The sequence below is a fragment of the Drosophila pseudoobscura genome, chromosome 2 (assembly GCF_009870125.1).
Source record: "Drosophila pseudoobscura strain MV-25-SWS-2005 chromosome 2, UCI_Dpse_MV25, whole genome shotgun sequence".
Classification (NCBI taxonomy): Eukaryota; Metazoa; Arthropoda; class Insecta; order Diptera; family Drosophilidae; genus Drosophila; species Drosophila pseudoobscura.
In genome coordinates, this window is record NC_046679.1 from 29,728,889 (window position 1) to 30,000,000 (window position 271,112).

General features: G+C 42.8%; 40 protein-coding genes and 2 long non-coding RNA genes across 68 annotated transcripts in view; 21 read left to right on the forward strand and 21 right to left on the reverse strand.

Annotated features, from left to right (window-relative positions):
* Positions 1–22,558: 22,558 nt before the first annotated feature.
* On the reverse strand, positions 22,559–24,764 carry LOC117183294 (uncharacterized). 2 transcript variants are annotated; one of them, XR_004468437.1, is made up of 3 exons: positions 24,344–24,764; positions 23,252–23,352; positions 22,559–23,178 (listed from the first exon to the last, which is right to left on the reverse strand). It is a non-coding gene; the product is annotated as an uncharacterized lncRNA (long non-coding RNA). The 2 variants fall into 2 exon arrangements; XR_004468438.1 differs by having other exon boundaries at positions 24,439–24,761.
* A 2,409-nt stretch (positions 24,765–27,173) lies between these two features.
* On the forward strand, positions 27,174–28,868 carry bard. The gene is made up of 2 exons (XM_015182847.2): positions 27,174–27,299; positions 27,354–28,868. Exon 2 carries the CDS (start codon positions 27,438–27,440, stop codon positions 28,785–28,787), a length of 1,350 nt encoding a protein of 449 aa, XP_015038333.1. The 5' UTR covers positions 27,174–27,299; positions 27,354–27,437; the 3' UTR covers positions 28,788–28,868.
* A 19,484-nt stretch (positions 28,869–48,352) lies between these two features.
* Positions 48,353–100,886, forward strand: sr (zinc finger domain-containg protein striped). 4 transcript variants are annotated; one of them, XM_015182848.2, is made up of 5 exons: positions 48,359–49,301; positions 49,381–49,515; positions 93,345–94,040; positions 97,992–98,132; positions 98,700–100,886. In XM_015182848.2, the coding sequence occupies exons 1-5, from the start codon at positions 48,605–48,607 to the stop codon at positions 100,100–100,102; spliced, it is 3,072 nt and encodes a 1,023-aa protein (XP_015038334.2). In that variant the 5' UTR covers positions 48,359–48,604; the 3' UTR covers positions 100,103–100,886. The 4 variants fall into 4 exon arrangements, with proteins under 4 accessions (XP_033240176.1, XP_002138058.3, XP_015038334.2 ...); XM_033384285.1 differs by having other exon boundaries at positions 48,353–49,301; positions 97,992–100,886; XM_002138022.3 differs by lacking the exon at positions 49,381–49,515 and having other exon boundaries at positions 48,357–49,301; positions 97,992–100,886.
* A 10,467-nt stretch (positions 100,887–111,353) lies between these two features.
* Positions 111,354–129,392, reverse strand: LOC117183259 (uncharacterized). Its single transcript, XR_004468400.1, has 2 exons — positions 129,018–129,392; positions 111,354–111,622 (listed from the first exon to the last, which is right to left on the reverse strand). It is a non-coding gene; the product is annotated as an uncharacterized lncRNA (long non-coding RNA).
* Positions 124,974–126,484, forward strand: LOC6897961 (uncharacterized). The gene is made up of 2 exons (XM_002138024.3): positions 124,974–126,241; positions 126,293–126,484. Exons 1-2 carry the CDS (start codon positions 125,057–125,059, stop codon positions 126,413–126,415), a joined length of 1,308 nt encoding a protein of 435 aa, XP_002138060.3. The 5' UTR covers positions 124,974–125,056; the 3' UTR covers positions 126,416–126,484.
* Positions 129,393–130,156: 764 nt separating the features above from the next.
* Positions 130,157–131,380, forward strand: LOC6897962 (uncharacterized). 2 transcript variants are annotated; one of them, XM_002138025.3, is made up of 2 exons: positions 130,157–131,077; positions 131,258–131,350. In XM_002138025.3, the coding sequence occupies exons 1-2, from the start codon at positions 130,550–130,552 to the stop codon at positions 131,267–131,269; spliced, it is 540 nt and encodes a 179-aa protein (XP_002138061.3). In that variant the 5' UTR covers positions 130,157–130,549; the 3' UTR covers positions 131,270–131,350. The 2 variants fall into 2 exon arrangements, with proteins under 2 accessions (XP_002138061.3, XP_033232590.1); XM_033376699.1 differs by having other exon boundaries at positions 130,163–131,191; positions 131,258–131,380.
* Positions 131,333–132,178, forward strand: LOC4803170 (uncharacterized). Its single transcript, XM_001359917.4, has one exon. It carries the CDS (start codon positions 131,455–131,457, stop codon positions 132,088–132,090), a length of 636 nt encoding a protein of 211 aa, XP_001359954.2. The 5' UTR covers positions 131,333–131,454; the 3' UTR covers positions 132,091–132,178.
* A 3,188-nt stretch (positions 132,179–135,366) lies between these two features.
* Positions 135,367–137,921, reverse strand: LOC4803171 (protein TAPT1 homolog). Its single transcript, XM_001359918.4, has 3 exons — positions 137,623–137,921; positions 136,953–137,563; positions 135,367–136,898 (listed from the first exon to the last, which is right to left on the reverse strand). Exons 1-3 carry the CDS (start codon positions 137,819–137,821, stop codon positions 135,642–135,644), a joined length of 2,067 nt encoding a protein of 688 aa, XP_001359955.2. The 5' UTR covers positions 137,822–137,921; the 3' UTR covers positions 135,367–135,641.
* A 256-nt stretch (positions 137,922–138,177) lies between these two features.
* Cbp20 (cap binding protein 20) lies at positions 138,178–138,949 on the forward strand. Its single transcript, XM_001359919.4, has 3 exons — positions 138,178–138,337; positions 138,394–138,611; positions 138,684–138,949. The coding sequence occupies exons 1-3, from the start codon at positions 138,290–138,292 to the stop codon at positions 138,880–138,882; spliced, it is 465 nt and encodes a 154-aa protein (XP_001359956.1). The 5' UTR covers positions 138,178–138,289; the 3' UTR covers positions 138,883–138,949.
* On the reverse strand, positions 138,950–140,001 carry Prx5 (Peroxiredoxin 5). The gene is made up of 3 exons (XM_002138026.4): positions 139,836–140,001; positions 139,498–139,632; positions 138,950–139,430 (listed from the first exon to the last, which is right to left on the reverse strand). The coding sequence occupies exons 1-3, from the start codon at positions 139,938–139,940 to the stop codon at positions 139,101–139,103; spliced, it is 570 nt and encodes a 189-aa protein (XP_002138062.1). The 5' UTR covers positions 139,941–140,001; the 3' UTR covers positions 138,950–139,100.
* Positions 140,002–140,041: 40 nt separating this feature from the next.
* On the reverse strand, positions 140,042–140,687 carry LOC4803173 (ubiquitin-like protein 4A). Its single transcript, XM_001359920.4, has 2 exons — positions 140,527–140,687; positions 140,042–140,461 (listed from the first exon to the last, which is right to left on the reverse strand). Exons 1-2 carry the CDS (start codon positions 140,572–140,574, stop codon positions 140,117–140,119), a joined length of 393 nt encoding a protein of 130 aa, XP_001359957.1. The 5' UTR covers positions 140,575–140,687; the 3' UTR covers positions 140,042–140,116.
* A 37-nt stretch (positions 140,688–140,724) lies between these two features.
* wrd (Protein phosphatase regulatory B subunit well-rounded) lies at positions 140,725–151,327 on the forward strand. 10 transcript variants are annotated; one of them, XM_033377181.1, is made up of 10 exons: positions 140,725–140,743; positions 142,519–143,071; positions 143,925–143,963; positions 144,214–144,391; positions 147,861–148,057; positions 148,122–148,456; positions 148,534–148,764; positions 148,855–149,247; positions 149,316–149,574; positions 150,417–150,944. In XM_033377181.1, the coding sequence occupies exons 2-10, from the start codon at positions 142,667–142,669 to the stop codon at positions 150,561–150,563; spliced, it is 2,184 nt and encodes a 727-aa protein (XP_033233072.1). In that variant the 5' UTR covers positions 140,725–140,743; positions 142,519–142,666; the 3' UTR covers positions 150,564–150,944. The 10 variants fall into 10 exon arrangements, with proteins under 10 accessions (XP_033233072.1, XP_033233073.1, XP_033233070.1 ...); XM_033377182.1 differs by lacking the exon at positions 140,725–140,743 and adding an exon at positions 140,778–140,996 and having other exon boundaries at positions 142,620–143,071; XM_033377179.1 differs by lacking the exon at positions 140,725–140,743 and adding an exon at positions 140,780–140,996.
* A 1,125-nt stretch (positions 151,328–152,452) lies between these two features.
* On the reverse strand, positions 152,453–156,355 carry cdm (importin-13-like protein cdm). Its single transcript, XM_001359922.4, has 8 exons — positions 155,992–156,355; positions 155,368–155,864; positions 154,621–155,302; positions 153,960–154,559; positions 153,694–153,891; positions 153,484–153,621; positions 152,866–153,425; positions 152,453–152,806 (listed from the first exon to the last, which is right to left on the reverse strand). The coding sequence occupies exons 1-8, from the start codon at positions 156,160–156,162 to the stop codon at positions 152,722–152,724; spliced, it is 2,931 nt and encodes a 976-aa protein (XP_001359959.2). The 5' UTR covers positions 156,163–156,355; the 3' UTR covers positions 152,453–152,721.
* A 241-nt stretch (positions 156,356–156,596) lies between these two features.
* Positions 156,597–158,092, reverse strand: LOC6897966 (uncharacterized). The gene is made up of 3 exons (XM_002138029.4): positions 157,973–158,092; positions 157,621–157,913; positions 156,597–157,564 (listed from the first exon to the last, which is right to left on the reverse strand). Exons 1-3 carry the CDS (start codon positions 158,012–158,014, stop codon positions 156,748–156,750), a joined length of 1,152 nt encoding a protein of 383 aa, XP_002138065.3. The 5' UTR covers positions 158,015–158,092; the 3' UTR covers positions 156,597–156,747.
* A 32-nt stretch (positions 158,093–158,124) lies between these two features.
* Arp5 (Actin-related protein 5) lies at positions 158,125–160,264 on the forward strand. Its single transcript, XM_001359923.5, has 2 exons — positions 158,125–158,709; positions 158,775–160,264. Exons 1-2 carry the CDS (start codon positions 158,206–158,208, stop codon positions 160,224–160,226), a joined length of 1,956 nt encoding a protein of 651 aa, XP_001359960.3. The 5' UTR covers positions 158,125–158,205; the 3' UTR covers positions 160,227–160,264.
* On the reverse strand, positions 160,187–161,079 carry LOC4803178 (proteasome assembly chaperone 2). Its single transcript, XM_001359924.4, has one exon. It carries the CDS (start codon positions 160,994–160,996, stop codon positions 160,253–160,255), a length of 744 nt encoding a protein of 247 aa, XP_001359961.2. The 5' UTR covers positions 160,997–161,079; the 3' UTR covers positions 160,187–160,252.
* A 166-nt stretch (positions 161,080–161,245) lies between these two features.
* On the forward strand, positions 161,246–163,571 carry MED17 (mediator complex subunit 17). The gene is made up of 3 exons (XM_001359925.4): positions 161,246–161,438; positions 161,499–163,251; positions 163,315–163,571. Exons 1-3 carry the CDS (start codon positions 161,350–161,352, stop codon positions 163,396–163,398), a joined length of 1,926 nt encoding a protein of 641 aa, XP_001359962.2. The 5' UTR covers positions 161,246–161,349; the 3' UTR covers positions 163,399–163,571.
* A 627-nt stretch (positions 163,572–164,198) lies between these two features.
* On the reverse strand, positions 164,199–166,001 carry LOC4803180 (uncharacterized). The gene is made up of 2 exons (XM_001359926.4): positions 164,463–166,001; positions 164,199–164,396 (listed from the first exon to the last, which is right to left on the reverse strand). Exons 1-2 carry the CDS (start codon positions 164,733–164,735, stop codon positions 164,262–164,264), a joined length of 408 nt encoding a protein of 135 aa, XP_001359963.1. The 5' UTR covers positions 164,736–166,001; the 3' UTR covers positions 164,199–164,261.
* Positions 166,002–167,826: 1,825 nt separating this feature from the next.
* Ssdp (Sequence-specific single-stranded DNA-binding protein) lies at positions 167,827–170,114 on the reverse strand. Its single transcript, XM_001359927.4, has one exon. It carries the CDS (start codon positions 169,540–169,542, stop codon positions 168,199–168,201), a length of 1,344 nt encoding a protein of 447 aa, XP_001359964.3. The 5' UTR covers positions 169,543–170,114; the 3' UTR covers positions 167,827–168,198.
* Positions 170,115–170,313: 199 nt separating this feature from the next.
* LOC4803182 (hexosaminidase D) lies at positions 170,314–192,611 on the forward strand. Of its 2 annotated transcripts, none has more exons than XM_015182852.2 (3): positions 170,314–170,513; positions 190,194–190,949; positions 191,000–192,611. In XM_015182852.2, exons 1-3 carry the CDS (start codon positions 170,463–170,465, stop codon positions 192,362–192,364), a joined length of 2,172 nt encoding a protein of 723 aa, XP_015038338.2. In that variant the 5' UTR covers positions 170,314–170,462; the 3' UTR covers positions 192,365–192,611. The 2 variants fall into 2 exon arrangements, with proteins under 2 accessions (XP_015038338.2, XP_001359965.3); XM_001359928.4 differs by lacking the exon at positions 170,314–170,513 and adding an exon at positions 175,118–175,269.
* Positions 192,612–193,009: 398 nt separating this feature from the next.
* On the forward strand, positions 193,010–195,458 carry LOC4803183 (uncharacterized). 2 transcript variants are annotated; one of them, XM_001359929.4, is made up of 6 exons: positions 193,010–193,099; positions 193,205–193,431; positions 193,502–193,680; positions 193,738–193,871; positions 193,933–194,578; positions 194,638–195,458. In XM_001359929.4, exons 2-6 carry the CDS (start codon positions 193,276–193,278, stop codon positions 194,867–194,869), a joined length of 1,347 nt encoding a protein of 448 aa, XP_001359966.3. In that variant the 5' UTR covers positions 193,010–193,099; positions 193,205–193,275; the 3' UTR covers positions 194,870–195,458. The 2 variants fall into 2 exon arrangements, with proteins under 2 accessions (XP_001359966.3, XP_033233075.1); XM_033377184.1 differs by lacking the exon at positions 193,010–193,099 and having other exon boundaries at positions 193,106–193,431.
* LOC4803184 (coiled-coil domain-containing protein 174) lies at positions 195,228–197,173 on the reverse strand. Its single transcript, XM_001359930.4, has one exon. The coding sequence runs from the start codon at positions 197,143–197,145 to the stop codon at positions 195,472–195,474; it is 1,674 nt and encodes a 557-aa protein (XP_001359967.2). The 5' UTR covers positions 197,146–197,173; the 3' UTR covers positions 195,228–195,471.
* A 70-nt stretch (positions 197,174–197,243) lies between these two features.
* LOC4803185 (SRR1-like protein) lies at positions 197,244–198,314 on the forward strand. Its single transcript, XM_001359931.4, has 2 exons — positions 197,244–197,452; positions 197,529–198,314. Exons 1-2 carry the CDS (start codon positions 197,310–197,312, stop codon positions 198,196–198,198), a joined length of 813 nt encoding a protein of 270 aa, XP_001359968.3. The 5' UTR covers positions 197,244–197,309; the 3' UTR covers positions 198,199–198,314.
* On the reverse strand, positions 198,223–200,326 carry Ice2 (Interacts with the C terminus of ELL 2). The gene has a single exon (XM_001359932.4). It carries the CDS (start codon positions 200,295–200,297, stop codon positions 198,288–198,290), a length of 2,010 nt encoding a protein of 669 aa, XP_001359969.3. The 5' UTR covers positions 200,298–200,326; the 3' UTR covers positions 198,223–198,287.
* Positions 200,327–200,491: 165 nt separating this feature from the next.
* LOC4803187 (ribosomal protein S6 kinase delta-1) lies at positions 200,492–203,159 on the forward strand. The gene is made up of 3 exons (XM_001359933.4): positions 200,492–200,631; positions 200,695–202,443; positions 202,501–203,159. Exons 1-3 carry the CDS (start codon positions 200,536–200,538, stop codon positions 202,708–202,710), a joined length of 2,055 nt encoding a protein of 684 aa, XP_001359970.2. The 5' UTR covers positions 200,492–200,535; the 3' UTR covers positions 202,711–203,159.
* Positions 202,931–206,268, reverse strand: repo (reversed polarity). Its single transcript, XM_001359934.4, has 2 exons — positions 205,032–206,268; positions 202,931–204,625 (listed from the first exon to the last, which is right to left on the reverse strand). Exons 1-2 carry the CDS (start codon positions 205,946–205,948, stop codon positions 203,689–203,691), a joined length of 1,854 nt encoding a protein of 617 aa, XP_001359971.3. The 5' UTR covers positions 205,949–206,268; the 3' UTR covers positions 202,931–203,688.
* A 5,922-nt stretch (positions 206,269–212,190) lies between these two features.
* Positions 212,191–214,089, reverse strand: Mdh2 (malate dehydrogenase 2). The gene is made up of 4 exons (XM_001359935.5): positions 213,932–214,089; positions 213,539–213,746; positions 213,045–213,241; positions 212,191–212,965 (listed from the first exon to the last, which is right to left on the reverse strand). Exons 1-4 carry the CDS (start codon positions 213,995–213,997, stop codon positions 212,426–212,428), a joined length of 1,011 nt encoding a protein of 336 aa, XP_001359972.1. The 5' UTR covers positions 213,998–214,089; the 3' UTR covers positions 212,191–212,425.
* Positions 214,090–214,195: 106 nt separating this feature from the next.
* Rlip (Ral interacting protein) lies at positions 214,196–216,763 on the reverse strand. Its single transcript, XM_002138030.3, has 4 exons — positions 216,622–216,763; positions 216,419–216,551; positions 215,522–216,361; positions 214,196–215,297 (listed from the first exon to the last, which is right to left on the reverse strand). Exons 1-4 carry the CDS (start codon positions 216,716–216,718, stop codon positions 214,436–214,438), a joined length of 1,932 nt encoding a protein of 643 aa, XP_002138066.2. The 5' UTR covers positions 216,719–216,763; the 3' UTR covers positions 214,196–214,435.
* A 140-nt stretch (positions 216,764–216,903) lies between these two features.
* LOC4803190 (uncharacterized) lies at positions 216,904–218,029 on the forward strand. 2 transcript variants are annotated; one of them, XM_001359936.5, is made up of 3 exons: positions 216,904–217,044; positions 217,103–217,169; positions 217,229–218,029. In XM_001359936.5, the coding sequence occupies exons 2-3, from the start codon at positions 217,167–217,169 to the stop codon at positions 217,946–217,948; spliced, it is 723 nt and encodes a 240-aa protein (XP_001359973.2). In that variant the 5' UTR covers positions 216,904–217,044; positions 217,103–217,166; the 3' UTR covers positions 217,949–218,029. The 2 variants fall into 2 exon arrangements, with proteins under 2 accessions (XP_001359973.2, XP_015038339.1); XM_015182853.2 differs by lacking the exon at positions 217,103–217,169 and having other exon boundaries at positions 216,916–217,044.
* Positions 217,966–219,231, reverse strand: Non3 (Ribosome production factor 2-like protein Non3). Its single transcript, XM_001359937.4, has 3 exons — positions 219,101–219,231; positions 218,826–219,041; positions 217,966–218,757 (listed from the first exon to the last, which is right to left on the reverse strand). Exons 1-3 carry the CDS (start codon positions 219,118–219,120, stop codon positions 218,049–218,051), a joined length of 945 nt encoding a protein of 314 aa, XP_001359974.2. The 5' UTR covers positions 219,121–219,231; the 3' UTR covers positions 217,966–218,048.
* A 39-nt stretch (positions 219,232–219,270) lies between these two features.
* On the forward strand, positions 219,271–221,320 carry mTerf5 (mitochondrial transcription termination factor 5). Its single transcript, XM_001359938.4, has 4 exons — positions 219,271–219,545; positions 219,605–220,583; positions 220,644–220,868; positions 220,941–221,320. Exons 1-4 carry the CDS (start codon positions 219,365–219,367, stop codon positions 221,230–221,232), a joined length of 1,677 nt encoding a protein of 558 aa, XP_001359975.2. The 5' UTR covers positions 219,271–219,364; the 3' UTR covers positions 221,233–221,320.
* On the reverse strand, positions 221,282–222,604 carry Trm7-34 (tRNA methyltransferase 7-34). Its single transcript, XM_001359939.5, has 3 exons — positions 222,292–222,604; positions 221,581–222,236; positions 221,282–221,518 (listed from the first exon to the last, which is right to left on the reverse strand). Exons 1-3 carry the CDS (start codon positions 222,461–222,463, stop codon positions 221,345–221,347), a joined length of 1,002 nt encoding a protein of 333 aa, XP_001359976.3. The 5' UTR covers positions 222,464–222,604; the 3' UTR covers positions 221,282–221,344.
* A 94-nt stretch (positions 222,605–222,698) lies between these two features.
* On the forward strand, positions 222,699–226,719 carry Usp8 (Ubiquitin specific protease 8). Of its 2 annotated transcripts, XM_001359940.5 has the most exons (8): positions 222,699–223,023; positions 223,097–223,594; positions 223,660–223,822; positions 223,883–224,347; positions 224,420–224,869; positions 225,319–225,549; positions 225,608–226,062; positions 226,121–226,719. In XM_001359940.5, exons 1-8 carry the CDS (start codon positions 222,926–222,928, stop codon positions 226,464–226,466), a joined length of 2,706 nt encoding a protein of 901 aa, XP_001359977.2. In that variant the 5' UTR covers positions 222,699–222,925; the 3' UTR covers positions 226,467–226,719. The 2 variants fall into 2 exon arrangements, with proteins under 2 accessions (XP_001359977.2, XP_003736924.2); XM_003736876.3 differs by lacking the exons at positions 222,699–223,023; positions 223,097–223,594; positions 223,660–223,822; positions 223,883–224,347; positions 224,420–224,869 and adding an exon at positions 225,083–225,241.
* A 691-nt stretch (positions 226,720–227,410) lies between these two features.
* On the forward strand, positions 227,411–228,234 carry RpL24-like (ribosomal protein L24-like). Its single transcript, XM_001359941.5, has 2 exons — positions 227,411–227,577; positions 227,661–228,234. The coding sequence occupies exons 1-2, from the start codon at positions 227,497–227,499 to the stop codon at positions 228,156–228,158; spliced, it is 579 nt and encodes a 192-aa protein (XP_001359978.1). The 5' UTR covers positions 227,411–227,496; the 3' UTR covers positions 228,159–228,234.
* Positions 228,226–229,025, reverse strand: Dtd (D-aminoacyl-tRNA deacylase). The gene is made up of 4 exons (XM_001359942.4): positions 228,898–229,025; positions 228,743–228,833; positions 228,453–228,685; positions 228,226–228,390 (listed from the first exon to the last, which is right to left on the reverse strand). Exons 1-4 carry the CDS (start codon positions 228,938–228,940, stop codon positions 228,281–228,283), a joined length of 477 nt encoding a protein of 158 aa, XP_001359979.1. The 5' UTR covers positions 228,941–229,025; the 3' UTR covers positions 228,226–228,280.
* Positions 229,026–229,048: 23 nt separating this feature from the next.
* ninaG (neither inactivation nor afterpotential protein G) lies at positions 229,049–231,261 on the forward strand. The gene is made up of 5 exons (XM_001359943.4): positions 229,049–229,189; positions 229,246–229,380; positions 229,440–230,710; positions 230,770–230,981; positions 231,039–231,261. The coding sequence occupies exons 1-5, from the start codon at positions 229,171–229,173 to the stop codon at positions 231,193–231,195; spliced, it is 1,794 nt and encodes a 597-aa protein (XP_001359980.4). The 5' UTR covers positions 229,049–229,170; the 3' UTR covers positions 231,196–231,261.
* A 135-nt stretch (positions 231,262–231,396) lies between these two features.
* bumpel (brother of rumpel) lies at positions 231,397–234,466 on the forward strand. The gene is made up of 8 exons (XM_002138031.3): positions 231,397–232,484; positions 232,558–232,623; positions 232,691–232,965; positions 233,022–233,271; positions 233,333–233,713; positions 233,772–233,962; positions 234,027–234,210; positions 234,272–234,466. The coding sequence occupies exons 1-8, from the start codon at positions 232,125–232,127 to the stop codon at positions 234,332–234,334; spliced, it is 1,770 nt and encodes a 589-aa protein (XP_002138067.1). The 5' UTR covers positions 231,397–232,124; the 3' UTR covers positions 234,335–234,466.
* Positions 234,421–237,965, reverse strand: Ipo9 (Importin 9). The gene is made up of 4 exons (XM_001359944.4): positions 237,698–237,965; positions 236,965–237,609; positions 235,937–236,907; positions 234,421–235,875 (listed from the first exon to the last, which is right to left on the reverse strand). Exons 1-4 carry the CDS (start codon positions 237,834–237,836, stop codon positions 234,562–234,564), a joined length of 3,069 nt encoding a protein of 1,022 aa, XP_001359981.2. The 5' UTR covers positions 237,837–237,965; the 3' UTR covers positions 234,421–234,561.
* Positions 237,966–238,084: 119 nt separating this feature from the next.
* Positions 238,085–240,693, forward strand: Irbp (Inverted repeat-binding protein). The gene is made up of 3 exons (XM_033383799.1): positions 238,085–238,881; positions 239,122–240,379; positions 240,476–240,693. Exons 1-2 carry the CDS (start codon positions 238,209–238,211, stop codon positions 240,348–240,350), a joined length of 1,902 nt encoding a protein of 633 aa, XP_033239690.1. The 5' UTR covers positions 238,085–238,208; the 3' UTR covers positions 240,351–240,379; positions 240,476–240,693.
* Positions 240,631–241,711, forward strand: mgr (prefoldin subunit mgr). Its single transcript, XM_001359946.5, has 3 exons — positions 240,631–240,806; positions 240,906–241,300; positions 241,371–241,711. Exons 1-3 carry the CDS (start codon positions 240,720–240,722, stop codon positions 241,474–241,476), a joined length of 588 nt encoding a protein of 195 aa, XP_001359983.1. The 5' UTR covers positions 240,631–240,719; the 3' UTR covers positions 241,477–241,711.
* Positions 241,712–242,271: 560 nt separating this feature from the next.
* Positions 242,272–243,328, reverse strand: mRpL40 (mitochondrial ribosomal protein L40). 2 transcript variants are annotated; one of them, XM_033383856.1, is made up of 4 exons: positions 243,187–243,328; positions 243,036–243,121; positions 242,728–242,970; positions 242,272–242,670 (listed from the first exon to the last, which is right to left on the reverse strand). In XM_033383856.1, the coding sequence occupies exons 2-4, from the start codon at positions 243,059–243,061 to the stop codon at positions 242,358–242,360; spliced, it is 582 nt and encodes a 193-aa protein (XP_033239747.1). In that variant the 5' UTR covers positions 243,062–243,121; positions 243,187–243,328; the 3' UTR covers positions 242,272–242,357. The 2 variants fall into 2 exon arrangements, with proteins under 2 accessions (XP_033239747.1, XP_001359984.3); XM_001359947.4 differs by having other exon boundaries at positions 243,036–243,321.
* Positions 243,329–260,320: 16,992 nt separating this feature from the next.
* Positions 260,321–271,112, reverse strand: part of pros (homeobox protein prospero) — a 54,314-nt gene continuing 43,522 nt past the window's right edge. For 3 of the 8 annotated variants that reach the window (XM_033376799.1, XM_033376798.1, XM_033376800.1), the window contains exons 4-7: positions 267,215–271,112; positions 266,254–266,442; positions 261,958–262,102; positions 261,542–261,721 (exon numbers count right to left, since the gene is read on the reverse strand). The exon at positions 267,215–271,112 is cut by the window's right edge and continues 2,335 nt beyond it. In XM_033376799.1, the coding sequence (XP_033232690.1) occupies positions 261,542–261,721; positions 261,958–262,102; positions 266,254–266,442; positions 267,215–271,112 (4,412 nt within the window). Of the gene's footprint in view, positions 261,722–261,957; positions 262,103–266,253; positions 266,443–267,214 lie in introns of all 8 variants that reach the window. The other 5 variants (XM_033376804.1, XM_033376802.1, XM_033376797.1 and 2 more) reach the window with 5 other exon arrangements.

Sequence of the window (271,112 nt, forward strand, 5' to 3'; positions counted from 1 at the left end):
AATAATTAAATAAAATAGAAATCATTTTGATTTAAATACAAATGTTTTAAAAGGTACATTTAGTATGCTTAATATTTAATTTAAACATAAAACTCGAATAAAGGAATATATTCAATTTATAAGAAATATATATAATCTAAAAATTAATTAAATTTTTATTTAAATTATAAATTATACTATTTTACGTATTTATCTTTTGTTTTATATAAATATTTATCTTTATTTTTTAACATATTTATTTTGAAAAATTTGTAAATAATATTTTTTGTTACATATTTATCTTTGCTTTTTTATATATTTATTTAAATCTTTTTAATATATTTATTTTAATTTTGTAAATATATTTTTAGCTTTATTTTTTGTATTATATTTACCTGTTATTTTTGTAATATTTACCTTTTTTTGTGCATTTATTTAATTTTTTGAATATATTTCTTTTAATTGTTTAAATATATTTATCTTTATTTTTTTTAAATATATTTATTATATTATTATTTATATTTATCTTTATTTTTAAAAACAATTTATCTTTATTTTTTTAAATATATTTGTCTTTGTTATTCTTTAAATATTTACCTATATTTAGTATACATTTTTCTTAATTTTTTTTTATATTTATCTCAATTTTTTCCACACTTTCTTATTTTGAATGAAATTTATTGGAAGAAGAAAATCGCAAGGAGAAAATTGCTACCAATTCGCTCGATCATGCTGTATATTTCAAGCCCTTCTACTTAAAGAATGAATAATGGTTTCATTTAATCTTCATAGTCATTGCCAATCTATAGAACCCTTAAGCAAACCCTACATCACATTCCCAACACCATCTCTTAGCCATTTTCTAACCATCGTATACTCATATTTTATTCATTCATATACCAGAAATTTCTCCACATTGGGAGGTCTTTCAGTGGACGACCCCCCAATACGACTAAAGCGACCGACTGGTGCCTAAAGTATTGTCATAACCTCGGGAGATGCCTGCTACTTAAATCAAATGAGTTAATGCCACCAAAATGTCTGCTAACAGACAATGGTGTAAACAATAGGCCAGACCAGACCAGGCCAGACCAGCTCTTCGGCTCTTCTGATTTATATGCATATGTATCTATATCTATAAGATACACTCTGGAGAACTTAAGCCTTAATCCTACACCCGAGCGGTATGCACCAGCGACTTTGTTGTGCTAATCAGCGTTCAAGTTTATGTGACATTTTAAAGTATGCCACACACATGGCCGGGACGGGCCACATCCATGCCACACTATGGTGCGGCGCTGTCGAGGTGTCGCTTCCAACGATCGTTACAACTTTAGCGACGATCAGTCGTCGGACTTTCCTCCTTGTCGCATTGATAATTCAATTTCTTCTAACATTTCCTCCTCTCTTGTTGTCGCTGGTTTATCTTGACTTAATTTTCTTGCCATGGGGTTGGAGGGGGGGACCACCAGCGATCGATCGATCGTTGTTTGGGGTCCACCGATCATAACAATCGTCACTGGTTTCGGGTTCTCTGCTGCGGGTTGCGTGTGGCCCTTTGTCCCAATTTATGATTCAATTTTATTGTTAATTGAAATCCAACTAGTTTAGTGTGTCGCCTATACGATCGGCCATCGATCGGCGGTAGATCGGTCTTTTTGGGGTGCGGTTAGAGTCTCTCTTTCCCCTTTGTTTTGAGCCCTTTTGGCCCTTGTTGCTGTAGCTGTAAAACTGTCATCTGAATTGAATTGTTGTCTCGATTATACACCATTTGATCCTGATTTATGATCATCCAAGCCATTACCCATTTCGTTGGGGGGTGGGCGTTGAAACAGTAGTCTGGCAATAAATCTGATAATGGGCTTATGATTTCTGTTCTCCCACAGGAAGCCACAATTCCCTCGATGCTGTACAACTCGGTGATCAACGCCTTAATGTTAAATAAAGCAGACGCCATTCCCATAAGTAGTGCCATTATAAGGGTCTGTAGCTCTGGGTAGGAGGAGTGCATCTCCTTGTGTCTCTAGCTCTGCTCTGGGAGGAGGAGGAGTTGGTGTTCTATTCGTTTTTCCGCAACAGTTTCCTGATTAACACTTTTGAGCATCATTTTACCGCCGGCGACAGAGCGCACATAACAAACAGCAAAAATATTCAAACTGTATGAATGAATGGGGCTACTGCCTGCATCTTCTCGTGGCATGAAATGGTGTTGTATGGTGGGACTAAGACTAGGAGTTACCCTGTAGATCTAGAATGGGAATTTTGGTAGGAAAAATGAGGGAAAAAGCGATGGCGAGTTCCAATTGCATTTTTGGTAGAAAAACTGTTGGTTCGAAATTTGTAGTAGAACCTTTGCTCATCCAAAATTTGATGATTCTGTAAACAATCAGAGATCTATCCTTCAAATACTCGATGCCACAAGCACTTTCTTGATTTTTAGGAGTGAAAAAGGTGTAGAAACGTTTAAAAAAATCCCTAAAAATCACAGAAATATATAGAAATATATATTCACACATGGCCCACCCTCTCTCCCCGTTCCAGGCCCTCAAACGCACCCCTGTTCTAGTCCCAGATGCCGCCTGTTACATATAACCCCAAAAACCCAGCACTCTCAAAAATACCAATCAACACAAAGACAGATACTAGTCCGGGTCTCATTTCGGTTGCAGTTGCAGTTCCCGTTCTCAATTGCATTCCCCCTGCCCCGCGCCATGGCGCGTGCGCAGTGCCGTCGGCCTCGGGGCCGCGCATTGCAGCACAGAGACAAATTCTAATGCTGGATAACAGAGCAGAACAGAGCAGAGCAGAGTGGAAATTATTGCAGCTCCATCTCCATCGCCGACCGTGTGCTGATTGTCTGTAAGTAGCTGAGGGCAAAACTGAGAGAGACTTTTTCCAAACGAAAACCAAAACCCAAGACTGACCATTAAACAAAATGAATCGTAGTGCCCGGCTGTCGCTGTGGAGTTGGACATTGCTCTGCAAAAACTAGTTGCAGTTTTGTGCTTTTATTTCTTTGGGGTTCGGGATTTTCCATTCCGCATTCTTTGGCTAATTTAATGGCGTGAAAATACAAGCTCTACTGCTGCTGCATTGGGGGTTAGTCGCTGATTAGGCTTGATTATGTGCGCGATCATATTTCAGGCGACAGCGATCCCATTGACGAACGGCGCCCCAGCTGGCGCTCGCTCAATGAAAGTGAATTTTGAACGATGGGGAGACCTTCGCTGGGGGAGCAAAAAGTAGAAAATCTACTCAAATTTTGGGAAATATACGACTTTGGAGGATTTTTAGGCTGATTTTTGAAGACTTTAAGGCCTTAGAGGGATCAGATATGTCTTTAAAATATTAAAAAAATAAAAATTCTTTTCAAGTCTCTTCTTGAAGACCTTTGAGAGTCCAGAAATTGATCAACGATCTGCTATTTTATTTAAAATATTTAAAAAAATTTAAGTGTATTTCCTTTGAAGCCACTCCTTAATCAGAAATTGATGAAAAATATTAATATATCTTGAAATAAAAAAAAAATATCAAACAATTCCTTTGAAGCCTCTTCTTGAAGACCTAAAGGCCTTGGAAAGATTAGAAATTGATCAACAATCTTCTATTTCGCTAAAAATATTTAAAAACTTAAAGTATATACCTTTGAAGCCACTTCTTGATTATAAAATGGCAAAAGTTCCACAGAATGAAGCGCAAATCTTACGTCTTTCTTGGAGAAACTTCTAGACAGTTGTCCATCTAAAGCCATTCAAAGGCCATTCCCTTAGTAAGTTATCACCTAAAATATACTTTAATTAATTGGAATATTATTTTTTATACATTTTAAAGCGATTTTGTTATGCCAAAATTGTATTGTATTTGATTTGTAGTTGATCTTTAAACGAAACAAGAAAAAAGCCAAACGATCGTTGATCTAATTATATGAAAATCTAAACAAAAATGACTATAAATATTATTTCCCAAACGTTTCTGTATTTTTATCATTTATTTGATTTTTTTTATGAACGAAATATATCTTTTATCAGAAAACAATGTAAATGTCACTTTCAAAAAACTATAAAACCTTTAAGAAACTGTAGTTTAAATTTAATAAAAAAATTTTAATTTACAAAATTTTAAAAATTAAATTAAATTTAATTTTACAAATTTTAGTTTAAATGTAATTTAAAAATTTAAATTCTACAAATTTAAAAATTTGTATTTAAATGTAATGAACCAAATTGATCTTTTATCAGAAAATAATGTAAATGTCACTTAAATCTTTCAAAAAACTAGAAAACCTATAAAAACTATTAAGAACTAGTACCAAAATGTATCTTAGAATCTTGATAAAAATTAAAGAAGTTTTAACATTTATTTTTTGGTATTATTTCAGCTTCAAGTTTTCCTAAATTTCTATATATTTCTGCTGATCAGAAGATGATCTTTCATCACAAAAATAAAATGGATCCAACTTTCAATAAAATCTAGCAAGAACCAACCAATTCTCTGTCAAAAAATATATAAATTTGATCCTCAAACGTCCCCTTAGATCAGTCTTCAAACCAAAAACCCAACCAGACCTCCAGACCAGAAACTGCATTTCGAATAAGATCAGCCTCCGATCGCTGCTCTTCACCACAGTGGCTTTCGAATTCACCTCCGTGGCTCTCTCTCTCACTCTCTTTCCCCTACTTTTACTGCATTTTTCGATCTTCGAAAACTCTCTCTGGCTGTTGTATTTCCCCATTTCGGCTTCGAATAGATCAAGCCCTCGACTCGGGTCCCATGGGTAAAAGGTGACTTTTGACTGGCAGACTGAATGGATGGATGGCTGATGGATGTTTCGTTGAATGGCGGACAGAAACAGCACTGTACAAGCACCACTGTGTGGCACCACCAGTAGCCATAAAAGTCAACCGAAAGAAAAATCCACAAGCGACCGCTTTTGTCTATGCCATAAAAAAAAACTCACTCATAGGAAACAATTTATTTACGAGCCACGGCTCTCGCAGCAGGCGGAACAAACAACTATTGATTTTTTTTTTGGCCTGAAAGCCAGACAACAATTAAACAGAGAGACGCTCTGGGGCTCTGGGGCTCTGAGGCTGGGCTCCCTGACGTGGCTCTGAGACGCTGAGACTCTGAAAGACTGAAGCTGTAAAGCACTGTTAATGGCTCACTTTGGACCATGAGGCGGAGGCACAGGTTTTGGGGGCAGTGGCAGCATGCAAATGATGTCATTTGCGCGGACTTTGGAGGCTCTCCACTGCCCCACGCCTCACCCTCTCTCTCTCTCTCTGCTGTGGTTGACAGCTTTAGAGATTGAACAGCATTTGGCAGCTCTGTGAGACATTTATGGTCAAGTCTGAGGAGCGGAGAGGAGAGGCCCGACTCGATGGGTTATAAAGTTGTAAAATTGCCTCCATCAATCGTTTATGATGGTCTCTGGCTGTGGCTGTGAACCGTTGCGTCAGGTTAAGCTGTCCAGCTTAACCTTTTGGTCTGGTTTCCTGTACTGCTCTGGTCTGCGCGTGCCAAAAGCCAACAAACGAGCTTTTTACGAGGAAGAAGATCCTGCCGAAGATCCCCAAAACACCAACAGACCCAGCATGCATCCAGGCACCATAGAGTACGCGAAAGACCATGTTGATCTCGGGGTTCACAGATTTATAACAAAGATATCGTCGGAGGACCGGCCGACATGCTGCGTCGTCGTTCCACACAGCTTTACCTCATGCTATGAGCTATTAGAGTTCAGGCCAAGTGCAGGACCAGGTCTGTTCTGTTCTGTTCCGTTCCGTTCTGTGGGCCATGGCAATCCATTAGCAACTGCCTTGTTTTGCTTTCCATCTTTCTTTCCGTTTGGGTCTGGGCGCACGCGGCATCTAACAAATCGTTCTGTAATTTGATAGCTTAGATGTTTATGACTATGGCTTTGGCAGTTTTTAATGGGGCGTCGGTCGACAGAGAGAGAGAGAGACTATCTGGTGGACTATGTTGCCAAAAGAAAAGTTGATATCAAAATCGGGTGGACGGGTGGACGGAGCAGAGGAGTTACAACTCTTTTAGGTGCTCATGGAAAAACTGGACTGCCGGCTGGACTGGTGCGTTGATCGCCTGCCAAATCGCACAAAATATGCTAAAAGGTTTTGCTAGATCAATTTAAAGATTTTTTGTTTAGATAAGCGTTTCGTTTATTGGCCAACACAGTCCACACGGCCCGCAAACATGTTACTTAATCTCAAATGGCGCACTCGGCCGCCGATATCGCTTTTGAGGGGGAGCCTTTGGGTTTGGCTGGCAACATATGTTTGTGGCTCATATCTGATGCAAGCCAAAGGCAATGACAAAGCAAAGCTTGGGCCAGATGCCACGAAGATGCGGCTTGGATACTCTCAGGTGCAGTAGACTTCCGGAGGCATCTATCTGTCTGTCTGTCTGGGATGAAATTGACATAAAAGGCCAAACCCATTTCAGATTTCATAACCAGAGTTGACCAGAGGATCTACCGCTCTCTCTCTCTCTCTGGCGACTCTTGATTAATGAGCGGTTTGTGTTTTAGCCACAACAGTTGTTGCCATGTTACGACAGGGGCACGTCAGTTTAGGCCAGAGAATGGTAGAGAGAGGGAGACACACAGTACATCTCTCCGTCCTGGAGGCTAATGCTGATCTGTCTGATCCGCTGATCTGCTGATCCGCCTGATGCGATGTCAGGTCAGACCCATGGGGACCCCATCAAGAAGAGCCTGTCTGTCGCCTCCGAAAATGCCTGGGACTGGACGCCGCACCGCGCCGCGCCGCTCCGGCCTGCACGAATATGAAATGTTTACATTTCCCCGTCGCCATATGCCATGTCACACACAACTGGGGATATTCGTCGAGCCATTAAGACCAGGGGATACCCTTTAAGTGGGTTTGGGGGTTTAGGGAAATCAAGAGCAAATTTTGGAAGGGAAAGGAATCCCTATCTTTGAGAATTCGGTTTGATTGAGAATCCTTAAAATATTTATATCTTTATTCGTTTTAAAACCGTATAAGGTCTTAGATTCTTGTGAAACTTAATAGATACGTAGATCTTGATATTATATACACCTTTAGCAAATATAAAAGATCTATCTTATAAATTGTGGGCCTTATAAACATTTTATTCCACAGGGAAACCAAAAAATATTATACAAAATGATTCCTAATGAAGATAAAAATGGTTTACCATAGAAGACACAATTATTCCCATAATTTCTAAGAATTTCGCTATATTTCGGGGAAAATATAGGGAAATATTGTATATGTACTGCCATTTCCTCTGTAAGAACTATGCGATTACTATAAAACTCTACACATAGGTAAATCATGGTATTATAGTTACACCTAGCAAAAACGAGCCCCATCGCTCTATATCTTTGGACTCTACAAAACTTTTCTTTGCATACCAAAATGATACAGTGCGAAAAAAATTATCCAAAACTACCTCTACATGTTATATATGTGACTCTGCCATTTACTTTCATAGAAACAGTAGAACATTCATAGATCATATGATAGTCTTGAAGATGGGATCACCTTCAAAAACCATATACCCTCTGCTCTCACTCGCTCTCTCTCTCCGAAAAGAAATCGCAGGAATACAAAAATCTCAACTTAATTAAATGAAAAAATCTTCTTTTTTTTCTTTTTAAAGCGATCTTGTTGAGGCCTTCTCCATGTCGCTCCTCAGTCCTCGTCGTCGTCGTCGTCGCTCCTGTCGCCTTGCGTGTCAAGTGAACATCATGCGTAGCGCAGAGTTTTATCCCCCTTCTACGAGATCCATGCCGTTGCCTCCCCTTCTCTCCCCCTCTCTCTCTCTCTCTCTGTGGGGCAACAACTGCTTACATGTTACACCAATTTTTAGTCTGGAAATCCTTGTCTGGTCTTAATATGATTTAGTAGCCGCATGCATGGCTTGACAAGTGTCCATTTGAATACTCATTGGCTCAACAAGCAGCCAGTACCAGCCACAGTCTGGGGACCTGGCTCCTGAGATCTAACCCAGGATCCCCTTTCCGTGCCCCGTTCTGCAGGTGCCCCCCCCCCACCAACTAACCATTGATTTGTGTGTAATTTAATGAAATTTACATAATATTTTGTTTTTAATGAGGCCTAAGGTGATGTTTAAATGCTTTGACTTGGCTTAGTCGGTAGTCGCGACGGTAGTCTGGACTAAAGTCCGGTTGTGGCTTAAGTTACCGTCTTGCTAGGCGCCGACGGGACGACGGGGACCACGACTACCAGTTTTTTTAGTTGCACAAACATTTTTTGTGGACTTTGTGCCCGCGACCTGCCGCAAAAAGCCTCCTTTAATTGTCTGACAAATTGGCCGCAACTTAATTAAAGGGCGATAACAACGGTATTTGGCTCTGATTTCTGGTCCCTGGTCCCTGGTCCTGGCTCTCCATCTCCATTCTGGGCTAATTAAGTCACTTTGTGCAACGCTATCAGGAAGCTGCCTGGCACACACATATTTCATGATGACTGGGTGATGACTTGAGGCCGAGGGTCTGTTGTCTGTGCTGGGCTCTGGGCTACCACTTGGAGTGTCGTGTGTCGGGGCCAATCAAAAACCGAAACAGAAACAGACAAACACCTTTGCAAAATGCACTCGGCGCACTGATAACTGGCCAACGCCTCTCTCTGACGTGGTCTCTGATTTGTTTTCGGATCCCTTCTGACAGCGAGAGAGAAGAGTCCCTCTTGCCCGTTAATAAGCGTAGATTATTTATGTTTATTAACCCTTAACATGTTTACATTTTGTAAAACGAGACTCTTAATGTGAACTTTATCGGCGGCTAAGGCAATGGCCTGGTGCAGCACGGGGTCTTTGAAGCTGTCCAATGCTGTACAAGAACAAGATTTACTTGAAATATGGGATCTTAAAGTATACGTTCAGAGTACCTTGAAGAGCTACAGAGGTATAACCACTATAGATCTATAATAGAATAGCATTAAAGCCTTTAAATACCCTGCGGTTAAGGCATGGAATGTGTCACAAAACTATTTCTAGTCTATTAAATATTATAATTGTATAATTAAAAGGTTTAACGATTATTTATCGATAAAGGCATCAAGTTATCGATTATTTGTATATATTTTAAAGCGATATTTTTAACAAGTGGAGTAGATTTAGATATTTTAAGCCATCTTTTTGATGGTTGATTCAAATTCATAATTTTAATTGTATTTATTATCGATAATAATCATATATCGGTGTAGTTGTGTTTTTAAATAATCGAAATATAAAAAAATTAAATATCGTATTATTCGAATTAAATTCGTTATTTTATAAAATTATCGAACAAATAATATCAAAAATCGATTTATTATCGAAGACAAACATCGAAATAGTTGGTGTAGCCATAAAATAAAAATATTAGTTGATAGATAAATGGCAAATTTATCTCAGAATTCATCGCGTGTTATCGAACATATAACATTAAACCTGATTTATTATCGAAGGAAAATATCTAAATAGTTTTTATGGCAAATTGATCTCAAAATTCATCGTTTGTGCGAGTTGATGATTAACTCTATATATTATTTCAATATGGTATATATTTATCATTTTTCAATTAGTTTATTGAGCTTCCTAGATATTTTTAATACTTAACACCTGATTTTTAACATCAGAAATATGATTAAATAAGTAAATATTATCATTTATGATAATAATATCACACCATAAGCAGCCATTACTCCTACAAATTATGGGAAAAAATACACCATAATATTCTGTTAATACAAAAAAATAAAATCTGCTAAAAATGCTCCATAAATCCATCTAAAATTTCACAAAAATTGATCTAATATCCAGTTTCCTTCCATCTTTTCATCTACAGCGCATTCAAGGACCCACTATACCCCAGACAGGAAAGGGTCCCTCGATAAGGTCCAATCGCTTTAGCTGCCTTTGCGCTGTCCACCGCTTGAACCGCTCCTCCAAAACCAACAAAAAACAAAAAAAAAAAAAATAATAAATAAATATAAAGAACCATTGATTTGACGGGCGGCGCTCCTCTGGCAGTTTTTAATGATGCTTTTTGGTGGGACAGGGGCTGGCGCCCGCTCTCCCTCTCTCAATCTCTCTCTTTCTCTTCGGGTTAATGCATTTTTCTTCTCCTTACATGATCATACGCGTTTATCTTTCGCAGAGACCCGGTTTTGGGGTTTTGTTTTTTTTTGTTGCTGCTTTGGCACTCATTTAATAAGTTCTGTTCGGGCTAAGAGATTACATGAACCTGCAGTGTTCTCAATCGCAATCATATTTTTTTGCAGCCCAAGAAGGTCCTCTTTTATTTGTATCTCTTGGAGGTATGCCTTGGAGGAGCCCTTGTCTGTCGCCCTGTTTTTTTCCTGCTTTTTCTTTGAGTTGGGTCTTCATTCGTTGTGTGTCGCCCGAGTATCGTGTGACATATCGAGTGTGAAGTGTCAATTTGAATTTATTGATAACGCACTGAGGTCGTGTATCGTCCAGTCTCCGGTCTCCGGTCTTCGGTCTCCAGTGCTCTCCTCAATTACAGGCGCATAAATTCTGTGGCCAAGTGCTTGGCCATTGCGCTGGGAATTTATGAAACGTTGATTTGCAATTGCAATCAGCAGCAGCCGCAGCCAGCGCTCTCTCTGGCTCTCCACAGGGGGCAGAATATGCCCATAAAAGTGTCGCTCGTCGCTCATCAACATATCTCTCTCTTTTCTTAACGCAAATTGTTATTTATCACGAGGTACTCTATGCACACTTATTTTTTTTTTTGGATGGAATGATGGTGGCCTCTAATCAATTTTCATATGTCTAAATCAATGATTAAGAATGTCTGCTGGCCACAAAAAAAAAACAACGACATGTCTGGCTCTGGTTCGGGCTCGGGGTCTGGCTATGTCGCTGGTGATATTGACAACAATTCGATGCGGACAGGAAACATCTTGTAAAACTAGCAAAAGGTACATGTTGTGAACATGAAAGGGCTCCACTCCACAGATCTACAGCTCCAGACAGGAACAGGGGTCCCGCCTCGTCTCTCTCTCTCTCTCTCTCTTTCTTATCGTTGGCGTCCGCAACAATGAGAGCAACAACATTATAATGGACAAGGGACCAAAACCGTACCAAAATCCAAAACTAAAACCAAAAAAAAGAAAGAAAAAAAAAGAATCCATACCAACGCCACACGCGCGACGATCGATCCACAGAGCACTCGGTCGTCCTCCTCCGGCCGCCACACTCCCCAAACGGACCCTGACTTTGGACACGCTGTGCACCGGCCCCGATAAATAAAAGCGGCGCTGGCCCAGGGCCCAGGGCTAAAGGCCCCACGATCCAGGCGACAATGAAACGTCTATTTTACCCCCGCACCGCACAGAATGGTCTCCTCCAGAGACAGACAGACAGACAGACGATCGAGAGACGAGGCGACGCGACGCGACGCGGGGCTAATGTACACACGAATGTGTTGCAATTGTCACGCCAAGTGAAGTTACAAATTTATGAATGCCAAAAAGGCTCTGCCCCAATCCTTCTCTCTCTCTCTCTCTCTGTGCGCGTTTCTTTGCTTGGGGTATATCTGTGTGGCACACGGCACGCGGCAAGACACAAAAACCCATAAATATGTTAAGAGTCAAAGTCAAAAAGTATGCCTGCTTTTGCTCTGCTCTGCTGTGCTCTGCTGTGCGGTCGTCGTTCGGATCTCTCTGGCCAAAAAGGATGTAAAAAAAAGAACGTGGCCAACTTTCTCATTAAGGTTAAAAAAAGAGTTCAATTCGTTGCGTCGAGAGGGAAGGTCATGGTCCTCCAGAGAGTTCGTGGCAAATCAGTTTTAAAGTTGAGCTAAAAAAGGAACCATGGCACAAAAGGGAAGAATTTATTTTGTACAGGCCCAGTAGGACGGAAGTGGTGCTTTAAATGGAACTTGGGATGTGAATGGAAGGTAATAGAAATAGTATTCAGGGGGTATTTTATTTCTTTTTATATCTTTGGATGGTTACAAGCAACGACTGTACCATCTAGTGGCCCTTTCCATATCCAGTTGATGATCCCAGGCCGAAACGCAGTCGCCTCAAAGCCCAACCGACCGAGGGGCGCTGTTGCATGACGCGATATTGTGTGTAATCGAAGAGATTTCCATGGATTTACCCTAGAGGATTATTTAAATGATGGATGGATAATGGAAAACGCTTCTTAAGGAAATCTAAGTATGATTTAAACACTATTCGTGAATGTTTAATTAATAAAAAAGTAATAATTAAGAGAAAACAATAATAATTAAAATAGTAACAATAATAAATAAAAATAATAATTTTAACAAAAAAATAATAATAATAACAAAAAAGTAATATTACAAATAAATAAAAATAATAAAAAAATTAAAAATAATAAACAAAATTATTAATAATAAATATTTAAAAAATGATAATAATAATGCAACTAAATTAATAATAAATAAAAATAAAAATGATACAAAAAAAAATAATAATAACAAATTAAATAATAATGCAAATTATGATAATAATAATACTATAAATAACAAATAAATAATGTAGACGACTATTTATTGGATTAATATATTATGTATCTTTAATGGTTAAATTTCAAAACACAAACTCTGTCAAGAAATCCAAAAAGAATGCTGTAGAGAATTTCCAAAAGAACAAAATTAATTAAGAAATTATTCTGTATAGTATAATTTGATGAATTATAGAGATAAAGATCTCAAAAAGGTATATAAAGCTAACTAAAGGTTTATTTAAGTATCTTTAGGTAACGAATCCATACAATCTTCGATATATGTATATTGCCCAGCCTTTGCGATGACCGATACATAAAGACAGAGAAAGAATATACCCTGTAGAAATAGCGCCCCTGGGATTACTATAAACAATTTAAAATAGTTCTGCACCTATACATCTATCGATATTCCCTCCAAATATATATGTTTCCTGGTTTCCTTCATTCCTTAGAAAATCTTAATAGAAGGCTACGTGCCTTTACAGATTGATAGATGTAAAGATCGAGGAATTTATGGATTTATGCACTTAATTATTTCAAGAAAATTCTTTTATAAATTCAATGGATAGTTCCATATAGCCTTTCAGCCTATTCATCAATCCATTAGTTCTTCTATGAAAAGATCAATGTCCCTTATCCCACCTCTTTTCCTCAGAATTTATACCTCTATAAAACCATTAACATTTCTAATCTCCTCCTATACCTCTGGAAAACTGTCTCTCCCTCTACCGCACCCGTACCCTTACAACATTCTAAGACAAACTAAAAACATAATTCAAATGTTGCAAAATTTACCACAACTGTCTGGCAATTTCTTCATCTACGGCCAGAGCCCTCCTTCTGGCCAGGAGAGACACAGCCATTTAATAGGCAATTTAAATGAGATAATGCCCAAGTCTGAAGACGAGAGTCTAGAGAGTCAATGGCCAATTGTAATTAAATTGCAATAAGCAATATGCACGGGAACGAACCTCCGCCAGAGATTAAGGTATCCGATGCTCCAGAGACTCCCATCTGCACACACACACACAGAGAGACAGAGAGACAGAGATGGTCTGTGTCTGCGGCTGGAGCTGCTCCTCATCAATGTGCAGCCCGTCTTTTGGGCCGCAGCATTTCCAAATGATTTATTGAATTTAAATCACTTGTATTGGCAACAGTCCCGCTGTGAATTTGTGACATTTTCGTAAACGAAAAATGTCAGTTACGATTTTTTATTGACTTACAGCAGAGCCAAAGCCCAAAGACAGAAAATGCTGGCGATATGGAGTGAGAGATGAGGCTCTCCATCGGCCCTAGGATCTCCAGTCAGGCCGGCGTTACGGTACATGGCCAAAAAAAAACGCCATAAACCTGGTTCAAACTACTGTAAAATATAGTTCAGACTCTCATTTGAGGGTTATAAATACCATTTGGTGACTGGCCGGGGCTGGCTGAACCATTAATAAAGTTATTAACTCCGAGGCCATGTGTGCCTTGTTAAAAATACATAAAAAATGTTTCGACTGGACTGATCCGAGTTCAATAAATGCATATAAATGCCCAAATGGATGGTTAGTTTTCAGTACAACATCATGACATTTTTTGGGTTTTTTTTGTGGGGTTCCATTAATTAGAAAGCCAACTCCAATCCGAGACGATTCCTAATTAGAAATCGACACAAAATGACTTCATTAGAAAACTATAACACGGCTGTTAACATCTTCCAGGCAGCAGGCAGCATCACCATCTCATGCGGGTATTCCATGAGGCTTAATGATCGACACAACCTTTGGAAAACCTTTTGCTGCTCTGAGATTTAATTATTTTATGGGCGGTTACCAATTTTTTTTGGGTATGTCATAAAGTTTATGCGCCCCCTTTTGCCTCATTATCAAACATTCCTTCGGAGACCGTCGCACATAAATCTCTTGTGAGGAAAATCAAACATATTTATATGACAAGCAAATCACTTAGAGAGAGAGAGAGAGAGACTAGCCCCGAGGCTGCAACACCTTCTACGAGCATATAGTCAGGTCCGCAGAGTCTGGCAATTGAATTCAATTGGGTTCGGCGCCGTACGGCACGATTCAATTTTTATGATCAATCTCACTTGGCGGCATTCGACATTCGACATTCGGCGGTTCGGCGTGCCTGAAAATTGGCAAATTAGCCTGGAAAATTGGCCCCCAGGCCGCAGCTTTAAAGGTTTTTCCCTCAACAATTTATTTTAGTTTAAGTTTTTCCTCTCTCTCTCTCTGTCTCTGTTTTGGAAAATGCAAAGTGGTTATAAAATTAAAAGAAAAATCGTTTCGATTAATATATATTTCCAATCAGTATCTTTTTTATCTCAATCGAAAGAGTCGGCATCTCTGGCGTCGGCTGGCGACAAAGTGAAAAATTTTAGGCATACGAATGCCCCTAATTAATTGGAAAGAGAGAGGGAGAGAGGGGCACCTCCTCGCAGTGGTAGCCTTCGTATTAGAGGGAATTTTTTTTGGGGTGCCCTAATGACTTGCTTTGACACATTGGGGGCCTTTGTCTTAAGAGAAGACTACTCCCCGTCTATGGCAGTCATAAATTCCACGGCAATTATGTCAGTTTATTTGGAGCGAAGCGTATGTTAATTTATGTATGCGTCTGCGTTCGTGTAGATACTCCTCCTTAAAAGAGAGGCGGAATATCATCGCCAGCTCACAATTAGATGTTGATTTTCGGTATGTAAACAGCAGGTGTTAACAAAGCCAAACAACCGTCCAAGTTGGCTCCATAAATGTTTTGTTAATAATGCAACTCCCCAAAACGGTTCAACTTCTTCTTTTTTGCCTTTTTACATATGTTAAATCGAGGCACAGCAGCATGTCCCCTTCAAAGCCGACAACGGCGACGACCTACTAAAGTTCAAAGAAAGTAGCTGCGGGGATGGGTAATCAAAAGAGTTATGTTTGAGTGGAAAGGTTCCTTAAGGGGAGATCTAACAGGAAAAATTAAAGAAACAGGTAAAACGAAAGAGAGAGAAGAATGATGGAAAAAATATTTGATAAATTCTAGAAAACACACCAGAAAATACTAAAGAAAATATAGGAAATTGTACAACAAATAACAGGGATATAACCAAAAATATTATAAAAATACTAGATAAAAAATACCATTAATATTTTTTAAAAATACTAGGAACAAATTGGACAAATCTAGGAAACATACCAAAAAAAGGAAGGGAAATACTGGAAAGTACTGCAAAAAATTCAGAAATATACTAGAAAATAGCATACAATACTAAATAAAATACCATACATATTTTGAAAAATATCCAAAGAAAATTTGAAAATTGCTAGGAATTATACAAGAAAATACTAATGCAAATATCGGAGAGTAATACAAAAAATACCAGAAATATAATTTAAAATAGTTGAAAAATACCAAAAATACTAATAGTGTTTTTGAAAATACCAGCAAAATATTTGAAAAATTCTGCAAAACATACCAGAAAATATTCAAGAAAATATTCGAAAATACTACCACAAGTACTAGAAATATAATTAAGACAAATATTTGGTAAATTCTAGGACAGATACCAGAAAATACTAAAGAAAATATCTGAAAATTCTTTTTAAAAATACCAGAATATAACTAAAAATACCAGAAATATACTGGAAAATATCAGAAAAAAATAGGGAAAAATTACCATAAATAATCTGGAAAATTCCAGAATATTACTAAGAAATACCAGAAAATACTGGTTAAAATACAAAAAAGACTGGAAAATGCCAGAAAAATACTATAAAACTAATGACAAAAAATTCCACAAAAATGTCTTTAAAAAATACTAGCCACACATTACACTAAAACTAGAATAACAGTACCCAAATACCATAAAAAAAAAACTGCCCTAGTACTCCTAATTTATTGACTATTGGAAAATCATATTCAAATCTCGAGTACATAAAAATCTATAAAAAATTCTTCAGAATATTGTTCTTAAAGTAATTCCAAAGATATCAATCATAAATCATCTGCAATCATTACTTGAGAGTGTCATCAATGGATGGTTCTTTCACCAAAAACTAAAAAAATTCGAAGAATAATATGAATATTCAATGAAAAATAAGTTATAAAAATATTCCCAAAAATCGAACCATTTTCCTTAGAGTAATAATCTCTAAGCCATCCACACATGATCTCCCATCTTAACACCACCCCAAAGCATAATCTCTCTCCCCTTATCTGACCCTCCAGGCATGCTAATGATATCATTTCAATCATTTAGACAATTTACAAGGCCCTAAACATGTGCAAAATGCTCGAGGGGGAATACTCGTGCCCGCCCTTTATAAGGAGTACGATCATTGTCTCCCTTTTGCGGAATGTTCTGGGTGTTGCCACCCAGGCACTTGTCAACGATGGCGCCAAGTGGCAGATGATGAGGATCGTTACGGAATGGATATGGTATGGCAGTCTGGGGTGTTGTGCAGAGGGCCCTCCCATGGGGCATGTGCCACAAATGGTTGGATTTATTTGCAATCTAATTAAGTTGTTCCAAATGATATGTGACTTGTGTACAACATGTCATACGTTTTGCCACGATTGAAAGTCTTTTCCCCTCTAAAGAAGGGATTTTCCTGGCAGGCAAGGCTTCTGGTTGAAAAATTACTTCAATTTCTTGGCTTAAAATGATAAATTTCATTTGACCTTGAGATTCATTTTTATTTCCAGAATCTTCCTAAATTTCCCTGCATATTTAATTGAGTTATTTTCCCTGCTTTGATTTCACTTTTTTCTTTTGTGTCTACTGTGGACAGGTTTTTCCTGGACCTTGTCCGTGGTCGTCCTTCACACTTGGCCATCATAAATTATCCTCGTAATGAGACTCAACAGGCGCCGCCGCTGACTGGAACTTCTGTGGCTGTGGCCACATTCGAATTGCATTTAAAATACATTTAAAAAAGCATTGCCCCATTTATCATTTTGGTTTATTTATTGCTGGCCGATCCGTTGCGGATACTCCCAGGCTTGGGGCTTCTGATTCTCCTGCTGCTGTTCCTCCTTTTGCTGTTTGTTTGTCCCGCTCGATGAATAATTGCTACCATCTACGCGGAATGTTATCAGCGGCATAATTAAATAACGCCAGGAGGTGCTCTGCTCTCGAACGAGAGAGAGAGAGACTTTGTAGATCACTGGAATTAAAGTAACACCTTTCTTGGAGGGGTGTTGCAGGTAGCAGACCCTGAGGATCGCTAGAGCAGGGTCCCGAGGATCACCTTTAATTACCTGTGATGCTTAGGAGGATCCAAAAACCCCTGTAGATCGCTGATCTCTAGACCTAACACCTTTTTGGCTGATCAGCAAAGCCCTCCCTCTAGACACCCCATAGATCCGCCTCCATGTTCTTCTAATTGCCATGATCTGGCATTATATTTTTACCCAAATTCAGATGCAAGTCAAAACAGAAATCAATTAAACGGAACGCAAACAATCGATCAAATGGTTATGCGAGAGCCACAGTGCCCCATCGAGAGATATTGATCGGTTTGCGGTTCGCATACACCTGATGGCATAAAACAAGTCGAAGAGAGATACCACAGGTAGAGAGGGGTGAAGCAGAAGATACAGATACAACTACAGGTAGAAGTCGAGGAGTGTTTGGGGGAGCGGAGGAACCGCAGAAGATCGGAGCAACTTCCAATTAAACGTCACGCTAAATGAAGCGTAAAATTGCCCGTTGCTGCTGGTCTTGAATGCGGTTTTTTTACACACACACACCCCAGAAAGAGGCAAAAGATACACCCAAGAAAGAGAGGAATGTCTGCAAATGTGACAGTGTAATAAAAAATCAATTTCACAATAAATATCTCTCTCCTGGGGAGAGGAAAAAAAAAACCAGAAATATCTTATCACAGCCACGGCATCGCCAGAGCGTGAAGAGGTACTTAGGATATGAGGATAGAAGACGATCGGCATCGGGATCTGGTATGGGATCTGAAAAAGTGTGGTAGCCCCTCGACTGTCAGCGATTGATGTAGCAGCCCTTTATCATTATCACATCTGGAACGAACGGGCAGGTACGACTGCGAGTGACAGTCGTCTCGTGTGCCGGCAGCAGGACAAATGCCTAAGCAGCCCGTCAGGGCAGACCAGACCCGACCCGACCCTCGCGTCGTAGTGTCTGGCCCAGGAAAAAAAAATATGAGTAAAAGAGATCTACAATGTGGCATGTTGTACGTTGTCGGTTATCTTAAAAACCTTGTTGTCGTCTTAATTATTGCGTTAATGAGTTTTCGGTTTACTGCTGCTTTTCTTGAACCCGTTTGGCAAACAGCATTTCGTTTCGTGCTATTATCAATCAATCGGCGATCGGTCGATCGATCGCTCGATCGCTCGTTCCTCTCGACAGGGAGGACTCTCACTCTGTGTTGCAAGATCATATGCAACGATAAGAGCACACACACACGAGTCACAAGTCCAATCTACAATATGTTTTGTGCTATCGCCTTTGCATTGATATTTTTTGTCTGCTTTTATTAAGAACCGATCGATAAGAGATCTTACATGGCATGCCGCTTGTCGATCTTAAGGACCGACAGGATACGGCATGTGCTGAGGGGCACACGGGGTATCCACATTTAATTAGCATGTTCAATTATTTATACAATGTTTCTACAATGAAATCAATAAACAAATTATCAGGGGAGTGTTCCATTTCATTGCCTCGTTTTTTCTTTTTTGATTAATTGTGGGAGCCAAGATTTCCCACTGTGAAAAAGGGTTCCCCCCCCACCCCAACCGAACTCGAGCAGAACCCAAAGACCAACAAAAAAAAGGTCTCTACACCGTTTCGGAGGAGTGAAAAATTAATGATTTGTTGATTTATGAATTGAGGAATCGGGAGGTCAAGTCAAGTGTAGAATGATAAACGAGGGCGGCCAGACATATAGGGGAAAAGATACTCCTCTAGCGAGGGGGCAGAGGGAGTGCGAGTGAATGCCTGTGCGGTCTCACTTGAGAAATTGCTTGGTTGAGTAATTGAGAACAATCATTGATCGGGGGAGCTAGGGAATGCCCATGATTTGTGGTAGAAACTAAAGGATGGACACCAATAAAAGTTAGTGAATGGAACTGTGATGGGAATATTCTCAAAAATTGGTTTCTGGATTTTAATTTATTTAAAAATATTCAGGGAATTTTTTAGACAAATATCTTTGGGAAAAATAAATGGCACATCGGTTGAAAGGGTATTTTTTGAGAATTATTGTACTAAGACTACTCCGAGAATATTACGAATTATTGAACTATTGAGAATTATTTAACTGAGAATACTCCAAAAAGAATTACATAATTATTAAACTCTTCAGAATCGAATTATTGATAATTATTGACCTGCGAATACCCCAAAAATATTACAGAATTATTGAACTATTGAGAACTGAATTATTGAGAATTATTGAACTAAGAATAATCCAAGATGTAATATTCTTGGACTATTGAGATCTGAATTATTGAGCATTATTGAACGAAGAATACTCAAAAAATATTACAGAAATTGTATATTTTGCTTAGCACGAATCAAAAGTACTTTTAAAGCATTGAACAGACCTTAAAACATGCCTTAAGGATCCCTTAATAAAATTTTTTTATAGTTTCTCGAATTTTTTAAATATTTTCCTATTTATAAAGATTGTCAGAACAATATTCCCCACAAAAAAAAAGAAATCTATCAAAAATTCCGTAAAAAATACTTCAAAAACTAATCTCCAATATAAAGGCAAAATTTGACGCCCTTTAGTATTTCTTTTTTAAGAAAGTAGCTTCAAAAAAACCCCCCCTTAAAAGCAGGTGTCTCTAGCGTTCACTTAAACATCCATTAATCCACCATCTATAGGCCACATCTGATTAGCACCTTCAGAAGCAAAACAATCAAAAACAAACCACTATTGAAATAAGATCAAACACAGATCCAACCCAGAGATTATTAAGACATTCAGAAGCAAAACAATTTGCAGTAAAATGACACTAAAATAAATACCAACGAGGGGGAACGTTGTGAGTTGCTGCGGACACCGCAACTCTACGGTTATACCCGATACTAAGTCAGTATGGCTCTCCTCCGGCAGACGCCGCTAATATTAAGCGACACGACAAAGAGTGCGTGCGAGAGAGACAGAAAATCAGTCTGAGCATGACGTCGGGCGCTGCGTTGCCACTGCAAATTGATTTGTTCCTTTTGGCTATAAAAATGATCTGATCTGATCCAGATTCAGCAATCTAATAGATATGGTCATTATCTATGATTCTGCGTTTTTAGTTTTCTCAAATCTGCAATATTGTGGATGCAACAGATTTTCGTCCTTTGTGGGGGCGGATGGGGGTGGGGCGAAATTCTGAGATATACGTTTTATAGTGACATCTTAAAGGAGTGTGTGTACCAAATTTGGTTACTCTAGCCTTAATAGTCTCTGAGATTTGTGGTTGCCTCAGATTTTCGTCCTTTGCGGGGGCGGAAGGGGGTGTGGCGAAATTTGGACAGGAAACGGTCAAGGTCCGATATCACAGGAGTGTGGATACCAAATTTGGTTGCTCTGGCTTTTATAGGTTCTGAGATCCTTGAACTCATATTTTACAATTGGCAAAACCGACCATGAAACCTGTGTGTTAGAGTGAGACAGAGCGAGAAAGAGTGAAATTGTTTTCGTGATTCTGGCTGTAATAATTATACGATCTGGTTCAGATTTTGCACTCTAGAAGATATAGTCATCTTCTACGATTCTGCGTTTTTAGTTTTCTCGTATCGTCGAAATTGTGGATGCCACAGATTTTCGCCCTTTGTGGGGGCGGAAGTGGGCGGGGCAAAGTTTTGAAATATTTTTGGAGCAGTGACATATCACAGAAGTCTGGATCCAAAACATCGTTGCTCTAGCTCTTATAGTCTTTGAGCATTAGGCGCTGAAGGGGACGGACAGACGGACAGACGGACAGACGGACGGACGGACAGACGGACAGACAGACATGGCTCAATCGACTCGGCTATTGATGCTGATCAAGAATATATATACTTTATAGGGTCGGAAACGATTCCTTCTGGACGTTACACACATCCACTTTTACCACAAATCTAATATACCCCAATACTCATTTTGAGTATCGGGTATAAAAATTCCCAGAGAGCAAAAGAGAAAAACACAATAGATCCCCACACAATGCCCTCCATCTAGTGTCCATTTGGAGATGCATCTTTCCACCATTTATGACCCGAGGAACATTTTCTGTGACTAAATGCAGCAGGTTCATTTCATTCTTATGCAAATCTCTGGAACAAAAGATGAAGCGACAAGGAGATCATCATCACGCTCTAGATATTTGGGGACTTGTAGCGATTGTTAGGCGGGTATTGTTTTGCCAATTTACGAGCGATATTTAAGAAGGAAACGAAAGGCATTAAAAGGAAAAACCATCTGGTAAGAGTCTTAGTTTTGGGCTGTGCCTGTCCCTCCGTGATCTACAATTTGTTTTCACTTTTAGGCAGACCTCGAGAACATAATTGCAACAACTTAAGAAATCACAACAAACAAGCAACAAAATAAACGAAAATTCAGCGAACAAATGCAAGAGGCGAAGAGAGGGATACACTTGAAAATTTATAACTGAATTATAAGGACTATTTTCTGGGATAAATATATGATATAGGGATCGATTTTAGATCCTAATTTGATAAAAAATCGTTGAAAACTATGAAATATAAAGCTAGATAGAAATATTGTTGTTTATACAAAAGTTTTTTCGTAGAAAAAAGAATTTTGTTGAATTTCTTCTCGCGTCATGCAGCAGAGGCCTTCGGTCAGCTGTTTTATAGGTCAACATCTAAGCAAAGTTTTATATAAATTAAAAAACATATTACTCCCAAATCCTCTATACTTTCTGGCCCTCTTTCTCCACTCTAGCCCCAGGACCCGCCACAATGTAGAGTGTACAATAAAAACCTCAGGTCCGAGGGCATTCAAATTGATTACAACACACGAGGATTGGAGGACTGAACGAGTGTAGACTGGCAGGACTGGTGTCTGGTGCATGACTGGCGAGAAAGAGTTTTGTTCGGTTTGTTTGCGGGGCCTGAAGATGCTTGTTTTTATTGTTTAGCTCGTTATCAAGTCAAAATAATCAGCAGAAGCAGCAGCAAGCAGCAGCACCCGACACTAACAATTGTCATTGTTAAAGGCAAGGGCGAGGCATACAGGAGCTCCTGTCCCAAGTTCAAGTCTCAGTGGCGGAAATGTGCCACATCATGGCGGTGCCCCGAGAGGAAGACCCATAAAAGTAAAGCTCCTCTCGTCATCATCCAGAGAACAGAAACAGAATCAGCAGACGCCCCGAACAATGCAACATGATTCGCGAATTATAAACACCACGCGCTGAAGAGGAAAGTGCCTCACGAATGATGGATACCCTGGGCAGGCACTTCATTTAGAGAAAATGTGGTGTGGAAAAATAGAGAGTGGTTTTATTGGGGTTTCGTAGGATTAATGGTGTTTTGGGATACCTTTTAGGGCAGTTTTTTTGATCCATAAACATTTAACATATATTATATTTTTCATTTTGGGTATGATTTCCCTTGAATTTCTTTTGATTTTGCCATATTTTTTTTAACAATTTCTAGGTCTTTCTGCCTTTTGTTTGATTTAACTGAAGGAATATAGAGATTCCCATCATCTTTTAAGTCTGGAAAACGAATTAAAAGTTTAAGACTTCTAGAAAATATGGTCTGTGTGTGGTTTAAATAAATTATACTTACCTTTCTCCTAAGAAATGGTTATGAAAAAATACCAGTTTATTCCTATATTTAATTTTAACGTCTTTTGCTCCCGATCTTCTTTGTTTTTTGTTCCATGACTCCTAAAACGTTGCTTTAAAATATTCAAAGCCATTTTCTTTCTACAAAATATACACCTAAATATACACAAAGTCATTCCCACAAATGATCTTCCCATATTTCCATATTTATTGTCCCTTCAAAAGTCTTTATCTCCCAACCCTTCCCTAAAAACCATCATACTCTTACTCCATCCATACTAAAGGGTAGCAATCATCATGTTCGTATATTTCTGGAGCAATATAATCGCTGGCTGTCTGGAAATTAAGCAGCAGAAGCTGCAACTCTGAAGCAGATGAAGTCAAAAAGTCTGATGGGGGCCCTGTCGGCAGTAATTGTGGCAAGTGGTGCCGCTGCTGCCTCTTATGGTTGCTACTTCTGCAACTGCTACTGCAGCAGCTCTGCTCATTTTGCAACGGCAAACAGCTCTACTGATTCCCGAGTTGCTGCTACTACAAACACCTCTTCTCCTGCCGCCACCTCTGCCACCAAACACCTCTTCTCCTGCTTCTGCTGCCACCAAGCACCTCCTGCTGCTGATGCAAACCCCTCTTGTCCTTCTCCTGCTGCCAGTGCAAGACCCTCTTCGCCTTCTCCTGATCTCCAAACTGATCTTCTGCTGCAGCCTCCTTCGCCTGCTGCTACTGCCTCTACAGCCTCGTCTCCTTCTACAACCTCCTCTACAGCCTCATCTCTTCTCCAGCGAAAGCTTCTAGAGCCTCCCCTTCTGCTGCTACCGCCTCTAGAGCCTCCTCTTCTTCTACAGCCTCTTCTGCTACTGCTACTACCTCTACAGCCTCCTCTCCTCCCGCTGCTACTGCTTTTGACTCTAGCAACTCGGCAACTGCCACTGCAACATCACCTAACAAACAACAACAGCTCTTCTTCTACTTCTACTTCTACACAGAAGCCAAAACGTGTCGTCCTTTTGAGGCACTTGAAGAGCGGCTGCCCCTTAAGACGATTTCGGCCTGAAGACGGCTCGGGCCTAAAGCAACAGCCAGTAGCCCCTACCTCTAGATTCCTCCTCAATCCCCATGTTGTTGTCATCATCTTTGTACGTGTTGCAGCAGCGTGGCGGCAGCTACGTTTTTAATTAAACAATGTACCAAAAGACGAGCCACAAAGCTCGGTGTGAAGTGCAGTCAACACCACTCCCTCTTTTCTCCGCCAAAAAAAACCGCCAAAAGCAAGTTCAAGTTGGTCTGCTCTGCTCTGGTTCTTTATTCGTGAGTTATGAGTTGCGCAATCACGACTTCTTGTCCGCCGACGACGTTCGCTGATTAAGTTTTAGAACAAATGAATTTTGAAAACGTGCAGGGCCGGCCACCACCCCCGCTGCCTGCGAGGTGTGAAGTAATTTGGCCCAAAAAAAAGGGCTTTACCTGGCAGCAGCACCAGCTGGTTGATCCTTTTAGAGGGTTTTTTTCGAGGCAGCTGTCTCTTACCTGCAAAGAGATGGAAATACACAAAATATTTAAAGCTTGCCCCGAAAGAGTCAGATCTCTGGCTAAAGATAATGATATTTGTAATTCATTTAAATGAACAACAAATCAGAGATGGCGATGGAGTTGGAGTCCAAGTCTTGCCACTTCAATGGGTAGATTGTTGTGATGTGATTATGTCAAAATTATTAAAACAGTCGAGACGTCTCTCGATTGCTTCTTGTTGCCTCATAACCGTATGTCATGTCTGCCTGCCCCATTGATCGACACTGATCTCAGATAAAAATACAACAAATACAGACAGACAGAGAGACCCCAAAAGACAAGTGCATTTGCATCCAAAAAGACAGGTCGGTTCGCTCGTTCCGTGAGAATAAAACTTGTTGAAAAATATGAACAAATGGAAAATATTTTCACCCAAAAAAACCAAAAAAACATAAATGTGCATTATATAGACATTAGGTATGTCTTTTTTTTGGGTGGGGGGGGAGGTTTGGCATTGTTTGGTCTACGAGTTTTATGCTTTGACAGGCCATAATACAGACAGGGCTGACAACAATGCCATTAGTCCCGCACAAAGGGCCCTACGAAGGGGGAAAATTATCAATGCTCCCCCCCCCCCTCGCCTTACCGACCCCTCACAAAAATAAGAAAACTCTAAGCCCCAGTGTGAACCTCTGCTTCCGCGGCTTTCATTCTGATTCTACTACTAATCGCTTGCTAAGCTGCCAGATACTTTGATTACACTCTGCTACACAGTATATACACCTTTCTTTAGTGGCTTTTGGTGGCAGGAAACTTATTTGAGGGGAAACCTAATTTTTGTGCCCTTTTGGGGTTTTTTTACTGCGTTTTTTTATGAAAGAAAAACATTTCTTGAGTGTAGGGTATCAATTGTTCTTATGTCGCGACACGTGTGCGTCGATTTTTGGCAAATTTTTACCCTTAATTTCTAGAAAATAAATAATGTCGAGTCACGCTTGCGTCGATTTTTAGTCAATTTTTACCCAACATTTCTATAAAATAACAAATCCCCTAATGTCGAGATTTTAAACTGATTTTTAGTACATTTTACTGGTGATTTCTAGAAAATAAGGAATCCTTTAATGTGGAGACATGTTTGTTGTCGATTTTCAACACATTTTTAGATAATTTTTAATCATAATTTCTAGAAAAGTGAGGAATCCCCTTAACTGATTTTCAGTCAATTTGTACCCATAATTTCTAAAAAAATAAGTAATCGATTATCCCAATGTCAAGACAAGCAGGCGTCGATTTTCAACAAATGTTTAAACAATTTTTAATTAAAATTCTAGAAAATGAGGAATGGGTTATTCGAATGTCCAGACACGTGTGCGCCGATTTTTAGCTGATTTTCAGTCAATTTTAAACCGTGACTTAGAAAATATGGAATCCCCCAATGTGGAGTTGTGTGTCGATTTTTAACTGATTTTTGTTCAATTTTTTACTCGTAATTTCTAGAAAAATGAGCAGTCGGTTATGCTAATGTCAAACACACACGTTAAACATTTTTTAGACATTTTTAATACATTTTTTAGAATATTTCTAGCCATTCGGGAGGTGAATATTATTTGAACTGATGTGCCCCTATAGCGTCTTGGAGAACAGACTGATTCGTTGAAGCTAGCAGAATCTAAAGGTACCTCAGAACAGCAGAATCTGGCAGCAGGACCTTGGGGTACAAAGGAACCCAAAGGCACCCCAGGGACCTGGAAAACCCACATCGTTCCACCCCATAACTCTTTAGTAAATCCACTCAAACGTGAACCCTTACAAAAATTAAACATTTAGCTACCAGATGAGTGTTTTAAGCCAAGTCTTTGGTGGTTTTTAAACTAATATCAACGTCTCTGTCCATTTGGTAGCCAAAATAAAAATTTCTCCCTGGTATTTTTTGTGTTTCTTCCTCTCCTTAAAACTTTATTGAATGGATTGTGGTATATTTGGGGTATAAATTGGATGAAAACGAGACTCTGACTGAAGTGCCTCCGACTCCAAGCCTTTGACATGTGGTCCAGTGTTATTAGATCACTATTCCACTCCAAGAAACCATTCTTTCAGTTCTGTTTATGTTCTTTTCTTTTATTTGTGTTTATTTGTTTGGCTATATTTCCCAGAAGCCTGGCCGCAAAACAAACCATATGCTGACCACGTTTTTGTTGGCAACTTGCAAACGGCATCCGGCCTCCTCGTCCAGCCCTCGGGGTACACGCCTCTGCTCGTGTAATATGCAAACTAGAGACGAGCTCCAGCAGCAGCAGCAGCCACGGCAGCAGCGATAGCTGTACAGATAAGAGAGGGAGCCCAGAGCCACAGACAGAGACAGAGACAGAGACAGGGACAGGGACAGAGTCGCTTACAAATTGCAAATTATCAGGGTAGGCCAGCTGTCAAATAAGGATTATCCACAATTTATGCTCGGCCTGAAATCTCAATTTCTACCTGCTGCTATCTATCGTCTATCACCCCCTTACTGCCTGGAGCGAGGTACGCAAAGATTTTAGGTAATTATTATTATATTCCCTGTTTTGCATAAAACCCTACAACGGAAACGACAGACGACACATTCTAGCTGCAGTCTTTGACCGGGCAACACCACCACCACCAAAAAAAAACAAATTATTCAAATTTACTTGTGAAAGATGGAGCTCGTACTCGCCGATCCAGCCATGAAGAGCATCATCGAGGGAGCCAAGGAGTGCTTTCTGCCGCCACCGGAGAAACGTGAACCCAATTATTTGGACAATCTGCATATAATATTCTTCGAACAGATCTTCGAGACGATCGACAATCTCAGCGATCAGGTGCGCATGGCCCGGGCGTATCCGCAGTTCTTATCAAATATCCTCAAGATCTGGCAGAAGCGTTTGGACATGATTGTGGGACCGAATACGGCCTTTTTGGGCCTGCTGGATATCGAGGACTATGTGTTCTTTATGGATCACATGGCCGATCGTTTCAGAGAGCTGCACGTCCATGAGGATGGTGTGGGTTCGTTTGCGGAGTTCTTTGAGTATATACGACATCTGAACGATATAAATGTCACACGTTTGCCCGGCGTGGAGACCTGTGTGCTGGCCGGCAATCCCAATACCGTGATCGACGATGACATCCGAGATCTCACACTAATGCTGCCCAATCTGCGGCGTCTGACCAGCTGCATGAACATCTCGGGTGGGTATATCTGGTGTTTCCAGAAGCTCGAGGAGCTCGTCTTCCACTCGATGTACCACTCGCTGCCGCTGGACAGTCGCTGGATACAGGAGATCTGCCTGAGCATGACCCAGCTGCGGGTCCTGGACATCACCGATCACTTCGACAGCGGCGTACGGCTCACGGGCATCAAGCTGCCAAATCTGGAGGTGCTCAAGATCAATCTGAGCAGCGTCGAGTGCATGATACCGGACGTACTGCAGTTGCCGAAACTGAAAAAGCTGGCCGTGCGCTTCGATGACTCGCGCCAGCTGCACGCCGATCAGGAGACCATTTTCCAGCAGATTGTTGTGGCCAAAAGCGAGTCCATCAGCCGCATCGCCCTCAACAATGAGGTGGTGCAACTGCCGCCGCGCTGGCATCAGAGTTTGCTGCTGGAACTGCCGCAGCTGCGGAAATTGGTGTGCGAGAACTGGTACCACGACGATTTCTTCCTGGACTGCCAGCACATACCGTGCCCCCAGATGGAGGTCCTTAGCTTCAGTGGCTGGGAGATAGTGCGCGAATATCAGCTGCTGGAAATGGTGGCCGAGTGCACAAGTCTGCAGCATCTGGCCCTGAACGGCTACCACAGCAATGCGGGCCGACTGAGCAAACTGGTGCAGATACGCAGGGAGGAGAAGAACGCCCAGCCCCTGCAGGTCTTCAGCGATATCATGTGGACCACTCTGATGCCCGAGGAGTACCAGCAATGGTCCGCCGACAAGTACGTTCAGGCCACCTGCGATGGCAGCGAATACGACTACCAGGAGGATGGTTTCGAGTTCGATTTCGTTTAGCAAAGCCCCCCCCACTTCAGATTGTAAATATTTTTGTTTCATTTCTATTATTGTAAATACACATCACACGCATCTCGAAAATTGCCATCGGTTTCCTTCAACGTTTTCAAAGCAATTTTCCAAGCGCTTTAGGGTCTCACAAATGGAAAAATCAACAGAGTTTATGGGCCTCTCTGCACACATATGACCTCCACGGGCCACAGACCACTCTTTTGGCCAGTCCACTCTTTTGGCCAAGTTAATTTTGCGAGGCATAAATTATTTGATTTGATTGAGTCGGAAAAAGAGTTCGCAAAATGCCCAAAGCGTTTTTCCTCGCCGTCGCCGTCCACGATCCACACACGCTCCCTCCCCCCCCAACCCCCCTCCTTTCAAGTGGTCAGGTTTTTGGCTTTTGGTACTCTGTACTTTCAGGGTTTCTGCATTGTTTGGGTTCTTTCGGTACTTGGAAGTTATGGCCACTAATACCCTATGGCCTTCGGTATAAGCCATAAAATATGGCCTTAAATTTCCGTGAAAGTGTGGGAACAATCAGTAGGCCTCTAAAATTTTGAAAGATCAGCTGTAAATACACAAAAACGAAGATTACAACCGTTTGACGGTTAAAAGGTGTTCTTTAAGTATTCAGAAATATTATGGATATATTTTTTGTAATTTTTTCAATTAAAATATATTTTTTTGGCTGTTAAAATTAAATTAATTCTACAATTTTCAGAGGAATTTATTTACCAGAAATTTATTAAATAATCTTTGAAGCATTACTGAAAAAATAAATATTAAATAAGGAATAAAAATTGCTTTCTTTGTGTGAAATAATGCAATAATAGTAGGGTTTATAATTAAAAAACTATTTAGGAACTCTGAAATGTGGGAAAAAATATGGAAAAATATAGAAAAGGAAGGAATTCAGGAAATAAATATAAAATAATTAAGAAAAATGGTTCTATGACTGAAAAGATTCAAGAAAAACACGTTTTATCATTATTAAATTATTTTAAAAATTTTAAATGATTGAAAAAATCTGAAAAGGGGATAGAAAGGCTATAGATATAGAGATATAGATATAGACCAATATATAGACCATAGATTCTCGATAATTTATCAAATATTTATTAAAGATATTTCCGTGCAATGACTGTGGAAAAATAGGGAAAGGGGATGGAAAGTCAATAGATATTATTGGCCTATATACATATATGCCATAGATTCTCCGTAGTTTGCCAAATATTAATATGTGTTAATCGACGTGCAAAGAGTATAGCTCCAGCGTACTAAAAGGCAGATATTTAAGCGCCCGAGGAGCGTTGCTGCATGACACGTGACCCAAACAACTTTTTTCCTAAAGAAAAGTATATTTAAGCCATAAATATAAGCCAAAACATGATCATAAATATGGTTACACCCAAAGATCCTCCTCGTTTTTCGATTGGTTTCCCTGCGTAAAGGAAATGAAGCAATTTTTAGCCACAAAATGATTTACATAATATTTTCTACCACCCCAAAAAAATACATATATATATATATTTGGCTTTCGTTTTCCCAGCATTACGTGAGCCATGAGAGTCGAAGACGGAGGCTGTCTCCTGGCCTAAATTATTGGTCGCACTGACAAGTCAACACAAAGTCCAGCTATGGGGCCATTGGGGGGCCATGGGGGGACTAATTTGTGGGGCACCAATCGAGAGATTAAAATGCAAACGAAGGCGACTCGGCGACGACAGTTTGAAGTGGACAAAAATTTAGAAATAATGGACTATTAATTTATGGCCAGCAGAGAGCCGTTGCAGTTGCCATTTCCACAGAGGCAGACCTTTTCCTTTTTCTTTTTTTTTTTTGGCTATCTATGCGATGAATGTTAGCTGCATATTTATGGGCTTTTCATTAATTGACTAATTGCAGGGGTACAAAACACACACACTGACCACCAAAGGGCACCACTTAAGACCCCAAACTAATGCCAACCAATTAAAGGCGACGGCGGCGGCGGCGGCGGTCCTATCTACTCTCGAAACATTTTGCCTAATTTCTCTATTAATTTTATTTAACATGACACGGGGGGCAAACAATTCGTCATGCCCTCTCCTCCGTTCAGTGTAAAAAGTGTATCAAATTTCTATGTGGAAATTGGAACAGAAGTTGGAGGCTTAGGCGATTCGATATATGGATTTTGCATGTGGCTTCGAATCGAAACGAATCAAATTAAACGTATTGGAATTGAAACGGATTTTACCATAATTAAATTAAACATAAAAGGTCCGCTCTCTTAAGTGGTGCTCTGTGCCCGATAATGTTTGGGGATCCGATCCATGGCTTTGACCATAAATACGGCGATAAGACCCACAAGCGGCGTGGCGTTTGATCAGAGAGAGATTTTTGAGAGAGAGAGAGAGAGAAATGCAGTGGCTGTTTGGGGTCTACAGGTGGGTATATCTTTAGGGGGAGAGATCTTGGGTTGAGAGCCACATGATAGCTCCTATAAATTTCTAAATAAGCGAAAGGCTGAAATTTAATAATTAAATTACTCCTTGGTTACTAAAGAAGATTTATTATAATATTTGTATATTGTTTAAATTGATTTAATTAATTAATTTTTATAGAAAATATTTCAATATTTTAGTGATTTTTAAATTAAATTAAATTTAGTGAATTAATTTAATTCTTTTTAAATTTTATTTATTTATTTATTTCATTTTCTAAGCAAATATTTGAGTTATTTTTCTACGAACATTTATGTTAGTATATACATATATATTTTTTTAAATTTATTAAATTCATTTTATTTTTTCAATTTTCTTAAAATATATTTTAATATTTTATACATTTTTTTTAAGAACCTTTATTATATTATTATTAGATATTAATATTTAAACATTTCAGAGATTTTTTTAGAACATTCGTGTTATTATTTTTAAATTTCTGAATTCATTTTTAATTTATTTATTTTATTGATTTGTTTTCTAAGCAAATATTAAATTATTTTGGAGATTTGTTTTAAGAACATTTATTATATTATTTTTTAATTTAATTTTTATTTTTTATCTATTATTTTTCATTAGTTTTATTCCTTTACTTTTCTTAGAACAAATTTAAATATTTTAGAGATTTAAAAAAATGTGTTAATTCATTTTTCGTAGAAAATATTAAAATATTTTAGAGATTCTTACTTAAAAAAACAAAAATTGTATAATGTATTAATTATATTTATTTCACTTTTTTAGAAAATATTGAAATATTTTAGAGATTTTTTTTACTTTTTTTATATTTTTAAAATGTGTATAATTATTGTTTTTTCTGATATTTTTTTTGCTTGAAATCTCTATAAATCAGCCTTTAGTTCTGTCTTTACCCCAGCTTAGAGGTTCCCTTCTCGAGCTGTTGATCACTGCCCATCGATCTCTATGCCACTTCCACGAAACCCTCAACGCACCAGCCAACAGACAGCCGGCTTTCCAGGTGGTCTTTGCAACTTGATTTGCAACAGAAAAAAACAAAACAGCCTGAGACACCGAGTAGGGGTAAAAACAAACACAAAACATTAACACAAGTGTCAACAAATCTTAACGAGGCAACAAAATGTTTGGATCCCCCCTGTAGGACCCCCCTCTAACTAGCTTAAACGTTGACAAATCGTTTGGTAACTCAATACTCTTTGCGTTTGTAATGCAAAAAGACACACGGGAAAAAACAGAAAATAAAGAGAAAAGTAAAACCCTATTTTGGGGTCTACGCACAATACAGATACTCGTATACAAAAGACCAAAAAAAAAAAAAAAAAAAAACTACATGCGACACAAGATAAATGCTTACAATTTTATTGCCAAACCGAAGTTGACGTGTTGTCCGCTCGTTTGTTGGCTGTCAATGGGTTTTGGCCAGGCAAAAGTATGCTAAAAATTGCATCCATCCCCACAAATGGAGTGGCGTTTGAAATTTGACATCTCATTGATTAATGCCAGGCGTCTCAGAGCCAGACGCTCATTGCGGCATTTGGCGGCGGTTCGATTAATTTGTCACTTGGCGAAAAACTTAATTACCGAAAAGATTGTCAATGGCTGGGCGCTCGCTCAGTTGGAGGCCCACTTTGATGGGCGGTTGCTCTTTGGGTCTTGTCTTTCGAAAATCGCGTGACGTTTTCATAAATTCCGAAAAAAAATATGATTTAGACGATCGTAACACGATAGGATTTTCACCGATGGTTCTCAAGGGGGGGGGTAGGGGATCATCGACGGCATCGATGAAGCCCAGTTCGTATTCAATCCGATTCTAGCCGAAGAAAAATTGAACCCTAGCACTTCTCTTCGATCTTCCCATCGGGAAAATATAACCATTCTCTTGGACACGGAAGAAGACGGTATTTTATGGTACTTTGGTACTTTGAAAGAGAATCGAGTTCTATCATCAAGTAATGGTATGTTTCTGGTACCATATGGTATTTCAACCAGAAAATACTAATCATTGAGATCCCATCTTGAGATCAGGTTGAGAAAATACTACTCCCCTCACCAACAAATCGTATATATCTGGAATTTTCTGATATTTGTTGGTATTTTTGAGAGAAAATACCAAGAAGTGATTGGTACTTTGATAAAAGCACGTTTTAATAAATGGTATTTTCTGGTATTCTATAGCATTTTATGTTTTTTTTTTGTTGGAAAATGCTCTATAATAAAAAATAAAACAATTACCTTTACCAAGAAACTGTATTTTTCTGGTATTTTTGTAGGTATATTTGGGAGAAAATAACAAGAGGAGATTATTACTGTTATCAAAGAAATTGGTAATCAATGGTATAAATACCAGAAAAAGCATTTTCGATACTCTCTGGTATTCCCTGGTATTTAAAAAAAATTGCTCGATAATTAAAAAAAAAATACAATTCCCTTTACTAAGAAACAATATTATTCTAGTATTTTTGTTGGTATTTTCTGGTATTTTTCCGTTGAAATACTAGGTATAAGTACTTTAATAAACGGTATTTTTCTAGTAATTTTAAGCCATTTTTTTAAAGCGTAAAGCGCTTGCTGCAGTGCTGGAAAACTTATCGTCTGCAGTCCCTCAAAAATAAAGTAACTCAATCCGCCTCTCCCCATGGAAATGAGAAAAACCTACCTCTCCACCCAGCGAATGGATGAACGGTTGAACGGAACGACAAACGATTGCCTGCTTTATGATGTGCTATCAATGGCCTATCAATGGCGGTGAGTTTTTGTTCTATCGGCTCATTTGTAGAGCCATCAAAATGCTAATTGAAATCGCTTTAACCAGCCCGTTGGCCGCCTGCCTTTCATCTATAGCCGTCGCTGCACCAGAAAATCAAACAACCTGCTGATCATTTTACCAACATCATCCGAAGTAATTTAGTAGCCGCATCGTATCGGTGGCAGGCGGCAGGCGGCAGCGGCTACTCTTCAAAGCCTATCTTAAGCCAACTGTAAACTGTCAAATTTAATAACTGCATCCCAACAATGCTCCTGCTTCGAAATTGAATCGAATTTCTCTCAGTCTACGCATCTTTACGATCCGATGCACTCACAGGCGGCAGGCGGCAGCATCTTGCAGATTTGCATATAAATTGTTCCACTGGCTACTGCCAGCTTTTATTTTTTTTACTCTTTTCACTCAATTAATTAAAATAGTTCCACTCTCTCGACTCTGGGGGGGTTATTAAAAACAGATTTCCAAGCCTTATCGAGAGCGGCCAGCGCTAATGAAGACATCATCGAAGGCGCTGCCAGACAAAAGACTAAGGTGACGAACCCGAAAAACCGTAGTGGCACTTAAAGTACTACGAGAAAAAATGCCATAAATATTTTGTATAATTGGTAAAAGCTAAGAGATTGATTTGGGTTGGCTAGAAGATGGATTGAGTTTATTTATTGCAAAAGAAACTATCTCCAAAAACATAGAAACATTCCTTATACGACGATCTATGATTTTAATAGAAATAAAACTTCTTTGAAGGCGAACAAGATGGGATTATGAGCAAAAGAAACCATAAGAAATCTGCTACCACAGATGTTCAAGGATCTGATTTCGGACTCATCCTTTCGTCGCTTAGAGGTATACATTTAAGAACCCATATACCACAGATCCATAGAATTTTAAGACACTGTAAAAGGTTCTTCCTCAAATCTTCCCCCTTAGACCTAGATCCCTGGAGTTCTGCTGCAAAAAACCACTAAATTCAGAGCAATTCAACATTTCCAGAATGATAACAGGGGTCTTTATACGATCTTCAAAGCCTAAAGCATGGCCTCTACCACTCGTTAGCCCTCACAAACTCTTGAGACTCGTTCTAGTTATAATAACCATAATTTCTATATCCCTTAACAATATTTTATCTCCTTAAATCTTTAAATAATGAAATTCCCTTAACTTTCAGCTAATAGAAACATCATTTGCCGTTGAGTTCAAAAGTCTCTTGGGTCAGATCATCGACAGGTTTCCCCCATCCCTTTCAACTGGAGAGTGCAAGTACTTCCCGAGCCAATCCAAACCAATCCAATCCAAAGGAGTTCTTTGTCTGTGGCAGACACACCAAAGAGTGCCAGATTTTTCAATAGCTGGAGGGCACGTGCATGCAATTTTCATTCATACATTATTCATTCATAATGCGCTTGTGCGCCCAACAACAACCATCCATTCACATGTGAACGACTGACTGCCAGAGTGGCTCGATGGGCTCTCTATTTACCATTTAACTTTTGAGGAGCCCCGTCTCCGGTCTGTGTCTCTGTGCAAAAAAGAATACAGAAAATAATTGCCAATTTCAAGCCAATTGCCTATTTACCCTGGTTATGGTTAATAGAGAAATCCGTAAGGGGGGCAATCATCTATGGCAGAGACACCACAGCCAGACATCCAGAGAGAGACAACTCAAGGTAGACATTTGCATAGAGCCCACAATTGAGTTAATAGTGAAATTTTCGTAATTGCCATCTCATATGGCAATTACTTTTACACTAAAAGCGGGAAAAAAAGGAACAAGAAAGGAAGTATAGATTTTGATGCCCTTGAAGGTATATTGTTGGATTAAGATTAAGATTATCGTAGGGAGTCCCAGACATTGACATCCCATAGTCCTTGGGACATTGATCTGCACTCGACACTGAAGGCAAATTTTGTTACGCGCAGATTCCAGGAGGAAACGCAACCCAAACCGAGAGGTGCTGCTGTATCACGGTCAAACCGTATAACAGAATCGATCATGTACATTAAAAAAGTGGGGAATCAATGAGGAAAAACTGAATAAAGTCCTAAAAAGGAAGAAACTTTACTGGAATATTCTTAGAGACAGAAGTTTTTCTTACAAAAGCATTAAGATTATCCCAAAGAATCATAGGACATTGATCTGTCATGACAGCTCTTTGAAATGGTCCAAAATTCGACACTGTTGGCAAAACCAAGGGGCGCTGCTGCAAGACGTTTAAGCCGTATAACCAAACCGATCAAAAACTTTCAAAGAAAGGGGAATCAATGAGGAAAAAAAAAGAATAAAGTCATACAAGGGGAGATTCTATACTGGAATATTCTCAGAAACAGCAGTTTTTCCTCCAAAAACATCGTATAATCACTACTATGGCTTGGTAATAGGACAGATCATTGAGATTCCGTGGTTTCTGCTTATAATTTCCACCACATCCGTACAATAGAGAGACTCACCTTGGCTCTATGGCAGATCTCTACAGTCATATCCTCTCCCCAAAGCCGGCGTACCCTCGCATAATGCCAACTTGTTGACAAGCCACCTTTTTGAGGTGGTAACTCAATTTATTTATTTAAATTTCAGATATGCTGGCTGTTTTTTTTGCGCACACAGGAAGTGACTGAGCAGCAAGTTGACGCCAGGCCAGAGACAGAGATCGGTTTGGGTGTTTGGTTGGGGCGGCTCTGGGGATTATCCCAGGGAAGGCCATGATTTATGTGACATAGTTTCCCCCCACCCCTCCCCAGTCGAGGGCGTTGCACTAATTGAAATTGCAAATGTGCTGCGCTCCGCTCCGCTCTGGAAAATTGATACAAGTATTATGCAGTATGTTTTTTTGAGGGCTCATAAATTCATAAACACAGGCACGGCCATGGTGTCACTTTAATTAATTGAGGAATTATAAGTTTTTGATCGGTAGAGATCCCTTCGGTTATGATTATTATGAGAGATGCTCAAAGATCTACCAGATACAAGCCGCAGAAGAGTAAAGTTGAGGTAATCGTAGACCCTTCGATCTGTGTGGCATTTGAGAAAATGCCTAATAAAAAGGTAAAATATTTCCAAAAATTTGCATAAATTGAATGAAGCGCGTTATCGTAAATCAAGCAGCCAGAAAATAAAAAAGCGAAAACCGAAAAACCGAAATAAAAGTGTCAACGAAATGTATCTAGTATCTGGGGTTATTAGAAAACCGAAGCAGACAGTCTTGACCGCCAATTGAAATGTTTTTTTTTTCTGATATTTATGACTAGAAAAAGGAAATTTTCGTTGAGCGTAGCTATTAAATGTTTTTAGACCCACCAGCATGATTTTTGAAGAAAAAGATACAACAAAAAAATGTGTAGAGAAAGAGAGAAAAAGAGAGAGAAAATATTGTCATTTGGTGGGGAAATCTGTGGCCCCAGCAAATACTAATTTTAAACACTAACTAAACACATTGTTAACATCACCTGACCAGAGGCTGAAAAGGCTTAAAAGTCAAAGGAGTTGTCGTGGCAACACAGACTTTAACAACGGCCTTTTCTTCGCAGTCAATGCTAATGAATGGAACGCGTTTTGTAAATTGTCTGCCAAACGAACGAAAGGAACGAAAGGAACGAATGAATGCCTAAGTGACTAAATGAGTGACTGACAGCCAAATGGCAGAGGAGTTGCCTTTTAATGAGCAGCAACAGAAGCCAGTAGCAGGCCCAGGGACACCACAGAGCCGTCGACGATGTTTGTCTGGCCAAAAGGTATTCTCTCTTGGCCACTGGTTGTTCGGGCATGGGGGAGGGGACACTCTCCAGTGTAGGACTTAAGCGTCTCTCATTAATTCATTTAAATGGCGTTAAAAACGGAAGCCAGCGTCAGTTGGTGCTGAAGGATTTAACATGGTCAATCAACGAGATTGGAGGATGGTTTGCGGGTGGGGGGGAAACACTAGGAATCGAGGGGTTTTTTGTACACTTCAGTCAAGGGTTTTGCTCGATTGCTGCTCAAATGATGTTGTAAGTTTTCAATTAAATGATTGGTTGGGGTTTTGGGGTCTGCCTGGGGCTGGGGCTGGGGTTGGCGGTAGTGTGGAAATAAAAATGGTTTTGATTAGACTTAAGTTAAAGAAGTGCAGTTTCTATGGACAATTGACTTGCATTATGCAAAAAAAGTTGATAAATGATTTGGATTGTTATCGATTATGATCGATGATGTCGATAATATTTTATATTTATCTACATTTATTATCTGTATCCATCGATATACTATATTTATAGACAGCTATCAATATATATCAATATTTATCGATACTTATTGTTAGTTATTTAATCATATCGACATTTTTATTATATATCGACATTTATCGTCGAAATGAATAGACTTTTGTCGGCATGTGAGAGAGTAATCGATAATTATACACAGGTATCGATATATATCAGCTATCAAAGTTCGTCGATAATTATCGAAATGTATGGACGTTTGTCTAAGTTATCGATAGTTAATGTGAGTTATTCAGCCAGGCTCCGTTTTTCACATTCACAAAAGTTTTCCGATTGATTGATGCATTAACATAAACTTGATACCTATATCAGGGTAATTTAACTTGTGCTTTCTTTATAAATAATTTTATTTTAACCCAACCTAAAATTTGACTCGGAAAAAATTGGCCACAGCAACATCAAATTTCGTTTTGGTGTAAGCAGCTGACGCAATTAATAAATTTTTGCGTATAACAGCACAAATGTGCATGTAACAGCTCAGACTGTGCTTGTAACATGCGCTCAACAGAAAATCTGGGTGAGCACAGCTGTTTCCCGCCCAATTTAATTCGGACTTCAAAATGTAACATATCGATAAAAAAAATATGTGAAAAATGGAACACCTTAAAACGAAAACGAAACGTTTTGGCTGAAAACGCAATCCGCAAAAGTAAATGAAAAACGGAGCCTGCCTGATTAAATTATATCGATAACTATCGAAGTGTATCTACGTTTATCAAATGTTATCAATAGTTTTAAAAATGTATCGACGTTTATGTTGTTGAGCGACATTTATCGTCGAAATTAATCGACTCTTGTCGACATATGAGAGAGTTATCGACAACTATAGACAGCTATAGATATATATCTTATTTAGTCCTCACAGTGCGTTGATAATTATCAAAATGCATCAACGTTTGTCCTATTTATCGATAATTATATAAAATAATCGACTCTTGTCGACATATTAGAGAGTTATCTATAATTTTAGACAGCTATCGCTATATAAATTATTTAGTTATTGTATACTTGTTTCGTATTTTGCCGTTAGTTAACGAAATTAATCGACGCTTGTTGTAATGGGAGAGTGCTATCGAGAATTATAGACAGATATAGATGAATACATGTATTAGTTAGTTATCAAATTGCTCTGGTAATTATGGACACTCATGGACGCTTGTCGTATTTCACCGATAGTTAAGGACAAGATAATCGATGCTTGTTGGAATTGGAGAGGATTATCGAGAATTATAGACAATTATTGATAATTAGCGACATGTATGGATACTACAAATCATTGTCATACGTTTTATGACAATTTCTTTACAGAATTTTGAGAACCAGACCCACGAATGGTTTCGATTCCTACAAATCGATTACGTTCTGGATATTTAAGTACCCCATAAAATTCATCCATCCAGTAAATGATATAAGACTTATATGCTGTATGTCTTTTAAACAACAATTTCTATAAAATTCCCAAGTACTTTCCTCCAGATTTAGCTAGATTTATAACCCAAGCAACACTCTACTCTCATTTCGTAGCGAAACTACATAAAGACCCTTAAAAGATCTCCCTAGAATCTACTCCCAACATCGCAACAACCTCCATCACTTTTTTGCATTCATTTGGGTCACAATTCTGTACTTTTTCCTTAAAATTTCTCATTTCATTTGTGAATTCTCTGGCACACAATAGAAGTATGTATGTATGATCTCTATAAGGTAATGCTCTGTCCCCCTACTTTAGTTATTGGTGTTTCTGAATGAGCAATTACAGTTAATAAGAGTCCAATGTGTCAGAGTATCGAATGGTGTGGGTGTGTGGGCGCGATCCGCACGGCTCTAAGTATAATTAATTTGTTTCGGGTGGGGATAGCTTTTCGTTTCGCTCAGTGTACGTCCAGGCCAGGCACTTGGAACTAATTGACAAGTTTCCATATTTAAACATTTTCTGTGAATGAAGCTGACTATGGGCTGAAGGGAGGGAGGGGGTAAGTCGAATATGATTAGAAACCAATGGAGGGGAGGGAGGGTGTATCCACACGGCAAATCACGGCTTAGTGGGCGGTTTTCCAGCTTTTGCTCTGTCTCTTTCTGTGCTCCAATCCGTTGTATGCCTGTCTCTGTCCTTCTTTGTTCCATACATTTCATTCACAATCTAATGCCTGAGAGCATGATCCACACCCACACACCAAAAGCCATGCGAGTGCGATGTCATCTAAAGTGGAGCAAAAAAATAAAGAGAGGCCTGTACAGAGGTACGCTGTACGCCTGTCTCTTTCACTGTCTTTGGGTCTACGTTTAGCTCTATCTTTGCTCTCTTTTTGCAGCTTGTTTTGTCTTTCCTTTAGCTCTATTTTGGCGCTTTTCTCTAGCTTCTTGTCCTTTCCTTTAGCTCTATCTTTTCCCTCTTTTTTCTTTAGGTTTACCTTTACCTCTATCTTTCTTACTCTTTCTTTAGCTTCTTTAGGTCTACCTTTACTTCTATATTTTCCCTCCTTCCTGGGCTTCAGAAGTCTTTTCCTTAGCTCTATCTTTTCCCTCTTTCCTTGGCTTCTTTAATCCTCCCTTCATCTCTCTTTTCCTCTCTTCCTTTACCTTCCTTAATCCTTCTTCTTCTTCCTTCATAATTTCTTTTTGGAAGTACAGCTGCAGCATTTTGCCATTCAATTCGCAGTCCAACAGCGAGAGAGAGAGCGCACGACAGAGGCAGAGGCATTGCCATAGGCACCTTCGAAAAATTTATCAATGAAGCCACCCACGTGACGCACTCGCTCTGGCTTCGGCTCTCGCTCTCCCTCTCTCTACGTGTGTGTGTGTGTGGTTCTCTCTCGCCAGCCTGCGTGGGTCTCCCCAGTGTGCGCGCGCTTGTGTGGGTGTAAAAGCTTCTTGTATGATTCCTATAGGTGCCAAAGCTTTTTGTAGCACTTGACAGCTTTCGTTCGGGTGTTATTTTTAGCTGCTGCAGCTTTCTTTTTTGTGTTTGGCTGCAAAGCTTTCAGGACTTGGCTAATTCCAAGGAAAACCCTCCGAAAAGTGCACCGAAATGACGCAAGTGCATCAAGGGCTAGAATCCTGCCCCCCCCCCCCCCCCGGGTGTGAGCTTTGGGGCGGGCTGTGATCAGACGTCTGTGTGTGTGTGGGCTGTGACTGGTGGTTCCACCTAGAAGAAAAGCCCACACAAACACAGATATTCTACCTAGGAAAAGCGAAAACGAATAAAAAATACCTTTTAGCGGGACTGTACCACAAAAAAAGCCCTACTCTTATGGAAAATAAGCTTTAAGCAGGAAATATCATTGGTTTTGGGATCTGTCTAGCCCTCCCCGAACCCCTATATACCCTTTTTGTTCCAGGGTATTCTGCAACTAAAAAGTAATCCAAAGGTGTTGGTAGATAGAAGCTCACACACACACACACAGACATTGCGGGGGTTGTGTGGTTCAGTGCCACGCATGCGTGCGACAGGGATAGACAGTCTGTGGCTGCCCCAGCTGCATGTACAGTTGTGCCCACACACAAGCCAACACCAAGGCAGAGACACATCTCGACTGGGCGACAGATCTCTAAGTAAGGCGATGATCGGCCCACGATTTCAAGGCACACACACAGACAGCATAGGCAGTACAGCAAAGCCTCTCAGCAGCAGCAGCAGCAACAGCAGAGAGAGAGCAAAGGCATAGCCAGAGCCAAAGCCAGAGTTTTTTTTATACCGCCGACAGTCGGACCAGTCGAATCGCAAAAAAACGCAACCGGAAGGAAATTATCGTCTAATAAGTTATCAAGAAGCAGCTCCTCCCCAGAACCCCTCACCAGATTTACGCGCCCTGTGCATGAGATCGTTAAGGGAATAAAAAAAAACCCAAAAGGGAGCCCAGAGAGGAGAGCAGCGATACCACCTATATCTTGGCCTGGCCATCAAAATTGCGTGTTTCAAATCAAAATTGCATAATCTTGGAAATCCTGGAACGAGTTCGCGTTCTCCGAGAGATACCCCTGCTCTGTCGCCGCTGCTGCTGCTGTTGTTGTCGCCGCGTAATCGCAGTAGCCGCCAAGATTTCGAGTCGCGCTTCCTTTGAGCCTAGCCACGTTCTAGCCCTGGCTTATCGCCTGTTGGCCATCTAAAGTTGCCAGCTTGCCAGTCAGTCGGTCGCGCGTGCGTCGCCGTTTTGCCTTTTGGTCCCGCCTCGTAATTAATTACAAACGCAGTCGCGCGTTCCGCGCTTTCCTTCGGCAACTCCTGAGGAAAATCCACCACCAGCAAAAACCACTCTGCGCTTCTGGGCCAAATCTTGATTCTGTGGCTCGTTGGAGGCTTGCGTGCGCCGACACTGGAATCGACGACATCTGATTGCCTTTTTATGGCTGGTAAGTAGCTTTGCCTGGGCTCTGCGCCTCTATTGCCCGGGCTTATACTTCGACATCTTCCAAACAAGTATATTAATGGTTAAGCTGGGGGATTGGGGGATTTGGGGGCTCCTCTGCCATTCGTTTGGCGGCTCTGCAGTTATTGCATCTAATGGGTTTTAATTCCAGTCAATATTGGGCATTGTTTGGCAAAGGAAGTTGTAGGCCCTACGGCAGTGTTGCAAAGGCTTTGAAAATATTTTCTATTCATAAAATATAATTAAGGAATTATGAATATGGTTGTACATTAAATCATACATAAATTGCACAATTAAACAATTGGAATATAGAAATATATGGTTTAAATGGTGTGGCTGTACTTTTCCAGTGTTGATCAATGGTTTTTGCGTATGAAATGATGCTAAAGGCTGAATTGGTCAGAGATTTTCGGGGGTTCAAGGCTTCAAGGGGTTATCTTTGTCCAACACTTTCCACCAATTTCCACAAATAAACTAGTGTTGGTAAGCGCTTATTACATAAGAAAACATGCAAAAAACCTCCTTTGAAAATCCCCATCATACCTCAGAAGTTGCAAATGGAAAGCACGTTAAGAAAAGAATAAATTTCAGTGTTGTTTAATTTTTAGTGTAGGAAAATGTAAAAATTATGCATAAACCTGCATTGGTAAACGCTAAGCGCTGGAAAATTATATTCGTAAGGCCTTTAAAATGATATCCAAACCAGTGTTGGTAAACAGTTAGGGTTGGAAAATGAAACAAAACGAGTTTGATGAATTTTAAAAACTGAAACAGTATTTTGGCTTGTAATAAGAGTTAGAAACTGCCTTTAAAGCGATAACTAAACCAGTGTTGGTAAATATTTAGAACTAGAGAATGATTTTGTATGTCTTTTCAAAGTAAAGAACAACTTCTGAGGTCTCTCCTTACAAATAAAGCATCTGACAACAATAAACGCACAATAGTCCCCATTTTCTTGGCGAATATGAAACCAGAAATGTCATTTGCAACAGGAACCATTCGTTTGCCCACACACAGACCGGACTCTTGCTGGCAACCTGGCATGACATATGTATTCATTCAGCAAATCAATTAGCGCGTGGCCACACTCAAAGGTTACAAGCCGCACAAATAGCTCCTGCGGCTGTTGCTCTTTTGCTGGTGGCGGTGCAAAGGTCAACCGGCAAAATTGCTACAAAAAGTCACAAACTTTCTGGGCTAATTAAACGCTGCCACAGGACGAAGGCTCCTGAAATAGGAGTCGCAGGTGACATTTGAAAGAATCCCAGAGGAGAAGGTGGCAGTCCAGACCAGAACAGATGCAAAAAACAAATATCAAAGTTCAAATGGACAATAAATTCTCTCTCTCTAAATCTCTCTGTAAAGCTTTAGCATTTCCATGAATGAAATTTGAGGAAATTCACATTTTCCCGCCAGTGACGTCACGGTTCAGCTTTCATTTCATTGATAAGCTTGCTGCTCCATTCATTCATAAAGTTTTTCCGAAAGAATTGGCTGCCGAAATGTAACGGTCCCGCCGCTGGCAGAGGCAGCGGCAGAGGCAGCAACAGATGCTGCGGCGGCAGCAGCCACCATTGACAACCCACAACCCACACACGTGCCGTGCCCCGCAGAGAGACGAAGTGGAAGTGGAAGCCGGGAAAAGGGCAAAGTATCAAACATCCTGTATCTATGCTTCCGACAGAGGGTCCTGTCAAGTGGAAGTGTTTCGAGTGGCCACCCAAGGTACAGTGGGGCAAGAGTTGAAGGAAAATGGGCACAAAAATTATTAAAAATTTGGAAAGACTTTTAAATATATTGCTGATTAATTATTGGAATTTTTATTCATTAAAGAAGAACATGTGCAAAACCATTTTAGGGGAAAAAAATCATTAATCATAATTAATTTAAATAATAATAAAAAATAAAATATATGTATAATAATATGTATAAATAATTATAAAATAATACAAAATAATAATAATAAATAAAATAATTGTATTATGTAAATAGTTAGAGATCTGTAGTAAAAAAAATGACTTAAAAGAAGTGGGATTATTGGAATTTTGTATTCATTTAAAAACACATGAAAAACCATTTTAAGCCAAAAAGAGCCTTACAAAATAATAATAATATTATATATCTAAATAAAAAATATATAAATAATAATAATAATAAATAAAATAGTTTTATTATGTAAAAAGTTAGAGATTTTTGGTAAAAAGAATGACTTAAAAGAGGTTTAAAAGTCCTAAAGTGGTTCCAGGCTTATGTTAAAAAATCAATGCGATCAATAAAACCCTCTTCGAGACTTTTAAGGGTTTTTTTATTGAATTTTCTTAGATATTCCATCAATATATAAATAACTAAAAGCTTAAATAATTCAGATATTAAGTCAGAAGGACTTTCCCAAAAGTACATATTCCCAGACATAAAAAAAAACCCCCATTAAATTCCCCCTAGAAATCTCCTATGCACCACTGTGGCATATTTGCTTCCTAGCGCTGTGGCTGCCGCTGCTCCCGGGCCGCCCTGTTCGCCTCCTTGTCTCCTGCTGCTAGCAACGCTTCAGTCAATGGCAGCCCTGACAATGTGGGGGCGTTTAATCGCATCTATTAGCATCGTAGTCGAGAGCGTTTTCTTACACGCCCCCGCACTCGTTCCTCTAGAAAATTGGAAGTTGAAAACAACACAAAAAGTTGTGCTTCGTTTAAAGGCACCCGAAAACCGAAAAACAAGCAACAAGTTTATGGAGGGGAGTGGGGTTTTTTGATAAACTTAATGGCCTAAAGAGCCCCGAAAATGTCCTTACTTGTTCTTTGATTTGCTGACCACCTGCCAGTCCATGTCCTCATCTCTGTCGAGGTCTCACGTCTCACTTTATTTCGGTTTCCTTTCATTATTACGAGTATTATTATTATTGATGTTAATGTTTTGGTATTGATATTTAGTGGCTCCAAAAAGAGGGTATATTGGTTTTTAAAGGGGGTTTGTTCTAGAGGGATTCCTCTCAAGGAATATTCTGAAATATCCGGTATATTAGAGAATTTAGAGGCAGTGGCCTTAAGAATTCCCCTAAATCTTACAACTTTCTTGCCTAAAAAAGTATAGAATTTTTTTGAATTATCACACTCTCTCTCCCAGTGTGACTTAGCATGTACCTGTTGAACAAATGCGAACCCCACGACGCTAGAACTCCATTTAATTAATTTGTTGTGCCTAATTTTAATAATAATATTAATATCTGTCCAAGAAAAAGTAAACAAAAGTACACTCTATTTCTAAATAATTCTTTTCATGATATCTTAAGCCCCTCTTAAGTGCCCCTAATCTTTAAGCGTATTAAAACCCTCGCATCCTTCGCCTCAAGAACTACCTTCGCCCTTTCTCCGGTAGCATTTAGCTGGCTGCTCTTTTTGATTGATGCTCAACCTCTAACCTTTAAATGTCATACCATTCCGGGAAAACAGAGCGCGAGAGAGAGCATAACTAGGGAGAGAGAGTGAGTGTGTGCAACACTCTAATTGCCATTTGTTGATGCTTCTGTGGGCGGTTTTTAGGCGATGCTTTGCATATTCCCCTGTTCGTTGTTTAGTTAACTTTTCAGAAAAGTCAGCAGGCAAGTGCCTTTCGGGATTTCAGGGAAATTTCGCGGCCCAAAATGTCAGTCATTGTATTAAATATCAAGTGGGGGATTGCAACATATAAACTTCATTAGGAAACATTTCCAGGCGTACATTGAGGCGTATGATTAATCATAAATTACGCATACGACCCATTGACGCCTATCGGTGGTCGTTGCTTGCTTTCTTTCGTTCTGAGAGTGAAAGCTAATGCCTTATCTGATAGATAAGGATATTCCCAACTATTACGTAGTTTTCCATCTCACACTCTCTCTCCCTCTCTCTCTCTCTCTCTCCCTCTCTCTCTCTCTCTCTCAACCACAATTGTTGTGCTCTGCCAACGGAATCGGAAATGCTGGTTTTCCACCCACACAGCCACAGAGAGAAAGACAGAGAGTGAGAGCGAGAGCAATCCCATGCAAAGAATCAACAGTTATACGCAGGCAGCGGCAGTGGCAGCGGCGGTGGCAGCGACAGACACCGACAGAGAGTTCGTCAAAAGCTAAATACAATTTCCACAGGCATTTTCCGACACATTTCCGACGTCTCCGATGCTGCTGCTGCCATCGACGCCGACGCACAAGTACAGCAGCGGCGCAGCCGATTTGCCGCTGTTTTCATCATGTTTTCTTCTGCTTTTTGTTGTTGTTGTTGTTTTGTGTTTTTACCGATGCCCGAGTTTTCCCATTTTCATTTTCGATTTTCACCGCTCGCGCCAGTAGCGCATTGACGGCTCAACGGCTTGTCTCGCAATATTTTGGCCAACACAAAAATCACACAAAACAATCAACAAAAAAAAATTTTCGCGCGCGTACAAAAAATTAAAACAACATTTTTTAAAATTTAAAAAATTATTCCAAACCAAAAAAACCCCAAAAATAAAAGAAAAATGTGACAAAACAGAAAGAAAAAGTGCTAGATAATTATCAGCACAAAAGAAAAGTGAAAAAAATCGAAAATTAATTGCCGCCGGCAAAACGAAAGTGAAAGAAAACTAGGAATAATTTTTGAGAAATTTTCTATAGATTTATGGCATATTTTTTGTGCTAAATGTTTTTGCAATTAAATGAAAATATTTAAATATGTAATACAAAAATATTTAAATACTTTTTAAATACCCCCATACATATATGTAAGCGTGTATTTTTGATGTAGATTTTATTCGAAAGAAAACTCTCAGTGTCTTGATGTGTCTTTTTATCTGCTGTAGTGAATGTTTTACTGTAGTGTCAATTTTACTGTAGCGTAATTTTACTGTAGTGTGGTTTTATTGTTGTCATCAATATAAAAGGCATTTTATAAATGTTTTTCGTGTTCGAATATTAAGAAATAAATTAAGGCGGAAGCAAAGGTGAAAAAAAACTGAGTTTCCGTAAAAGAAAAATTAAGTAAAAAATTTAAAAAATTTTGAAACCAAAGAAAAGGTAAAAATGGGAGAATATGCGCAAAAAAAAATATAATATAATTCCTAAGATTTATTGGTTTAATTAAAAATAATAAGTAAATCGAACATTTTAAAATTCAATTAATATTTCTAATAAATTTCTTTCTATCTTATTCTGGGGAAAATCTGATAAAAAAATGTAGGAAATATTTAAACAAAAAAAAAATAAAATGGGAGCAAAAAATATAGTACCATTCCTTTTTTTTAATACAAATAAAAAATAAATGGAAAATTTTGAAATTCAAATAATAATTCTAAAAAATTCTTTCAATCCTGTTTTGGGGGAAATCAAAATAAAAAATTTAAGAAATAGGTAAACCAAAAAATGGGTAAAAATGGGGGAATGTGCGGAAATATAGTATTATTCCTAAGGTTTTTTTATAAATAAATAAAACATACAAATGTGAATTTTAAAAATTAAATGAATATTTCTAATAAATTTCTTTCTTTCTTTTTTTTTAAGATGTTAATCAATCGACAAATCAATCAAAAAGAAAAATCATTTCAAGCCATAAAGACTGATTTGATTCAAAATTAAAAATCAATCAAAAAAACTTTAAGGAAATCGAAAAATACAAATTTTAAAGTGACCAAAAGTGCAAAAATTAAAACGTAAAATTAAAAGGAAAAATTCCAAGAAAAAAACCAACAAAATTATTGAAGAAAAAACCCAATCAAAAAGTGAAAAAGTGCAACAAAAGATTAAAACTCAAGTGATTAAAACATAAACGTACCTGCCAAAAGTAAACAAAATTGAAAAACAACAAAGAGATCTTAAAGAGCCGACAAAATGTTGAAATACCCAACGAATTCTTAGAAAAGTGAATCAAACCAATCAAATGGAGTTTCTGTCCAAGAACTTGTGTTTTTCTTTATTATTTTTGAACAATTTTGTTTTGTTTTCGTTCCGGTTAACGTTCAGCGTTCTGTTCAAACACAAAAATGTTGCTGACAATGCGGCGACAGAATGAATTGATAGGCAGTCAGCAGCATCCAGGTACAGCATCGGTGGGCGAACATCCGCCTGTAGCGACATCGTCATCGGCCACCACACATGGCGGCACACCCTCGCCACCAGTCACAGGAGCAGCAGCAGGAACGTCCTTCGGATTGAATGGTCAAGGTCTCAGCTTAGTGCCGCCCTCCAGCTCCCAGCAGGATTCTCTCAATACGCCCACAACCCCTTTGCTGGGCCTGAGCCGTAATCCTCTACAGTTTGCCGCCCCACCGGCACCACCGCCCATTGCCGTGCAGCAGGGCGCTGCAGTTGCAGCTGCACCCACGGCCTGCAGTCCGGCCTTTGGCTACTACCATCAACCCCCGGGCCCGAGTGGAGGTGGAGCCACGGCCACCATCGGCCCGGCATATCTGCAACAGCATCATCCCCCGGGGCTGGCAAAGGGCGACTCGGGACCCACTGAGCCCCAGCACTCGGTAGAATTGGACGAGTACGTGGACATATTGCAGGTGCAACAACTGCTCTTGGACTCGTCGGCGGCCGCCGCAGCGGCAGCAGCAAATCAAAATCCCCCGAATCCCACGCCAACAGAACAGCAGCAGCAGCAACAAATTGTGGCAAAGCCACGACCACGCATCAATCTACAAAAGGCCACGGAATACGCGGCCCACATAGCCCAAGGTAAGTGCCTTGAGCTTCTCCCTTTGTCATCTTGGTATCTCCCACTCTCGCACTTGTGATCCTCGTTTCATTCTCTTAGCCGAATCCTCATCGCCTGGCACGCGTCGTGTCCTGCTTGATTATCCCAATCCATATTTGTACGGCAATCCATATCATCATCATACGCCGCCAAGCGAGGACCTAGTGGCCCTTTGGTTTGGCAGCAATGGCACAGGTGAGTCCACCATTCATCCTTCACCCTGGCCCACCTTTAGGACTGATTTCTCTTGCATTTCCCTGGCATTTATTCATAATTTACTTGCGATTTTCCCAGGGTATCTGTGACACTAGTTTGGGGCGTCTGTCTGGGGGGCTTCCACTCGCCTCTGCCCCACTCTCATTACATAATTCACAGACTCCGCGCACTCCATGTTGCAGTTACTCAAAAACTATCTCGTCGGCTATAAATTGCCAAAATTAATCTGTGAATGAGCTGACAGCCAAAAGGAAAAAACCTCTGCCTCCACACAGCACACAGGCCTTACCATAAAGCTACCCTCTCGATCTAATGGCTCAATAAATAAAATGGAAATAAAACAAGACAGCCCCAAAAAAGGGTATCTCTGCTAGCGAAACAGTAGATACCCTAAGATATAAAATACAGAATATTCCCTGCCATGTATCCGATAGCAAAAACCCTAAAATCTAAAGATCCTTCTTTCAAAAACAAACCTCTCCCTCCAGCTTATAGTACCCCAATTTTTGGAAGTGTATAATAACATATTTCGCGCACTTTAATGCCGTTCGCTTGGCAATTTTTCGATGGCGCCTTCAAATGCACTGCTGCCTGGCGCCCGACGACTGTTTCAAATACAGACGACAGACAAGTCCGTTCCGTCCAGGCAGTCTGTGTCAGTCGCTCTTTTGAAATGTTGCCAAAAGCCTGAAATTGAAATTTTTCTGCTGCAAATGATGCAGTGCATCGTCCGGCACTTGCCACTGCTGCGCCCTTTCTCTGCTGCTGCAACAGGTGTGTGCCCGCACGTCTCATCGATTACTCGCCTCAGATTCCGACGTGAGTTCGGGTTCGGTACGGTTTTTGGTTTCGGTTTCGCTCTTCTTTCTTGCGGTTGTTGCCAAAAACTGAAAATTAAGTTCGAGACGCCGCCAAGACCACCCAAAGTGTGTCAATGTTGGCATCGGCGTTCGAACACGTCGGTAAAGGGATATGGGAGGAGGTGCAGCGAGTGCGGGTGGGGCGTATAAATGCGTATAAATTAAATTATATAGCTTGTGGTTTCGATCGAGGCCTAACGGTGCTATTTCCGCCTCAAAATTCAATTAAAATGTTGCCTCTCAAGTGTGTAAATGTCATTTCTGGTTGAGATTTTATGATATATAGAAGATTTTTGTATTTAAATTATCTATTCTTCGGTTAAAGCCATTTTTTTTCTATGGCTAAAATTAAAAAAGGTCCATCATTGATGTTTTTTTAAGATACTATACAAATTCCAGAAAAATACTACAATAATGCCTAAAAAAAATCCAATACAAATTCCAGAAAAATACTATAAAACAATACTATACAAATTCCAGAAAAATATAAAAATACTAAACATATTCCATAAAAATTCCATAAAAACTTCCAAAAAATATTAAAGTAAATATTATAAAGTTTGAAAAAACATACAAGCTAAAGAAAAAATACTACATATATAAATATGAGAATAATAATACTACCACAAAATTAATAGGATAGCATACAAATTATGGAATAAATAAATAGAAAAATATTAGATAAATATGAGAAAAATAATACAATAAATATGAGAAAAATAATAGGTAAAACCTGAAAAACAATAGGATGCCATACAAATTATAAAATAAATACCAGAAAAAATACTGGAAAATATACGAAAAAAAATACAAGAGAGGAATACCATAAACACAAGATAAACACCATTAAAAGAATAGGATACCATAAAAATTATAGACTAAATACTAGACAAATATGAGAAAAATATCGATAAATAATATAAAAATAATAGTACAAATACCTGAAATATTATGGAATACCATACTAATTATATACTAAATACTAGACAAATCTGAGAAAAATACTGGAAAAATATGAGAATAATAATACAATAAATACCAGAAAAATAATAGGATAAATACCTGAAAATAAATACATATTATAAAATTGGTAAACTACATTTTTCGGGCCTAAAAAGATCTACAAAAATATATTCCCTAAACATCTTTCATATATTTATTGAGAAAAGTGGCCTTAGAAAAGTAAGGAAAAGCTTATTTACCAAAGTTCTTGTCACTTAAAACTTCTTTATATGTATTTTCCAAATATATTTGTTTTTTAAATCATGCCTTACTCAACTTTAATCAAACATAAGCCCTATAAACCCCTAAATCAGCTTTAATCAATTCCAAATCAAAATCATAGGCTCCGCTTTCATTCTTTAGAACGTTCTCCTTGAAATACAATCGTTTCTTATTCTGATTTCCATAGTAAAATTAAAGAATAAAAATCCATTGCAGAGCTCGCATTTCCCACATGGCGATACACGACACACAAATTGTCTTAATTAATTAATATCATAAATACGCGACGGCGCTTAATTGCTGAATGGAGATGCAGAGAGCAAAAAAAAAAAGCAAATCTCTCATGGCAACTAATTAGCCAGGAAATGACCCCGACTGACCGACAGAGGGACACGGGGCGGGGCAGATGCAGGGAGTCGAAGCATTCGCATTCGCATTCGCATTCGCATTGCCACACAGCTGAGTGACCCTAATCGACAGGAAGCTGACTCAATCTCTCAGAGAACTGCAGCAACGGCAGCAGCACTCCTATGAGGAGGCCAGGGCCAAATGCAGCTGCCGCGCTTCTGGTGGCAGTAGGTACTGCTTGCCGCTGCCACTTCTGGTTGCACTTCACTTGCAATCAATATTCATAAATCTCTTGGCAAGGGTTCACCAATTAATAACGTGACCCGTTTATTTTATTTCACTTTATTTTTTTTTTTGCCCGTTGCCCGTTTGCCGTTTTTCCTCCTGCTCCTTCTTTGTCATCAAATCAACCTGGGTGATCGTTCCACGTTTTCCAATGAAAAATCACAAAAACGGAGACGGGGCGCGACACACACAAAGCCTTTCAGCATTTGTCAACGAGAGGCGACGCCTGACACCGCCGACAACAGCAAAACACGATCCAGGGATCCGGGGTTCCGGGGTTCCGAGGCGAACGGGTACGGAATGAAAGCCAAACAGTCAAGAAAAACTGCTAGAAAATTAAGGCAACGCGATCCAGGCTCTCGGAGTGCGAACACTCAGTGGGGAGCACAGTGGCAATGGTATACGGAAGGGAAGCCCAACATTAGCTTGCAGAAAATATACTAGAAAAATACCAGAAAAATACTATAAAAATACCAGCAAAATACTAGAGAAAAATCCACAAAAATACTGAAAAGACACCAGAAAAATACCAGATTCTTATTGGGAAAAACTAAAACAAATACTAAAAATACGCGACAATTTTGAGAATAAATACCAGAAAAATACAAGCAAAATATCAGAAAATGAATATAATAAATACCTAACAAATCCTACAACAAATACCAAAAAACGTCATTTGAAAAATATCAGACAAAAAAAATACGAAAAATACAAAAAAAAAATATTTAAAAGTCACAAGAAAAATTATAGAAATATAACGGGAAACAAGATTAAATACTTAATATAACCGAAAAGTTTAAAAATAAATGCCAGTAATAATACTAGTAATATACCATTCAAAAATAAGACAAATAATAGATTAAATACCTAAAAATACTACGAAAAATATCCGGGAAAGGAAATAAAAAATAATAGAAAAATATCATACCGAAAAATGCCCTAAAAATACTAGACAAATACCACACAAGATAATAAAACAATCACATATAAAAATTACAGAGATTTCCAGAAAAAATACCATACATATAGAAGAAAAACTAGTATTAAAATACCGAAAAATACCAGAAAATACGAGAAAAATCGGAATTTTTTTTTCATAACGCATTAGATAAATAAAATGAATATAGGTATACAATTATGAAAAATTCTTTAAAAACGTTCTAGAAATACAAAAAAATACCATAAAAAATAAAAAAATACTAGCAAAACCTCATGAAAATAATAGCAGGAGTATGACTAAAGAGCGTAGAATAATACCACAAGGATCGTTGTACCAATTGGAAGGCAGAAAGTCATAACTCAACAATTTCCCCGCTTTCTGGAACCACTGTGCTGGCACAACCTTTTGTTACCTTGTGCAACGGAAATCGTTGACATGGACCACACCACACTACACCACAGCAGAGCACACAGCACAGAGCAGAGTACAGAGCAATACAGAGGCCCATAGTCGAATCGAATCGAATCGAACGGAAAGCCAAGCCAAGCCAACAGCAAACAGCAAACACACACAATCTCCAGAAGCCTGGCACTCAGCGAGGCTTGCCTAATGTTTAATTAAGGTGATTGCTGTGCGGTCACCTGGCCCGTCGTCGTTTCAGTCGTTGCCGTCGTTGTCGATGTTTGCTGCGGCGGCTGCTGCTGCTGCTGAGCGACAACAACACCTCACGATCACCAAATTGGTTTGTAAGGATAAGCCCCAAAACGAAGGGAAAAACGGAAAAACGTATAGTTAAAAGACCTATGTCAAAGGACATATCCACCCAGAAGAAGTTGGACAGTCGGACAAAGGGGCAGGGCAGGGCAGAGCTGGGCAGGGCTGGGCAGTAGCCTTAATGAAGATTAATTGCAATCAGTGAGCCACTTGAGCTGCGATTAATTGCAGGAACCATTCAGACATGGAAATGGGAACTGAACTTCCTCCTAGATCTCCCAAGCAGCTGCTGCTGTTGCTGATGATGATGATGATGCCTGTGCTTGGGGGAATGGTTCACAAGTTCACGACGACGACGACGGCAACTTAATTGCCATTTACATGTGGCCTAAACTTGGACAGTCCGCCAGAGAGACAGAGAGAGAGAGAGAGAGAGAGATAAAGACTGCTCCCGGGGCAGGCTTTGTTGGTGGCACAATGCAGCTGATGAATTGCAATGTCTTCAATTTCTAAAACCCTGATCCACCATTTAACGGGTATTATTAGCATAATTCGCTCTCTTGGCTTGTGGCTTGTGTGGGTCGATAAAGTGTGCCACAAATGGTTACGTATAGGTCAACCTGATTATTATTGTCACCTGCATGGTCTTTGGCGCCAAGTCTGCGCCTCGGGCCCGGCCTAATCAAATCGTATCGAAATCGTAAATGAGCGAAGGGGCAGCCAGCATGTGGGCTGTTTGTCTGTGGTTTTGCATTTGTGGTTAAGTTATAATTTGTGTATCGACAACTTTCAAAATAAAGTTGGCAACGACGAGATCATGACGCTATAAATAGAGGCAGAGCTCAGAGGAAGGCCTGTCCGAGCGGAGTACTTTTGATTGCGGTTAGAAGTGGTAGTTGAGGAAGTCATTCGATAACCAATTGATGGTATTTTATTATATTTTATGTATAAATAATAAAGTATATATGTTTAGGGGTCTATCTAGACCATTTAGGGTTCTATATATCTTTTTTGAAGGTAAAGAATGGTAGGATTTTTAGGAAGACTTCGAGGAAGACTTCTTTTGCCCAAAAAGTTTCAATCATAGAAGTTTGAAGAGTCAAATAGGCAGTTTTATACTCTGGTAATACTATCTGCCATCCATCCATCTATCCATCTATCTATCTATCCATCCATCTATCCATACATCTATCCATCCATCTATCTATCCACCTATCTATCTATCGATCTATCTATCTAACCATCGATCCATCCCTCAATCTATGAACACATTTTGCTTGGCAAACCTTTTTTTCCCTTACTATTTGAAGGCCATCTTTCGTTATACAGAATCTGCTTCAATTTAAGGACTTATTTGAGACATTATCCATTATTTAAATACAATTTTCATAGCACTCTTTCTTCTTCATTTCCTCCCAAACAATAATAATCAACTAGTGCCACAAATCATAGGTTCTTTTTGCATCTTCTGCCCATTTTTGTCAAAGAACCCCTACGATTATCCCTCTAAAAACATACCTAGTTCCTTTGCTTGCCATATTCCTCATGAATGAACCAATGATTTGGCTATTTTCTGCATTTGTGTCGCTTTTAGAGGTTCTACCACTCGCCCACACATCCGGGGGGTCAACCTGTTGGCGCCGTCCGTCCGCAGTCTTTTTTTTTGGTGGTGGAACTTGGTGGCAGAGCCCACGCAAAAACAAAACGAAAACCACAATCATTTAAATAAAGCAAAAACCAAAAAAAAACTGTATGCTCTAGGAGTTCAAATGAAATTCGTTGAATTTTCGTTGAAAAACCGCAGAAACGCGTTATTCATTTGCATAAAAAATTGCTACGCCAAAGCAATCGAACATGAGGCAGACAGATAGACAGTGCACAAGGGGGCGAAGGGAGGGGACAGACCAAGAGCAAGACCGCGACCAAGCCCCAGAGTTGATTTCATTCATGAGTCGCAGTCGCAGTCGGAGTCGCTCCACTCCGATCCATTCATAAGCCGCTGGAGTCGCTAGAGCCGCAAAACATTTCTAGTTTAAGGTAAGCCACTGGACACCTACGATCTGCTGCTGCTGCTGCCGCTGCTGCTGCTTGCAACTGCAACTGCACATTATTTATAACATTTTGCCGTTTTGGGGTCACATGTTGGCGTGTGTTGCAAATTAAATTTGCAAATTATAGGCTGTCGCTGGGGGTTTCCGGTTAACAACGTCTAACAAACGGTACGGCTCCACTCTCCCATCTCATCCTCCAAAAAAAAAAAGGAAAGGGGGGGGGTAGGCTTCAAATGTGTGTTGCAGCACCAAATAAAAATCTTCAAAATCTTGAGGCACTTCATGAGACACCGCATACTGTTTGGGGCGCCCCAAATATGGCACACAAAATGGTCTCAACGCGAGTCCGTCGTGGTCCGTGTCTTGTACATTTGAACTGTCATGCCACAAGGAGACCCGAGACCCGAGACCCACAGACCCCCAGACCCCCGAACTGGTTGGCTGTAGCAAGTTCCAGGCCATCTGACATTTTGAAGCGAAATGTCAGTCAACTCCTCAACACAACAGCCGCGGTGCCTCTCTAGTGGTGCCTGCCTGCCACTGCTGCCGCTGCTGTATGATGATTTGGGTGGTTAGCGGCCATTACCATCCACCATTACCACTCGTGGGTTGCCCCTAAAGATGGCTTAGATACAACAGTTTGTTTGAAGGAAAGTTTCGGTTGGTTTTGGGGGAAAACGACTAGGGAATGCCCTTGAATTGAATCTATGCTGATAGTCCCCCTAGGTGGCTAAGAATTTCCAATGGAACTAGTTCAGTGAACCAAATTTTAGCTAGTTCTAGTTCTAGGTATGCTGGGATATCACTTTCTGCATTTATTTCGGAATTTTCTAGAGGAACTAGTTCGGTGAACTGGAATTTGAACTAATTCTATTCTAATTTTGGGGATATTTCTGCAAATTTTAGTAGAATTATGCCTTTAGGGATTCTTGAAGCGCAAAACGTATTTTTAATATTACAAGTCGGAACTAGTTCCATTTGGGTTTCTTGGTTTCCAGCCACGTGAGCTTTGTTTTTTTCAGTACCACTTAATTTTAAAGCAGAAGAATTGATAGAACCAAAATGGGAGCTAGTTTATTTTGAGTATCTTTCTTATCGAGCCATGTGTTTCTCGTTTTTTTCAGTACAAAGCAACTTTAAATCTGAAAACAGACAAATCTAACATCGGAACTAGTTCATTTTGGGTATCTTCATATAGAGTCACGTGTTTTTCGTTCTTTCGATTAAAAAAATTCGATTTTTGTCTATAAAATATAACTAATTCATAGAAAATATATGTGCAACTGTTGTTTCCTTGAAGACCAATCAAAATCTGACCCATCCATCATTCCCATTTTGGTGTACCTCTGATGCCCTAACTCTTGTACACTCGCATCCAAGGGTACTTCAGTCATAAACAGGGGCAGCCACAGCACGGCATCGCCATCGCCATCACCATCATCATCATCGTCATCACCACACCATGAGAGATCATTCAGAGATCATACAGATCACAAGATTTCCAACTAAATATGGTAGCCGAAAAAATAATTTACATCAAGTTTTTGTTATGTTGCTTTATTGTTCTGTTTGCCCGTTTTGCCTGTTGTCTTGTGTCGCTATATCTTTTATGATTGTTGTTGTTTGCGTGATTTTCAAGTTTTATGTTATTGCTCTTCTAAATGTATCTATGGGATACCCACTAGTTGTGGGCGAGATGGAGCGCGCGCGCCTTGATGCCCACTCACTCTCAATGGTTTTGCCTTTTTTAGAGCCGCTGTTTCTGTTTTCTGTTGTTTTTCGTGAATGAAAGATTTGTCCAAGAGATTCGATTCCAAGATTCCATTCGATTGGATTGGTGGTAGCCAGCAATTTCAAGTGCTCTCTCTCTCCCTCTCTCTGTGCATTTCTGAGAGGCATGCCACTTGACACATTTCAATGGGAAAAAAAAAACAAAAAATAGGAGGAGCATACAAAAAAGCAGACAAATCAAAAATAGCCTTTCAAAAAACCGAAACCTCACAAATTACGCGCATATTTTCTAATGAGCTCAAGCATGCCCCCACAGCACAGATTGCCACGGTTCGGAAAACACCCAAAAACAAAATACAAGGAAAAGTCTTTTTCCTCTGGTGGTGGCCAAAAAGATTTATGCGTTCAACAGCAACCCCTTAGCACCTCCGTTTTGAAAGAGGAAGCGGGGAGCGGGGAGCGGAGCCCCAGCCAACAATTGGTGCCAACTGATGCCTTGGAAAGGCGACACATATCGTTAGCACAAAGCCCCGTAAGAGAGAGGCAGAAAAAAGTGTCTGTCAAATGTTGAAAGATGCGACAATTTGTGGCCCAAACGAAAATCAGACAGGACGGCTAATTAGTGAGAGGGTGGGATCACTATTCTAGAGTACACTGAGACAAATGCAAGAAGTAGAGTGTATAATGAGTCCTAGAAGAGTAGAAGTCCTACCATGGAGACCTTTCAATGTATATATCTGGCATATGGGGATCGTAGAGGGAGTTTAGAGATTATTTGGAATTAAATATTTTATATATTATTTTTTTATATCAATTATCTTTTTATTTTCCTATTACAAAAAACATATTTTGCAGAAATAAAGCAATTTTTCTATAACAAAAATTCCCTTAGGAAAGGATTTCTGAAATTCGTATCCTTTCCCTTAGGTTAACTTTTAAGGCAGCTTTTCTTTGATTGCTTATAATAAACATTTCTTAAAATTCATTTTCTATATTTTTCCATAGTTTCATATTTTTCTATATTATTTTATCTTTGTATATATTATTTTTATTTTTGTATATTTTAAAAGTATCTCGTTATATTTTTGTATATTTTTTTTCCTTTATTTTTGTATTGTATTTTTTTATATTTATGTATAATTTTTTCTTATATTTTTGTTTGATTTTTTTAAATATTTTTTAATATTTTTTAAACATTTATTTTTAAATATTAAAGAAATTTTTTTTTTTAATATTTTTCTACAAATTTTTGGTTATACTTTTTTGTTATTTTTTTTTTAGTTATACTTTTATTATTTTATATTTTTATATTTTTTAATATTTTATAAATATTTTTTATAGTTTCTAATAGGTTTTATTTTTTTCCGTTTTTCCTTTTGACTTTCTAGTATTCTTTCAGTGCAATTGCTTTCTCGTTAATGGCTTTAATGATTTTCCATAGTTTTCGCCGATATTTGATAGATCTAGTGCCAGCACAATCAGCACACATTTGTTGTCGCCTTTCGTCGAGAGGGGGAGATTTTTGGTTCCGACTCCGATTCCCATCCCATCCACCTATGCGTATGACGAGGAGAGCCTCCTCCTAGAGACTATCTCTCTATCTTTCTAGCCAAACAAAAGCTACTTACTTTGTGCGCAACAAGAGCCCCCGCAAAAAAAAGAGAAGCCTAAATGTAAAATGAAAATAAAAGAAGTTAAAGCCACGAAAAGCAGCAAGTTTTTCCAGCACTGCGACACGCGCATTGAGGCTTTTGGGGACTTTGGAGCTCTTAGGTCTGTCTCTTGCTGTCTCTCTCTCTGTGTGTGAGTGTGTGTCTCTGTCTCTATGGAAGCTGTTGGCTACTTCCTCGAACCTCTCGCTCGCACACACACACAACGAGCGACACAGCGACATTGCATTTGAACAGTGGAACAAATTTGCAGCTGATTTATGTAAATCGCCAACAACAACGACGACGAGTTTTTATTTTAACCTTTTTCTTTTTCGTCCACCCTTTTAGAGAGGGTATGATGGGCCTAGAGAGGTGTTTGGCGGGTATAGAGAGAGGACCCTCCAGGAGTCTTTCCAATCCACGTAAGAATCGTGCGAAAAACAACTCTTATGCTACGATATTCCCATCCTCCCAATCCGCCATCCTATCCCAAAGAAACCTGTTCAAAATCGTATGAAAATGTATCTCAAAGGGTATCCAAATCGTTGGCTTTTCGTCTCGTATTTTGTTGTGGTTCCCAATCAGCGTATTGAATGCACCCGCTACCGCTGGTCGCCCCTCCTATCCCTCTGCCAGCCACTCCCTAATCCTCTCTGGCTGCACTACTTGTTGTTGGGGCTTTCTTCTTCAGTTTTTTGTTTTTTTTTTTGGGTCCGTTATTTGGTGGTGGCGTGTGTATCTGAAAGATACAAAACTGCAATTCATTGAGCGAAAATTTTGTTGGTTCGTTATGAATGGAGCAACCCACGCGCTGGCTTCGACTTCGACTTCACTTCGATACTAAAAAAAAAAAAAAAAAAAAAAAAGAGGCTCTCTGCTGGGAGCTGCTGCGACTGCAGCCAGACGGATATTGTGCAGTCCGTGGTGTTTGTCGTAGTTCTTTTACTGCTTCTCATTCATTAGCTACTTTTTTGGTGCCAGGCTGGGGATTCTGGGATAGAAAATAAGACAAAAAATTGCTTTAGCTTTGATTAAATCTGGAAATGAAGATAAGTCCCAAGGAAAGACTAGATTTTGGAAGAGATTTTCGTTGGTAAACGATTATCATTCTGTGTTTTGGGATGACATGTTGTTTGGTTTCAAATGAAAGTACTTTTTTCTTTGCATTTTCTATATTTTATTTTCCATCTTTTGTTCCATAAAGAGTCCACCCACAGAGGCCATAAGACACCTCCCATTTCTGCTCATTCTTCACTGCCATTTCTACTCCTTTGTCCCCATATTCCTCTCCTTACTTCAGTCCCTTTTACAGTCTGTGTTCGAAACATTCTGTAGGCCTATTTCTTTTCTCCAACAACTGCATCCCCCAACTGTTCTCTCTAAGCAAACAACCCTCCCTCCATTTTCCTCAAATATGAACCATTTTTCAAGTGCCAAAATCTATCCACACCCTCTACTCTCTGGCCTCTGGCCACCCTGCACCGGACACGACACGACAATCGAAAAGCGATTGAAAATAAAAATCGATCAATGCCCCAGAGCTGTCAGGCATCGTGACAGGCGGCAAAAAACCAAAGCCCCAAAAGCTCAAAACTCAACTCAAAAGTCGAGCCAAGAGTCAAGCGGGATCGGAGCATGTTATGCTTATTTTGTTGTTGCTGTTGCTGTTGCCGTTGCCGTTTTAACAATATTTTTGCACTGTGCTGTTGGCCAATATTCAAATGCAATTTATGTCATCGCCAGCTTGCATATGACGTCAGCCAGTTTTGACCATGGGATGTGGTTAGCAGTTTGGTTGCACCTTCACGAGAGAGGGTATAATGATTGCAGCCAGGGTTTTGTGGTGCCGAAAATGCAGCAGGGTTCGAGTTGGGCACTGCTGGATGACGCGTGACACGATCAACAGTCTGTTGTTTCTTGAAAAAGGAATAAGGAAAGATTGTATCTTGTAGGCACCATCTAAAAGATATATCTTTGAGAGCATCTATAGATTTTAACATCTAAAAGATGTATCTTGAAGAAGAATACCTAAAAGATACATATTTCAGAGTAGCAATCTAAAAAATATATCTTTAAGAGTATCTATAACTTGTACCATCTTAAATATGCATCTTTAAGAGTATCTATAGCTTATACCATCTTAAATATGTGTCTTTAAGAGTATCTATACCCCTTACCAGCTAAAATATGAATCTTTAATAGTATCTATAGCTTTTTCGCTCTAAAATATGATCTTTAGATGTATCTTAAGCATTTACCGTCTAAAAGATATATCTTTAGGAGTATCTAGAGCTTTTAGCGTCTAAAAGATATATTTTTAAAAGTATGTAGAGCTCTACCCATCTTATAGATATATTTTTAATAGTATCTACAGCTCTTACCATCTTATAGATATATCTTTAATAGTATCTATAGCTTTTACCATCTTAAATATGTATCTTTAAGAGTATCTATAGCTCTTACCAGCTAAAATATGTACGTAAAAATATATATCTTTAATAGTATCTATAGCTTTTTCCATCTAAAAAATATATATCTTAGCTTTATCTCTAGCTTTAAGAGTATCTCTAGCTTCTGCCTGGCGACTAGTATCTTGTATCTGGTATTACTGTGCCGTGGCAGCTGTGCGGCAAGTCATAAAACTATAATGGCCGAGGCAGCAGCAGCAGCAGCAGCCGCACCAGCAGTGGAAAAGCGGAGGAGTAGTGGGAAATAGGCCCATTCCATGGATAAGACTTTTTGCGACTTCCCCAGCAAAGTGCAAATTAATTACGAAAAAGCCCAAGACACTAAGAGATTTTAGTGCCCGCAAGTGGTCAAGATATCTTTAGTGGTCAAAAGAGATACTTTTAGATTTGAGGCCTAACGATTTTTATGGGAATTTTCTCACATGCATTCTAGTGAATGCGCTGCTCTTTATGGCTGCCCAAGATCTCCAGATTTGTAGAGACAATAGGCAGCCGTTGACAAACGCCTGAAATATGATAGTTCCGATCGAAGAAAAACGGTTCTCCCTGCTCTCAGCTCTCGCCTACCCACTGTGCTTTTCAGCTTTTCAGTTTTTTCATTCAAAATTCAAGATTTCTCAATACGTGAATGCAGCCAAATGAATGCCGAGGCATTTGATAGTTAATTTGTTTCCAAAAAAGAAGTAAAGTTTTCCGGTCTTTCGGTTAGAGAGACATGCTAATGCGGTTCCGGTGTGCAGCAGCCGCTGTCGTAGCCGATGTCTTCGATTTCTTAGGGTCGATCAGCCATGGCCATCAATTTGCATTTGCTGCCCACATTTTATGACTCGCGTGCCCTTTTTGGCACCTGGGGTCTTAAGGTTTTTGTGTGTTCGTTTTCGTTTCATTCATGATTTCATCATTGAGCGGTTTCGTGGGCGCCCTTTACTACATTCATTCATAAAAAAAAACCCCCCGTGCCTAGCCTCAACCGATCTTTGAATCTCTGTTTCGTTTCGGGGGGGGAATGGGGGCGGGGAAAGGTAACATAATACTCACGGCTCTCTCGCGCATCGATTGCTTTTATTTGGTTAAGCTTGAGAGATGTATCTATGCATCTATCTATCTATCTATCCATATCATGTCGCTTCTGGTTGCACTGTCCTCCTCCTCCACCTCCTCCTCCTCTTCTCATGTTGTGCCTCGCTTAATTTTAGCAACATTTAACCCAGTTTTTTGTTGTTGTTGTTTTTGTTGATGTGTATCTTCTGCTGCTGCTGCTGCTTCTTTGTCTTCTTTTTGTTTGCTAATGAAGTGTCAACAACAAATTGAATGTCTAACATTTGTTGCATGTCGCCAGTCGAAAACAGCAACAACAACGACAACCACTAGCCACTCGTGGAACATATGTCTGTGTCTTTGTTTAATGCTTTAAATAAATAAAATTGTGAATGCAAATGCAGAAAAACTGCCGCAAAAAATAGCTGAATAAGAAATTTGATTGCAAAGAAAAGATAACGATGGCGGGCATACCCTTAAATGGAAAATACAAAATCTTCCAAATAGAAAATTTCTATAAAAATTAGTTTTACTTGTACCGTTATGTAGGTTGTTGTTGTTGTCATTTTCGATTAAGACAGATCTAGTGGAAGCTTCTGTTTAGCGCAGGCTGATCGTGGGCCTGAAAGAGATGGAGAATGTATCTGCAGTGAAGCAGATCAATGAGAAGATACCTGGGGATACCTTTTATTTAAGTGCAGTGGTCCGCGATTTTTTTATGTTTATTTTTGAATTTAATTTATCTGAATTATATATGAAGAATTATATGAAAATATAATATTTGAAAAATAGTTTTGAATAATTATTAAAAAAAAAAAAAAATAAAAAACCAAAAAAAATAATAAAAATATATAAAATACAAATAAAAAAAAATAATTCTAAGTATTCATTTTATTTTTTTAATATATTTATTATTCATTTTATTTTTTCTTATATATATTATTTTCTTTTTAATTTTGTATATATTTTTTTTATTCTTTTTTTTAATTTTATTTTTTTTACAAAAATGTATCTTTCTGCATACTTTGTTAATAAAATAGAGTATTAATAATATAATTTATGCCAGCACGTAGCCGCCACGTAGACGCAGGCGGCACTGGCTTTGGCTTTGGCACAGGCCCCAAACAAACTAAAAAAAACAACAAAAAAAGAAACATGCCCTCGCCCAAGGCACAATCACCAATTCATTCATTTTGGCGGCTTCGTATCTGTATCTGCGACTGTTGCTGCTGCTGTTGCAATCATCGAACATCGCTTGCCAAGTGTGTCGACGCCGCAGCAGGCAGCGGAGAAGCAGCAGCACCAGCACCAGCAGCAGCTACTGCAACTGCAGATACAACAGCAACAAAGATACAGATACAACAAAAAATAAAGTTAACATCGACAGACAACAACATCGGAGAGACGAAACGAGACGGGACGGGACGACAGGAACGATCAATTTGCATACAACGGCGGCCGTTTTGTGAATGAAAATATATAGATTTTGTTGTTGTTTTTGTTTCTGTTTTGAGCCAACAACAAATTAAAGCAACAAATGCAATAAATTGTTAAATTTTATTATTCTGCGACGGGGATACAGGGTGCTGGCTGCCGCGACCTACGCACAGACACTGGACACACCAGCAGTGGCAACCCACACAAGTGGCAGGCAGCAGGCAGGCAGGCAGCGACAACTATCTGTAAGATACAGTCTGAGTGCGACGACTGTGTGTTGCGGCTAATTTGATTTCAGCATTCGGCCAAAACGCTGCTTTCCGCTAGTCAAAAGCTGCCGATAGTCGTTTGTCGATTGTTTCTGGTTCTCTGCGGTTTTTCGGCACGCCAACACAAAAAGATACAGATAGATAGCGAAGGAGATGGAGATACAGATAGAAAGATGGATCTACAACTGTTTGGTTTGTGTTCATTGATGATTTTTGTACCCTGTGACAAGAGAGTAGAAGGGTATGTTAGAACAGGAGGACGTGATCCTTCGGTGTAAGGTTTATATGAAAGGATAGATCTTAGAGGAGGCAACAGGTTTCTAAAAGTTTTAAGATGCTGGTTTGTATGTAAAGAGCAAATTAAAAATAAAAAAATGAATTTAAAAAAAATATATTAAATGTAAAACAATAAAAAATATATATAAAATAACACAACAAAGCAAATTAAATATACTTATAAAAAAAAAATTATATAGTAGATAAATAAAAATAACTAAAAATAGAAATATAATATAAATGAAAAAAAAAAAACATAATATAGTAAAAATATTATAAAAAAAAAAATACTATAGAAAACATATATATAAATTTTAAATCAAAAAAATATATATATAAAAGGAATAAATAAAAAATAATAATTATAAATATTAATAAAAAAAAAATAATAAAACAGAAAACAAAATGAAAAAAAAAATAATGCAAAGTTATAAATTAAATACAAACATAAAAATTACAAAAAAATTATAATGAAAAAAAATTAGCTAAAAATAAAAAATAAATAATGCGAAGTTATAAATAAAATAAACATACATAAAGAAATATATATAAGATAAAGCAATTTAATACAAAAAAAAAAACAGTAAAAAAAGGTAATACAAAAATAATTACATCAATTAATAAAAATAAAATGGGTTGGGAAGACTATACCGAAGACTATAAAAACAGTCGGGTTACTGGAACTTCAATTCTCTTTTCTCCTGTGATTCGCCTATGGCCGTGGCAGCATTGCCTATTCCTCGGCTTCCTCTTCGTTCGTCAAAGCCTTGGTCAAAGCGCTGAGTCTGTCTGATTCGGTCCCTCCCTCGCTATTTCTATCAATTTCTCTCAATCAATAGATTAATAAATGAGGCAATCTATCTATTAGTTAAAACAGATAAAGATCTCAAGATATATGTTAAAGCTCTTAGAATGCTATCTGTCTATCTTCTCTCCATCACTGAACATAGAGAAAAATCTTCATTAGATATAGTTCTCATACAAATACTCCCCAAAACACCAGAGTATCTCAATGTCTATTATCTCCTGTAGCACTTGATTTTCTATTATTTTCTTCTTTTTGCCTCTCTGTTGATTCATTCATTTAATTTGTCTATTTTCTGTTGCTGTTGCTGTGGCTGTGGCTCTGCTCCACCATTTACTTTTCATATTAATTGCTGACTGATGCTGGCAACAACGTAAATGTGATAATAAATTATTACAGCAAAAGACATTTACTGGGTGGGCGAGAGAGCAGTACAACAACTCGGACAGAGACAGACAGACAGATAGACAGACGAACACTCTCGAATACAGCCGCTTCGAAGGGAGTCGATCCATCGATCTATGGCGATCTGTGGGCTGTTCGATGCTGTTTGCTGCTGCTGCTGTCAGATCTGGCTTTGCTTTGGCTTTTGTGTTTGTTTTCAATGCGTTTTTAATTATATTCATCGTGAGTAAAGGCAAAATATAGTTATGTACATTAAGTCTAAGTATTTCCTGTCTCTGTCATAAGTGAAAGAACAGCAATAAAAGCAATCGAGGGAACCAATTAAAAAAGAAATGAATCCAGTTATTGGCGAAGGTTGACCACCCGATGAATTCTATAACCATAAATCACAAACAGAACACTTTCTAGGGAATAACTTGTCTCAAAAACATTCGTTAAATGAGTAATCAAGTTTTTCCTATAAAGAAAACGATCGAAATCTTAAATTGGTCCAGAGATCAGTTAATCAGAAAAACAAGAGGTTTTTTCTTGTAGATAAGCAAAGAATACCCCAATAAAATATTTTAATGTTTATCAAGATTATTTCTGATATAAAAACCATTGAAATTTCCCTCTTATATGAAAATTTATGATAATTATTATCTTTAGCATTGTAAATTATTGATTTTTATGGCGAGCAGTATTTGAGATTGTAAACTGGAATATTTTATGCTTTAAGATCCGTTCAATTGAAGATTAATTGGTTAAGATATAAGATAAATATTTTAAAGCATTTGGGAAACATTCAAAGAAGTGTATTATACCTTTTTACTCATATAGGAATAATCTAAGAGATATTCAGATGATAATTCTTCTAGAATCAGAATACTTTCAAAGGACATCCTTATCTGTCAAGGGGCATATCTTTCTCATACAAATTTTTAAGATTCTGCACAACAATGATCATGAAATTACTCAAGAGAATGAAGAAAACAAGATCCCAGGCATAGCTCCTCTCTCCATCTCTATATTTCTGCTACTATCCCTCAATCTTTCAATCAAATTATGGTTTAAATTCGTACATTTAACCCAGAGAACTATTTCCATCTATGTGGAATACATCAGGGATAGTTTCAAGACTAGAAGATCTCAGTAATTATTGATCTATAGTATCCTTAGTACATGATCAGCCTCCATATGACACGGCAATCCTAAAACACAAGACTTTGGGTATACTTTTCTGTCCATTTGGCGGTATTTCTTATAGAAATAACCCTTTTTCCTGCTCAATCGATACCCAAACCATCTAGTTACCCTTTTCCAACTCAATCGTATAGAAACCCCTCCCCAATAACCCTCCTCCAACCATATACGAGTATAAACTATATTCTAAAGCGGCCCATAAACTACATAAATACCAAAAATCCGCGTGCACTTAACGCATCAACTGAAACCCGAAAGAACCCACGAATGAGAGAAGAAAATGATGACAAGCGCGATGAGAATTTATATGGGAAGCCATAAAGAAAGGCGACGGCATAAATAACACAAGGCGTTGCCCACTGAAGCGATCCATAGCGATCCGCAGCGATGCACCAAAAACATGAAGAAGATCTCTCCCAGGCCCAGGCCCAGGCCCAGACGCAGGCCCAGGCCCATTCCCATCGTGAGAGGCTGCCACACGCGCAACTAATTAAATTAAAGGCGATCACCAGAGCAGGTCCGACGACGACGACGAATATGTTGGGTGGGTGTCATGTGGCGTTGCGGGTCCCCCAAAAACACTACTTTGTGTGTGAAATTTATGTGCAATAATTTAAAACGATGATCGGTACAATACGGTACGGTTCCCACACCCCCGGAGCCTAGACAGCAAAAATTGATCTTGCACCCACTTTTCATGTGGAGAGTCCGAAATTGGCAAAACGCCTTCGGTTCTGCCACCACCATCGTGGGTGAGAGATCAGTTTCGTTACGTTACGTTTTTATGGAGCAAGTTCAGTTGAGTGACCCCTCCCGCCCCTCGTCACCCGCTCCCGCGTGGCACACATGTGTAGGACAATGTGGCACGCGACTGGCGACCACAACACACCACATCACGTGGGACCCCGTCTCCCGTTCGGTTCTCTCTGGCTTCGGGTTTCGGTTGCGGGTCCTCCTCCACAAATTCTGCGTGCTCTTGGCATCGACAAGTGTACGTACGATACGTTTTTGGGGGATGTGGATGTCGACGTCGACGTAATGTCTGGTCGTCTCGCGATTGTGTTTTTGCGGGGGTTGCTCTGCGCTGTGTTTGTGCTTTTCCCACACAACCAAGCGACAGAACGAGAGAGGCTGGTCAGACGAGAGACCGGCCCGCCGGCCAGCCGGCACATCCACCCACCTGCAACAGCAGCAGCAGCAGCAGGCGGATGAAAGATCTGCCAAATGTCGGTCATTCCACAAGCATTCCAATTCTGAGGCCGAGTTCAAGGGCGTTCTTCGCACAGAAAAACCTTTCGTTTTGTGGCACACGCCAAAAGGAACATCCACACAGAACAGCAGTGGATGCCACATGGAGGCGTCTGTGGCACGCTTCAATCTTTCTCTCACTCTCTGGGGAACGCCTCGTTGCCATTTTGGCCCACGTATTCTTTGGGGCTGCAAAGTGTGGCTGCGGCTTTGGCTGTGGCTGAAACTTGCACTTTTAATACCTGGCAGCCATAGAGGGTATATGCGTATCTATTTGGGGAATGTTGTGTTTTGTGGTTAGAATTCTAATTCTAATTCTTCTAATTCTAATTCGAGATATGGCTTCCCGAAAAGCTTCATTGCAGGTGCAAATAAGTTTCAGCTATGATTTTTTTTACACAAAAACAATCCTCAGAATTTTTTAAAGCCTTTCTTTGGCTGTTCTGCATTAGTTTTTGTATAAAATAAATAATATAAAAATTAAATAAGCTTCAAAAATTCAAAAAATATTTATAGATCAATTTAAAATAGAAACCAGTTAAAAATAGTCATTAAAAAATTAATTAAATTATTTCTAAAAAAAAAATACAGTAAAAATAATATGAAAATAATTAATAAACATACATAAATTATTAAAAACAAAATTTTATAATTACACTTTTTTAAACCTAAATTATTAAACTCAATTTAAAAAAAAATTAATACAAGGAAAAATTTAAAAATAATAAATAAAAGAAAAAATTCAAAAAATAATAAACAGATAATAAATACAACAACAAAAATTAATCTTTGAAACAAAAAATGTAATAAAAATGTGAATGTAGAAGTATTACGTTTAGGGGATCACATCCGAGCAATAATAATAAGAATTAATTTATAAAAAAAAGTAATAATGAAGAAAATATGTTCCCATTTCCCTCCAAAATCTATACAAGACACGCAGACGATCTGTTCTAAGAGCTGTATCTACCTCCGGCACACGGGTATCTCCATTGTCGGGATAGCATTCTCTCGTTGTTCTGCATCTAGCGATGCGTAGATGTCATTGTCGTGTCTGGTCGGTCGTGTGCCGCCGCAAATAAATCAACAACATGTTGCCTGGCTGCTGCGGCTGCGGCTGCCTGCCTGCCCCTATCTCTCGGAGGCATCCGGTTCGCCCATGGCTCAAAAATATTTTCTTATATGCACAAGATTTTCGCTTTTTATTTATTTTGATTTTTTATCTGGCATTATGCAAACGGCGACTCAATCAAGGCATTTTATTAACGCATTTTCGAGGTTTTAATTTGCAATATGGCGAGACGGAGAGACGGCGGGACGCAAGGACATCGGACGGGCCGTATTGTTGGGGTTTTGTTTTTTTTTTTCTCTCTCTTTCGGGTTTCGGGCCCATGTGTCGAGTGTGTGTGAGCGCCACAAAACATGGCAGTCAACAAATTTACGACATAATAATTTACATTTATCTGCCTGCAACGAGGCAGTCAACAGTGCAACAACAACAAAAACATAAACTGGATACCCAATGTGTGAATGCGTGTGTGTGAGAGTTTTCATAACAAGAAAAGGATAAGCCAAGCCATCTTTCCACAAGTCGAAGTGAGAATGTCCTTCAAAGGAACGAAAATAAAAAATATACATAAAATAAAATACAAAAAAAATTTAAGACAAAGCAAAAAAAAAAATTTAAACAAAAAATAATAATAACTTTAAGAATGAAAAAATATTTGTTTAAAGACATAATTTGAGGGAACTTAAACAAATTAATTATTAATTATATATATAATCAATTCTTTAAGCCTAGGAAAACTATTTGAAGGACCCAAAAGATCTAGCATCTTTAGAAATTTATAATTAAAGTCAGTTCTTACTATAGAAAACATTTTTTAAAGCAATCCAAGATGTTTTTCCCATAGATTTCAAGGAAAAAAAGATTTAAATCTAAGAATTTATGGTCTTGAGGTAGATTTCCTACTAAAAAGTTTAGATTCTGAGAAGATTTTATAGCTTTTAAACGTAGAAAATTATTAGAAAAGATAGTTTTATATCTAGAAATCTCTAAGGTGCGTTGCAAGCGGTTTAGATCCAATATTTTTTAAGCATTAAAGGCTTAGTGGTATTCCATTTCCGAGGTATTTTCATAATATTCAATCTCCAAAGAAGAATTCAATCTCCAAAGAGTTCCAAACCAGATTTCTTTTTTGGAAAAATTAAAATTATTCCAGGGCATAACGCTTTCATTTTACAAGCAGTTTTCTTCTCCCTCCTTCCTTCTGGATTTCCACCATGCATATTCCAAAATAAAAGGTGTTTTCTGTTTATTTCAATCAAACCCCTTTCCTGGGTTACGTATCTTTTTGGTGAGTGTATCAAAAGCCAGCGCCATGTTGTTTAATAAGTTACCTTCTTGCGATATGTCGACGTCAGAGCCACAGCCACAGATCCAGATCCAGACAGACGACGACGACGACGCAGAGCCGTCCGTCGCCTCTTTATCAGTTTATTACTTGGCAAACTTTTCATTTTAATATCATTTCGCATTTGCGCAATGCACTTTTGTTGCTGTTGTTGCTTTTGAGCGACTTTTAATTTTGAACGCCTTCTTATGGCAAGGCCTTCCCCCCCTCACCCCCTACCCACCCCAGGAGCTCCACAGATCCACGAAACGTTGGTTGGCTGGCGCGACGGCTACGTGCAAAAAAATATGATAAATGTTTACCGGTTTTTTGGATTTTTTTCATATTTTTTTGTCGTCCCTCTGTCAACCGGTAAGAAAATGAAACAAAGTAATGGATAGGGAATGTTTGAGTACCCGTAAGAAGACTTCATAATGGTAGATCTCTCAAGAAAGGACTGGAAATGGTAGAAAGATTTGTGTTTTTTGTGAATTTTTTAAGATTTTACTTAAAGAAGTTCTCGAACGAAATAAAATTAAGGAAAACCCAAGGAGGAAGGAGTATTATTTCTCAATATTTGAGGTCTGTGTTTCGAGTTCTGGTTGGGTCTCTGAATGAAGCAGAGAGTATAAGAAATCACACCAGTATTAATATTATCCTTGCCGATTGCCGATTGAAACAAAGTGACGGAAATCATTGGATAGCTCTTATTATTCCCGACTCTTCTAGCATCTCTGACTGTATCTCTGACTGAAAGAAAGTCATGGAATTCGTAAGAACAGGAGTACAATTCCTGACTTTGTTCGGGAATTCATGAAAATCATGCCTTAAGTACCCTCAAAGTCCCTAAAAACCCCATATTTTGAATGAAATTATGATCCCAATTCCCTCTCCCTTCAGTAAAAACTATCAAAATGGGTAAAAGAGTGGGAAAATATAATCTTTCAAAGCTCAAAAGTCAGTAAAAGAAAGCTTTTCATTCATATAATTCCTTCCCTAATGCGAGGCTATAGATAAACTTTGAACTTGTCAACTGGTAGAGAAATAATATACCTAGCTTCCAGAGTTCAAAGTCAAGGAGAGAAAAGCTCTCAAGCAAACTATCTCTCCCCACAATTCTCTCTCTCTCTCTATCTCTATTTATATGTATTTCCCACTCTGGGTATGACCGAAAATCGATAGAGCTAAATATTACCGGTATTATGCTCCTGCCGCGCTTTCTCTGGGGGTGCTCTCTCCTTGCTCTCCTTTGGCGTAAACTATTTTATGAATGAAAAACGGCACACGATTTATAGCATACTTTGCAGGGCGCCTGCGTGTATCTGTGTGAGTGCGTGTGTGCCTGCATAAGCGGAAGTTTTCCTATGACGAAAGCAAAGGTTCCCCCATGCCCCCAAGCCCGCACCCACCCAAACGCATGTCCTTGACTGCTGGAAAGTTTATCGCTTTTCCCTACAACAACAGGTGGACATTTTAAAGCTGTCTCGTGCTTTTTGGGGGCTTGGGTGCTTTTCCACCCCGCCCCGTCCTCCCCGCTCCCACCTGCCTTTTCCGTTGACGTAGTTTGAGCGGCGACAATGTTGCGCGACAAGTAATAAATTTTCATTTAGATTGCTGTACAGTTGACACTAGACCGCTAAAAATAGTTTTCTGCACACCTGAGGGAGTGCAAAAGGGATTTTCATGGGGTAAAAAGGCAGGAAAATGGGTGTTTTCCCCAGCAGGGGAATCAAAGGTAAAAATAAGGAAGTGGCTAAAAAGAAAATAGTTGCTTAGCGTATTTTTTGCGGTAGAGAAATTCCGGAATAAAATATTTATTGAAATGTTTTCCTTATCGAAAATATATGAAAAGTTTATTTTTTTAGGAGAAATATCTACTGTTATTAGAATTTGGTTATTCTAAATAGTTCCTTAAATAATTTATAATAATAATAATCAATAAAAACTAAAAATAAAAAAACAAATTTAAATAACATAAAAAACAATAAATAAATAATTTAATAACAATAAATGAACTAGAAACAAAAATAATAAGATATAAAAAAATATAATAGATCATAACAAAACTATAATAAAATATAAAAAATACATAATAACATATTAAAAAATTTGTATAAAATATTAAACAATAACATAAACATAAAGTAATAAAAAAAATTTATAATAATAATAAATAAAATAATTCATAATCATAAATAAAATAATTTACAATAATAAATATATAAAATAAATAATAATAAATATGTATATAAAATACAAAAAAGAAATAATATAAAATACAAAAAATAAATAAATAAATATTTATCTTAACATACAAATATTTTCAATCTGGCAAACACTCCGCGCCATTTTCCAACTATTTTAAAACCAACCCAAATTGTTCTAAGATAACATACGTTCAAGAAAACATTTCCTACTCATTTTAAACCATTTCGTAGACCTTTAAAAATCGTTAAATTTCTTTAATTGCGTGCCAAGAAATTACTATTAATTTTTGTTCAATATAGAAAACGTTTTTCCACCCTTTGAGCCCCATTTTAACCCATTCCCCATTGACTAAGTTCCCCAAGCAACTCAAAACTGCTTCCCAGACCCGTTCTTCAGTGGTGAAATGTTTTTATAAAAATAGTCGGGGCTCAGAACGTTTGAGAGGCACCTGACGTGGCTCTCTAGCACCCCGTTTCGTACGAGTATATCTCTGGCGATGATTAAGTCAGCGGCCATCGGCCAGCAGCCATTAGCCGATGCGAAGCTTTGTATTAACTTGTTTTTGTGTGCGGCTCTCGACGCAAATGCTACCATAAATGGTGTGTGCGCCCCGTCAAGAGGCAGAGAGCGAAGCGCAAAACCGCAATTAAGCACAAATCACAAAAGTTTGCCCAAAATTGGTCACAAGACCAAAAGGCCAAAAGGGAATCCAACCGAAAACCAAAGAAATGATCGCATGATGAGGCCGAAAAAAGCAAGAGATCGAGGGGGTTTTGTAGAACGAAGTTGGAGATACTCTTGAAGACAAAAGCAAATACTTTTGGGCTACCAAAAGTCTGCCTTTTCTTTCCCTCTTCATTGGAAATATTTCGATTTCTTCAGGGCAATCCTCTTCTGAAACACCTCTTACCCTCAAACCTCTTCTGAAACTCCCCATACCTTCCTTAAAAAGGGCATGGCAAAAGCTTAAACAAAATTTGTGATGCCTACTTTTGACCAAATTTGGCTTGTGGCATTTATCGCTTTTTTGTATCTTTGTATCTTTCATTTTCTTACTTGACCCGTTTTTCAAGACTCGGTTTTTAAAAATAAAATATAAAAATTAAAAATTATTAAGTATCCGACATTTCATGAAAGAGTCTGGAATGGTCTCTTGAATGGACAGGGAAATGAAATGAGAAGTGCCTGCTTCTTCAGACACATTCAGATTTTATATATCGCCTGTCTGTCTGTCTGTCTGTGCCTGCTGCCTGTGCCTCTGCTCTCTGCGGCTAGGTGTTGCATGCAACACATTCACTGTTAATTAAGAACAACAACATCCACAATGATTCATTCTGCTTTTCGCTGTTTTTAAGACTTTTCCACTTCGTGTTTGGAATTAATTTGCCGTGAGATTATCAGACATTAGAACAGGCATTAAAAGAGTCCCATGTCCCAAAAAAAATCATCAGGGAAATGCAGCATCAGGTAGGTGACTAATGGTTGGAGTCTCGAGGCGAGGTGTACTCTCTGGAGGCACAAGCCATGAGGCATATCTGTAGAAAAACAATAGAGGAACGTTGTGTGGAGGGAAAGAAGTTGCTTTAAATGCCCTAAAAATGTCCACCGATACTTATATATTGTTCTAAAGGATATGAATTCCAACAAAATGGCTCAAAATCTCAGAAAAATAATAATTAATTTCAGTTCCTTTTCAAATTATAGCCAGAATAAAAGAAAACTTAACTGAAACTCACAGCTCGAAATCGTTTTTCTCTCTATAACTGCTTAGCCACACTGGGAAAGAGTTGCATAGGAATAACTCTCTCTTCCAGTGTGTCTTACCAGAGTTTTGTCTATTTTTTTATATTTATTTAAATAGATTTCATACGAAAAGTAGTTGATAAATGGAACTTTTTTTATATTATTCTATGAACCAACTCAATTTTTTTATTTTTTAATAATTTTTTTTTTACATATTATTTATTTATTAACAAAATTTTTATTACTATACTATTATACTAAACAATATTAAAAAAATTAGAAAAAAACCAAAAAATGGTCCTTAAAAAATAATTTAAGGACTATGTTTATGAAGTTATATAGAATGACAATTTGTATCCACTTGCTCAATTGATGTACATATATATTAAACAAATATTCTCCAAGTTTCATTCGTTTGCCTTAAAAAAATAATTTTATTTTATTTTCAACAAAATTTTCATACCTTAGATCTGGGCATCTCTCTTGGGTATTGCTTGATCCGTATAAATTTTCCGCCCGTCGCATAGCTTTAATTATAAGAAAAATATATAAAAAATAAAGCGTTAATAATTATAAGAAAATAAATAAATTAATACAAATAAATTGAGATAAATAATAAAATAAATAACAAATAAAATAAATAAATAACATATAAATAATAACTAAATAATAAATACAAAATAAATAAATAATAAATATATAAATAATAAATAAATAATATATAAATAATAACTAACTAATAATAACTAAATAATAACTAAATAATAAATAAATAAATAATAAATAAATAAAAATAATAAATGGGAAAATAAGTAATACGTTTTGGATGATAGAGAAACAGCTGAATCAATAGCTTCACTAGTTTTACCCACACCTAAAACCTAGACCAGGCATAATTGACCCATGCACTCCCCATTTTCTATAACATTCCAAATACCCTATTTTTTGGTCGTTTGGGCATGCAAAAATGTCACTTTGGCAAAAGAGAAATTTCATGTTTCAAATGCAAAAAGGAAAAGCAGACGAAAAACCTGGAAGCAGTAGAAAAGAATCAACAGAAAAAAAAAAGAAAACTATTTGAAGTTATTTTTGTGGCCCCGGCCTGACACTCGTCTGTGTCATTGTTGAAAGTGTAGTAGTTGTTGCAAGCTGTTGTTGCATCGTGTGCCTGTTAAAGTGTTTGCATGCCACACGACGACAACAACAAGAAGAACTGTAAGAACGCGAATGAACAATATGTAGGCGTATTTTGATTATGATAAACTGGCGAATTATGTTGTCACTTTGCATTTTTCTTATAGAATGAAATTATATTTTATAAAGCGGCTACAGTTCTGCCGGTGCCTCTCCAGAGAGTTCTCGTGGCTGGCTTTAAAGACGAGGAAAATATTTACATGTCATGGCATTTGAAGGGATTTATGTGGCCCCAAATGGCAGACCTGCCTCCTGACGGATGAAAAATGACAAAACCAAAAACCAAAAACACACGGGACTCAGAGATTCAAAAACTATAGATATTTTGTTCTACCAATTTGTTTGGCTTAAAAAACAATATAGAGAAAAACGTTTTCATGTAGTTGTATCTGTGTCTAAATTTAGTTGCCAGAAAAAATCTATTTTGAATATTTCACGTAACGAATATTAGCTGTTTTGGTTGATTATTGGCACAACAACAACGATAAAAGCAAACAGAAATACTTTCCGCTAATTATTCCGTCGACGACGTCAAGTTCATGAGAATCGAGGAAAAACTATGACGTCGTTAAACAAAAAACCCACACGGAAAAATCCAAAGGCGAGAGAGCGAAAGATTTAAAGAAATAAACAAAATCTATCTATAGGTCGATGTTCTAGTAGTTTTATTCTTTTCTTATTTTTTTCTAAATATAGGATTGCAATTTTTGGTGGAGGATTAGGCATTGGAATCGGAAAAGTTCTATAAATATTATCTAAAGAAAAGAGAGAGGAGAGTGGGGAGAGAGCAGAGAAATGGGGCCACACTAAATCAATAAAAACTTTTGAAAAACTTTTTCGGACAAGACTGCAAACATTAAAAATTACAAGATCTACAACCCAGGCATGGAATGTCATGTCCGTCCTCTCCCAAGAGCCAGAGAGTGTGTCCATATATCTATGGGAATATATATATATATAAATTAATGGCAATCTGGCAGCGTAAACACGACACGAATTTGTATCTTTTCGTCCCATTGTCACCCAGAGATACATAGTTTCGTGTCATTAGCCCGAAAAAGATACGACGACGACTTCGACTTCTCTCGAAAAACTGAAAAATTAATGATGCAACTTTGTGTGGCACGGAAGTGTGTCAGGGAAAGAATCTGCTCATTAGCAGCAGCAGCCACGGCCCTTCAGCCTATTGGAAGGCATATTGGAAATTGGTTCGCTTTTGGCCCGATAGGCGGGTTGCCAGGCCCCCCTCGTTTGCCGCAGTTTTAATCAAAAACCGGGACACATATATCCCTCGCTCTTTCGATATCTTTCCCTGCTGGTCTATATTTAGCCATGTGACATCTACTACTCGTATATATCCGAGGAATATCCGTGTAGATTATGCTTGATTGACGCACAAGAGCGGCAGCCAAACTGTGACGCTGCCTTTTGGGGGTTATCTGTGTTATCTATCCAAAAGAGCCCATATTATCGGTTATTGGCGAAGTCCATCGATCTGTGACGTCCATGACAAATGATAAAGATAAAACAATTGCAATTCATGCGGTGGAAAAAAGGTTTGAGGGGAAAAAGTGTCGAAGGATGCCTGCTTTTAAGGAGACCTTTTAGGTAGAGAAATCTATAGATATTTGTGGTAGAAGGGGAGATAGAAAACTGAGTGAAGCTTAAGGCTGCTGTTCCTTAAAAGAGCTGCCTCTGTTGCTCAAAGTTTAGGTGTATCTCAGAGGCATATATCTAAAACTCTTTAAATATATTTCCAAGACTATTTCTACTTCGAATCACTACTTTTTCTTATGGTTTTCCATTGATTTATGAAGCAGTAACCATGTCTTCCCTTAACTTCATCTCTAGCTAGAAATTACAATCAAATATGTGTCTCCAAATTGTATCTTAAGGCATTCCAATCGCTATGGGTCGGAAAACCGAAGAAAAAATATATTTTCTCATCAAAAAAAAACTTACAGAGCTATCTTTCGTGACTATTTCCTCCATAAGACCTCCATTTGTATCTATAAATTGTATCTGTAGCCTAGAATCTCTCCTAAACCATCATATTGTGCCAAAATCCCAGTAAACCCATGACTATATCCTACATAACCCCCTCTGGAATGTATCTAGTATTACATATGTATCTTTTATTTAAATCTGTAGCCATTCCAAGGCATAAAAAACCATCTTAAACCATCATATTGCTCACTATATCCTCCATAACCCCCTCTGGAATGTATGTAGTATTAAATATATATCTCTAAACTATATCTATAGCCCATCCAAAGTATAAAAAAGCCCTTTAAATAAGCGAATCCCCTCTCAAACCTTCAACGACTATATCCTCCCCAAACACCTAAGTATATACCCCAAAAAAACATCGAAAAATCCCGAAATAATAAAGAAAAATCAATCATAAAATAAAATTTAAGTATAAAAATTAAAGAAGAATTTTTGGGGGTGTCGGGGGAGGGGAAGAGCAGATGCAACGCATAAAAAGATTGCGCATTTGTCACATTTCTAAAATTAAGAAAATGCTCCAATAATACCCTCCACCCTGCCAGCTTCTCTCGACAACAAATCGTAATATAAACTATCAACGGCATTTAGTGGGATTAACTTTTTGTGGCCGACAGAGAGAGACATAAATATCCAAATGAGAAATGGGGAAAATGAAAAGCGTTCGCCTTTGCTGGCCCATGCCTCACACGGCTCATAAATAAAACCATTAAAATGGAATTCAATGAATGCACAAGAACAAAATGCAATATCCATCAAAAAAAGAGAGGAAAACCCAAAGAAAAAAGATGCAACACGGCACCTTCAATTCCTGCAATTTTTTTGTAGTTTTGCCAATCATTGTTTTGGCTATTTTTGGGCGAGAGATCTTGAACGTCATCACTGGGGCAGGGCCGTGGCGAGGTAGCGCCCAAAATATACCTTAAAAACCCTATAAATAGACACAAAACACAACACAATCGTTGGCTACGTGAGCATCTAAAGCGGGAAAAGCTGATTAAGCGCCGCAGAATTTTATGAACTTGGACGTGAAAAAACAGTGTATACACCACGAGTACAAACATGTAATTTTTTTTTTCGCTATTTTCACGCGGCGCTTTTCACGTCATTCACGCGCGAACAGGAGAGATAGAGAGCGAGGGAGAGAGAGTGGGAGAGTGAGATGTGTACCATAGATCTATTAAAATTTGGCTTTTAATTGTTTACTGACGTCCTCTTCGAAAGAGGGAAAGCAGGGAGGTTTGGAGACTGTGGGGTTACCGTTTAAAGAGAGATTTTTTTAATGGAAATTGTTTTACTAGAATGTGCAATAGAAACCGCAATACTGCAAAAAAAAAAACCATCTGGCACCTTTAAAATAAAACAAAATAAATAAAATAAATTCAAATTAAATAAAATTAAAATTAAAAAAAGAAACAAATTTAAAAAAAATTAAATTAACAAAAAAAATTAAACAAAATTAAAATTAACAAAATTAAAATTTTAAAAATTAAATTTAATAAAAAGCCCTTTAAAAATTAACAAAACAAGATGAATTTTTGATAATCCATAGGTCACAACATCATCTTTAATTTTGCAAAATATGAGCTCCACAAGCTTCAGAAGCCAAAGAAAATTTGGCTGTACCTGTAAATCACATCAATATGTATCTATCAGATTAACAGAGTAATTTATAACTAAATTGCGCTTCTTTTGTATGCCATAATCCTTAAAATGCATGCAGCACTTTTAAGGCTAAAAAGTTGTCAGCCTTTAAAAAACCAATCTACCTTTTAGTAACCACAAATATAAAACAGGGTACACACCCGCAGATACAGATAGATATGTAAATATATATAGAATAGACCCCCTGCGCTGACTTTGGCCAATTTAGGTCTTGTTTCCCTCAGCGGCACACGAGTTGCCGCTCTGCTCTCTGCATTTTCCTGCTCTCTGATTTTTCCGACAGCTGATTAGAGATTTTCCCCACACACACACACACACACACCAGTGGCTGTCAATCTCAGTGCGAAAATTGTTTCTACGTCTTTAGCGGGAAAATGATGAACAGATTTTTTATTTGTTTTGGTTTTTGGCTAAATTTGTTTCGATTGGCAAGCGATTTTTAATTTTAGTTTTTCGGAGTGAGGCACGCGTTTTATATTTAGAAACAGGAGATCAGCGTATGACTGCGAATGAGTGCCCGTAATTATCCGAGAAAACAACATTCAAAACATACGAGAAAACATTCGTGACCCACTTTCACCACTGAGCAGCTTATACCTATTTGGGAACATATCCGATCGGACTTCGAGTCGATTTGAGTTATTATTTATGAATATTCATACATACAATTTGCAATTAGACAAAAGCCCAGTCAGTCGCTGGCTTCGGCCTGTGGGCAGGCAGCTGCTAAACAATTGCCAGACTTTTGCGGCTTTCCAAAAAACAATGTTGAGATAGTTACGACGGATGGACAAGGGAAAATATAGAGATACATAGATGGTTAAGAGGAGAGCTAAGGTGCAGAGTCCAGAGAAAGTTTAAACCATATTTTATTTGATGGAAAATATGCGGATATTGAGTCTAAAATGTCATTTCAATAAATATTTCAACTTATTTTAGGCGAAAATATTTTAAAAACAATTTTTAGTAATATTTTAAAGTTTGATTATAGGCAAATTATTTTCTTTTGCCATGGAATATATTCCTAAATTTAAATTTAAGCCATTCAAGAATTTTAAGGAATTGCTAAATTTAATTTTTTTTGCCATGGAAAATATTTTTAAATTTAAATTTAAGCCATTCAAGAATTTCAATGAATTGGTAAATTATTTTCTTTTGCCATGGCAAATATTTTTTAAATAAACTTAAATAAATCCAGAATCTCAAGGAAATTCTTGAAAATAATAGAAAAAATATATGGCAAAATAGGATAAATAATTATTTATATATTACATTAATTATTTTATTTATTATTATTTTATAATAATTATAATTAATTAAATCCCTACTCTTTGATTTGTGTCCTCTCGCTCCTAAATCTTTCACCTTTTTAAGAGCACTCTGCGGTTGTTCCAGCAGAAAGCTTTAAAGATGGACAGGATCTATAAGTTTTCATGAATTTGATCACTTTCAGGTGTCTACTACAATGAATTCTGTTAAGAAAAGCTACTGCCTTTCCTAAATAGGGATTTATTGGTTATTCGAGGACATAAAACATTCAGTTTGTTAATAAATTCTTGAACCAGATGCTATCTCTTGATTAAAACACACTTTTCGGCCTTGCCATAACGTGCTAAAACTTTGAATAAATTGCATAGGAATAGCCCACATTTATTAGACTCTAAAAGATTCCATAGAACCGCGAAATATCTACATCTGCGGCTCGACTTGACTTCCATTTGCAGACCCATAAATCCCGCCTCTCTAATCAACATAAAACTGTGGCAATATATTTAATTAGACTAATTAAATCACTAATTACTTAAATTTTATGCACAGCAAATTCGTAAAAACAAAACACAAAAAAAAATTTAATAAAATTCACACCTCATTTTCGGGCCTGAAAAATGGCGCCTGGAATTACGAATTGAGTCTCCATACCAGCAACAGCCCACTGCCCCCACTGTCCCCACTATCCCCACTATCCCCACTGTATCTGTATCTCTGCATCTGCTCTAATTCCAACCAATGGAATATTTTTTGTGTTTAAATTTCTAATTTGTGTCTCTCTCTCTCTGTCTCTTCTGATGCTGCTGTTGACTGCAACAATTTACGGCAAGATGCCAAGATCATAAAGCATATTATGATGCTCATAAATTAAATGAAATAAAACCTATAGAAATATTCCAAAATTTATTTATGAAAATACTCGTATACGAAATGGAAGTCAAATAAAATTCAAAAAAAAAACTTTTTGACAATTTACAAGATGTGAAATTTAAGCATTATCAAAACGGTCACAGCACATATAAAATCCCCTCCCCTCCCCCCAAAATACATATATACATATACTGTTTTTTTCTATATAAATTTATTCACACCTCAACTCCCGGGGGGACGCCCACTTGGGGCCATTGGTTTATGGCTCTCACCTCGTCTCCATAGACGAACAAAATGAAGTTTTTTTATTCATTTCTTGCGTAATGCGCAGCAGCAGCAGCCAGCAGTCAAGTGTTTTTCAATCGTCAATCCACTAGAAAACAACAAAAAAGGGAGCCCAAAGCCCCCCGATTGGTGGCTGGCTGGCTGGCAATTGAAAACAAAACAATTTCTGTATTTCTGTGTTTCCGAAGGCAATCCCAAAGTCTTGCCAATGGAAAAATAGATAGAAAAACAACAACAAAAATACAGAAAAAATAAACTGATTTTGAGAGTCGAACTTGGAGATACTTTTTTCTATGGTAGGGGTATGAAATGGAAATACTTTTACGATAAAAATATTACAAGAAAAATATAAAGCGTGAAATTCCAAATTTTTGACATTTATTAGGAACATTTTTGGTAGCATACACAAAAAATAAGAAAATTAAAAAATATATGTACATAATAAAATAAAAATAAAATATTAAAAAATCATTAAGTAAAAAAAATAATTAATAATTATATAATAATATAATAATAAAAATATATAATATTGAAATAAAATCCCAAAAAACCATAAAAAAAATGAAATATAAACGACAAAGAGTAAAAAAAAAAACCGTGTAAACAAAAAATAAAATGAAGACAAGACAAATTTATAAAAATATATATATAAATTTATAAAAAAAAAAATTAAAATGTATATAAAAAAACGTAAAAATGTATAAAATATATACAAATATATACAAAATTATAATAAAAATATATAGAAAAATAAAATAAAAAAGTCGTATATGAATAATAAACATTATAATATAAAATTTAAAAAAAATAAAATATAGATACAAAATATACAAAATTAGAATAAAAAATATATAGTAAAATAAAATAAAAAAGTCATATATGAATAATAAACATTATAATATAAAACTAAAATTTAAAATTAAAGAAAAATTATATAAATACAAAATATTTAAAAATAAAAAGTCAAATATAAGAAAATCCAAAACGTCAATTAAAAGAAAAAATAAAATTTTGCAAGCGAGTTAGTGAATCAATTTTTCCATAAAAGGAAGCTTGGTGGCCCGTTTGGTACATAAACTGGTTGCCAATCAGTCAATCCATCAATCATATATCATACTTTCCAGAGTCACAAATCCTACCGGGTCTGTGTTGCCTTTTCAAACGAAAATACCCTCTTCTGCACAGTGTATCTTATGTATAAAAATACTTAAAAAGTATATAAGAGAGCTAAGAGCAAGAGAGAGTGGGAGAGCTATAGCTAGAGCAGGAAAGAGATAGAGAGAGACAACAAGTTGCAATGCTGCCACAGTCAATACGCTTTTAATTACAACCTACGCTACGCGAGCTTCCATGCCCCCCTGCCCTGCCCTGCTCTGCCCCGCCCTCCCCGTGGCTGTAACTCAAAAGTTGCCCTAACAAAACACAAAAACTTTTCACCATTTATGGCAACAGACACGGACCTTGGCTAAAAGACAGAGACACAAACCCCAGAGAGGGAGACGGAGAGAGGGAGAGAAAGAGAGACAGACAAAGTGGAACTCTGGTTTGGCATTGATGCGCCCCTCTCGAATGTTTGTCTTGTTGTATGTATCTGTGTATCTGTGGCTAGGCGCGTGCCATGTGTCATCTGACTTGCGACTTGCGACTATCTAACGCCTCTGCCTCATCAAGAGGCAACAGTCGTCTGCGGTCTGGTCTCCCCATTGACCCACGCATTGGCTCTGGCAACGTTCTCAATGAGATAACAACACACGGCCTGAGCAAACCCACACAAGATACAGCAAACACACACAGATACACTTGGCATATAGACAGATATAGAGATATCAATACATTAATGGATATTCATATAGATCTAAGGCCCCAAGAAAAAAGAACAAAACAAAGGGGAAATGCAGGTTTAGTTGGGTTTTTGGTGGGTTTTCCAAAGAAAATGTATCTTTTGAGTGTATCTGAGGGTTTTCTAAGGCAAATACTATACCAAAACGATCTTTAAGGGTTCAAAAATAGTTTTTGGGTTGAAGAAACTAATCCAAATCTATCTTTTAGAAGCAAACACACAACTTACAGAGAAAAAAGTCAATTTTTGTACATTTTTCATCTTTAAATGGATCAATGTAGACCATATGTATCCCTAACATGTATCTAAAACCTCCAAAACACCTCCAAAAAGGTACAGAATGATGCTCTAGACCTGATCTCGTACATTTGAGTGCCATATTTTAGAGATAGATGTCAATTAGGGGACAAAAATACCTCCAAAAAGGTGTATAATGATTCTGTAATGCATATCTTATAAATTTGCAAACATTTGAGTGCCATATCTTAGAGATATATGTCAATTAGGAGACACAAATACCGCTAAAAATGTGTACAAGGATGGTCCAGAGATTATCTCATAAGTTTACAGACATTTGAGTACCACATCTTAAAGATATATGTCGATTAGAGGCATATTTTTCCAACTGTTCTTAAAAAATACAAATAAAAGGCTACAATTTCAAAGATATATTGTTTGGTATTCCCCAAGATTCCACTCCTTAAAGGTACTTCCTTCATCTATCAATTCTGTACCTCATTTATGCCGTTCTTAAACCCCTCACCATCATCGTACCTTCGTTTTTTCCGTCAATTACTTTGCAACAGCCACAAATGTAAGCAAATTTAAGGCCCTGCCTGTCTTGGGTGTGCTGCCTGTGCTACCAAATTGAGGAAGAGGTGCAGTCAGAGACAGCTTCCAGTCATCACCTGCGGATCTTAAGTCCACCCTCGATCCAACCTCCATTCATGTCCATCTTTGGCTGAGAGACAGCCAGCCAGTCGGCCAATAATTGGCCCACTGCTAGTAAAAATGTATTTATAAAATTGTTTTCAACTATTTTCGTGGGTGTTTCGTCAGGGGCTGGGCCTCCTCTCACACGTCACACAAGAACAACAGAATCGTTGATGAAAATCGTTACGCGAATATATCTATTTATAGGCTAATGAGTTTTCCTTCACGTCTACAGGTGGCAGACGGCAGACCATTCTCTCGATCGCACCTCAAACCCTTGGACACTGTATAATTATCGAGTATTTTTGTGAGGGCTAAAAATATATATACCCACAGCTAGTCGTTTTCCTTTTTTGTTTGCCTAAAACTTGCACGAAAATGAGGCAAAGTTCTATTTTTTGGCTATGGCTGTGTATCTGTATCTGTATCTTGCCGTATCTGACGTTTCCCAGGTGTTTATTTTTAGGTCATGGCGTGTGCTGTTCCCACCTCAAGAAAAAACCGTGTCTGGGTTATGTATCTGTATTTCGATCATCTGACCGATGAACCACGCGTGCCGCATGCCTCCTTCTTTTTCCTCTTTTTCGCACACAATCTTTCTGTTGTTTATATTTCGTATCTGTATGTGCAACCTTGTCCTTAACCTCCAGAAAAACTACTGTCTGTCTGTCTGTCTGTCTGCTGTTTCCATTTACAATGTGCGCCCCGAATAATAAACATACGAGTACGTCTATGAAATTCCAAAAATTCCTCAAAATGCTGTCAAAATGCAGTTTTTCGACGGAAAATTGGCATTTAGACAAATGCAAAATGCGGTTTCTGGCCAACAAGGAAGCTATATTTTTGGCATAATTCTAGAGCATATTTTTCAGTTTTCAGATTATGAGCGTGAAAAATGATGATCCGAAAAAGTAGATCATAAAAAAAAGGAAGGCCAAAGCTTAAAAGTCTTTTACGAGTGCTCGCAGGGGAAAATATTAAAGGAATAAACGAAAAATGCATTACAAATTTTTAAAATTAAAATTATAATTATGGTTTTGCGGAAGTGCTTTTTTCGGCAAAGGAATATCTGTTTAAAAATTAAGAATAGAGGTTTAAAAAGCTATATATTTTTTCGGATGATTAAAATGTATAGATCAAAATATTAAAGGTATATAGAAAAAAGGCATTAAAAATTTGTGAAATTAAAATTATTATTTTTGGTCAAAAAAAAAATAACAGTGGAAAAATGAATAATAAATGTTTAAAAGGAATACATTTTTTTCTATGATTAAAATACATATTTAATGGGTCTAGATAATATAGAAATTGTTCAAAATAAAAGTGTTTGGTTCTATTTAAAACCATTTAAACACAAACCATCAGAATATCTTCGTTGCTGAATATCATTCCTGTAAGGGGGTCTCAGAGGTGGAAAGTTCAATCAATTTGGGACTTAATGAACCACAACAACTCACTAATATTCAAGACCTTTTATGTGCAGTCAACCTGCGCTTCATTTTGGCTTTGTTTTTGTTCAATTTTTGTAATAAATTCCCACGCAACTCATTCGGCGGAACATTGACTGAATCACACCAAACCAAAGCCCTTAAAATCCCAGATTTTCTGGTATCTCAAGCGGAAAACGAAACTTAAGCTTGTATATTTTTTAACCGAATTTTTAAAGAAAAAGTTCTAGGAAAAATATCTCTAAAGCATTACCAATTCAAACTTAAAGGTGTATATTGTTCAACCAAACTTGTAGAGAAGCAAATGCTAAACAATTCCACTTCTTTTAGCCAACTATAAGTATCTGCTAGATACATAACACCCAAAAATCAACTAAAACTAAATTAAAACATGGAAAATGCTTAAAAACAGCAAATGTATAACCAACATATGACGACGTTTCGTGGCCTTAAGCCTTTAAATTCAGCGCCAAAATCAACAGAAAACATCCAACGAAAGGCAAGGCCCTCAATTAGCACAAAATCCACCAACTAAAAGCCACTTCACACATCAAGGAACTCTTCAGCAGCTCTGGGTCAACATTTGGTCCTACCCTAACCCCGGAATTGCGACCTCTAGACCTCCAGACCTCTAGACAGCCTGCTGCCTGCCAGAAAACCGTGTCCATAAATGGTCAAGTGAATCACTATTGTTTAAATAACCCTGTGCCGCTGTCTGAGAGCCGAATGCAAAAACACAATTCTTCGATGATTTTCTTCTTTTTTTTTGGGGTCTTTACGTCGATGCAGAAATTGTGCTGCCGTGTGTCTAATGGGCCGCAGTGATGACGTATTTTGGGAAATCATAACATTTGCCAGCCGCCAAAAAATACAGATACTCCTGTGTGTGTGTGTGTGTTTGTGTGTGTGCGGTGGTGGGGAGGGGGTACCTGTTGTTTTATTTTTACCTCAAAAGCCAAGCGTAAGAGAGAGACAGCTAGGCAGCGCGCTGCTGGTTTTTCGAACTCGAAAATTCACCACGCACAAAAGTCCACCACAGAAAGAGAGCGGGAGAGTGCGAGAGAGCGACCGAGCGGGCCTGGCAAACTGTTGATTGGCTGTTCTGCGCCTGCGCAATGAAAAATGGCTGCAACAAAAGGGAGGCAACCAGACCTACGATTGGATCCGGCACCGAAAACCGGCCGGCTGGCTCTATATGTATTTACAATGACGTCGGTCGAGCCGACGGTCTGCTCTGGCTCTCTCCCGTTTCGAGTTCGATTTTTGTTTTGTGGGGCGCGTGCCGCCAGTAGGGGCAGGCAGGCATACCACGTACCACGTACGTTGTTTGTTGAGTTTTTCATTCATAAAACCCGAAAGAGGGCTCATCTCGTGCCTCAGTTGTGTTCGAACAAGCAAACGCGACGGTTGGGAATACCAAAAAAAAAGAAACAAAACAAAAAAAGCTCCATCAAGAAAAATCCAACGGAAAATCATATCTAAAAAAAAGCCCCACATATAATAAAATATCCAATAAAATAAATTTAAAAAAAATCTCTTTGTGCAGTGAAAGCAAAAAAAAAGTGTCTCTCTCGCAAAAAAAAAATATATATATATAAAAGGAGAGAGAAAATTGTCGTTATCAAAAGTAAAAGTGAAAGGATAATTTCCATGAATGAAAATATGTTTAGATGTGCAATATTTTATTGATTTCTTGGCCCGCCTCCTCGTGTGTGTCGTGTGAGAGAATTGAGAACCTTTTGGGCCTAGGCAACTAAAAGCAACAAAGAAAAGCCAAGGAAAAGCGAAAGCCTAAGAAAAGCTGTAGGAAAGCCGCTTGTCAAGAGGGCAAGAAAACAAACAAACAAAAAAACCCTTTGAATTCTTCTGCAAGTGCCATTGCGATCCAGGTGGGTTTTCCTTTGTCTAAAACAATATTTTCCATTGAATTATGAGGACAAACAAATTAAATTTATGGCAATTCAAAGGCCACATCAATTTTATTTGTGATTTGTGTGTGTTTTATGGAATAAAACTGATGGAAAGATAATGTTTTGGGCGATTGTATGAAAAATGATTTTTCGGTGGCAAGTTGTTGGTGGAAAAGTGTTGCTATGAGAAATATTTGTGTGTTTGAAGGTTTAAAAAATATAATAAAAAGTGTTAGATTTTCTAGGAATTTATCTGTGTTCAACCAAAGCTATAGATAAATTTTCGATGTGATTTTTTGTATAGAAAAAAATCTGATATTTATTTTATTTTGAAAAAAAATATAATTCAAATTTTGTGAACTTTTAGAAATTCTTGATGTGATTATAGAAAAAAATCTAACATTCTTTATTTTACTTTGTGAAAAAAGATTATTTAACTTTTGTGCCATTTTGGATATTTTAAAAATTTCTAGAGCATTTTCAATAAATTTAAGAAAATTTGTTGCCTTCCAATTTGAAAAAAAATCGCATGATATTTGTATCTAACCATTGCCACTGCTCTTTTCCTCTTGTGTATCTTTATGTTCTGCTTAGATTTTGTGTCGCTGAAAGATATATAAAAATTCATTTAACGCATAATAAAAATATCTGCACCTGAGAGACAGACAGACAGACAGCTTTATGGCCTGCAACTATGTATCTAAAGTGCAGTGCAGAATTTTTGTAATTAAATTATTGTCGTACAAGTTGACGCTCAATTAAAGACAGAGAGCAAATCTCTGCTGCTCGTTTCAGCTGCTTTTACAATTTAATGGCAAATAATGCAGTGTTCCGTGTCCCGTATTCGTATTTGTATCTTTTATATGCCTTACCGTGCCCCCCCCCCCCCCCCCCTTTCCCGGTCGAGCAACTAATGGATTTCGTACTCCTTCTTTGGTTTGGAAAATGGAAAAACAATTAGCAAAATGATTTACATGCCAGCTCTGGCCCATAACCGAACGAAAAAGGAAGAAAACCATGTTTTTACCGCAATATTTAACAAAATAATTATGAGATCAAAACGAAAAATGCCGACACATCAGAGTGTGGCGCGTGGAGTGGGGCGAGTGGCCACCAGAGTTCATTTAACACTTGCTGCCGCACCTCCGCAGGTTGCGCCAAATGGCACTTTGACATGCCCCCAACCACCCCACGCCTCTCCCCCGCTCCTCCGCTAAGTGGCCAGGCTTTAAGCTTTGGGCCGTCGGGAGTTTCCGTCTGCTGCCAAGTCAAACAGAAGACAATTTTCATTTAAGTGCCCACTAAAATGATTTTCAACAAGCGAAAGACACAACTTTATAAAAATATACATAGAATCCCTCATGGAATACTCTCCAGAGAGAGGGGGTCTAACGTTTTGTGACTAAACGTCAAAGATACTCTTGTTTTGAAACAAAAGATACACCATAAGGCATGTGTATTAAAAGGGAATACTTTGTGGTGAAAACTGTGTAGATCCTAAAGATATTCCTCTAAAACTCAACAATCTGTTGGAGTTTCAGGTGTTTTTTACATATTTTCTGCAAAAGATACATTTTATAGGAATAATTCTACAAAAATCACTTAAAAGAGAATACTTTGTGGGGAAAAAATGATAGTTCCTAAAGACATTCCCTGAAAACTCACCAAACTGTTGGAGTTTCAGCTGTTTTTTACAAATGTTCTACAAAAGATACATTTTATAGGAATAATTCTACTAAAATCTACGAAAATAGAATTCTTTCTGGTGAAAACTGTGTAGTTCCTAAAGATATTCCTTGAAAACTCAACAATCTGTTGGAGTTTCAGTTTTTTTTAAAATCTTTTCTACAAAAGATACATTTTATCGGAATAATTCTACAAAATTCAATTAAAGGAGCATATTTTGTGGTAAAAACTTTGTAGTTCCTAAAGAATCTAAAGAAATAAAGTACCTTTGCTACAAAAGATACATTTTCCTTTCATTTTCATTTCACTCTTTTTTTGCATATTTAATGTATCTTTCAAGTGTATCTCTGGCTTCGGTGCCTCGTTTCGCCTTAGATACTCTTCATCTGTTGGTTTTTTTCGTGTCTGGGCCTGCGGCTGTTTATTTTCATTAATTGTTCTCATGAGGAAAACAGCAACAAGCGACGAACCCGAACCCGTAGTCGCTGCCGCCGCCGCCGCCGCCGCCGAACCAGGGCCGTGTTGTTGGCATGAAAAGTGTGACAAAGTGTTACGCATGCAAAAGATACATTTTCATCGTATGGTTTTTGTTGTTCTCCATGTTAACTTGTTGGACTCTCAGCGCAGGAGGAGAGGGGGAGCTGCATGAGGGGTATCCCGCTGTGTGAATGATGGACTTTGTTGCCGCCTCCGTCTCCTGCTTCTCTTCTCATTCCATCATCGTTTTTTTTCGTGTCGCATGCAACTTGCATGTTTTCTATCTATGTATCTGCAAGATACTTTTACCCCCAACACACAGATACACATACAATTTGACTAATGATCTTCTCTCTCTGTTTCTCAAATTTCTTTTTCTTTATTTTATTTTGTATTTTTTAATATTAAAAAATTCCCAAGGTTGCCAAAATCCACCAAATATGGCATAACACAGCAAAATAAATAATAGTTTGTAGTTTATTTTTGGAGCCGTTAAGTAGCCAAAGGTCGCGGCATCTTGACGCGTCTTTAATCCCCAATGAGGGGGGCGGGGGGTAGGTGGTCCCAATGAAAACACAACAGCATCTTTGCAGCTTCTTGGGTGTCGGTAAGGGGAGATCTCTGGGTCACACAGAGCAGCTGTGGCCCCACAGATACGTGCCTCTACTCTTGGAGATACTCCTCTCCTCTGAAAGATACTCCTCTCCTCTGAAAGATACTCCTCTCCTCTGAAAGATGCTCCCTACCTCGGCTGAGATACCTCTCCTCTCATTTGCCAAAGCAAACAAATTGGCGCCCCATCTATCGGATTGTTAACACTCTCGGCCGTACCATAGAACCCCAGCGCGTAACTACAGATATTTCTGGCCCCAAGAGTCGCCGTCTCCGTCGCCGTGGCAACCGGTTCCGCAGAAACTTAATTAAAATAATATCAACATAACAATTTTTGTTGTTTTTTCTTCTTCCTCATCGGAGCCGTTAAATGTATCTACACATCCATCTATCTCGCTGTTCCCTCGCTCTGTCTCTGCCAATATTCATTCATGGGCAAAAGATCTTGACGTCCGTCCGTTCTACTACACAAAAATAAAGAAAAATGCTATGCAAAAATATGCAGAGTGAAAGAAAAGACACGACAGAGACGTCGGTCTCCAGACGGGGGGGGGAGGCTGGGGTTGGGGGAAACACACAAGATTTACAATATACATAAACGTAGATACGGATTCAGCTTCGGCTTCAGACACAGACAGTGGCAAGTGGCTAAAGGGGAAGGCGGCATTTAGATTTGAGAGCAAGATCCGGATTATAAAACATAAAGATCCAAAGAGAAAACGTTGCCAGATGGAAAGAAGTGGGGCTGAAAGGGAGAACAGTTCCGCATGGGGTCTTAGACGATCATCTTCGCATGATCTACAGTTTTCGAAGCTTGAAGACCCCTTGAGTGACAGTTTCCAGGCACAAATCAGTGCAAATATCGCAGCACACGTGCCGCAACCTCAAGATACCCCAAAAAATATGATTCTGAACAGGAACAAGAAAATACATACTTTATAAGGTCTTAAACGATTCCAAGCCCATTCCTCCACTTCTTTTGGTCTTGCAGGCCACTTTAGATACTCTTTAGAGCAGATGCTCTTACGCAATATCCCTCTTAGCCAATTCCTACTGTGGCATCTACACAGCTTTGGTTTATATACAGAGGTTCTCTGTTTTCTGTTCATTTCATTTAAGGGAGTGTCAATTGTTAGCCAAGTTATTAAGCGGCCCGGAGAGTTTCGACCAAGACAAAGACCAAGAAAAAACCCAGAAACCAGCAGGAGAAGGAGTTTAGAATCTCCCTCAACCAGTTTTCAGTCTCTGTTTTCGGCGTTTCGGGCTGGATGATTCATGTGGCAGGAGGCACAGATACAAATCTTTGATCGACTGTAAAAATTATTGACTCCAGCGCATAATTTTATGAATGAACTCGAGAGCCGCACAAAAGATACGGCACAGCACGCGCTGGGCTTAACACAAATGTATCTACGTATCTGCGGGTGTCTGTGTGTCTGTATATCTGTATATCTGTGTCTCTGTGTCTCTGGCTTTTGCTTTGGCTTTTTTTCGAATGTAATTTCACTCGGACGCTGTGTGTCTCGAGTGCACTCTTTGCCATGGAAATTATGCGTGAAATCAAATGTAAATAAAAAAAGGAAAAGTGCCAAAAGCTTTAGAGGCTGCCCCATACCCTGTATAGAGGTGGCAGTGCACCTCTGGCGACCTTCTTCAGTGGGTATCTGCCTTGTCGTGTGTGGCTTCTTCGTCGCTGTGGCACGGTAGTTATTTTGGCGCATAGCTGCCTGTCAACACAAGTGCACTTGTAATGCAAATCAACGCGGTCAAGCCTTTTGCCTTCGCCAAACAACACTCGAGAGCGGCGCGGTCTCCTCCGACGATGACGCCACACATCCATGGACAGAGTGAGGAGCTGGCCGACTCGTTTCACAGAGATCTTTCGGTTAGTTTATCTGTGATAAACATCCATAAGATACAACAATTATAAGCCAAGTTTATGGAGACATTTCATACGAAAAATGATCAGCCTCTCTAATTAAGTTGGAGTTTTGGCGATTGCATAAGGCAGGGCGGAGTGGGGGGGATTGCATAAGGTCATACGCAGCGAGTGACCCATAGATGACCCACTTTTACCCCCGGAGCCTCCCTGTGGGAGAGTGTGGGAAAGCCACAACTGTTCTACTTCTCAGGCCCGGGGCAAGTGCTTAATCGATTTTAATATAATTGCTGCCCGACCGTGGGTGACAGTATGTATCTTTTTCTTCCAATTGCTAGACGATCGTTTTTTTGTTTTTTTTGCTGTTATGCAATTGAACAGCTGTCATGGCAAATCAATTGATTTCTTTGCCATCTCCTTAACTAATCAATGGTTTTCCTTTCTCTTTCTTTTTAGGCGGCGTAGCCCCTGGAACTCCATCAGCGGCCATGATCATGGAAGGGCTTGAAACCCTGGTGACGCCAACCCATCACTGCTCATTCCTGCTCACCGAATCGGCCGCTGCGGCCCATTTTAATGTCTTGAGCTTCGACACGTGCCTCTACAAGACGACCACTGCCGCCCAGAGTAGCAGTCCATCGGCAGGTGGTGCGGGCACTGCCTCAGCCTCGTATCTGAGTCCGGCCCAGTTTGGACAGACCTCGGCAGCGGCCTCCACATCATCATCATCGTCATCGTCGTCGTCGTCGCTGTTGCAGCACTATACCACAGCTTCGGCGGCGGCTGTTGCAGCTGCAGCTGCCCATCATCATCATCAACAGCAGCAGCACAACAACAGCAGTCCCAACAATTCCGTTCTACGGGCTCGCAATCAAACGGCCACACCCACGCAGGGCGGCAGTCCCAGCAACGTGGCCGTGCAACCGAGTGCCACGGCCAGCAGTGGTCGCAACTCGGCCTCGCATCTGAGCCTGCTGAATACCAGCCAACACGGCGGCAGTCCTGTCACAGCCACCACGGGCGATCACACGGAGGGGCACAAGCATCTGATCGAGGCACTGCCGGGCGATCTGAACACCCCGGTGACCACATCCAGCGATATACCCTCGTTCTTCGGGCCATCCACAGTGGCGGAGCCACCTCCAATAACCGGTAAGTGTTAGCCCAAAACAGGGAGGGAAAGGAGTGCCTTTGAAGCCAAGGAAACCCCCCCAAAAGGGCTATCTTTAGGCCGATTTTTAGGGCTTCTAATGACTAGTGCCCCGAAGAGCAGTGCTGCAAAGTCTAGGCCCCACAAACAAACTTCAAAGCTTCCCTTGAAACCAGAGTTTTCTCCGTTGAAAGATTCCTTCTTTTTGGCCAAACTTTCGCCCATAAAATAGTTTAAACAGATATTACCTATAGGCTATATATATACCCTAATCTGTAAGCATAAATCTTCGTTGAAAAAACCCTCGAAAACATTTATAGACCCTCTGTTTTTTTGTTTGTTTCGCCTTGAAGTTCGTTTCTTTATCGGCCTGCTAATGGATGCTGTTGCAGCAGCAGCAGCTGCCACATGTGGCAGTGGCACAGCCAGTTGCAGTTGCAGTTCCTGCTGCTTGGAGTCTAGAGTCCACCAACTAATCCGTTGTCAGTCTTAAGACTCAACATAAATCAGCCTCAAATGGAAGTATGCAAAAAAAAAAAAACAAAAGAGAGAAGCAAAATTGTCGTATCTTTTGGCTTTAATTCTCTTTCTCTTGGCTTTTCCTTTCTTTCCCCTACCCGCAAAAACAAGTTCAAAATCTAAAGCAAACATTTCAAAATTTCAGTCAAGTACCAATTTTCGAGATTTTTTTTTTGTTTTCGATTTATTTGATTTATTTATTTTTCATTTTTTGTTGGTTTTTTTTCTCTTTTATTTTTGTGTTAATAATTTTGTTGTTGTTATTATTAAATTATGGGGCATGTTAAGAGGTCTCCGGTCTCCAAGAGTCTTATACATCGTTTCTTTCCATTTTGATTACGCGGCCGTAAATATAAATTAATAAAAATGTTGACATCCCAAATGGCTATATCTCTATATAGACTATAGAGAATTTATGTCATAAATGTCTCGGGATACCCTTTACATAGAGGGTATTGTGGTTTAGAGGTGATTTTTGTAGGGATATGAAAGGAAAAAAATTTAATTATAAAAACAAAAACAAAAAAAAAACTATGTAAAAGAAATAAAAAATTATTTAAAAAAAAATAAAGTAAAAAAAATTATTTTACTAAAATAATAAATTACATATATAACAAAAAATGCAAAAATTTAATACAAAAAAATATATAAAACAAATAAGAAATCATATAAAAATATACAATTATTTAACAAAAATAAAAAATTATAATCAATAATACAATTTTTACCAAAAAAATATGTTTATAATAAAATATAAAGTTATATAAATAACAAAAAAATTATTATAAAAAAAAAATGTTTTTAAGGATACAAAAAATGTCCGAAAAGTCGAAAATAGCAACAACAAATCTTTACAAAAACTCGAAAAAAATTCTGTGAAAACTAAGAAAAAAACAATTTAAAAAAAATACAAAAAATAAAAATAAATTAATTTTATTTACAAAAATTATGACAAAATTCCAAAATAGTTTCCTTTCACTTTGAAGACCTTTCAAAACCAAATATTTCCCTCTTTTCGTAGTACATAGACTGGAACCCGTAAGATCATAAATTCCCATATATTTGAGTGTGTAAAAACCGTTTAATCTCCCTCAAACTTAGTCTCTATTCCTTTCTCTTTTAAACATTTTATATTTTATCTTATTTTTGCACTTTTTATTGCATTTTATTTTTTCCCTCATTGCTCATTCTCATCGCTCAGATATTTCTTATAGATGGGACTGCATAATAATAGGAAAACCCAATTTTAATTAATCTCTAGAACAGCAATAAAAAGAAAAAGGCAATAGCAACAATAGCAGCGCATGTATTAAACATTTCCGTTCAGTGTCAATGTTTCGAGAGCAATTTTCTCACTCGCGCGAAACGCGACTCAAGATACGAGGGATATCGCACACACACACGACTATATGTATATATGTACATATTTATCTTTTCAGAGACATATATGTCGCTGCATTTCTAATTGAATTAAGGCAAAGCAAATAAAGTATACTAGATTTGCTGCTGCTATCAAAAACAATTGGGTTTAATTGTTCTTTCTTTCGTTCGTACAAAGATACATTCTTTTCCAGACAGATTTTCACTTTGGAGATACATTTTTTCATGACAGACTTACAGATTAACTTTGAAGATACAATTTTCTAGCTTGGTTTACTCCGAAGATACAATTTTTTAGATAGATTTAGTCTAAAAAAATTTTTATCCAGACAGATTAGCTGTGGAGATACATTTGCCTTGGGGATATATAGTTCAAGATAGATTTACTCTAAAAATACACATTTCTAGACAAATTTTGTCTAAAGATACATGTTCCTAGACAAATTTAGTCTAAAGATTCATTTTTCTGGACAAATTTAATCAAAAGATACATTCTTCTATACAAATTCACTCTAAAGATACACTTTGTAGACAAATTTAATCTAAAGATACAGTTTTCTAGACAAATTTAGTCTAAAGATACATTCTTCTATACAAATTCACTCTAAAATACACTTTTTTAGACAAATTTACTCTAAAGATACAGTTTTCTAGACAAATTTACTCTAAAGATACTTTTTTCTTGACAAATTAAATCTAAAGCTTCAGTTTTCTAGACAAATTACCTCTAAAGATTCAGTTTTCTATACAAATTTACTCCAATTATACTTTTTTCTAGATAGATTAACTCTTTGGATACATTTTTCTATACAGATTTTCTTGCATCAATTGAAAATGCATAAAATCGCATATATCTTTCGTATGTTTTTTCGAAATAAAATAAGTTTTTGGTTATAAAGACAGAAGCCAAAAAAATGTCACTCATAAATTCTGTGCCCCCACGCACAAAAAAAAAACAAACGCTGACCAAAGCCAAAACAATAAAAAAAAACACAAATAAAGAGAAACAAAAATAAAACGGAGACACAGAGACAGAAATCATAGACATGGTTGAGTTTTCAAATGAAAATCCATTAAACAATTTGCATGACAATGACAGAGCGGCTTTTAATCGCCAAAATTGGCAAGAGATTTGGGGACTTGAAACAGAAGAGGGCATTAGTTAGTCATGTGTCCAAAAAAGAGAGATGTATAGATCGCTCTCCCTCCCCTAGAGAGACAGAGAGATGTGAGGGAAAGTCTGGCTGCAGACATCTTTCTTTCTTTAGTTTTTTTTTTTGGGACAATAATAATTTGCCCTGACAGCATTAATGAGGCTTGCAATATATATTGTTGTGCTCGTAGAACAATAGGATGATTTTGTTATCGCTAAAAATTCTGTGAATTCAAGCGCACATACAATGCCCCCAGCCGGCCCCCTCTCAGTCCCCCCGCCCGGACTGCAAGCAGATTGATGTCGCTGCACATTAGGCGCACTGCGCACTGCACACTGCACACTGCAACTCAATCAATATCCAGGCTAAAGCCGCACAGTCCACAGGCGGCATTAATGACAAGAATCGTGAAGCACAGAAAAAAAGGAAAAACAAAAAAAAACTGTGCTGGGCAGCCGCGTAATTAGTCTTCTCGCCCGACACTTTTGCCTTGCCCCAAGTGCAACATTTTCTGTGGCTCTCTTTGGCTTCTTCTTGTGGCCAAGATGCTGCTGCTGCTGCACGATGAGCGATGAGCGATGATGCCGACCTCCCGTGTTGTTCGATTTCCGCGAAATCAAAGCGCAGCCCAGCTGCAAAGTACTCCCCGAGTATTCCAGTAGCTACCCAATGCCAATGCCATTCAAGCGAACTGTGATTGATATCGCACCCATGCAATCCCGCAGCAGAAACAGCAGTAGCAGGGGCGGGCAGGCCCAGGGGGCAGGGGTAATGGTAAGAGGAGTAGCCGCCAATCCATTCATTCCGAAAAAGATTTTCAAGGAAGAGAATTTCTTAAAATATATATACAAAAATCTACAAAACTAATTCGTTTCTTGCACTTCTGTATCCATTTTGCAGGCTCTATTGCTTCAGAGGATCTCTCGCTGGAACCTCAAGTGGCGCTATCGGTGGGGAGTCCTGTTTTATCATCCGTTTGTAGTCCGTTGAAGGAGGAGCGTAGTACGCCGCCAGCATTGACTATCGTTAAGGAAGAATCAAGTAATAATAGTTGTAATATGTATCCACAACACAACAACAACAACAACACATCATCCGCAACAACAACAACTACAACAAAACAGACAACAAGCGAAAGCAACAACAACAACCACACAACAACAGAGAGCGTTGATTCGCCAGTTAACACTCAACAACACCAACAACAACAACAACAGCTGCATCATAGCAACAACAACAACTCTCACCAACAACAACAACAACAGCCACAACACAGCAGCTCCCCGCCGCAGCATCAGCAACATCAATTCCAACAACAACACCAAATATTACACCAACAACAAAATCAACAACCACAACAACAATTGCCACATCATCACCACCACCACCACCATCATCATCATCATAATAGTCATCTACAGCAACAACAACAAACTCAACAACAACACCAACAATCTCAACAACAGCTGCAACAACAGCAACACCAACATCAACAGCTGCAACACCAACAACAACAGCAACTCCAACAACACCAACACTTTCAACAACAAGTACAACAACAACAACAAACTGGCAAAATCTCATATCGTGGCATTTTCACCACAACAGGAAACGCAATGAATGCCGCAGCAGCAGCCGCGGCTGCCCAACAGCAGCAGCAGCAGCATCAGGCGCAACAGCAGCAACAACAACAACAGCAACTTCCTTCCCCACAATTGAGTGTCCTACCCGGACAGATGTCGCCGCCATCAAATAGTTTGGGCAACAGTTGGGGCCTCCCCTCGCCGGACAAGTCGCTCTTCCAGCCACCGATGTTCGCACACTACGCCACCATGCAACAGCAGCAGCAACAACAGCAGCAGCAGCAACAGCAACAAGCTGCCGGTGCCACACCCTCGCCATACGATGATGGACGGGCAGCGGCAGCAGCAGCCGCCGCCCAGCATGCGGAACTCCTGGGCTTGTCCATGGATTGCGCACCGTTGCTGCTGAAGCAACCGCCGCCCACATATGCGGGTCCCTCGGTGTCCACGGCGGGGTTCGCCAGCCTGGCTGAGCTCCAGAGCAGCCACGACCAGCTGCAACAGCAGCAGCAGCAGTATGCCGTGCGCTCACAGCTCTCGAGCGTGTCTACGCCGAAATATCAATGGCTGGACTCTCCGGCGGACTATGCGCCACAGCAGCAGGTGCAGCAAGTGCAACAGGTGCAGCAACAGCAACAGAATCTTGTCCTGCCGGGGCCCACATCCTCGGCCAGCTCCAGCAATGCCGCCCTGGGTGTGCTCATCCCCAAGCAGGAGACCTATCCCGACATGCAGCCCAATTCCAATGGAACGGGCTACTCTGGGGCCTCCGGTGGATCAGCAGCTGCAGCTGCTGCCGCCGCCGCCGCCGCAGCGGCTGCTGCCGTGCAACTGGCCGAATATAGTCCCTCCACCAGCAAGGGCCATGAGATACTGTCCCAGGTCTATCAGCAGAGCACTGTGCCGCTTAAACTGGTGCCCGTCAAGCCGCGCAAGTATCCGAATCGGCCGAGCAAGACGCCCGTCCATGAGCGTCCCTATGCCTGTCCCGTGGAGAACTGCGACCGGAGGTTCTCGCGCTCGGACGAGCTCACCCGCCACATACGCATCCATACGGGCCAGAAGCCCTTCCAGTGCCGCATCTGTATGAGGAGCTTCAGCCGCAGCGATCACCTCACCACCCACATACGGACCCACACGGGCGAGAAACCATTCAGCTGCGACATTTGTGGCAGAAAATTCGCCCGCTCCGACGAGAAGAAGCGCCACGCCAAGGTCCATCTCAAGCAGCGTATCAAGAAGGAGTCCAAGTCACGGGGCGAACAGCAGTCACAACAGCAACAGCAGCAGCAGCAGCAACAGCAGCAAACACAGCTCCAACAGCAACAGCAACAACAACATCTCCACCAGCAGCAATATCAGCATCCGCATCATCATCTGTTGCATGCCGCCGATCTGGCGATTGTCACCTCAAGTGCGAGCATGTAGAGTCTAGAGAATTCAGCATCATCCATTGATCCGAAGCCACCAGCCGCCGGCTCGGGGAATCTACAGTCCCTGCAGCAGCCCCATCTCGATCTATCGCTGGCCATCAATGAGAGTGGATTCCCGTTTGAGTTGACCTCCGATTATGGCACCATATCGCCGCTATCGAGCCCCCTGAAATTCAATCATCTGTGGGCCAATCACGAGTACTACAAGGACAATCCATCCTCTGAGATCTGATCAATCAATCAATCGCTGATACTGATGCTGAATAATCTTACTAGTTTGTAGTTGTAATCCAGGGGTTGTGCTAGATGGAGAAATCAATTTTCAAGACATTAAATCTTAAAGAAAAACCATATGCTACGATAAAACATACGATAGTTAATATATATCACACATCAATGGAAAAAAAACACACACACAGATTTACTAACCATACAAAAAAAACACACACACAAAATGCTGTTGAAAGTGATCGAAAGTTATCGATATCGATCAAAATATCGAAATTACAAAAACGTGGTGATCGAAAAAATAATGATTTCGGTCGAAATGTTATCGAATATTATTTATTCGATGGATTGATGATGAAAAAGTGATCGATAAATTATCGAAAATAATCGAATTGATGAATAAACATATAAAAAATAATACAAAATATAAAATATACAAAAAAAAATGGGAAAATATTTAACTTATGTCTCTAATACTGTGATCTCATGTGTAATAATTATTAATTTTAATTTCCTTACATAACTAAAAAAAAAAAAACAAAAAACAAAAACCACACACAACACAAAATAATTTTAAAAATTATAATCCTTTCGCCTTTTGCCTTTAGCTAATGTTCATTTTTAAAAAATGCTAACACACAAAAACACACACTAATTTATTGCATTTTAAAAATAATTATAAATACAAAATATATATCGATTATAATGATTAACTTATTGTCTTAAAGGTATAGATTTAGGTTTTAACACACGAACAAATAACTAAATAAAAAATCTTAGCATATCATTTTGTTTCCTCTAAGCATTATAAATTTAAAAGAATTAAATTTACAAAATTAAAGCGAACATTGTTTGACATAATGTTGCTCATTGTACTTCCTTAAAAATGATTCGAAATCAATTAAAAAAAATTATCAGATATGATTATTTTATTTAATTTTATTATTACTATTTTTTAATTTATAAATGTTCAATATACTGTAGAAAACAATTTCTTATTAGTTGTTACAATTTTTTGGATCATAAGTTGAGTTAATTTTTATATACAATTTAGTTTTAAATTAAATTTTGACAAAATATATAACAATTTTTTAAAAAACAATTTATTTTTGGTTTTTGCCTTTTTTTTAAATATCGAAAAACTTCATAAGTGTTAGACAATAGGAATCTTTGATAAGTTTCTAGCTGAAAATGAAGCTGAGCCTGGTCAAGTGTTATGCAGCAGCGCACATCGGTAGCACACACGTATACACCCATACATATATTTAGGATGTTGAATGTTCAGATTATTGTGAAAATAAGGCCTAACGAATACCAAAAAAATGGAACTCTTGTGCTAAATATAAGATATAAGAGGGAGTGCTGAAATACGAATGTAACGAATGGTTTGAAATCTATATATTTTTTAGGCAAAACAATTTATATTGAAAAATATATATATTTGCATAGCCGCTAACTGAAAGACACAAATTAGAAGGGGATTAAGTGTAAAATTTAAGGTATGTAGGATAATAGTATTTCTATAGAAATATGTGGATTTAAGGGCAGTGCCAAGATCTTGTTCTATATATATTTGTATTGAGAGTTTGTCGTTTCTGATACCCCTCATTCCCGCATACAAAAAAAATGCCTACAAACCAAACAAATAAATGTGTGAAACTTATGTGCCATTAAGAAATTACAAAAAAACAACCCAAGAAGCTTATAAAAAATACACACACATAATGATTTTGAAATTTTAAACGTTGTGATTACATACATACATATATAAAAAAATATATTTGTTAATTTAAGGCAGCGGTGGGACGACACGGGACCGACAGTGCAAAAACAAAATAGGCATAAAGATCTTAGGGACCCAGAATGCAGACCCACCGCTGATTTAATGCATGGTTCAGTGTTAAAAAAAAAAAATAAAAAATAAAATAAAAACCGCTTAAAAGTTCCATTTAGATGTACATTTCAATGTGTGTGTTTACAACTTAAAGAAGAAAAAAAAACCCGTTGCTTATGGACAGTTTTTCTTCCATATTTATAAATAAATGTAATACTCAACACTTGGGATAAATGTATTTTATTGATGCATTCATTTAGCTAGAACAACAATTATTCGCTTAGCTAAGCAGAACGCCGAACAAAAAAAAAAAAAACACAAAAAAATATATTTCAAATGCTCAAAAAGTGTATTTTTTGGTGTGTGTTAAAAATTAGATAAAAGTGAATGTTTTTCTCATGTGTGTGCACATTAAATATACTATAAACGAAACGAATATTATATTCATTAAACATTAAGGCTCTCTCATTGTTTAAGACTGTCTTTGTGTTTAGATCGAATGTTGTTTGGGTTAGATGTAGGATCCTCTCTATATACGATATATATCAGTTATCTTTTTCTATATAATTATCTATATCCTGGAGTTAGCATAAGTTCGATATATACAATAATAATCGAATTATATACCACACACACAAACACACACACAATAATAATATATGCATAAATTTGGCAGAAAACACTTTTTGAAAGCAAATTAAATGAAAACTAAATTTAAAATTTAAACAAAAGATCTACTGTGTGTGTATTTCTGTTCTTGTTGGGGTCTGTTTGCTGGTCATATAAATTAGTTTGGCATTCGTTTGGGACCCATCGAAATGCAGACCCAATAAAAAGCGCAATAAAATTGAAAATAATAGCCACAGTGGCTCCAGAGGAGACGACGACATGGACAACGATGTGGACACGGACATGGCCATGGACATGGCCATGGACGATATATGCCAGCACTCAAAACTAATGAAATGTTCCCAAAGTCCACCACCACCGCCGCCAAGCGGAAAGTCGATTGACCAGAAAAGCCTCTCCTTTTCGCAGATCTTTTCTGTTTTCATTTAGGAGAGCTGCTGCTCTGCTGCTCCGCTCACCTGCTGCTGCTGCTGCTGCTCTGGCACTGGGCTGCCAGCAGCGACAGGCGCATGTCGGGGTCTAAAAATTCTTCTAAAAGACGAGCAGCCAGCCAATGTCTCGGGGAGGCGCGCTGCCAAAGTTATGAGCGCAATTCTATCGTAAAAATGCAAAAAGGAAAATCAACTTGAAAGAAACTATGGAATGAGGAATGCTCTACAACAGGCTCTCCAATGCTCCCACTCGCCATGGCTAGGCATATACTGCCCAAACAACATACATGTCATGTACATGCCTGACTCTTTTTTTAGAGAAATTTCGGTTCTTTCTTCGCCACCTTCCGCTGGAACTCAAGGACTCTTCTTCTTTAGGGGGCGATGCCTTACAACATACATGTCATGTACATGACTGACTCTTTTTTTTCGTGAAATTTCAGTTCTTTATTCGCCACCTTCCACTGGAACTCAAGGACTCTTCTTCTTTAGGGCAAAAAAAAATGCAAAATGCTTTCATGCTCTGCCCCCGCCCCACCGTTCTGCCTCTTGCGGTTGGCTGCCACAGTTAAGGTTCGTTCTGCCTTGACCGAAACTAGAAATTCTTGTCTTTCGCAGGCAATCATCAACAGAGGAGGCTCTAGCTCCAGCCTAGCTCTAGCTGTAGCTGGAGGTACGGCTTGTGTGATTTGTGTGCTTGCGGTACAATTTGAGCCCCAAGCATGCCACAGTAGTTCTTGTGTGTGTGTGTGTGTGCCCCAGTCTTCTTTCAGCAACGCTTATGACAGGCGCAAACAAAATTATTTTTGCATCCTTTAGGCCGCCAGGTGATGAACCGTCGACCGTCTCATGTGGCATCTGTGTAGATGTCGTCTTAAGTGCCACCGATTTGACATGTTTAGGTGTTTAGATGTGGCACGATCCCAGATATGCCACCAAATTGATTTCGTTTTGATAAGCGGCAACATTTCATTTTTAATCGCTAATATTTTGAGAGTCATTCGATTGCATTTGAGTTGTCATTTGATAGAGAGAGAGTCATTCAATTGCCCCACAGAAGAGACAGACAGACAGACAGAGAGAGAGGGAGAGAGGGCGAGCGAGAGAGAGAGGTGGCCTCTGGCTATCACCTGGCGAGAGGTGTCGCCGAACCGCGCCGTCACTCAGTTGTTGACTATCAAAAACCGGACTCTACAAAAGCCCCCGAGAGTCGACTCCACTCCATGACCGCATGGAGCCAGCATAAAGGACTGCCAGCAGCCGATCGACAGCTACGCCGGGAATGTCATGCAGACAATCTCTCTAGTGCCTTGCGAGCAATATCTTTTTCTTTTTCGTTTTTTTTCAGCTTTTTGCTTTTTTGCTTAACTGCTAATGAGTTGCCGTTAGTGTGATTTATTTCCTAAATAAATAGAATTGCCAGCAGTTAAGCCAAGTTCAAACTTTGCATGCCACATGCCACATGCCACATGCAACACACAACACGACACGAGACAGCCAGAGCCCGTGCCCTGACACACTGATCCCACCCTCAAAAATCAAATTAAATATATCGCTGTACTGACGAAAGTTTTTTGCTGGTAATTCGTTTTCCAGTTTTTTTTTACGCGTTGCACAACGAAAAAAAAATATTGATCGTTTTCGTATGTTGAGGGTATGATGAAATTTTATAATAATTAATAAATGAAATAAAAACATTATTAAATAGTAAATTAATGAAATAATAAATTAGTTTAATAATACAGTTATTAATTATTATTAATAAGTTATTAAATAAAATCAACAAATTTTAAAGAAAAAATTTAAAAAAAATCGAATTATTAAAAAATTATTATTAAATTAAGAAACGAATAAAAGAAATTCAAAAAATTCAAAAAATCAAAAAATTAATGCACAAGAAAACAATAAAAAATTAAAAAATTAATTCATAAGAAAACAATTAAAAATTAAGACTAAATAGAATAATTAAGAAATTAATTCACAAAAAAAAACAATAAAAAATTAAAAAAATCGAATGATTGAGAAATTAATTAAAACAATAAAAAAATGGTTAAATAAAAAAAATTTTATAAATTAATCTAAAAAAACATATGTACATAAAAACTAAGAAATAAATTAATACAAAAATAAATATATTTATATATTGAAAATATATATAATATTAAAAGGTTTTGGGTCAACTTGTGGGAGTGGACGAAGGGCTTGGTTCCTAGTTTTAAATAAAAAATAACAAAATTTATTACTAAAAAAATCCTTTTAAGCTTAAGATAAAATAAAACAAAAAATATATTTTATTCAATTGAATTTAAAACAAGTATAATAATTAAATCTTTTATAAAAAAATATAGGAGCATTTTTTAACTAGAGCTAGATTTGTTTTAATCAAAATGAAACACGGAAAAAAAAATAAAAAAATTTAGGTCCACAATGAAACTCCCTCCGGAAGGTAATTTACCATCATTCCATCCAAATTCTTAGCTTCAAAGGCATTCCACAACTCTGGCAGTAACTTCCTGAGGTCAGGGACCTCTGTTCGTTGGTCAGTAGCCCGTTGGGCTATTAATAAAGCCCGCCATATCGCACTGTCTATGACATTTTGACTAATTGAAAAGCCCTCGAAAATATATTATGGTCCGGCGATCAGCGAAAGTTCCGCTCAGGGGACTACTGGCTGGTGCCTGCTCTTCGCCCAGATCTGTGGCCCTAATCAAAACTAATACATCATGAGTGCTGCCGATGCATTAGTAGCAGAAGCAGTGGCATCATCAGAAGCAGCAACAGCCTGCCTGCTGCCTGCTGCCTGCATAAGGGCCCTGCTTGCGGCTCTACCTTTACCTCAAAAAAAAAGAGATACTCCTCTCCAGAGTATGCGTATCTATGGCCACATATTTCATCCTCATCGTTGTCGTCGGTTGTCGGTTCTTCCACTGGGTCTTCTTTTTGCATGAAAAGGGGCTACAGGGAGGGCGGGTGGTGGTGGATGCACAGAAGCTTTTCTTGGCCATAAAGAAACTAGATCAATTTAATTTGTTTTCGGTTCTTCTTTTTGTTCGAGACTCGTTCCAGAGCGAGCCACCGATCCACTTTGGAGACACATTTTTGCGGAAGCGTGCCACTTTGTCACGCCGGTCGCATTGTGCCGCGGGCGTTCGTTTCGCAAAGAGGCCCAAAGGCGCCGCTAGACACTCGATACTAGGATCGGGGATCGGGGATCGGAGATCGGAGATGGGTATGGAGTACTGGTCTGTAGTCCCGACTCTTTGGTATGCCTGATTAATGCTTTGGGGCTGGACTCGGCCTCGGACTCGGCCTCGGCTTCGGCTACGGCCTCTCCTCTTATCAGTGTTTGTAATTAGCGCATTTGCATTAAAAATAGCAATAATTTCCCATAAAAGAAATGCCCCAACATTGAGATATATCGTATATATTTGTGGGGCTGCTGCTGCAGCACGTTTGGGGCCGGCCTTCTCCTCTCTCCTTTGGGGTAATTATTGCACGGCGGACAGGAAGTGGCACAGAATTAAAATCGAAACATTAAATAGATAGCCGCGACATACCGCAAGTCGCGCGTCCACCCAGACATCAATTAAGTTTCGGTCTATCGGTTGTACGGCTCCTCTCGCTCTGCCACCAGCCAGAGTCCCTCCCCTTCCATCACTCTGGCACTCCGCCATACCCCGCCATCACTCTACCACTCCACACCCCAGCAATTAACAATTCTCCTGCCGCCTGCCTCCCTCCTGCCTTCCGCCTGGGGATTTTTTCCTCCTCTAGCGCCATCTACAGTTGCCTTTTGGCGTTGGTTAGAGATGGTTGCGTGAGCCGGGGCTTAACCATAGCGATAGTTAGGTCTCTTGGCGATCCTTAAGTGCTTTAATTTTGCGATATTTCTCTACTGTTCATTCCTGCATGAATTCCTTTTGAAAAAGAATCATCACGTGCCTTTTGGCGATTTATCGCAATATCGCAACTATCGGAAATATCGAATCATAGAATATATCCCTTCATGGATCCACAGTAAAGGAAGTTTTTAACACAGTACTTCTCCATAATTGTGCATTTTTTTTTTAAATATACATTTAAGTTTTTTTTTATATTTTAATTTTAATTTTTTTTATAATTTATATTTAATTTTTTTATATATACATATATTTTTTTATATTTTGTATGTATTATATTTTATTTTATTGTATTATTATTATATTATATTATGTATTACATTTATGTTTCATATTTTTATTTTATATGATTTTTACATTTATATGAGACCTTTTTTTCACGTTAAGTTTTTATTTTTTACGTATATTTTTTAACTTTTTTAATTTTTTCAAATTATTTCGGTATTACATTTTTTTTTAAGACTTTTTGTTATTTTTTTAATTTTTGTTTGTTTATTTTTATATATATTTGATATTAATTTAAATTTTACACTCTTCCATCACTAAATTGTGGCATGTGCATTTTAATTGCGAAAATTTATGATCTGAGCGCCGGCTGTCCGACCGTCGAGACTTTCCCGAATGTCGTAGGGGAGGGGGAAGGGGGAAGGAGGGAGGGTGAAATGGTTGTCACATTGAAAATCGTTTGCCATATCTTCATATTCCAATTAATCTTAAATCTGGCTGTGGCTCTGGTCTCTCTGTTGGGTGGCTCTCTGGTTGTGGCAATTATGGATCACTAATTAATGTTGTTTTAAACAAACTTGGCAACGCATTTTGCGCACATTTGAGCCAATTATCCAGCCATTGGGGCAACGGCAACGGGCCACGCCCCGGCCACGCAGGCGTGCATTTATTGATTCACAATTAATGTTCGATTATCGTGATTGCGGAGTCTGGAGTCGGGAGTCTGGACTCTCCGTGGCCGTCAATCGTTGAATGACACGCCCCAATTTTACAGATAGATAGATCCACAGCGATAGATGCCAGCAGGTGCATGCCTACCTCCAGGCCTGCTGCCTTTCTTGATCTCTCTCTATCTCTCTCTCTGTGAAAAGATCGATGATGTTTCTTTTTTTTTTGTGGTGATCACAAATTCAGTAGCCGTTTTGACTGCCTAATGATGGCCCCCCCAATTTCCAACCCATGCCGGCCTCCTGCGAGGAGTAGCCAATGAATTATTACGCTAACCATCAGCCATGTTAGCACAATTGGCCCACAAGTCTATTATTATTTATCCTCTCTTCGATCGAAACCCCCAGAGACGGGGTCTCTGCGATCGGCAGCCGCCGCGCTGCGCCGTTAACTGAACTACGCGGCCATCAATCATGAAATTATTGCCGCTACATGGGCCATGGATTTGCATTCGGCCAAAGAGAGATGCCTGCAGAGAAAGAGCTCCACAAGTGATATTTCAGGCATCTCTCATCTCTCACCTTTTGGGAATTGAGATCAAAAAAAGATCAATCTTATGAAGGAATTAAAGAAGGTAACTGGAGAACTGGAGAAGGAAGAGGTGCTCTTGCGATGAAAACAAAGCTTTAGGATAATCAGGTATTCCTTTCCAGGCAGCTTTGGATGCATTTCCTTCTGAAGAACTTCTATATTTGTATCCCCAAAAGAATAATTAAAAATAATGTTATTTAGGATCCTCTAAAAGCCAGATCTTTGATCATTTTATCGCCATCTTATGTGCACCTTCTGTTGAAGGTCTCTCCCTGAAGTCCTCGCCACATCTTCTGCTTTTTTTGATGAAAATTAATTAATGGCTGATTCAATTAAAATTGCAACATGCCGTTGAACAAAGGTACATTGAAAATGTGTTTGCTGCTGGAAGGAATCCTTGTCCCTTGTCCCTGTTTCTGCCACTTCTTTCAGTCCCTTCTTTGGCTGGCTACCATGTACAACTTGTAGCTACAACTTGCGTGCGTCGTTCCTTGATGAGCAGCGGCAGCAACAGCCACTGCCACTGCAACACTTGCAACAGCAACTGGCAACATGTGTTGGTCAGTGCTAATCTGCCTCCGTCTCTCTCTCTCTCTCTCTGTTTGTCCTTAGGCGAAGAAACGTTCGAAATCTCGAGTGTAAAAATCAATTTACTAGTAGTATTTCCCCTTCCCCTCCCCTCACCTCCCCACCCCTCCATCGCGATATGCCACACTCTCACGTCCTTGGCAATTTGTGTGGCAATGGAAATGGAAAATTGCTGTTGCAATTATTTGTAGCCATGTAAATTTGTTCTGTTGCGGCCACCAGGTGACAAGAATTCTAATAACTTGCTTAGCCTCCACTCCACTCCGATCGGCATCTGCATCTGCGTCTGGGTCTCTGGTTTTTGGGGTCCACAAGGTGGAGCATCCCCCTTTTTTCTCTTTGGAGCGGCATCACCTCCTCTTCCATCTCCTTCTCTTTTGGGAGCATCTCCTCCTCTTCCACCGCCTTCTCCTTTAGGAGCATCTCCTCCTCTTCCACCTCCTCCTCTTCTGGGAGCATCGTTGCTTTTGCTTTTGCTTTAGCTTTAGCTACTTATATTTTTATCTACCATTTAGGCAGAAATTTATTTACGGAATTTGGTTTTCAAATACCCTTTGCCGAGAGGGTTTTATGATTTTTTAACAGAGATGAAAGCATTTCCGACCGTATTTTATGTTTTGGTGCGAATGATGGTGGCTCCACTTGATGTCTCGTATTTATTGTCGATACCTTTAAATAAATCTTTGGACTATTTGCTGAAAATAGGTCAAATTTCCCTACCAAATGTCGAATTTATCCACGTATATATATAAGACAATTTTTATTTCAAATCAAAAAAAAACTGACTTCGAATTAACGAAAAATATTGTTTTTTTTATTTTTGGCTAAAATTTAGACATCTAGTATTATTTTAAAAACTTATGGGAAAAACGATATTTAAAAGAATTTATTCTTGTAATACAACATTTTAAAACAAAAAAAAAGGTATTTTTCGTATTTTTTTGGTAGTATTTTATGGAAAATGCGGTATTTTATAAACTCTATTTTGCTAATATAAATTAAAAAATATTATTCAGTATTTTTGGTATTTTTTGGTACTTTTGAGTATTTATTTAATGGGAAAATTTTATATTTCAAAAAATGTATTACATATTTTTTGCATATAGTTTTAGTAATTTTATAGTATTTTATCAGAAAAATCCTAAACTCATTTTGAGAATTTTATGGAAACATTTTAAAAAATTATTACATTTTTTTGGTATATACTTGTAGTATTTTTCTAGTATTTTTTAGTATTTTATCAGAAAAATGCTTAGTATGATTTCAACGGGAAATTTCTACAGCAAAGGATCGGTGGAAAAGCAGTATTTTCTTGAAAATACTTCCACCAACCAATTTTAAACAACCTTTGGATTTGTATTTCCTTCTGAATGGCTAACTGAGCCTTTCAAGGCAACGATAGTTTTTGAAGAGTACCAAAATCTTCGACTCTCAGTGCTACCCTTTCTTTCGTGAAGTATTTCCAGCCATTTGAAACCAATTAGTTTTGTTCGGGGACCACACACAGACGCTTTAAGGAAATTAACATTTCTTTACAAATTTCCCAACGGTATTTAATGTAAAAGCTCATAAGATAACAAAACTCATCGGCTCTTCTTCCCCCCAAAAAAAAAAAAAAAAAAAAAAAAATGTCTCTAACTCCACAAAGAAAATGAGTATTATCTAAAGAAAAATAAATAAAAATAACTTGAGGTAATTATCACAACATACCAAAACAAAACGAAGGGTTCCCCAGCCGAAGAGGAATTAGCATTTAAATTGTCCAAGAGAGACCAAGTTTTTTTTTCGAATGGGGGAAATTGAGTTTTGGTTTTTCGATTGGGCGCGATAAGAAGCCGAAAATGGTGCACTTATTGACAACTTTAACGAGTTGTCGAAAGGTTTCCCCTCCGCGGGTCGTATATATAAATGTTTTTGTGGGTCAACCAGCATAAACAGACTGACCAAACCCCAAAAACTAACCTGTATGTCGGGGGCCCGTCGTCATATCAATGTCAAAACTCAGGCAAATTGATGGACAGCCTTAAAGACAAAGAAAAAAGACCACCCACTCGGCCCTCCCTCGTCATTTCCCAGAGACTTTGATTAATTTCCAAATTAAACGCTTCATTGGCCACTGGGAAAAAAAAAAACTAAACCAAATGCAACAAGTGGATGAAAAGGTTTTATTTATGATTCCATTGTCTTGAAGAATGATTTCTTTGAATAAACAAAAATATTTAACGCTTCAATTGAGTTGTGCCTGGGCCTGTGGCTGGGCCTGTGCTTGGGCCTGAGAGGTACCAGTACTTTCCATCTACCGATCTTCAACCTAAAATTGGGCTTGAAGTCGGCTTGGGTCGTGGCCCACAGCATACTAAAAACTTTTATGCGCATTCCTTGACTTCAAGTTCAACTCCAACTCCGATTCTGAGAGACAGCTACACACAAAAAAAGAAATAAGAAAAGATCAAAACATGACAATAAAAATCAGGACTCTGAAACGGGTCGCTTGCGGAACTCTCTCGACGTCTCTCCCGGGGTTCGCTTTGGTTTTCTGTCGTGTGCCTGTTTTAACGCCAAAAGTGTGACATATAATTTTGAAAATGACAAGCGGCATCTACAACACTAAGAAAACCAACAAGAAGAACACCAGCAACAACAGCAACAGCAGCAGGAGGAGCACCAATAAGAATGGAGGCGATAGCTGGACCTTTTAATACCCTTCTTAATGCATTTTTCTTCTAGATCGTATACGAAACAAATTCAGGAAATTCAGGGAATTCTTAAAGTTTGAGATAAAATGAATAATAAAAAAACTTCTATAAAACATTTCAAGTATAAAATACTAAAAATATAATATTAAAAAATACTGTAAATAAAAAATATTAATAATTAAATATTACAAAAAATTAAAACTTAACACTAAAAAATTATAGCTGAACACTTAAAAATTAAAACTAAACACTAAAAAATTTAAATTAAACACTAAAAAATTCAAATAAAGTAAAAAGAAAATACTATAAAAAAATAAAATAAATAATATATTAAAAAATACTATCAATAAAAAACAAAAATTTAAAATAAATAAAAAATTTTAAATTAAATAAAATACAAAAATCTAATAAAAAATAAAAAAAAATTAAATAAAATAAAAAAATTGAACTAAAATAAAAAATTTAAATGCAACGAATTTAAATAAATACAACAAATTTAAATAAAATAAAGAAAAACATTAAAAATACCATGAAAAAAAATAATAAAAAATAATAATTCTAATAAAAATTACCCTTAAGCGATAAAATATAATATAAACTAAAAAGAAAATACAAAAAAATACTTTTAAAGGTAAAACAAAAAAATAATAAATACTGAAAAAAATATATACATATAAACAATTCAACTACAAATAAAATCCTACAAATTAAAACTACTAAAAATAAAATACTAAAAAAAGTAATTAATAATAAATATAATAATAAACAATAATTCTGAGATGGGTAAAAAAGGCAACCTTGAGAAATTTCCTCTAGATGGCTCTTAAAGTAGTGCTTCAATCTTCATAAAACCCATGTTCTTAATAACAACCAAAAATCCTTCACTTTCTTGATTCTAAACAACCACTGTGACCCCTTTTTCAGGGTATAACAAGAGGATCCGTCCGAACAGGCAAAAACCCATAACAACAATTCAACAGCGAGAATGTCACCAAAGCAACAGACACGCAAAAGGGTCTCCCCTCTACGCTCCTCCTCCCTTCCCTCATCGATGCTGCTTGGTTGACGGGGAGGGGGACCTACATTCTACAGTGGAACCCCCTCCACGGTCCCCCACACCCCTTTTGGAGCCCTGATCATTTACTTTACGACTGCCGTGTGCCGTTTTTGTTAGCTTGTTGTTGTTCCTTTTTCCTTTAATTTTATGCCTCGATTTCGAGTCTCATTTACAAATGAGAATAGAAGAATAGAAGAAAAGGTAAAGCAGTAGGCAGAGAATGAGATAGAAGAGAGACATAGAAAGATCCAAGAAGTAGGCGAAGAGACTCTGAAGAGAGGAGACAAGGAGTAGGACTGCTGAAAAGAGGTTCAAGGAGTAGGAAAGGGAGGAATTTATATTTCCCCCAAAACGTGCTAAAAATACTCCCCAATTTTTCCCTTTTTCCATTCCGATTTTCTCTTTGATTTTCGAATACCAATCATCATTCATAAATCTCCAATATAATCCCCAAATCGTAGATCTACATCCGCCAACTTCCTTTCTACCTTTTTTTTCTCTTGCTGATTGCTTCTCCTTCGGTTTGCCGATAAATAATGTTCTCCTTCAAAAGCGAGACCCAAGCGGAAATAGAAAAAGGGTTTGGCTGGGACAGGGACAGGGCCACACGACATGATGCTGCCGCTGCTGCTGCTGCTGCTGGATGTCGTTGCCTTCCTCTGGACCCCAAAGGCGTGACGCCAAAGGCAATAATCAGGCAACAGGCAACAGGCAACCGGCAACCCATCCCCCGGACACGTCACCAAAACTAAGGCTCGCCTGATTCCAGCCTTCCTTTTAGCCAATCTTCTTAGCCATTACGGGCCGCATCGTAAGCGTCTTGTGGGAGACACACGCAACAGTTGTGCTTCGATCTCAATAGACAGAAATCAATTTCTGATTTTGTGATAAATATTTTGTAGAAATTCCTCGACAACGATTTAACGACAATCTGGCATATAGCGGCCCCCATGTGGTATGTCTAGTGTCCACGAGATTATTTACATTTACACCTGTTTCAGGCGTCGCTCCCCCTCCTCTCTCTGGCTGCTCCACACTTCGTGCCACGCTGCTCCACACTTCATGCCACGCTGCTGCCTTTGCTGCTCCACACTTCATGCCACGCTGCTGCTTTTGCTGCCGCTGCCGCTGTCGCTGCCTGCTAATGAGGCCGCTTTGCAGCCGAGTAGTTTGACATTTTGACCAGGGCCCTCAGAGCGTACGACGACCACCAGCCGAGTGTGTGATCATCTGTTGATTTCTTTTTACAATTCGGTGTTTCCTCTGCGATGCTTATCAGCGACAAGAGAGACAGAGGGAAGATGCCGCTGGCGATGCCGCTGCCGATGGCGATGGCGATCCCTGATGCTGTTTTCTGTCCAAGAAGATCTCCTATCAGCCATCAAGTTGGCTGGTTTTTCTGTGGTACCGTTTCTCGTTTGCCTCAATTAATGAAAATGAAAATTTTCTCCAAGGCGACGATGCTTATCGCGCGAAAAGAAACAATCGATTAATGCAAATGCTGGCCGGGGCAGGGGCAGGGTCGGTGGGGCGAAAATAACTTACAATTATGTTAAAGTGTTGAAAACGATTTGATTGTTTGATTGTTTGATTGGTCTTCTGATTGGCAGACGTTTGATAAGAACCCCCCGAAACCCATGAAATATTAATTTCTTTACACTTGACAAAAAGAAAGGAACGGCACAGGAAAAGCCTAGGAAAAGCCTAGGAAAACCCCGGTGTAGAAATTAGTTTCCCTGTCTCTCCACCGGAAATGAAGCATTAATCTCCTCCAAATTTGTCAAGCCAAAAAGCTTCGACTATTCAGCCATTCATTCGCTCATTCATTCATGGGGTTTCTTTTTGAATGAAAATTGAAAAACTACATGGCCCTAGAGTGGGCTCTCGACTCGACTGCTGGGCCTTTGTCCGTTTGCTTGTTTATAAATAGAAGTAAATTAATAACATAAGTACCTAATCCAATCAATCAAACGGGGTAAATCAGAGATCCCTCTCCTCCTCCTCTCCCCCAACAAACGGCAAAAGGCAACTCAAACAACAGCCACAGAGAGGCACAACAATCGGTGGAAACAACAAAAACCACTGTGACGGACTGACTACAAGATAAAAACATCAACGGCAACAGCCACAACAATCACAACACAGGCACAGGCACAACACAGCAACTGCCACAGTCAGAGGCACAGCCTCACTGTCACAGCAGTCGTACGTCCGTCCGTCTGTCCGTTAAGTTTTTAGCTGTAACAAAAATCGGATATGCCCATCCCTAAAAAAAACGAGGGGGAACGTTGTGAGTTGCTGCGGACACCGCAACTCTACGGTTATACCCGATACTAAGTCAGTATGGCTCTCCTCCGGCAGACGCCGCTAATATTTAACGACACGACAAAGAGTGCGTGCGAGAGAGACAGAAAATCAGTCTGAGCGTGACGTCGGGCGCTGCGTAGCCACTGCAAATTGATTTGTTCCTTTTGGCTATACAAATGATCTGATCTGATCTGATCCAGATTCAGCAATCTAATAGATATGGTCATTATCTATGATTCTGCGTTTTTAGTTTTCTCAAATCTGCAATATTGTGGATGCAACAGATTTTCGTCCTTTGTGGGGGCGGAAGGGGGTGGGGCGAAATTCTGAGATATACGTTTTATAGTGACATCTTAATGGAGTGTGTGTACCAAATTTGGTTACTCTAGCCTTAATAGTCTCTGAGATTTGTGGTTGCCTCAGATTTTCGTCCTTTGCGGGGGCGGAAGGGGGTGTGGCGAAATTTGGACAGGAAACGGTCAAGGTCCGATATCGCAGGAGTGTGGATACCAAATTTGGTTGCTCTGGCTTTTATAGGTTCTGAGATCCTTGAACTCATATTTTGCAATTGGCAAAACCGACCATGAAACCTGTGTGTTAGAGTGAGACAGAGCGAGAAAGAGTGAAATTGTTTTCGTGATTCTGGCTGTAATAATTATACGATCTGGTTCAGATTTTGCACTCTAGAAGATATAGTCATCTTCTACGATTCTGCGTTTTTAGTTTTCTCGTATCGTCGAAATTGTGGATGCCACAGATTTTCGCCCTTTGTGGGGGCGGAAGTGGGCGGGGCAAAGTTTTGAAATATTTTTGGAGCAGTGACATATTACAGAAGTCTGGATCCAAAACATCGTTGCTCTAGCTCTTATAGTCTTTGAGCATTAGGCGCTGAAGGGGACGGACAGACGGACAGACGGACGGACGGACAGACGGACAGACGGACGGACGGACAGACGGACAGACAGACATGGCTCAATCGACTCGGCTATTGATGCTGATCAAGAATATATATACTTTATGGGGTCGGAAACGATTCCTTCTGGACGTTACACACATCCACTTTTACCACAAATCTAATATACCCCAATACTCATTTTGAGTATCGGGTATAAAAACGCAAACAGATACAACAAAAAAGACACACAAAAATATGAAAGGAGAACCAAACGATTTTAGAAGAGATCTGTGAATACCCTTAATGGGCGGCTTGGAGTTCTGGAATATGTACTCGGAAAATAACAGAAAATAGTACTTAAATTCGGGTTATATTTATTTTTAAAGAAAAGCAGATAAATTATAGATAAATACTAGAAAATACCAGAAAATACTAAAAATGCCAGAAAGTTCGAGAATACTAGATACTAAAATACCAATACTACAATAATACTAGGAAAATACTATACGTTATAAACGAATACTAGAAAATCACTCAAATCTGGATATATTTATTTATAAAGAATATCAGGTAAATTCTATAAAAATGCTATAAATTACTAGAAAGTTCCAGATTACTAGATACTAATTTACTAATACTAAATAATATAAAAATACTAGAATATACCATAAAAAATACTACACGTTATAAACCAAAATTAGAAAATCTCTAATATCTGGATAAATTTATTTATAAAGAATGGCAGAGAAATTCTAGAAAAATGCTAGAATAATACCAGAAAATACAAGAATATTACTAGAATAATTCTTGAATAATACTAGTATAATACTAGTATATTATTAGAATAATACTAGAAAATATTAGAAAATAACAGAAACAAATACTGTCAAAGTACCAGAATAAGAGTAGAAAATATTTTAAAAAATACTATACTACGCACTTAAAATAATGCTTGGCACACACTAGAAAATACTAGAATCCCAATGGTCCTAGTGGCTTTAAAGAAAAGTGACAGAAAGACGAAGAAAATTAATTTTGAAAATACCATAAAAATGATATACAAAAATAACAAAAATAAATACTGGGAAAAATATTAATAATATTGAAATTTGAAACATTTTATGCTGATATTAGAATAATACCATAAAAAGGGTATGGGTCTTAAGAGACAGAACCCGAGGAACTACTTGGGAGATCTTTAAGAGACATAGCCCAAGGAACTACTTAGGAGATCTTTTCAGAGACACAATCATTGGCACTACTGATTGGTTCCTTCAACCAAAGGAACATTAGAATAGAATATACCATGAAATATACTCCAAATTCGATCTTTCACTCTTCAGTTATAGAACATGTCTATGCTTTCTGTGAGAGTATAACAAATAATATTATTAATACGAGACACAAAAGTAGAAGAGTAGTCTTTTCATCTACATATATTTCCAGAGTTTCTGTTCTTTCTACAGTCTCCGTTCTCCCATCTCTGTTCTTCCCACAGTCTTCAAGTCTTTTATCTCTGTTCTTTCCACAGTCTTCTATCTCTGTTTTTTCTACAGTCTTCAGTGCTGCTTTCTGCAACGAGTATCGTACTATATGGAGGCTGATGTTTCAGTTGATGGTTGATGCTGTCGCCTGGCGACATTTGCGGAACTGGAACCAACATCGCGTTCGCTGTCCTCTACCTTCTGGAGGTCCGTTTGCTTTCGTTATGTTCTTCCAGTCTTCAGTCCAGTTTCAAGCTTGATCTCTTTGGATTCTGGATTCTGATGCTGTCGCTCTGGCTCACATTCACGCCCTCAGCCTCCCCACTAACCCCTCCCCGCCCCCTGGGTCTGTGGAGGTCTGGGGGTCTGTGGCTCTAGAGGTCTGGGGGTCTGGTGGCCAATCCTTATTTTTTTTCTTTACTTTTTTTTTGGTCTCTTGCGGGTCTCGCGCTGTGGCTCTTTTTATGAATATGAATGGCTTAGCACGCGCCTTTTAAGCCACCAGCTGAGATGACTTGTGGCTTTTCAATTTCTTGTTGTGTTGTTGCGCGTTTTGCTCTTTTACTTGTCGACTTCCCTCCTCTGTCCCCTGTCCTCTGCCCACCTCTATCTCCATCTCTACCTCTCTGCTCTATACGTAAGATGTCTCGTAGTGTCTCTTGTATTGATCAACGTTGTACCCTTTAAAGAGGGGGGGTATAATGATTTTTCGTGGCAAAATCTTTGCTCAAAAAATGGGACATCACTTTTCCATAGTCTATTTTGGACCCCTCTAGGAAGAGACAGTATTTTTTCTGAATTCCATGATTTCTTATAAATTTTAAAGGAAACATTTTTTTCTATGTTTTTTTAATTTTTTGAAAGATTTTTTTATATCATTTTTATATTGCTTTAATTTTTTTTATATTTTGTATATTTTGTATATTTTTTTATATTTTAAATTTTTCATTATATTTTTATTGTCTTTTATATTTTTTTTTATGTTCTTTCGGGAATACTTTCTAACTTTTTTTATTTATATAATTAAGGGGCCCAAAAACTCATTTATTTTGGAATAATCTGAATATGATTCACCTGTAAATTCAGGCAGAAACTTATTCCGCATAACCATCTTGTAGGGCATCCGTAGCTTCGTTCAACCAAAGCTATAAATCTTTCCGGCTTTTTTTCTACAATTTTTTGTATGAATTATTGAGTACTTGACGATCTCTAGGCCTCTCTGGGTCTCTCCTTCCCCGTCCCTCCGTCTCTGTGTCTCTGTCCCCGTCTCTGGGTCCCTCCTCCTCCCCTCTCTGGGTCTCTCCGTCTGTGGGCCGCTTTCGGCTTTAGCGTAATGACTGAGCGCAATTTCTTTTCTTTTTCTTACATATTTTTTGCTGCCATACTTGAGTTTCTTTTTGGTTTTTTTGGCTTAGAAAGATACACGTATCTAACGGATAAATAAAGTTGAAATAAATTCCTTCAAAGGGTATCCACAAATCGAGTAAATCTTTACTTGCCATACGACCGGAAATGAGTAATCAAAGATCATGCGCGATTATTAGCGAATAGATATATTTTAGGGGAGCACAGTGATGGATGATGGATGATTGATGAGGTTAGGATCTGCCGAAAGAGAGAATATGTTGCCTCCTACTGTAGAGGGAAAACCATTCCCTACATTCGCTGTCAAATATTATTGGAAATCCACTAAAATGTGAAATTATGAAGCAGGTGGAAATGGAAATTTATGGTAACTTTTATACGTTTTTCCAATGGAAAAACAGATCTCTGATCTGTGTGTATCGCTTACTCGTATCGATTTTCCACTGGCCGCAAAAACTGAACTTCAATCAAGTAATGACCAGGTTCGATCATCAGATCAGGCGGCCACAATTTCTTGTGTCCGTGTGTGTGTCTGTGTGCTGGGTGTAACATGAGTAATGCCAGCCCAGATACAGATACAGATCAGTAGCCCGGTAGACAATAAAAGCCACAGACCCAGACATGGCCCGGGCACATTGACCATTAAAAACAAGAGGGAGACCCGACCCCCATTCCGTTCTCTGCGTTCCAAGCCCTTCCCTTCTAATTGGCACGTCCCCGTAAAACACAAGAATGGAGTAAAAAGATCTCCAAGTGGGGCATAAAACTCAACATTTTATGTAATGTGTTCATTAGAGAACTGCTCCGCTCTGGGCCTCCCCTCTTTTCATTCTCTAGGCGTCTGCCTCTGGGAATAATTGATCCAATAACACAGCAGGCCGTTGATTTTTTACAATCGAACGATAAACTTTACTATCGTTGATCGATATTGATCGCAAATTAGTTATTAATCGAGGTTCGGCCTTTTGTCTTCGCTTTAGAATTTTTCTTTTGGTTTATGTCCATGCCAAAAAAAAAATTAAAAATGTAAGGAATTTTTATTACGTATGTAAACGTTTTTCTGGTATTTTGTTATTGGTGAATTCCCCCCACACCCCAAAAAAATTAACGATTGAAAGCCCTATTGGACATGGCCCATAAAAATGGGTTTTTTTGTTTCGAAACCCATCAAAAATGGTAAATGCTACACAAATGAGATACGTTTTTTGGTTTTTTTTTTGATGATGTCTATATACATATCTCTAAAACGATTTAAAGGGTGTCAAAGGGGGGTATGTCTAGGAGTTGCATTAGAAATGTTCTGCAGTTTGGTTTTTATTCACTCGAAGCTTTTTTCCCAACCGAGGGGCCCTGCTGCATGACGCGTAAGTCTTAGAACCGACAGTCGTTACCCTAATACGTTTTTAGGGCAATAATTAAATTTTTGTTGTATATTAATCCCTGAAAATATATCTTTAATATGGATCTGAGGAAAAATTGTATCATTTTAATATTCTTATATAAAAAAGGGAAGATTTCTATAAATTTTCAGGTCTACAGCTTCCGAATTTTGGCGAAATTTAGCACTTAGTCACTCTAGAGAACAGCAAACACTGATAAAGGGCTCCCTGATCTCTTTTTTCAAGTAAAGGTACTACAAATTAATGCTCTATTAATCATAATGGATCGTTTAATAGCTCAAACCTTTTTCGAGGGCATCACCAAGTCTAGCAAGAGTTTTCTTCACTAGATTTCATTCCCAAATTAGTTAAAGCCTCAGAAAGGTATCCCATTTGATTGCAGTTTTTAGGTGTAAATGGCAATTAGCCTCAAGAGTAGGAACATCAGAAGAGGGGAGAGTAGACATGCCTCAAGAGAAGGGAGATCAAGAAAGGGGGGAGAGTAGAGAGGCCTCAAGAGTAGGAAGGCCTCAAGAGAAGGAAGATCAAGAAAGGGGAGAGAGTAGGGAAGCCTCAAACGAAGGAAGATCAGGAAAGGAGTAAGAGTGGGGGAGGACTAAAAGGAAGACCCTGTCCAGTGTCTTTCAGGGCAACATTGTCACCCAGTCTTAAGGCCTGTCATCTGTACGCCTGACAGTTGGACATAAATGCCACACGCAGACGCCTGCTAGACAATCCCCTACCGACTGTGGGGGCCGCCGCCGCCAGAGTCCGGTTTACCGAGTGTCTTCCTTTTGCACATAAAATCCATGGAGCTGCTATCACTATTATTATTATTGAATGTTGCTTTCGGCATAAACTAACGCAATTGAATGCCCAGCAATAATCGGGGTATAAACATTCCTGCACAGAAATTGAGTGCATAAATCAAAACTTAACGAGGGGCATGGAATGAAGAGCAAACGAAATGTCCGTAGATACCACGTGATTGATAAGGAAAATGTGCGATCAAGTCTCAAGAAGTCATTGCCAAAAAAAAGGGTTCAATGACCAGAAAAAATGTCCTTAAAGTGGGTAGAAAATTCCACTAAAGTCAGCTTAAGATTCCCTCTGCAAAAAATAAACATTTCGGATGTAATTATCCCACATCTCAATCAGATTCTAGTTCTCTTAATTTTAACAAACCAAAAAACACAAAATTCCCCCCAAACGTCCCCCATTCCTTCATTGAAGACACACTTCCATCGCTGCACCGATGGCTCGTCGGACAGTAGCTCAAAATTGTTGAATGCAGGTGGTAGCCCTGGGGGCCGTCAAATTACCGGGCATGGACCCGACTGAGCGAATGAGCGACTGAGCGACTGAGCGACCGAGTGAGCGGTTGGGCCCCTGCTAATAAAGCCGTAAAATTAAACGCCAACAGAGCCAGCCAGGCCATCAAGAGAGGCCAGTGATAAACGCCCCAAAGATGTTTTGAATTGTTTATTTGCGTGCAAATAATTGCAGCCCCGAACGACGGCCGGCCAGAGGGATTCTCTGGGTGATTGGCTGCGCATTGTAATCAGCTTTTCCACTCCCTTGCCCCCTCAATCCCCCTCAATCGCAAACGAGGTGTTCCTCCTCTTTCCGCCAACGGATGCCACCTTGTGGGGGGCATGGAGGCGTCAATTGGCCGTACTAATGAGCCGCTAATGAGAAAGCATCGTTGCAGGTCCCTCCAAGAAGAAGCATGGCGTCACACGAGATGTTTTTTCATCGACAAATAAACCGAAGGCATTTTAGGGACAGAAAATCCAGTGAAACGGAAGTGTTCATATTTAATTTATTAATTTTAATAATCTATCGTTGAAAAAAGTACAAAATTTAAAATCTTTTTAGTATTTTTATGGGGATTTTAAATACATTTTTTTTTTGTATTAATTTAACTTAAGCTTTTATTTATTTTTTATTTATTTACCTATTGAATTTGTATTCATTTTTTATTATTTTTCTTTTTCCTTTTATATTTTCAATTTAATTTTTAATTCGTTTTTATCAATTTAATTATTATTTATTTTTCTATGCATTTTTATTAATTTAATTTATATTTATTTTTTTACTTTTCTATTTTGTATTTACATATATTTATAAAAATATCTTGTATTTTTTATAATTGTATTTATTTATTTTTTATTTGGAGACTTTTTTAATTGTTTTGGATTTTTTTTATTTTTATACTTTTTTACTTAATTATTGTTTTTTTTTAATATTATTTTAGGTTTTTTATATTATGATTTATTTGTTTCATTTATTATTAATTATTTAATATAGCTATCGTATCTTTGAAAAAGTTCTTCAATCCTCAATCACATCAAGAACTTGTGAAATCTACAAGTATTTTAAGGGGCGTTTCCTTAAAAAAAAATAATTAAAATATTTACACAAATGCCAGAAAACAGGCAGAAAACCACAGACAAAAAAAAAGACTTTCCGACATTTAAACGAGTTCAAAGCAAAAAGCAAGACACGAAAAAAAACTCAAATGTAAACGCCCCAAAATGCGGGCAGCAGGCAGCAAGACTATCCGTATCCGTATTCGTATCTGTATCTGTAGCGATGTATCTATGTTTATGCTGTTGTATCTGTGGCTAAGTTTCTGCAGTTTAGGCCCACCCGACAAGGCCATAAATGTTTTTTGTTTCTGTTGAGAGTTGTAAAATGTAAAGCGCTTGTTGAATGGTTATTTCCCAGGTTTCTGTAAATTTGGGGGCACAAAAACCCCTCGCAAACCGCTTGCCACTTCATTAGCGAAACATTTTGTCGCCTGTATTTCAAGGCATAGATCCCCTCCATCCAAATCTAATCCCATCTACGTCTGGGATGTGGAACCACCCAATGGCCAAGCAAAGTGTCCAAAGTGTCAGCAAAAACCGAGACAAAAATTTAATTAACTGGCGTCCAGGCTGTTGAAAAATATTAATAAAACATTTCAATTTTCATATTTATTTATTTTTTTTTTTAACTAGTTTTTCGTTGGTGAAACTTGTTTTTTTTTTTGGTAATCGCTTAATTGATGCCAAAGCAAAATGTTTTGGAAACAAAAGACCCGCGATATGAGCCATAAATAAAAACCAAAACAACTTGGCGGCTCATTAGCAGAGAGCCAGCGAGAGAGAGTTTTGGTGGAAAGCCAGCAACAGAGAGAGCTTCAAGAACTGCCGCAGCAGCACCTGGAAAAGTACCTGGAAGTGGATGGTGTCCCCGTCGATCAGTTCAGGTCGGGTGCGGGTTCGGGTTCGGTTTCGGGTTTGGAGGCGACCCCATGCCTGGGGTGCCATAAAACAAAATCAGTTTGAAATGAAAACATATCCATGGCTCGTTAGTTGCCTGATCGCAGCAGGGTGGTAAAAGCAATCCCGCAATCCCCCCACCACACCCCTCCCCCCTTTAGAACTACCACAATATATCGTACGAGTAGGGAAATTGTAGCAATAGACCAGATTGTCAGGCAGAATGTGAGTGTGGGGGGCACAGGACTTCGGCCTAACTGATAGGCAATTTTGGGAATACAAACAATAAGACACGAAAATTATTCACTCATATTGTTTATTACAAGTCAATAGAAAACAAAATAAACTATTGGAAAAATTTATTTTTTGTTGAAGAAATCGTTTTTATAATTTTACTGCATTTTTTTTCCTTTGTGTTATTTGTTTTTTAAAAAAATATATTTTTTTTTAATTTTCTGATCATTTGGGATATTGGGAATTGATTTATCGATTCAAAACAATACAAATTAGACGAATCGGATAAGATTTAAGGAAACCCTACGCTGAGGAAGTTCAAAAATGCATTAAATATCAGACTGCGGGTTTTTTTGTTGTCACTTTTTTGTGTATAGCACAATTTTGGTTGAAATTATTTTCTCATTTCATTGATTTCTTAGTAAAACTAAAAGTTATTTTGGTTTTCTAATCATTTTCTCAGATGAAAACCTACAAATATTGGAAAAATACTAGAAGATAAATGAAAATAACAATTCTTAGATTCTTTTATTTTGAAAATACCAATGTGAAGCATTTTATTGGAATAATACCAATTTTTAGAATTTTACTGGTAAAATACCAATTCTTAGCATTTTATTGGAAAAATACCAATTCTTAAAATTTTATTGGAAAAAAACCAATTCTTACAATTCTTCTTCTTATTTGAATATACTAATTTAAAGTATTTTATTTAAAAAATACAAATTCTTAAAATTTTATTGGAAAAAAACCAATTCTTAGTATTATATTTGAAAAATACCAATTCTTAGAATTTTATTAGAAATATACTGCTAGAAGCAGCTCTCACGAATAATATCGGTAGGACAGGAGAGGGGCCATTTTGCTTTTAAAAAATTGTAAAAGAAAGGCAATAAAGTCGGGCTTCAAAAAAATAGTCAATCTTATAGAAAATTTAAAAATTTCTGAGAAAAGAGCTTTCCTGTTTCCTGTTGAAAATCGTCAAGGAAAAGGCTCTTAAAAGCGCAGGAAACTGAAAGACCGGCACTGTAGATCGAGAGAGAGATCAGCGAACGTAACCCAGTAAGCAATATATTTTCCACTCAAATACTGTGTTAATTCACATGATAATCAGGGTCTGGGGCAGTAGTACACACAAAAAACGTCACACTTGTTGTTGGTCCAAAGGATGGCCCCGACTGGCGCCAAATCAAAGATAAAAAAAAGACTATCCAGCGAATCGACGACTGAACAACAGAAACTGGCCGAGGTTCAGACGATCATCAAAAAGCTGGACGTCAGCAAGCAGGTGATCCTCGGGAGGGTCTACAAGAACGTGCCCGATGCGTGCAATGCGATCTGGAGGCGGCAATACCATTGTCTGGATCTGCAGAAGCTCGAACTGAAGCTGCGTGGCTCTTCGCTGCAGACGTTTATACAGAAAATGTTTGAGGATTTTCGCAGTGCTCACTTTCGCAGCCAACAGCTGCAGCATGAGATGAACATCCTGGACCAGGCGGGCATCAGGGAGCTGCCGAGCGTCAAGCGTTGCCAGATAACGTGGGGCACGGCCGTGCAGCGCCGCACCACCACCTTCCCCCAGTGGCCGTTTTATGCCCTGCCGGCGCTGATGAAAAATCTCCGCTCCCTGGAGATTCATTCGCCGCTGGAGGTCTGCTTCATTGAACAGTTCAAGATGCTGGAGGAGCTGCGTTTCCACGGCGAGGTAGAGACCTGGGTCCTTAAGGACATACTGGCGAGTGACCTGCCCCTGAAAGTGCTACACTTTGTGGGCTCCCATTCGCCCGATCTCGAGGGCATCTCACAGTGCAAGCATATGGAAAACCTGATGGTGAATCAGTCTGTATTTCTGGACAACAAAGAGGAGATCTTTAGGCTGCCAAAACTGCATATTCTGGAGATTAAGAAGCTCACCGAATCCAAGGACACAATGAAGACCCTGATGGACATCATTCGCCAGCGGGAGGACTATTTGCGTATCTTTCGCTTGAATTGTAGCTTCATCAACAGCGCCCAGGAGCTCATACCCTTGGAGCTATCGCGCTGTCGTTTTATGGACGGCCTGGAGCTGATCGATTGCAATTTTGGCAATCTGGAAATGTTAGACCTGGGACTGCCTGTGACCCACAAGCATGCCGTATTCTGCCATTGTCCAAATCTGTTGAACGAACACGTCTTGGACTTTGTCCTGGCCAATGCCAAACTGAAGCAACTCGTGTTCATCCATTGCCCCTTTCTGACAGTAGAGCTACTCCAGAGTGTCTACAAGCTGCGACGCCGTGACAAGAGTTCATATCCTTTGAAGATCAAATTCAAGGGTTCCCCCGACATCTGGGAGGCTTATAAGAAAAATGTGTGTGCCCCTAGCTTCTTTGGAGATTTCTGATGTCTATTTTCTTTGTAGTATCGCAACTTTTGGTCCGACCGCGGGAATGTCCTTCAGGTGGAGCTCTTCAAAACCGACTACCGTCCATTGCAGCACGTTCAGTTCACGTTCAAGACGCCACCCATCGCCAGAACGGAATAAAGGAGCTTAGCCTGTGTGCCTTGGGGGTATCATTTATCTTAAGTCTATCAGGTGGCACCACCGAAACCAGTCTCTCTCTCTCTCTCTCTCTTCTATGGAGTTCTCTGGTTTGCTAATTGGCCGCCTGCCATGTGGCGATTTGTCATAGTCACCGACTCCACGCATGTGCCACGCCACGCCACGCCACGCACTCCCCAAAAGCCACACACGCAACACACGGCTATACACGATTTTCAACAACAAAATTTGTCATATGTGACGATGGACCCAGACGGACTGTGTCCAAAAAAAACAAAAACGGCCTGGCGTCTAGGCTGCGTTTGGGTTTGGGCGGCGGAATGCCAAACAAATTTGTGAACACGATGCAGTTTACAGCTCCAATGTTGCGTCTATCGTTTGAGGGGGGGGGAGCCCACCCATTGTTATAATTATTGGGCGCCCATGTGCAAGTGACAATTTAACTCTGGTTCTCTCTGGTTTGGCATTTGTGGGGCACGACGCAGCGACATGTGTGTTGAAAGTTGCTCGAAGACAGCTGTTTCGGGCATACAAAAAAGAGTTGTGATCGAAGAGCGGCCATAAATTAATGGGCACAAATATTCGATTTGAAAAGTTGTGAAACAACTGGAAATTCGATCTTTTGGAGACGTATAATCGATTCCTATCGAGTGGTAAAGGAGTGTTGATTAACGTGAAGAGTTTAGGGATAGAAATCAAAACAACTGGAAATTCGAGCTTTTGGAGACGTTTAATCGAAGCCTATCGGAATCTGTTCGTGAATTCGATAACTTTACCAGCGGAAAAAGAGTGTGGAATAACGTAGAGAGTTTAAGGATTGAAATTCCTGATAACAACTGAAAATTCGATCTTTGGAGACTTTTAATCGATGCCTATCGGAATCTTTTCGATGATTCGGTAGATATTGCATCTTTAGACTTCTAATTAGTTCAAAGATTAAAATTCCTTGCCCCTCAATAAGAAATCTTTAGACACAAAACTTGAAAAACATTTGCGACCTCTTTTTCTGGGCACTCGGCCCTCAATTTCCCCTTTATTGGGGCGCGCCTTTGCAGTTCCACTGAGCTCGGCCACTAATTCGTTTTCACACTTTTCATACATCGGACAGGTCGGGAATGGCTGGCGGCGCATTGGCAGCGCCTAATTTCATACGCCAGTCTTAGATCCCCTCCCCGTTGCAGCAACGTCTCCTTGTGGCAGCCGATTCCAGCCAGCTAATATTTATATTTGCCCTGCATTTCTCATTCGTTCGATTGCAAGCGATTTGATAAGCAAATGGAAATGCAGTTCGCAGTGGTTCGATGAGGAGCCAAGAAGGAGGGAAGAGGAAGTAGAGGAGAGGAGAGTTGAGTTGAGGCCAGTCAGACGATGGCGGCGAAAGGTGCAAATAAATAATTTGCAGTAGCCGCGACGGCCACCAGGCGGCGACCACTGGGCGACCCACTGTTTGGCCTACCTCTTGTACTCGTACGATAGATACATACATACATATGTACATATATGCGGACCCAGTACCACTCTCATAGCAAACGGAAAGCGACGGCCAGACAAATATTTTATTGCAAATTTGCTGATATTGGACGACAGGCGGGCCACTGGAGCAGTTTGTACTGCTGCTGCTGCTGTAGCTCTTGTCCGGCTGTTTTGCATATTAAATTTATTTTATTGAATATAGGAATAGATTTACTTTGATATGCGAGGGGGGATTGTAAAGCTATTAAGTTAGTTTTTATAAATCTATTAATTTCAAAAAAATTCATTAGCCCGCTTATTCTTGTGTTGATATTTGAGTTCTTGCACTTTACAGCACTGTTTGACAATCGATCAGTAAAAATACCACCCACACCAAAATTCGCCACAAGTTGTCACCTCTAACTAAACGGTTCTTTCTCCTCCCATCAGTATGGGTGTGTGTCTGTGTAAGTTGCATATCCACCCTCTCGCTTGCACATACAATTTTCTAGCCTGCATTGTGTTACCGTTTCCTTGTGCTCGCAGCTTCTATGTGTGTCCCACTCTCTCCGCCGCTCTCACGACCTGGGCCGCATAATTGCCATGACGCGCCATGGAAGGAGGCCCCAGCGGGCGATGAATTATTAATTGCCGTTGATTTGCATTGAGATTTCTTTTTTGGCCGGGCGGGGATCATTACTGGGGGACTACACTAGCACCAGGCAGATCGTGGCCAGCGTTTTGCGGCCCGCATAACTGCAAGCCAAGTGTAAACATAATAATCAACGGGCATTATATGCCGCCGATATATGTATGGCGATCAGCGGTGCAGTGGCCGCGGCAAAATGGCCGCCGGTCACGTTTCAGAGACCCACAATTGACACCTGAGAGCGCTGCCCGGGCCTATTATTGTTGCTGCGCCGCAATAATTGTTATTTATGCACTTGCATTTAACTGTATGTAATGGCGCATTTGCCGGCTGCCATGCCCCTCCTGGCAGGGGCGTAACGCGAGCAATTTGCAGATTACATAAGAGTTTGGGCTCTCCTAATTGTGAGCGCGAGGGGCGGGGAGGGCACATGCCGATTTTCTATTTAAATATTCTTAAGATTTGTGTTTTTTTCAGACTTACCTGTTTGGCCGTTTTTTCCTCTATTTTGGGGTTCACATTTTTGGGGTTACGTTTAGTTCTAGGCCTAATTACACGCACAACATTTTCAAGATGGCCGTCGAACGCACTCACTAAATCACTCGAAAAAAAAAATGACTGCGGCGAGGGACACATTCAGGGGCACACACGCGCTTAAGTTCAACTTGACGGCGGAGAAGTGACTACTGTGCAGGGAACGAAATGGGGGCAGGGGGGCTGGGGCCCTCTCTCATTTGTGATCCCTGGAATTTCGACTGGGGGATAAAGGCAAAAACGAAAAAGCCTTTGTGGCTCTCCTCGGCAACCACTTAAACTCGCTTAACGCTGTTCGCTTGTCAAAATTGCAGCAGCCACTGTGTCCCCCCCGCCGCCCGCACCAACGACCGACGACGACGACGCGACGCGACCGCAAGTAAGAAGCCACAAGAGATGACGCAGTCGAAAAGGCTCCTTCTCAGCTGTGGCCAAGTGAATTAACCCTTTTACTTTGCGCGCAAGCACACACACACACGCGCGCGCACACCGGGCAGAAGGCAATGGGCAATCCAGTGGCCACAAACTGCAGAAGAAGGCAGCCCAGAAGCAACAGCAACTGATTTGTATTTGCCTTTGCTGCCTGCAAGTGTGGCTTCTGTGTTTTTGGCCAAGATTAATTTACCCCAATGCGAAAATATTCGAATTTCGGAACAAATTTAAACGGATCGCCACGGATTTCTAGGAATGCACAGCACTTTAAGGGAAGAAAATATGAGCAAAAGCTTACATGGAAGATCAAAAACACACCTTTTTGACAAGCCGTAAATAAATTAGGAAGAATAAGATACCACTGGACCTGTCACTGAAAGTAGAATTGGTATTTGGTACAAAAGTACATTAGTACATTTCAACGTTCTGCAGCGCTTTTTAGATGTCAACCACCGTTTCGGGACTAAAAATTGCAAATGATACGAACAAATATGAAGAAACTACTTGTAAAGCGTACGAAATATCATAAACAAGTCTTAATAAAGATTCCCCGTCGCAGATATCGATATGATGGGGGACGATTCAATTCAGAAGATAAGCCTTGGCATACTAACATTTTGGCGCCAGCATTGTATGGACGTATATTTAAATGCTTACTCGACACTTGAGCTGAAGCACGGTGGAGAATTGCGCGTAAATTCGTTGCGGTCTCTCGCGTCATCAACATAATCGCCGTCAACAGCAGTCAACAGCATCAAACTGCCAAGAAAATGTTGCTACTGTTTCCAGCAAAACCACGACGGCAAACGGCAGCGCGGCACTTGGAGACAGACGCAACAACAGAAGCACCAAGAAGCAGCAGCAAATGTGAAGTGGGTTTTTTTTTATGATGAGCCCAGGCAGGCAGCACTTTCAAACTGAGACGAGACGGACCCACAAAACACAAAAGCGTGTCGTGTCGTGCCGTGTCGGACCCTGTCAAACATTCTGTGCGAGATCTGTCAGAGGAGTGCCCTGCAATACTGCCTATAGAAGTCGCTAGACGTACGATGTTGCGGCCAGTACTTTTCCTGTTCTATACCGTCGAGACGGTGGTCAACATAATACTGATGGGCTACCATATACGCGGCTTCATGTCGCTGGATCTGAGCTTCCTGCCACTGAAGGATCAGACCACATACTACATCTATACGGTGAACTTCTATGTCTTCACCGGGATCACAGCATTTGCCAGCATTAGTGCGAGCACTGGCCACAAGGCAGTCCTGCTGGAGGAGTTCCTACGCTCACTGGCTGGCTGCATACTGTTCTTGATTATGTCGCTGATGACACTAAAGGATGTGGAGAATGATTTCCATATGATGTACCTTGGCATGGGGGATCCCAAACTACCGGAGAAGCCTGTGCATCCGTTCTTTGCCTATCTACATGCTCAGGCAGTGTGTTCCCTGGTCGGTTGCATCATCTACCTGATGCACTGTCTCATTGTCATTGATGTTATGCTGTCGCATGAGGAGGCGGACTATGATTTGGAAGTGTATGACGCATCCGATGATTCAGACGAGGACTATATACCCGTACGTTTGTATTTTTGTTGTGCATATGTACAGGAGCGCCTCGAACGATATCGCTGGTTTCGTGAGTTCTCGAGTGGTGGACGCATGAGTCTCTAATCTCCTTCCATTGTATTTGTATGTACTTGTACTTGGGGGGAGGTCCTTTTGCCCCTTTTTATACATGATTTTGTGTTCTTGCAGCTGTGCCCATGACGCGAGCCGCCTATTGACGACAAATCTGTCAGCGACAGACCACCCAACCAGCTGTGGATGTGTCAGCAGGAGCAGCCAAGCAGACAAACATCCAAGGAGCATCAGAGCTGCCTTCCTTTGGGGATAAAAGCTTGCCGTGCGATGTCTGTCAGGCCCTGTGTCTGGCCCATACAAATCGATCCACCATGCGACCTATACTGTTCGTATTTTATACCGCCGAGACGGTGGCCAACATTTTTCTGATGGGCTTCCATATAAGTGGTTTCATGGTCCAGGATCTGAGCTTCCTTCCGGTGATGGACCAAGTGACGCACTACTTCTTCACGGTCACACTCTATGCCTTCACCGTGCTGGTATTCTTTGCCAGCATCAATATCTGCACTGGAAACCCGGCCAGCGCTATCGAGGAAATCCTGCGGTCAATGGCCGGCTGCATACTGTACGTGACTATCTCGCTGATGACGCTGAAGGATGCCGAAGAGGACTTCCACATGATGTATATTCACATGGATGATCCCATAATGCCGGAGAAGCCAGTGCATCCCTTCTTTGATTATCTGCGCGCTCAGGCGGTGTGCTCTCTGGTCTGCAGTGTCATCTTCCTGCTGCACTGCCTGATTGTTGTCGATGTCCTGCTATCGAATGAGGAGTACTCCGACGATGAAGCTGATCTGTATGATGACGAAAATGAGAATGACGACGATGAGCAGTACGACTTTATGCCCGTACACTTGTATGTGTTTGGCGAGTCGGTGCAGTTGCACCTCGAGCGCTATCACTGGTTCCGTGAATTCTCCCATGATCGCCGCATCAATATCTAATCTGAATGCCCACACCATTCATTTCTCTGTTCCTTTGTGTCTGATTAAAGCCTGCCTCCTTGCTCCTATGACGTCAGTGGAGAAGCAACAGTCTTTTTTGGGGGTGCATCGTGCAGAGAGGGCGCTCCATTGACGACAATGTGTCACAGATAAGCAGCTGGCTGGCTGGCTGGCTGGCTGGCTGGCTGAAGCTGGAGCTGCCCCCAGTGCGCATGCCCCCTCCAAAAGAAAAATCAATAAATTATGGGGTAAAGCGGCAGTCAAGAGCAGGGTGAAGCATTGGGTGCGGTGCCTGCCTGGCCTTTCGTTCATTCATAAAACTACGCGTTCACTTTCCTTTGCTTGGGTTGTACTCTTCTTCTGCTCCCTGCTCTTGACTTTCTCAAGGCTATTTTTAACGCATGCCAAGAAGCTGCCGGCTGCCGGCCGGATATTATTGAAGGTTCTCTTACTCTCTCTCTCTCCGGCTCTGGCTCTACCACAAAACTATGCTTATTGACCCAAGGCACACACTCACATTTTTGATATACAATCAAGACGTCAGGCGTCAAGTTTGCCAAAGTTTTTACAGCTCCTGGGGGAGCAGGATTTAAGAGAGCAATAATATAGGATTTTTAAACATATTTAAAGCTGTAAAATTTAAGAAATTATTAGCTAATGAATTTCAGTTCTAGATACAGTTTATATCAGTCCAAAAAGCCAATATAGAAGCTAAAATTATGTTTAAAAATGATTTAAGTTATATTTTTAAGGAAACTTGATATAAATTTCAATATATTTAAATCTATAAAATACTAACAAATTATTAGAAAATCAGTTTAGGTACTAAATACATTTTATAGCTATCCAAAAAGACAATATTGAACCAAAAAGATGTTTAGAAATTATTTAGGTTCTACTTTTAAGAAAGTTTGATATGAAATTCAAAATATTAAAAGCTGTAAAATCTAAGAAATTATTAACTAAGGAATTGCAGTTCTATAGGCTTGTACCTGAAGGTTGTACACAATTTCTTGTCCATAATGAGGTACATAATGGCTTTTAAGCAGCTCTATGATAAGCTCTTATTCATAAGTACATTATTTCCATAGTTTCGGAGCATCTGAAAGAACTTGCGAAAGGATTAAATTATTGCCTTGCTATTTGAAAACTTCCCACATCTTGTAAAAAAAATAATAAGCATACGCCCTGTCAGCCAGAGACCAAATTCCTTTAGAAATGCCACCAAATTCCCTAACAAAGCAGATGCAAAAGCTACCCTACTCCGGGCCACAGCCGCCCCCTAAGGATTATGCAAGAAATCCCACCTAATGACCACAATAATTCATTGGCAATTTGCTCAGGTTTTCAACCCACAGACCACAGGGCGCCCGACTTTAAATGCGAGGAAGCCCATAAAAAAGGGAAATGTTACATTAAACCCGTGCGCCGCGGCGCACGGATCGCCTACGCAGAAAGCGAATGTGGAAAATGTGGAAATGCAAAAGGGAAAATCAATAAGGACGCCATCGTTGTGGGAGCGGCGTGTCCTTGAAGGCCAAAGAGAAACGGAGAGCGAGAGCCAGAGCCAGAGCCATTCATGAAAAGAAAGCAGGAGTTTTCATGAATGAATGAAAAAATGCCTAGCCAGGGGATATCAGGGGAATTATTTTCGAACGTTTTGGTGAGCATGCGCCTGGCCTGCAGGCTGTGGGGGGGCCGCTTTTCGAAAGTGTTCCCCTTTTTGTCAGGGCACTGACGCAACCGCGCGATGCGCTCATCCAAGGTCAGCGTAAAATTTCATTCATAAAAACGAAACGCCTCCCAGCTAGAGCGTAGGGCCCATCGCCCTCTCCTCAGATGTATGGAGCGCCCTTGTGCGTGCACGCGCGTGTAATCTTTTGAAAGCCGGTGGGGACGGGGTGCTTGGGGGCTCGGGGGGTGCCCACCGTTCGCTCCCTTTTTTGCAGCTTGTTGATTTTTCTACGCGTGCAAACACAAACAACGCGGGAAACCATTTTCATTCATGAAAACCAAGACGAGCACCCAGGCCCCCCTCCACCATCACACAGAGAGCCATTTTTTTTGGAGCCAAATCCAGAAAACAATTTCTCGCTAAGCTGAAAGCAATTTTCGCCCTGAGGATTTCTGTGGGTTATCTTATCCATTTGTTGTTCAACGCCAGGCCAGTGGGTGGGAGTGGAGCTTAGTATAAGGCCAAAGGTTGCCAGGAATGCCAATCAAATATTAGCACAAAACTTTTCTGAGAGCCGTGAATAATAAAATTAATCGATATTGTACTCCTTTTGATGTTTTGCTAGGATATGAGAGGGTCGTTTCTATAGTTCTAGAATGATTCGGGAACACCCGATTAAAAATTTTTATCGAAAGCTTAGATATAAACGATAAATAAGTCGATGTCTTTCTTTGTATGTAGACTCCTTTTGATTATTTTGAGAGTGTTAATTATCATAAACGATTAGAAAATCGATTAAAACTCTTTATTTCCTAGATAAGCGATAGTCAAAAGCCTATATAAAAACTATACATAAATCAGTGTCTTTCTTTGATGTATTTATATTCCTTTTGATGTTTTACGTCTATGTTCCAGGGAAATTTCTATATTTTGTCAGATTTTATCATCAAATGATATAAGAATATCGTAAAAATGTATCCAAAGCTTACAGACCAGCGATAGGAAAATTGATAAACGCTTATCAATTTATTTTATTGATATCGGAAACCATTTATCAAATTCTTACGCTTAAACGATAAACAAATGGATAAAAAAAGTTATTTCCTAAATAACCGATAAGTGATATCGGAAACCTTTCATCGAAATCTTACGCTTAAACGATAAATAAATGTATAAACTCTTCAAGCTATTTCCTCGATAAGCGTTAAACGATATCAGAAACCTTTTAATCGAAAGCGTAAACTCAAACGATAAATAAATCGATACACTTTTTCAATTAATTATGTATAAATCGATACAGCATCGATATACCAAAAACAATCCTTATGCTGAAAAAATACAAATTTCCAGACCCAAAAAATGATTTCATTTTAAAGTATGCCCTGCTTCTGATCACCAGACTTATCCACTTGCTTTTTATCATCTTTTTCAGTGGCAGGGCGTTCTTTAAAGCGCTATTGAATCCTTCTGCTCATCCCCCTTGCAATCAGGCAGGGCCTTAAAAGATGACTGAAAAATTGGACCTAAATCGGATTTATCCAACAAACGGCAAGCCAGAAGCTCGAATGGACCATCCATCAGGCAACAATATCTCGCAGTAGTCAATTTGAAATCTGCCTTAGGCTGCTCCAAAAACTCACTCGCCCAGAACAAGGTATTTATATATGTACTTTCTGGGAAAACTGGTTTAGGGAACAAATCATATTTCAATCATATTCAATCATATTTTCCTTAATAAAACTATAACTAAATCCATTTCTCTTATCCTTACGTATTCTATTACAAAACGGCAACTAAATTGTTTTACAAAAAATATCAAAAACGCAATTAAACACACGATAAAATCAAAAGTTAATAATTTAGCATCGATTTATGGCTATAGCTGTGTCGTTTGATTGCTGCCAGCCATCCCCCCAGAAGCGCCCGTCTTGTCGGCCAGACTCGGGATGAGCGGCTCCGATTCGGAGCGTTTGTGTGTGCGCTTGGGCGGACGCTTGGCGGCCTGCTTGGTGGCCATTGCGCTGGTGGCATCGCCGGACGATCCAGAATCGTTCAGCTGTTGCATGTCCGGCTGGCTGCGTGCCAGATCCTGCTCCTGGTAGACTTCCTGGACGGCGGAACCGGCATTGGTGTTGGTCACTTGCTCGTTGAGGCACACATCGTCCAGATCAACATCGCTGTTGGAGAAGAGAGCTGTGGCCCCCAGCTCCAGTGAGTTGGTAACATCCAGCTCCTCCTCGCTGACGGCCTTCTTGGGTGTGGACGTGGACTGCACCGATGAATGCGAGAAATTAAGGCTCATGTCGTGCGGATGTGTGGCAGCATTTGGTGGGGTCAACGTAATGACGCTTGTCGTCGCGTTGGCTGACGCTGGCGGCTTGGTAGCAGTACTGTTGTTGTTGTTGTTATTGTGATTCGAATGAGGGTGATGGAATGGCTGTCCAGTCACAGAATTGCCGCTGGCTGCACCGCCAACAAAAGGCATATTAGTCATACTGCTTGGCGTGGAACTATTGCGTTCCGTTTGATGCTCCTTCATCAGTTTGCAGGCCTTGCCCAGGGCACAGATCGTGAGGCAGATCCTCAGGCCCAGGGCAAACAGATAGGCCAGCAGGAAGAGCAGCCATGCAGCCAGATTGTGAAACGATACGGCCGTGTAGATGGCCTTGATGAGCACCACAGACAACGGGAATGGTATGAAGCCCATGCGGCGTGCCACCAAGTCCGAGTGGTCCGAGAAGGCGTGCTTCTGCCTCGTCTGGGTCATGTCATACGCGAGACTTGTCGTATACTCGCGATATATGCCCTCGGGCAGCTCGTTGAAACGCGTGATAAAGGCATGCTTCACCCAGTCAATGAGTATCTCCGTGAAGAGCACCGCTATGCAGTCGGGCACCATCACATAGAACTGCGTGAAGCTCCAGTCGAACTCCTTCATGGTCTGAATAATCACGATAAACAGTAGAACGGATAAATGGAAACGCTCCCGGACATCGCTGCACGTCAATTGGAAGAGATTGTTCTTGTCGAACTTTTTGAAAACCGAACCCTTGAGCTCTACAAAATTATTCGATATCATAATGGTCAGCAGGCCCTTGTTGTTCGAATTGAGAGCCACATTCAGGCAGGTGGCCTATAAGAAACAAATCTATAAATGTACATAAAAGTAGAGCTGTGCAGAACCCACCTGAAACATGATTAGAACGCTGTGCAGAAGCACATAGGCGAGGGTCAATAGAACATGCGTGAAGGCACCAAAGTGTTCCCGCTTGGAGTTCTTTGGTTCAGTTGCCGTCCAGAAAAGCGAATCCATGGTATCCTGTCCAAAGGCCGACAGCAGACGATCGCCCACCTCCAGCATATTGTAGAATATATACAGTTTGATAATCGATTGCGATTTAATGATGTGATACACTCGATTCGTGTCCACGAGCAGTATGATTAGCGTCACAGCTATCCAGATGGCACCCTTCAGCAGATCACAGATCTCGGCGGGTGACAATAGACGCTGTCCGCTGCTGCGTAGCCGGCAAATCCGTGCCGCTGTCCTTGTGACCAAAGCCCAGACCGCCAACAGGAAGCGGACGGGCAGAAATGTGTGTATGTAGAAAAAGGAATCGGCACACTGCATTATCCCATAGATCATGAAGCGTTCCAGGTCGCGCGGTATCCTCATGAAACTGTAGATCTTCTGGCGTCGAGCCGAATACCGTTCCTCGTCGTGTTCCAGCATGTAGCCGCGTGTCATTTCCACTTTGAAAAAGTCCAGAAAGGTTGTCGTACCGGTCTCTGTGGGTCCTATAACATCCAGAAGGATCAGTTTATATTAGAATTGCAAGAATATGAATGGTTTTTACCACTTTGGAGTCGCTGCTGGGCCGCCGACGACGCCGTCGCCGCTGCAACGTCATCCTGGGAGAGCGGCAGCTGCTTTGGTTTCTGTTGTCTATTCTCTTCTTGGAGCTGATGGAGCTCCTCCACGCGACAGCTGGCACTGACATCGCCACGGAATCGCAGCTGTCGCTTGTTGCCTACCGAATTGATTGAATTTTGCATTAAGTACGAAGTATATCCATATATTTAATAATAACAACGAGCCAAGAACTGGGAGAATAATAGATGACAAAATACTCTAGCGCGTTTTTCAAAATACCAAAGAATACCAAGCCATTCAGTTTCTGTTTGAAAGCAATGTCAACGATACGTTGCAGCTTATTGTCTTTTTACAGAGACCAATTATAGGTATCGAGATCGAGACATATTTACAAGACACTAATTACATGCATAAATATGTCTAAAACATATCAATTTGAGAATAGGTCTTCATTTAATATTAATTTAACGAAATAGGGTATACAATATTCTATGTATAATAGAAATGGAATTCGTCAGTATATTTACGGTATATTTTGAAAATGAGACGGTATATTTTGGTATATTTCTGTGGGTCGGACGCGGTCACTCTGCTCTATAGACAGGCACAAAAAATATTACTTTTTTTAATTTTTAATTTTACTTACAAATATGGCGACCTCTGTAGAACTGAGCTCTTACCGTGATCAGCACTTTAAGGTAGGTTTTATTTGCGTTGCATGGAACCGTTTCTCACATATTTGGCCAATCCACAGGGCTCACGCTCGGAGCAGGAGCGTTCTCTGAAAGATTCTTGCACACTGTACGTGGGAAACTTGAGTTTCTACACAACTGAAGAACAAATCCACGAACTGTTTTCCCGCTGCGGCGATGTGCGGCTAATCGTAATGGGCCTAGACAAATACAAGAAGACACCGTGCGGCTTCTGTTTTGTGGAGTACTACATCCGAAGCGAAGCGGAGTCCGCCATGAGGTAGGCAGGCGTCTGTTGAAAACAACAACAAAAGAAATTGCATGGAATGAGTGTGTTTTCTCTTTATTGCAGATTTGTGAATGGAACTCGCTTGGACGATCGCTTGATTCGTGTTGACTGGGATGCCGGCTTCATTGAAGGCCGTCAATACGGACGCGGCAAAACCGGCGGCCAGGTGCGAGACGAATATCGCACAGACTACGACGCCGGACGTGGCGGTTATGGCAAGCTGCTCTCGCTAAAGATTGCACCCAACACCGACAACCGCTAGCCCTAAGATATAGAGATAAGACTAAGAGCCCCCCCTCCCTAGATATTAAAGCAAACACTTTAGGATATAACTTGTCTAATCGCATATATTATATGTTCTACATAGTTCTTTCCAAGATAGAATTGATATCGTTTCCCCTAGGCCTAGAGTCCTACTAATTGAGTGATTTTTGCAAGTATTTTTGGAAGCGTTAATAGTTGGTTTTCCTCTCTCTGTGATTACTTCTTGCCGATATTGTTGGCCAGGGAGCAGCTGAGGCCAGTGCCGTCGGGCTCCACATTCAATTCGGTGACCTTGCCGTTTTCAACGACCAGCGAATAGCGCTTGGAGCGAACACCTCCCAGTGGGGGCAGATCAATGGAAACATCTAGAGCCTTGGTGAAGCCACCGGCTGGGTCGGCCAGGAGGCGCACTTTGCCGCCAGCGCCGTGCTCCTTTCCCCAGGCAGACATCACAAACGGATCGTTGACCGACACGCAGACAATTTCGTCGACTCCCTGCTTGGATTTCAGCTCATCGGCGGAGCTCACATAGCCCGGCAAATGTGTCTGTGATTTAATGATATTGATTATTCGATGCTTGCCAATTTTCGGCAAAAGGCCAATGTGTTATTACCTTTGAGCAGCCGGGTGTAAATGCTCCGGGCACACCAAAGATGATCACCTTCTTGCCATTTACCAGGTCGCCGGTGTTGATTTTGTTGGCCGGGGAATCCTCAAACAGATCCACTGCGGGAAGAGCATCTCCAACCTAAAATAGCAGCCGCACACACACGCACATCGAGAAAAAGAAATGTTAGTGTGCGTAACCTTGAAGCGCAGCGCTGCACATTCGTGCAATTCTCGCTTCCGCATCGAATCAATATTTAAGCATAGGGTACTGCCTTATGTAATTGAACCCCGGCCCCACATCTGTGTGGGAAGAGGGATGATTTGATTGCGGCAACAACTCACTTTCACCATGGCTGGAAGATTTCTGGAAAAAGATCTCACTGGATTGACGGTGGACAGCGTGGAGTTAACAACTCTGCCAAGAATTTTGCACGACAGCACTCGCATTCTCTTTTCTGCTCTTCTTCGCTCTACCTTCGCACACTGCTGTCAATGGTCAATGCAGGCCGGAATCAGGGTTGCCAGACGGGAGTAAAAACAAGGAAATATTCTTCTCAGTCAAGTGTTTTTACTGACACATTTGAAATAAATATACATGGGGTTTGAGGAATGGGGGGTCAAGTTTATGTTTCCACTTTGCCTATTGTGCTTTCGGCAAAACGCTCCAAGTCGTCCAGGCTGTGCTCCTTTAGTTTCCTTTCGAAATCTGCCATGAATTCGTTGGTCAGGCGCTCCGACTGCTGCTCGTTGTAGAATTTGCGAAAGCCGCGAAGGATGCAGTCGCGCAGGCTGGGCTTCATCACCACCAGATTGATTTTGGTGCCTTCCTTGATGTTTGCATACGAAGAAATTGTCAGATCATTGTTCAGGGGACGTCCCATCAGGAGTAGCTTCTGATTTGCCGCAGTTATTTTTAGTGCTGTCTCAATTTGTTGCTTCACCTCCAAAATGGTGTTAGTGGGCAAGACCTGTCCAAAAATTACGAAAAGTAGGGCAAATTCATGCTGACTCGTATTTATTATTCGTCACTCACCTCGAGCGTGCAGTCCTTGCCCGTAAGAACTTTAATTATTATCTGCATTTCAAAGGGTTTAATTAATTAAAACTTATTAATTAAAAATAAACACATCGCCTCCACAGCCAATAACAACAATAATTTGACGGTGCTGCCAGCTGGTTTTACATTCAGAGTTGCCTCTGAGCAGCGGTTGTTGCCGCCCTGGTTTGATAACAAAAACTAGTTAAATTATGTAAGTCTAATCACTGCAACTAGCTCGGGACATTTTTTAATGCATATTATTATTTATGTGAAAGCTGGAAAAAGAATTGACACGGAAATTATCGAATTTTGAGACCCTCTGGCAGCCCGATCTAGAGTGTACAGCCCTGGCACCTCTATTTTCTATTGAGCAGGCTCGACAACGTTGCGTGAATAAAACAGTTTACATAAAATATTAAATATAGTTAAACAAGCCGTTGATGTTGTGTGTTCTTGAAGAAAAGGTGAACTTGACCCCGCTGCTGATAGTACGCCGTGCTGTGAAGTGCGATATTTCGCGAGAGAGCTTGTGAAATTCGCATGTGAAAATCACAATCAGAAGAAATTGCAGCGCACCAAATGAAAAAGTGAAGCGCAAATAATACATAGCCTCGAGTGAATTAACAGCAGCAAGTGTGTGTGTGCGTACGTGTGTTTGCGAGTGTGTGTGTGTGCGTGCGTTTTGTTAGAATTCGCATTTTTACGTAAAGAAACGGCTTTTATCAGCGATAAGTTTGATGTTCTCGAGCCTGAATCTCAGCAGGGGCAAATTGAACAAGTTCTTGCAGCTTCTGGCGGTAAATAGAGCCGATCCCCTGATTTCCTGCTCCTCCAAGAGCACCATACCATACCAACCCAAAAAAAACCCTTGACATTCACAATTTGAGTATATATGTATTTCCCCCTCATTTGCTTTTTGCACCCATCTATTAATTGAGTTTCGAGTCTTGATGCAACACAAACTATTAATTATGCATAGTACACATTAATTTTATTTTTACTCTGGCGGCGCTCTCTCACTTGCTATCTCTCTCTCTCTCTCGCTCTGGGTTAAAGGGGGACCACTAAAAGTATGAGTATATGAAAACTTTGCGCTTAACAATATTTTTGTGTTAAAGAATGCCATCCCAGCACACCCCGACCCCCCCACCAGCCCACAATCCCCCCGCACGCTATTCCGCACACCAACAACACTACCACCACCACCACCCAAAAAATGCTCTTCACGCTCGTTCGCATGACAACTCTGTCTGGCAACTCTGATTCGACGACGGCCATTGCTTCGCAACTTGTTGCTCGTCCGTATCGCTCTCTGTTTCTCTGCTTTCTGATTCTCATTCTGACGTTTTGCCTGTGTGTTATGGAATTTTTGTTATTTATTTCCGTTTTGCTGTAAGTTGTGCAAAAAATTAAAATGTCTGATTATTACTGTGTTGTTGGTGTTCGGAGAAGGGACAGAAGACAGAAGCTGCCCCGGAGGCGACACCTGCCCTCTTAGCCAGTGGAGAGCCAGCAGAGCCCTCTTTGGTGGAGTCCATTGGAGTGGAGTGGAGTCTCGTCTCTCCCGGGGGCCAAGTGCATGTTGTGTGTGGAAGAAGCTTGAGAACATGTTTATTACCGTTTAGAACCGGATTTGTGTTTGCTAGAAAATCATAGCATGGCATGGCATGGGCATTAATTTGCGGCCACAGTGGGGACTTCTTGTGACAACTTTGGATTCTGTTCTGTTCTGATCTGATTCGAAGCGGTTTTCCGCCATTTGTGCTGGACAGTGATCCAGTTAGCAGAGACACTGTTGCGTTTCGAATAAGAAGTTCCAAAAACCGATTGCCATGATTCTTTATTGGTAATCAACCAAAAGCGTATGTATGTATGTGTATGCGTGTGTGTCGTGAATTTTGTAGCATGATATTTTATTGTTTTTTTTTCTGTCCGTTTCTTTTGGTTAATTGCTACGTTAATTTCTCTCTTTCCAACACTTCACAGTGCAAATATAATTTTCAGATAGCAATCATTTGATTCGGCCGGCCCAGCTGTCATATTTGTTTGTTATTTTATGTTTTTCGGTTGGTTTGTTTTTTGGTAAGAGCTATAAGGAATATCGGAAGAGCTAAAGCTGACACAGCAGCGTATTATGGATAACGAGGCGTTAGAAACAACAACAACGACAGCGGCAGCAGCATCGTCAGCAGCAACCACATCAGAGGCGGCAGCAGCGACAATAGCGGCAGCAGCATCGTCAGCAGAATCATCTGCAGCGACGCCGAAAGTCACAAATAACAATAACAACAGCAGCAGCGGCGGCGTCGTCGGCGTCGGTGTCAGCGCCGATAGCAGCGGTAGCATAGTCATAGCGACATCGGCCACTAACGGTATCAAAGAGAATAACAGTAACTTTAGTACAACAGCAACAATAGCCACACCAACAGAAACAACAACAGCAGCAGCAGCACCAACACCAGCAGCAACAACAACAACAACTACAACGTCAGCCATACCCCTTGTGGTGACCAGCGGCGGTGTACCCATCAGCAGCGAGGTGAGTCGTGTCTAGCGAATGCATTGTCTACAACACCACCACCACCACCTACTCTCTGACTCTCTCTCTCTCTCTATTGCCTATCGCCTATCGTCACCTTACCTCTACGCATGCCTTGTGCCTAACAGTTATTTGACGTAAATTATAAAACATAAAATCAATGTAAATACATATATTATATATATAAATATATATATGGATGTGTTTGTGTACATATGTATGTGTTATGCCCACTCCATAAAGTACAATACTTCCTTGTGCCGCAAAGTCGAAAACCTTAACAAACTATATCTAATCTTATCGCTGAAAAATGATGTGTGTTAAGCCACCCCCTACCTCTTCCCGCCCAACGAACAAGCCAAATGACCAAGACACCAATTAGCCCTCTCAAAAGGTTGCCAATTGTGGAAATGCTTTTGGATAACAAATCAAAATCAAAATCGAATCTATCAAAAGCGCCATCAATCGCGGGGATCACAAATATTAATAATCGATTATAGAAACATGCATGGAAATCGATAGGGGGAAATTTTAGTTGCCTTAGAGTGGACCCTTGCGTGCTTTTAGATCATCAGTGGAAACCCTCCTTACTACAATCCTGAAGAGTATATTTAGCATAATATCGGATTAAGAAGAAGCACACCTCTCCCCACATTTAAATAGAAAAGGTATCCTTAGAAGCAACGAAAATACTTTGTGACTGACTTCTAAATGTTTGTAAAAAAAACACACAAGTATGATCCTTACGTAGTACCGTGTTAGCTACCAGCAGCCAACCAATTTCCGCCCCCCAAACCCGTGTGCACATTTATCTGTTTGGCATTACTAAACTCAGAATAAAACACACCCACAGGCAGCGCGACTTAGGCGTCAAGGATTCGCAAAGACCAAGGTAAATGCTCTTTAAAAAAAAGTGACGGTAATACGGTGACTTCAACGGATGATCTCTACTCTAGGCGTACTCTCGTAATTTTTGCAAGTGCTATGTTAAGAATTTAATATTTAATATCTGATGCATTTTGCTTTCTTTTGTTACCTAGTTTTTTTCTTTGTTTGTTTTATTCAGTAAGAAAACCAAATTACTACAAATATACCATACGATTTATGTAGCCACGATTTACTAATGCTGTACACTCTTTCAGGCTAACAAAGACAGGGACAGTACGCCCCCGCGTGATGCGCCACCGCCAACGCAGATCACCAAGGGACTAAACCAAACCATCGGAACGCCGCTGGTGCGCAAGGAGAAACGCCAAGGCAGCTCCCGTTACAATGTGTCCAAAAATTGTGAATTGACGCCACTCAGCTACCTAAACGAGAGTGAGTAAATAAAGGGCATAACTTAGTTTTAATTAGTGTTACTAGTGACACAGAGCTTGGAGATTTTTCTTTTGTTTTTTTAGAGTTTTACCCTTGAAAAATATCCTGGGAATGTAGCATACTTTTTTGGGCAGGTGTTGATTAAAATGTATGCAGTGCAATGGAAATATGAACTTGGCCAAATCACATTTCGCACACTGTAAATACAGTTAGTCTTACTCTCCACAAAAGAAAAAAATCCAGCAAGTCTCTGGCCACCAGACTTCGGTCACACCGAAAACTAAACTCAGCTTTGTTGTGGTTTTTTTTTTTGTTCTCTTCTAATTGTTTTTGCTCAGCTGTTGCAATTGGTTTATTATTTATTAATCACGTACGTACCACGTTAAAGGTCAAGGGAGTGCCATTGCCGTCTGATTAGGTGGGTGGCAACACTGACGCACAACCACCCGCACACAGGCACACATACACGCATGTATAGAGCTTTTGCAGACAGCTCTCAATTACATCTCATCTCTCTTTGATGTGTGCGCGCCGCGCACTCCAGCGAATGTCTCCTCGCTCTTGCTGCGCCAAGTCTCTCACTCTCTCTAGCTCTTCTTTTCTGGTTGTCTCATGCTCTGCTTGCTCTGTGTGTGTGTGTGTGTGTGTGTCTGTCTGTCTTGTGCATAGCCTTCATCAAATTGTTATTGACTTTACCTTTTTGCTAATTGCTTAGGCGGTTGTTGCCCGCCTGTTGACATACAAATCGTATAAACAAATTCGTGTGTGTTGGTTAATATTATTGTTTTCTGTGGTTGTTTTTGCTGTGCGCTGTTGTGGCAAAAGTGTTGTTCAGCGGCCACTGTTGCCATTGCCATTCCGTCGGTATCCCATTATACTCTTGCTCCGCTCTGCTCCGTTCCGTTCCGTCCCACCCACAAATTTATTGATTTTTCCGATAGCCCGGCAGCGCGCAGTCGACGAGCAGCTCTGCGTCGTGCCAGCCAGCCAGCAGTTTCCAAAAAAATAAGATAATTTACGTTTCCAGACTTTCATCCGGCGAGCAGCAAGAATTTTAGATATTAGTTGGATATATTTGTGTTTTTCTACGTTTTTTTACTCTCTCCTCTGCCTCTCCTCTCCGCCCTGCTCTGCCCACCGGAGCCCTGTAAGTGGTGTCTCAAAAAATATAATAATTTTCCTGAAAATTGTCGGCGGTGGAGGCGTTGCCGCATTTCATTTCATATTTTGTTTTTTTTTTTTTTGACATGCACTTGGCTTTCATTTCCATTTTCATATTCATTTTTGTGTGTGTGTGCGTGTTGTCTTGTGTTTGTCCCCCCGGCCCCACACTCATAATCGATCGCACATGGCATTAATCCTTATCATTATCTATATTACAGTTCCATTACAGATGCTAAACATTCATGCTTAAAGTCCTCTTCACGTTCATATTTCATAGAGTGTGTAACAATTTGTGTGTGTTTTGTCGTTCGTTGTCGGTGTCGGTGTCGGTCTCTCAGCGGCAATTCGCGGGGGTAGACAAATGCGGTTCGATTGGGTGGCCATTAAACCAAGTGGGGCACTAATGAAATGGTATTCGGTGCTATGTTGCTGACGGGTAACCTCAACGGACCCAAGCAGAAGCAGCAGCAGTCACAACAACAGCAGCAGCAGCAACAGCAGCAGGAGGAATCATCCCAATCTGTTTCTGCTTCCTCCTCCAGCAAAGAGCAACCACAACAGAAGCAACAGGATCAGCCACCAGCCGCTGGATATTATGCCTTGGGCATACGCTTACCAAAGTCGCCATCGTTCCACAGCGGCCTAGACCAGCTGGCCGACGACGAGGAGGAGGACCAACAGTCGCTGGAATCGTCTGCGCAGGGTAGCAGTAAGTTCAAATTCAGCAGCGTGGAGGAACTGAAGGCCAAGTTCGAGGGTCGAAAGATGCCCCTGTCGCCGCCAGAGGCAGCCGCAGTAGTAGTAACCACCACAACATCCTCGTCGCCATCGTCCTCGTCCACCAGCTCCAATTCGTCGGCATCGGCATTGTCCTCGCTATCGCAGGCGGCCTCTTCCTCGTTGGCCTCGGCTGCTGCCAATTCCTCGGCCTCGTGCTCATCCTCAGCGGCCACCTATGGTGGTGGAGCCAATTCAGCTGCCGCCGCTTTGATAGCCTCGTCGCCGTTTGGCTCACAGTCCTCCACATCATCGTTGTCGCTGTCCTCAAATGCAGGGATGTCGAAGAACACGGCACCAGCAACAGCAACAACAGCAGCAGCAGCAGCGGCAGGAAGCACAGGCAGTGGTGGAAATTCGCTTGTATCCACATTGGCGCAACACTTCTCGGCGGCCACATCGGCTGCAGCAGCAGCTGCGGCCACAGCAGCCGCCTCAGCAGCATCGTCCGCGTCCTCATCGTCCGCTTCATCATCTGCCACCAATAATGCAGGCGGCTCAATAGCGGCCAGCAAGGTTTGCAGCGCTCCGTTATTACACACACACACCCACCCACACATATTCTGCACACCCACACAGACACATACAGAATCTGATTCACAAAACAAAAAAAATGTTTAAAAAAAATCAATCTACTCTCATTTCATCGCTACCTCATCTACCTCCAAGTCACCCGTGAGTGCGGCCGCAGCCATTAAGAACATATTGAATGCCACCAAGAGTGTGGGAAATAGTGCTGCAGCAGCAGCAGCGGCAGCAGCATCCTCGACCCTGCCATCGGCTGCTGCCGAAGGCCAGGAGGTGCCCGTGCCGCCAGCCGAGGAGCTGCGTCCAACGGTGGCACAGAATCTGGTGGGAGGCATAAGCATCTCCCTGGGCATTGGCCAGCGCAATGGCAGTGGAACAGCACCAGCAACAGTGACAGCAACAGCGACAGCGACAGCAACAACCACATCCACATCTGCAGTTGTTATTCTGCCAACGACTACGCTGGGCATACATCAGAATGGTGATGTCACAGGTGGTGGCGGAATGGCTGGAATTATTGGTCATTCGTCGCAACATCATCATCATCAGGGCCTCACATCCCCACAAACGTTGCAACAGCTGACGGGCAGTCCAGGACGTGCACGCGATCGGAATCTGTTTCATTCGCCGCCCACTGCGTCGGTTGCCTTGGCACTGCCTGCACTGCGAGGTTGCTATCTCTCCAGCTACAGCTAATTCCAAACCAATGGCCATGCAGCACGCAGATAAAGTGATAGAAGCACCTACCACATCTACCTGGTTGACATGGCCATTCGGTTTGGTGGCCCATAGAACTTGATCCTTTATCTGTTCTTCATTGAATTTTTGATACATTTTGAGTTTCGCCTTGCCTTACTTTTTGTTGATCGATTTGCTGTTGGTTTCCTTGACGTTTTTCGTAGGATTATTATATTTTTCATTATTATTTGATGTGTAAATAGAGCTGCATATTTAACAAGAACGTAATATATTTTGATAAATTGTATTATGGATTTCGCAGAGACGGCCGCCAGTGAACGGGAAGAGCTTTTCATCCAAAAGATACGACAATGTTGCACGCTTTTCGATTTCTCCGAGCCGCTGAGCGACCTCAAATTCAAGGAGGTGAAGCGTGCGGCTCTGCACGAGATGGTCGATTTTCTCACAAACCAAAATGGCATCATTACCGAAATTATCTATCCGGAGGCGATCAATATGGTTAGTATTTAGGATACCATACCAAACTCTTTATCCTCTCCATAATAAATATATTTTTGTGTAGTTTTCTGTGAATCTATTCCGGACGCTGCCGCCATCATCAAATCCGAATGGTGCCGAATTTGATCCCGAAGAGGACGAGCCAACGCTCGAGTCGTCTTGGCCACACCTTCAATTGGTATATGAGCTGTTTTTGCGTTTCTTGGAGTCACCGGATTTCCAACCAAATATTGCCAAGCGTTATATTGATCATCAATTTGTATTACAATTATTGGATTTATTCGATTCGGAGGATCCACGTGAACGTGATTTCCTAAAGACTGTTTTACATCGCATCTATGGAAAATTCTTGGGTTTGAGAGCATTTATTAGAAAGCAGATCAACAATGTCTTTTACAGGTGAGTCGCCCCCCGTATATCCTATCCTATCCTATCCCAATCCTCTCTAAACCATTCTGTTTTTTTTTTTTATTTAGATTTATTTATGAGACGGAACATCATAATGGCATAGCCGAATTATTGGAGATATTGGGCAGCATTATCAATGGTTTTGCTCTACCGCTCAAAGAGGAGCATAAACAATTTTTACTTAAGGTATTGCTGCCATTGCACAAAGCCAAGAGCCTCTCGGTCTATCATCCACAGTTGACCTACTGTGTGGTGCAGTTCCTCGAGAAGGATCCCAGTTTGTCCGAGGCGGTCATCAAGTGAGTGTTGAGCCCAACTTCCGCACAACATGCCGTGAGCATGAGATGTACAACACATTAAAATTGATTTATTGTCCCCATCCCATGCAGAAGTTTGCTTAAGTTCTGGCCGAAGACGCACAGTCCCAAGGAGGTGATGTTCTTGAATGAGGTGGAAGAGCTGCTGGATGTGATCGAGCCGGCCGAGTTCCAGAAGGTGATGGTGCCGCTGTTTCGTCAGATAGCCAAGTGTGTCTCCTCGCCGCACTTTCAGGTGGCCGAACGGGCGTTGTATTATTGGAACAACGAGTACATTATGTCCCTAATAGCGGACAATTCGGCGGTTATACTGCCAATAATGTTCCCAGCGTTGAATCGCAACTCCAAGACGCACTGGAACAAGACCATACACGGTCTCATTTACAATGCGCTCAAGCTGTTCATGGAGATGGATCAGCGGTTGTTCGACGAGTGCAGCAAGAACTACAAGCAAGACAAGCAGATGTACGGACAGCACACTACCCTCTTAATATTGTATATCTAATCGTATGATTGTTGTTGTCTTCCGACAGGGAGCGAGAGAAGCTGTCGCACCGGGAGGAGCTTTGGCAGCAGGTGGAGAGCCTGGCCAGGACCAATCCAGAGTGGTCCAGGTCGAGCTATTTCAATAACAGCCGCCTGCAGCAGCAGCAGCAGCTAACCGATAGTCAAAATCTGTACGATCAATACAATGAGAATGATCTAACGTACGATCAGCTACCGCAGCAGTCGCGCCAGCCACCGCCGCCGCTACCACCACAGAAACAGTCGTCGCTGCAGGAGCCCCGAGAGGTGAGACAGGCACTTGCCACACTAACCACACTAAACAACTACTAATCCCGCCAATGTGTGATCTGATCCATGGCGTCTGCTGTGAGCTGTGCCCAGCGAACACCTACTCTAATTCAACTCTAATTCTAATCGAACGAATGTCTGTTAAAATTAATCACACTCATGTCATTTAAACAACAAACAAAAAAACAAAATACATATTTGTATATCTTTAACTTTTGTCTATTTATTTATTATCTCTTATTGGTTCTCTCACTGTCTTTAAACCCGAATTCATAAGCACAACAAATACTCTTCTCACTCTCCTCTCTCGCTCTGTCTATACGGCTTTAATTCTGAGCAAACATGTACGCACAGTGGTTCATCGAAATTGGGCGGGAAAAATATACATAAATATTTAGCGAAGTGTAGTTCCATATTCAAACCAACATTTGTATAAATATCATTCATTCAAATACTTCTAAACTGAAATGGAAATTGAACCACTGTGCCTACGCTCTAACACACTGGAAACACAACCATATACACGCACAATCCCACCGCCACCCACACCCACACGATCTCGAATTGGACTTTGTAACATATGAAACCGAAAAGAGGAGTTTTCATCAGTTAGTGGATGTACATTTCGTAGCTGTGTGGTTCCATCTGTAAGGGGGGCACCAAAAGCCAAAAACTTCTTCTACGCACTTCCTATATCGTTAACGTAACGTAACTCACTCGTAACGTCACACCAGTCACCATGTAACGTCACTTGTCCGTGTTGCGAAACACGTATGCTGTACCTGTTGTTGCGGGCACTTTACATATATTTTGGCCTACCCCACTTCCGTTACTCACAGATACGCGGCGAACGGAACAAGGAGAAGCCATTGCTGAGGCGAAAATCCGATCTGCCCACGGACAGCGGCACTGTGCGAGCCCTAATCGAGCACAAGCGACAAGATGAGTTCTTAACAACGCCGCCGCCAGACGGAAGCAATTACTGAGAAAACAGAAACATAAACAGAACAAACAAAAAACAAATCCCCTGGTCAAGAACACAACCAAAATCCACCACGAACAACAAATCTCAAAAAAACGCTGGCGTTGCACAAAGTTTTGAAGCAAAGCTTGAGGCTTTCGAGATGAACCCAAACAAGGTCCACGATCCACAAACACAATACACAAACACACACACACACACACACACACACACGTACAAAGGCACAAAACGAGGAAAAGAAAAGGAAATCCTTTTTTGGGGCTTAGTGCGAGGGCGCGTGGACAAGATTAAATACATAATTTCTTTATATAAATACAATATAAAATACTTATCTATAATGAAAAATGCATAGTACCAATAAAGATCAGAGAAATCCCAGAATATTTGAATGCGAATGATACAAATATGATTTCGAGCATGCCCGAAGGACAGAAATGATTACTAGCTCTATACTGTTTTATTTTGCATGAATTTGCTGTTATTGTTGTTGCTGTTTGCCTAGTGTTTAACAAACGGAACATATACAATAATATTAGAATCCAATTTGTGCTCTTACCATTTCAGTGAAAACGTGAAACAAAAAAACAAAAACTAAACAAAAGCAGTTATATAAATGTACAGTTGAATTGAATTGTCGTAACTTAAGGCGTAGCTGTGTTTGCCACCATGATTGAGCATCTACTGCATATTTCGACCTACATATAGCTACATATGTAGCCATAATACCATACCACACAAACCATATACAAATATATACATACATACATATATCTTTAACTACAATGCATACATGGCGCATATAGCTCTGCTCTCTCCACAGCTAAAGTTTATAATATACGCGATTTATATGAGTAGCCTAGCAATTAGCAGCTTACCTACCCATACATACATGTACGATACACACACACACACCTAAAACAATGAAAGCCTAAAAAGAATGATGCGTTACATACATACATCATATATGTATATGTATGTAAATGAGTGTATTTTTGTATGTAGTACATATATATATATATATATATATATATAGATGTTTAAATATACATATGTGGGGGTACGGGTGTCCATAATCGTATTCCTATTGATCCCAGGAATGCCCAGAGATTTGGTGTAGTTTCTTTTTTGGGGGGAGGTATTTACTGTGACACCGCCGGATGCTCGGAGCAGGATTGTAGAAGAGGAGGATCGGGAGAGCTGCCACCCAAAGATTGTGCCAATTTCTAAGCCTCCCAGGCACAGTGAACACCCTCTATATTATCATCCACATCGCAACATCAACATCATCTTCATCAACAACAACAACAACAGACTTGGACTATTGCTGGTCGTAGCTACTACTTCTATACTATATAGTAATCTAAATATATAACACTGGATCCGTGTCAGCCATTTGTTTGGTTTAATAGTCATTGTCTTTAAAAAGCGGATGGATATTCTCAAATGATTCTTAATGAAATGAGAAGATATTGATTGCATGTTGCAGGGAGCTGCTGGATCAAAAAAGTTTTGCTACCACTACCAAGTGCTGTACACAGGCCAAGAAAACGAAAGGCTTCAGTTTAGCTATAGACACACATACATATATATATATATATATATGTATATATATATATATTATATAAAGAGATGTATTTACATATTTTTTGGCATTATAGATACATACACGATATGGGGAAAAGTTGCAAAACAATAATAATAATGGCAAGGTCTAGAAAAAAACTGGGGATTAAAGATTCATAAAAACTTGAAAGGCAGATTTTTTTCATACACGAGGAAATGGTGAAAAATCGAAACTTTCTAAATTTTAAGAATAATAAAATATTTATGTATAAAAAAAATTAAAAAAAATATAAAACAAACAATAAATATAAATGAGTTATACACCCTATGGAAAAAATTGTAAATGAAAGCATGTAATTTTTGTAAAATTATAAATAAAAGTTTGTCTTGTCGAGAGTTTTTGGAGATGTTAAAAACTAAGGCGGTGGCGGGTGTGGGAGGTGCGGTAACAACAACTTAAGGTCGAGGAACATTTACAGAGTCGCCTAAATTACAGTCTAAATACATGGGACACAGGACAGAAACACATTTAGAATCCAGTTTCGAAAAGCAAAGGTGCGCGATTTGGTTGGCCTCTAAATAGCTTCAGGCTTCCACATTTACTGAAACTTTTCGGTGAGTCCGCGCAACTTGATGGCCATCTCCGACAGATGCTGTTGCAGCAGCCGCTTGTTCACCTTTTCCCTGTAAAACAGAAGTCGTTTATAAGCACTTTGCTGCATCAATTTTAAGGCCACACTCACTTGATAATCAAAGAAACATATCGCGACTTTTCTGCATCGTTTAATAGCGGTGTGGGGAAATGGGGGACGGACATCACGGTCTTTAGCCAGATGGCCAGCTCAGCAGGATACTTTTTGTTAAAGGCCAATATGATATCGGCAAACTTGTCCACCTGCGAGCGTGGCGTCAAATATCCCACGCACATCATTATGAAGTACACGGTCTGTTCGCCAGTTTTCAACACGACCTCGGTGATGTGTTCGTGGTTGCGCGACTGAATCGTAAAGTGTGTCATGAACTGTATGCCGCAGCGTATGGCACCGCTTTCGGGCAGCGTCATGCAACGCTGGCCGTAGTAGACGAGGCGATCGTAGGCCAGTGTCTTGTCTTCCAATGCCTGAGGTATTTTCTTCACAATCTGAGCCAGGCAGCCAAAGAAGGCCTCCATGGTGTCCGATATATTCGAGAAGTTCTGCTGTGGCGTGTTCTCAAATAGCTTGAAGCTGTGCTTGATAAACTCCCGCAGAAGTTCTTGCATATAGGGCTTACAGCCCTCTTCCCTGTAAAACATGACAATAGTCTGCGGAAGAGAAACTAAATTAAATGATTTCCAACAGAGAGATAGAGAGAGTACGCACTGTCTTGGATATCTCTAGCGTTGGTGCACAGCAGCGTGTCTGGAAGCTGGCCACAATAAAGTAGCACAGATCCTGCAGCATGGGCCGGAAGCTGCTTCTTAGGTTCATTATGGCATGCTTCATGGCGCTACAGGCGGCCTATAAGTTAAGAACGAGTATGATTTATAGCATTTAGTGCATCCAGCATATGGGTTAAACCAATCTTTTCACCTCTAAGACATCTAGCTCCTCCACCCACATCTCGGCAATGCGCCTAAAAATTGGCATTGTTCTTTGCATGACCAACAAAACGGGCTGGACAATCTGTATTTCCTTGTCCTCTTCACTCAAATCGGTATTCAATGAAGAAAACAGAGTGGAGATCATGTTGAGACGGAAAATTGTGCGAATCCGTGCCGTGGGAGTTTTCTGTAGGAATATAAGAAGCCTTTTTGTATTCATACATTTCAGGGGCAGTGGATTTTGGTTGCACTTACTCCATCAGATTGGCAAATGGCCTGCAACTCCTCAAAGCATGGACTGACTATTATGTCCAAGTACTTGGGTATACCATCGGGCGGCAAGAGGCTCATCAATTTGCCAATGCTAAACATCAGCCGCACCGAGTCCGAGTTCTTCATGCGCCCAGCGTTGAGCGACGCATGGCACGCATTGAGCAGCGGCTCGGCGTATGGCTTCAATTGCAGCTGACAGTCGCGACACAGCTCCTTCAGACCGAGCGTGGCCTGGGCCGACATGGACGAGTTGAGGCCGCGCACCAGCAGATCTATGGCCGCCGGTATATAGGTGGGATTCTCCATTAACCAATTGCAATAGGAACCAATTGTCTCCAGGGCCGTGCCCAGCAGCTTAACGTTCATTTTCTCGTATGGTATCTCGTTCAGGACACGCATCAAATTTGGAATTTGTCTCGAAGTGTCGTTGGTAAAGTGCTCGGCCACCGATTGAAACGAATAGATGCAGGCCTCCAGTTTGGTCCAGTGCGTCGGATGGCGTTGCATATCGGCTATGGCCTCGTCCAACATCGCCGACAAAATCACCAATATGTAATCGTGCAAGACATCATAGCAGTACATCTAGTAACAGGAGGGGAGGCATGAGCAATGTTTCTTTGAATTTGACTCAGTAAGCACTTACAAAGGTATCGGATATATCCTGTCTATAGCATCGAAAACATTCCAGATCATCAGAGCTCCATCTGTCCAGTGATTTCTCATCGGGCTGCTCCGATTTCCTCACCAGAATGCTGGTCAAGTGTGCGTACAGCGGCTTTATGTACTCCCAGCATCGGCGCTTGTGTTCCTCGTTTGTCATGGCGAAGACCTCGTCCTGCAGCATATACCAGAAGGCCAGGGCCATGGTGCTGCAGGATTCCTCAACCGGATAGATGCCCGGCTTGTCCGTGCAGTGTAAAATCTCCTGCACCATGCGATTCACTGTAATCGGTAGAATCGGATCCGGCGAGATGACGCCGCTCAGCAGCAGCGAGGAGTGGCGCTCCACGGCGGACACAAACAGCATGTAAATGTGGACGATGATGTCCTCGTTGTCATTATCCCGCTTCCACTCCATTTTTGTGATCTCACAGAGCGAGTCCAGATACATTCGCAGCAGAACAAATGCCGTCTTCGGATAGCTGTGGCTCTCCGGCTGGATCATGATGTTCACCATGGACTTGAGACAGTTCTCGGCCAGCTCATTCTCATCGGCGGACATGCAGCCATCGCCAGTTTGAACGGCGGGCCAGTAGCACTTGTTGACCACCTCCAAAAGGACAGCCGTAATGGTCACGCAAGCCTCCAGGGAGTAGCCAATATTCCTACGGGGCGAGAGAGTCAAGTCAACAATTACCGCATGCAATAGCGAAATGTGCATTTCACTCACTTGATCCAAGTGCCAACGCACTTGACAGCTCGTATCATGTTGCTGTAGGCCTCTGCATCCCACACGCGGTTCATCTGCTGCCTCAGATATGCCTCCATCGTCTGCAGAATGACCGGAACCCGCTTGCCGACTTCCGCTCGCAACGTGACCCGCTTCACTGAGGTGTGTATAACCTGCGCCTCCTCTGGTATGGCCGTCAGCACCTCCAGCATAATCCAGAGCTGGACGTCGGGCTTGACATTGGGTATGCGCTGGTTCTGAAAGGTATCAATCACCTCCTCAATGGCATTGGGCCACTCATCGAGCATGTGGACAATATATGCGCCCAGTGCAATGCACAGGCGATTGAGGACAATCTTTGGTCCGCCAGCAAATTGGACAATTTTCTCGAGAATCTTTTGCTTGAGCTCCTCGCGATTCTCCGGCGGCACTTCATTCCAGTGCTTCATCAGCTTGGCGTGCAGGGTGATTGCGCCAAAAAACTGCACCTCTTGGCTCTGCGCGGGAAGAGAGTAGTTTAGAGTAGAGTTGAATAGGTGCAAGCATCGTGGCATGTGTATGCATTCGCATACACGAGTATACATATTGAATTAATTGATGCGCAGGTCTATGTACATATCTTACCTTGCCCAGTTGCATTAGCTGCCATGAAAATTGCCAGGCTTGCGGGCTGCCCTCGGCCTCCGTAAGCCATTCGTGCGTAATTGCCTGCTCATGGGAGTTTGAGCGATAGAATACGACAACAGCCTCCTCCAGACGTGCAATATCAATGTTTTCCAAATTGATTCGTTCCATTTTGCCGTTTTAGAACTGTCCCGGGTATCGATTAGCTACAATTGATTGGTTTTTTGTTTTGATATTGCCTGAGGAAGGCCCAGGGCCCAGACTTTTAGCCAGGATTTTGCGACTCGGTTTTTAGTCACGAAGAAGTTTTTTTTTGTGCTGCTTCTTCTTCTTTGCTTATTGACCGAATATTAGGGTTGCCAACATAACAAATTCTTGCCGCTGATATTCTGATATGACACAAAACAAAACATACACACAATGTGCATTTATTGGGGGAAACAAAATTTAAACGGAATTAAATCTTATTTTATTAATCCAATTTGTAAAATCCAATAATCGTAGTTTAAAAGTTTTATTTATTTTAAGAAACAAGATCTGTCAAAACTTTTCAAGGCAAGTAGTCAAACTAACAAGTAGCAAGCAGTGCATTAATTACAAAAATATAAATTGTATAAATTATTGCAAATTTAATTAAAACATTGTTCATAATTTTGTCTTGTTTGTATTTATGTTAGAATTTTTTTTGTTCGTTCCTTAATTATTTTTCGGATTTAATTTTTAAAACGACGACGAGGAGGTTTTAAACAAATACATTTAAAAGAATGTAAATTGTAGGCGCCAAAAGCAGTATTTAAGCTTGAAGCCCTGCTCGGCAATAGATGTTTTGCTCCCACGATCAACGTAGAGCACAACTTCCTGGTTATCCAATATGATTGAAGCTGCTTTTTCGGCAAAATCGTCGCTCTTGGGATCTAACATAGTTCGATCCGTCACAATCCACTTATCCGTCACTATTCCAACGTTCTGCTGCTCGAAAAGTTTGAAAATAGTGCCCAATTCCTTGTCCTTTCCAATGATGGGCAGTATAAAAGAGCACTTTATCAAGCCAAAAAACTCGATAATGCTGAAGCATTTGTAACGGGGATAAATGGTGCTTGTACCATTGGCTATCCACTCACAGGTTTTCTTATCCTCAGATATAATCATTAAATTATTACCAAATACATTTACAGAGTCGCTCTCGCTGAACTGGAGGGTATCGCTGTCCTCGAATTTGTCAAAGAGCCCATGAAAATGGTCCATAAGAGAGTCGAATCCAGACGTTGAGTCGGTTTCATTGATCACCAAAACAAATTTACGCTTTTCTGGCATTACACCGGCATATATAAGTTCGTCATCTTCGCTCAGTCTTTTTTTTGCGCTACATGCAACTACTGTTTCGGCTGTATCCTTCACACCTGTGGTGTCCTCAGCAACTCCAGGTTGGGTGATATGAGACCCGTGAGGCTCGATTCTAATACACCCAGAAGAACATGTAGCTTTCTCTGTCTCTGGTACAATTGCCGTATTTACTGGATCGCATACGAGTCGCACACGATGCAAGTCCAAATTCTCCTTGGAAAGACGCGCCCTGAGTATTACATTTTAGACACATTCGTTTGTATTTAGAGGGAATGGTTTAATTACCTTTTTTCTTTCTCTATGGTCAAATTTCTAGTCTCCGGTTCTCCTTTCTTCTGATTGTAGCACTGGAATTGCAGAAAGCAGACGAATTCCTTCATTTTGTACAGCGAGACAGCCGTCCCGTTGATTTCAGCCACTTGATGATCCAGGACTGCAGACAACTTGCATTGGTCGCCAATGGTTTTTCCAAGCGAGTAAATCTGCTGCAGATCTGCTGGGATGCCTATGGACGGTTCCAGTAGCAGCTTCAGCTCATAAACTGTCGCATCATCATCTATTGGCAAAAGTAGCGGCAGCTGCGAAGAAATTATTGGCATTATACTGTGTCAACTATGCAGTATTATTTACTGCTCACCGTTGAGTTTCCCTCAGACTCCAACTTAAATTTTACGTACATTTTTTAAATAAATTAAAAGAATGCACGCGGAAAATTTTGCACTTACAGTTATATTTCAGGGTTGTCATGCCTTGCAAGCAAGATTGGCGCTGTATGGAGTCGGAAGCTAAGTGCACCTTCCAACACTTGAGTTTGTTTACCTTGATTGTCCCGCATATTGAAATTGCTAATTCCTTTATAAAAGCATCGAAATGGGTTCGCCGAAGCGCGTTTTGGTTATAGACAATGGTTCATACGAATGCCGTGTAGGCTGGAACAACACCAAGGAGCCAGCGCTACGATTCAGAAACGTCTTGACCAAACCTCGCAAAGATAGAAAGAAGGAAGCCATTCCGGACACCACAGACGGTGCCCCGACTCCAGTCGCAGCTGAGGTACCAGCCGAAATACAAGTCGGCAATGACATAACCAACATCGAAGCAGTGCGGGCTCATCTAAAGTCGCCATTCGAGAGGAACATCATAACCAACTGGAACCATCAGGAGCAGATCTTTGATTATATTTTCACCAAAATGGGCTTCGAGGGAGAGCAGAGCATAGCAAATCCGATTGTGCTGACCGAGGCGCTGGCCAATCCCAACTTCTGCCGCCAGAACATGAGCGAACTGCTATTTGAATGCTATGGCATTCCAGCCGTTTCATATGGCATCGATGCCCTCTACAGTTGGGAGCACTATCAAAATCGTCGCAAGAAGGTTGACCCACCCACAGCCACTATCAAAAATGTGTGATTTGATTGATTAAAGAGTTATATTTGCAGGTATTGGATGCCCTCATCATCTCCTTTGGCTACAGCACCACCCACGTGATCCCAGTGCTGAATGGCAAGCTCCAGCTGCAGCATGTGCGTCGCCTGAATGTCGGAGGCTATCACATTATCACATATTTGCTGTGTTTGATGCAAATGAAGTATCCCGTGCATCTGAATGCCATCTCCATTAGCCGAATGGAGAAGCTGGTCCACGAGCATTGCCACATTGCTGTAGACTACAGGGAGGAGCTGCTCAAATGGGGACAAATGGACTATTACGAGGAGCACATCATGAAGATCCAGCTGCCATACAATCCAGTCACGGCCACCAACGCTTTGCTCACAGCCGAGCAGAAGCTGGAGAAGCGTCGCGAGTTGGCGATGCGCCTGCTGGAGATTAAGAATCGTAGGGAGGGCGAAAAGCTGCTCGAGGATGAGCAACAATTGTTTGTGTATAACAAACTTCGACAGCTCTATGAGCAGGATAAGCTGCAGAAGTTCGAGCTGGCTCTGGCCCAGCAGCAGATTGGCAATCTGGATGAATTGGACTCGCTCATCAGCAAAATTAGTAATCGCATCAAGCGCATCAAGGAACGTCCCCTGAGCTCACCAAAGCCCAGCAAGCAGCAGGAAAAAATTGACAAAATGCCAAAGGCCCCCGAGGGCGTATCCCAGGCGGATTGGTTGGCCGAGCTACAGAGCAAGCGTGAGCAGCTACTGCAGCGCAAACAGACCCGCCAGCAGCAGCGACAGGAGCAGGGAAAACGGCACACGCATGCCGCGCAGGAGCGGATGCGTATCATCTCGACGCTGGCGCGCAGCGAGAAACGTCGCAAGGCCAATGGCGAGGAGGAGGACGATGGCTTTGGCATGAACGACAACGACTGGGACGTGTACAAGCGCATCAATCGCTATAACGACGACAGCGATTCGGATGCCGACAACGAGCAGTTGCTGGAGTTCGAGAAAATTCTCAGCCACTACGACGTGAACTTTGATGATGGCAATGCGGTGCAGACCCAGAGCGCAGCGGAAAACTATCAATTGCATTTCGGTGTCGAGGATATCCGTGTGCCGGAGATTCTCTTTCAGCCAAGCATGATTGGGTCCCCGGAGGCGGGCCTGGCGGAGCTGATAGCCTTTGTGCTGAAGCTCTTCACCGCCCAGGAACAGCAGCGCATGGTAGAGCACGTCTATCTAACCGGCGGTTGTGCTCAGTTCCGTGGTCTCAAAGAGCGTCTGGCCAGGGAGTTTCTGGAAATGCGTCCTTTCCAGTCAAAGTTTTCCATTTACGAATCGGATGATCATACGCTGAGCGCCTGGCTGGGTGCCTGCGTCCAGGCCAGTCAGCCCAACTTTGGTCAGACGCTGACAACGCGTAAGGATTACCAGGAACACGGCAGTGAATACTTCAGGGAGCATCGTGCTAGCAATCTCTTTTATCCTACACCGAAAGATTAACATTTATTTGTCGAAAATATACACAACTAGAATAGAAACTCTGTTACATCGTTGCCAAAGAGCAAGTTCCAGGATTTAGGGACGGTCAGCTTGAAGCTGCCATCGCCACCGCCGCGTAGCTGAAGGAAGTCCTCGCACAGTTCGTTCAGTTCTCTCACGATCAGACTGGCATCTGTGGAGTTGTCGCCCTCTATTAGGTAGCGGAACAGCAGCATGACTTGCACTTGAGCCTCATCGAAGGCCTTGAACAACTGCAAGGCATTGCCGCCTCCATAGATAGCCTCTCCGGTGTGCTCCTTCCACTTGATGAGATCGGGATTGCCAAGCTGGGCAGCGTGGGCCAGCTTAAAATTCTCACTGGCACGGTAGGCCCAGGGCGATGCCTCAATAACCCGTTTCTCAAAGCCAAAGCTGCCACTGAGAATGATCACTCGCTTGGCACCTTTGATGAGCTCCACCAATTGCTGCTGGAAGTTGCGTGTGTGTCGCGCGATCCACGGTGCCCGGAACTGTATGACCAGCAGCTTGTCCTCGACTCCCTCGTACAGCTCACACGATGAGACCTTCTCGTTGGGTTCATGCTGGTAGGCAGATGGACCGAAGACCGGTATGAGCGCTGGATGGGTGACGGATCCAATGCGCTTGAGCTGTTTGGAGGCAATCAACAGGTCGCAGGCGAGTTGAGCCGCATTTCCCACACATATGCTGGGTATAATGACAGTGTAATCAGTCACATCCAACGTCTCTTCCTTACTCTTTAGAAACAACATAATTATATTATTTATTTCGGTTGGAGTCCAAAATGAGAAGTCAAAAAATATGAAAGTAATGTTTTAGTGTTGTAAAATGTTCCAGACAGCCACAGTAAACCTGATGGCAACTCTACCGTATGCTTACTATTCTAAAATAAATGGTTTGCAAGCTTAAAAACTACCCATAATATTGTTGCAAATTGAATAATTAAATTGCATTATTTCCAGCCACTTTTTTTTAATATCAATACCATTGAAATAAACCGATTACTGATAGTCTCCTTTATCGATTGGCAACCGCAGACGCTTGGCAACTCTACCTCTTGCTTGCATTTTTTTGCCAATGTTTTCCGGCAAATTCGTCAACAAAAATGTCCAATTCTGTGAATATATCGGTGGAAACCACTTGCGAGAACCAGATACGAGAGATTGGATATGATGGCACCGAGTTGTACCAACCGTAAGTGCTCGATTTGAGTGAAACTGGCTTTTCTCAACAAGTTGTTGATGAACTTTTCAGACCGCCGACTCTATCCGAGAGCCTGGCCAAGTGTGCGGCCCGCATAGACTTCAGCAAAACATCGCTGGACGATCTGAAGAAGGAGGAGAAGACAGCCGCAGCTGCTGAGGAAGAGAACAAAGATGGTACTCAGTTCCAGGAGAGCCTTTGGCCCTGGGATGCCGTGCGGAACAAGCTCAAAGATGCGCTGACCGAAATCTGTGTGCTATCCGATGTGATTTCCATAGCCAAGGACAAGCGATATTTGGTGCTAGATCCTCTGCTGGAGGAGGGCGACGATACAAAGCCCATTGTTCAGGTTTATAGTCGGAAAAAGGCTATCTCACAAGCGGCCCAGGTTTTGCTGAGTGGCGCCGAGCGTCTTCGCAATGCCCACAGCGAACAGCGTAGCCGGAACGTGTCCGACTTTCACATAGAACTGTTGCGCCTGCGTCAAAACTGGCGCTTGAAGAAGGTATCCAATGCGATCATAGGAGATCTCAGCTACCGCACAGCGGGATCGAAATTCGGAATGAGCGGCACCTTCGAGGTAACCAAGGCGGAGGAGGCATCCGACGACGACAGTACCAGCACCTCGACTACCAGCAGCACAGCCACCAACAATGGCATGCAGATGAAGGCCAGCTCCGCTCTGAGGGTAATTGTACCGGCTGAGCTGCAAGGTGTGGCCTACATTAAAGTCATCACGCAAAAAGACCAAGAGGATCTATGCACAGCACAGGTGAATCTGATGGGACACGGTCCTAACATAACCGCTCAGGTTGGCGTTTGGCAGAAGACGCTGGAGTTTGCCCAGAACGTTCTCTTCTGCAAGGAGCTCTTCGCACAGCTGGCACGCGAGGCCATTCAGCTGCAGGCGCCTATTCCGCATGTGGTCATTGGGAATCAGATCCGAGCCACCCTGCTGCCCAATATTCAACTGATCATCTCCCTGTGCCACTCCACCACCTTTGACTCCAACCAACCGGCTCCGATTAACGATCACGATCATGTGCTGGAGCATTCCCTTCACCAGTTGCTGCGGGAAGTTCACTACAAGAATTCGCACCATCCGTTCCCCCATCCGGCAAGTGCTCCACTGGGTCCAACGAAGAAGCGTATGCTGGCCGGTCCCATGGCTGCCGATCGTGAAACGCTCCTGGACATGACCAAATCGCAGACCATACTGGAACAGATCATTGCCCAGGCCCAGCATATCTTCATGCGCAAGCGCACTCAGTACGTGCTGGATACGCTGGCGAGGGATGTAAAGGATCCCCAGATTGTTTCCCACTGGAATGCCATGAACAGTCCCACCATGTCCTGTGTGAAGATCAACATAGTTACTCACGGCTACGATGCCATTGGGCGAACTTCGCTCGTTATCCATGTCAAGGAGCGTTCACTGAAGTGCATCTGTCGTGACGGACGCGTCATGCGATTGTCCTATGAGCCGCAGGAGCTGCGTGACCTGATACTTTGCCAAATAAACTCTCATCAAATCTCCTGCTTGGTCAGCCTGGCCCGCTGCATGGCCTGGACGGTGCTCTCGAATAGCAATCATCTGGGCATTGGCAAGGTGGAGCCTCTGGGCAATGCCAGTTCCTGCCTTCTGGCCTCCCCGAATGGTGATCGCATGATAGCCGTTCAAATACGCTGCGATCCTCAAATTGATGTTAAAGTTTACATAGCGAGAAGTCCGCGACAGGACTTCTTTCCCAGTCCTTTGGTGCCGGAGAAGTTGTGGGAGAATCTGGGTGGCAATTTCAAGGAGGTAGGTCTCAGCTCTAGTCTCATATTCTTTAATATTTGCTAATATTTTCTCAATCTTTGTCAGGTGAAGTTTGATAAAATCGAGGGCAAGAGTTTCCTGAACAAAATGGAATTTCTGATGGCCTCACTCACCAGCAATACGGCCTAAGGAGGCAATAGGGCCTAACCAATATAAATATTGTTCGTAACTCGATTTAGTTCTCTGTTTAAGGAATTTTAAAAGTAAAAGAATTATAATTAAGGCTATCTATCGATCTAATATTTATATTAATTTATTGGACCTATAAAAAACAAGCAAATCTACAACGCCGCCAAAAACAAGACATGCAGCGTATAATTTCAACAATAGACGACCTATCAACCACCTTCATCGCCGAAACCCTACCATTTCGCTCCCAAAACTTGTAAATTGTTGATCTGCATGGACAGCCTATCCGCAACATCCTCTTTACGGAAGTGGGATCACAACAAATCTCAACAATCCAGGAAATAAGACAAATTTTAAGCTCTCACTTAACAAAAAGCACCATACTGTGGGCTCCCAGCCACCAAGGAATCAATGGAAGACGCAGGAGACTTGCACCATCTATGCTCTTTACCCCTTTCAATGGTAGGGACATACAAAATCGAATCAAGCTACACCTCGACGAAAAGAAACTCTCGGAATGGGCATTCTTTAGCCATAAAGCCCAACTGATTTCACATCAGACTACAGTCTGTCGTCGGCAGAAGGGCATGCGGGACGTTCATTCGTTCATCCTCACGGGAACGACGTGGACCTCCTGGATACCTGCAGTCTCTTATATAGCATAAGGTTGTACATTTTTCGAACACATCGCCCTTGCCCTTGCAAACTAAATTAAAAATATAGCGTAATATTCCCCAAGTTTCCAGTCGAAGGCCCCAGCAGCTAGTACTCCTTAAATTCAATAGATCCAGTAATGTAGATTAGACTTCATTTGTTAAATAAATATGTATATAGTTATATTCAGAGAGATGAATCCGTGGGGATCAGTGCATCAGGCTGTAGCTGACGTGATTGTTCCATAGCCTCGGCTGATACAAGTGCACCTCCGGTGTCATATTTCGCTGATGGGTGATGGTGAAGGTGTCCTCGAGGCTAACAACATTAGCGCGATTGGTGCTCTGCAAGAAGACAGAAGAATCGGTAATCTCTGAACTGCCCTGCACTAGCTTGGCTGTTTGGCTCACCCAGCGTTCTAGGTCACAGAAACTGATGTTGTAGTTCTGCCCCCGTGGCTGCAGTGTCAGCACCTCCTGATCCCCAACAGGTTGGGCGACACGCAGATAGAGTCCACGATTGGTGGAGAACAGAATGGGAACTCGCTTGGCCGGCGCCGAACCGGCTCCAGTTGTGGCACCAGCAATCTGTCGATAGGTAGGGCAATGGTTCACCGAGGCTACAGTCTCCGCCGGCGGCTGTCTGTCCCCTGCGGCGCCAACAGCAGTGCGCACCAGTCCCATGCAAGTGTGGAAACAGGACGACGCCACTTTGTTGCATTAATGCGAGTATTTGCAACTTGCAAGGCCTGATTTCTTCAGTGCAATTTGATGGACATGCATTTTCCCTTGCCTTCCCTGGCCGCTGCTTTATCGATTTTTTGCCTTGTGCAGCATTAGCCGCAACGCTCCTATCACTACTGACCACTGTCCGCTGAAAGTGTAATTAACTGCTCAATTTGTATGGGCCCCCATCGAGCGGGCCGGTTGCCCCGACAACCCAATGTATTCCTCGACTGGCCACCCGACTCTCCTCCGACACTAAACTGCACTGTCCATTCATTAGCCACGTTCGTGTGCCGGGCCAATTGGCTCTGTCTGTCTGTGGTTACCGAGACACGGGCCTGATAACATGCCGCACGCACTTTGCTGCCAAATTGTTCAATTATAACAAAAACAGACAACTTTTCCAAGAGATCGGCCCCGCCAGATTTCCAGCTGTGATTGCAATGAACAAAACCATTATCTACAAGAGTGGAAAATGCCATAAATAGTACCATTCCAAAGCCCATTATTATTTGGAGAAAACAGTTGCAGACGGACAGAGTCTGGGTTCTTTTTTCTTATATCTATTGATCTGATTGCTTTCCAATTCGAAAACAAATTAAAACCACATTAGATCTTTTTTTTTACTTTTTACAAATATTGTTTTAAAACTTTATTTCATTTTATATTATATTGTTGTTGTTGTTTTGTTTGTGTTGTGTACTTGTAAATTGTATAATTAACACTAAAATACTTATTTAAACATATTTCCATATTCAATCGGTTTGTTTTGTATTCATTTCGTTTTTTTTTTTTTGATTTTTTTTCTGGGTTACGTTTTTGCCATTTTTTTGTTTTTCTCATTTGTTGTTTTGGGTGGGGGGAGGGGGACAGGGTTGGGGGCATTTATACTTTTGTTTTACTTATAATTCCGCGCCATTATACATACATATATGTTTGCTTGCTTTTTTGTTTTGTTTTGTTTTGTTTCGTTTTATTCTTTTAATATAGATCCAGCAATTTAAACGCTTAAACCGTAAGCGTTAGTAAATAAATTTAACTTAATTACTATTTAAGTTTTTCTCGCTTGACGCATCATGGATGCGGCATGCCACATCGTTTAGATTTAAATCAATGCAGCATATACTATAAATTGTCTCTCGTACATATTTTTTTTTAAATTCCGACACATTAAACATATACAATATTTAAAATAGATTTTTTTCGCATTTTTTTTTCTTTCTTTAAATTATTTTATCAATTGATTTGCGTGTGTTTCGTGTGTGTGTGTGTGTGTGTGAAGGTGTTAGTATTTGTGTGGTGTTTGTTGTATTATAAAGAAATGTAATGTATTTTCTTTATTTATATTCCTTTTGATTTGGGGCTTATAAATTATCTTCGAATCTAATGCTATTATACGGGTGGATTTTCCCTTCTACTGCTCCTTCATCATAGCATCCATCATTATGAATGCGAAATGTGCTGTATCGGGGATATAGATGCAAGCACAGACATATACAATATATATATATATATATATATTCTATGTACTTTATAAATATTGTTTGTTTTGTACAGCATTCATTTTGTTTTTTAATTGAATGTGATATTTTTGAATTAAACGTTGCATTGGGGTTAGGTTTTTTAGGTTTCTACATTTGTGGTTGCCTTTGCTGCCTTTAAGAAATATATATAATATATATATTTGCATATGCATATTAAACAGCTAAATCTTATAGTTATTCGCGTAGCTATTCTGCAATAAATTAGTGCATACAATAGGCTACAATCTGTATCGGTTTCTGGTCTATATGTATATGTATATATATATATATATATATACGGGTGTATATATAGATTTCTATATAAGTTTCTTATGGTGTCCTAATGCACACAATGCCGTGAGGAAATCGAAACAAGTGCAAACTGTTGCCGATCTCCAAAAACTGAGGGGGAAGTCATACATATCATATTATATCATATCGCATATATATATAAATATGGTATTGCTCGCTGTTAAAAGGAACTTAAATAACAGTTTTCGTTTTAGTTGTTTGGTTAAATTATAAATACCCATACACATGAGAGAAAGAGCAAACGCAAAGAAAAAACAATACAACAAAACCTTAAGCAAACAAACGAACCAGCAGATCGACAGACAAGATACAGAATGAAGAATGAAAGCATAAAATAAATAGCGGCAGCAAAGTGCCAAGTTTACAATTTGTACAATGAGAATTAAAGATGAGAATATTATGTGGGACAAGAACGGAACGGGGCCGAACGAGCGAAGAACCGATCTGCTAGACACTGTGCCCATTGTGCAAAAATCAATCGGGGGAGAGCATTTTTAAGAACGTGTGTTACAATCTATACAAATACATGTCCAATAATGCTAGCTATGTACTCAACTATGTGTATTATGCATATCGTTATAAATATTCCATTCATTCATTCAATCATTTTATGCCATAAGCGATATTTTGTTGCGCCTTGCTTAACAAAAAATTCATTTGCGATTATGGGGTTTTCGTTTAGTAAGCAAGTAAATTGGTATAAATAGTGGGCGATAGGATAGGGATGCTTGAGAGACAGCTTTGAGCGGCTGTTTCGAGGGGTAGAGAGTAGAGTGTGAACTAAACAGAAGACTTGCTAGACTTGTTGCATATTTTAACATTACTTTAAGTATTTTTGCTTTTGTTTCTCTCTTTTTATGATTACTCCCGTCTGGGTTTCTCTGTGCCTGTTCGTTCCCTTTCTGGGTGGGGAGGGGGCTTGCTTCCATGCTCTGCTGCTCTGACAGCGTTGCCAGACGTCAATCTGCTCATCATTCGTTCTGCCCTAACCTCACTGCACTGTTTCCTGTCCTGCATTTCTGGGACATTTTCAAGTTGAATTTATGACAAATAATATTAAAAATAGAATACAACAACAAAACGAACTTATCTAAAATCAACAGCGAGTAATACAAGTGGAAATTACAGTGCAGTGGGGGTGCGGTACAGTCACCGGAACCGGAACTGGGAACAGATTTGTCCGTTTGATCCTTTTATCGTTATACAGTTTTACATTTTACAAATTGTTGTTTGCCTTTTAGTCTATTATATTTATGGGTTTCTCTATTTCTCATACATGTATTAATTTTAATTACTTTATGCTTATGTATCAAGGATTTTTACTACCGCTTTTGTTTTATGCTTGGTTTTTTGTTTTGTTTTTGTTTTTAGAAATTGTTGTTGCCACTACTGAGCAGATTGGAGGCTGCCGCCCCAAGGGCTGCCGCTGCTATGGATGCCGCCGAGGGGCTGCCCGCCGTGCCATTGGATGCAGCTGCTGCCACAACAGCTGCAACAGCGGCTGCCACCGTATTGAGATGCTGTTGTTGCTGCTGCTGCTGATGAAGTTGCTGCTGCTGCTGGTGATGATGATGTTGATGATGTTGTTATGGCATGAAGTAGTCCGGTTGATCTGAGTCTTTCTCGAACCGCTTGGCCTCCTCGTGCATGCTCTCCTTGATCTTCAGTATGGCCGCCGATTCGGTTTGATCGTTCTCGCCGGGGCCGCCAAACCCGCCGAGATTATAGTCACCCATGCCGCTGCCAGAGTCCTCACGTGGCGTTCCCGGTCCCCCGTTGGCTGGTGAGTTCTTCATGCCATCCAGACCGGTGCCGTCGGGGCCACCGCCGCCATTAAGTACAGGACCCATCGAGTTGGGGCCACCACCCATTGGACCCATGCCGCCGGGACCTCCTCCGCCGCCCCCGCCATCTGGGCCGCCGCCCATGGGGAATTCTGGCTTCATAAGTGCATACATACTGTCGCCAGGTCCGCCGACAGGACCACCTTGCGTGTTATCCTGCGGCGAGGGCATTATGGGCGTTCCTGGTCCGGGTGGACCGTTCGAGCCGGGGCCGGGTCCGTAATTTCCTGGTGATGATGATGAATACGCATTCAGAGGCGCCGACGCATTGGGCTGCCATTGCGGCGGTCTTCCGCCCGCTCCGCCCATGCCCATGGGCGGCATTCCGCCGGGTCCGGGTGCTGGGCCACGCATTCCGCCGGGCCCGCCATAGCCCATAGGTCCCATGCCACCGGGACCACGTGGCGGATTCATGCGTGGATTCATAGGACCCATGCCGCCGCCAGGTCTTGTCGGATCCATACTATTCGGCATCATTGGCTGTCCGGGCGGGCCGTTGAACTCGTTACCCATTCCCTGCATGCGCACGCCTGGTCGCGGACCACCAGGGTATCGGGGTCCGCCCATAAAGGGCGGCTGGCCGGGCATCATCTGTGACGGCGGCGGCTGTGGACTGGATGCATGCGTTGGCGGCGACGGCCGCATTGTTGAATTTGGGAAAAAATTTGGACCCATAGGTCCGCCGGGTCCCATGGGACCGCCATCGCCGCCGGGAGGCATCTGTCCCAGAGGGCTCGGCGCCGGACCGCCGGCATTGTGTGGTCCGCCGGGTCCAATGCCATTCACGCCATAGCCGGAGCTGACGAATCCGTAATCATGGAAGGCCTTGGCCTCCGAACTGTGATCGCACTGATCCCGACGCTCGGGCGCCGCACAGTACAGATCCCAGAAGACGCACCACCAGGTGTGCAGAAATCCTGGCGGCTCGCCGAGCGTTATGTTCTTCTCCCATCGGATCTCGGAGAGGAATGTTTGCGCCGCCTTTTGCGCGCCCACGTGCAGTAGATATTCGTAGACGTAGAGGGCCAGCTTCTCCCGTGCCTGGGCATCTGAGGGGACCGCGGATGTCTTTGATTTGCCGTACATTTTGTTGGTCTCTTCGGTTTTGTTGGTTTATGTTTATGTGATGTTTCTGCTTGCTGCTTGCTGGTCGCTGCTCGCTGGTAAGGTGGTTTTCTTTGCTTTTCCTTTCGTTTGCTTCTTCGTTTGCTTTCGCTCTTTCGCTGGTGGTTGGCTTCTACCAACTTCCACTTTATTTAAATTTATATATTTTTATGTACTTTTTCGAGGCTCTGCTCTTGCTGTTGCTCTTCTTCTGCAGCTTCTCTTCTTCTGCCTCTGCTTTTGGCTTCAGTGGCTGCTCTGCTGGTGCTCGCTGCGGCTGCTGTTGTTGTTGTTTTTTAATTGGCCGCGCTTTGAGCTCACGCAGCCGTTCTCTGCCGCTCTATTACTTCCACCATTTTTAATATAATTGTTGTTATTGTATTTCTTTGCAAATGAAAAATAAAACACACTTTGTGCTTTTTAACTTTTTGCGATTTTTTTACAATAAACTTTTAGCGCGCTCTCCGCTGTGTGTCGCCACTTCTTCGTTTTACCGTTTATTTTTTTTCAGGTATTTTTTTGCCTGATTGTTGCTGCTTCTTCTTGCACAACCACTAAAAACAGAAAAAAACCAAAGAGAGAGAAAGAGAGCGTGAGTGAGAGAGGGCAAAATGAGCGACATTGTATGTATGTGTGTTGCAAATTTGTATATATGTATTCATGTGCGTGTCCGTGCATGAGTGTGTGTACTTGCGTGAGTACGAGAGAGGGAGCGCGCGCATTGTCGACAAAACGGCACAAGTGCTACACTGACTGCTAACAATTATGGTTCACTTTGGCTTATCTATTGTTGAAGTTTTAGTTAATATTTTACGTTTAGTTCTAAATTGTCAAAGTAAACACTGTAAATTTAATAATATAAAACACGCGCGATTTAAATATAGTTGATAGAATCTTTTTAAATGTACGCGAACTTTTCGCACAGACTTTTGTGCGTCGCTGTTCGTCGCCAGGTGAGTGAGTGAGTGATGCTCTTGGCTGCTCCGTTTGGTCGTTTCGTAGGTAGCAAAAGGCCAGGCCAGGCCAGACCAGCAGCAGGCAACGTAATCTGTCTGTCTACTGTATGAGGCTCCCGCTGTCAAATGGCTATTCAAATCAAAATTCGTCTAGGGAGCTGCTGCTCCCCATTTTATTAACACACCACTGTGAGTGACTGAGTGAGTGAATGGGTGACAACAGCACCGCGAGAGAGAGACAGGGCGCGTGGCGATAAGGCCAATTGGCTTTACAAGGCAGGTGCATCCGTTACTAGGTCCAGGGCCACGAATATCGAATATCTAATGGAGACTTCACAGAACCTCTTAAATATAGTCATTAAATACGTATGAAGTGAGCCTCGCATGTGTGAAATAGCATGCATGCCTCCAGCCATGCACTCTAACTCACTCGAATATAGTTTATGGTGTTTATTGGGAGACTGTCAGCTGTTATCATTGGCCAGATGTTATCAGAAATCTATTATGAAACCAAATAAGGTTTACCCATACCATACCCAGAGAGCTATCCAAGAGCATACTGGGAAGGCAAGTACACCTTTTTCTTTCTAGCTCTTCATGCAAAGTGGCTACACTTTTTTGTGATGTGATGGCTGGCTGTTCTGTTCTGTTCCCCTTTTCGGGCTGTTAATCAACCTCGAGAGTGAGTTCCCAGGGCTCTAAAAATCCAACAACTGACGGCAGAGAAGAGGTTCTGTTCTGGCAGGGCCAAGCCCGAGGTTCGTTTCTGTTCTGGCTTGCACTGACTACAAAATACCGGTCCATCTCTCTCTTTTCTTCTACAACGGCTGATGCTTGCTTGCTTCACTGCTGGCGTTTCTGTCGCTGAAGCTGCCCTGCCGCTTCCTCTGTCCCTGTGTCCCCGCAAACAGTAGTAGGCCAAAAAACTACATTACTACCGATATTTCACCATTGTTGTTGTCGATTCGGTTTGCCGTTGTGTCTAGGTTGGAGACGTCATCAAATTTGGTACGCGGGTTTTCTCTCGCACGTTCTACTTTTTGCCACACACACTGCACACTGTCACAAACTCACAGATGGTTGTTTGTTATTCTTGCATACGCACCTTTCGTTACTCTTTTGTTTTAATACTTTTGTTTAAATACACTTATTTTGTTGTACCGTGTATGTTGTTGATTGCAATTTTATCACAAAATCAACAAGAAACACAAACAGACACACAATTTGAGAGGCTGCTGTGGCAGTGCTCTGCTCGTGCGGACAAGAGAGCGAGAACGACAGCGAGAGAGTGAGTCGAGTGAGAGAGAAAGAGAGAGAGAGAGGGAGGAGGAGCAAAAATACGGAATTTTATTACAATCTCATTGATTTTTCGTATTCGTATTTGTCTTTGCGGCTCCCCGGCTCTTCATTTGTTTTGCGCGCATACATATAATTATTTATTATTAAACCGCGCGCTATTTTACTTCGTTTTTATTTTTGTTGCTTTTTGCACCAATTCTCTTCGGGGTGTACTTGTATTCGTGTGTTTTTATGTGGGTATGTATATGTGAGTGTTTTTAATTTCTTTTCTAAACACACTTTTTCGCCTGCTGCTGTTGTTGTTGCTGTAATTTTTGCAAGTTTTCTCTTCACACGAGTTTCATTCGCCTTGCGCTTTGTCCGTGTATTCGACGATTGCTTTTGCTGCCCGTTCGGCTGCTGCTGATGGTGGTGCTTCTTCTTCCACTAAAAATCGGCTCTTTTCTGCCTGTACGAAATTTTCACAGCGAGTTTGTGTGTTGAAATGCATTTTAAATGGATTTCATTTCAAAAGCAAACACAACGTTCACATTTTCACTTCGATTTATTGTTTTAATTCGTTTCAATTTTCGTTTTTTTAAATTTCAAAATTTTCGTATAAATACAAGTTTTTGCTACAAGTTGTAGAGCAGTGTGCCCGCGGATTTATCGATAAAATATGCCGAAATATACCGACATATACCGTCTCGTTTTAAAAATATACCGTGAATATACTGAAGAAGTCAAGTTCTATTTTACATATTCCTCGTTTTTGATATTCCGTTGAATATTACTAGCTAAATAGAACATTCAGCCATGCCATCATAATTTTATACGATTGATGAATCAATTTTCTACAAGATTGGATAGTTTTTAATCCTTGCTTTTATTGTATTTATTGTAAAAAAGGGTTAAACGAAAAAGTTCAACAAAAACGAGGGGGAACGTTGTGAGTTGCTGCGGACACCGCAACTCTACGGTTATACCCGATACTAAGTCAGTATGGCTCTCCTCCGGCAGACGCCGCTAATATTAAACGACACGACAAAGAGTGCGCGCGAGAGAGACAGAAAATCAGTGTGAGCGTGACGTCAGGCGCTGCGTAGCCACTGCAAATTGATTTGTTCCTTTTGGCTATAAAAATGATCTGATCTGATCCAGATTCAGCAATCTGATAGATATGGTCGTTATCTATGATTCTGCGTTTTTAGTTTTCTCAAATCTGCAATATTGTGGATGCAACAGATTTTCGTTCTTTGTGTGGGCGGAAGGGGGTGGGGCGAAATTTTGAGATATACGTTTTATAGTGAGATCTAACAGAAGTGCGGATACCAAATTTGGTTACTCTAGCTTTAATAGTCTCTGAGATTTGTGAATATCCCCAGATTTGCATCCTTTGCGGGGGCGGAAGGGGGTGTGGCGAAATTTTGAAACAAACTCGTCTCGGTCCGATATATTAGGAGTGTGGATACCAAATTTGGTTGCTCTAGCTTTTATAGTCTCTGAGATCTAGGCGCTAATGTTTTACTCTAAGCAAAGCCGCCTATGCTACGTGTGTGTTAGAGAGAGACAGGGCGAGAAAAAATGAAATTGTTTTCTTGATGCTGGCTATAATAATAATACGATAAAATTCAGATTCTGCAGTCTATAAGATATGGTCAGTCTCTACGATTCTGCGTTTTTGGTTTTATCTTATCTTTAAAATTGTGGATGCCACAGATTTTCGCCCTTTGTGGGGGCGGAAGTGGGCGGGGCAATGTTTTGAAATATTTTTGTAGCAGTGACATATCACAGAAGTCTGGATCCAAAACATCGTTGCTCTGGCTCTTGTAGTCTTTGAGCATTAGGCGCTGAAGGGGACGGACAGACGGACAGACGGACGGACGGACAGACGGACAGACGGACGGACGGACAGACAGACATGGCTCAATCGACTCGGCTATTGATGCTGATCAAGAATATATATACTTTATAGGGTCGGAAACGATTCCTTCTGGACGTTACACACATTCACTTTTACCACAAATCTAATATACCCCAATACTCATTTTAAGTATCGGGTATAAAAAGAGTCGCAATGTTGCTGGTATTTGAAGACGTGATGCGTGTATAGCTCTTTGTACACCCTATTTCGCTAATTTTATATGAAGATCAAACGTAATTTATTAAGAACTTTTCTCAAATTGATATTCTTTAGACATATTCAAGTACCTTATATATATTTATGTCGATCCTGATACCTACTGCGCCTTCGAAGACAAACGTATTCACAATTCTATAACATTCATTTCCCCCAGGGTATGTGTGCATACAAGCAACATGTTTGTGTATGGAATGAGACTCATTGTTGCAAAAGCGAAACTGCGGCGAATCGGGTATTGCTATATTTCAAGCTATATAGATTTCCCCACTTAGCTTAATCATAGATAAATGCATTTTCTACAAGATTGCTTCTTTTAATTATCTTAATGTATTTTATTTTGACTAAAATACGGTTTTCAAGGAAATGTTGCTGCAACTGTTGTGTATGGAATGAGACTCATTTCTGTGAACCGGTTATTATAGATTCTACCCGATTCAAATAAATACCAACATATACGGTCTCATTTTCAAAATATACCGAGTGGTTCGCGCCAAATCTAACCTTTTTGAATGTGAGCGACAAGAATTTAAATGTTGTCAACCGGGCCATTACCGATTCAAAAAAATACGACGAATTCCTCAATTTTGATGTTCCGTCGAATAATACCAGCTATATAGAACATTTAGCCATGCCCACATAATTTTGTTGTGGGCAACTCATTGTTGTGAACCGGTTATTACAGATTCTACCCTATTCAAATAAATACCAAAAAACACGGTCTCATTTTCAAAATATACCATAATTATACTGATAAATGATTGTATATCCTCGATTTAGATTCGATTAAATATAATGTTATCCAATTAATGAACCTATTTTCTAATTTACTGGCCTATTTTAAAAAACTGCTTTTATTGGATCTTGTCTAAAAAAAATTTTAATAACCAAAAGCCGATGTGCCAATGGCCGCTGCAATGTCCCAAGGTATGTTACATGGAAAGTAAGGAGACACAAAGAAAGCAAGAAAGAGAGCGCCTGCCTTACCCCACATTTAAAAGATCTTGCAGGTATTGATGCAGCTGCATGGCTGCCAGAGGTTTGAAAAAAGTACCATTATTGCCAGATTGAAAAAACGAGCTAGTGCGCGGGAACATGGTGGGGTTTGAAACAAGTCTAGTGCGCAAGAACTTTAGCTTGCCGCGAAATGAAAGTAGTCTGTGTCTTGGGGCATAAACATTAGTGCAACTGCAACTGTTCGAGAAAGCTGTGCGTGGTGCGGCGCTTCAATTTGCTCGACTATTGAACTGCCATTTCGCAATTCTCGTGCTTTGCGACACGCGACTTCTAATACGCCATGCAGTTAATTATAGTGTGACGACACCGGCCTAAACAGTTAAGTTTCAAAATGGTTACGTTTCAAAAAAATGCACTTTAAATAAACATACATAATTCCTCTTTTTTGGTTTTGGTTTTTTTGGCCATTTATCGAGCACGTGATGACCGAGTTCTAAGCGTTGCATGCGGCATCCACTTCCCGCTCCCCTACCCCTTTTTGAAAGTTAAAAAACTTTGCTGATTTTGCATATTGGAGCCCTCCATTCAAACGGAACAGACTGGTGACGGCTGTCCCCCAGTCGATTGCCTCCTGTGGGCCATCGTTTACCAAATGAATAATGGCGCTTTACGGCGGGGGTACAGGGGGCTTAGGCCCTGTCTTGTTTGCTCTCTCAATTCCCTTTTGTCAATTTTTATTTGACACATTTTATTGAACAAATCGTAATGGTAATCCTTTTGCATTTCTAATTTTGTTAAAATTGAGGGCGACATTTTGAGCAGGGGCTCTCCAACCCATTGACAGCTCCCAAGGGCAACATTTGTTGTGCCCGTATCCTCCTGTGTATGTGTATGTGTGTGCTTGTGTGAATCCCCGTCTAAATGGGAATCGAAAACGGATTTAAGGCTGATGCTGACGCTGTTCTGGGTTTTGGCTCTCTGCCTCTGTTCCATGCTGTTGACTTTTGGCTACCAAACATTACCTTTTTTTTTTGCCATGCCAGCAGAATTGTCAGCATCCCTCTGCACGTTCCACATGTGCGTTGGGCATTCAATTAAAAACATTTCGAACATTGCATGAATGGGGTCGTTGTTGCACAAGGACTTGACTGCGATTCGACTGCGTGTGTCCCAGATGGGCCACAAATCAGAATTAATAAACATTTGTAGCACTGTAAACTATCTGACAGCACGCATAACTCTTTGAGTAATTGAATTAAGCTTCAATTAATGGCATTACATTATCCTATCATACACATTACTAATTGCTTGACAATTTAATGCATTTATTTGCGCAAGGGTTTTTCATGCAGCCTCATCCTTGCATGAGTACGTCCTTATGCCACGCCAAACGTATAGCGAAGAGAGAGCGTTATGATTTATCATTTAAATTGTTTTTCGTTTTGTTCCTTGCGGCTTAAGCGGAGCGGAAGAGCGAACAAGAGTGAAGTAGGGAGCATGTATTTTTCTCTGTCACTCACATGCACACCGGCACCTCGCACCACGCATCACGCACCCCCCGCAACCGTACCGCACCGTAAACCCACACGCATGTATCGTTGTCTGAAGCAGCATCTGGGTTTTTGGCAAGCATATATTTCACAAGAGTTCAAAAGGGGATTGCGCTTACTGCGGTGTTGCCAACCATCCGGATTTATGAAGCCATCTTCAAGCCCTTCGCTCCACTACCCACTACCGCTGCACATGGCAGGCGTTTCCGTTTCCGTTTTGCCTTTTCCGCTTTTGGTGTCCGTCTTGCAAGTCTTGGTCGTCGTTGCAGGTTGCAGCAGTGGCACTTGTAATTCAATTGCCCTGAAAAACGGCCATGCCACCGAAAAAGTTGATTCATGTTCGGTTTGGACCCGCAAAAGTAGGCTACGTTTATTTCAATTCCAGCCAGACCCACACTTAGAACAGAAGAGTATTGGTTTTTGTGTAGGGATCTTCTTTTTGGGGGAGGGGACCTGCACCATATACATTTTATATGTCCTAATTAAAACATTTTGCCACAGTTAATTAACGTCGTTTTGATTAACGCACCAAAATTACATTTAAATATTTCATTAGCCATGTGGAAACTGGGGGAACTTTTCATTAACACACACACACACACACACACACACACACACACACACATTAACAGCCACACTCACTTATTCACACATTCACACTTTGGCTACCGCAACCGCACACAAAAACAAAAAAAAAAGAGGAAAAGGACGAGCAAAAAATCAGGCAGCACAATTTTACAATGTTCATAAAACGTATGGACAAGAAACACGAAAAAGTTTGCCAAATACATACATATATACGTGAGTGTATATATAGTTTAAAAACAATGGCACATTTCCCAGTGGGCAGACCCAGTGCCAGGGTCCGTCGAGGCCCACTTTTGAGCGCTGGCAGCCATGCGTGAAACGCAATCTGCGTTTAAGCAGGGGTATTGCAGGGGTAAATAGAGTGCCGAGATGGTTAAAGGATGGAACAGAGTAGAAATGGCTAATGAGCGAAAGCTTTTGGGTGCAGATCAGGAAAGGGACACTTTGATCGGTTTGGAATGGAATGAATTCCAATCAGAGAATGGAATATATGGAAAGGATCAAAAAAAGTTCAGAAAAGAGAGATCTAAATGATGCTAGGGGAACGAATGGGTGAGTGAGTTTACATACGATCCATTCCCCTTCCGGCGGACTATATGGGAATTTGGAACAACGAAATGAAACGATAAGCCATACAAGATTTGCAATTGTGATCAGATGATCAAAAAAGGAAGAGTATATTAGCCATGTCCCCTCTTCATGTATTTATTTGTAATCCAAATCCTTTAATATTCCATTACCATGATGGCATTCCTTTTGGGAACCCCCTTTGCGCTCCTGTGTCCATTTGTTTGGCGGTCACGAATACCAGCACTGCATAGTGCTTCATTTGAAAGTTATTTAGAGTTCTGCTGATGACATCGCATTGGGGTATATGGTCTGCGGATTGAGGGGTACGGAATGCGGAGTGCGGAATAAGGGATGTATGTGCGTGTGCCTGTGCGTTTGCACAAATTATATCTGCATGAGTGCGTATTGAAGTCAGACCTTGTGCTGGGAGGAGACAGGAGATCCTGTTTGTCCTCGGTGTGTGCTGTGTGGGAGGGTGTTGGGGCCACTGAGCAGACGGTGACAAGCAAAACGAAAACATTCCCAATGTAAACAATGGGTACGTGCAGCAGGATGCGCAGGATACGTGCAACGTGCAACAATGGCATTAAGCGTGCAACAACAGAAGAAATCTCATTTGCAAGCAGTGCCACATTTCTCGCATGCAAAATGAGAGCCAGAGCCACAGCCAGAGCCAGAACCAGACGCAGGATAGGCAGGATTCCTACAGCTGCTGGTCCTTGGGACCGCAGACATAAGTTTTGCCAGGCTCATTTCATGCCTCTAACAGCCCGAACAGTCTCGTTGCATTTCGGTTTTTAAACTTTATCTGAGGGTATTAGAACTTGGCCATAATGTTTGTCAGGTAAACGAAAGGAAACTCCAGTTTCCGACTACATTTTACTGGCATTTTGTAATCTCTTTTGCTCTCACAAAGCGAGCCAGTTGTAAGTAATTAAGTTTAAGGAATATTCGCCCCACAAAAGTTCATAAAACAAACTCTACAACATTTTATGGTTTTGCTAAAAATTGTGCTGTAATTAGTAAAGCACATACAAAATGAGTTTTGCTATTTGAAGCCTTTCGAAAATAAATAGTTTGAATAATATTTGAGTTGTTGTACAAATTAAAGTAGAATTTGGAACACTTGAATATCATTCAGCCACTATTTCAATTCATTAGAATTCCCTATAGCTGTTTCTTTCCTTTGCGTTTCTGGGTCTGTTGTTTTTTCAGACTGTACCCGGACTGTTAAAGCAGAGATTTGAACACTTGAATATCATCCAGCCCATTGTTTCATATCCACTATTCCAATTCCTTATAGCTGTTTCTTTCCTTTGCGTTCCTGGGTCTGTTGCTTGCTCAGGCTGTACCTGTAAAATATCTACCAAAGCCTGTGTGGAGTGGTTTATGATTAATGATTACAATCTGATTATTTGAATAGGCTTAGCTTCAAAGGAAGCGCATATCCCCTTCGACGTGCTTCAATTGAATTCCTCAGTTTGTTTGTTGCTGTGTTTTTTTGATGTGAAAAGTTTTGCATTTCTATTTGCATTTACAGAATGCCAAAAGGGGGGACCACACAATGAAGGATACAAGCGGCAGGAAGATATATATGTACGCAGAGGGGTGGGTAGGGGGGTGATTATGCAAAATGTGGCAGTGGAGAAAAGAATGGCTATTCGCTGTTGCATTTAATGCGTATAAATTGTTATAATTTGCATGATAATGCCCCCGCCCGTGCGCTTGGTCCAAAATTAAATTAGTGAAAATATTTTAATTGCACTGCAGAATGGAATGGAATGGGGATGATGTGCGGGAGAGGAGGGGCTCATGCAAATGCGGTCTGAAGCCGAAGCTGCAAGAAAATATGGAAATTTCAATGAAAAATCTAACAAACTCGTTTTTTGTGTTGGTTCTGGCTAGAATGGCTTTCCTTCTGAAGCGACTTAGTTGTCTCTCTGCCTCTGTTCTGGCAGCTAATCTCCTGCCTGACTCTCGGTCCTGCTGGGTGTGTCTCTCGGCCCTGCTGTGTGTTCTTCTGTTCTGTTCCAGCAGCCAGCGGGCGCTTAATTAATTTTTAAGACATATTAGAAGCAACAAGAAAAACAAGCACTCGACTAGTGAAACCCTAGAACATGCCATGGACAGTGACAGCGCGACAGTGGCTCCACTAAAGTTGAGCGTATGGCGCGACAACATCAGATGTTGCATGCTGCAACGTGCAGCCCCGTCAGACAGTGATTTATGTGGCTCTGCCTCTGCGCCACTCAAAGATTAATTACTAGCTGCGGCACTTGTTCCCCGAAGAAGAGCTTAAAATGGTTTAAAATGAAGCATGGAAGCGGGGGCGAGGCATACATGGTAGCATTTTCCAAATTGGCTTAAAAGTTTGCCTCACTTTTGGCCACCTCAATCCTGGATTCAACTCTTGACTAATGCCCCAAAGCCATGACCAAATACAACCGGCTGGCGGCAGCCAGTTAAACAATTGACCAAAAGTTTTTGGCTTGACTCAAGTGTTTGACATGTTCTGGTTAGCCTTTGGCACACACTCGCAAATACACAGAAAATTGGCAGCAAAGTTAGAATTGCATTTGGGGGTCCAAGTGGAGGGAGAAGAGATTTCGTAGAAGGTGGAATTGTGCAGGTGCACTCACACGTTTCCCCTGTTTCATTTGAACTTTGTTGACTTTCGAATTGATTTGCAACTGAAGTTTAAACTATTTCCCAAGTGTAAGTGGGGTATTTCATTTAATATTGGTGTACTTCCAAAATCAAGAAGAGAATTTTGTGTCAAAGAAACTGAACTGGAGAGCTTTAACGCTTAGAAAAGGTTATAAAGGATGAGATTGTTAAGAGTGCAATCTTTGTTTTAAATTCTGGATATATTATTGGCTTCATATTTATTGTCTTGTAGCCTTTTAAATTTCCCGCCTGTTCTTTGATAGGCTAACACTGCATCTGTCAAAAAGCATCTGTCATTTGATTCCTGTCAAAATTTGAAAACGCTGCGCCATTTTGTTTGTGCCTTACAGAAATTAGAGGACAAAAAGTGAATTTCGGGTGCTCATTAAGCATTTTTTTTTGCGGAAGAAAACATCACTTATAAGTACTATGGGAACTCTGCTCTGATCTATCAATTTCAATGATAAACGAGGGGGAACGTTGTGAGTTGCTGCGGACACCGCAACTCTACAGTTATACCCGATATTAAGTCAGTATGGCTCTCCTCCTCCTCCAGACGCCGCTAATATTAAACGACACGACAAAGAGTGCGTGCGAGAGAGACAGAAAATCAGTCTGAGCGTGACGTCGGGCGCTGCGTAGCCAGTGCAAATTGGCTATAAAAATGATCTGATCTGATCCAGATACAGCAACCTGATAGATATGGTCATTATCTATGATTCTGCGTTTTTAGTTTTTTCGAATGTGCAATATTGTGGATGCCACAGATCTTCGCCTTAGTGGGGGCGGAAGTGGGCGGGGCAAAGTTTTGAAATATTCTTGTAGCAGTGACATATCACAGAAGTCTGGATCCAAAACATCGTTGCTCTAGCTCTTATAGTCTTTGAGCACTAGGCGCTTAAGGGGACGGACAGACGGACAGACGGACAGACGGACAGACAGACATGGCTCAATCGACTCGGCTATTGATGCTGATCAAGAATATATATACTTTATGGGGTCGGAAACGATTCCTTCTGGACGTTACACACATCCACTTTTACTACAAATCTAATATACCCCAATACTCATTTTGTGTGTCGGGTATAAAAAGTGGTTTTGGTACCTGCACAAACGATGCCGAAAGTTGGGGTCATTACAATGGACAAAATTATATTTTTGGAATCCAAAACAATATAAAAACCATTCTAATTGGGCCTTCTATCTAGAATCCATGAAATAAATGATATTGATGGGTGACTTGTAAAGATTTTGCCCAATCCTACAAACAACCGGTGACCATTTATTAGCTTCGTAAGGCCAAATTTCAGCTTCTCTAACACCAAATACCCCTAGAACTGTTTAAGTAAGACCCCTCTTTGGTCTTGAAGCTATCATCCGGTTTTAGATTGGGTTCTGGAAAAGCGTTTCCTGGTTTGCCGTTCATCAAACAGCATGCACTCAGTAGATAGAAGAGAGGGGATAGATACCGTGCATGGGGAGCGCTGGCTCATCTCGATCTCCCTGCAGTTACTTAATAATTCATAAACATCAATCAGAGCTCTCGACCCGACCCGTAGTCGAGGCCCCAGTTTCAATTCCAGAGTGCATTCCACCAGCCAGCCTGCCTTGTTAGGTGGGCTCCTCCATATGGTGGGCTTCTCTTCTCTTCTCTCCTCACCTCACTCCTTCCCTTCTGCTGCCTGCCTGCCTATGTGGGGCAACACTTCCTCGTATATAGCGCCACTCCATCAGTCGGCTGTCACTGTTTTGGGTCTGTCTGCATTAGTAAACATTTTGTTGTCAACGTTCGTCATTTGCTGTCATCAGGGCGACGAAGGAGTCAACAGTCACACAGCAGGCAGACGGATGCACTCCAGAGAGAGAGAGAGAGAGAGTGAGTGTGGGGTGTGGGGGTAGTGCTCCACTCGAGTGAGTATCTCCCAGGCTAGTCGGCATTTTGCTGCCTGTGAAACAAAAGATTTTAATGGCTTTTACTGGAATTAAAAGGCGTTGAAAGTTGTCGGTTTTTTGTGTGAGCCACAAATTACAGACCGGAAATATATGTAAAAGGGAATTTAAATACATAAACTGCTCTGCTCTGCATATACATATATATAAATATGCATGACATTACGCTGACATTCGAATTTAATGATGCATAATGTTTGCTGCGGTTGCTGCATTCTTATCGTTAAATAAATATCACGCATACGCACTGTTGAATCCATTCGTGTGCATTGACTTTAGGGCCAGGCCAAAGTGATTAAAACTGATGGAAAATGCATCCCCACAGAAATGGTAAGCCATTGATTGGCTTTAAGCAAATATCGAAGGAAGCCCTCAGCCTTAAATGCAGTTCCTTTCTTCTCACCCAAGGGGAAAATGAATCAAGAGAGCAGTTTCCTTTCCATCTGTTTGCTCCACTTTACCATTTTTCAATCAATTTGTCTTCCACACACTCTAGGACTCATAAATCACTCTAATGCCCATAATGCAATTGAAATCGATTCGCCGAAGCATATGTCAGTGCAAACATGCTTGTACATGTTCTGATTGAATTTCCAGCTGTAAAACCCAGAGCCAAAGGCGGAGCTTAGTCATTGCCATGCCTCCCCGGCAATCAGCCACAGAACAATCTTAGATCTACCTATATCTGCTCTGCAGCATCCTTTCTTGTATGATATAGCACTCGAGGAATCTCTGTCTAGAAATCTGTGTGACAAGCAGCAAACACGTTTCATGTCCAATCTCGCCCTCTTTTTGCCTGGCTTTCCTTTTTTGTGTGCTCTTTTATCCGTGCTGTTTGCAGTACAAAAAATCATTTCAAATTATAAACACCAAGCTGCCGAGTGTCCCTTTTCAAGCAGGACTCTCTAGCTACGTGGCCTTGTCGTGATTTTCATACCCCGATGCACTTGGGGCATGTTGCATCCTGTAATTAATATGGCCAAAAAACAAACAGACCCCGAGTTCCTGTTGACGTAGTGCAAGAAATATTTTGGTAAATAAAGCAAACGGAAAGGCTGTAATATTAAGAGGAGGCATTGCCATGAGGAAGACCTTATATCGAAGGAATGCTCTGTTGCACAGAGCAAACGAAAAGGCATTGCCAAGCAAGAGATCTTTATAGGAAAAAGAGTAAAATCTGGTAAAAGCATTGCCATGCCAAAGAAACTTCTAGGTTAGAGAGCAATCGAGAGCATTTCCATGCCAAAGAACCTCATATGAAAGAATGTAATCTAGAGCATTGCCATGCAAAAGAAAACTTCTAGAGAAGAGAGCAATCGAGGGCATTGCCATGCAAACCTTCTATGAAAACCGTAAATGGGAGCATTGCCATGCCACAGAAACTTCTAGCAAAGAGAGCTATCGAGAGCATTGCCATGCAAAAGAATCTTCTATGAAAGATCGTAAATGAGAGCATTGCCATGTTAAAAAACCTCCTATGAAAGACCGTAAATGAGAGCATTGCCATGCAAAAGAACCTCCCACGTAAGAAAGTAATCGAGAGCATTGTCATGCAAAAGAACCTGCCATGAAAGAGGGTAATCGACAGCATTGCAATACAAGCTTAAGCGACAGCTCTTGCAATGGAATCAAAGAAGAAGGCTATAGAAAATACCTAAGCCAGCTGATATCCTTGCCATACAACATACAAAAGAGCAAGTGAGATGACCATAGGTAGCATCAGTGGAGAGCCCAAAGCTTCGTTTGACTTTCCTGTCTTTGTGGTGGGCTTACCTTAAGGGGTATCACAGCAGTCGTGCCCCTCGATCGTTGCACCTTTTTGTCGTTTTCCCCATTTGTGCTGCTGGTAGCAGACGCTGTGACAGTTTCTGCTTTTTACTGTTTAGCGCCTTGCAGCGCACAAAACTACGAGTAAGTGTTGCATAGTTATAGACGTGATGTTCTCTCACTCCCCCCCTTTCACGCGTTCTGTGTCTGTGTCCGGGTCTGGGTCTGTGGCTCTCTCTCTGTCTCTCCATTTTCCATGATATGCTTTGCTTTTTTCACTCTAAACTTTTGCAGTTATAATCTACTTATGAAGTAGGTAACAACGTTTTTATTAAGCCTGGCCAGCGAGACCCAAGCAAAAAACGGAATGCAGACAATTTTGAAGCTTTGCTAAGTTTTCCCGTTCCTGCAACGAGCAAGGGAAGTTTCAGGAAAATTACTAAGAAGGGAGGAAGGAACAAGGTCCTAGTGGGGCCTGGCAGTAACTATTTCATCAAGGATGTACATATATAGACCCTCATGCCAGATGCCAGGCACGAACCATTACGGCGACAACTTTTGTTTTATATTTTCTACCCTCTGTAGATTTTTCATTTGCTTTGCCAATTATATTGTTATTCGTGGGGGAAAAACGGTGGACTGACGGGGGAAAAGGCATACATTTTATTGCCAATTTTTTTGGCAACAAAACAAAATGCATTTATGGCCTGAATTAAATTTGTTTATGGCATTCAAAGTGGGTCAATAGCGAAAACTATTTTGTATGTGCTTTGGGCCTTTTGTCTGTGTGGGCGGCAGAGGTAGAGTTCAGGTGGAGGTTAAACTCTGGGCTTTTCTTCGTTATTGAGTTTTTTATAATGCCCCCCCAGAACAGAAGTGAATATTTGCCTGGTTTCAAGCGGTTTTCATGGAGGTTACTTGACTTAAACTCTCCCAAATGGGTAAATGGAAAAATATTGCTGCCTAGTGTAATTGGACTATTTCTCTTGACTGCCTTCAACTGGAAAATCCATTTGGATCCTTTGCCAGCAATTTAAAGGCGCTAACCAGAGGCTATGGGAATGGGAATGGGTATGAACTCCGGCTATGTGCATCAGCATCATCAGCATGCATAGCAGAGCAAGCACTCCATCCGAGCTGCGCCGTGCCGCGCCGTGCCGCGCCCTGCCGCGCCGTGCCCCAGCTGTTCTTGCCCCCAGAGCGCACTGCATTGCGAGTTGGTGAAATATATTTGAGTGCCCATCGAGCTCCATCTTGAGGCTGCAGTGGGGATAAAAGATATGTATATCCCATCGTTTGTTTGGCCCTCAGCTCGTCGGCCATTAGTCGGCTGCGCACTGGCTAATGGACGTTAATAAGGCGTTAAAGTGCCTAATTGCCGATTATGGCTCTCGTTGCGATAGGTCTGAAGAGGGCTAGCCGGCCCCAAACACAATATTTTGCATGCCCATGCAATCGACCTCCACTCCCCCGCTCTGGCTCTCCGTTGGGGTAATCTATGGCCCGACTAGGGCCTGCTGCTTTACGCTTAAAGCCACGTTAAGCCAGCTCTGCTCTGCCCTTGAGCCCCCCTGTTGCGTTGGAGCAAGTTTTCCCTTGCCGGAAAATGCAATGCAGGGAATGCAATTTAAGCGGAGCCAGCACTGGAGCCAGTGAATGGGAATGCTGAAACAGCAGTGGGAGCGCCAGACGCCAGAAGCCAGGAGCATGAGCCAGGAGCAGCCACGATGAATGGCCTGCTGCCAGTGTATGCTAGACCATGGATCCATACTCTGTAAATTGTTTGCGAAATTCTTTTTAAGGTAGATGGAGCTTCTTTCTTTTTGACTAAATACGAGTCTAGCCCTGCTCCCGACAATAAAAAGAGTTGCATGTCCTGCGTATGTGGCAGTAAACCAAAAGGGAAACTATCTGCAAATAGAAACTGGTTTCAACACACAAAAGCAATATGTGAAACACTAATTGCCCAGAGGAATATTGCATTTAATTGGAGCCATTTTGCCAGCTTAATTGGCAGCAATTGGCAGTTAATTTACAATCTACTGAATCTACTAACTGAAGCAAACTATTAGAAACTAAATGCCAACAAAGATTGCACTTCTTTAACGAAGAGTGAACTGTTTTTATATGGCTAATGCATGTTGGATGTTTTTTTAAACGGAAGAATATATAATAATTATGTGTCTAAAATTTGCGCAGATCTCAAAGTCGATGCTATGATTCAACCGCTTACCGCAGGGATATACAAAATACATGTGCTTTTTGTGCGACAGTAGCCGTAGGCCTCTTTTAATACTTTAAAAGAATATTCAATTAAAGAGTTAATCATGAAAATTAGTAAAAATCAAATTCCTGCATTAATAATGAAATTCCTAAACGGCCCTCAGCAAGGCCAATATGGCCCTTAGTTATCCGGAGAGAGTTCATGGTGTTTATGGGATTCTAAAGTCCTCGCGAATCGAGGTGTTTTTCGCATAGGCCAGTAATTGCTGTGGCGTCTTCTTGGAGGTATCTTCCAGTGATGCCCAGGTGAGAGAGAGAGCCGGACAGTTGCAAATGAGATGTTCCAGGGTTTCGATTACCCCAGGTTCATCACATTTCATACAGCCGTCTATAACTTCTATGTTCTCCAAAAGATTTGGTTATTTAGCCTCTGATTTTCCTCGTAATAGATCAGGCTTTCATTTCCAACCAATAAGTAAATTCAGCAAAAATCTTCTTGTGAGTGCAATCAATAGTATAACCCAGTTTTTATTCTACATTTTAAAAAGTTACGGAGTTAAGATTATGCCATAGTCGGTTGCTTGGAAATTTTGATGGTAGATCGGAATCGGTTTAAAATAGTGCTATTCTTGGAATTTATCTCATTTCAAACTGTTTTTTTTTTGGTATAGGAAATTCTTCGAAACAGTTGCTGCTGCTGTTTCCCTGTTATTGGACTGTTTCTTCAATGAAACTTCACTGATTTATCATATATACAGCGCCTATTTATAAGAGATACCTGACTGATTCTTATAGGAGAGGATCAAAAGTGGAGGTCTGTGTAAAGGTTCCTCGACTGAACGCTGAAGAAGTCCTTCAATATCTTTTCCTTCCTGTAGATTCCTTATAAATTGAACAGCTAACATTTTGGGTGGCATTCTCTTATACCCCGTTATACGCTGGAAAAAGTGGGGGCGTGTTGAGGGGTTGGGAGAAATCATAAACAGCGCTTGAGTGCATTTCAAGTCCGTCAGAGCCCGCTTTAAGGATTTCTCTACAGATTTTTTTGTTGCTGTTTTGGCAAAATATTTCAGTTTCATTTTTATTTTTGTGGCAAGCTGCCAAATTGTGCTGCGGTCGGCGTTGCAAACACTTCACATCGAAGGGTGTGAGGAGAGGAAATCATGCCCCACACAGCAGGTTACGGATGGTGCATAGTGGGGTTTCCCCGGCAGATCTCCTGTCCATGGCCGAATGAATGGTGACTGCAAATTGGCCCGATGGTTTGTGGCGCAATTAAATTTAATTTTGAAAACAGTTGCCTGAACTGCTCTAAAGCCCGAATGCAATTAGCGCCCCTTCCTGGTCCTGTGGCAGGCAGGCAGATATGCAACGTGGACTGTGGCAGGAGCAAACAGGCAAAAGTGAAAGCATCAGCGTCAGCATCAGCGCCAGCATCAGATGTCTGAAATTCGACATCAAAGGGGAGGCGAACGGGCAGGGGCTCGGGCACGGGTGGCCACAAGTCGGGGCATTGTTATATATGTCTATGTCGGCAGCCTATTTCTGGCCCATGTCACGCCCCCTGGCCACACACACTCGTCCTGCCTCTGCCTCTGCCTCTGCGCTGCCCTGCACTGCACACTCCTTTGTCCTTTGTGTGTCTGCAGTGGGTGTCTGTGCGTTTTGTTTGCTTAGTTGGTTTCTCTATTTTCTGGCCCTCGCCAGCTCCGCTCCGCACTCTCGAGCGGAAAGAGAACTTCAGCCAACAAAGCGCTCGAAAACGAGAGCGAGCGCCCTTTCAAAATTGTTTGTGGCTTTCTGATGCACCAAACAACAACAAAAAGTGCCTGAACGAGAGGTTCGAGTAGTCGAAGGTTGAATACTCTTTCGTCTTGAGACTTTTTATTGGTTTATAGACAGAGCCGCAAACAAATAAAGTTCAAGTCCTATACCTCCTTCGTCATAACCCTATAACCGAGGGGCTCTGCCGCATGACGTGCCTTTTGCCGTGTGTAACCAACATCTCACTTTATATTCCCCTTTGCAAGGGTATAGAAAAGGCTGATTGAAAAGAGAAAAGTACTCATACGAGTGCTGTACATGCATACAATATTTGTATGTTCTCCGCTCTCCATTCTCCGCTGGCAGCGCTTTGAGTGCACTATTTTTTGGCAACAACAAATGCTGGAAAGTCAGGCGAGTGCTGTAGTGCAGGAGTGCAGGAGGAGGCTGAGAGAGAGAGAGTGGAATAATGCAAATGTGGATTAAGCCAAATGGGTCGGCAATCGGATTTCGATTGGTTATTTGCCAAATGCAAAATGGATGATGACCGAGCTGAAGGATGCTGAAACTGTAGCATTGATGAAGCTTATAAATGGCAACACCCATTGGGTTATACACAAAAGAATCCCTAATTGTATTGTTACCATCATTCGAGTGACAAAATTGTAATTCGATTGCGTTGAGAGTTGAGGCAAGGATCGGACTTTAAGGCAAGAGTAGCTGGGTATGTCCCCACAATACAACTGAAGATGTCTTGAGCTAAATTGTAGAGTTTTTTGCGGCTGCTGTGGCTTTCCTTTTGGCACTAATGAAATGAAGTTTACCAGCATCCACAGCCGGGGCTCACCTCTTGCCCTCGCCCACTCAGCAATTTGCGACAATTGCGACTCAACGGGCAGACGCGTGGTTACCTCTGATGATCCACTACAGCTCAACTCATCCACTCAGCCACAGCCGAAGCCGTCCTGGCACACTGTCCACAAGGACTCGAGAACTTTTGAGTGTGAGTTTGTCTTTGTCTGGGAGTCAGTCACGAATGTGGGGGGGGGGGGGGACCTCTGACTGGCAACGCAACGCAATTCAATTTCCGCTACACAGACAGACAGCTGCATATTTCCACTTGAACACTTGCATTTATCGCCTGTCGAACTGCAAGTTTTTGCCCCAGGCCCCAAAGCTGTTGCTCCTCCTCCTCCTGCTGCTGGATTGTGCCTGACTTTTATCTATGTGTGTATGTGCGCTGCTTTTATGACTCGGCCAGAAACTCATTTAAATAAGCAGCCAGTTGTGCCTATTTAAACCGAATGCCAACAATCTCGCACAGCATTCAATGCAGAGCACTTGCCATCATAACGCTATGCAACAGGGTTTGTTTTCCATGGTGGGGCAGAAAAGTAGATAAACGGAATTTAATTGGAGCAATAAAAGAGAATGAGGGGGGAAGGAATGGCAGAAGCTAATAGTAGATCTGGGAGTTCAACATTCCATTAAAGCTACATATGCCACACAACATTTAGAGTCGTTACGAGTATAATGGAGGAGAGTACAGTAGAGTGGTAGTCGATCCACTAGAAAATATATATGTATATATATATTGGTCCTTCCGCTTCGTAGATCGACCTATTCCTTAGATGAAACGTTTAGGGTTTTATTCCGCCACATTATATCCTATATTCCTATATCCTATATTGCGTCTACCCCGGACTCTCTAGCCTCGTTTCACTCAAGCAGACGACGACAACGATCAAAACATACTGTATAAAATAGCGAGATTATATGTCCGACTGATTGATTCTTTCAACCCGTGAGATTTGTACTCATAAGAGTAAAAAAAAACCCATATAAGTGGCTCTTTGTAGCCTTTGTAGTCTCTGCAGACAGAAGTACAGAAGTCTTTCTGCCGGGGCCCATAGTACATAGCCCTAGGAGCCCCGCTGTAAAAGGATGAGAGGCATTTACAAAGGCAACAACAGCGCGCAACAGCCCTCAACTTAACCTCAATGAGTGCTGTGCGGCGACGGTGGCGTATGTGTAACATGCGGGCGACTCGAATTGCGGGCAGATTTATATATAGCTTAGCTCCGGGGGCTACTTGTTGGATCTTCAAATATTTATGAAAGGCGAATGAAGAAAGTTTTTCCGTTGCTTGCACTCTGCAGGGCCTCGGCTCGGCTCCACTTTACTTAACCCACTATCTCTCCCTCGCCCTCTCCCTCTCTGCAGATGCACTCGAATCTGTGGATATTTATTTGGCGCCGCAAACTCTCCTTCCTGCTAGTAGTGTCTGGCCTCGTGCTGCTGGGTCTCTGGACATGGGCCATACTCATCGATACGACCACCACGCCACCACTGCCGGTTCCCTCAGCGAATGCTGAGGCAAGAGAGCGCCAACAGCAGCAGCAGAACCCGGGATACCAGCAGGTCCATATTATCCAGAAGCTAATTGCCCAGGCCAACCGTGTGCTCCGCGCCGATCGACTCAAGGACAACGCCGCCGGAGAGAAGGCGCCAACTGTCCAGCGTCTGGGCAACGTGCGATTCCTGCGTCCCACCCAGGCCAAGAAGGCCCCACTGCCGCTGTCCGAGAGCTATCTGTTCGAGCAGGAGCGCCTGAAGATACTCGAACAGCAGCAGCGTCAGCGCAACGCCGGAATGGAGGAGCTGAATGCCAATGCCGAGGATGAGCGTATGCTCAGCTCTGCCGAGCGCCAGACCCAGTACGAGCACGATCTCCAGCGGATGGGCGTTCCCGTGGTGGCTGGTATCGGACCAGACGGGCCACGTTCCCCTAACGAGCGTCTCGTCCACTTGGATCTGAAGGGGGCCCCGCCCAAGCTGAGTTTCCTCAAGCAACTGCTGCCGATGCTCAGGGCTCTGGGTGCCACGGGGCTACTGATCGAATACGAGGATATGTTTCCCTTTACTGGAGCCCTCCAGCCGCTGGCCGCCCACAATGCCTACAAAGAAGATGAATTGAGGGTAACATTGAGGGATTCAAGAGATTCATTTAACTTATTATAGTCTTTTAGGACTTTCTGGAGTGCGCCGCCTTGCATGGTTTGAGTGTGATGCCTCTGCTTCAGACCTTCGGGCATTTGGAGTATGTCCTGAAACTGGAGGGATTCGAGCAGCTGCGAGAGCTGCCCGAAAGTCCCCAATCCATCTGCCCCAGTCAGCCGCAGAGCATGGCCCTGCTGGAGCAGATGCTCACCCAGGTGATCGAGCTGCATTTACAGTGCATCGGCAAGGCCACCCCCTCAGCCCCGACACTGCCCATCAAGTTCACGCACATCCACATCGGATGCGATGAGGTGCAGCGCATGGGGGAGTGCCAGGCCTGCCGCCAGAGACTCCGGAGCGAGCTGTTCCTGTCGCACGTGATCAGTCTCTCGCACTTTGTGCGTCGCCACTGGCCCCAACTGGGCGTGGTCATCTGGGATGATCAGCTGCGAACGATGTCACTCAGCGAGCTGCAGCACTCGCAGATCGGCAGCTATGTGGAGCCCATGGTGTGGGTGTATGCCAGCGATATCTATCGGTTCATCCAGCCGCAGCTGTGGGACACCTATGCCAAGGTCTTTCCCAGTGCTTGGGTGGCCTCGGCCTACAAGGGAGCCTTCGGCGAGAGCCTGCTGGTGCCGCCGCTGCAGCATCATCTGGAAAATAACATACGCTGGCTGGCGGTCATCGCCAAGGAGGGCGGACGCTTTGCCAAAGGACTGCGCGGTGTGGCTCTAACCGGCTGGCAGCGATACGATCACTTTGCCGTCCTGTGCGAACTGCTGCCAGTGGGAATGCCCAGCCTGATGGTGTCGCTGTCGACTGTTTCCAAGGGTTATTTCAGCACTAATCCAAGGGACAACGATCTGCTGCGCGTGCTGCAGTGCGTCTTTCAGCCGGACAGCCGGCGCTCGGGTCGCCCCTGGCTGGAACTTCATCCGAATGCCCATCATAGCCAACTGTTTGCTGTCTGCAACTATCCCGGCCACATGGTCTTCAAGTATGCCCTTCGCCTGTACGACAAACTGGCCGAAGTGGGAGCCTATCTACAGCAGACGCGCGAGCAGAGCGCCTGGCTCTCCGACTACAATGTGAGGCACAACTTCAGCTCCCCGTTGAGAGTTCACGAGCTGATTGCCCGAACGCCAATACTGATTGAGGAGCTGCGCGCAATGGCTCGCGAGGCACAGCAGCTGCTGTGGGAGGCGTACGATGAGTACACGGTGGCTGAATTTGTAGAGCAGCACATCTATCCTACCATCGAGGCGCTGCAGCGCCAATTGGCCAGCGGAGCGACGCTGCTCCAACGCCGCACCTGGCCACAACGGCCGCTGCCATTGACCCTGAGGATACAGGAGGATATGGGCTTGGTCACAGATCGCCAGCCGCACTGAGCAAACACACCGTGATGTTGATAACTAATGTATAGTGATGGCGTTCGAAACGCCCCAAGACCCAGCAATGGAAAATAAGCGATAATTCGAATGTTAACAGCGCTGCAGCAGGCATTTCTCTATCTATCTACATATATCTATAATTAATAGCATTAAAAGTTCATTTTTTCTAGACTACTTTGTAAGCCAAAGCTCAATTATACAAGTAAAAGATCTAAAATAATCATATGATAATCCAAATCTACAAGTAATTTGTTTATATGCCAAAAAGAAACAAGTGCGGGCTAGTATACGAGTAGCATTTCAAATATTGCGCGTACTTTAGTGCTAATTTCAAATTTCCCGCACAGTTCAGTGGGAGTGGAAATTTTAAAGCTGACAATGCCCTTACAGGGTTGATATCAGTCGCGAAAGCGCATGAAAAGGATGCAAGCCAGGTTACTATTTACGGTATATTTATGTATATTTTTCGGTTTATGTCCGAGGGCCCTGTGACGAAAAAGTGCCTCGTAATTTTGAATGGGCTATAAAAAAGGGTATGGACAACAGGCAAAAACAGCCAAGGCAAATGGCAAGGTTCGTACGAGCCCTCACCTCGCCGTGTTGTCTGTTGTCCACACCCTCGTTTTCCTTCTATTATGTAGCAAATGTGTAGTTACCGTGTAGTGTATATTTACGGTAGATGTTAAAAATGAGACGGGGTGAAACGAAAGCTCAAAAAGGACGAAAAGGAAGGTAGGAAACACATGTTCGCGCAAAATCGATGATTAAAAGCAAAAACGGAAAACTTTAGCGTGCATAACAGAAAGTTAGCTTAAAAGTGTCCAAATCGATTTACAGCAGTCGTGAAGCTGCCAGGCCAGGACCTTTCCGGTACAGAGATTCTTGGGGCAAAACAAAACATAAGGAAAATGGGTATTACAACAGAGACAGCTACAACAGCAACCGGAATGGGAGCGGCGAATGGTGGAGCAGCCGATGTCGAAAGCAAACAGATCCTGTCGCTGGAAGTTTTCCAAGAGTTATTCAAGCACGTGGAGCCGGATGTGGAAATCGATGCCTTTGAGGTAATGTGATGCATGAAACGGAGACTCTAAGTATTTCTTGTGTGACGTAGTGGACACGTGGCTTTTGCAGCTGGCTCAGGGCTCGGACCGCGGCGACAATTATACGGCGGCCTTGTATCGGATAAATCTGAGTGGGAAGCGGCAGAGTCTCGATGGCAGCCAACACAAATGGACGCAGAGCGTTATATGCAAGGTCATGCCGGAGAGCGTGGCCCAGCGAGAGGCCTACAAAAGCGACAAACTGTTTCGGTAAGAGAGATCCCTACGCAGATACTCAAACTATCTAATCTTGTGTCCCATCAACAGCAATGAAGTGGAGTTCTATACCACAATAATGCCAGAGTTGCTCAAGTTTCAGGCCAGCAAAACGGGCCGAGACTCGCCAGTGTTTAATGCCATACCCAAGTGCTATACGGCCCGACATGATCTGCTCATAATGGGTAACTATGTGACCACATCTCCTGCCTTGGCAATCTTTGAAGCATATTCCCTTTCATGCAGAGGACCTGCGTGAACGCGGCTTTCAGATGTCCGATCGCCACAAAGGACTCAGCATTGAGGAGACGCAGTCCGTCCTCTTGCAGGTGGCCCAATTACATGGCCTCAGTTTGGCCTACAAGTTTGAGCATCCGCTAGACTTTGCCAAGCTGTGCAGCCTCATCAGCGAGGGCATCTTCTGCACGGCCAACACGAGTTGGTATAGAAACTACTACGAGCGTCTCACGAAGAACGCCGTCAAAATGGTTTCCGAAGTGCTGCCCGCCGACTCCAAGTATGTCCTGGCCATGCGAAATTTCGCTGAGAGCTCTTCCTTCTTTGGCCAAATGGTGAAGATTGCCAGTTCAGAGTCCCCGTTGTCGGCCATTTGCCATGGCGACTGTTGGGTCAACAATTTTCTGTATCACTACGATCCAGAAGATCCACAGCTGGTGCTGGAGGTGGCCCTGATAGACTTCCAGCTAATACGTTATAGTTCGATTGCCTTGGATATTGCCAATCTGTTGTACTGTTGCACCACGAAGGAGATGAGGGATGCGGAGCTGAAATCGTTGCTGAAAACCTACACGGAGGAGTTGTTCAGGTGGCTGAAGATCCTGTGCACTGAACTGCCAGAACACTGCAATACCCTGGAAAAGCTGCAAAAACTGTAAGATAACGAATGCGTTTTAAATTAAAATAAATTTATCATCTTCATTTTCGCTCAAGCTTTGCCGAGGAGCTGAAAGCCTATGGACGCTTTGCCCTGGGTCTTGCCATGGACATTATACCTATAAGTACATGTTCTTCCGAAGATGCACCGGATATGTACTTGAATCGCAACGATGAGCCCGAGGAGGAGGATGAGGGTGCGCCAACGCTTAACTTTCCACCCAACGATCTGTGTCGCCAGAAAATGGTCGAAATAGTTAAAGATATGGTCGATGGGGATATGCTTTAGAGCTGGCTTCAATCTTAAGCCATCTGCACGAAACACCAAATTAACGATAACTCAGTAACCCATAGTTATATGCAAAACTAGTAATATTTAAAAACAAAGTAGCCTACTCTAGTTACCATTAGGCCTAGCAATAATTTATACGATTAGAGGGTACCACCGCTACCGACAGCGTTACATTACGTTTCTCTAACAACCATAAATGGAATTTTCGTCGAAAATGGAGCTCTGTGAGTGAAGCAATACGATGCCATCGGGGTTATCTTTAGATTGAATTTTGTTTAAGTTTTTAGACGTTTTTCTTTTCTCTTTATTGGATATATGAGTATAAGTAAACCCAACGAACCGAGGCCAAATTAGGTAGACTTACAATTTCTTTGGAATTTATTTTATTTTTAACAAAAGTTGCCGATGGATATTTCTTGAACAAAGCAATATGTTTGACTGTTCCTTTCGTTCTTGTTGTAGCCCATCTATACTTAACAGATATTTGTTGGACCTTAGCTCAAAGACAACTTGTCCCGTTCGCATATTGTGTATTGTGTGTTTTTCTTAAGTATTCTTTACACAAAGCAATAAATTATAAACAAAACTAATGCCTTAAATTAATAATCCGCCTTGGCTGTCCAAGTGGCCTTGTTGGTCATCGCTTCCTTGTCACAGCAATTGCGCAGGAACTTCAGACCAGCCTCGATGGAGCGTTCTAGCTCGTTCTGGGACCTATGAATCTTGGCTGGAGGAGGTCCCATATCATTTAGGCCGGGAGGAGGCGGTATGGCAGCCCCCCGACTGCCTGCAGATGTGGAAGGTGTGTCATTGTCAATATCATCGGTGGGGGTAGTGTAATTGCGTCGCTGGAACTGCTGGTCTTTCTTGCTGGAATTGAAATTACTGAATTCCTGTTCTTGGATTTCCCACAGTGGGGGCGGAGCTGGAATGCTGCTGAAGTTGCTGCGTTTTAGCGGCTCTGGAAGGGGAGCGAACTCCTGTTTACGCTCGCCACGCTGTTTTTCGTTCCACTCTTCCTGTGACATGGGCAGACGTTCGGCTTTGTATTCCCACTCTTCCTCCGGCTCTTGCGACGCCAGTTTCTCCTTATCCCAATCGCGAACATGCTCCTTGCGCAGCTCCGCGCGTTCCGCTTCCTCGGCTTCTTTCTCTTTCTCAATGGCCTCTTTCCTTTCACGTGCTTTGCGCTCCCGTTCGACAGCCTCAGCTGCTGATTCGTCTTTCTTCTGCTGCAGTTCCCGTTCGTAGTCCTCCTTGCTGATGGGCGGCAGACCATTGCGAGCCCGTATGCGGTTCTTGGCGGCCAGCACTCGACCAGCCACCATGCTGTCCCGCTTGGCTCTCAATTCATCGCGTCGAGCCTGCTCCTCAGTTGTGGCCTTGCGCGCCTCCTCCAGCTCTCTTTGCTGCTTTGCGCGCTCTTCTTCGTCTGTGGAAAAGGCATAGTAGCCGACACCGTGGGTGCGGGCCTCGTCGAAGAAGACATCTTGGTAGTGAATGTCTGGCTTTTCGGCATTTTCCTGCTCTTTGCGCTCCCAATTCAGAAGCAGCTCGGCATGGTGGGTCGCCGTGGACTGGTCGTCGCTGAAAATGCTGCCCGGAGGGCGTGGTTTAACGTTGAAATCCTCCTCCGCCGCCTCCTCCCCCTCCTTCTGTTCGCCCTTGGTGTCTATCATCCAGTTGGCCTTGGTTGTATCAATGCGCTCAGGCATACTTTGGGCTAGCTGCTTGTCGCGTTTCTTCTCCTCTGCCAATACCCTTCTGAGACATTTCCTTGTGCGGCCCAAACAATCAACGTACTCCACTTCATCATCGTCGTTGCCCTCCTCTTCGCTGGAGCTGCTTGAACTGCTGCTCACTCGCCCGGGCGGAGAACAAGTCTGTGGCTCTTCGTCTAGGTCTTCCTCCTGGCGCTTGCGATTGAACATGACCAGACAATTGTCGTCAGAGTTGAGGTTGCCTCCGCTGCGACTCATTCGATCGTAGTACTTGCTCTTCGCCTCCAGAACGCGCCGAGACTTCTCCAGCTGCGCATGATCCTCGGTCTCATAGACCCTGGCGTCCTCGTTGCGGCTCACTTCATTGTAGCTGTGCGACTTCTTCTCCTTAGGCTTCTCCTTCTCGCTGACGACTTTTTGGGGCTTGTGTTCAACAGCCGATACCTGGGCCGCCTTGGCCAACTTCACTTCATGCTGCTTGCGCAGTAATTCAGCCTTCAGGCTGAGCAAAGATGATAAATTTACCGAGATAGCTTTGTTTGGGTCGTTCATTTTCAAAATAATTCAAGAAATTCGAATGCTAGAAAGGGATAGAAAAGGCAATCAGCTGTTGGAGCATGTTTGAAAGGTTTTCGATAAAACGCCACGGTAACTCTAAATTATGTATGGTTTTGCAGCCCTGGTGAAAATATTTATTTATTTACCTTTTTAAAAAAATGTCTGGATCTGGCGATGATTTCCAAGTTGTCACCAGGAAGAAATGGATAGCCCGCAAGTGTTTGAGGCGGCGGGATCGCCACAAGTCCGAGTCTGACTATTTGAAGGACTGCCCCGATGTGGATGTCGACAAATTTAAGGAGTAAGCGTGAATGGGAATTTATATTCGTGGCCTCTGAAAATTCTGTATATCTAAACCCAAAACTATCCAATTCTAGTCGGCTGGAGCGTCTCTGCACGAAAATGTCACAAAGCGACTACTTTATGCTGGCTATGGAGACGCTGCAGCAACAGGTGGATGTCATAAATCGACCGCTGGAACGCATCGTCTGCCTGGGGCTGGGGCCGTTTTCTCGCACCCACATCGCCCTGCATCAGGCAGCATTCGTTGTTAGCTTGCAGCGACACTACCAGATCAAGGAGGCTATTTATTTCGATCCTGTGTTCAGGGAGAGTGAGAAGGAGTTGCTGCGGCTGTTCGATGGCAGTGTGATAGCCGAAGACTGTGCAGGCAAGCACGAGGCGACCGTTCCCACACTCTACTATCTTCCACACTGCCCCTACCCCCTGATGAACAACATCCTGTGGTGCAACTGGACAAGGGATACTCTGCCAAACGTACTACTTGTTTCGAATAGTTTTGAGATGCTGACGATGACACGAAAGACCCCGAAAGATCACATAAACCAAGTAGTCGAACACTGCACAGAAACCCCACTGGACGATGACTACGAGCATCAAAATGTCTTCAATGACTTATCATTGCACACATTTCCCTGGGACAGTCTGCCGGAAACCGATGATGAAATATTTTGGACACGTTGCGCCCCAATGAAAGTTAATGAAGATGAGCTAATTATAGAGACGGAAGCAAAAGCGACGCATTGAACCCAATATCAAAAAACAAGGAAATAGGTTTATATTTAAGTTTTATTATTATGTTTGTACATATAAGGTGCAATAAGATTTGTGTGCCCTTACAGGCTCATAAACTTGTCCATCTCTTTCTCATTCTCATCCTCTTTTTTTGCAGTCTGCTTCTTTCGAGCTTTAGCCCTCATCTTCTGTGATTTCTTCGCCTTTTTTCTCTGCGCCTCTCTATGAGCAGCGACTCTCCGGTTTATTGGCTGTCGTCGTGGTTCTTCAACTGGGACCTTATTTCGACGTTTCACTGCTATGCCTGAGGTCTTTATTGGAAATGCGCAGGGCAGCAGCTGCTGCTCCTCATGCAGCCGTCCGCAGAGAGTGTTCGAGATGGGCAAGTAGCTATTTTGGCTGAGAAAGCACTCATCACTGGGTGCGGTGGCCGTTAGCAGCTCGTGCAGCTTGAAACTCTGTGGTGGTGGCGTGGGCTCCTTGATGGGCTTACATAGTAAAAACTTGTCCTTGTACTTGACTGAATTTCGCAGCAAATAGTCCCCAGGTGGGATAGCATTGAATAGCTTAAGAAATTCGCACAGATGGGAGAGCAACTGAGGCATGCTCGTGTTGTAGTAGTCGTGCAGCATCTTTTCCAGCGAAACCAGTGTCAGCTTCTCCTCGAGCAGTGGCTCAAAGTCTCGCAGCGATACGCGACTGCAGTGGCCGATCTCCGCTTTGAGGAGCTTCAAGTGCAGCCAAGCCTTGAGCAATTCGTACTTGGACATAATTTCGCAGCCGCAGTCTGGTTTGTTCTCCAGCTTGATGAAGTGGCAGCCGAGCGGTTCCGCTCCCTCCGCATCGCTCACACCTGCCAGCGATAAGCTGCTATACATTTGAAACTCTTCACTTGGTTCGGCATCATCATCACCCTGGGATCTTAGGCACCAGCTAATCATGGCAGTATTCGAGTTGGAAGGCTCTATGGCAGCAGATTCTATGTCCACTGGTTGGAGTTTATAGTCCATTTGCAGATCTACAGCTAATTCTTTAAATGAAGGTAGATCTGGGACGTCTTTCAATGAGCCATTCTGGTCGAACGTTAGCCACTGATCTTCTCCGGACTGCGCCCTGTACGCTTGATAGGCTTGCGTCAAAAGCAAGCCGCTTGTGTGCCAGCCGCAGTTGCGCGCCGGAAAGGGATCCTTAAATTCGAAACATTTGTGCTCACTCCCATATGTTTCCTTGACAGTGACCAACATTTCCGTGGGCAAATCCACATATGCACCGGTAGACAAAAGCATCATGAGCGATTCCAAGGGCAAAACGAAGATGTTTCCTTCATCCGGCTGTTCCAGCATCGGTATAGTTGGGTAGACGGTTTCTATGCCAGAAAAGCGACATAAGCGCACATTCAGGGTCATCAGTTCGTCTCGCTTTAGTTTCGCCTCCGGCCACAGCCTTACCTGGCCCACAATCCGCTTCAGCTGCACCTCCTCCACACTTGCGGTTTGAGGATTGAGGCTGTTGCATTGGGCCAGCTGCGGCAAACCCGAGTACGTCACATAGGTGTCATTGGGAACGCCTTTCAGCAGCTGTTTCATTCGCAGCTCATGCCATATTCTATAGGCCTGAACAATCGACTTCATTGGAGCGTAGAGCAGCTCCCTCTGACTGGTTTCATAATCAAGTACATCTTTTTGGAACATTTGATACTCCGTGTGGCGTTTCTTCTCCGTGACACGCCATACCACAAAGTCGTCCTCCGGCACAGGGTCGTTGCGTTGCCATGCCAGAAGCACCCTCATACATGCCGTCTGCTGATGGCTTGTCAAGGCGGAATACTTCTCCCTAAGATTGGTAAGCTTGTAAGGCAGCAACCGTCTTGAGTGGTCCCGTACGGATTTATTTGCAGTCTGTTGTGTGCGTGGGTCCTTGGGCGCCGAGTCGTTGCTGTACGATGTGAAAACCTCCGACGGCCCTTCCAGCTCTTGACTGAGCACCTCCGGTATGACTTCATTCAAGCATGTGTACAGGGTATCGTCCACATGCTCAAACGATTTGTTGAATACTTTATAGGAGGGTTGGTTGCGAAATATTGGGTCTCCTTGGTACATGCCCGGCTCCATGTCCTTCGAATCCAATAAATTTTGAAATTTCCGACATTTACGAAAGGTTTCGATAAGTTTATATTTTAGCAATAATTTCGATAAATTGCACCGCGACTTGTAACACTGGACAGAAAATGGTAGTTTTGCACACTGCTGCCGCTGGTAAAAATATTCGGAAAAAAGTGGGAGGAAAACAATAAATAATACAGGAAATATGGTTATCAAATAACGCAGCTTAACCGCAGCAGTTGCCACAATGAGTCTCAATCTGGGGGGCTGGATCCACAGCTTCACCGTAACGGACACGCAGCAGCACAAAGGAGGATACACCATTTACAAGATAACCTCGATCGTGAGTGTGGAAAATGGGGGCAGAAAATGTGGTTTTGCTTAACGGCCTCTCTCTCATTACTAGGTTTTCCCACGGTCGGTGCCCCAAGCTCTCACTTGTCTGGTTGTGTGGAAGCGCTTCCACGAGATCAAGCGGCTGCACCGGGAGCTGAGTCGCCGGCACAAGAGTCTCCAGCTACCCGGCAAGCTGCCCGTGCCCACGGACAGCAGCTACTTTAAGCGCTTCGATGCGGTTGTCATCCAACGTCGCAAGGAATACATCCTGCAGCTGCTGGATTTTGCGGCTCAGCATCCCGCCCTCTACAAGTGCAGCACCTTCACCCACTTCTTCAGTGAGGCGCACTCGCCGAACGGTTCCCCCTTGAAGAAGCTCTATGTGGAGCGCTCTTTGAAACTCAAGACCACTGGGGACACTGATTGTAGCTGCAGTGGAACAGGAGCTGGCAGCGTGACTGAGCCGGGGGCAGGAGCCATAGCTGACATTTGCGATAAGCTTGATCTGCCTTATGATCCGCACAACGCTGGCGGCATCTTGCCATTGGATCCGCGATGCGATAAAGAGCAGCAGCAGCAGTCTCTAAGCTGCAACGATGAACCGGACGCCAAGGAAGCCAAAGCCGAGACAGACGCCGAGTCAGAGCCAAAGACAAAGCCGGATGAGGGGCAGGCCAAGCGGGACTACCTACGACTACTCACGCCCATGGCCTCCATCGAGAGCGATGACAGCGACTACATCTACGAGGCGGCTCTGGAGTTCAGTCACGCCGTCCAGGCGGAGGTGAATCTCGAGTACGCCGAGGCACACGAGCGCTACAAGCACGGCGTGGATCTGCTGCTCGTCGGGGCCAAGCACGACTCGAACGAAGAGCGCAAGTTCATAGCCAAAGCGAAGATATCAAAGTACCTGGCACGTGCCGAGGAGATACACGCCAACTTCCTGGCCAACTCCGCCAAGAAACTGCACTTCCAGCTGTCCTTGGATATGGCAGACAGCACGAGTGTCGCGCAACTTGAGTGCTCCTGGAACCAGCTGGCCAAGTATAAGGTAGTGCAAGTTCTCGACGAGCGGGTGATGCAGGTGCAGTGCATCACCGAGCCCCAGCAGCCGGCGGCCATAATGAAGGGCATTGAGAAGCCGGCCAGCCACTCGCTCACCCAGAGTATTTTCCTGCCGCAGCAGGTGCCTTACATGGCCCAGTTGTTGGCCTACTTTCAGTCGGACCAGAAGATCTTCCTGCTGCTGAGGCAGGCCGAGGGTGGACGCCTGTACGACTATCTGCAGAGCTACACTCCCACGGGAGCCAAGACCATCAACTATGGCGAGCTTTTTCCAGCGGACAAGGAGGTGGAGCAGGAGCAGCCCCTCACCGCCGACAGCGATGTCAGCGATCTAGTGCGTAGCTCCCAGCAGCTGCTCAAATCGGTTTCCCATACCCTCAGCAATCTGCAGGCCGGCGTCCTCACGCCCAGGCGACAGAAGGCGGCTGCAGCTGGGGTCCATGTCCGTGTCCTTCCCGAGCAGTGCCTGCGGCAGTGGGCCTGCGAGCTGGCCATAGCCATCCACAGTCTCCACGGCAAAGGTGTGATTCTGCGGGATCTGCACATGAACAACATCCTGCTGGGCTCCAAGGGGCAGCTAGTGCTTACGTATTTCTACCAAAACGAAGGCCTCAGCTCCGACGACAGCTATGTGCACAAGGCCCTAAGCCTGGAGGCAATATCGAATCATTTTGTGGCCCCCGAGCGACCTCTGAGTTTCCGCTCCGACTGGTGGAGCTATGGTGTGGTGCTCTACCAGCTTCTGCTGGGAGTGGTAAGCATTGTCATTCCTCATTGTGAATCTCTTTCTAATGCTATTTGCTTTCGTTAGCCCTACAAGTCCACGCATCCTGGCCAACTAGAACTCTATGGTTGTGTGCAGTACCCCAGCGAATCTCTGGACATCTCTGATCATGCCCGTGACTTGTTGGAGCAGCTGCTGCAGCTTAATCCGGAGCTGCGTCTGGACTATGAGCAGCTGCAGGGACATCCCTTCTTCAAGGGCATCGACTGGCAGGCGGTTCTGAAAAGTGGCATATAAGGACAAGATCACGATGGGACCTTTTTGTTTGATGAATCTTTTCAATATTCGAATTATTCTTTTAGGGTCCTTCTTTCAAAGGTACTCTATGTAGTTTTCCAATGTATTATTTTGTTATCCCGTATATCAAGCACTTGTTTCTTCTTATTTAATCAATTTTTAAAGAACAAAGCCTTTAGTGGCTAGTATTCTTATGCTTTGTTTTATAGTTTTCGCTTGGTTTTTTTGGTACAAAACACGCTTTATTTAAGATCTATTATATACAGTTGCGGAATGTTTTAAAGTATTGCTTACGAATATAGAAATTTAGGCCAAGATACAGGCGTATTTATGTAATAATTTTGATATACAAAAATGGTACGAGTACGATTATGGATAAATTAGTAAGTAATAATCTTTGTAAAGCCAAATGAGCTAAAGTAGTATATAAAAAGCATTTTATTGTCTAACTACACAACAGTTTTTGGTTTAACTTAGGGCTAGGCTATGGCTAAATTTGTTTTTGGCGACGGACGAGCTATCTGTAGCTCTTCCGTCGCCCGTAAGGCACATTTGGAATGCATTCTGGGGGGTACGGGGACACCCCCTGGGGACTAATCCTACACTTACGACTAAACAAAAACTGCATTAAGTTTTGGCAAGACTTGTTGATTCTGTTGTTGTTGCAACTTACGAGACGAGACCTAAAGACTAAAAGGAACCTATGGCATATATGAAAACATTAGCTAGGACTCTTCGAAAACCACAAAAATACCATAGTTTTGGTTTTTTCAGTCTACTAATATTTGGTATCTTTTCGTATGGTATTTTCTGATGTCCACACGTGTGAATGGGGCCCAATTTACAGTTAGAAATGCTGCACACACACACACTTTCAAAATGGCCGCCGGAAGCGTGCTGCGCTTTGAGGGTGGGGCGGAGCCCAGCGTCGATGTTGCTTCTGGTGCTGCTGCTGGCGACGGTGTGTGAGCATTTCCCTTAGTGCAAAAAAGGCGGCAGGACGTAGCTCTGTGCCTGCTGCTGCTGTTGCTGCTGCTGGGCCGACTCCTCGCTCTTGATCACAGTCTGCAGTCCGCTGTCGTTGTCATCGCTGCTGCCACTTCCGTTGCCTGCCCCTGCCCCCGAACCCGCTCCCGTGGTCACGTAATGCTGCGTCTGAGCCTCCACCAAATGGCAGTTGGAGCCGGGACTCAGCTCGAGGCCCGTCGATGATTGATGGCACTGCAGATGCACATACTTGGCCTGCTCCGCACTCAGATATTTCCCATTCAGCTGCGCCTGCTGCTGCTGCTGCTGGTGCGGATCGGCGTGATCGGGAATGAGGGTGACCAGCGTTCCGTCGGCCATCTGCTGTTGCGTAGCCTGCAGCTCCGCTGCCTGGTAGCTTCCATTACCATTGCCTGTCGCCTCCTCGCCCCCGGACACACCCGTCACGGAGCCAGTTGTGGCGCCCATTTCCATGCGACTGGGACTGCCGTAGTCAAAGTGTCGCATGGGAAACAGCTGGCTCTCGTGCACATAGGTGCCGTACTGGCCGGAGTAGGTGCCATAGGGGCTCGCCGCTGGCGACAGCAGGCTGAACTGCGGTGTCAGCTCGTAGGGTGTCTGGTAGCTGGTCCAGCTGTCCATGCTACCCGGCGGCGTCACGGTCGTCGTCTGCGGATAGCTGGTGAAGGGTGGAGCCAGGCTGCTGTTCAGCGTTGCCGTCGGCGGAGTGCTCGTCTTGATGTAGCCCGTCTTGCGTGGTGGCTCGTGCTTCCGCCACTTGGCGCGACGATTCTGAAACCACACCTGCACCCGGGACTCGCTCAGATTCAGCTTGATGGCCAGCTCCTCGCGGGCAAACACATCCGGATAGGGGGCACGCTCAAAGGCGCGTTCTAGTTCCTCTAATTGATAGGCTGTGAACGTGGTTCTGCAATCGAATAGAGGAAAGAAATCTACGGATTAGATATAGTCTTGAGGAAAATGCGACGAGAAAGTAGGGATATATAGCAGATTGTACTAAAGGATAATCTAACGAAGATCTATGAATCAATTAGAGTTCAAGGAAGCTTGAAGATTTGAATACTTAGAAGTTTGGTCTCTTTTTAAAGAGTTCCTTACACATCAGGAACACATTTCCTATAATTAACCCCCCAAAGATTGTCTCCTGCTTATTTCCCTTTTAGTTTTTTATCTACCATTACGCATACGCCCCGTGGCTCTGGCCCATAAATAGTGAAAATTATTATCATGGGGCCACATAACATCATTGATTTCCCGTCGTTAAATTAATTGGAATTGCAGGATATCAGAGAGAATGGATGGGGGATGCTTACCTCGTTTTCTTCTTCTTGATGCCATTGGGATCGCCCTTCTTTTTGCTGCTGCTGTTTCCGCCGTCCTTCTTGGGCGCGGCGGCAGCAACACCTCCAGCAGCGCCCACAACTGTGACCGAGGCGCCCTGGCCCCCAGCAGAGACATTTGCACTTCCATTGGGCGTCCCGCCATTGCTGATGCCCGACGAGGAGGTGGCTGGTGGTGTAACGCCCGAACCACCTGCATCCTGCATCTGGCCGCACATTTCGTCGGGCTTCTTGAGCTTGCCTCCGGCCGAACCAGGACCGCCGTTGATTAGCACTGGACTGGAGTCCTGGATCAAGCCATCGGAGTGCTCCAAGTGGTCCAAGTGGTGATGCGGACTGCCGCCGTACAGATGCTGCAGTTGGGGATGCTGCTGGGACTGCGGTTCGTACTGGTCCTTGGGCGAGTAGTCGAGCTTTCCGTTCAGCGGATGGTAGTCCATGATCCCCACCAGCTGCTGCTGCTGTTGGTTTGAGGATGTCTGCTGCTTGTGATGCAGGATGCCATTGTGGCTGGGCGGTGGCGTGGCGGCGTAGTGCTGGTGGTGATGGTGTTGCTGCTGCTGGTGCTGCTGATGCTGATCCACCAGCTTGTACTCGTACTTCTGGCTGGGCGAATAGCATCCAATCTTATTGCCAAAATCCAATTTCGGAACATAGTTGGGAGATCCTCCGCCACCGCTCACGCCTCCCCCGCCGCCGTTTGGCAGTATGGTGTTGCAGTCGGGCAGACGCTGCTGTGGCTGCTGCTGGCTACACAGCTCGTGGACACTGCCGAGCATAACGGGATGCATTGCCGTCGAGGTGGGCAGAAGGGGCTTGGCCCCCAGGGGATTGAGGGGGCCGCCGCCAAAGTCCCCGAAAATCGGATCATCAAAGCTGTCATGCTCCATCCTGCTCACTCGAATCGAATGCACTTTCTCACACACACACACACACACACACACGGACACAAAGCCACAGACACAGAGATCCGTTTTATTATTAAGCTCAGCTTAAAGGAGCTTTTTCAATCCGAATTTTCGAACTTCGAATTTGATCGAATCAAATATGGCTGCTTTGCCTTTGATTTGTTTTTTAGTTAAATTAACTTTTGGCTAAAACATTTCTCTTTGGTTGGACTTTTTTTGAATTTGTTTCACACTCCTTGAGCCTCTCTCTCTCAGTCGTCGCCGTGGTCGTGTTGTCAACCGCTCAAGTCTTGGCCTTAATTGAGTCCGCTACTGGCGATGATTGCCCTTTTATACCGGCGCGACTGGCAGCGCCGCTGCAGCGTCGGCAGCGACCAATCCGGTGCCGCCAATGGCCGACATTCCCCTGCCACCAGAGCGAGATAGCGAGAGAGCTGGTCCCGGTGGGCACCAGAGTGCGTTTCATGCTGGCGCGTGTGACTTTTCTGCGCCTTTGCTTGGTTCGGTTTTGGGGTGTGGTTTACTCTTCCCACCCGCTGCTACTGCTGTTGCTGCTGCTTCTCCTACTGCTGCTGCTGCTCTGGACTGGGTAGAGCTGCTTGTGTCCAGTTTCTGGGACCGACCCGACCCGCCACGGAATGCTACCAGCAGATCTCCGACAGCTTCGACGGCACGGGTGATGAGTCCTGGGAAAGGCATTTTAGTGGGAACAGAGGACCTATTGCTCTTAGAAAGGTTTCTTTAAGGATTGTATAGGTTTTTCATGGATATGATGGATGGTGAAAAAGAATCCGTTGGGATAGCATTAGAATATGGAAACTCTAAAAGAAATATTTATAATATTACTTCTAAGGGGTAGTATAGGGTTTAAAGAGTTCTTTAAAATGATTTATATTATCATCTAATAAAATTATTTTATTCCAAGCCATAATCATTATGAAAATTCTATATTATTATCTCCTACTATCTGGAACTCTAAAAAGAGAACCTAAAACATTCCTATAGTCCTAAATCGGAAAATTCTCTCTATAGGCTGCTAGCTTCCCAATAAGAGAGGTATTTTCCCTTTCCAACTAAAACTTTATCGCCCTGTGGTCGGTCATTCATCCATCAACAATCCACCTACATGGTCCCACATGTTGAGCCAACAATTAACTTCCCCTCCAACCAACAGATTACCTCATTCTCTCTGCAAAGGAATGCGCATAACTGGATACACAGAGAGAGAGGGAGAGAATTCCAATTGGAGATGCATTCATGAGGGTGAAGCGAGGCCTGAGGCATCGAATCGTTGCAACCCCCGTGAAGGATCCTCTCCTCATTGCCTGGCACGCTCGCGACCTTCGTCTCTTCCCAAGAGCGCGTGTCACCCTCAGAGCCAATATCACTCTTGTGCCCTCTGAAGGACCGGCTCACTTTTGGTTATGCGTGTGCGACCTTTTGGCTAGATGCTGGTACTTGGCTAGAGGTACCAGAGGTCAGGGCGGGGCAACTTAGTCAGCGCTAAGTTATGGGTCATTTGGCTAGAGGCAAAGATTTCACGGGGAATTTGCATGGGACAGAGGTAAGAAGTCCGAATCATGTGGGCAGGCAGGCACAGGAGAAAGAGGGTGGAGGATAAATGTGGGGTATATTGATACATACATATATGGATATGAAGGTAGAAAACTAGGGATCTTATGAGGAACAGAAGAAGAAAGATCTTAGAAAGATCTCTTAAAATGCTTCAACTCTTGGAAACTCTCAACAAATTTACGATCCATACAAAAATTATGCATAAATATGATTTTAGAAAAAAAACTTTAAATAATCTTTATCAAAGGTAATCCACTTTCAGAAACCGCTTCAAAAAATCCCATAGTCTTACTGGTGTCCCAATAAAATGCTGAAATCCACCCATCGGACAAAACCCGCATAGATCTTGGCAACAGGACTTCCTTGCTTCCCATGATCCCCCCGGTTGAAGGATCAGCAAATTTTTTCCCATCATAACGAAGAAAACCCATCGAATTCCAAACAGAAACTACACAAAAATCTCTCTCTCACAGTGCCAGAAACCGAGCCCGAAGCCGAACAATTCGATACTTTTTGTCGATTTGCAGGTCTTGAAAATGCGGGCAACGCAACGGAAACGGAACCATGAGGAGGCATGAGAGAGAATGGACTTAGGGCACGCGATCAGAGCGGAGCGCAAGATGAAAACAAATAAATATTGTACACCCCATGCTGTGGGTCGCGACCCAGTCCAAGTCCCGTTCCGTCCCTGTCAGAACGGGAGGGATGTGTGGCATGCGATGGGTAGGGTCGGGCGGGGCGGGGAACTCTTGTTGCGTGTGAATAATCAGACAATATTTTGCATTAGCCAGTGCGCCAATTATGTGGGCTTGAGGATTGAGTGGCTGCAAGGACATGCAGGGGGGGTTGGGATGGGATGTCTTGATCCCGCAGAGCAAAGAAGTCAAACGATGATGATGGCATCTTGGATAAGATCAAAAGTTAATTACGATTGACTCTTGAACTGAAAGTGGTTGAAATCTATAATCAAGGTAATCCGAACAAAAAGGTACGTAGATGGGGAGAGGATATGAGGGATCTGAATGATCTTGATGAGATATATCTTGTATTTCATGAGACTCATTAGGATGCCAACCTAGAGCCCCTTTTAAGGCGACTTTAAACCTCTGTATTTCGTATATGTTTTCTTTCAGCTTCATCTATGGAAAATACAAGCAGTACTTGGTACAGTTGTCGCTGTTCAAGCAAAGTGAGCGCCTAAGCTTTTGTTGAATATATTTTTTCATATTTTTTCCATAACCATTAAGAAAAACATACACACACAGAGCCAGAGAGACAGATACTCAGAGCCATCATCATCACCAGCAAAAGCTGACAGTCCATCCTCCAGTCTATTCCCCAGCGAAAAAACATATTCTCATCCCATCCCATTCTCAGTGGCGACATTATCACCATTGTATTACGATATGAACGGAGACAGTCACGACTTTTTGTTATGCATTTCTATATCTACATACATATATACATATATAGTATAGTACATGTATCCAATGTTTTTCCCTGCCCATTCGTTTTGGTTTGGTTCGGCGATTGTGATCTCTGCTGCTGCTGCTGCTGCTCGGTAGCCTCCGGCCACAACAGAATTCCAATATGGCGGGCTCTCAAGCTCAGACACGCACACAGGCAAGCACGGACATGCACAAGATCGTGTCAGAGTCCAGCGGGAGCAGTAGGCATCCCACCAATACCAGAGCAACCAATTAAGCTTCGTTAAGATCAATTTAAAATCCCGCATAAAATATCAAATAGTTTTTGTATTTTAGTTCCATTTCTGCCACTGCTGGCGCGCTATTTGTACTGTTCTCGCTCTTTCAGGCAGTAGAAACAAAAAGAAATACAGAATTTCGAAATCTACTGCCCACAAGTCCACAGCCGAGACAATGTCTGCAAGTCGACTCGGACTCGGACCTGGATTCGGTCTCGGTCTCGGACTGGAACCCGTGTCTGCTTTGGCTCTGGCTCTGGCTCTGAAGATGTATAGTGTTTCTGGTTTTTTTTTTGTTACGTTAATTCTCCATGGCACTTTGGGGTCCGGGTCCGGGTCCACACTTGCCTGGCACTTTACTTACTACTTACCCCCTTTACATGATGATGATACCACCGTCGCGACGGGGGGGAATGGGGATGGTGAGACGTATCTGACATCTGACCCAGACGACGAGCGACGATCACAAACGTCGACTCAAATTGTTTTATGCATTTTGCTTTCCATTCTGTGCTTCTTTATGATTTTCTGCCATCATTTACATGTGATTTTTTTGGGACTGACTGTACCAGAAGTTTTGAATGAAAGAATTGTAGTCTGGGCTCTGTAATTCCTTAAGAATATTGTGTACAACATCAGAAAGAATATCGCCATATAAGGTAAAGAAGTAATGGTCTTCTGGTCTAATCGATTGATATTATTATGTGTAATAACAAAATCTACACATCTTTATCTAATCCTTCTCAACTCCTCCTCCTCTCGTATGGAGCTTTCCCCCTGCCACACCCACTTAACGTCACCCCCACCAATTAGCCCACAAAAAGCTTAATGCAATCAAAGTGAAAGTGAGCAAAGACGCCAATAAATTAAAGCCAATCACAATCGGACAATTGCTATCGCCATAACACATACGAGTATTCGTACTCGTATAGAACGCGAGGCGAGACCAGAGATAACTGAAGATGTCAACCGCTTGGGCTTCGGCCTGGGCCATGTAATTGGCTCTGGGTCTTGTCGATTCACAAAAATCGCAACACAGTACGCGTAATTCAAATTAATTGCCGACAATTGTGACTTATTTAAGGCAAAGGCGCCATTTAATGCAGTCAAAACGGGGCAGGAGTGGGGGCCAGAGTGGGAGATGATCGCGGCTGATCATTTCCAGAGACCAATTTATGGGTTTATTGAAACCGATCCTCATTGTATTACTACTTTTGAATCTGGCCGTAAAGCGCGGCTTAGTATGGGCGGTGCTACCATATGGTTTTTGTATAAGCTTTAAGCCGCTCGGCGATCGATAGGCACAGGATTGCATTGGAAATTCAATTGGAATTGAAATTTGAATTTATGAATGAGCTTGTCAATCTTTATGTGTGCTAAAATTTAATAAATTAATTGCTGCAGTCGGCCGTGGCATTGTAGTGGGCGTCGCTTATCGTTTTTGGCGTTGCGCGCCTGTGCGCCGACCTAATTGTTTGTAATTAAATAAAATTGTTCAAGGTCGATTACAGTGGCAGTGGCAGCCAGCCAAGCAGGCGCTTGGGCGCTGGTAAATCCATGGATTCCAATTTGTTTTAATATAAAATGCCGGCCGGCAATTTAATTTGTATTGTACGTACAAGTGTAGTACGTGTGGCGTCTGGAAATTGATTCCTGCTCATTATTTCATTAAGAGAACTCTCGGCCAATTGGCCAGACCAGAAGAAGAACCGAGCCGAGTCCGAGTCCATGTCCGTCCGAGAGCTGCGCCTGGCCTATCCAATTGTCTCTGCGCCGGGGCATTTGAGTGCTTGCTCGGTGATTTTCGCTTGCAGTTTGATTTGATTTCATGAATGGAATTGTATCAATTGATTGTTTTGGTCTTGTTATCGTTGCCTTTTGATCGTCGATAATTAAGTCGGGGGTGTGTTTGGTCTCTTCCCTCCCTCTCGCGGCTTCTGGAAGTCTGAAAGTCTTCGTTTATTGATGGTGGCTAAATAGATTAGAATTATTGAAACTGGGCTCGGTCTCGTCTGCATCGTCTGTGGCTTAATGAACAAAATCAAATTGTCTAATAGTAATCCAATTGACTTGATTTCAGTTGGTGGCAAGCGTTTTAATTGATGGAACAAGTGCAAATGATTGTACAGGGAGTGTTTCATCTAATTGAAGCCAGTGATTGATAAATTTCTGGGAAATAAATCTACTAAAGACAGTTTAAGGAAATTTCAACATTTGAAAGAATCGATTGGCATCAGAAAATATCGATTGTCATTTGCGGAAATAAAAGCTCACCTAACTAGCCGTTATTATTACCCAAGCAATTTCTTTTCGAATCATTTAACACCGATCTGTGATAAACAGCATGCAAACATCTTCCAGAAAACATCATAATCCATCTATCCGTATATTGTTTGCTAATTGAATGCAAAGGTGCGAATAGATTGAAAATTACTGAATAATAATAGCGTGTTATCCATTATCAAAAGAAAAGATCATATGCTCCAACTAAAGACCAAAAAAATTCCACCATCTCCTCTATAATAAAATATTTATACCACATATGTATGTATGTATGTACATATAGAAAAATCGAATAAGAAATTCCGAAATGCGTACGCACTGGAGGAGCCAAGACAGAACGATGGGACGGTCGCTGGAGGGGGTTATGGCTGCGGAAGGGGCGAGGGAGAGAGCATGACATGCGGGCAGTTCTAAATTGATCTTAACGAAGCTTAATTGAGTGCGCATGTATGGGTGTGTATGTGAGAGCATTGTGTTTGTTTGAGAGAGAGAGAGAATGAGAGGAAAAGAAAGCAGTGAGCATTGCCAACACTCGGTAAAATCGAACGGTTGCAATGCCAATCTATCGAGCAGATTTTGGAGAAAGTTTATTCGAGCTTATCGAATAGGAGAACAGTACAGATAAGATCCTCCCCAAACCAATTATCCTTACAATCAAATATCCAATTTCATAGTTTGTTTATTTCAGATATCAACAGATTGCATTGCTTACGACACACAGAGCGCAGATCTGGCTAATCTTTGGACACGCTAAGCGTTGCACACTTTTCCAACTTAAAAAGAAAGATTTGCTAAAAGGGAGTATGCCAATCCGGTGGTTTGGACACAAGACACAAAGGCGCTAATGAAGTACACAATCAAGGGAATTCGTGGGATGAATGGATGTATGCTGGTTCCTAGGCGTTGGCAAAGTCAATGCCCTTCTGGATGTTCTTCTTCAGCTCAGGGATGGCGGCCTCCAGCAGCTTCTTCTCGTAGTCATTGAGCTTAGGCAGACCCAGGTTCTCTTTCAGCCCTGACTTGCCCAGCACCAGAGGGGTGGAGAAGAAGGTGGCCTCCGTGATGGTCGACTGCACATAGGAGCACTCGATAACGTTCTTCTCGCCGTTGAGGCCCTTCAGCAGGGATCCAGCAAAGCGGGCACCGGCATAGGCCATCGAGAGGGTGGCTGAACCGGCTCCAGCCTTGGCTTTGACCACCTCAGTGCCGGCCTCCTGGATGCGCACCGTTAGCTTCTCGATGACGTCCTGGCTGCCCTTGAACAGAGGCTGGCTCTGGGACAGCACGGGCAGAATGGTCACACCCGAGTGGCCGCCGATCACGGGGATCTGCACTGTCTGTGGATCAACATTCAGGGCATGGCCGATGAAGGCGCGGGCACGCACCACATCCAGGGTGGAGACACCGAACAGACGATTGGGATCGTAGACACTAGCCTGGGGAGGAATAAAAAACAGAGGGGATTGGATAAGCTAATGTTCTCTCTTGGTAATGGGACCCACCCACGCATCATACCTTCTTAAGGATCTCGGCAGCAATTGGCACGCAGGTGTTCACGGGATTCGTGATGATGGCTATCAGGGCCTTGGGGCAGTTCTTGGCAATGGAGCTGGCAATGTCCTTGATGATGCCGGCGTTCACGTTGAACAGATCATCGCGGGTCATGCCCGGTTTGCGGGGAACTCCAGCGGGAATGACAACCACATCGGAGCCTGTATGGGAATAAGATATGGAAAGGTGCTTATTGATAATCTGCTGACACTTTGAGCTTTGCGCTTTTTTATGGGCTGCAATCCACGCAGGCTACTGCTGATAAGTGGGCTGCTTTTGATTACGTAGTTATATATACCAATAGTCGTTCCCCGGTTCTACTATCTTATCACAGAGCATGATTTTTGAAGCACTCTCCATGCAAATCCCCAAGAAGCATACTCTTCCTCCCCCCCGCTCTGCTCATGTAAATTTTCAACTGGGAACTACCATAACCTCACATGCCGCCCTCTACTCACCCTTCAGGGATTCGCCCAGCTGGTCGGCGCCCATGAATCCGACAGTCTTGCTCTTGGTGTCAATGTGGGACAGATCGGCGGCCACACCGGGTGTGTGCACAATGTCGTACAGAGACAGATCCGTGACCAGGGGATTCTGCTTGAGCAACAGCGACAGAGGCTGGCCAATGCCGCCGGAGGCACCACAGACGGTCACTTTGAAGTTGTTCTGAGGAGGGGGTGGGGAAAAATCAAGAGCAGAAGAGCATTAAAATCACTGGGAAACTGCAGAGATGGGTTGAAGATAATTAGAGGCACTGCACTTTGCCTTTCCGGTGTTGCATTTTCTGCTATTACGTAAACAGGTCGCAGCCAGATTTCTAGGTTTATTTGTGTTTTGGAATACGCTCTTACCTGCTGGCTGACCGAGAAGTTGCGCACTCCCTGGAGGGCCAATTGCCTGGTTACTTGCTTCAACATTTTCGGATGATTTTTTTATTAATAAATATTAAACAATCAAATTGCAACACCACCAGCGAAATCCCAAGAGCCAATGGAGTAAGAAGCTTTCGCGAAAAGCCACGCAAAAGCGCAAGCTTCTGTGGGTAGCGGGTTCGGTGGCTGCCTGCCTGCTGGTGGTGGTGGTGGATCGCCCTGCCAACTTGAGTCGTGGCGCCATTCCAACATTTGAGCTTTTATTTAAACTTAAGCTTTTGTTCGTTTAACGCACATCGAGATTAAATGAAGTAAAACTTCAATGGTTAATACATTTAAAATTGCTGCATATGATAATCCACTTGCAGGGCTATGCAGGCCCCTGACGCTGCTCTCCTCTCCTCTCCTCTTCTCTTTCAGCTTTTTGTTCGTTTAACGCACATTGAGATTGAACAGGGAATAAAACTAGACTGGTTAATACATTTAAAACTGCTGAAGGCGCAACTCCACTTGCAGGGCTATGCAAGCCCGACGCTCCTCCTTCAGCTCTTTGCCCAGCATTTGCTTCTTGTGCTCCAGCAGTGCATTCTCCCGCTTATAGTGCTCGATTATCCGCTCGTAGTCGGCCTCCTTTGGAGGCTGCGCCCCGGCGGCCGCTTGATGTTTGAGCAGCTGCATCTCGCACAGCTTATTCAAGCGATAGACTTCGTTGCGTTCGGCCTTGATACGGGCTTTAAGCTCATTCTGCAAGGCCATCAGCTCATCGTATTCTATTTGAAGACGTAGCAGCTCTTCGCGATGGGGATTCGTCTCGGGCAACAGGACAAAGCCGGACTCTCTGTCTATGGTGTACAGCGGTGGGCTGGGACTTGATGAATGCTCCTCGTTTCTGTGCACTTGAATGCAGTCAGACACGTCTATATTGTGGGTGACTGGACTGGAACTCGATGCCCGCCTGCCTGGCTTGTGTTCTTCTGTGCTGATGGTTGTTACCGTGGAATTGGGGGGAGCTGGTGGCTGATTATTGGAGTCGGTGATGTCTTCGCCTACAGGTACGGGAACGACCACAGGTGCAGTCGCAGTTACAGGTACAGGTTGAATAACACTGCCGTCTAGCTCTTCGATGGATTTCTCCTGCTTCTTCTCGAAGCTGCGCAATTTTCGCTTCAACTGTGTGATGATGCGCTGCACCTCCCAGAGCTGCTCCTCGCGCTTCTTGGTGATGAACCCTGCATTCATTTCGCTGTGTATTTGGGCCAGAAGACTGTCCTGCTTCCGCAGCTCCATTTGGATGTCCTCCGGGTCCTCCGGAAGCTTGGAAGCCGCAGTGAGCGGCGGTACATATCTGCAAGAGAGTCAAGCTACTTATAATGCTTATAAAATTGATTGGATAATCTCGGAATGAGTATCTGCCTGATTAGGAAGCTGACGAGGCGCGCCAAGCGCTTCTGTTTATGGGGCACCAAGCTCGTCATGCTCGTCAACCAACTAATCAGTGGATATTCGAGGCTGCACTAAAGGTTGCTGCCACTGTGAATCTTATCTCGATTTAAGCGTGTGTTTGCTTACGGTATCAGCTGGATGTCCGCAAAGAGAAGGCGACAGTGACGGAGAAGCGCCACCATCAGTTGCGCCGACATCTGGAGCGTTGGGCTCAGTAGCACGGCAATCGACTCGTGGTTCAGTTTGTTGTACCTTTCCTGATCGGTCACCGCATAGAAGTGGAGCATCACCCAACCGACCAGGGTTCGATTGCACTTGGGCACCTGTTCCATCAGCTGCTGTAGCCCAATCCGCTGCTCTCTGCCCTTTTGATGCCTGGCAACGTCCTCAAAATCGTACATCAGATCGGTGGTCAGCATTGGCTCCGGCAGATCGCGGAGATACAGCTTCAGGAGACCGCAAGCTAGTGGAACGTTGAATAGATTCAACGCCTCATCGTGTTCCCGGTTGTTGTAGAGCCGCTTCAAGTGGAGGAGCTCCGCCTTGATGGGCTCAACCTTATAGATGACAAAGTTGTGTGTTTGCTCCTGCAAGTAGTCGATGCAGTCCCGCACAACCATCGGCAGATCGATGCCGTCGTGGCAGCGCGATCTCTCAGTGGCCAGACTGACGGAGACCCCGAATACGGGACAGCCCATTGCCAAGTCTTCCTCCTCGGCATCCTCGTCCTGCTGCTGCGACAGCTGCTTGCTCTTCTTGTCCTTTTTGTCTTTCTTCTTGTCCTTCTTCTTGACCTCCTTCTCATCGTGGCGCTCTCGCTCCTTGTCTTTGTCCTTATCTGTATCCTTTGCTTTGTGCGCCGGCTCCTCCACGGACTTTTCCTTGTCGCGCGATTTTTCACGCTTCTCCTTGCTCTTGGAGCTGACAAATTTGAATGTTTTGGATTTCTTTGATTTCGAGGGACTCCTGCAGATGTGCGCCAAGGATTAGTTCGATTCTGGTCAGGCTAAAGGGATTACCTACTTTGTTTCCAGTTCTTCTTCGGGCGAACTCTCGCCCTCGAGCGCTGCATAGCCACGATCCTTGCCTTTATCTTTCTTGTCCTTTCGCCTGCCTATAAGCAGGTCCTTTTTGTTATGCTCATGGTCCTCGTCGACTGCAAAGACCCCGTGAATTGATTTTCCGGTTTTTGGATTCACCCACGCATTGCATTGCAGCATACTTACAATCGCTCTCTTCCTTGCTCTTCTTGGACTTGGAATCGGCTGCCTCCGCGGCGTACAGGCCGGGAAACTCTTTCTCTTCAGGACTATCAAACTCCATGCCTCAATGTTCCTCTTTTGCCCTAATAAATAAACAATTTCTATTCACAAACAAGAAATGCAACAGTCGCCTGCTGTTGTGTTGTTGCTGTCGGGCCTGCCCACTTCTGTACACTTTGCAACACTGCAGTTGCCCAACACTAGCTGTTCACCGCACAAATTCTGTCTTTCCTTTTTGTTTTTAACAATTAATTGTTGTACAATTTATGAATAATTGTACGAGAAGGCCGAGAAATACATTTAAATAGAAGGTAGTGTGTCCAACAATCTCTATAAGTACCAAGGTGTGACTGAATCTCTATGACCAGAGGACAAACAGATGCAGAGGTGAGGATGGAGAAGCAATTTTCAATTTTGGCATTTGGAATAATTCTTTGACTTGTAGTTTAAATTAGCTCCGTCATGAGCCTGTGCCTAAATCCTTACATGGTCCTGAATCGCAACTTTTGATGGTATGCATTTACCTAGTCCCGATTGTGATTAATTGATCCATTCTCCCGTGTGCTTTCAGTTAAACTCTTTCGAAATGTCCTCGTTACGACTGAACAAACAGCAAAAGGATCACCTGGCGCTGCTGCAGCGCCCAGCCAGCGATGTCGTGGAGTTGTGCAAGTCGGCCTTCGACTATCTGATCAACGGACCCAATGCCAGCCGCTACGAGACGCTGGCCAAGAAGTACTCGGCAGATGCCGTGGACAGGGAGGCAGTGCAGCGGACAGTGGAAGCCTTGATATCGCTTTTGATCAGCGTAACCACCCGCGTGGGTGGCACTGGCGTAGACATGCGGGCAATTCTGCGTCAGACATTCCCCGATCTCAGCGACGATGTTTTGGAGGTGCTGGAGCAGTTTGTGACGAGCAAGCGGAACTTTGTGGAGGGATCGATCAAGTCGGCCAATATACGCGCCTATCGGCTGGTCAACCTAGACTGGCGACTGGAAGTGCGCACAGCATCGAGAACACTGCTGGAGCAGTGTAGTGTGGTTATCACCATGAAGCTCTACCTGCACAGGGAGCCGAAAAACGAGAACCGAGAGCTGCTGGAGGTGGATGATTCAGGACGCAGCGAGCAGGAGCTGGCGGCCATGCAGGAGGATGAAAGACGCCATCGCAAGGATCTGCTGGTTCAGACCGATATCAGTAGTCTGCTGTACATGATCAAAACACTGGAGGACGCCCTTTCCGAGTCGAAGACGCGGCGCATCCGCAACATAGTCGAAGGCATACATTGAAGTCCCAATACTCGAAGTAGTTTCAACGCTACTTTAATCTGGACCAATTTATTACAACTAAAGCTAACTATAAGATAGAAATGGGTCTTACGATCGTTGTTCAATGGGATGCCGCCAAAACCTCGGCTGCGGCAGCCTTCAAAGCCACCTTTTTCTTCTGGCGATTCTCCTTCTTTTCCTCGGGCGTCTTCCGCAAAGCCTTCACGCGACGTGTCTGAATGGAGCCCGTCAGCTGTTTGCCCATATGCACACGTCCCTTCGTGTTGCCCATGGCGTCCGTGCTGATGTTTTTCTTTTTGCCCACCTTGAGCTGCTTGGGCTGCTTGCGTGCCTGCTTGTAGAGATCCTCGGAGGCAATTTTTGTGCGGCGTATGACAAAGTCTGCCGAGGGTCCAATCTCCTCCAGCTCTATTCGTGGCGTTTTCTGGCCCGACTTCTTCAGCAGGATCTTGTAGGAGCGCATTAAGATGTTCATGTTATCGGTTACCGTGAAGCTCATCACATGCTCGACGCCCTGCAGCCGTATGGAATCCACCTTCTCACGGTGGAACGTGTCGATGAACAAATTGCGTAGACGCCTTAATTCCTCCGTTTGCGACCATTGGGGTCCATTGAAGACCAGGCAGGGCTTAACACAGGCGCCGATCTTCTCGTTCATGAACTCGGAGATGGCCTTATATTGCTTAATCCCCAACTCGAACATGTCCAGGACTTCGTTCTCATAGAGTCGGCCCAGAACGATGTTGTCGGGGCGTTTCTTGGACGTGGAACCGAAAACGAACTGTGCCGCATAGTTCTTCATGGTCAAGCTTGCATTAAAGGAACGAATTTTCGGATTAGCGATAAACTTATACTTTTCACTGCCCATTTTACTTACAACTCTAAGGAGGAAGGATCCTCGAAGGGCGTTATGTCGTTCTTGCGGTTTAGGACTTTCACCAGTGGCTTCTTCAGTTGATTAAGGTCCTTCATGAACTGCTTTACACTGCCACCACATTTTCGTCCATCTACAAAGAGCATTGTGCGGGCCGCCTCAATCAATTGCGGTTCCCGCGCCATTAACATTTTCTTTCCCTTGCGGGTTTTGGGTTTCCTGAAAGGTCCATAAGTTTAACTTCCTTCTTATCTTTAACTTAATGATTTAAGGCTCACCTGATGCGTAACAGCGACATTTTTATGTGCTTTCTTTATTGAACACAAAAGCAACAAATTACAATTTCTTCAAATACTAGGCACGCACGTGTAGAAACGCCGTGGAAGGACTGCCAACCTGTGTGAATCGTAATTAGTTAGCAGTCCCAATCAAACAAATTGGCAGCCGCATCAGCTGTTGCCATTCACCGCGAATAACAGTTACATCTTTTTATTTTCGTTTAATTGTTTTTAAGGGTTTTTTTTTATGGTAATGCTGAAATAATGCTTAGGAACGGTCAGCATCAAGCGCAGCTGCTGGCGCGAAGCCTGGGCCAGCTCTCACGTGGAGCGGCTACGGCAAAAAAAGTCACCAGTAAAGAGGAGAAGTCAAAGCTGAAGTCGTCTCCCATAGAGATGCCCATAGAAGAGGCCCTAAATGCCAGCTATTTGTCCAAAACTCTGGGCAAGTTTATCCCTCGCTTTATAAAGAATCTATCAGTAATGATGATCTTAAATTTATAGGTAGCAACTATAGGGCCTGGTCCGCTGCACTGGAGAAGCATCCTGAGCTGAAGACGGTGAAGCGCAAGGATTTGCTCAACTCCTACGATGCGCTGAAATCACTGCAGTACAGCGTGGACGATATTATCACCAAGCCCATGATCATCTATTACGGGGCGACGACGCTGTCAAATCGCCATAGCGTCCTGCTGGAGTGCGGATTCCATAATGTGACCATCCAAACGCTGGCCAAGTATGTGACGGTAGTCAATAAGCCAATCGACATTCTGAAGGCTCATGGCTTCATACCTTTCGATCTGAAGGTGCCCGAGCGTCTGGCTAGCCTATTTACGGACATCCAGCTGCCGCTAGCAATGCAGGAGCTGGAAAGCGAGAGCCTCACCCTGAAGACAATCCGCCAATCGCTGCTGAATGCCTACCTTCGCGAGCGCCTGCAGATGGACGACGGCGATCTGCAAAAGCTATGGAGGGTCTACTCCCGTGTGCGGCATAAAAGTTTCCGCTCTGTCCAGGACACAGTAGAGCTTCTGACCAAAGAGCTGAAGTTTTCCGCAGAGCGTCTGAGGAAGAACAGTTTTCTGCTCCATGCGGACGCAGATAATGTGCGGCGCATCCTCCAGGAGATACCCACCATTGACTCGCAGGACATACGTGATATTGGCTACCGCCGGCCCAAGATCCTAATGTCTACCTGCGATAGCCTGAAGCAGACCCTCCAGAATGTCCGTTCCTTTGGCATCACCGAAGGGGCGGTTATGCGTTGTCTGGAGGTGCTTACTCTGGGGCCGGACACAGTGTTGGAGCGTTTGCGGGATCTACAGGAGATCGAGGAGTTCCAGGTGCTGGGCACCAATCCGCGTGTGCTGCGCCTGGTCCACTACCAGAACAAGGCCCGTCTTCGTTTGGATTACTTAACGCAGCTGAAGGTGCGTTGCGCCTCCCTGCACATCCTCTCCTGCGGCTCCGAAGCGTTTGCCAAGTAAGTGGAGAAGAATCTGTAGCACCGCCCAATCTCTTGTATATCCTCTGTCCAATTCAGATTCGCTAGAGATGGCTCGGATCGTACCAAAGGTCGTGACATTGTGGTCTACCTGGGCAACGTTCTATCCAAGGATGAGCAAGTGCTACGTAATCTGCTTTCCCGCCACCCCAACTGGTGCCATATACCCCTTCTGCATGTGAAGCAGTGTCTGGAGTACTTGAAGAGCAAGAAGTTCAAGCTCACGGAGATCTTTGACAACATTCACTTGCTCTTGTATCCCATGTAAGTTCGGAAATATGTAGTTTCAATTGGAAAGCATTCCCTATTAAAAATTCTCCCTTTTCTTTCTCGTAGTAAACGCATTGAGGAGAAGCTCTTGCTACTGCAGTCGCCCGAAATTCAGGAGGAGCTGCAGTTGCCTGTGTCCGATGTCCATGATCTGAGCAACAACGAGATCCTGACTCTCATCCTCTATCTAATCGAATCGGAATTCCACTTCACCGGCGATGGCATCTGGACGGAGCAGCACACACATCACGTGGAGAACTTCAACAATCTGCTGCCCGATTTCCCGGAGAGCCTCAACAAGGTTTATAAATACGGCGTTAAACCACCAGCCGAAAAGCAGATTGCGCAGCATTTATAGAACTGCCTGCCAATAAAATTGTACATAGTTAATTAGTATCCTAATACAATTGATTTTAAATGGATATAAAATTATTTGATTTATTGAAGATTTCACGGCCTGAAAGCGTATGTCAATCATCGGCAGGCTCCTTGTGTTCCTCCCTCCATTCCTTCGTTAGTTCCTCATCGTGTATGACGATAATGGGGTCATATTTAACATTAGTGGAGCCCAATTTCTGTTTCACATCCTGATAGGCGGCAGTCAACGGCTTTTGAACAGCTTCCGTATAGACATAGTCTTCATCCTGGAAAACGCATAATAAAACAATAAACAATCGGGAGGGATGTGCGATATGTACGAACGAACCAAGTCATATGTGCGATCCGCATCCAGATCCCCCTTGTACGCCACAAAGGGAACGTGGACAACAGGCTTTGGCTCACGCCCCGTAGTCCGTACCAGCCATGTTTCGGGATGTTTGTGCCATTCTGTGGTCAGATTACAGGGCGTGTGCCCTTCTGGCAGGCAGAATTGGCGGGCCACCACAAAGGCTTCGATGCTGGAGTTTCGCGATGCCGAGGGCTTAAAGACACACACGTCCTTGAAGAAACGCTGCAGCTGTAAATACAGCCGGCTGGTGTTGTCCGCTCGATAGATTTTCGCCACCAAAGAGCCGCCCGTTTCCAGGATGAACGTGGAGATGCTCAGAGCGGAGAGGAGGAGCTCTCCCTGCATGTAGACATCGAAATCGTGCATTCCCGTGGAGTCGGGGGCACCGTCAGAGACCACCAGTTGGGCTTTCTGGCCCTCAAAGTACTCGATGATGGCCTCAGCGGTTGACTCTTTTGTGATGTCTGCCCGCAGCTGATGGACCCCGTCGATGGGAGCCATTCCCTGCAGATCGACGGCAATGATTTTTACCTTTTCCCGCTCTTCGGGCGAACGTGGCTCGTACATGTGCTTGGAGAGGACCTGGGACCAGCTGCCGGGAGCAGCGCACAGGTCCACGGCACGTGAGACACCTGCACTCTAAATAAAATCAATATTCGCTTAGAACACCACGAGGCTGGGACTCACCGTCCAGTAGATGAAAGGTTTCCTCGGCCTGCAGCAGCTTGAAGGCACTTCTCGCCCGCCATCCCTGCTCCTTGGCCAGGCGGTAGAAAATATCACGTTTGTCCTTTGATGTCTTGCCCATCGAAAACCACCAAATTTTCAACTTGTAAATAAACTTTAATCTTTCAATCATTAACCCATTGTCGAGCAGTGGGTATTAAAATACGCTCCCCGAATATTATGAAATTTGAAGAATTTCAGCGTTGTTTTATGTGAAAAATACCGTAGTCTTTTTTATGCAAAAATGGAGGATAGTACAGACCTACAGGAGTAATTATTATTATTGATATTTGTATTATTTTCGCAGGCTTAACTCAGGCTGTTATTCAGTTTAAATAAAGGGGGCTTAAGTGGGCTAAGTTCGGTTTTTCATCGGTCAATTTTATCGATATCGGTTTTTGGGAATTTCTTCGGGTTTTTTTTCTGAAAACAAGTGACTTTTTATTGTTTTATGCAGCACCCCCAGCCTGCAGATCGTAAAAAGTTCCTGCTGCTATGACCACATTAGCGGCGTCATAGTCAAAAAGTCCCATAGTTAAAAAGGCCAATCCACCACAATACCAACAAAAAGAGGCGAAAAAAATACACCCCAAACATGTCCCAGTTGAAGAAATTGCACATGACGAACAGCCTTAGTAGCTTGGAGAAGCTGTCCGACATAACGAAAGACTTGCGGAACATAAACATAAAATTGTATGTCGATGCTCCACTGCATTATCAATGAATTGCTTTGATTCCCTTGATTTTCTCTATTTTCCGCTCCCAGATTGCTCTCCACTGCTCGCAAACTCTTTATGAAAGCGGAGCAGTATCGACTGGAAGGCGACGAGGAGATGGCCTACATCAACTACATGAAGTACTTCAATATAATAAAGGCCATTCGCAGCAAGCCTGACTATACGACGCATAAGGTGCAGGTACGTGAGTCGCTGGGCGACACCGAAGCGAACCGTCGTATTATGGACTCTCTCGAGATGATAGCGGACTCGCTTTGCGAACGCTACAGACAGCTACATAAGCCGCCAAGCCCTGCAGCCCCGCTTAACCAGACAGAGACAATCAGCCACAGCAAACCGCAGGGCGCCGCGTCCCCACATGCCACAGAGTATGCTCGATTGGGCGTAGTCTCGTGCGAGGAGCTGTACCAGCGTATTTCTGAGAAATCCGTGCTGGTAATGGACTGTCGACCAAGTGCCGACTACGAGAGGTCGCACCTCACCTACTTCTGTGCATTCAATGTGCCTGAAGAGCTCATAACGCCAGGGTAAGTGAAGAACATCAAAAAAAAAAAAAAAGACTCTCTCTCACTCTCCATGTAATCTCCTACAGTATGTCAGCTGGCAAACTGCAGGCTCGTCTCAGCAGCACCGCCAAGGCCTCGTGGGCGTCGCGCTCTGTCAAGGAATCGGTGGTTCTGATGGACTGGAACAGCAAGGATGCCCAGCCGGCGGCAAATACTCCGATAGCCACGCTCCTGGACATCCTGAAAAATGTAATTAATAGAAGAAACCCCGAGATTAAAGAATTAATTAATAATTTTCTCTCTTTTCAGTGGGATCCCGATGTCACCTACCGCGCGCCCATACAGATCGTGGATGGGGGCTATGAGTACTTCATCATGATGTACCCGACGCACTGCACCAATCCCAGTGTGCAGGCACCGAAGCAGAACAACAACGACATGGAAACCATTGACGACATCGAGTATCCGTCGATCAATGACATTTCGATGAAGGAAGACATCAGCCCGCGGGATTTTAGCCCTCGTCCGGACATCAATCGGGCCAGCAAGCAGGCCGCACTACGCACCTACCAGCAGGCCAAGCCCATAGCCGAGATCATGCGCGAACAGGCCGAGTTCCTACAGCGGGCACAGCAAAACGACGAGCAGCTGAATAGTGCCGCCAAGATGTGGAAGCTACTCATCCAGCGGAAGAGTCCCTCGAGCAACTTTAGCGAATCGGATAATCAGCTGCTATACAAAATCCTTCAGCTGGAAAGCCAAGCAGAGGATTATGTGAGTGGGCCGCAGGGCAAATTAAGTCTTTATCTTAACCCAATCCCAACTTCTTCGTTCTTTACTCAACAGAAAATAGAGAACAATCGCCTGCGAAACGATGTCGAGCGCTTGAAGACGTTCCAGACGGTGGCACCGCAGCAGGTGACTCCTAAGGATGCGGAGGCCACCAGGCGCATCGAATTGGGGATTTTAGAGCGACAACGGCTGGACGAACAGAACATGCGCGAGCGCCAGGAGCGGGAGCATCAGCTGGCCATTGCACGTGAGGCCAAGAAGCATTACAGGTCACCGTCGCCACCGCCTTCACCGCCAGAAGAATCCTCACCTCAGGACGAGGTGTCTCTTTCTCTCAACAAGCCGGCTACCAATGGGGTTCATGATTTGGATCTGTCCATTAAAGAGATTCTGGACGAGAAGCCCATGTTCGATCGGGCTACGAAGCCGACGGCGAGTCCAAGGAATGTTGAAAGGATAGTGTCACGGGCTCGTGATTTCTCCCCTGTTATAGGTCACAATGTGGTGAGTGATTTGCATATGTGAGAATGTCCGAATGTTCGAATGGGGGATGAAAATGGGGCTAGAAATAGGGCTGAGGGAAGAGGGTGTCTTGAATCACTCGCGGCTTATAAATAGCCCCACCACCCACTGGTGAATCAATAGCCAAGGGTCACGTTTCGAAGACGCCCAACGAGCGCCCAAAACAGTCGCTCGCTGTCCGCACTCAAAGCATGTTCAAGTTAAAGCAACGTAAAATCGCGAAACTGTTTGGCAACAGCAGCACATACCCGGAATCGGAACCCCCGAATGATTTCCGTCGCGGGCGTCAAGTTTCAGCTGCCAACGGCTTTGCCTCCTTACAGCATTTATAGCTCTATTTTTCCCCTTCGACGTGTAATAAGCTCTTTTCTTGGTTTCACAATGGTCTTCCAATCGCTTATCTGTCACTCTCTTTCTACTTGAAATTGCAGGGAAGGGGTCTCACGGGATTGAAGAATCTGGGGAACACCTGCTACATGAATAGTATACTGCAGTGCCTGAGCAACACGCCCCAGCTGACGGAGTACTGCCTATCAGACAAATACAAGAACTACATCAGCCGCAGCAACAAGACAAATGGCCAGGTCATCGAGGAGGTGGCGGCCCTCATCAAGGAGCTCTGGAATGGCCAATACAAGTGCGTGGCCAGTCGGGATCTGAGGGTAAGTTGGAGAGACTCATGAACGAAGACTTCTGCTTGCTCATGGCTTTATTTTGCAGTCTGTGGTGGGGCAGTACCAAAATATCTTTCGCGGCGTTGATCAGCAAGACTCGCATGAGTTCCTCACTATTCTGATGGACTGGCTGCATTCTGATCTGCAGACGCTGGACGTGTCGCGGATGCGGGAGACCATCGGGGCTGCGGAGCAGGCCTGGTTGGATTTTACCAAGGCCAAAGAGAGCATAATTTTGCATTTATTTTATGGCCAGATGAAAAGCACCGTCAAGTGTGTGACCTGCAACAAGGAGTCGGCCACCTACGAGTGCTTCTCGAATCTCAGTCTCGAGCTGCCGCCCAACGCGAACGAGTGCCAACTGAACCAGTGCATGGACATGTACTTCAGTGGGGAGCGCATCCAAGGCTGGAATTGTCCGAACTGCAAAACGAAGCGTGCTGCCATCAAGAAGCTGGACATATCAAAACTGCCGCCAGTGCTGGTGGTCCATTTAAAGCGGTACGTACTCGGGAAAAGATCCATCCCCTATCTATATTCATTCAACTGGTCTCTATAGTTTCTATGCGGATACGAGCAACACTGGATCCTATGCCAAAAAGCAAAACTTTCTGAGCTTTCCCCTTCAAAACCTGGAGATGAGTCCGTATATAGCACGTGCCGAGTCGCGTGCTGCAAAGCCCAAGACGTACCAGCTGTATGCTGTCTCAAATCACTATGGTACAATGGAGGGCGGCCACTACACGGCGTTCTGTAAGAGCCCCAATTATGGGCGCTGGTATAAGTTTGACGATCAAGTGGTTTCGACGCTGGACACGTCAAATGTCATCTCGAGTGCCGCATACATTCTCTTCTACACCTGGCTGCCCCCCGATACGCATGCCCGATGTTTTGATGACGTATAAGTTCTAGTCGCTTCACCCCAATTACCGCCTAATTGTTGCTATCTGTTGTTGTCTAGAATAGGAATAGGAATAGGAATATACATATATGTATATGCGAGCTGATGGATGCGATGCGGGTTGGAGTCACACATTTACCGAAACTAAGATAATTTCAAGTGCATTATAAGTGTATAACAAATAGCAGAGTACACACAACGTGTATTTTTATAGGCATATTTTTAAACCAAATAAACGAAATGAAATTTCCAAACATTAAGTGAGGGCGAACTTTTAAATTTGTCACCAAAGGCTTCAGTGAATGCAGAAACTAGTCAGTCCCTGTTTTACAGCTATCTCAACGAAATTTCGCAGTTTATGGTCTTTTTAAAGAGAATAAGAATAAGTATCGGGATCGAGTTACATATGATTAAATGCATGAGTAGATCTAAGACATGTAAATCTAAGAAAAAGTCCTTAGACTTCTACTTGGAAAACAGACTTTTAATATTAATTCAAGAATACAGGGTATAAATATGTCTATACCACCGGTTGACAAGCAAAAAGTCTGCAAATGACGTAAGATTATATGCTCACTTACTTTTATGCTTTGACCTTTTTGGTTTAAACCTCATTTTAGACAAAATCGAAAAAGAGAGTCCTTAAAAAAGGCCAATCTTCTAGAATATTCATGCGTCAATTGGATAAAATTATGAGTTCAGGGCTAAAGATTCCGCTAGCCAGTAATATTAAGCTGATAATCAAAATATGTTTTCTGATCATGGACAGAGACCGATTAACCCTTTGTAGACCAGTGTATTACACTGTATTACAAAATTGCAGAATTTTAACGCATTTAAAGAGGAAGGATTGACAAAAAATTTACAAACAGTGATATTTTCCGCGGTTTAACTCAAGTTTTTACTTGTTTAAATAGAGGGGGGAAGAGTGGGTTAACTTCGTTTTAGCAACACTGGTTCTCTTCTTCTTCAGCCACACACGTGCTAGTGCTGCGCTTTGTTTTTCGCAAATTAAATTGTTTTAATTTGTGAAAATGCGTATCGAAACGTGCTACTTTTGCTCCAGCAAAATATATCCCGGCCACGGGGTTAATTTCGTACGAAATGATTGCAAGGTGAGGCCCAGTCAGATGCGTTTTTGACAATTGCGCAGCCTTGTTTGTAAACACATTGAACTTGAAATTTTTTCTGTTGTTAGATCTTCAAGTTCTGTCGTGGAAAATGCCACAAAGCCTTCAAGCGCAAGAAGAACCCCCGCAAGGTAGGCTGGACTAAGGCACATCGCAAGACTGCTGGCAAGGAGCTGGCCATCGATCCCAGTTTTGAGTTCGAGAAGCGTCGAAATGTGCCCGTCAAATACAGCCGTGAGACCTGGCAGAAGGCCCTGGAAGCCATCAAGAAGGTTACCGAGATCAAGCAGCGTCGCCAGGATCACTTTGTCATGGAGCGTTTGCGCAAGGGCCGAGAGATTGAGATCCAGATGGATGTCAAGAATGTGCAACGCAACATGTCGCTGATTCGCTCGCCAGCCGCTGGCCTCAAGGAGCGCCGTGCCAAGGAAGAGGCCGAGGAGGCGGCTCTCATGGACGAGGAGGATCTGCCCGAAGAGAAGATCACCTATGTGGACGCACGCGAATTGGAGAAGCGTCTCGAAGAGGGAATGGGAATTGAGGATTTGGAAATGTTGGAAGCCTAAGGACTTGTACACTGATTTAGATTTAAGCTGCTAACGAGAATATAGTTAACAAAAACCCCGTGGTACATAAATAGTAGCTTTCTTGTATATTTTTTGGCAAACTGAACCCAGCTAAAAATGCTTCACTTGTCCACGCCTTCGTCCGGCTGCTTCCTGTCGGGTGACTCCAGGTTGATTGTCACGGGGCCGTCGTTTTCTATGTGCACCTGCATGTTCGCCCCGAATTTGCCATCTGCAGATACATGAATGGGAAATGTGAGTAAGGAGAAGACCACACTCGGATAGATCCTGCACCTTTAATTTTGCAGGTGTCGTACGACTGCTTGAGGCGGTTTAGAAAATGTGTGTACAGCTTCTGGGCGTCATCTCCCTTCATAGCAGCCGAAAAATCGGGCTTGTTGCCTTTCAGTCGGTGGTATAGTGTGAATTGTGAGATGCAAAGAATCTCCAGCTGCAGGTCTTTGGCCGACTTTTGCCACCGCTTGCCTTCGTCCTCGAACAGCCGCAAAGCTAGTATCTTGCGCACCCTGATGGCGCAATAATGAAAATGTACTTAAACAATGATTTTCAATGAAATTACTTACAGATACTCAACATCTGTGACTGTGTCATCAGCCTTAATTCCGACCAACACGCACAATCCAGGCCCAATGGAGGAGACCAGCTCATCCAGCACTGGGGAAAGATGGCGGACTGTGTTAGCGCTGTCAAAAGATGGTATCATTCCTGCCATGCATACCCGTAACCTTTGCAGCTCTAACCCTCTGTATGACGGCCCGCATGGTTCGTTTTTTTATTTATTTTTTTTGGAAGATTTTACGGAGTGCTGGCTGACGACTAAAAGTTATCGGCGGACCGATAGCCGATACCCAGCTGATTTCAATTCAAACTGGCCGCCAATCCCATTCCCCAAAGTAAACTCGCGGTAATTGGATTAGACCAAACGCTGATGTCAGTCCGTTGTTCCCTCGCCTGAACTAGTTGAATTTCATCATCCACAGAGAACAACAGCATGGGACAGCATTTCCAAAGTAATTGCCAAATGAAACCAATGAAATTGATTATAATTCCCGAATTCCCGTTGCAGAGATCTTGGTAGTTGCAGGCATCCTGATAGGCTTGCTGTCTGGATTAGCCATGCTGGTCGGCAGCTTGCTAAAGGAGTCGATACCGAACGTTTTGGCGCCAGCGGAACGACAGTTTGCGTTTGACTATGTGATAGGTGAGTGGAAGCAGGGGCTACAATCGTGTAGTGACGTTCATGGGTTGCATTACCTTCAGTTGGGGCTGGAACTGGGGGCAGCACGCTTACCTCGTTGCTGGCCAAGCACAGCAACGGCAGCGTTCTTCTCATTGAAGCCGGGAGTGTCTTTGGACTGCTCAGCCGGATTCCGCTGCTAACCACCTTCCAGCAGAAGGGCATCAACGACTGGTCGTTCCTCTCCGTGCCCCAGATACACTCTTCCCGAGGTCTTATCGAACAGCGACAGTGCCTGCCACGAGGCAAGGGACTCGGAGGATCTGCCAATCTGAACTACATGCTTCACTTCGACGGGCACGGGCCGGACTTTGACGCCTGGCACCAGCTTCACAACCTAAGCGAATGGAGCTGGGCGCACATGGGTCGCTTCATGGCCGCCGCCACAGCCAAGCCCTGCGACATGTTTGAAATACCTCGTGGCTACTCGACGCTTACGGACGCTCTGGAAGATGCGCAGAGCCAGTTTGCGGACAAGCCTTGGGTGTTTCGTCGCTCGCGTTACAACATCAAGAACGGACTTCGCCACTCGGTGGTGCAGCAGTTTCTTCAGCCCGTGCTGAAGAATGCTAATCTCCGCCTGCTTCCCGAGGCGCTGGTCAAACGGATACAGCTTTCGTCCGGCCCCACTCGTCACGCCAGCTCCGTTCTGGTGGGCTTGAAGGATGGCGAAAACAAGGAAGTCGAATTCAGCATCGAGGTGCGACGCGAGCTGATCCTTTGCGCCGGCTCCTACCAGACCCCACAACTCCTGCAGGCCTCTGGAATTGGAAACAGCTCAACGCTGGCCAAACTAGGGATTCCTGTGCTGCACAACTCCCCTCTGCTGGGCCGGAATCTCCACGACCACTTCAATGTGCCTCTCTTTGTCTCGATGGGTGTGGCCGGGCCAAGCCTCAACCAGCGCACGCTCCTCAGTCCAATGAGTATGCTCAACTACCTACGCTCGGGAACGGGACCGTTCGGGAACTTTGGAGTGCTGGGACACGTGGCCAGCCATGAGGAGCAATCGCCCTTTGGCATCACCTTCTTTGGGGCTGGGGCCATAGACGAAGCTGCGCTCATGTCCATTTCCAATTTCAAGGTAGCCGCCTTTCGGGCGCTCTTTCCACGGTACTACAACGCCTCGCAGGAGGGATTCGTGGTGATTTCCAACTGCCTGCAGCCAAAGTCCAGGGGCTCGGTGGGACTCCTCAACAGACACATGCGCAGGAATCCCTTGATCGATCCAAACTACCTTAGCCACGACGATGATGTGGCCTGCACCATTGCGGGAATACGAACTGCTGTAAAGGCGAGTAAAATTGATTGTATTCAACATTGTAGGGAATAACAGAAAATCGTGTACTACAGTTGGTCACCTCATCCTCCTTTGCTCAGCTCCGGCCTTACATACACTGGCCAAAGCTGCAGGAGTGCACTAACTTTGGACCTTTTGAGAGGGATTTCCTCGAGCACCAGCCCTCGGATCAGTATCTAGAGTGTCTTATGCGTCACATTGGATTGGGGTCCCATCATCCAGGTGGCAGTTGTGCCCTGGGCAGTGTGGTGGACTCACAACTCAGGTAGGTCTCCTGTACCTTCGCTTCGATTGCTCTGTGTAATGGAATGTCCCTTGGCAGATTACTGGGCGTGCCCAATATTCGAGTGGTGGATGCCAGCGTGCTGCCTCGTCCTATTTCGGGGAATCCCAATACAGTCATCTCTGCCATTGCGATGCGTGCAGCCTCCTGGATACTGAAGAGCGAGCTGCTGCAAGAGGGCCGCCGACGCCAATGATCGGAAGAGTAATGTCTGCTGAAAGTAATCAAATCAATTCAAAGAGTATTAAAGTTATCAAACGATTGCCATTGTTCTCGCTGATCTTGCACTTGATCTTCCTCTGAGGCGCTCCTGGCTCGCTGCCAGTTGGGCATTTAATGAATGACTATAAAATGGATGCGCCGCGTGCGCCACGCTCAGTTCTTGTGCAACTCGATGCCAATGACCAGACCGCCCCCGACATAGAGCGTAGACCATAGACCGTAGCGTAGAGCAGAGCGTAGTAATATTTCCGAAAGTGGCAAGTGGCAATAATTGTTTTACAGACGGATAGATATGACGTTGAAGGGCGATGCCAGCGACGCTCGTTGTCATCTCTGATTCGGCCGAGTGTTGAGTCGCCGTCGTCGGGTCCTGGATGGTTTTTTCAAGATCAGTTCTTCCGAGTGTGTTCTGTGACATAATTGTTTACAAGGCGACTCTCCCGCCGCTCTACGTCATTGTGGGATCTCTGCGAGATCTTAATTCGTGAAGATTATGTCAATTCGCGGTGTCTGCTGGGACCACTGTTTGATGTTGACGTTTTCCCGGAATCACAGCGCTTTTCTCTAAGGTCGGGTCGGGTCCGTGATTCAACTGGAGACAGAAGTGTCGTAATTCTCGCACTCGCCGGTTTAGCTTCGACCCATGTGCGCACGGATTTGGTGTGGGTGCTGGTGCGGCTGTGACTGTGTCCAAAAACTAAATTGCTCGACAATTGATAATTGAGCGAAATTGAATTGAATCACAGCCAGAGGAGCGAGCGAGCATTAGCCCAGTGCATTAGATGGGCTTGAGCTTAGTGAATCGGAGACAGACCTAGGCATTGGATCGCTGGCACCGCTGGATATATTCTCCTCCTTCTTCTACCTCGTTCCTCGTTAGTTAGCAACCAGTCGGACGCAAACATGCACAACATTGAGCAGATCCTGGTCGAGCTGCAGCGCTTCTCGTGGCCCGACTATGTGGCATTTGTGGCCATGTTCCTGCTCTGCATCTGCATTGGCATCTACTTTGGGTTCATGAACAAGTCCGTCTCCGAGGCCGACTACATGCTCGGCGGCCGCAAGATGCTGGTGATTCCGATCGCCTTCTCCCTGGTCGCCAGCTTCATATCGGGCATCACGCTCCTGGGACTCCCCACCGAGGTTTATTCCTACGGCGTGCAGTACCTCTACGTGGCCTTTGGCGTAGTGGGCATGGGCATTGTGATGGGCGTATTCTATCTGCCGGTTTTCCACGATCTGAACATAACATCCACCTACGAGGCAAGGACACACGCAGAAAGATACGCTCAGGCCACAATCTGAAGAACGCTTTCATATTTTCTAATACTTGCAGTATCTGGAGGTTCGCTTCGATCGCCGCCTGCGCCTGTATGGATCCATTATGTTTGCGGTTATGAATGTGTGTATCGATGATTGCATCCTTTCCAAGGACAATAACAGATAACATTCCCGCTTGGAATTTACAGGTGGCCTATCTGCCCATCGTGATATATGTGCCGGCGCTGGCCTTCAACCAGGTAACTGGCATTGGAGTGCACACGATCACGCCGATTGTGTGCATCATTTGTGTGTTCTACACGAGCCTCGGCGGTCTCAAGGCGGTGGTTTGGACGGACGTTGTGCAGGCGGTCTCCATGCTGGGAGCCCTCTGCTTGGTCGCCATCAAGGGTAGCATGGACATTGGCGGGGTTAGCGTTGTCCTGGAGCGTGCCTGGAACTCGGATCGTCTGGAGGCGCCAGAGTAAGTGGAGAATCTCCTTATGTGCTCCAACCACCCACCACTTTCGATCCTTGCAGGCTCAGCATAGATCCCACAGTCCGTCACACGTTCTGGTGCCTGTTCTTCGGAGGAATAGTCTACTGGACGCAGACGAATGCCGTCTCCCAGAACATGATCCAGAGATACCTCGCACTGCCCACACTCGCGGACGCCCGCAAGGCTCTGTTCATCTTCTGCGTGGGAGTCCTCATCCTGATGGCCTTGTGCGGCTACAATGGACTGCTTATCTATGCCACCTACCAAAACTGTGATCCCCTCACTACCAAGGCAAGGACTACCCTACTCCTCCTCCTGGGTATACACTTTATAATCTCTGATTCGTTTATAGCTGGCAAAGGCTCGAGATCAGCTTTTGCCCCTCTTCGTGATGGACACGCTGGGCGAAATGCCCGGTATGACGGGCCTCTTCATAGCCGGCGTCTTCAGTGCTGCCCTGAGCTCCCTCTCCACCTGTCTGAACTCCATGTCGGCGGTGGTGTTGGAGGACTTTGTGAAGCCATATGTGAAGCAGCCCCTCTCCAGTTCGTCGATCAACTGGATCATGCGGCTGGTGGTCGTCGGTGTGGGAGCCCTCTGTGTGTGCCTCGTTTATGTGGTGGAGCATATGGGCACGGTCCTGCAGCTGACTATGAGTCTGGAGGCCATCACCAATGGCCCCTTGTTTGGCATCTTCACCATTGGCCTGTTTCTCCCTTGGATCAATGGGAATGTGAGTCTCCAGATAACTATTTTCCTGGCCCAAAACTTATCTCAATTCTCTGCCACAGAGTGCTCTTTTGGGCGGAATCATGGGTGTCATAGCCATGTCCTGGGTAAGCCTGAATGCCCAGTGGGCCATCGCCTCGGGAGCCATCAGTTACAACACGAAGCCGCTCAATATTGAGCAATGCGACTACAGATTCAATGTCACCACGAGTGCCGCCAACAGCACCATACATCTGGCAGGCTCAGCCTCAGAGTAAGTCAAAGGATCTCCCCAGTATATCCTCATGCTTCTATTTTAATTCCTTTTATTCGAAAAGGGATATCTTCCCATTGTACCGCATCTCGTACATGTGGTACACGACCTTTGGCGCTTCGATTACCATTATTGTGGCGCTGCTCGGTTCCTTGGCGTTTGGCAGAAACAATCCCAACAAAGTCGATCCCGTACTGCTGACCCCCTGTATACGAAGGTTCTTCAGCTTTGGCTCCAACAAACCCATGGCGAGTAGCATACATATTTTCTCCTTTGATTGATGTTCATTCGAGTGCTTTCCTCCTTCAGGATGCCTACAAACCCGACATTCCACTACAGCACAAGCTCCGAAACGACGAGGTGGCTCTCTAAAGAATCGAACGACACTCCACTCCACGGAGTTCCTTTCAACACAGCATCCAATTGTAGATAATTCATTATTAAACAAATTTTTTAACTATTTACTGCTTGCGCGTAGAAAAAATACAACTGTGTTTAATCCAAGGATCGATTAGTAACAATATATAAATACGATTAACACAATCTGCTGTTGGGACAACCTGCTGTCCATGTGATGGAGAGAATGGATCAGCAGCGAATTACTTCTGCTGCTGCACCTTGTTGAGCAGAATGTGGCGCTCCGCCTCGTTGAGATGCTCGTAAAAGCTGGGAAAGTGTTCGTTTTGTGTGAAATTGGTGAGGAATTTTTGCAGGTTCTCGGCTATGTCGCCTGTGTAGTTGGTCTCCTTGAGCAGCTCCTTGAGCAGCAGATCGTCCTCTACATTATCCTTGTCGAATTCCACGTACAGGTCAGAGATGAATCGAGATTTAGCTAAGCTGGTGGCCTCGTCTTCCTCGGCCTCGGCATCCTCCTCATCGGTGTCGGTAAGTGGCTCGTCCGTCTTGCTCTCCTGGAAGTGCTGGTACTCGGACATCAGCACCTTGAAGATCTTGACGAGAGCAGGAATTGTGGTCCACTTCTGGTTGGCGGCGGCCACGGAGCGAGTGCGCCTACGGGCATCGCTGGGGTCCTCCACCAGCTCCTTGTAGGTGATGCTCGTGAGGCGATTGTCCTGCGTGGCCACGCCGTACTCGAACAGCTTGCACAGGGCCATGGTGGTGACCTTTCGCTCGTACATGCCGAAGAACGAGTTTTGGCGCGAGAGCCAATTGGAGAGGACGAACTGCATGGCTGGCTCTCCGTTTGGCCCCGGAACAGTGGACAGAAAGTTGAGCACGGCGTCCATTTGAGTAAGGAAGAGATGGGCGAAAATCAGGACCAGATTCATGATTACCTTAAGGCACTCCAGGTTCTGCATTTTGCTGATCACAGCCTTTAGCAGCATGTCCACATTCGGTCCAAGCATGGTGCCCATTTTTGTGATGATCGTGATGACCAGCCGTCCGATCTGGCCCGCGGCCGTCATCTCGCTGTTCATGGGATTGAGCAGTACCGCGGCCACCACCTGCATGATGCAGTTACCACCCTCGCCGTTCTGGTAGCTGCAGATCTGGGCGGGCGAGACGTTGATGAAGCTGCGCAGGCACTCGCCGCCGGCTAGCATCACCGCATGATCGTCCGTGTGCACGAGGCAGTTCAAGACGGCCGGAAAGGCTCTGTCCAGCAGTGCGCTGCTCAGTGGCGGCTCCGTGTACTTGACGATGGTGTTGAGGACGTCCAGGGCAATGTCCTGCTTCTCAGTGTTATTTGTCTCTAGCAGTTCCAAGATGCTCACGATAGTGGGAATGAACTTCTCCTGCAGCAGCACCAGGCACTGCTTCCGCTGGCAGAGGGCTTTGATTAGATCCTGCACATTCTCCAGGACGTACGGGTCCTCGGCATACTTGAGAAAGACAGCAATGGCCAGCGGAGTAATCTTGCCATTGGCGGCATAGGCAAAGTCTGCATCAAACTGTGAGAAAGCAGGAGAAATGGGATTAGGAATCCTCGATGAATGAACACTGGTCGCTTACCTGGACCATGACCGTCAGTGCCTCCATGAGCAGGGCCAGGACAGTGGCCTTGCAGCCCGAGACCAGAGCCATGATGCCATCAAAGAATCCCGGCAGCTTGGACACCAGCAAAGTTCGTTTCTCGCCCTCGGTCGATTCGTTGGCCAGCAAGAAGCCGTGCAGCGTGCGCACTGCACTGATCCTCAGGATGTGCGTCTTCTCTGGCGACAGGCTGCACAGGGTGACGTCGAGGATCTCGGCCACCATCTGGGGATTGTACAGGTCTGACTTGGAGTATGTGCTCAGGGTCCAGAGGGCGCGACCCACCAGGTGGGGCGACTCCTGGTGCACCAGCAGATTCCGCACGATGGTCAGATAGTTGAGAAGATCGAACTTGGAGTCACCCTCGAGAATGATGTCGCGAAAGCCGTGCACGGCGTCCATGCAGGCCTCCTGGATCTTCCACCAGTTTGGATTGTTGGCCGCCTTCTCCGCCTCGGCCACGCTAAAGTGCCTGCCCAGAGCCTCCTGCAGCGGCTGAATGGCCTTTGCCCCGAACTCGTCGTTGATGGCCAGCAGGACATCGCGGCCGCACATGCGCACCGTCAGCTCCACGCCGCCGTCATCCTCGTCGTCGACAAATTTCTCTGGGTCCTCCTGCCAGTCCTCCAGCTGCTCCTCGCTCAATTGGATGTACACGATCGTGATGTAGATGAGATCGGCCAGCACGTTTTTGATGCATCCCCGAAGTTTTCCACAGGTCACGATGCAGTTGATGAACTCGAGGATCTGGATGATGAGCGTTTGGAAATTGGTCTGCTCGTCATCGTCTTCGTTGTCGCCACTGGGCAGTGGATTGGGCTCTGTTTGGTTCACCGACACCTTCACATAGGTCTCGGCTATCTGGGTAAGGAGCTGCCAGATGATGGGCAGTATCCTCTCCATGAACGGGTTGATGTACTTCGAGCACTCGCTCACCACGTGGGTGAAGACTGTAACAGAAGGGGAGTGGTAATGATAATGGTATTGGTGGGTGTCCGTCTGCTCACCCTTAATGATTTCTGAGCGTAACAGGAAATTGGAGCCCGCTCCGCTGGTCATGCTCAGGTAGTGCAACAGCTTGTCCATGAAGTTGTTGAGAATGGAGTTCATCATGGTCGCCTGCTCCTGTTTGTTGGTAATCAGAGCCGCAATGGATGTGAAGAGGGGCTTTAGGATGCGAATGGCCGATACGCGCGTCTTGATGGAGTAGTTCTGCTCAGAGTCAAAGATGCGGTACACCTCGGGAATGACAACGGGTCCCAGTTCCTTGATTTGCTCTACGTCGTAAGTAAAGTCCTGCAGAACCTGCATGGCCCCGTGGATGGAGTCTTCGTTGCCGCCCAAACACTTGACAATGATGTCGAACAGCTCCGTCCAGCATTGCGGATAGTCGGTGGAAGCTATGGTGGATATGGTATGGGCCACAGAGGAGCGGATTTTTGAGTTGGGATCGTACAGTCCGTTGGGCAGTATGTTCCGAATAGTACGCTTGGCCTGCTCGCTGGCCATGCAGCTGTTAGCCTTGTCGGTCTTCAAGTCCTCCTCCGTCCAGTGGTTCTCGACGTAGCGGGTTAGCATAACGATAGCTATCTGTCGCAGCGGAAGCTCGTGCGACTGATTCATTATGATCTCGGACAGGTAGACGCCATAGCCTGCAATTCCATATATGGGTAACATGAGCACAGAAAAACACGAGGAAACCCAACCCAACACAAGCCCTCTGCCCGCCAAATTACGCACCTTCCGTGTATTCCAGCTGTTTTGTTCGCTTCTCCGCCTCCTGCAACACATTGGTATTCGAGCTGAGAAGGTTCTGCAGCTCCTCAATGATGGCCAGTTTGACCGAATCGCCGCAGTCGTTTTGAAATTGTAGCGACATTATGCTATCCTATCACGAACTTTACTCTAAATTCAATATTAAAACAGTCAAAAACATAAACCGGCGCGGCCTACTCCAGCGTTTACATGTGATAACTTCCCACACTTTACAGCACGGTTCTGATCAGTGATGCCAAATCTCAGAGTCAATGCAAGCTAGATTCTAATAAAAATAGCCAAAATTTGTTAAAACCGTAATAAATAAGCTAAAATTTATGGTAAATAGCCTGAAATAAGCTAAAACGGTGACACTGGAACTATTTTAAAATGGTGTTGCAAACACTGCTCTTGCTTCGATGACGATACATCGATACAACACATTTAGCTTCGATTAATTGTGAAATACGCGGAAAAAAATAGTACAAAATTTAGGATGAGCACCTGGAATCCAGCGAACGATGTGGATTTGCTGTCCGGTTCCGAGGATGAAGAGGACATTGCCATGAAGCGCGACTACCATGGGCGCGAGGCCATCCTGTTCGTGGTGGACGCCAACTTGCAGACGGCCGGCATAGGACGCTTGATGGAGGCGCTGAACATCATACGCACGGCATTCATCTCGGGAATGTTGGTCAACGACAAGGACCTGATAGGCCTGGTGTTCGCCAACACCAAACACAGCCCCCTGCCGCTGGAGGCGTCCTGCGTGGAGACTATAGTTGTGCCCGAGAACTGTGCTGTGTTTCTACCACTTCGTCAGCTGACCAAACCCATTGTGGAGCATTACCTGGAGTTTATGGGGACGGTGGAGAGCCAGTTTGCCACCGAGTATGGGCTGGTGGAGCCCGACGGGCGTGGAAAATTCGATCTCATGATCCGGCTGTGTATCGAGTTGCTGGAGAAGTGCGGTAAGAAGTTGAACAACGCGAAGATTGCATACGTGACGGATGTGGACACGCCACATCTGCCCTCGAGCAACGAGTTTCAGGCGGCTCTGCAGAAGGCCATCGATCTGGAGGGCAAGGAGTTCGAGTTCCATGTCATTCCCATGAACGACGACTTTGACTACGGTCCTTTTTACAAGGAATTTATAACCCTGTCGCGAGGTGAGTGACGAAACTATAGTAGAACGTATGTATATTTTATGCGAAGTCTGTTCCCCTCCGTGGCGTCCAGAGATCGCCTTGGAGGTTTAAGTACTTCGCAGAGCAACTGTAGCAAATCATTCACCTGCGTCCAAGTGAAGTTAAATTTGGATGTGGTTTTGGGTCTGCTCACAGATCACAGCTAACGTGTCAGAATGCCACTATCTGAAATCGACTAACGATTCATTCTTATTATTGCAGCCATTGAATTAGACGCCTTCGTTGAACCCGATCCTTCACTGCTGCGAGAGATGCTGGCTGATCGCAAATTGAAGCAGGACTTTTTGCGGCGCTGCCTGGGCCATTTCGCCTTCCACCTGGGCCCCAATCTGTCCATGTCCGTGCAGTACTACAATTACTTCCAGCGACGGGCCCTTCCGCGCAAGGTGCAGATAATGCGGCGGGACAACAGCGTAGTGAGCACCAAGCGCCAGATCATAGTGCGCAAGCATGAAGGGGAAGAGATTAAGCACGAGTATCAGATGAAGGCGAACCAGGGCTGGTACAAGTTCGATTTGGGCGAGAAATCGTTGAGACTGACCATGACCCGGATGGACATGGTTCGAAACATGCACAAGCCCCACATGCAGCTCCTGGGGTTCAAGCACCGCTCAGCCCTGCCCGAGGTTCTCTACAGCAAGCCCTCGAATTTTATGTACCCCGACGATCAGAGCATTATTGGATCGAAGCGCTTGTTCCGGGGCCTGTGGGAGCGCTGCTTGCAGCGAGAGAAGATCATCGTCTGCCTGTTCATGTCCAAGCGTAAGTCGATTCCGCGTTATGTGGTTTTGGTGCCTGTTCAGGTGGATAAGTCGGAGGTCAAGAGCTATCGGTCGCAGCTCTGCGGAGATGGCTTCAAGATCGTCTATCTGCCGGAAGCCAAGCACATTCGCCACATAGACATGTGCGATTGGAACAACACTGCCAATTCAGCCGACGATGAGAAGGTGGACTTCTTCCAGAAGATCATCAAGAGGCTCCGCATCGACTATCAGCCAAACCTGATCAATGATCCCAGTCTGGACTACCTGCAGGCCAATTTGCTCGCTTTGTCCCTGGACATTACAACGGACAGCAAGGGAATCGACGAACTGCTAGACACAACGGCGCAGGACAAACGAATCGAAAAATATATGCCCGATTACGAGAGGCTCTTCGACGTGGAAGCGGTTCCCGCCAAGAAGCGCCCGGCCAAAGCCTCCGCGAATGGAGCCAGTTCGTCAAAGATGCCCAAAATCGATATGAAACAAATCGAGAGCTACGAATTTGTCGAGTATTTGATTGCGGAGGAACGTCTAACCAGCTGCACGGTCGCCCAGCTGCAGTGGATCCTTCAGAAGCACTTCGATGAGAATTTGCCCAAATCTTCGCCCAAGGACAGACTGGTGAAGTGCATAGTGGCATTGAGTGCCGGAAAGGCAGGGACATAGAATGTAAATTGATGTAAAAAGTATAATTTGTAAGTATTATTGCTAGTTTTTAAGAAGATTTTGGTAACTGAATTTCTTTTTTTGTTCGCCGTACACTGGGGATATAATTCCTGGTACATCTGAAGGCTTTCTTTTCCGGAATTCAGTTTTTCCTTGTTAAATATGAATAAACATAAATATCCAAGAATTTAAAATTCCAAAATGTGTATCGGTTTCGCTGCGATACTATCGATAGACCGTTTATCGCAGGGCTATTGCCATACTGTGTATCGATTCTTTTGACTCATATTTATCGACATTTTCTATAGGCAGCACCGTCCTGCTGTAATTTTAATTGTAATTTGAAAGAATACTGAGCAGCAGAGCGAGATGACTGGCATCATGGACTCGGTGGAAATGCCCAAATTGCCGGAAAACCAAAAGACCTTTGCCGGCATCCCGGAGGCAGTATTCCTGGTGAGTGGGTGGATTCTAACCTAGCAATAGTGCTCTTGGCTGTGGCTGCAGCTGCAATGGAAAACTTGAATTAATCCTTGTCTGGGTCGGTTTCCGCAGGAAGAAATTGATACGTTCATGACCCAGCCCGAGAACGAGAACTGCGAGAAGGTTCTGCAGCGTCTGGACGAGCAGCACGGCAAGTATCGATTCATGGCGTACAACCTCGAGGCGCGTCGCCGGAAGCTGAAATCGCAGATTCCCGACCTGGAGCGTTCGCTGGAGATGGTTAATGTGCTCCGGAAGGAGGACGAGGAGCGCGAGACACAATTCCTGCTCAGTGATCAGGTGTTCATCAAGACCTTGGTGCCGCCCACGAAAACAGTTTACCTCTGGCTCGGTGCCAGCGTGATGCTGGAGTATCCCCTGGACGAGGCCGAGGCCCTGCTCAAGCAAAATGTCACATCAGCCGTGGGCAACCTTAAGTCGGTGGAGCATGACCAGGACTTTCTACGGTCAGTGAGAAGATCCCTTTTCCATTCGAAACGGCGGGTACTAATTATGTTCTTTACTTTTATTTAACAGGGATCAAATAACCACAACGGAGGTGAACATGGCGCGAGTGTACAACTGGGGCGTCAAAAAGAGGCAGGCCGCAGCCAAGACTAACGCCAGCAGTACGCCATCCTAAGCTTCAGCAGCAGTAAGAAACCCGCACAGTACTGAAAACAGACATGTGAGTTGTGTAAACTGTGGCTTTCCATCTATTTATGTCAAAACCTCACCAAAAAACGGCCAATCCTTTGCATTGTGATCCTTGCCTGCAAGCGATCGGAAGCAATGCTGATTGCAGCATCTCGCCTGCTTTATTCATATTCTCCACAGATGATGATAATAATAAAACCGCAACACAGCGCATCCAGTTATCCAGACACTAACAATCACTGGCCGTATTCGATACGTGTGTTTCTTAGGAAATCCAATATGGGCACAGGTCCGAAAGGCAGATGCCCGAGCTGGTGCAGCCCATGCACTTGTAGCAGCTGCACGTCAGTCCTGGCAGGCATTGGTCCTCCGCATTGTCCCTCGTGCAGAATTCCCCGAGCTGGAGGTAGCAGAAATACCTTGTATTGTTCCCGCAGCGGATTCCGAAGGACGTGCAGTTTGGCCTTGTGGCAGGACCTTGTTCGCTGCAGGGAGAACACCTGTCCGGATGTCTGTCTGTTATCTTCTCTTTTTGCTGTTGTCACTCCTCTCTACTTACATGCCTTTCCTGGGGGACAGATAGAGCCAAATCAACAGCCAATAGAATGCCTCGGACATTACATACAGCAAAACTGCTTTCAGAGTCCGGGAATTGAATTGTTTAGTTTGCGGGAACCTGCCAGCTAGTGCCACTGCCGGAATTCCCCTGGTTGAGGTAAACAAGTACCGCAACTTGTGTGAAAAGTGCTGACTCTGGGAGCAGATAAAGGAAGGCTATGGGTGATTAATTAACTATTCTTTTTATTTCTGATGTAAGCAACAATCTTTGACCTAACATGCACACTCAGCTGTGGGACGAAATGGGACTCATTCCCACTTCATAGACTGGTGTATGTAGTCGCCATCGGGACTCGCATAGTTCTTGATGGGTGGGCTGGCGACGGGGCCTTTGAGCGATACTGGCAGCAGCTGCAAGTCGACTTCGATGGCTGCCTGATACAGCTCCTCGGACTCGCGGCGAAGCTCTTCCAGAGCTTTGTTCTGTGACATCACCAGGCGGTCAATGATTTGGAAGTCGGACACTCTCTCGTCGTGCTTGTAGCGGGCCCATTGTTTCTTCAGCAGAGCACGCTCCTCCAGTTCTGCACTGCCCAGGGGCGTCAATTTTCGCTGCCGTTTGCTGGAAATGAAGCAATTTGTACCAACAGTGGCTTCCATTCAACGGCGGGGCACTTACTCCTTTTCGTCAATGAGCTCCAGTGGCACCTCCAGCTCCTCCACCGGCTTCAGCTGGCGGGCATTCTTCTCGAGCCGCCGAATCTGCTTCTCAATCTTCTTTTTCCTGCGGTCCTCCCTCTGCTTGACAACCTGTGGGTCCAGCTTCTTCTTTTTCTTCAGCGGCTCGGCACAGAGCACAGGTGTTGTATGTAGGCAACGTGCAACGGCGGGGCCGGCTACGCCGCCTCTCTGTAAACCTAATCTATGACAGAAAGTGCGCTCGGTCAGTGGGTGGTCAACTCGATGGGCTATAGACTCCTCACTTACCTGGCAAAGGCGCTGATCAGCGACATTTCTTTTTATTTTTTTTTAGGGTTTACCCGTGAGTAGCGTGGGCTTATTTGGCCGGCCGCCTTTTGAAGGTGGAAATTGCCAAGTCAAAGAATAGAATATGTTGGAGAACTGTTTATAGCTTTACCTCAATTTCGTCGATGAAGTCAATTAGTATTTGGTACGCGCTGGTGTTTTCTTTTTATAAATTTTATATTTTTTTTTGTATAATTATATAAATATCAGTTTGACCGCGGATGTATCGATAAAATATGCCGATATATACTGAAACATACCGCCTCATTTTCAAAATATACCATAAATATACTGACGAATTCAAGTTCTGTTTAACATATTCCTCGTTTTTGATATTCCGTGGAATATTACAAGCTTAATAGAACTTTCAACCATGCCCACATAATTTTATCCGATTAATCAATCAATTTTCTACTTGACTGGCACATTAAATACTTGGCCCTTGATTGTTTTTGCCTTAATTTTTGTTGCTCAACAACAATATAGCGACTCGTATGATGGAAACCCGAGCTTAGCCCACTTAAGCCCCCTATATTTAAATAGTTCAACTACTCAAGGTAAATGGCGAAAAATATTAACAATTGTACATTTTTATAGATCCATCCTATCCTTCCCTTTAACTTGCCAAACCCCACGAATCTTTCATATGAACTGCGCTAAAATGATTACCCCCTTGGCTTATAATAGGTTAATAGTTCTCCGGCAAGCATTGAAACCATATTGCTTAATTTTGATGTTCCGTCAAATATAATAAGCTACATAGAACAGTTAGCCATGCCCACATAATTTTATCCCATTGATGAATAAATTTTCTACAAGATTGGATAAATTTTAATCCTTGCTTTTATTGTATTTATTGTAAAAAAAGGTTTAAACAAAAAAGTTCAACATACAAAAACGATCGCTATATTGCGTGTAAGCCGTAGTATAAGCCTTTGTCTACCATATTTTGTTAGACAATAGACAATAAGCTTTAAAATATCGGTGAAATATTGAAAATAATATTGAATAATATTAAAATATATTGAAAACATATTGTTTTTGCCTGGGATGACAAACATATTCACAATTCCATAACATCCATTTCTCCCAGTGTATGTGTGCATGGAATGAGACTCATTGTTGTCAATCGGGTAAAAGAGGTCCTTACCATTAACCATACAGTATACTGTATATCCGATTCAAGTTCGATTATCGATACTATCGACTGGTTACGAGTGGTGCGCGCCAAATCTATCTTTTTTGAATGTGAGCGACAAGAATTTAAATGTTATCAACCGGGCCATTACCGATTCAACAAACACGACGATTCCCTCAATTTTGATCTTCCGTCGAATATTAGCTATATGGAAGATTTAGCCATGCCCACATAATTTTATACGATTGATGAATCAATTTTCTACTTGATTGGTTTCATTTAAATAAATGCTTTTATTGGATTTCTATATAACGTTGAAAATGAAATTTAATAGATTGATTCGGGCAAATTTCTTGATTTTCGCCCATTCGTCCGATATCACGTCCAGTCATATATATCCCGTTTTCTCCGTTAATTGTGTAATTCCTGTAATTGGACTCAATCCTTATTGAGTCCTTACTCAACAAACCCCAGCTAGTCATATTTCCTCAATTCTTTACAAGGATGATTTTTCAATAATTTTATTCATCAAAACTTAGCATAGCTTAGATAAGTTTCTAAGCATAAATAAACCTGAGAACAACGAGATATATCTAGAGTCTGGTAGCCCGTGCAGCTCTTCCCTTGCTTGCCATAGTCAAAAGTCCTTGATGGCTTGTTGGGCTGGGATCTTGAAAGGACTTGCTGGACTGACTGGCTCATGATGACACGGCTGAACGCCGGAACCCAAGGGAACCCAATTTTAGGGTCCAGGGCTGCCAAATCCGTTAAACTGTTACGAAATGGATGTGTATTTTCTGGTTCCAATCCGTTTACACGACTCTCCCGACAAAAATTTCTGTTAGTCCAGTAGCGCAGTCTATTAACTATTTGCTTTTTTTGTTTTCTCCTTCGTTTCACGCCTTTTCGTAATCGAAAAAATATAGCACTGCAATAGAGATCGGTATTTCTCCATTCCCCAAAAAAGTACAACTCCAGTTCGGCAATTACTATTTTTATACGATTTTAAAACTTTATTTTTAAAGATGAAAATAAACAATATAATATACTTTTATTGTGTGTTGTTTTTTTTGTATTTTTTTCCTTAGTAAATTTTACATAATTTTCAATAAAATAAGTTTTGTTTTTTTTTGGTTTTTCGATTAAAAATGTCATATTGTAGTTTAGTGTTTTCTTCATTTCTCCGTTTCCATTACACATTTTTAGTATTTTCGATTTTGTTTCGATCGCAATATAAATTTTTATTTACTTATATTCGCTTACGATGTCCCAAATACTGAATTTACCTTACCCATTTTTCGGTTCATATCATATCATGCTTTCTGCGTGGGTGGTGTGTCGTGTGGTGTGATGTGTGTGTGGTGTTGCTTTTTTGCGCGAAATGTACAATTTTGTGCGATTTAGCTGTTGCTCGAAATTCGTTTGGAATCAAAATTCAATTTGAATCTCATCATTTTGGGGCCAGAATGCGTTTTTGAAAGAAGTTTCCAAAAGGGGGTCAGGGGTGGGTGGTACACCAAACCAAAGTATACTCGTAGAACGGAACCGAAACCGAAACCGTAACCAAAGCGTATGGTCGCTATGGTTCATTCGAAATGAGTTAGTTTTAATCATATAAAGTTAGTATATCTCGTATCGTGCGTATCGTAAGTGTATACGCGACATGTTCTCGTACGAGTATGTATGTTTTTGGTTTTCATTCCAATATTGTGTGGTAAATAGTAATGTTTTGAGATCCAGGGGTTTTTCAGGGTAGTGGTGGTGTGTGTCTGGGTGTCTGGGTGTTCTCTCCTATTGTTAGTACATATACTTATAAATTTAAACTGTGTGACTGAAGTGACTCGAATTTCAATGCATCTCTCCTGCCTGTAAGGAGGAATTCAAGTTGGAATTCCCGAAAAAATCCTTGGAACCAGGCAATGTTCCGTGGCTCCTGGAACACCTGGCCCATTCAATTTCGCTTACTACGCACTCATCAAAGTTCAACTAAATGTGTGTTAAATCTCAACTTAGGGCAACTCAGGGAAATCGTATATTATATGCATTCGAAGGATTATCATTTTCATCTCTCGCTCTGGGCGTTTCGGGGGTGGCGGGGACTGGGTTTTGGCTTTCTTGCCCCGGGGAAACGCCTTGAATCCAGAGCCAATCAATCTTCCACTCTTCTTCCACTTAGTTTACAATTACATTATAAAAGTTATCTCTTAAGTTGTTTGTACTATTGCTTGGAAATCATTCCGGTCTATTGTTGTATTGTAACTCAAAAGTATTCATTTTTCTATTCTTTTTCTTTTTTCGTTTTGCTTAATGGAACATAAATAAATTTCTAGGCTCGATTTGGGTGTTTTGAGAATTTTGTAACGTTTTAACGTTTATTTGCATCCATCAACCGAAACGATGCTGCCCCTTTGTTCGGGGGCGATCGATCTTGTATCTTTTATCATTTATCAATCCAAAAGGTTGGCCGAAACGGTTTAATACGTTTTGAAAAGTTGTAAGCAAAGAACCCTTTACACACCTCTTCAGGATGTGTGCGTGTCTCGTCTTTGTTTTCTTCTGTGTGTTTCGTGTGTCTTCGTAATCGCAATCTTTTGGTTATACAATGTTTCAGCTCAAAGGAATTTACATACTTATATACATAATGGTGTGTCAGTGTGTGTGTGGATGTGGGTGTCTGCGTGTTTGTGTTTGTTACATAATCGACATCCCGTGGGTGCCGTTTCAATTTTAAATTTTGCTAATTTTTACTAGTTCTTTCCCATCAACGACTAAAGAAACGATTACGACGTTTGCCAACTCAAAGATCTGTGGGTGTGTATAGGTGTATTTGTGTGTGTGTGTGTTAGGGGTAGGAAAGAGCACGAAAGTAGGAAACGTAGGTAGGTTTCCTCCTCCTCCGATTCCAGAAAGTCTTATAGTTTATACGCGATCATCATATCAATATCATTGCTCTGCTTTCTCAAAAGCATGCAGACGCTGGCGTTTGACTGTTTCCTCTGTGTGTGTTTTCGAGTATACGTATCTGTGTGCCATGCATGTCGCCACGGATATCTGAATTCTGCTTAAATGTAGTCGTCTCGCTCTATACCTAATTGCCGCCTCTCTCTCTCTCTCTCTCTCTCTTTCTCTTCAGTATGCCGTACTCACATCTTGTTCTTAGTTCAGTTGCAATCATCTTTTGTTCTGTTCTCGTCTGTTCTCTTAACTTTCGAGTGGAATGGAATACTTATATGCTTCGCTCTATATCTAAATTAAATGTAGCATACTTTCATGCAAGTGTTCGTCGTGTCACAGTGTGGTTGTGTGTGTGTGTGTGTGTGTGTGTGTGAGTGTGTTAAATGAGCAACTCAGCGCTATAGTATGCGTATGGTATGGTATGGTATGGTATGGTAAAAGGGGGATACATATGGGGGTATACATTGTTTATGCATATACTTTCTCATAAGTCCAAACCTTTGTTGCATCGCCATCTCCTCTAAGTCATCATTAATTTCTCCATACATAAAGTGTGTGTCGGTCGGTGTTCTAAATCGAGTTTTATGTTAATTTCCATTCGTTTACATACTATAACTAAATACATACATATTTATCGCTTACTTAGGTAGTCAATTACAACTTGCTTCTTTTTTTGCTAGGGATGGGACTGGGGGATTGGATTGGATTGGATCTGACAATCTATCTTTCGCCGTGTGGTTACCCCTCGGCTCGGACCGCATCGATCTGGCGGTGGGTGTGTGAGGCCTGGCCAGAGTGTGAGGCAGTTTTGGTTTTTGCTTGCTTTCCGGTCTATTTGGAGCCCTTTTCGCTATCGCTTTCTTCGATTCGTCGCTTAGTTCTTTAAATTTGTTTATACTTTTTACACGTTTAATTTCTTTATACAATTTTTATTTATAATTTTCCCCCCGTCGCGCTGCGCTGCTTTTAGTTACATAAAAAATTAACAGTTTTTATTTTAGTTTTTGGTATTTCGTTTACTTTTTTTTCGTTTTCGTTTTCCTTTTGGTTTTGTTTTTGTTTCTTTCATTGTTACTTGAAGGCACTTTAGATCGGACGTTGTGGCCCCATTTCAAAATTGCTTTTCACTTTGCTCAACTCGTTTTTATCACGTGGCTGGTTGCTGGTTGCTGCTACTGTGTTTCTTCTGTGTGTGTGGCATGCTGCTGGCTGCATGTTGCTCGTGTGCTATGGAGACGTGGAGACGTGGTCGCAAAAAAACAAATTAACAACAAAAGCCTAATCGAAAGTTGTCGAAACTTTGCCGAAAGATGTCACCGAAATTCTGATTCGAAACTTGTCCTTTGCCTTCTTGCTTTCTTGCTTCTGCTTCTGCTTATGCTTCTTTCTCTCTCTCGTACCGCTGGATTGCCTTGTATTGCCTTGAGTTCTATGGTGCGAAACGGTTCTGGATGTCCTGGAGGTGCCCGGCCCAGCCCTGGCCGATCGCCTGGCATCGCCGGCCCGGGCATTTGGTTTTATTTTCGAGGCTGGAGAACTGTCAACGCCCTCTGGCCCCTCACACATGCTCTGCTCTGAGCCAAGGGATCGCCCCAGGGAGATTGTCAGCAAAACTCAAGGATGGGGATCAGGGCTACACACATATATTCTGATAGTGGTGGATACATAGCAAATTTTAGAACTAAACATGCGGGATAATGGGTTAGGATCCATCGAGTTCGTTTTATAGTATTCTTTTTTTACATACACATCTTATTTCAAAGTGTTCAAGGTCGTAGCCCCACCAACACCTAACTTAAATAGTGTCCTCATGCCTTTAGTTGTTCTTTTTTTTGGTTTTCTTTTTGGATTTTCATATATCTAAACATTTACAGAGTTTTTGGGGGAACATAAAGGCTAGTGTTTTCCTTACTTTTCTAGAAAACCTTTCCTTTGCTGCTGCTTTCCGAACCGCAGTTGAGAATTTTGTTAATTGTTAATTTCGTTTCGTTTGCTTCGCTTCTTAGGTAATTTTGAAATCTGCTGCTGCAATGATTTTGAATTTTGTTTAGTTTTTTTGGTTTTCTTTTTCTTATTTGTTGCTTGTTGGGTTTCAATTTTCCGCTGGAGCGGTGCTCCGCTGGAGTTTTTGTTTGTTGACTTGTCTTGTTCCTTTCTTTTTCTTTTTTTCTAATTCTACTTCTGCATTTTCTGCTGTTTTGAGCTTTACAATTATAGGCAGATTTTCCACAAAACCCGAACTGAGGGAAACAAAACATGTTGCTTTCTGCAGGACGATCCGGGTCCGGGTCCGGGCCCGGGCCCGGGATCGGTGAAACTTAAGGTTAGATAAGGTTAACTACCAGGAGATGTATCGAAAGTTGCAATTTCCCGCTTAATTTTGCTCGTATTTTCTAAATGTACAATGTTTTCTTTATTTTCTTTATAAATTTAAGTTTATGCTTTTTTTTAGGTTTTTCTTTTCACGTTTTTGCATTTTTGTTTCGTTTTTTTTTTCGTATTTTTCATTGATTTATTTACGTTCTTAAAGATAAGGCGCGAAGGTGCTTAAAATAAGCTTGTACTTTTTCTGATATTTTTCCAACACGTTTTCAAAATTTCTTTCAAAGTTTTGCCATTCCCCGTTCTGGTCTTCTAGCACTGCTTCCTGTGCACTGCTCTGCTCTGCTATGCACTGCTTTCCCCGTCTACTGCTTCCCGCAGAGTTGGCAGTTGCCGGAAATGCACTGCTTGTTCTCTATTCCTCTTCCTCTTACAATTTAAGTTCTTACTTACGAAATTTTGTGTTCCAAAATTTATTGATTTTGCTTAAAATTTTTGTTTTTGGATTTTGAATTCGTAATTTCTCGCATTTTCCGCTTTTAATCCTAAAGTATTCTTTTCTCTAAAGTTTTTAGTTGTTTTTGTTTTGTTTTTGTTTTTGTTTGTTTTTGTAAATTTGTCCTGAACGTTTACACCGAGAGATAATTATCCAAACATGGCCGAGAGTATTTAAATTTTGTTCATTTCGTTTCATTTGTTTAAGTACTTCATTGAGTCTTGTTTCTTCTTCTTCTTCCTGTGTTTTCTTTGGTTTCTTGTTCTATCCTTTTTGTCCTGGGGTTTTCAAACGCGTTGTGCTGTGTTTTGTTTCACTAAAAAGTACAATTATCTTCTTCTCCTCAATGGGAAACAAGGAAATCAAATCGAATCGAAAGAAATCTGCAATTGTTCTCATAGAATGCTGCCTGTAAATGAATTTAATTTTACTCATTTCTCTTGTTATTTATATTTTTGATTTTATTTTTTATTTGCAAGTGGTCCCAAGTGCCACGCTTCTTCTTCCGCTTGAGTCGAGCCTGCAGACCGGTTTTTTCCTTCCTATTTTTCCCCTCTAATTTTTTGTTCGTTACTTTTGTTGGCCAAAATGCTAAATGCTGAATTTGCTTTGTGTGTGTCCGAAACTTCAATTTCCCCATATACATATGTACAGTCAACATATGCATGCGCCTGTGTGGGTGTGTCAGTGTGTCAGTGTGCTGTATGTTTATATAGGAACATTACCGAAATACTTTTACATTTAATTTTTACACTTATACCTAAACTGGTTTGCTTTTTTTGGGGGTCTGCGTAGCTCGACTCGGGACGAGGCGAAGCGCCCATCGGGCGCCCCACTTGCAGCGCGTCTTTGGTCACATTTGGTTGTCTTTTCTTCATCCTAAACTTTTCCCGAATTTTCATCTCTATCATCTTTACTTGTCCGTCTCTGTCTCTGTGTCTGTTTCTGTGTGGTTCCTATTCCGAAATTCACGCCAAAGTCTAGGCCGAGAGTTGGTTTTCCTCATTTGGTTTTAACACTTACATATGTGTCTTTTTTTTTACTTTGAGTTTTCAAAATGCAGCGCGTAGCTTTTGAGCCGAAAGTTCCATATAATAGGTATATATGTGGGTATATATCTAAGCCGAAATATTCAAACGTTCTTCGAAATGCCCTACCACTCGAGCCACTCGTCCATCCATCTGCTCCTCCTCTTCGTCTAATCCTACTCTGATTTTGATTTTGTTTCTGATTCTGATCTGAAGTTGTATTTGGGCTTTGGGGGGTTATCATTATGCTTAGAGGTGTGTGTATGTATCCTTAATTTATGTTTATATTGAACTGGACATTGTGTATCTTGAAAACTATAAGTAAGCTGACTGATGCATCTGTGAACTGATCTGATCTGAACTGATCTTCTCCTGGTGTTGGTTGGTTGTTGGTTGGCATTGAGTACTGTATTCTGTTGTTCTTGCAAGTATCTGTCGTATCTGGATGATGAGTTCTATGTTATGTATCTTTGCTGCGTATTTGTATCTTTGTATCTAGCTTAGTTCGGTTTTAGTTCGGTCTGCGTCTGCGTCTGACAAAATCAATTACGGCGGCTGCTAAACTATGATTATAAATTTGTAGTTGCTTCTCGGTTTTTCTGTTTTTACGATTACTTTTCTTCATACTTATGCTGACATTTTTCTTGTATCTGTATCTGTATCTGTATCTGTATCTGTGTGTGTGTGTGTGTGTCTCTGTGTCTGTCTGAGTGCGTAAATTAAACCTAAAGGCGGCGCCGGAGCATCGATCTCCAACATTTTCCAATTTCCATTTCCATTTCGGCTTATATGGCGGTTATGGTGGTGTGAGTAAAAAAGCATACAAATATCATATATTTTCCGTAATGATTTTGGTTTGGAACAAACTGCATATATATGTATATACTGCTTTGCGTTTATGTGTAGTATATATCTGACTGCTGTTTAGGTTGGCTTTTCTTTTGGTTCCTGCTTAATGATTTTAATTAGAGACTTTTTCTTGAAGATTCTTTTTTCTGTATTTCGATTGATTTTCTGTTTCTGTTTCTTCGGCTTTTGTTTTTCTTTGATTTTTTTTTTGTGGTTTTTTGTTTGTTTTATGGGTTTTTGTTTAAATATTTAAAATAGCAACTACCTTGTATCTTGTATTTGTATTTTTATTATTATTTGGTTTTTGGTTTTTTGGTTTTTGGTTTTGGTTTTGCTTTTCTTTTGCTTCGAGTTATTATTCCCTTATGTAATTAATAAGTTATATATATTTATAAGGTTGTGTGTGTGTGTGTGTGTGTCGTAATGTCTCGTTGAGAGTGTGGCTCGTGTGCTGGGGGCAAGGGCGGGCCGGTGTCGGGGTTGGGGTCGGGGGGTTAGTTACTCTCTCTTCAAGGTCCAGGCAGTCTTCGATCTTCGATCTAGGCTTGGAAAACACTCCGCAGACGATTCTCCCCTTTGCTCTTTCTCCTTCTGTTTGTTGCTTGCTTTTATTTTGGGGGCTTTATTCAGTGTACATTTAGAACATTCTTTAGCTATGCTGAAATACGGTTTACGACGTCTAGAGTATGTATTTTATATATATATATTTCTATGTTATATATAGTTTCACTTATCTTATAAATATTACCGGCACTATTGTTCAGAACTCAGGGGCTTGCTCAATTTTCGATAATGCTTTCAACCCAAGAAGATAATGCCTCCAAACTGTTGTTGATCGGAACTGAAAATACTTGACTCACTCAACGGATTCAAATCAAACTATATATCAAACATATAGTACTATATATCTGATATCTGATACATGTCTGCATGTATGTGTCTGTGTGTGTATATACTGGTTAGTTCTTGGCTTCTGTTTCCTGTACTCCTGGCTACTCCTTGAACTAAATAGAACCTTTGTATGAACCGTGAAATGAAAGACTTGTGCGCTGCTTGCTCTGCTCTGTTCTGCTCTGCTCTGCTCGAAAAAACCAAAGAGATGCTCAACTGAAAACTGGCTGGAAAAACGGCGGCGCCACTGCCACTGAGGGCATGCGTGGCACCGTTCTGGCTTGTCTATTTCACTATTGGTAACTTAAACGGTAAATTGTTTCTGTGAAAGGCAACTGTTGCGCGTGGAGGCGACAGCGCAAGCATCGAGTCGATCGAAGGGATCGAGGGGATCGGGCTATATGGTTCGGGGAGGAGTCTGGGCATGGGTTTAGGGGCTATGCTTTGCTGGGCCTCCCGCTCGGTTTGTTTGTCGTTTTGCTATATTTAGTTGTATATTCTATTGTAAAAAATATTATTATAAATACTTTTGGTTTTTATTCGGTTTGCTTACGTGTTACAAATCGACTCGTTGCGAGTCCTTGCTCGATCTTACTGCTCTCGTTACTCGTTACTCGTTACGTTCTATGCTAACTGTACTGGTTTACTGTTACTGTTACTGTGGTTGTTGTTGCTGTTGTTTCGCTTTTGATTTGATCGTTCGGCTATATAACTAGTTTTTCTGGTTCTGATTCTGTTTCAGTTTCTGTTTCGGTTTCTGATTCTGGCTATATGCTTCTTGCTCTGTTTCTTGCTCTGTAAACTTATATATTATAAAATATCTGATCACATTTGTTTGCAGTCTCTGTATAAATATTGTTGTTTCATTTGTTTGCTTATCGTTTTCGTTTACGGTTTTACTTTTATTATAGTACATATCTTACACATGCCCCAGGCCAGGCCCCCGTCTCTGTTGTCCCTCTGGTCTGGTGCTGGAGCTGGGGCTGGTCCTGGGGGCGAGTCCCTGGGGCATGCTCTCTCTCTCGCTCTCTCTCCGTCTATAAATCATAGGAACGCGACCGATCGAAACCGGACCGATCGCCGAGAAGGAAAAACTTGAAACTGAAAATCGATTGTTTCGGCGCTTTGGCTCGTTGGAATTGCGTTTTTCGTTTGCTCCTACAGCTGTTTTACATAAAATTTCGTGTAGAATTTTGACAAACGTCTGGCCTCCACTTCCGGCAACTGCAACATGGTGTAGCCGATGGGGCAGGGGCAGTGGCAGTGGCAACTGATTCTGCTTGATTCTTGATTCTTGGTGGGTGCCAATGGGTGCGTTTCATTTTGGTTGTACTTCTGTTGTTGACGGTTCTTTTGGCGCATCTTTAATCCTCGGGGGATTACAAAGATGCGCCCTATTGGAAATAATAATAATATTACTGGGCTATTGTCTGGGGCACCTCCCGCCCCTTCATTTTGGGGCTGAGGCTGGGTGCCCCAATCTTTGTCAATTTTCTCTTGTTTATTGCATCTGTTTGATCGGTATCTGTTTGATTGTTTGTGTGTTTGTTGGAGTAAACCAAAGTAGTTTTGCAGTTCAGTTCATTTCGCAGTCAGTTGCATGCCCCGCGAGTCCTTGCTGTTGCTGTTGCTGTTGCTGTGGCCGCCGCTGCAGCAGTTGCCGGTGATGGAGCCAGTTCAACGCACGCAAAGTTTTGTGGCTCATTTAGTTGTTGTTCGATTGATTGAGTTGCTCGTTAGAGAATTGTGAAACAAAAGGTTTTTATCACTTATTCTTGTTGCCTATGCGAAAGACACCGACCCGCTCGATCCGTTCCGTTCCGTTCCGACTGACTGATCGCCCCAGCCCCCGATTCCATCCAGGCGCATGTTTTTGGCGAATGTTTTTTGTTGAGTGTGTCTCCTCTGGCGGGCGGGGCTCAGGCGTAGGTTCCCTTGGGTTTCAGCAGGCAGGCATCATTTCTTTGGGTCCTCGTCTTCATCGTTCTCTTGGTTTCTCTTGCAACTTGGTTGCATTATTGGTTACTATTGGCAATTTCTTGTGTGGCATGCGCTGGATCTGTATGGATTTTGGGCTGGGCTTGTCAGCGATTCGGGGTGTCGGGGTGTCGGGCTTGGGTCGGAGCTCTTTCGATTGCTGTTTGTTTAAATAAAAACATAATTGTTGCTGTTGTTGTTAATTGTTAACGGAAATATCTTGTGAACGAACTAAAAGTTTTGGCTTATTTGGCTAATTGGCTATTGTTGTTGCTGTGGCGGTTCTTGATTTTTTGTTGAGTATAAAAATATAAATCGTTTTATAAAAAGTTATTGGTTGCTTATTCGTTTATTTGCTTTGTTTATTTGTTGCTTGTGTTTGCTGGTTGTTTGTTGTTTGTCTGCTGGTTGCATGTATTGTACTATAAATTATCCCGGTGCGTGCGTGGCACGCTCTCGACTATTGCAAATGAAAACTGTGGCATAAAATCGTCTCTCTCTCTCTCTCTGTCTCTCTATCGTTCGTCAAAATTCAACTATAAACACTTATGGATTAGTTATCGGTATTTGTATTGCTTTATGTGTATATATATATTTGTTATATTCATATTCGATCATGGGTAAATATTCAGTTATTCGTTCGATTGTAAACTTTGAACTCAGGATGGCTTAAAGACTCAACACAAAGAAAATCTGTACTCCCTCCTCCACACCGGATCTCCTATACTATATATAGCATATCTCTGATATCTCTGATATGTGGTAGACAACCCAAAAAAAGTTGCCGCTTTCTGCTCGCTGCTCGCTGCTGCTGCTGCTGCTGCTGCTGGAAGTGCTCTGTGTTGTTGTTTGCTGTTGCTGTTGTTTCTAATATATTGTCGCTGCTAACTGGGCTTGTTGCTGTTTCTTTTTTTCTTTATTTTTTTTGGTTTTTTTTCTTTTGTAAACTTGTGAAAAACTGTGAGAGATTAACTCAAAAATATCACATACGAGTTGTGTATGTTTCCCTGGCTATTGTTGGCTGTTTAAAACTAAATTGTAATCCTGTTATCTTCTATTAATATTATTTATTTGTTTCTTTATTCAGTTATGGGCTTTTCTTTGGGGTTTTATGCAACTTTTCCTTTATATTTTTATACTTTCTCATGTGCTTTGCTTCGTTTTGTTGTTGTTGTTGTATGGTATATATATCAATTTGAATTTGGAATTTCCGATTGGCAGCTTCCGCTTGCCATTTGCTCTGCCGAAATGCTGGGGTTACACGTCATAAGCCAAAAGTTTTAACCTCTTCGTCTCCATAAACGTCTCAACTGAGGATGCTTAAGATTCTTGTCTAATATAATAATGGTATGTTTAATCAAAATTTCATTTGTTGAACTTAATCCGTTTGGTGCAGGCGCACAGTGCGGGCCGAAACTGTATGGGCACCGTGCGCTGCTCTATTGCAGTTTGTTGGAACAGAAAATGGCGATGCACAATGGCCCTTCCATTTGCGAAGGACCCTGCACCGCCATAAAATGTCTCTTTATCTCTCTCTTTGTCTCTCTCTCTCTCTGTCTTCTTCTCTGTATCTTTCGGTGATTCTCCCTACGCCAAATAAGTGATAAAAATTTTACTTCCAAACATTGTTTTGATTTTGTTCGATTTCGGGCCAAAAGTTATTGGGAATTTCGAGAATCGCGTTTGCTACTAAAAAAACGCAATCATTTATTTTTTTTATTTTGTTTTCTGTTTTTGTTTTTCTTCTTTTATACCAAAACTGCAAATTTTCGTTTGATTTTCGTTAGTTTTTTGCTTTAGTTGTTTCTTTCTATCGCTTGTGATCAGATGTTCTTTTAAATAAGGATGTTTAATAAACTTATTTTTACTTGAAGTTGAAGTTACGAATAGACTTGATTTGATTCTTGACTTGACTACATACATATGTTTGTGTTTTGGGGGGGATCTTCTGGTTGATATATATACCGATTGGGGGGGGCTGATTTTGGCACATCTCCTCCTCTCCTGAGAATCGTCCTGCGCGCATTTTGAATGCTGTAAAGCTATGGGCGAAGCCTCGCCTGGCCCTGGCCTTTGAGTAACTTCGATATGGGGTCATGGGGTCTTGGGGGAGTCTTGAGGGATCTCAGTGGGGGGGTCTGCTTATGCTTAAACTGTAGTAATATTTTAGTTACGTTTATGTAGTTTTGTATTTAAATGTCGCTATGTACAATTCTGATCAATTTCTGTATCGGTTTTTCTCTCGTATATGCGGTAATCAGTAATCGGTAATTGTTGGTATTTTTGTTTTGTTTTGGTTTGCTTGGTATTTTGCGGTATTAATGCTTTTAAAATCTAGTTAAAATTTGCATATGGCTGCGTCTGCATTTATATTTGGTAATTGGTTTACGTGTAGTAGGTATATACTTATCTCGCCTGCTTCTTTCGATCTCGATATCGATATCGATGTCTCGATAAATCAATATCTCGCTTCCATCTTTTGCTTCTGCTGCTTCGATCGTCATTCTGTCGATCGGTTCGTTTTTTTTCGGTTTACGTGTAGTTTTTCATTTATGCTTTAAGTTTAGTTTGCTTTGCTCTCTTTTGTCGTTCGATCAGTGATCCATCGATCCATCTTTTGCTTCTGCTGCTTCGATCGTCATTCTGTCGATCGGTTCGTTTTTTTTCGGTTTACGTGTAGTTTTTCATTTATGCTTTAAGTTTAGTTTGCTTTGCTCTCTTTTGTCGTTCGATCAGTGATTGATCGCTGGTTGATTGATCGGTTTGATGTGCTGGTTGCTTCCGCTTCCTGCTTGGCTCTGTCTGTGTGTGGGTCCTGGTTGATCCTGCTGGCTGGCTGGTTGGCTGGCTGTAAGATTACTCTATGCTTATGCTAACTTATGTCCTGGCCTGTGCCGTGCTTTGACTTTGATGTTGGAGTAAACTGTGCCCGGCTCTTCCACAGGGCAGCAGCAATTGGAAACTAGAATCGAACATTGCTCTTGGCCTATGGCTGGTCTCTGTTTGTTTTCTTTTTTGGAATTTACCAACACCGAAAGATGGCTGTGTGGAAATTAAACACTGTTTTTCGGCTGATCGAAAGGCATGGATATCGAAAGTTTTGGTGGCTTGAAGAAGGTTGCTGCTGCCGCTGCCTGTGGATGTGCCAGGAGTCGCTGTGTCGCTGGGTTGGTTTGTTCTCTGCTCAACAGGAAGTGATTAAAATTTAGTTGACTTTTGCTTGTTGCTTACCCTTCTGTAACCTGCGCTCGTCTCCACCGATCTCCACCGATTGTTGGCTGTTGGCTGTGGCTGTAGTGTTGGTTAACGGTTAGTGATGTGTGTTGTGTAGTCAATTCCAATTTTGATCTGATCTGTGACAATTGCCGAAAGCTTCTGACGGAGGTTGGTTGGTTGGTTGAATGGGGGCAAAGATTGAACGTAAAAGTATTGGGGTTTCATAAATAGCCAAAGGGTTTGGGGGTTTTTAATTTTGTTAAAGAAAAATCCAAGCGCCGTCATGTGGTTTTCTGTTTTCTCAATGAATTTCGCTTTTATTAACCAATTATCGTCTCGTTTTTTTGACTTGACTTAAGTTTAAGTATGTTTTTGTTAATGTTAATGTTTAGTATAAATGTATGAAATATGTATGTTGCATTATATATACGCAAGTATTCAAATGTGTATTCAAGTGTGCTTCTGTGTCTGAGTGTGTGTTTTGGTACGGTTCATTCATTCGGTTCATGGTAAACCTCCTACGATACGATCCATCGATCCATCCACTTGGTTAAGGAAAGGAAAGAAAGCGGCGGTTGGGGTGGGGGGATTGTGGTTTTTCTTAAACTGAGACAAACTGAAACTCAACACAATATTAACTCTGAATTTGTTAGCTGAATTTCGACGGCTTAATTTCGCTTTTGAATTTTGCTTAATTATAAAATTTTGCCTAAAGTTTTGTTAGCCAAACGTTTATTGTTAATACGCCTTAAATTGCCTAAAGGGTTTTTGCTTTTCTCATTTCTCAATTAACTATTTTTACAATCAATTCAATTCAATCAATTTCGTATGGAGCGGAGGTGGGAGCTCCCTCCACATTGGTTTTATCCGAAACATAATTGCAGTTAGTTCGATTTTCATTTGTTTGTTAGTTGTTAGTTGTTTTGTTTTGTTTTTTGTTTACTTTTTTATCACAAAATCAGTTACAATTGTATTTCGATTTAGATCAAACTTCAACTTCATTGCCAAAAAGAAGTTGCTTCTCCATAAATTTCGTAAAGGCATTAACAATCAACGATCTCCGGACTGGAATTTCGACTTCTACTCGGCTCTGCTCTGCTCTGCTCAGATGGGTATAAATCAGGGAACTCAAACTCGAAACATCTCTCAATGGATATATGGATAATGCTTAATGGCTGGGGGGGTTCAAATCAACTTAAACTGCAGTTCGATTAGCTTTATTTTGTTGTTTTTTTTTGTACGATTCCCTAAACACTAATTTCGCAAATGCATTTTCTTTTTGTTTGTTTTAAATTTTTCAATTTTACACCAAATTGGAAATGTAATCATTATGTTCTCCCTTTTCCGTCAGACTAGGAACCTACCGTCTTATACTCGACTAATTTTGTCATAGTTACGCCAAAGTGCAATCGAATTTCGCTCTGCTCCTCCCGCTCTGGTTATGCCTAAAAACTTGCTTATTCAGTTTCAATTTAGTTTTAGCTAAAATTCATCTATTGTTCAATAATTTCGTATGCTTGGTGTGGGCCGAAAGGTATGCTGCTGCCTCATAGCGGTGTTCCCATCTAATCTAAACTTGCAACAGGGGGCGATAGGGCATCAGGAGGTTGACTGGCTGCTGACTGCTGGCTGTCCTCGTAGCAAATATTGGGCCGAAAAGGTTACTTTTTCGCTTCTACGTTGTGCGTCTTTTGAGGAATATTCTTTTGGTATTTGCTTAATGTTGAATTAATGTTGAATAACATTCGATGATTCGATGATGTAATTGATGATGTTGCCTGGCTGGTGCCGCTGGTGTTGGTGGCAACAGTAAGGTTTGCTCACTCCTGGCCCCAAGTGACCAAGAGACCAAGAGAGAGCAAACATATCCCTCTTAACCCGCCCACTCTCCATGTTGAGTCTGCTGTGCTGCTGCTGATGGGTGAGAGTGCATGATCGAGGACAGACAGCCAGCCAGCCAGTGGAAGGGGGCCAAACAAGGGGGAGGGGGGTTTAAACAATAAAGAAAAACCATATATTTGTTGTTTAATTTGAATTTTTTGGTGTTTTTTGTGTATATTTTGTTTTTTGTTGCAACTCAAGGCCAAGTAATGTAAAGTAAAATTAATTAAACTAAACTTTAACTTAACTAAATTTATAAATTATGTACATAAATAACAGACTAGTGTGTGTGTGTGTGTGTGTGTGTATGTGTTTATGTGTGTATAGGGTGATCCATAAAAATAAGAAGAGGCGTAAAGTAAAAGAATTGATTAAAAATAAACCGCACTCAAGGGATTGGTGTTAACAATTAACTTTGGTCAAGGGTTCATAAACCATTAAATTATCAAATTATCTACCCTAACGCCCGATGTCCTGTCCGCATATAAATCTATAAATCTAAATAGTTTTTGTTTTCTTTTTTTTTTTGGTGATTTTTGTTTTTGTTTAGTTTTCGCTTAATAGACATCGAATATATGCTTAAAGGGTTAAGAATTGGGGGATAGTGGGGGGTGCTACCGGCGTCAGTGCAGCGCCTGCTTTTGTAAAGCAGTGCGCTCATGCAGTGAACGCCGGTACTGAAGGGTTTTAACTGCTTGCCGAAGAACGGTCTGCCAAGCAGTGTAGCCCGCTTCCACAGAGCGCTCTTCGCTCTTGAACCGATGTGTGTGTGTGTGTGTGTGTGTGGGTGGAATGCGTGTTTGTTTGTGTTTGTGTGTGTGGAATGTTGTTTGTGTGTCAACTTTCGGTAGATCAATAGACGGCTCAACTATGTATTTTGTTAAATATCTGTATACGTAAAAATGTCTTGTAAATATTTTCAAAAAAATTTCATCTAACAAACCAACACGGCTACAGCGAGTACAGTTTACACTGCCTACAAAGTACGCGATTGCTCGCTCGCTCGGTGTGTCTGGTGTCTGGTGTCTCTGTGTGTGTGTGTCTGTATGGGTGTCAGGCTCAGATTACCATCAATTTGCACTATTTCACATAAGATTAAGATTTTAGGTTTTTTTAGTTTTGGTTTTAGCATTGGATGCGATCGAAGCTCGCATCTCTCATCCTCTTCTTCATTCTCTCTTCTTCGCTGAGTGGGTACGTATGTATGCTGTGTGTGTGTGTGTGTGTTGGTGTAGGTGTTTTTGGAAATTTTTTGAAAAATATTTTGCGGCTCGGGAGACTGTCTTGACTGCTCCCCAGAATTGCTCGTGGCCTAAACGCGGTTTTGACTCGTGTAAACTTCTCAGCTTCTCTTAGCATCTCCTAGCTTTGCTCTTCTCTCTCTCCTCGCTCTCGGTCTCTCTCTCTTTGCTAACTTATTCTGTGGTTCGTTTTCGTTTTGTTTCGTTTCGGGAGTTTGTGGGTCATATCCAGTGGTACTTCTTGCGCAGATTTAGCCTTTTAGCTTTGGTCTGCGCCTCGCCTTCGGATTGCTGCTGCCGGCCCTCGATGTTGTGGCTGTAGATGTTGTAGTAGTCATAGTAGCTGGGATCGTGGTGTGTGGTGTGGCTGTTGTTGGTGGTGGTGGTGGTGGTGGCATTTGAATTGGCATTGCCAGGGGCATTGGCAGCGATATCGTTGGCGTTGGCAGCGCTGGCAAGGCCAACTCCTCCACTTATTCCAGCTGCTCTAAAAAATTGGGCGACTTGAAGTACTCGGGCACGGGATCGTCCATGCGCGAGATGATCTTGTATATGGACTTCTTCCACGACTGTTCGGTGTCTTTGCCACCCTGTATTGCACGGAAAAACTCCCGCAGTGTCTGTTCAACGACGAAGCGAAAGTTTTGGGGTACCTGTCGATGGCCGAAGGACGATTACGATTAGCAACGGAGCTCCCAGACAAAAGTGGTGTTTAGTGGTTTAGTGTCTATTGTAGATTGATTCTAGGGGCAAACACTCTACATCTAAGCGGGGCCAAGGGTAGACTGTTTGCCCGCAGCTTCAATGGCTTTTTTCGGGGGTGTGGGGGGCGACTGGTTCTTCGTTAATGTTAGAGTTAGTGTGGGTGTAGGCGTGGTTATTGGCATACCTCAATGTGATTATTGCGATTGTAGTGCAAATTGAGCACGCGATACAATTCACTATCTCCAGCAATCAACAGATCATCGGGTGTCTTGATGCCTTCGGTGACAGCTTGTCGTGCATATTTCTCCATTTGTATGTAGTAGAATTCTCTGCAGATGCGTAGATGAGGAATATGTTTGGTTTTGGTCAGTATTCTGGTTGGTTGGTTTGGTTTTTTTTTTGTTTCTATTCTATGGTGTGGGTTGGTATGGGGGGTTTATTGGGGTGGGGGGGTTTGTCAGCATTCAAATTTACAAAATCGTACAAAAACTCAAAATCAAATCAAAGATCGAAACAAAGTAACGAACAAAAGAGCGAAAAACACACACAAAACAGAAAAAAGGTAACCAAATTCAAAGGAAATCTCTCTATCTCTCTCACATTCAGTCCTCTATATACCACACTCTCTCTCTCTCTGTCACTTAAGCTTCTTTCTAAGAGGGGGGTCCTTGTTCTTGCAGGCTTAATGCATTATATTGGATCGCATCGCATCGCTGTTTGAATATGACATTATTAATAATTTGCTGCATACTCTTAGGCGCCCGCCAAAAGGAGGAGTCTCTCTCTCTCTCACTCGCTGTCTGTCGATGTGTGTGTGTGCTTGCGTGGGTATGTGTGTGTGAGTGTGTAAAGAATTTTTAATAAATCTCAAATGTGCAGCAACAGTGGCTGTGGCAGTGGCAGGCGCTGGTTGGGTGGTGGTGCAATAACAATTGCAAGTCGAGGCAGTGGCGTCTTCTTATTGCGGTCGCTGCTGGGGCTGGGGGGCTGTGGCTGGGACTGTGGCTTCTACTTGGGGGTTGGGGATTTAATTAGCAAGTGCAGTGTGCTTCTGGTGCCACTGTTGCCTGCTGCCTGCTGCTTCTGTGTCGCCTTGTTTAGTCAAGTGATTTGTGTGCGGCCGGGGGCCTGCCGCTCGCAGGGGGATAGTCAGGGGCGCAAGGGAGGCCAGGGTGGGTGGTAGCCTTGCTTGGAGACTGTAAGTGATTGCTTGTCTTTGCCTAATGCCTCCCGGCATCCGCCCCGACTCCGCCTCCGCCTCCGACTGCATTGTGTGCCTCGCACTAATTGTTGTCTTTTTTTGTCGTCGGAGAGTCCTGCCCCCGTCCCTTCCGCACTTGACAACGCTCCGATAATCGCGCTAATTTCAAGATTTCCCAGTAGCAAATGCATTTCTCATGTTGTGCGAGTGCGCTCGTGTTGATTTTTCCAAACAATAAGCGCAGAAAATGTGCAAATAGAAAATCTTTGCCGTTTGCTGGCAAGGGTCCCCAGTCTCCAGTCGCTCGTCGCCAGTCGCCAGGCTCCCCGGAGGCGGCAGCCACGCGCACTTGAACAGCAGCGGCGGCGGTGGCAGTGGCAGAAGGGGGGGTTGCTGATTGGGGCTGGGGCTGGGGCTGGGGCTGGAGCTGGAGCTCCTACAATTGAAGCGAGGCATCATAATGAGGCGATGACGGCTTGGCCGGGCCAAAGAAAGGAATCGCTGTGTGACAGTTTTGTGTGACAGTTCATTGTCTCTGGGATCTCTGGATCGGGCATCAAGGAGGGGGATGTGTGTGTCCATAGTTATTAGGGATTGCCCTCATCTCGTTCCGGATCCCCAGTTCTTTGTGTGTGTGTGTGGAGGGGGCGGGTTGGGGGCAGCGTGTGTGTGTGTGGCACAAGTGTTTCGAGGGTTGGGGCTGAAAATTTGTTTGTTTTAAATGCAATTAGCTTTGTGGCTGGTGCGAAAAGAGCTTGAGGCGATGATGCCACACAGCCACACGTGAGGCAGGAAAAGGAAGCTTGCAGCTTAGGCTGCCACATGGAATGCGCCACTTAATTTAGATAATAAGCTGCAACTGAAAATGGCGTCGAGGCTTGACGGAAGTGCCGCTTGCCACCTTCCACCTGCCGCTTGCAACTAATTAGTTTGTAGATTTTTATATATTTTCGTAGCCCATTTATTTGGTGGCAGGTGCAGAGGAATGCACGGGGGGGGGGGGGGGATCTCTCGCGTTTCGTTTCCCTTTCGAGTGTTGCTCTCGCTCAATGGACGAGTGTATGCGTGTCCGTGTGTGTGTGTGTGTGTGGCAGGGGGGATATCTCTGTGTGGGTGTGTGTGTGCGTGTGTCTCCTTCTTCGCGTCTCCTTCTTCGCCAGCCTTCTTGCCACTCGGAAGTACAGATATTACAGATACAAATACGAGCACGAGAGCGAATAGAACGAACGAACGAATGTTTTTTTTTTTCATTTTTTATTAATAAGCTCACACATACTCACCCACACATATGCAGACATCTCTACCTCATACATTAATGAAGTAATTGACAACACTTTATATGTATCTATATATAGAGGCATCTGTATAAGTCATATACGTCTAAATACATACAGGAACATGATATATTTCTATGTGTATGTATGTGTATGTGTGCGTGTCATAAGAGTGTACCACTGTAGTGTGTGTGTGTCTGTCTGTATGTAGCTGTGTGCTTGTTGCTGTTGTTTTTCGTCAGCAAAGATCTTTTCACGCGGCTCCAGGGGCACAGGGCGGGTGGGGTGGTGGGGGGGCAGGACACTTAACCTCATAAAAAACAAAAACACACTGTAGGAAAGAGGCAGGAGATCTGTATGTGTGTGAGTGTGTGTGTGGGGCTGCATCCTTGAGCGCCTTTTTTGCGCCCTCCTGCTCTTGGGGCTCTTCGAAGCGAGACTCTCAAGTAGCTGTTGAAAAGCGGCCAAAAGAAAGCCCAGTGTTGACTGGGCTAGGCGCATATCCTGGCAAACAAACTAATTAGCCTCCTGCCTGGAGTGTGTCTGTGTGTGTGTGTGTGAATGCATGTCCTTTGGCTGCTTTCTTTTCATTATTTGCATCAAAAGCACACACAAAAAGAAGTTACTGCAGCTAATGCAATTATACAAGTGGCCTGCTTGAGGACCATTCCATGCCATTCCCAACAAAAGGCACTTTTGTTAATTAGCCAACAGCAGCACACACACACACATAGACAGTGCGGTGGGTGGTGGGGGGTGCCCACTTAAGTAGGCAACACTTTTTAATATGCATGCCGCAAGTTTCTTAGCCGCCGTTTCACACTTTTCCCAGCCTCTTCAGCCTCAAGTGGCAGCTCATCCGACTCGGGGTGGGGGGGCAGCTTTCTCAAGTGGCAGCCGTCAAGAGCTGAACATGTTATTAGGAGGCCACTTCATGTCTGTGTCTCTGTGTGTGCTTGTGTTTGTGTGTGGGAAACTCATAAAACTATAGATGGCTAAGAGAGGCGTAGAAAACTGTTGCAAGTAATCATTTCCTTGATGGGCGGGGGGGGCGGTGAAATGGAAATCAAATGTGGAAAAGGAAAAGCAAAAACCGTTACAAACTGCTACTACCCCTAAAAGCAAACCGAAGGGTGGGGCAAAAAAGAAGGAAGTAAACAATCAAAAAGCCGCTAGAAAATCAAAAAAATATTCCCACCCATTTTAACCTCCAGAACCAAAAAGTCGACAAGACAAGACGATTCCCAGGCAAAAGAAGTTCGGGGTTCGGATTTCGGGGTTCGTCGTTCGTCGTTCAAGGGGTTGCTACCCCAAGAAATCCCATTCCTTGGCTCAAATCCGGGCACACAACAAAAGGTGCAAGAAATTCCGACAGACGAACGTGCCACGGCTATGATTTGTTGTCTTCGCTGTGCGCAGGTAGGGAAAAACCCCAGAAAAGGTTAAGGGAGGACGCAGACACAATTCCTTAAGACGTTGCGCATGTCTTAGACATAAAGGAGACGCGGGCAGGCAGGCAGGCACGCTGGACGGACAGCTGCTAAGCTGCCGCTGCCCGAAAGAGGGGTGAAAAATGAAATCCAGGTGAACCTTTGCCACACGCTCTCTCTCTCTCTGTCTCTCTCTATGCTTGAGGGACAGATGTGGCAGGGATTTGGCGCGCAAATCACGGCTACTGCGGGCCTGCCTCACTTCTAGAACTCTAGAACTGAATGAGCAGCAGCTGTCGTTGTTCCCCTGCTGCTCTGCTCCTTGCGCAATTTCATAGACGAATGACAGGCCCCCCCATGACAGCTAGGGAGGGGCGGGGGCTGGGGGCCTGAGCCTTCGACAGGTGATTCGTTTCAAATCAAGAGACAAACGAAATCATAAAAATGAATGCTGTTCATAGATATTTCGGGTGTGTTAGTGGGGGCACATAATATAGTAGTAGTTATAGCAAATATGATTAAATGGTGGCCATGGGAGGCGGGTTGGTTGGGGGCATGGGGGGCCGTTTACTTACCGGAAATTCGAGAACCATTTCACCAATTGTGCTGTGTTGTTCTTGTTGAACTTGATGTCCGGGAAGTACATCTTGAGGACCGCGGAGCTCGGATAGCGGACCCAGAAGAACATCAGTTTGGCCTTGCGCAGGTGCATCGGTGTCAATGTAGAAGAGTGCAGGGGAGTCAAGGATTCGCAATGCTTGCTGCTAGATTTGGTGTTGGAGACAGAGATGTGTTCGGTTGAGGGTGTGTGTTACGATGGTCGATTGTCTTTCCAAATTTCCATGTTCGTGTGTGGCAGAGAACGATAGAAAGAGCCACTGCGTGGCAAGAGGGGGGCTATGCGGGGGAGGATTGCACTTTCGAGTGCCAATAATGAACGTCTAAGGGTGCCAGAGGAAGGCCCGTGCCCCTGCTTCGACTTGAAAACTGATTGAAAACACACAGCCAAGCCAAGAGCCCGGCCAGAGGGGCCACAAGAGCCAAAAGAGGGTAACGATTGGCCTGGGCTTGGGCCTGGGCTTGGGCCTGGGCTTGGGTCTGGGCCTGGGCCTGGGCCTGGCTGTTCATCATTGATTTTTCCGTTTCGTTTTTTCCGATTTCTCCTACTGCTGCTGCTGCTGTTGCGAAATGCAACTCAAGCCCTAGACCCCACTCCCCAGTGCTCAGAAGAGGTCTACGACGACGACTACTGCTGCTGCTACGATGATGTTGTTTATGTGGATGTGGACGACTTGAGGGTCTCTCTTTCTCTCACGTTCTCCCCAGAGAAGGGTTGCAGCAGGTTGCAATAAATAAGGTTTTGATTACATTTTATAAAAGAATTTAGTTGGGGAAATAAATAAACTGAAGAAGACACTTGATTGGTTTCATTTTGTCCGTCGGACGGGTTAAGCACCTCCCTCTCTTTTCCTCTCTCTCTCTCTCTCTGTCTTTCTATGCCACACACCACGATATAGAACTATGTGGAAAACTCACTTGACCATCAGCATGGACTGGAGGGAATGGTGCTCGAGCTGCTCTTGTTGCTGTTTGAAAAAGGATATAGTAGGCTGCATGCCGTCGAAGGACATGTCCGCCGAGTTGCACTCGGACTGGCGATCCTGGGCGTCCATGACGGCCCGCAGGCAGGTCTTGTAGTCGGGCGATCCGCCGTGGTGGGCGGCGGCTAGGAGGGCGGGATGCAGCATCGACGGCGGATGGGGCAGCGGCGGGGAGTCGCGCGAGTCCATCAGCGCCCCCAGGCTGCCGGGCGGACTCGAGGAGAGCTGCATCTGGTGCTGGTGCTGGTGGTGGTGCTGGTGCATCTGGGCGGCTGTCGGCTGCCCGCCCGCGTGCGGATTGAAGAAGGGACTGTAGGGCGAGAAGACCTTGGACTCGTGCAGCGAGGGATTGGGAATGGCCACCGATGTGGGCAAGGACACTGGCATCATGGGCGGCGGTGGTGGCGGCGGCTGCGGATGGTACGCTCCTGCTCCACCTCCTCCGCCTCCTCCTCCCACGCTCTGACTCCTGCCCGTGGGGCTCTGGGCGGGCGTGGCATTGCTGTTGCCTCCTCCGTTCGACTGCTGTTGCTGCTGCTGCTGTTGCTGTTGCAGGGGAGTGGCGTTCTGTTGTCCGTTGGGGTTGGGCGGGACGACGCCGTCTTGGGCCAGGATGCGGCTGACGGTGCGCGGGGTGATGCGCGTGTCGGTCACCTTGTGGCGCTTCTTCTTGGGCGTCACCACCAGACTCAGGGCCTCGTTCTGCTCGAGCTGCTGCTGCGTCTGCTGGGCGCTCTGCTGCTGCTGCTGTTGGACGCTCTGCTGTTGCTGTTGCGCCTGCTGGGCGGCCTGCTGCTGCTGTTGCTGCTGCTGATCGGGTGGCAGGCAGAAGGGTCCGGTCATCGAGTTGTAGAGCGCAGCGGCGGCCACCGGATTCATGCCCTGCGGCGTCTTGGGCGCCTGGAACATGGCAGCCGCTGTGGGCAAAGGACGAATGTGAGGAGGTGGTATATTAAGGGTACTTAAGCTACTGTTGTTAGTCGGATTCGCTTGGCTCTGGTTAGTATTGCTATCCCCCGCCTGCTGCTGCTGTTGCACGTTCTGTTGCTGTTGCTGTTGCTGCTGCTGCTGTTGCTGTTGGGCGGACATGGCTGCCGCTGCGGCCGCGTGGTGCATCTGCAGACCCATCGCCGCGGCTGCAGCAGCCGCTGGGGAGGCGAACGACAGCTGGTTGCCATTGAGGCGGGGGGCGGCTATCAGCTGCTGGCAATTGGGGGGCATGGCATGGAGATGCTGCACATTCGGCGGCTGCTGTTGCTGCTGGGGATTCTGTTGCGGTGCCTGCTGCTGCTGCTGCTGTGGCACATTCTGCTGCTGCTGCTGCACGTTCTGCTGCTGCTGCTGCTGTTGCTGCTGCTGCTGGGCATTGGCCACGACCACCGCTGGCGGCGGTTGGGGGGGCATTTGACTAGGGGCTAGGAGTAGTGAACCATTATTACCTGATTGTGTGGTCGGCGTGGGGCCGTTCTGGGCTCCGGGTCCTCCTCTGTCCGCCACTTTGGTGCGCGGCGACTTGCGGTCGAGTATCTGCGATGCCAGCAGCAGGTCCTTGTTGAGCTGCTCGGCGGCGGCTGTCACCGAGTCGGCCTGCTTGCTGAACAGCCTCCGCTGGTGGACGAACCGCGTCACGATCGTGTCCACCAGTGCCGACAGCGAGGTGGTTATCTCCGACTTCAGGACGTCCGCCAGCCCCTCGAGGTCCGTGCCGGACATGCGCATCATCGAGCTGTTGTTGCTGTTGCGCAGCATCTGGAATTTCTCCGACAGCTCCGACTTGAGGGCGCTGTGGGCGGCGGCTGCTCCGCCCAGTCGCGTGGGCAGTCTCGCCGGCGCCGGGTGGTGCATCTGTGGGGGTCTCGGCGCCGTGGCCACATGTTGCTGCTGCTGCTGCTGCTGTTCCATTTGCTGTTGCTGCAGCTGCTGCAGATGCTGCTGCTGGCGCTGGATTTGCTGCTGTTGCTCTTGCACCTCCTTGCGGCGTTGCTCCTGCTGCTCCTGCTCGAAGCGTCGCTGCTGCTCCTGCTGCTGTTGCTGGTGCTGCTGTTGCTGCTGTTGCTGCTGCTGCTGCTCGGCCGCCTCCTTGGCCATGCGTGCCTCCTGCTCGAAGAAGAACTGCTGGTACATGGCTGCCGCATGCGACATGTCGCCCATGTGCTGCAGCAGCGGGGGGAAGCCCTGCGGCAGGGCCGGATGCCCCACCAGGGGGTTGTGCAGTTTGCTGGACATCATCTTGGACATCATCTGGGAGAGCATGTTGGTGCTGTTGGGGGCCCCGGTCTCGCTCAGCGCCGTCTTGGGCTTCGGGGAGCTGGAGCCCGGCCGCTCCTGGCCGCCGGCCTCCTCCTTGTGGGCGGGACTGATGTCGCCGCCCGTGAGCGTGGGGGAGGGCGACAGCTCAATGTTGTCGCTGCTGCCGTTGTCCTGCTCTGGCTCCTGCTCCTGCTCCTGTTCGGGGTCCAGGTCCTGCTCGGGATCGGGGTCCTGGTCGTTGTCCAGCTCCTGGCACTCGGACTCCTGCTCCATGCGGGTGCACAGCTGCACGTACTTCTGCTGCATCTCGGCCAGCTGCTCCTGCATCGAGCGCAGCTGCGACTTGAGGGCGTTCTTCTCGACGCGCTTCTGCTGGATCTGCGGCGACTCCAGCTCGTTCGACTGCTCGCTGTCGTCCTGGTCGAGCATCATGCTCTGCAGATTGAGGCCGAAGTTGAGGCCCGCGGCGGCTGCCACATAGCGCTCCATGGCGTGCTGCTGCGGCTGGTAGAGCTTCCGCTTCTTGCAGCCGTTCACCTGCAGCTGGCCCGCCTGGACGATCGAGGAGGGGCTGCACCGCATGCCCGACACAATGTTCTCCACGCGCGCCCGCTTCAGCTCCATGCCGGGCTTCTTGAGGCAGCCCTGGTCGCGCTTCTGCTCCACACAGTCGTCGTCCTCGTCGTCGTCCAGCACATCGTCCTTGCTGTTGTCCAGCAGCATCATGTCCGAGTGCGAGGGCGAGGCCAGCGACTCCAGGTCCGAGCCGCGTGTCGAATGCATGCCCAGCAGCTCCGCCTCGTCGAGCATGTCCTCGACGGACTCCTTCTTGGTGGCCAGCTGCTGCTGCTGCTGCTGCTCGTCCACGGCGCTGCTCGCCCTGACCGCCGTCTCATCGTCGCCATCGCCGTCCGCCTCCTCGCGGGCCCCCGAACTGTCCATCGAGTCCGAGGACTTGCGGCGCAGGCTCCCGTCGCTGGCCAGGCTGTGGCTGCTGCTGTGGCTGCCACTGCCGCTGCCGCTGCGACTGCTGTGGCTGCTGCCGTGCGGCGACTGCTGCGGCTGGGGCACTGTCTGGGGCTCGCTCTTGATCTTGATGTCCGCCATCTCCGTGTCCTCGATCAGGTTGATGCTCTCCATGTTGTTGTTGTTGTTCGTGGCTGCCACGCTGTTGTTGTTGTTGTTGTGGTTATTGTTGTTGCTGGCGTTGGTGTTGTTGTTGAGCTTCGAGTGGAGCTGCTGCTGCTGCTGCTCCTTCTCCTGCTGCTGCATCTGCTGCTGCTGCATGGCGGTGCGCAGCTCCTGGTCGAGCTGCATGAGCTCCTTCTTGCCCTGCAGAATGTTGCGCAGCATGTGATGGGCCACCAGGTCGTGCTGCAGCTGCTGATCGCCGCTGCTGGCGCCGCCGTTGAGCGAACTCACCGAGGCGGCCCGTGGCGGGGATCCCCCTGCAACATCGGCGGCAGAGGCTGCCGCGGAGGCCGCCCCATCCAGGGAGCGATCGCTGCAGGCCGACACCCGACGACTGCTGCCGCCCTTCGGCGAGGAGGTGGCATGGTGCGAGTGGCTCGAACTGTGGGCCG

Bases quoted from the DNA above. Each gene is read 5' to 3' on its own strand.
- LOC4803190 (XM_015182853.2), top strand. From the start codon at position 217,018: ATGACCAGAGGACAAACAGATGCAGAG. The intron at 217,045-217,228 runs GTGAGGATGGAG...GTGTGCTTTCAG, and splicing joins GAGGACAAACAGATGCAGAG to TTAAACTCTTTCGAAATGTC.
- LOC4803180 (XM_001359926.4), bottom strand. From the start codon at position 164,735: ATGGGACTGGTGCGCACTGCTGTTGGCGCCGCAGGGGACAGACAGCCG. The intron at 164,397-164,462 runs GTGAGCCAAACA...GTCTTCTTGCAG, and splicing joins TCTGTGACCTAGAACGCTGG to AGCACCAATCGCGCTAATGT.
- sr (XM_033384285.1), top strand. From the start codon at position 48,605: ATGTTGCTGACAATGCGGCGACAGAATGAATTGATAGGCAGTCAGCAG. The intron at 49,302-49,380 runs GTAAGTGCCTTG...TCATTCTCTTAG, and splicing joins CGCGGCCCACATAGCCCAAG to CCGAATCCTCATCGCCTGGC. The intron at 49,516-93,344 runs GTGAGTCCACCA...CTTTCTTTTTAG, and splicing joins GTTTGGCAGCAATGGCACAG to GCGGCGTAGCCCCTGGAACT.
- Rlip (XM_002138030.3), bottom strand. From the start codon at position 216,718: ATGGAGTTTGATAGTCCTGAAGAGAAAGAGTTTCCCGGCCTGTACGCC. The intron at 216,552-216,621 runs GTAAGTATGCTG...GGGTCTTTGCAG, and splicing joins GAGCAAGGAAGAGAGCGATT to TCGACGAGGACCATGAGCAT. The intron at 215,298-215,521 runs GTAAGCAAACAC...ACTCTCTTGCAG, and splicing joins GCGGACATCCAGCTGATACC to ATATGTACCGCCGCTCACTG.
- MED17 (XM_001359925.4), top strand. From the start codon at position 161,350: ATGTCCAATTCTGTGAATATATCGGTGGAAACCACTTGCGAGAACCAG. The intron at 161,439-161,498 runs GTAAGTGCTCGA...TGAACTTTTCAG, and splicing joins GGCACCGAGTTGTACCAACC to ACCGCCGACTCTATCCGAGA. The intron at 163,252-163,314 runs GTAGGTCTCAGC...AATCTTTGTCAG, and splicing joins TGGGTGGCAATTTCAAGGAG to GTGAAGTTTGATAAAATCGA.
- cdm (XM_001359922.4), bottom strand. From the start codon at position 156,162: ATGGAACGAATCAATTTGGAAAACATTGATATTGCACGTCTGGAGGAG. The intron at 155,865-155,991 runs GTAAGATATGTA...CTTCCCGCGCAG, and splicing joins AGCTAATGCAACTGGGCAAG to AGCCAAGAGGTGCAGTTTTT. The intron at 154,560-154,620 runs GTAAGTGCTTAC...TCCTGTTACTAG, and splicing joins AGGATATATCCGATACCTTT to ATGTACTGCTATGATGTCTT.
- repo (XM_001359934.4), bottom strand. From the start codon at position 205,948: ATGGAGCATGACAGCTTTGATGATCCGATTTTCGGGGACTTTGGCGGC. The intron at 204,626-205,031 runs GTAAGCATCCCC...ATTCGATTGCAG, and splicing joins ATCAAGAAGAAGAAAACGAG to AACCACGTTCACAGCCTATC.
- Arp5 (XM_001359923.5), top strand. From the start codon at position 158,206: ATGGGTTCGCCGAAGCGCGTTTTGGTTATAGACAATGGTTCATACGAA. The intron at 158,710-158,774 runs GTTGACCCACCC...TTATATTTGCAG, and splicing joins ATCAAAATCGTCGCAAGAAG to GTATTGGATGCCCTCATCAT.
- LOC4803178 (XM_001359924.4), bottom strand. From the start codon at position 160,996: ATGTTGTTTCTAAAGAGTAAGGAAGAGACGTTGGATGTGACTGATTAC.
- bard (XM_015182847.2), top strand. From the start codon at position 27,438: ATGGAGCTCGTACTCGCCGATCCAGCCATGAAGAGCATCATCGAGGGA.
- mTerf5 (XM_001359938.4), top strand. From the start codon at position 219,365: ATGCTTAGGAACGGTCAGCATCAAGCGCAGCTGCTGGCGCGAAGCCTG. The intron at 219,546-219,604 runs GCAAGTTTATCC...TTAAATTTATAG, and splicing joins CTATTTGTCCAAAACTCTGG to GTAGCAACTATAGGGCCTGG. The intron at 220,869-220,940 runs GTAAGTTCGGAA...TCTTTCTCGTAG, and splicing joins CACTTGCTCTTGTATCCCAT to TAAACGCATTGAGGAGAAGC.
- LOC4803182 (XM_015182852.2), top strand. From the start codon at position 170,463: ATGTACGCGAACTTTTCGCACAGACTTTTGTGCGTCGCTGTTCGTCGC. The intron at 170,514-190,193 runs GTGAGTGAGTGA...CCCTCTCTGCAG, and splicing joins GCGTCGCTGTTCGTCGCCAG to ATGCACTCGAATCTGTGGAT. The intron at 190,950-190,999 runs GTAACATTGAGG...ATAGTCTTTTAG, and splicing joins ACAAAGAAGATGAATTGAGG to GACTTTCTGGAGTGCGCCGC.
- mRpL40 (XM_033383856.1), bottom strand. From the start codon at position 243,061: ATGTCGCTGATCAGCGCCTTTGCCAG. The intron at 242,971-243,035 runs GTAAGTGAGGAG...TTTCTGTCATAG, and splicing joins CTGATCAGCGCCTTTGCCAG to ATTAGGTTTACAGAGAGGCG. The intron at 242,671-242,727 runs GTAAGTGCCCCG...CTTCATTTCCAG, and splicing joins GAGCTCATTGACGAAAAGGA to CAAACGGCAGCGAAAATTGA.
- LOC6897966 (XM_002138029.4), bottom strand. From the start codon at position 158,014: ATGTACGTAAAATTTAAGTTGGAGTCTGAGGGAAACTCAACG. The intron at 157,914-157,972 runs GTGAGCAGTAAA...ATTTCTTCGCAG, and splicing joins AGTCTGAGGGAAACTCAACG to CTGCCGCTACTTTTGCCAAT. The intron at 157,565-157,620 runs GTAATTAAACCA...TGTAATACTCAG, and splicing joins ACCATAGAGAAAGAAAAAAG to GGCGCGTCTTTCCAAGGAGA.
- Non3 (XM_001359937.4), bottom strand. From the start codon at position 219,120: ATGTCGCTGTTACGCATCAG. The intron at 219,042-219,100 runs GTGAGCCTTAAA...TGGACCTTTCAG, and splicing joins ATGTCGCTGTTACGCATCAG to GAAACCCAAAACCCGCAAGG. The intron at 218,758-218,825 runs GTAAGTAAAATG...CTTTAATGCAAG, and splicing joins GATCCTTCCTCCTTAGAGTT to CTTGACCATGAAGAACTATG.
- bumpel (XM_002138031.3), top strand. From the start codon at position 232,125: ATGCACAACATTGAGCAGATCCTGGTCGAGCTGCAGCGCTTCTCGTGG. The intron at 233,272-233,332 runs GCAAGGACTACC...ATTCGTTTATAG, and splicing joins GTGATCCCCTCACTACCAAG to CTGGCAAAGGCTCGAGATCA. The intron at 233,714-233,771 runs GTGAGTCTCCAG...TCTCTGCCACAG, and splicing joins TCCCTTGGATCAATGGGAAT to AGTGCTCTTTTGGGCGGAAT.
- LOC4803171 (XM_001359918.4), bottom strand. From the start codon at position 137,821: ATGCAAAATTCAATCAATTCGGTAGGCAACAAGCGACAGCTGCGATTC. The intron at 137,564-137,622 runs GTAAAAACCATT...TGGATGTTATAG, and splicing joins CCAGCAGCGACTCCAAAGTG to GACCCACAGAGACCGGTACG. The intron at 136,899-136,952 runs GTGGGTTCTGCA...TGTTTCTTATAG, and splicing joins GCGTTCTAATCATGTTTCAG to GCCACCTGCCTGAATGTGGC.
- LOC4803184 (XM_001359930.4), bottom strand. From the start codon at position 197,145: ATGAACGACCCAAACAAAGCTATCTCGGTAAATTTATCATCTTTGCTC.
- LOC4803173 (XM_001359920.4), bottom strand. From the start codon at position 140,574: ATGCAGATAATAATTAAAGTTCTTACGGGCAAGGACTGCACGCTCGAG. The intron at 140,462-140,526 runs GTGAGTGACGAA...ATTTTTGGACAG, and splicing joins GCAAGGACTGCACGCTCGAG to GTCTTGCCCACTAACACCAT.
- LOC4803183 (XM_001359929.4), top strand. From the start codon at position 193,276: ATGGGTATTACAACAGAGACAGCTACAACAGCAACCGGAATGGGAGCG. The intron at 193,872-193,932 runs GTAACTATGTGA...CCTTTCATGCAG, and splicing joins ACATGATCTGCTCATAATGG to AGGACCTGCGTGAACGCGGC. The intron at 194,579-194,637 runs GTAAGATAACGA...TTTTCGCTCAAG, and splicing joins CTGGAAAAGCTGCAAAAACT to CTTTGCCGAGGAGCTGAAAG.
- RpL24-like (XM_001359941.5), top strand. From the start codon at position 227,497: ATGCGTATCGAAACGTGCTACTTTTGCTCCAGCAAAATATATCCCGGC. The intron at 227,578-227,660 runs GTGAGGCCCAGT...TTCTGTTGTTAG, and splicing joins TCGTACGAAATGATTGCAAG to ATCTTCAAGTTCTGTCGTGG.
- Usp8 (XM_001359940.5), top strand. From the start codon at position 222,926: ATGTCCCAGTTGAAGAAATTGCACATGACGAACAGCCTTAGTAGCTTG. The intron at 223,823-223,882 runs GTAATTAATAGA...CTCTCTTTTCAG, and splicing joins TCCTGGACATCCTGAAAAAT to TGGGATCCCGATGTCACCTA. The intron at 224,870-225,318 runs GTGAGTGATTTG...TTGAAATTGCAG, and splicing joins CTGTTATAGGTCACAATGTG to GGAAGGGGTCTCACGGGATT.
- Ice2 (XM_001359932.4), bottom strand. From the start codon at position 200,297: ATGGAGCCGGGCATGTACCAAGGAGACCCAATATTTCGCAACCAACCC.
- Cbp20 (XM_001359919.4), top strand. From the start codon at position 138,290: ATGGCGACCTCTGTAGAACTGAGCTCTTACCGTGATCAGCACTTTAAG. The intron at 138,338-138,393 runs GTAGGTTTTATT...GCCAATCCACAG, and splicing joins ACCGTGATCAGCACTTTAAG to GGCTCACGCTCGGAGCAGGA. The intron at 138,612-138,683 runs GTAGGCAGGCGT...TCTTTATTGCAG, and splicing joins GAAGCGGAGTCCGCCATGAG to ATTTGTGAATGGAACTCGCT.
- Dtd (XM_001359942.4), bottom strand. From the start codon at position 228,940: ATGCGGGCCGTCATACAGAGGGTTAGAGCTGCAAAGGTTACGG. The intron at 228,686-228,742 runs GTAAGTAATTTC...TTGCGCCATCAG, and splicing joins GTCACAGATGTTGAGTATCT to GGTGCGCAAGATACTAGCTT. The intron at 228,391-228,452 runs GTGCAGGATCTA...ATGTATCTGCAG, and splicing joins CGACACCTGCAAAATTAAAG to ATGGCAAATTCGGGGCGAAC.
- Trm7-34 (XM_001359939.5), bottom strand. From the start codon at position 222,463: ATGATTGAAAGATTAAAGTTTATTTACAAGTTGAAAATTTGGTGGTTT. The intron at 222,237-222,291 runs GTGAGTCCCAGC...TTTAGAGTGCAG, and splicing joins AACCTTTCATCTACTGGACG to GTGTCTCACGTGCCGTGGAC. The intron at 221,519-221,580 runs GTTCGTTCGTAC...TGCGTTTTCCAG, and splicing joins CGGATCGCACATATGACTTG to GATGAAGACTATGTCTATAC.
- LOC6897962 (XM_033376699.1), top strand. From the start codon at position 130,550: ATGTTGCGGCCAGTACTTTTCCTGTTCTATACCGTCGAGACGGTGGTC.
- LOC6897961 (XM_002138024.3), top strand. From the start codon at position 125,057: ATGGCCCCGACTGGCGCCAAATCAAAGATAAAAAAAAGACTATCCAGC. The intron at 126,242-126,292 runs GTGTGTGCCCCT...TTTTCTTTGTAG, and splicing joins GGGAGGCTTATAAGAAAAAT to TATCGCAACTTTTGGTCCGA.
- Prx5 (XM_002138026.4), bottom strand. From the start codon at position 139,940: ATGCGAGTGCTGTCGTGCAAAATTCTTGGCAGAGTTGTTAACTCCACG. The intron at 139,633-139,835 runs GTGAGTTGTTGC...CTGCTATTTTAG, and splicing joins ATCTTCCAGCCATGGTGAAA to GTTGGAGATGCTCTTCCCGC. The intron at 139,431-139,497 runs GTAATAACACAT...ATTAAATCACAG, and splicing joins TTACACCCGGCTGCTCAAAG to ACACATTTGCCGGGCTATGT.
- LOC4803185 (XM_001359931.4), top strand. From the start codon at position 197,310: ATGTCTGGATCTGGCGATGATTTCCAAGTTGTCACCAGGAAGAAATGG. The intron at 197,453-197,528 runs GTAAGCGTGAAT...ATCCAATTCTAG, and splicing joins GATGTCGACAAATTTAAGGA to TCGGCTGGAGCGTCTCTGCA.
- LOC4803187 (XM_001359933.4), top strand. From the start codon at position 200,536: ATGAGTCTCAATCTGGGGGGCTGGATCCACAGCTTCACCGTAACGGAC. The intron at 200,632-200,694 runs GTGAGTGTGGAA...TCTCATTACTAG, and splicing joins TTTACAAGATAACCTCGATC to GTTTTCCCACGGTCGGTGCC. The intron at 202,444-202,500 runs GTAAGCATTGTC...TGCTTTCGTTAG, and splicing joins ACCAGCTTCTGCTGGGAGTG to CCCTACAAGTCCACGCATCC.
- Ssdp (XM_001359927.4), bottom strand. From the start codon at position 169,542: ATGTACGGCAAATCAAAGACATCCGCGGTCCCCTCAGATGCCCAGGCA.
- LOC4803170 (XM_001359917.4), top strand. From the start codon at position 131,455: ATGCGACCTATACTGTTCGTATTTTATACCGCCGAGACGGTGGCCAAC.
- Ipo9 (XM_001359944.4), bottom strand. From the start codon at position 237,836: ATGTCGCTACAATTTCAAAACGACTGCGGCGATTCGGTCAAACTGGCC. The intron at 236,908-236,964 runs GTGAGCAGACGG...CTTCTGTTACAG, and splicing joins ACGCTCAGAAATCATTAAGG to TCTTCACCCACGTGGTGAGC. The intron at 235,876-235,936 runs GTAAGCGACCAG...GCTTTCTCACAG, and splicing joins CACTGACGGTCATGGTCCAG to TTTGATGCAGACTTTGCCTA.
- ninaG (XM_001359943.4), top strand. The intron at 229,381-229,439 runs GTGAGTGGAAGC...CATTACCTTCAG, and splicing joins TGCGTTTGACTATGTGATAG to TTGGGGCTGGAACTGGGGGC. The intron at 230,982-231,038 runs GTAGGTCTCCTG...GTCCCTTGGCAG, and splicing joins GTGGTGGACTCACAACTCAG to ATTACTGGGCGTGCCCAATA.
- mgr (XM_001359946.5), top strand. From the start codon at position 240,720: ATGACTGGCATCATGGACTCGGTGGAAATGCCCAAATTGCCGGAAAAC. The intron at 240,807-240,905 runs GTGAGTGGGTGG...CGGTTTCCGCAG, and splicing joins TCCCGGAGGCAGTATTCCTG to GAAGAAATTGATACGTTCAT. The intron at 241,301-241,370 runs GTCAGTGAGAAG...TTTATTTAACAG, and splicing joins CATGACCAGGACTTTCTACG to GGATCAAATAACCACAACGG.
- Mdh2 (XM_001359935.5), bottom strand. From the start codon at position 213,997: ATGTTGAAGCAAGTAACCAGGCAATTGGCCCTCCAGGGAGTGCGCAAC. The intron at 213,747-213,931 runs GTAAGAGCGTAT...CCCCCTCCTCAG, and splicing joins ACTTCTCGGTCAGCCAGCAG to AACAACTTCAAAGTGACCGT. The intron at 212,966-213,044 runs GTATGATGCGTG...ATTCCTCCCCAG, and splicing joins CTGCCGAGATCCTTAAGAAG to GCTAGTGTCTACGATCCCAA.
- Irbp (XM_033383799.1), top strand. From the start codon at position 238,209: ATGAGCACCTGGAATCCAGCGAACGATGTGGATTTGCTGTCCGGTTCC. The intron at 238,882-239,121 runs GTGAGTGACGAA...TTATTATTGCAG, and splicing joins ATTTATAACCCTGTCGCGAG to CCATTGAATTAGACGCCTTC.
- wrd (XM_002138028.4), top strand. From the start codon at position 145,964: ATGGTATTCGGTGCTATGTTGCTGACGGGTAACCTCAACGGACCCAAG. The intron at 148,457-148,533 runs GTGAGTCGCCCC...TTTTTTATTTAG, and splicing joins ATCAACAATGTCTTTTACAG to ATTTATTTATGAGACGGAAC. The intron at 149,575-150,416 runs GTGAGACAGGCA...CGTTACTCACAG, and splicing joins CGCTGCAGGAGCCCCGAGAG to ATACGCGGCGAACGGAACAA.